Consider the following 288,358-nt stretch of genomic DNA (forward strand, 5'->3'; position numbering starts at 1 on the left):
ACAGGGCTTTAAGTATTCAAAAGGATCTGTAATTATCCTTTAAAGGACCTTCATTACTTTCATGGTGATGAATGTTTAGGTCTGAGACATCTCTTTACCTCAGCAGGGTTTTTGCTTTCTTGAAATCACCTTAGATGTCTTTTTTAGTATTACTAACGCTGTGTATCTTGCCACCATATTGGCTGCTTACCCCCGTATTTCATGGTTAGTTAGCTTTATGTTCTGTATTCTATAATGCATATATTTCTGAAGTGGAGCAGAGACTGTATCTTATAGTGGTAAATTCATTACCAAATCCAGCAGGGGTGGGATAAAGGACAAGGAGGTGGAAGAGACAGAGAGAAAGCTAGTGGTGAAGCAAGAATTTAAACAAAAAGAAAGGCAAAAGGCAGAGAATACAAATAAAAGAAAAATGAAAAGGAATACTCTAGACTGTAGCATCTGCTTTATGGCCAGTGAATGGGGCTAGGAGATTTCTGTACAATAAATCACTTTATTCTTTGTAATCAGCATAAGGCTAACATTGTTACCTTGCATGTAACAATGTTTTGTTTTGTGGTTTTTGGTTGATGGGTTTTTTTTCTCTTTGTGTTTTTTTTACCTTCTGCATTCTGTTGCTACACCTCTCTTTGCCAGACTTGGAGTCACAAGCTAGCAGTCTGTAAGAGACTGCAAAGTTGGAAAAGAAAACCAAGCAAGCTATGGCTTTGCACCCTGCAGGTTTTGATGGCTTTAGAACTTCAATCAAAATGCCTGGTTAATGCATTTTACAATCCCTCCTTTTCTGCTGCTCTTTCCATTTTCACTAAGGAACAATTTATCAAAAGAACACCTTCTGTAAAGAAACCAAGTGTCAGTTTTGACTGCCAATATGAAAAAACTGAGAATACAAGTGAAGGGGCTTTAGGTAAGTGCCCCTTACTATTTCAGTTATGAAAGCATACTTGCAGGAGACATAGGAACTGCAGGAATATTACCTGTATCTCTAACTCTCTTCCCAACAGGCACTCATTCAGCAGATTATTATTCTATGGCACAAAATTGTATGGGAAATGAAGGCAGTGGCTCAGACTCGAGGGTTAGACTCCAGATCATATCAAGTATCTGGAGCTCCTTCAGGATAAAAGCAAAGAAAATCAATGTATGTGATACATAGTGTTATATCAGGAAGTATTTAAGGCCCAGAAACCAATTTCTTCTTTCCTTCCTCCAATTAATGTCTCATTTCTGTCATATGGATATATTTATGTATCATTTGGCTCTTTTGTATGGTGACATTTCCAGTAATGCAGGTTTGCAATTAGAAGCAGAGTAGGTTGCTTTCACAGCCTTCTTTTATATTTTTTTATCATAAATGTCATAATATGAATTTTGATGTCAAACAGCATGAAGTAATTTTCATCATGAATATGGGGTTGGACTAGAGGACCTTCAAAAGTTCCCTTCCAACTATTCTGAGTTGAATATTCTATGTCTATAGTCTATGTTCACTATTTCTATGTAATATGTATACACCAGTCACTGGTACAGGAAATGCAGAAAACATTATAAATCTAGCTAGAATGTATTTCCTTCTGTTGAATCATGCTGGATAGTGGACTTTGATATCTACTAATAAGAAAGCAGAACTTTACTCTTGCTGTTAAATGAAATTATGTCAAGTCAGTGGTGTTTGTTTTTGTTTTGGGGTTTTTTTTCTGAAAATTCCAACTTCAGTTCCAAGTCTCAGAATTACTTTCACAAGACTTAGAAACTAGGTCAATTAATGATGTAGGTGTCAACAAAGAAGCACATTCTGTGCCTAATTTTAAGTATTTGTCTTCCAAACGGCCACCCAGAACATCAAGTCTGAATAAACCTAAAATGTGCAAACTGTTAACTAAAAAATGCTAAACGTGAAGATGGCTTTGCTCGCTTGTTTGTTTTAATTTGAAAATCTGTATTTATATGCTGCGGGGCACAAATCAAAATGTTCAAGGAAGACAATCTGTTTATCAAACCTAGCTAGATCACAAAAGAACTGTTTAATTTTATCTTTTTCCTCCAGAGATTTTTGTGTTTATTAAAAAACATTAGATATCACACCTCTAGTATATCTTCTGATGTGGTATGATGCCATGACCACCAAGTTTAATAGAACCGTTGTCCTAGGGGATAAAAAAACTATTTTTCTCTGTCATTTGTCACCTGACAGGGTACCACTTCTACCTGCGGGTTACTATCTTCTACGTGCATAGGATTGTGCCTTAACTGTAATGCTATCTCAAAAGCAGAAATCTCAGCACTCCTTTACTGCAATTTGGGTAACTCCAGCAAAAATAAAAGTTTCACAGTGTGAAAAAGAGGATAAACTCAAAGAAAACAAACATAGCTTAGGACTTTCAAAAATGAGGTATCTGATACCTGTTGTGGAGCCTGAATACCACATTAAGTATTCTTTTGTAAAGTTAGAAGCAGAAATCTCTGGGAAGATGAAGAATAGGGAAGCATTTCCCAGTTTAAGCAAAGAGTTAAGCACAGATCACTGGCAAGACAATTGTCTCATTGTTGGGTAATCATATAAAAACAGATACAACACTTTTACAGCATCTGTTTTCTGAATCACTGCAGGTTGTATTCAGAAACTAGAGAAGTCCATACCCAAGATGGAGTAGAGGGCATAAAAACTGTACAGAACATACTAGGCACTGCCAAGGGTGGATGGCTCTTGCACAAGATCTTCATCTTGCAGCATTTGAATGACCACTAGCAGCAGTAGTGACCAGTGCTTTATAAATTTATACTCAAAATTTCTTTATAAAGTCAGGATAGGCTTACATGAATTCAGTGTGTTATTTTCATAATTTGCTGCCTTCAGTTTGGGAATATTTTTCTACAGAGGGCTATGCACATTTGAATTAATGATGACAGGATTATTCAAAAACATAAGAGGCTGTGCAAACCTTTCTTTATTTCTGGAAACAATACTTCTGAATGCTTGGTTACACTTTTGCTCCGTGAATTTTCATCTCTCCAAAACTCTGTTTTAGTTACTTTTTTCTGGCCCTCATTTAGTGCTGAGGGATCACAGAATCACCAGGTTGGAAGAGATCTCTAAGATCATCGAGTCCAACCCATGCCCTAACACCTCAACTAAACCATGGCACTGAGTGCCACATCCAATCTTTTTTTAAACACATCCAGGGATGGTGATTCCACCACCTCCCTGGGCAGACAATTCCAGTACTTCACCACTCTTTCCATGAAAAACTTTTCCTAATATCCAACCTAGATTTCTCTTGGCACAGCTTTAGACTGTGTCCTCTCATTCTGTCAGTTGCTACCTGGAGAAAGAGACCAACCGCCACCTGATTACAACCACCTTTCAGGCAGCTGTAGAGAGTGATAAGGTCACCTCTGAGTCTCCTTTTCTCCAGCTCCCTCAATCATTCCTCATAGGGCTTGTGTTCCAAGCCCCTCATCACCCTTGTTGCCCTCCTCTGGATGCATTCAAGCATCTCAACGTCCTTCCTGAACTGAGGGGACCAGAACTGGACACAGTACTCAAGGTGCAGACTCACCAGTGCTGAGTACAAGGGAAGAATGACTTCCCTGGTCCTGCTGGCCTTACTGGATACAGGTCAGGATGCCATTGGCCTTCTTGGCCACCAGGGCACACTGCTGGCTCACGTTCAATCGGCTGTTGACCAGTACCCCCAGGTCCCTTTCCACCTGGGCACTGTCCAGCCACACTGCCTCCAGTTTATAACGTTACAGGGGGTTATTGTGGCCAAAATGCAGAACTCGGCACTTAGACTTATTAAACTTCATCCTATTGGACTCCGCTCATCCATCCAACCATTCCAGGTCTCTCTGCAGAGCTCTCCTACCTTCCAACAGACTGACACAAGCTCCCAGCTTAGTGTCATCTGCAAATTTACTAATGAAAGACTCAATACCCTCATCCATGTCATCAATAAAAATATTGAACAGAAGTGGTCCCAGTACAGACCCCTGAGGGACACCACTGGTGACGGGCCGCCAGCTGGATGCAGCACCGTTCACCATCACTCTCTGGTGCTGGTCATCAGCCAGTTTTTAATCCAGCAAAGAGAGCCCCTGTCCAAGCCGTGGGCTGCCAGCTTTTCCAGGAGTATGCTGTGGGGGACAGTGTTAAAGGCCTTGCTGAAGTCCAAACAGACAACATTCACAGCCTTTCCTGCATCCACTAGACAGGTCACCTGGTCATAGAAGGAGATCAGACTGGTCAAACACAACGTACCACTCCTAAACCCATGCTAGCTGGGTCTGATCCCCTGGTCATCCTGTAAGTGCTGGGTGATGGAACTCAATATAAACTGCTCCATTACCTTGCCAGGTACCAAGGTCAAACTAACTGGCCTATAATTACTAGGCTCTTCCTTCCTACCATTCTTGTTGTTGCTGCCTGTTCTGAGCTTCCCCTCCCCCTCCCAAAGACAGGTACTCCTGCCCATGTGCTCCGAGCTCCTTTGTTCCAAGCGCGGGCAAAACCAAATGTAACTCAAACTCTTCAGCAGTGTCCGATTGGCCGCTCACCCCGGGTCCGCCCCCAGTCCTCCCCTTTCCCCTTCTCCAAATAAAAGAGATGGTCGAGGGAGGCCTCGCCCTCTCCCTCAGCTCAGCTATTTTGCTGTGAACATGTGTGGTTGTCTCTCTCATTTTAAAAGCTTCTAACTGCAGGAAATTGGGCGGGCAGGGAGCTGTATTTCTCCCTCTTTGCTTCTGCTGATGGTATTTGCTCTGCAGCTGATACAGGTACCGATTTAGAGCTACTAAAGTGCTGGATTGCCCGTGCTACCTCTCTAGGCTGCTCGAGGCTTTCTAAGGCATTAAACCACTAGCCTAGCCGGTACAAAGCTGAAAGATACCTTCCACATCTTGTGAATGGATAATATCATTTGGATAGTTACTGGAGATTAAACAAAGTCAGTTGGGAAATAATAAAGATGTTGTAGAGAAAACAGGTTCTTAAAAACAAGTAAGATCTTTTTTGTTGTTTTGTTTTTTAATTTAAGGGTAAGGAAGTATAGCTAGAATTCTTCAGTAATACTGTTAATTTGTTTAATTTCTGAAAGTGTTAAACTGGGGAAGCAATGTATTTTGTCACCTGAAGATTACTGTCACAATAATGTCACTCTTCTGTGGATAATCACACTTTATACATTGTGCTGCTCTTGTAAAATGTTTTTTTTTCCTCCACAAGCAAAGTAAGTGCTCTGGAATATGAAATTAAACTTCTGTGAAATGTTTCTTTGGTTAATTGGGATGTTCTCACCTTTACATTATTATAGTCATGCATACATCTTAGCAGCAGTTAGGATAATATTGTTAGTACTGAACCATAATCACCAAAAACTGATGAAATCTCAAGAGCTGGAGCTGTCTTTAAATCCCCTGTAGCCTGTGCTGTACAAATGAGTGCAGCAACTATTGGCACTAGTGCTGCTGAAACAAAGAGAAATTTTCTGCAATGAGCTTCACAAACTCTCACAGAGGAGCACTGACACATGGAAAACTTGTTTCCAAGTTTAGAGTTTTCCTACCAGGTACAAAGTTTTTCAGTTTCTTTTGGATGACTTCGATAAAATCTGCTTCTGCTTGTTCCAGATGCCTTTCTCATACACCTCTTTGTATCTTGGTCTTTAACCTTCTGCAATTTATTGTGGAAATTTATCCCTTCCCCACTTCTCATTATATTCAGTCTGTGTTGGAGAATAGGCTTTGCTTTTACTAATCTAAGATAGTGCTAGCTCTTAACTCATTGCACAGCACTTGCTGGCCCTGTGACTTCCTGGGTAATCTCACAGATGAGGTCTCTTACAGATTTTGGAGAATTAAAATTTCTTAAAGCCTCTGGAGACTCAAATTTGATACAGAGAGTCAGCTAGAACAAGAGAATTATCTTTGGCTATGGATGTCTGTGGATGTTAGAAACTGAAGATGAAAGGATCTGTTTTATGAAATGGATAATACAACACCCATCCTCACAAATTTTACATTCTCAAATCAGAGGAGTTATCCTAACAGATTTAAATTCAAGAAAGAGAGGGAAATTGTGCTATATAGTCCTTTCAGACATTTCTGGTTTCTGCATGTTTGTAACATGATTCTTCTGAAGTTCTGGCAATGGCTGTTTCTAGAAGAAGATATGTTGGTAACATTAGGCATCATGATACAAGTATCAATTTGGTTCATATTTAATTTGTGACATTTCACACTATTTTTCATTTTCCTTTTTTTTTTCATTCATACCCCCCACAATAGTTCCCTGCATGTTTTTTTTCAAGATGCTAAGTGTAATTGTGCTTTTTATACAGATTGCATGTGCAAAAAATGCCAGTAAATGAGTAGAACAGACCATGTGACAGAGGAGACAGTTTTTTGAAAACGGTGCTAGTCTTGTTGCTCAGTAATCCCTCAACAAAGGTAAGCAGCTCTTTTTCACACTGACAGCCTGTCCTGAGTGAATCTCCCAAGGATCAAAACTGAGACCAAAGCTTTTTAATATCTTAGTAAGAGATCTAGATCATGGGATCAAATGTACAGTGATGAAGCTTGGTGCGGCTACAAAATTGAATGGGGGTGGATATTTTGGCACCTGCAGGGACATCTGAATAGGCTGAAAGAGTGGGCTAACAAGAACCTCATGAAGTTCAACAAGGACAAGTATAGGGTCTTGCACCTGGGAAAACACAATACAGGAGTCCAGCACAGGCTGGGATCTATCCAGCTGGGCAGCAGCTCTGTGGAAACTGACCTGCTAGACAAGAAGCTCAACATAAATGAAGAATATGCTGCAGTGGCAAAGAAAGCCAATGGGAAGCTGGTCTGCATCACCAGCAGAGATAAAGAAGATATTACCATGCTCTACTCAGCGCTTGTCAGGCCATACCTGGAATATTGTGTTCAATTTTGATCTCTGCTATACAAAGCAGATATGAATAGGCTGGAGAGGTTCCAGACAAAGCTCAAAAGATGACTAAAAGACTGGGGAACTTGCCATGTGAGGAAGGACTGAGAGGACTGGCTTTGTTCAGCCTTCAGAAAAGAAGATTCAGGGGAAGTGTTAATGACCATATTTCAGTATTTAAAAGGGTGACTACAAAGAAGACCGGGAATCCTTTTGTTACAAGGAATCACATGGAAAAACCAAAGGGTAATAGGCACAAGTTAAACGTGGGAAGATTCTGATAAGAAAGAAAAATATTTTAAAGTGAGAACAGTGAACTATTCCCAATATTGGACAATTTTAAGATTCAGCTGGACAGGGTGCTGGGCCATGTAGTCTAGATAATGCTTTTGCCAAGAAAGGCTGCAGCAGATGATCCTCAAGCTCCCCTCCCAACCTGGTATTCTGGTATTCTATAGTTCACCTGTATTCTATCCAGACTCCTTTTCAATGTCACTTACTTGCCAGCCTTCCTTCCCTGAGAAGCCTCTACTCTGCTTCTACTGTAGAATGTAAGAGTGACATTTTGCAACCATGATTTTTCTGTGTTGTCAGCCAGCCTTTCTTTGATGAATTGAAGTCACCTGTGAATCTGAACTACAAGTCCTGAAAATTCACCTACACTTGATGGTTCAAGCTGTTGTGTTTATATTACTTGAAAATATTCTAGAATGGGACTTAAATTAAAATGAGAGGCCATGAATACTACTTGTTACTTACTTTACTTCTCAGACTCCAGTGGTTTAAATAATTATTTACCTAAGATCTTACATAAACTTTTCTCTACTTAGATTTTGATTTTAGTAGTGCTTTAACAGGTCCAATTACTTCATTCTTAAAATGGAAACACAATTTGTTGTCTCTAACCACTATCAACTTGTTGCATTATTAACCCCATTGAGGTCTCGCTGAAAACCGCAATGAAAATGATATAAGGTTTTCCAGTCAAATCATCTAAGTCTGGAACAAGTCTGCTTCTGGAAGTGGATTAATTATGCATATTTTTTACATGTAAAATCAAGTAGGGCTTTCTATCCTCAGAAATAGAAATAGAAATGTTTTGCTTTTATAAATATTTTGGTCTAAAAAACTATTGGAAAAGCAGAATGAGATCATATATATATAGTAAATATATATATTTACTATATTATGTACAGTTACTGTATTAATTTTGTTTTTAATAAGTGAGAAGAAATTTACATTTTGCAGGCTTTTGCAGTCTTGTTTGCAGAGCTTTGCTCTCTTTTGGTGGGTTTTTTGTTTTGTTGGTGGGTTGTTTTTGTTCATTTGTTTTTTTGGTTTTTGGGTTTTTTTATGGCTCTGTATCATATGGCTTTTCCATATGATACTACTACTGCATGCATTACTACACTATTTACTGAGCTTAATTCCCTTGAAGATAATTCTGAAACACAGGAGAAAACGACAAAAGCAATAAAGAAAAATTAGCAACTTCTCTTACTGTTCATTGTAACAAACCAATGGAAAGAACCTGTAAAAGAGGGAAGAGAAAAGTGAACAGATTAAGAAAACCCAACATAAAATATAGCTTGGGGCTTCTTAAGGTGTAAGTTTTCAAAGAGGTTGCTTCAAGAGACATGAATTTTTATTTATAAGTACTGTGTGCCATAAACATGAGGCAACATCTCACACGTATATATTTCTGATTAGTTAATCCTCTTATCAGCTTCTCTAATTTTTTATAACTATGCCTAAAATACAACCACAAAACAAAAACCAAAACAATCCAAATCTATTTTACTACAAAAAATATAAGAAACATTTTGTCTGAAAACTGCATTACTAAATTTAATTATATTTGACATTTAAATGGTTTCACTATTGCATGGTTCATGCACTTCATAATTAACAACATTTTCTTTTTTTATGTGTTGCAGACATGAGAAAATACCAGTTATCTATGTATTTTAAAAGGGGGGGAATTAGGGAAGGCGTAATGCCCAATTCCACTGCTGACATAATATGAGAGCTAATTAACAAACCTGCAGCCTTACCCTGGGGATTGTTTCTGCATTCTGCATACAGTAGGCCCTTCCCATAAGACAGACCAAATCCATGATGCTGAGGGGAGTTCGGATGCATTCTCCTGACTCCTAGGCTGTAACACCATGCTTGCTAGCTTGCTTTTTTCCCTCATTTTTAATGGTCCAGGGAATCTTAAACCACATTTTTTGACAATAGAATAGCTTCAGAAAATGGGAAAGACTGCCTTCTGCCGTTGAAAATCTATCCTTCAAGAAGCTGAGAGACACGGCTTCAATTTCTCTTGAGGGTGCATGGTGTTTGCCACTCATGGGGCAATATTTAGGTCATTGTGAAAGAGGAAAGATAGAATGCCATGACAGCTGGGTGTTTTTACCAGTAATATATTAAATAATTAAAATCTTTACATATTCACCAGACAGTGGCTGTAACTGCGCTGTGAAAGATGCAGCAGGGTCAATGCTGTAATTTTGGAGGTCAGCCAGGTTTGAGAAAAATGCTTTGCTGCTCAGCACAGGAAGACAGATGCAGTTTTGTGATTAAAGGTGATTTCAGGACTAGTAGGTGGCTCTTCAATTTGGGATGGAACACCTAACTCATAAGTCTTTGCTGGCTTTCTTTAGATCTTGCCATAAATGGCTCAGAATTATTCAGAAAAGCTGTACCAACAAAGAATACTCAATAGCCTGAATTAGACTAGTACCAAAATTATTGGCTTATGCTTCCTCTCTTATTAAAGATGACTGAAATTTCCAAGGTAACTAAATTGCAAAGGCTGAGAAATCACCCATAAAGCCAATATCAAGATGAAGTTAGTTATTTCAATTAGTCAAAATACCAAGAATCTAACAATTCCTTGATATCCAAGACTAATAATAATTAAATGTCATATGTGGTAACAGAAATAAAATCATAGGCACCAGTTCTGAAGATGTTAATTTAGGTTTAAAAGGTTATGCTTTCTATTATTACTCTGCTTTCAGTATGTTTTCTACTTTAATAAAACTCCCATTGATAGCTTTGTGATTGAGACTGGCACACTGGAAATATAGTCCTGTGTACAGACATAAGAGAGACAGTTTTGTATTGTTTTTGTTGTTTGCAAATATTCTGAAGTTCTGGCAAGTAAATTAAGTGAGGTAAAAATGAATACATTCTTGAAATATGACTTCATTTTAAATTTTGAAACCAGATCCATATAAAGGTGTCATTAGTTATCAGCTAGCTAGCTGTTTTCTATTTACATATTAAATGCAAAGAGTAAGTGTTATTCAGATGAAGTTATAAATCAGTTAAATCTCATTACTCTGTCCTCAATATAAAGTCCCAGGTTATAACTATCCTTGTTTCCCATATAGGTTATATAAGAAATAAATAGCTTATTATCATTTGCATTCAGAATGTGCATGATTAAATTGCATTCTAAAAGACAAAAAAGCCAGTTGAATATTTAATTTGTTTCTTCCTTATTATTAAACCATGAAATAGCAAAAGAAGAGAACAACTATAAAAAATATTGAATATGACATATATGAAATTAATGTCTGATCATGTACAACATACAAATGAATAAGCAGATTTGTCAGTATACAACATTGGGACATTTAACCAAGAAGACTTTATAAAAGTTAAAAGCCCTATCCTTTTATAATCTCACTGTCAGATATTCAACATACAGTGACTTGTATTACACTGTCTATGCATTTAAAGTTTTTAAAGAGGTTTCAGAAGAAAGGTAAGACTTTCACTGTATATAAGAAAACAGGACAGGAGATTAAAGAGAGTATAGAGCCTCTTTCTGTTAATTTTCATTGAAGTTGGAGAGTTCTGTAGAGACTCTAGTGATGTTAAGTTATGAGTAAATAGGAGTAAACCTAGAAGTGCTCTCAACTTTTTCTGTATGTCCACTTGGTTTTTTAATCTCAGAAATGTATGTCCAGTCTTCGCCAACGTGTACTTCTGAGATTACAATAAATGAGAACAAAATTGTACCTGATTGTAGACAATTTTGTAGATCCCTTGCATTTCTCTCCAGCATGACATAATTAATGTTTATGCTTGTCAGTCTGTCTGTTATTTGCTTACTTTCTTCTATATTTCCATAAAACCTGTGTGTTTCCTAACTCTGTGTAGTTTTTCACTGCACTAGCAGTACTGCTGATATCAACAGGGGCACAAAAAGCTCAATCAAGGTTATATTAGAGACAAATCATTCCCTTCTATGGGAAAAGCACAGAGAAAGATCAATATTAAAGCTTGATTTGTGAAAAACCCAGGGCATTATCTACTGTTTCAGGACGGATAAATGGCAGAATGGCAGGCCTAAAGAACATAAGCTTCCCTGTAATTGCATCAAGTGTGAGGATCTGAAGGGAATCTTGATTCCTAATGCAAAGATACAGATGCTTAGCCTCTGCAGTACTCCTTTCAAGACATTCCTCTGCTTTGCAAAGTATAAGGTTTAGTGGATGCTCTGCTGCTTTCTGGTTGAATATTACTTCATGCTTCAAAACACACCAGGTCTGGACTCAGAAGTAACGTTGTTTTAAGCAAACTGCAGTGGCAGCATGGCATGAGCAATTTGTATATAAAGACAGGTGCTGCCCACAGAATGAGGAGAAAGATGAGTGTGCAGAGGGGAAGTATTGAGCACAAGGGCAAACAGGGCAATACTATATAACACTGTGTATTAAAACTACTGGTTACTAACTTTGATTAGGTTTTTTTCTAATCTTGTGTGAAAAGTCTTGCTGGCAGTAAAGATGGAATAAAATCTGGGAAAAGCTAGGCACCTCTGATTCATTTGCATCTTGTTTGTCATTCCAGGACTTTGAGATGTTGTATCTCATGAGATTTCCCCAGAGATAAAACACAGAAAAACATAATTCGCAAGGATTTCTCATTCTCAGACAAGAGCTGGTCTGGGTTCTTAATGCATTATTCAGCAAAAAAGGCAGTCTAAATGAGTGAGTGAATTTGTCCAGTCAAGTCTATAATAATAAAGAAGCACAAGAATAAGTTTTTTCTTTTTGGTTTTATATAAAAGAGCATCAGACAAGACAATTGCTCATTTTACATTCAGAATGAAACTGCCTTTGTAAGAGCTTGATTGTTCCCTGATATGGATGGGAAGAACTACTCATGTGGTTGCTAATCTTTCTGTCACTGCTCATATCCCCAATGTCTCTTCCTCTCAGTGTCTGTTTCACAATTAAATAAAGACTACCTACCTGAAAAACACCGCCAAAGCAATCTTACACCTTGAAGAGATAATGATCATATTTACCAGCTAGGCACTGGTATATTAAGAGTTGCTCATTGTATCATGTGATGTTTCTATTACTAACACATATATATATGTATATATGTGAAAAATACTCAGGCTGGATGCTTTGCATATAATCTCCATAGGCATATAATAAAGGAAAGGGAAATAAGAACATACAGAGTAAAGCAATTTTCCCTTTTCTGATGCCTGAAAAATAATATCTAAACGGGGACAAAAAGGGAATTAAATAATTAAATAATTTCCCTTCAGAGAATTGTGTGTATGTTTCAATGCATTGAGCAATGTCAACAACAGTTAACCTACAGTATGTAGAGTCTGACCCTGGTTTGTAAAATGCAGTCCAGATCAATGAAACATTGGCTATTTACAGCTTACTCTTACTGCTGACAATGCAGGTGAGACCTGCCCATTCAATTCAGAAATAGTCACATTTTTGAAAAAGCTGAGTCCCATATTTTTGGTCTTGTTCAACTTGTAGAAACCTGTTTACTACCTTTCTTCTTTCATATTATCTCTCTGTTATACATTGCTTCAAAAAAGCACCAGATTTGTATCCTAATTCTCTGGTCAAATGAAAAATTTCACACAAATTAAGATAGAGGAGACATATTACATGCCTTTTTCTCCTAACATAGTGGAAATAAGGCTTGCGTAAGTTAGATCTTCTGTTGTATAACAACTGAACACTTACCTGCTTTCCACTGAATTGATAGATTTTGAACATGAAATAATTACATACAACTAAAGTCTCGTAGTGCTGATTTTTTATACAGTCTAAAAAATGATACACTAATAACTTACTCATGTTTACCTTCCTAATATTCCTTCTTCCAGAGGAGGATATTCCTACTTCAAGGAGACCTGTAATTTGCATAGAGAAATAAACCCAGGCTCATTATGGAATAATAGTTTCATGACTCTTGCTTTCTTCGCAATGAAATCTAGGCTTGATATACAAGGAAATACAAGCAATATTTTCTTAAACATAGCAATACAGAGCTGAGCTTCATTTTTCATACATCGGGTAGACAGATGTAAGAAAGCTCCAGGCCAGATGCTTTGCAGTCTTACTTGCACTTGTGTTTGTAGCCATATCCTTGGGCATGATGACAGCAAACAACTTTACAGCAAGCAGCTTCACCTGACTTTTAGGTGCCTGAAATCTCCAGATTTCAGCCAGGCAACTAAGATCCTTATCTGATGCCCAGAGAATGCTAGTTGTGAATGAGAATTATACCAACCCAAACACTCAGTGAGCAATGATCTGTCAGTCTTCATAAAACACTGAAGTAAGAGAATAATTGAATACCCTGTAAATATTGAAGGAATCTATATCAAATAGAAGTCACAGCCCAGAGTCTTCTTCAAGATTTACTTGACTCTTTTGGCAAAGGAAGCAAGAGTTACTCCAATATTTGAAAAAATTTGCAGAACATCTGGGGCTTGGTGTCGCAATACAGGGCATGGGTCTTGGGTTCTTGGCTCTTTATCACGCTTGAAGATTTTCAAATCCATGTTTCTAAACACTGGAACACAGTATGGGGTAAGGAGTCTCTGGACCCCTTGTTCATTTCTGCCCAGACCCTTTGGCTCTCACTCCTTTCCCAGCACAGATACCTTCCTGGTGCAGGTTACGATTGATTTTTTTTTTTTTTTTTTTTTGTGGCTCAAGCTAAGCTTTTATTCAGCTCAGAGTTGGCTGATTCAGCTAGGATCACATGCTTCCAACTAAAGAACTAATTTACAGCTGGTGTCATCAATATGAGCCCGAGATAATGCACATTCTTGCATCTTGTTTTACTATTGCCTATTCTCTCTAACTTTTACTCTTCGGGAAGGTCATCTCTGTGATACCTTTCCTACACTGACTGTATTTTCCTAAAAATCTCCCAAATCATAAGCCCCACAAGCCATTTCCTGCTATTTGCACTGTAGCCATGAATGAACACATTAAGCAAGGCTTATACATAAATGACACTTTTTTTCCCCTTCCATTACTGCTTTTCCTTCTGATTACTTGCACATATGCTTTGCTATCCTCCATCTTTTTTACATTATCAAAGAAACATCATATGTCAAGAATTTATATTCTTCCTTTAGGAAGGACTCAGATGTCAGAGAACTATGAGCTTTGTGTACTATGATCTGCCTTTGATAAATCCATATTATATTTTATGCCTTCACTGTGCCTTTCTAATCTCCATGTCTTTAGATATTCTATCCTTCAAGACATGGTGTAAATTACGAACAAAATCACCAAAACACCTTAGCATCAAGTCCTTCAATACTGTTTTCTTGCTTCCTTTTATTATTCACACATTTATTTCTACAAATTACTTTGTACAATATCCTTTTAAAAAATACCCATGTCACATGTGAGACATGTTAAAAATACTTACTAAACACTGTTTATTATTATTATTATTATTATTATTACTATTATTACTGTTGTTACAATTCTTAGTATTGTCACTACTAAATATTTAATATTTAGAAAAATATTTGAGGCCAGTTGTGTTTAATACCTTTATCAATGACCTGGACTGGGGAAAGAAATGCATCCTTTGTAAGTTCACAGATGATACCAAGTTGGGCAGGAGTGTGGTCCTGCTGGAGTGAGGGAATGCCCTGCAGAAGATGTGGGCAGGCTGGATCAATGGAATGAAGACAACAGCATGAGGTTCAACATGGTGAAGTGATGCATCTTGCATTTGGATCTCACCAACCCCACACAATGCTACAGGCTGAGAACAGAGAGGATGGAAATCTGCCCGACAGAAAAGGTCCTGGGGGTGCTGGTCAACAGTGGCTGAACAGGATCCAGCTGCACCCAGGTGGCCAAGAAGGTCAATGGCATCCTGGTGTGTATCAGCAACAGTGTGGCCAGCAAGACCAGGGCAGTGATTGTCCCCCTGTACTCAGCACTGGGGAGGCCACACCTCAAGTGCTGTGTTCAGTTCTGGGCCCCTTGATTCAACAAGACATTGAAGTGCTGAAGCGTGTCCAGAGAAGGGCAATGGAGCTGGTGAAGGGTCTGGAGCACACGTCCTGTGAGGGGTGGCTCAGAGAGCTGGGGTTGTTTAGCCTGGAGAAAACGCGGCTCAGGGCTGACCTTATCCCTCTCTACAGCTGCCTGAAAGGAGGGTGCAGCCGGGGGGGGTCAGCCTCTTCTTCCAGGCAACCAGTGACAGAACAAGAGGAAATGGCCTCAGATTGGGTATTAAAAATAATTTCTTGACTGAAAGGGTGTTCAGGCACTGGAACAGGCTTTCTAGGGAAATGATAGAGTGACCATAACTGAAAGAATTTAGAAGGCATGTGGATGTGGCACTTGTGGACATGATTTAATGGCACAGATGTCAGTGCTCAGGTAATGGTTGGACACAACCATCTTAGACGTCTTTTCCAACCTTAAAGATTCTATGACTCTATGTATAAATTCATTTTCCAGTGCTCTGTATTTATTTCCAGTGTTGGAAGCCACAATACACAGAGTGATTATGATGGAAATAATAAAACTCTTGACTGTGAAATGAGATGATTCACAAGGGCTAAGAGGAGGTATTTTTACAAACCCTGAAAAAAAGTTGTCCCCAGGATTTTTTTGGCATCCTTTCATGTGAAAAACTTGAATGCTCAGACAGCAGCAGAAATGAACTGTCTGTGCAGCCACACATCTTGTTACAACCTTCAAACACAGATTTACAACAGTGTTAAAGGCATGAATTCTTCTGTAGGTACATGGAGCCATGTCTGCTCTGGTTTGTGTTCTGTGTCTCATCTGAAAAGAAAAATAGGTTTTAAAACGTTAATGAAGTCACGTGTAGGTGCAACAAGTGGTAAAATGAGCCGTACACAGATGGCTTCCATCCCCTCCCCTTTTAACAAATAAAGCCTGAAAGGAAATTTGCAGTTTTTCAAAAAGACAAATTGTGCTATCCTGACCCTACTGGAAAATAAAAAACCAAAACAAAAAACCAAAACCCCAAAACATTGTTAAGACTAGCAGCTATGCTACCCTTATTTCTGAAAATAAATTTTTACTCTATGGCATACCTACTTTAGAGATGCATGATTAAAAAAAAAAAATACATGTAGCAGTATTAGGTGAATATGAAATTTATTTTTTCTTTAAAAGATGTCTCAAAAACATTACAAATACCATTATTAGTGCACCTGGCATTATATAGCTCTCTTCATTTATTTTTGATTTATGTTTGTCTTTGAGCATTTCTGCTCTCTGCAGTCTCTGCAGACAATTACAGCACTGTTTTTCTGAAGGGTTGGGAATAGTACTGGGAAGCAGATTTTACATGATCATGAAAGAATTCAATTGCATTAAAAAGATACATTCTCCAGCTGTGAGACTTACATGACTAGATGCTGTGAAGAGAAACCTGTAATACCAAGACAACTGCAGCAGGTGGCACTAGAAGGAGGGTTAACCAAGGCCATGAGGCAGATGAGAAGACCAAGAAAGAGGTAAATATGAAAAGACAAAAATAACGCTTTAAAAATTTTATCTTTCTTTCTAGTCTCCCGAAATAACGTTGCAGTTTCACTGCTGGTTGGATAGTAAATGTGGGCTTGATGGAGCTGAATTAGCAAAAAGTGAGGTGAAGAAGGTAGTAAGTGAATAGCTAATTTCTAATTTGGTTGATGTCTTTGAATGAGGAATTTACTGGCAAGGAATAAAGCAAATATTCTCAGTCAGCCAGTATGGATGCTGTTGACTTCTTAGACTTCTATTTTTTAGCTTCGCAAACAAATTATTATTTTTTTGTTATTAAATAACACGTAGCGAATAACTGGGATACACAGAAAACAATTGTCCTGTTGCAAAGTTGACTTTGTACCAGAAGCAGAAGAAAGTGCTTGTACCTGTCCTTTTAAATTTTTTTTACAATTAATAAGCAGATTACAATAGTACCAGGAGTATGCTTAGCATGAATTTAAAAGTGTTTCTTCTTTATAGACAAAAAGTCACAGTGCAAATAATTTTAAAGGGGAATAATTTCTATTAGTTTTTGTCTGCTAAGAAAAAGGACTTCATTACAAGGTCCTTTGTAACTGAAGCCTGGAAATACCCAGATCAACTAATTCAGGTTTTGAACAACCAAATTTTGCAGATGTTGTAGCTGTAAGGATTAATCTGTAACAAGACACAGTTGTTCTGGGGAACTAACTCCCTTTCTAAAGAATACGTATATGAAGATCAACTCGGAAGGATCATCTATCAAATCAAGTGGTCATAATGTTACATTTAAAAGGCAAATAAAATGAATACGATTTTTTGCATTTGGGGGAAATTTCAAAAGCAAGATATGAGAAGAAAAACAAAACACTGTAAGAGTGGGTGAAATTTAAAAATTACAATAGAAAAAGAGGCTTCTAAGAAACAGAAAGACTTGTCTGGCTTCCACAAAGAGGAACTCAGAAGTTAGTGAAAAATCTGGACACTGTATGGAAGAGAAATGGCAAACGAGATGCTGGCATATAGAGATAAGATTATGTGAGCAGAAATATTTCACGGATGCAGGAGAGAGATATGATGCAGAAGCAGAGAGGAGGTTGCAATATTCTGGCTGAGTCAAGTTATGCCATTTTATGCACTTTATAGACACCATAGATTCATCCCTGGATAAAAAAGATTATTATTTTGATATTCCAGATACATACTGTATAGACTTCTGTAATTCTGTCTGTCCAAACAGAAACATATGTACATATATTGGCATATGATTTTATTCTAAGACTGGTGTTTTCATAATTATAAAAGTAGGTTATACCCATGTGTATATTTGCATGCAATTCAGTCAAAAAAAAAGAGCGCAAAATCCGATGACCTTTGTCTGTTAGATGTTCCTTTTTGGTGACTCTAAGCTATTTTATAAGACAAATATTTACCCACAATGGCATTGGCCTTTTTACTGAATTTGCATTACATTACCAGAATAATAATTCTTCCTGATTCAAAGCCCTGGGGATCTTAGAGCTAATCCTAAAGAACATCATTACATTGAAAGTCCTTGCCAAGATTTTATGAGAAATTTGTCCTATTTTTAAGCATGAAATTTTGTCTAGCTGCAGAGTCAAGGACCATCTCATGGGATATTCTTTAGAGATGGGATGCAGCACATGGAACATTTTTATGCTCATATTAATTTAGTTAGAAGGTCAATATTAACTCAAGGAACTATATAGCAAAGAAATCCAGCTTCTGGACAAGTGACTCTATAGTTGCACTAAACTTGGGAAACAGAATTTAGAATTTAAAGGATGATTTAGGAGAGCTAGAAGGCAGGTTATGATTCACATAATATTTAATACAGTTCCTCCATGCATTTTCATTCAAATAAAAGTTGACATGGAGAAGTGGAAGACCAGCTGCATAACAGATTATTAACTTCACTTGAAGCTTTCTACTTAATATAGGAATTTAGAAATAGGCCTTTTTTTCTTAATCATGCTGATTTGCTATTTTTAAAAGAATGTAACAAAAACCTGCATTAATCGCCTTTCTTTTTTTTTTTTTTTTTTATTTTTAGTTGTTTTGGCTGAGCTGAAATACATATTGTAACACCTAACATAGTCTGGCTTAGGTAGCATGAAACCAGAACACATTTTACTCTTACTTCTGTAGATGAATAAGAGCATCCTTCGAGGGCTGAAGAAGTTGATTTAACTAAGCAACAAAAGTTCAGAAGCTTTGGGAGCTTAATTCACATTTCATCTCTATTCAACAGTTATTCTTGACACCAAACAGTTCTACATGGCAATTTGCAGAAAATTCTATAGTCTCTGCAACATGCAAGAGGGACACTCAGCAACATTCTACCTAGTGTCTAACCCACAGACACCAGTATCACTTTGGATGGAAGATCCCTTTGGTATATAGCAGCTGCTAGGTAGTTCACATGAAGTAGGAAGACAAAGTTTGGACCACTGGCCTGAATATATAAATGCCAAGTCTGCTTTTTATACACCTCAGACTCACAAGGCACATCATTTTGTTGTGTATTGTCCCAGTAATTTCTGCCAAAACATAAAGACAGTTCATACAGTGTAAGCACTGCAGAAGCAGCAGTGATGGGGCCATCAATGTGGTCCTTTAACACAGCTTTTACCCTCATTAATGTCATGAGTTTGCTAATAGGCAGTTAAATTTCTCACACTTGAGAAATAATGTCTCTAGAGTTAGCATACAGTAATTCAGCCTCTTTTGCAAAAAAAACTACAAACCAACAAACAAAAAACTCAAACAAAACTCCAAACCAAAACCACACACTTTTAGGATATAGTTTAAATATAATGAGTTAAAATTCCTCTGAAGCTTTTTCCCAAATGAAACTGTTTACCAAGCACAAGCAATAGGACAGTTTAAACAGAGCTTGCCCTTTGTGAAAGTATAGAAAGCAAAATGCTTTATGTGGTGTTTGGGGGATAAAGTATTTTGGGAAAGCCAGGTGCAATCATATGTTTATATTCTGTTTAGGAGTTTACCCTCAGGAGTAGAGAATGTAATTCTTTAATGCCAGTATTAATAGCGATAAAGCCCTCCAGGGACAGTGGTGGTGCCTTTTTCCGAGGGGCAGTCAGTCATTCAGTTCAGCGCTCACTTCTCAACTACAGGCAGGCTGCTCATTTTACTCGCCGGCTTAGCTTCTCTACTACAGGCAAAACGCTTTCCTTCATGAGAGCAGAACTTGCAACGCTTTTGCAGCTGAAAGAGTAAAAAAAAAAAAAAAAAAAAAAAAAAAAAAAAAAATTAAAAAAAAAGGAAGAATTATCACGCTGTGAAAGGCTGGGCAGCACGCAGAGCCGGCAGTGCCCGCGCCAGGCGCAGGAGGCGCGGGCAGGGCAGGGCAGGGCAGAGCGCGGCCCGCGGCGCTCGCTCACGCCTTGGCCGCACCGCCCATTGTCTGTCCCCGGCGGGGCCCGCGGCTCCCGCCTGCCGCCGCCAGGGGTGTCCAGCGCCGCGCCGGGCGCGCTGCCGGAGCAGGTGCGGAGGGAGCCGGGCAGCGCAGCCTTGAGTGCTTCTGTGGCGGCGGGAGGGGGAGATTCTTGCTCCTGCTCTTCAGGGATTGCTGCTGCGAGGGGGAGAAGCAGATCCGGAGGTGTGCGTGCATGTGCCAGGAGATGCGGAGCGCATTCGGCTGAGGTGTCTGGCCCCTGGGAAGCACTGCGAGAAGAGGCAGAGAGAGGCAGTGGGAAGAGGCAGGAGCAGAACTGAAGTACAGAGCAGCTGTTTCCGAATACTTTGGTTCTTTTGGGTGCCTCAATGAATGTGAACATGGATTCTGTCACTGAAATCTTCTTGAAGCTGCTCTTTCTCCTGTCTGTTCATCACTGGCACATGGCAGTGGTGGGGAATAAATGTAAGTATTGCATATGATTTAAAAGTCAATCCAGAGTGTGTTGAAAACTTCTGGGATATTTTACTTGCTTTTAGAATAAATATAATTTTTGAGACAGATATTTATGCTTTGAAATCATGACAGCAAGCTGCTAGTCTGAAAATTTTCTAAAATCCTTCTACAGATTCTTGTCACCCATCTATGTACAGAATGTTGTTTATAAAGCTTACTGTATAAGAGTATATGAAAGCAGCATTTTGCTAAGGGATGCATGTTCAGCTGTATTTTCATTTTTGTTTTCTCCTTTTAAGTGCAGCATTTTCCAAGGAATTGTGTCTTGCATGGAAATTACTGGCAGACTTCTATTGTGCAATGTTTCTATCATGTAGTGGGTTTTAGCATTTGAAAATTTGGAAAGCTAGTATCTGCATATCCTGGATTAAGCTGGCACTCAACTTTAATGGCAATCACAGTGCAGTGCAAAAGCAGTAGAAATGTAACAAGGAAAATGTGGATAGCAACACTTTAAGGTCTCTTCATTGATTGCATAGGGAGTATTGTTCATGCATGACTACAGAAGAGAATGATAACAGTTCCAATAGAAAGTTTTTTTTTTTTAAATGAGTTAGCTAGTAGGGTGGTATCACAAAATAAAGACTGGGATTACAGTTTTAAAGACAATGTGATGTCTAGGAGGCAAATCATATATATGTATGTAGAGAGATAGATATAAACACATGCACACGCATATATATGTATCTGAAAAATCTGTTTTCAGAGTTGAATTAGGTTAATTATCTTTAAATTAAAAAATAAAAACTTATTAGGAAACTAATTTTCAGGGCTTTTATAATTCAGTAATAGAACGGAGTTATTCTTGTTCCATTTGATTCAGCTTCAGCAAGCTGAAGGATTTCATTTTGTGTTCTGTGGTAGTGCAGTAGCCTAAATGCCAGATGCTCATAACCTGAACTGAACATATTTTCTCCCCTTCCTGTTAAGGCACTGGTTGTGCATCACAGGAATGGGAAGGGCAGAAGTAATGCTTCTGTGGGAAGAAAGTGCATGCCAAAGCAAGGAGGAATGTTCAGGAATAACCTTACAGCCCAGTGGCAGGGGACAGCTCCCTGGAAATATTTTAGCAATGGCAGAGAAGTTTGAAGTGCTCAATGGATCTACAGCCTAGGGTTTTGCATATGGATGCTTTGTAAACTAAACATGCTCCCATGAGCCAGACATTCACATTGCAGCACCAAAATGATCTTGTGCTGTCATTCAGTAATGATATCTCATTTGATACTTAAGTGCACAGTGTAGCCCTAAACATGAATACTAAGTTCCTCTTGTTAAACACCCTGCTACAATCCAGTCACAGCTTTAATTCTCTTCATCATTCTGCATTGTACAGTTTATGAATACATCCATTTTCACAAGACCATGATAATTGAATTGCACATTAATAGCATTTGGCACTATGCACAAAACGAAATCAGTTGCTTACAGGGAGGCATATTAAAACCATTGCAAAAAGACTTGCATCACACAGCAAAGCAGTAAAGCACTAGAGGTCACTCTTACAATTTAGGAAGAAAGGTTTGAGGAAGAGGCTCAAGCTTCTTTCGAATACAGGATTCTGAAGGATAAAGCAAATCAAGTATGAAATACATTTACTACTGGCTTTCTCACATACATCTCAAAAACAGGGCAAAATAGATTACAGCGTCAAATCATTGAACTGCACAAACAGATTTTTTCACATATGTGCTACTATTTATTATTGTAAAATATTTTTATTTAGGAGTAAGTCCTAACTACTATGTCAAAACACTCATCTGAATTGAAAGTACAAGAACTCTGCCCATGCTACAAGCAAGGAAACTTATTGTGGGAAGAATAAATTAAATTATTTAAATCAAGCAATAACCTGTAGACAGAACTTGGCCAGCCTAATGCATATTGTTCATTTTCAGTATCTAATCTGGAAAAAAAAATCCCTTTATATATTGTTTTGGAAGTGAAAATTTCTGTAGGAGACTTTGTTTTAGAAGTGACAGTTTACGTCTGAAGCATTATGGTATGACTTTTGTTAGTGTGTTACAATTCATAAAATCACCTTAGGAGAAAGGGTTTTTCACGATTACTGATTATGATAGATCCATGCACTAGCCTTTATTTACCTACTTTAACTTACTTTGCTCCTTTTTTCTTGTGATGTTAACCAGGAGTTGAAATCCTTTTCAGTAGGTGCTTGTACTATTGGTGTTAATGCTTTTAAACACATTTACAAAACCAAGTTTGGTTTTCTTGAATGAATTTTGATGGCTAGCTTTTTCCAGTTGGCTGCCAATCATCAAAGAGAATAGGATGGGTTTTAAATTTTTCTTCTATATTAATATATTTTTTTTGTTTTAATTTTATGTTTCTTTCTGTAGTAATGGATCCTGAATACCCAAGTTTTACTTTGTCCTCAAGGCCAGCAGCCAGTAAGAAAGGACAAAAGTAAAGACCTTTAAACTTCATCTTGAAGTGTCATTGGTAATATTACAGTAATTAATACAGTAATATTACTGAGTCAGTTGTCCAAAGAAAATTTCTTGGATCAAAAATTGATGTGTTCAAAATTATTTCCGGTCTTAAAGAAATCACAATATTCCTCTTTTGAGTAAAATGATTTTGAAGTTCGTAGGTTGTCTGGAGCTAACAGACCCTGTCATCTAAAATATGAAATTTTATTTCTAGGATCTTATTTTGTAGTTTGTTTGTTTCCCCTGAAAATTAACACTGATACTTCCAACCAAAAGAAGTAATAATTGCTGCTGAAAATTCAAATATTTTAAAAAGTTCTGTAGTAGTGCTGCGTAGAGCTTTCCTATGCTTTGTTTCTCCCAAAGAATTGCACTTCCAATGTAGTTGAAAGAAGTTTGAAGTCCACAGACTTAGTAAGTAATTGTATAAGGTCAAGTGTGAGTTTTAAATGAAAGATTAAAGCAAGTACTGCTGTAAGTTTTTTTGCACTGGAGCTATGAGACATTTTTATTTTATTGGTAACTGTCTCTACTGTTGTAAATCAGCAAGTTTCTAAATCGTCCCTTGAGAACCTGCCAGAAATTGGTACTCCCAATAGGTGCAGTGTTTTTTTTTTAAACTCTCTGAAACTGAAGTGTTGCAGAAAACATAATTAAACCCTCTATACGCATCAAGTCAGCTGTGACTCAAATTATTAAGGGTAATTTTTACAGTGAATGGAAATAAAGAGGAATTGGGGAGTTTCCATGCAAATTCTCACTTCTGTATACCTACTTCTCTGTGTTAAAACTCCCCAGTTTTACAGAAGCTTTTACGAATTCAGATTTTCATATATGTACTATGATGATCACAATTTCTATAAATGCATAAATATTGTCATTATTATTATTACCACTTCTAATAATACTGTGATTGCTGTTGATTTTATTTTATATATCAGGAATTTCTTGTTAATGCTAGAGTAGACAATCTCTCTAAGGCTGACAGAAAATGACTTTTAATGAAGCTGAAGTTTTCAAATAGAGGACTAAGTGAATGCATACCTTGATTATACCATCAGATGCAAGTCATTGTACAAGTATTATCCCCAGGGAAGGGATTACTTGCTACAAGGAAAACATTGTGTATTAATTTTGAACTTAATATCATTCTGATGTTAATCACTGGTACCAAACAGTTCTGTAGAATAACTGACAATTTTATGGAATCGCATTAAAAATATGCTGAAGTCCTGTTTATCAAAACCAATTTATTTTAAAATACAATTCTTTTACTGTTAGTTTGTGGTTGATGTGAACTGGAGGGGAGGAGAAAGTAGTTACTTCCTTAATTTTCTTTTAGTCTCATTAATATTTATTTTCTGTTTATTATAATCTATCTCTTCTATGAGAGAGCAATAGAGACCTCATCAGAGATCAGGCCATCTCTGGGCAATTATTTACATGAATAAAACATTATAGACATCTCTGGTACATTTGGCATGTTGTTTGTACAGTAACATCAAAAACTTGTATCAACATCAAATCTAAACTAATATCAGAAGAAAAATACATGGAATTTTTTTTTTCAAACTTTAAAGGCTTAGAATTCACGGAAAAGCCTCAGGCTGATTACACGGAGTATAATAAACAATTCACATCCCATTGCTCTAGGCTTTAAAATTCCCATGAATACACTTGTCCCTGAGCCCAGTCAGCCGGATGGATGGAGCAAACTTGGTCATGATTGGAGGAGTCATGATTGGAGGAAAGTGAGAGACAAGTAATGACATTCTCAAAGTATGATAGAATCAACCAGAAGAAGAAAATGCACTAGATTCTATGTTATTATGTCATAAGTAGTAGTAATAACATTTTCTGTGTAGGTTGGGATAATCCTGTATTTTGATTACATGTCAGTCAGGAGTTCCACAGGAAGCATTAACTTCTTCCTGTCTTCATAAATATTCATTCATGGCCATTCTGCTTTCTTTCTTTCTTACATAAGAGGACATAAGCGTATGTCTATATTCATCCACAAGAAAGACAACTTTTGACTAAGATGGTTTGCCAAAGTCTTGCAAAATAAAATGTGCGTCTGTCATTGTACAAAGCTCAAGTTTAATATTCTTTCTGGACATTTCTCTGGTACATAAGAAAAAATCCACAAGCCAATATTTTGTCATATATTTGTGGGACTGTGGTGTTTTAACCCCAGCCAGCAACCATGCCCAACACAGCCACTCTGTGATTCCCCCACCAGCAGGTAAAGATGAGGAAAGGTAAAAGATAGAAAACTTGTGGACTGAAAAGAGTTGAACTTGATGTTCCTTGTAGGTCTCTTCCAACTCAGAATGTTCTGGAATTCTGTAGTTCTGTGCATAGAAAAAGCAAAAGTCACATACACAAGCAAAGTAAAACAAGGAATGCTTTCACCACTTCCCGTGGGCACGTAGGTGTTCAGCCATCTCCAGGAGAGCAGGGCCCCATCACACGTTAGAGGGACTTGGGAAGACAAATGCCATCACTCCAAATGTCCCCCCTTCCTCCACCTTCACCCAGTTTATTTATATGCTGAGCATGATCGCACATGGTCTGGCATATCCCTTTGTTCAGTTGGGGTCACCTGTCCTGCCTGTGTCTCCTCCCAACCTCCCCTGCACCCCCAGTCTCTCACCAGCATGGCAGTGTGAAAAGCAGAAAAGGCCTTGGCCCTGTGTAAGCCCTGCTCAGCAACAACAAAACATCTCTCTGTTATCAACCCTGTGTTCAGCACAAATCCAAAACACAGACCCATACTTGACACTGTGAAGGAAATTAACTCGACCCCAGCCAAAACCAGCACAATATCTATTTGCCAGCATTCTGTCTACTGATTCATCTTCTGAAAGAACTTCAACAATCTCACTTTCTTACAAGTTTCAATGAGAAAAAATAGGCCATATATGCCCCCCCATCCCTTCTCAATCCTGCTAACTCCACACTCCAAACAAGCAAATCAAAGAACAATCAAATAGTCAAGAAACATTAAATCTTTCAAATACTTCTTTTCTTTCTCCCCCAAGTAAACCTGTGCATTGGTGCTTCTTGTAGATCTGAGAGTTTAGTGTGCTGTATCACACAGGATTGAACTTCTTCTCAGTACTTTTAATGTTTAATGTTAGTTGCTCTCAACTAACAAGGTGATAACAGAGGTAGGAGCTGTGAGTGCCATGACTAATTCAAAGGGCTTTTCTTCATAGAACACTCCAGGCAATTTTTTCAAAAATGGTAAAGAAATAACAAGTACTAAAATAATCATGTCTATGTCTGTTACTGATTCCAGAAGCACATACTATCTTTATTTAAGATGTTTCTGCAGTGAAAATTTAAAATTTGCTTTTCCCTCTGAGCTTTCAGTTGTTTTCTGAAGAGGGATGGAAAAGCCAAAACAATAGTGGTAACATTGATCATGATAAGTTTCTGTACAACTGCTTGTATTTTGCACAGTTAATTGTTTTGGTAAACTGATCTGGTAGTTCTTGAATATAAAATTTCTTTGTAACTTTTAACTTGTTTTGGCAGTCAGGGCCTATGTATGACTTCTAGATTAAAAACTGAGGAAGAGATGTCCTTCTCAGTATACTAGTATATATTAGATAAATCTCATTATAAAAAGAGCTGTCTTTCTAAATGTGCGAAATGATGTAAAACATATATGAGAAACAGCATGCTGTCAAGATGAAAATGTTTTGCTCTATTTGTTTGTAAAAAATGATGCAGCTTTAGCGGTAGGGTTTAACCAACTGTGGTTTACTGAAATTTTACCTCTGCAATGTTTTATATCTTATGTATTTTATCATTCTTACTTATATGTCATGTGTTTATGTTTTATCTATGTGCGAGTGTACCATTACAGGCTAATGTTATACTCTATAGAATACTTTGTAGGTCATCTGTTACCAGTTGAAGTCTAGGCCAGTAACTTCGAGTTAAACCTGTGAAACACAGTGGAAGGTTGGTGTCCAACTATTTTGCTTTTTAGAAGAAGGTTTTAAGTGTTTACTACAAATTGGTACACTACTTTTTAGTAAACAAAACATTATGTGGACTTGGAGGTTAAAACTATGCTGTCTGTAATCTACTTAATGAGCATTTTCAGTGCAATAATTTGAAAAGTGATTGAAATCCTGGAAACTTCATTTTAAGTAGATTAAAATTAGGAACAACAGAATTAGTATTTAAATATCATACTCACTTAATAAACAAGCGAAGAAAACTGCCTCAAGGGGTTTAAATCTCAAAGGATAGAGAAAAAATATGGTTAGAAAATCTATCCAGCTGGGTAGCGGGTCTAATAACTTTTTATTAAGTAGATATTATTATGTAGTTGTGCTCAAGAATAAGTTATTCCTTGTTCCTTGCTGTTAGAGTGCCTGTTTATTTCTATAAAATTATTTTAGCAATTAAAACATTTACATATTTTAGGGTCTTGAGGGAAAAGTAGATTAGAAACAGCATGTTGGAATAATTGAATTTATTTTTATTACTTAATATCATTGTTTTTTCAGCCGATAGCTGAAGAAGATCTTGCACTTTTTCAGGTGATTCTCTGTCCAGTTCTAAATCTAAGTAGAAAGTGTTTTTCAAAACCTTAGTTGTTTGTAAAAATAAGATTTTATAAATTATTTTTTCTGATTATATTTAATACTTGTTACAAGAAATCCCCATCTGTATTTGCATAACCTGTTCAGTTATTGTGAAAGAATACCTTTAAAGAAAACTCTAAAGAACAAAAGAAAAGTCTCATAAAATATTGGTTAAACAGGATACGAAAGTATTATTACACAGGTGCCATATAACCTAATAAACCTCACCAGGAGAGAAAACAGAATACATTGTTATTAAACAAGGCCCAGAGCAGAGGTTTTGAACAAGACAACAAGAATAAAACCTTTTGAGGGGAACGTGCACTAGAAGAGTGATGCTCTGGACAATCCGAGTTGCATGCAGTGAGCCCGAAACACTGGTTTAAGTCACCCGCAGCATTCTGCTGTGTCCCAAGTTATATTAGACTGGATATGCTCGACATGGATATTCTATAATTATCTGAAAATTTTGAGGGGAGGGGTAAAGTAGTTTTCTTCTGGATTAATAATTTTGGTAGAGGTCAGATAATGTTTACTGCTATGGAGTGCTAATAGAAAATACCAATTTGAAGCTGAAAGACATCTGGAATTAGAAATAAAATTATAGAGGAGCAGGAGAAGGGAGATTTTCATTGTTTCACTTATTTGCAAATATGACTTACTTTTGAGATACATGACTAGCTTCTGTCTTCTGCAGAGACAGGAAAATTGGGATTTATCTGGCTGACATTAAAAATCTGAAACTTTGATATTTGCATCTCAGCTTGCTAAGTTCCTTTTTAGTCATGTGAAAGAAAAAATTGTATATGATATGAAGAAGTCATGACGAAGATGGAAGGAAGAAATCATATGCAAAGGCGATTTGCAGTATAAAGGTGCCATTTGTCTCACTACTGACTATGACTGAGTCTAAGTAACTAGGTCATCTGTACACTTTGTAGACATCTGCACGAGATGGGTTCCAGTTCCATCAAAATATCCTACTGTAAATAAGTGTTAGAGAAAAGTGTACCAAGCTGTATTGATTATCTTGTACAATAATCACCAGCTATACCTGGTGACTCATTCATATTTGCTGTTAAGACTCCCTCAGTCTCCCTCTTCTGTGTTTGGTAACACAGGTTCTACTTGATTGTCCAGGGATTAAAGCTAGTCCTAGACAAAATATAGGGACTAATTGAAGAGCTGGAAATACCCTACTAGTGAGACTGTCTTTCATTCCTGAAAGTGTGAAATAGAGATACTGTGACCATACACAGTGTTCTGGTAAAGGGAAATCTCATTAAATTAAATAAGCTGAAGCTGACTGTTCTATCCACCTGAGACAGTCTGATCTTTCCACCCCTTTGATAAACTATGATTAAAGCTCCATTTTAACCCCAGTCTTGTGAAAAACTGTAGGGGTTTTTTGGTTTTTTTTTTCTTCTAAAGAAAGCATAGAGTGAAAGACTCTATTATGAAAAAAAAAAATACCAGGACCCTACAGCATTTCTTTTCATAAAACAATAATAAAACAAATACAAGTATCCTGGTACTTTCACGGTTACTACCATCCAGCATCTCGTGATGACTATAGACTGACTCTTACTCAGATCAGGAAGGCTTTTTATGCTTCAAGCCAGCAAACTGTGGCTCTCACTGTAATTTCCAATTGATGACAGGATGCGTATCTTCTAAGCAGCAGTCTAGTTTGCAATAGTTTTTTAAACATGGTGAGATTTACTTACCCTTCCTTTCTTTAGAAGAATAAGCAATCTTTAGTAACTGTGTTGTTTTTTTTTTTTTTTTTTTTGGCAGGGGTGGGAGGGTGTTTGTTTGTTTTTGTTTTAATTAAAAATAGTACTGAATCTCGTTGTCTTTATTCTTTATAACTAAAGCTCACAGGGAAATCAGTGGGAGCTTTGCCTAAATAAATATTGAATAAAAGCTTTAGAAAGAATGAGCTGAATATTCATTCAACAGTGATATGCTGCATAGTTTGAATATAACTGGTCTCTTTTATTTCCTTCCTAAGTACTAGTCCTTTCATTATGCCTTGTTTGGAGGACTCAGATACACAACTGTATAACAAACAAGAATTACTCATTTGTCCCACTTGACAAAAAATAAATATGAGAAGAAAAAGACATTTTGAATTTTAGCTAGTTCCTGTGGTTAGGGAATTTCTATGCCTGTAGCAAAAAACTTCTGCTGTTTTTCTGAGCCAATGGTAACTTTTTTTAAAAAACTATCAAGATGATTGATTTTAATTTTCAAGGGTGAAATAGCCCTTAAAACTAAATTTTTTCAGGACTATCTGGATGCAGTGGAGCACACTGACGGTTGCTGAGCTCTGCCCTCCGATTGATAAAGTGTTTGGAGTAAACTCTTAGTTTTATCAGCCTGAGTGTGAAATTTTTAGGGCTGTTTTTCAGTTGTACCATGCCAGCAGGCTCTGGAGCATCACCATACTCTTCAGAGATTACATTTCTGTCCTCAAGCAAAGTCTTTCTCAGAGACTACTTTTCAAGAGAGTAGACATGTCCTCCAGTAATTAAGACTGAATGAACCAACCTCTTGGAGAAAGGAGGGATTATCATAAAACTTGTTTGCAAATACAAACCCATAATTTTGCTCCTAACGTACTTGTTCTTACATAAAACATATTGTAAACATATATGTATGTTTCTTTCCCGGCAAAACAGGAGAAACAGAACCATGGTACTTTGTAATCTCATTTTCTGATGTACTTTTGGAAGATCTAGATAACAGTGGTTAGTCTAGCACAAAAGAAGACTATGATAGGGTTTTTCTCAGGGCACAGTTCTGTAAAAATGTTATTTAGACTTCAAGTAAAATAAAATACAGGATGAATTCAGGGATAGAATAATCAGCTACCAAGCCTTTGTTAAATTTTGATAGACCGATTGTTACTGTAAGAGACTATCAATGTTCTTTTATATCTGGGTGAAATTTGCATTGTATATAAAAATAATTACATATAAAACTCTGCGATGTCCTAGACACGGATGACAGATAAAATGAAAGGTAGCTGTAGCATTTTTGTGCAAAATCCTTTCAGCTATGATAGGAAATGTGTAAGTTTCTTTTATGGAATATCACTTTGTAGCATTTACTCCTTGTATATTGTTAATGTGTTTGGGGTATGATGACTTCTTTCTTGTTTTTCTTTCCCAAGGGCTCAAAAACCCCCATCTCTGCTCAACTTGTTTTAATTTTTGTGAACATTCATTATCTCATAGATCATACTTATGCTGTATAGCTGTGCTTTACTGTGTTCTGATTCATTCTCTGTGGACAGGAAAATAAAGAATTTAAGAGGTAGAGACTGGGGAAAAGGAAGGCTGATGTGTAAGTACCCATATGTACATTTTTGTGCTGTCTGCAATGAAGTGGTTTTTTTTTTGAGCCCTTTGCAAATTGTCCACATCTCTTTGCTGGTTTGCTCTTTGTAGCCCAGAAGTGGTAGATATCCAGTCAGACTGCCCCAAATTTAGAGTGATGGGTGAGTGATGGATTCACAGTTATGCTAAACTTTCTCTCTTTTATACTTAGAAAACTGCAGTAGAAAACAAGCTTTTTTTCACTATCTTGTGTCATGTTGGGGCAGGGTGGGAGAGTGGGTGGAGGTGGGGAATCTACCATGGCAAATAAGTCTTTTCTTCTTGTATCTCGGCAGTGACTACATAGAAATTTGACATTATTCTGCTTCTTGGGAAGGATGGTAGTATATTATCTGTGGATATTCTACACAAGGACAAATTGAGAAATTCTAACAGAGAATTCTCTGATCTAACTCTCAGCCTAGTAAAGTGTGTATATGTGATGGAGGTACTGAAGAGAGTAGTCTCTGTTTTGACGTTTCTAATATATTTTTGTAATGTCTCCGTGGAAGTGTTGCTAAGATAATGCCGCAGGTGTTGAAAACGCATGTTGAGTGGAATCAAATTATGTCAAGTTTCAGTGCATGGTTGTACATACTTGAATATTGCAGATCCAAAGGTATTACTAAAAAATCTACCAGTACTATGAATATGATGTTCATATTTACATGTTAGCTTTTATAGTTTCATGTATCCATATCTTTTTGAATGCTTTAATCCCTTCTCAACAGATTTCTTTTTGATGATTCATCTTTCACACCTGAATTGTTGTTAATGTGTTATCATTTAGTGATTTAGTAGCTATTTAATGATTTATATTATTTTTGCGGCTTTGGTTAATGTAGAGGTACATTTGGAAAACAGCATCCCAGACTGGACATGTGTCCTTTTCTCAGTAATTCACAATGGATAAATTTAATAAATGTAATCTTAAACCTGGAAGACCCATACTCTTGAGAATTTTTAAATGTGTCTGTCATCCTTCCTACCCTGCCACTTGCCAGAAAGAGCTGTGTGTAGGAGAAAGTGGTGATAAAGACTGTGTTCCTCTGACTTTGGAACCACACTGCTAAAAATATGTTAGAACCACTTTTGCAGTAATGGATAATTTCAGTCAGAAAATCAGGTATTGTTTGGTACAAAATCTTTTTTCAGACTAGGAGATTGTAAAATATTGGATGTTTCTTAAACTGTAATTTTTCATAAAACATAACCAGGTAAATAGGTGGTAAACAGCAGCGGGTAGAAAATACTCAGTGTGTTACCTTCTTGGAGTATAAATAGTGGTCTATTTTATACTACCTTTTAATATCTAGCTAAAAATATTTGACAGATAGTATCTTGATCCACTTAAATTTCTTCTAATCAAATAATTCATTGTCATTTTTCCAGCAATTAATCTATCATCACTGAAGGAAGAAATCCTATGCCAGATCAATATTATCTGTATTGGAACATAAAGTTTTTATGAAAGAAGAATTGTGTTATTCCTTCAGGCTAAACAAATTTTAATTTCAAAGCCTGACTTTGCACGACTCAGAAGAAAACAAAACATTTTGTAAAATAGTAAGTGGTCTTCTGCTTAAACTATTGTTGCAGAATTTTTATTGTATCCGTCAAGGCAATTAAAAAACATATTTGTGCTTAAATATATGCATAAAAATACAATTAATGAACAGCACAGTGATCAGAATCCCACTTCAGTGAGTGGTTTTGAAACAAGTTGCATAGATGCCTCTTGAGCAGATGCCTTCTAACCGCTTGTCGCAGTACCAGCCCTGTGCATGGTCACAAGGTGCACCTCAGCCCACCCTTGAGTCCACACCTTCTCCTAGTTCTGCTGCCCAAATGTGGACCCAGACACCTTGCTGGTACTGCAGGATTGCTACAACACAACAGGGAGTCATGTACCTGGCAACCTTGCTCCTAGACCATTTAATCCTCTCTGGGGCCTTGTTGCCCTCTATGCCAAATTATTTCTTAATCACAAATTTACTGCTGATTACCAGCTAGAATTTGAATTTCCCCTTTCAACTTTTGTACTTGTTTAGCTTTGTAGATAACTGCTTTTTTGATTGTAGTTGAGAAGTTTGATTTTGTGGCTCACATGTTGAAATAGAATTTGTACCCAACTTTAGCTATGTTTGAAGGTGTTGAATGTGGACATGGGCAAAACACAGATGCCCATATCTTAAGTCTGCTATGTTTTCAAAGAATATTAAAACTGGAGAATGATGCCTGGCCCAGATTTATTTAGGACTTGAAAATTCATTAATTTACTTAGAAATATTTACACTTACATGCAAGAAATATTTTGTGTGTGTGGTGGATATTTTAAAATAGACTCAGTTTTAGGTTTTTTTTACAATGCTGAAGTTTGCTGTAGTATGAAATAACATTACATGATCAGTCAAAACATAGGTTTGTGGAACCAGACTGTCAGGGACACTCTTATTTTGTAAACTCCCTCAATTCCCTTTTGACGGAATCAGAAATTCAGATGCTTGATTGTTTCATTTTACCATGACCTAATTTTCTTCCCTGGCAAGTTTTCCAGGAGTAGGAATTATCTCTATTTCTGACATGTGACTTGGCTGCCAAGACAGGCCTTGGCTACTCTGTTCATTACTGTTACTGTTACTGAGAAATGTGCAGTTTTCATAGGGATATGAGTTGAGGATCCTTCGAGCTTGGAAGTTGTGCATATATTTGAATATTTGAAGCAACAACTCATAAAAAAAGAGGAGCCTAATAGTCACTTAAACTGTGTACTGATGATAGCCCATCTGTAACACATCATCTTCTGTGTGTTAGCAAATAGTTTACTCACAACAGTTTGTTGTGCATATCGGCACTGTATGTACAGTGTTGCTACCTCATACAGCTTTTATGCTATTATGATACTGTACACCTTCTCTGTAATGCCAGTATTCAAACAGTTGCACCAAATGAAGGCTTTCCAATGATTTTTTAAAGAATTAATGTTTCTAATTGTGGAAGAGAATAAAACCATTTAATGAGTTATCTCAGTGAAGGCATGAAATCTCTGTGTGCGACTCTGAAGGATTTTAAGTCTGAGTCCCATTCTGGGCTCCCAGTCCTTGTCTAAGCAAAGATTTCAGCAGAGACCTAGCTGGCACCAGCACCTGATAAAGAATCTGATCTTTCTCTTATTTTGAATTGCACAACAATTATGCATCTTAGCTATTTTTTGGTTTTGATTTGAGAATTGGTTCTGTTGTTGGGAAACTTCAGGTAATGTTGATTGTATTGTCAGGTAACTCCAAATCTGGGGAAAAGAAAACCACAAAACCAGCAAACCAATAAGAAAGAACTTTTCATCATTTAATTGGCAGGACTTAAACGTCATAATATTTTTATACATAATATCAATGAATTCTTTAGGGTGGCAAGATAGTACTTGTAAGTGTATTCACAAATCTGTATGTAAAGAATTACTTTACATACCAGTGGAGTTTTTTGCTGTTATTTTTATAATCGTGATTTTAAAATCTCTTTTAATGAAATGGCTAACATACATTTGTATTTTTTTTTACGTGCTGCAGGACTCTCTTTGACTTTTATTTTGTGCTCAGTTTTGACATGGTTTTTCTATTGATGTTTATGTGTTTATATTCAGATTAGTGAATTTAACACAGGACACAAGCAACTGATCTGCAGATATCAATGCAGACCCTGCCTAAGGATGATCAGGAAAACACCTATTGTTACTCTTCAGAGTGAGTTTTAGAGTTAATTCTGATATGCATTCACAGTAAAAATAAAAATGCCAAATATCCCACACAAACATTTTCTGGTTTTTTTTTAAATGCGTCATTCACAGCTGCTGTGTGTTGAGCTCACATCTGTAAGAAGGGATGCATTTCCAACAACAAAAAACTTCATATTAATATGCCATTTTCTCTCACTGGTAGCAGTTTAAACTGTTTTATGCAACACCATTGAACAAAGTGAAAACACTGGTTTATGTCAAAAGATGAGATGAACAACCATGACTTTTTCTAGATAAGAGTGTCTCTGATAGTGCTGTATTCAGTCAAGCCCCTCAAAACAGCTGCTTCCCTCATCACTCCACCTGCCCCTGCCGTAAGCTTAAATTGTTGATCTGACAGTAAGAAATACTTGGTTTGATATTATAATGAGCCACTATTTTGAAGAGAAAATGGATAGATAATACTTTAGTAATTAAAGCAGGAGAAGTCTGTGCAATGATGAGTTTTATTTTGATCATAGGTAAATTCATTAAGCAATAATGAAATCCAGTGTTTTTCTAGGAGCTGTGGTATGTTACTAGATCATTCAGTTTGTTTTCTCCAAAGGTGAGTCACATTTCTTCAAGCAGACCAACAAGATAAGAGAAGCAGCTCAGCACAGACTTTTTGTCTTCACAGTGATTTTCACAGCTGTGTATAGAAATGTGAGAAGGCAGTCCTAAATAGAAATGTCCAGCAAGGGATTTCCTTACCTCAGAAAGAATGCTTTCATTGAAGAGGGTGAAAAAAGACTTGAGAAACTACAGCCAAGAGAAAGCAATTAATTAATTCTGTCAAACAATGCATACTCTTCAGAAAAAAAAAGAACCCATAGTTTTTTTATCTACTGTATCTTTGAGATTTCAGTGTTTGCCAAGAGATTAAGATACCATCTTCAGCCTAAAATGATCCTTTTATTTATAGTTTGAGTAAGCACAACAGTAGATAGCTCATAAAAATTTTTCATTCTACTAAAAAATTAACATAATTATAAGAAGTGTGATAGTTAAGCTAACAAAGCGGGCTGGTCTTATAACCATGAAGGCAAATTTTCTTCAAACTAATCTTTCTTGTTGAAAAAAAAGTTGTCACACTGCAAGATTTATTTTGCAAGTAAATTGAAAATTAAATTATACCTCAAAGGCCTTATTAATACTTTAAAACCAATTTTTAAAATGTGGTATTTATGATGATTCTTTTGCAATGTTATGTTAATGCAGTATTTCAGTGCTACTGAAATATGAGGCAGTGTAATAAAGATATTTTTTCCTTTCTTATATTTCTGTTTCTCTTTGAAAGATCTCATCATAATTTTGCAGTATTCTACTTCCAGGAATAAGTTGCAAACTTCAAATAAACTTCAGGTGTAAGATGTTGGTCTTCATTAAAAGGTCCATTTTAAAAAATTTGGTTTATCTGTTTTATAAAACGAGACTTAGCTTCATCAGTATATTTTACTGCTTTTTAATGTGTCGTTAGTTCAATAGAACTCTATCATTCATCTGAGAACTAGCAATCAGTAATACTGGATGTTGTTTTCTGTCCCACTGCTGTATTCTTTCTTATGAATGTGTAATGAAAAATGTGTAAACGACCCTTGAAAAAGGAACTTTTTAAACTTTGTATAAGTCTCTTAATCCAGAGTGAGTAAAATCTTGATTTATTTTCTTCTTTCTTTTTCTTTCTTGTCTGTCCAGATGACTGAGGGTTGTGGATGAGATGTTACCCACTTGGATTGGCCTACAGTAAATTGTGTATATCCATATCTTTGGGGCTGGGGCATGGATTTGTAATTCTTCATGTTGAGACAGCAATTGAATGTCATAAATTTTAAGCATCCACATGCTTTTTCACAGTTGTTCATACTTGTGGGTAATTTTATGTCATCGTATGACTGACTAGTACACTTCAGTCGTGTCTAATAAGCTTCTGACTTGAGCTGAAATTCTTGTTATTTTCTGTCTAGTACATGGCCTTGTGTTTTCTGATGCCAGACTTCATTCTGTCTCTGTTACTCTGCCATCATTTAGTTCTTTCTTTTGATATCTTGATTCTGCTCTGTATTGATGACACCTAATTGTACAGGGAGATGAATTTATAAACATATCTATAGTTTTTATTTCATGGTCTTAATGAAATTAAGGAATTCCTTGATTCGGTGATCATTAACTCATGGGTGGTTTGATTCTTCCCTTCTTGGTATCTCATATTACCATTTTCCTGTCTTTTTGCATCATGTAGTTCCTTTTCTCAAGTACTCATGAATGACTAGCAATTTCCTATATAACAATAGATAAAATCAGCCACAGCTTTTCAATCTAAAAATTGCCTGTCACAGAAAACCACAGATTACTTTGACATGATATACATGAGGTAACCTTTATTCCATTTGGTCTAGCTTTTCATTTACCTCCATTTTTTCAAATATTCTTTCCTTTCACTATTTTTCTAAAGTCTCCCATATTATTGAAGTCAGATTTACAGATTTTTTTTACTACCAGTTTTGTACCCATTCTACCTTTCTTATCCTCTCCTTTGTGTGTTTATACTACAGAATTTTGTCCATTTATTCACTTCTAATTCACCTTGTTAGTTTAGTTTATAGTGCTTTTATCTATGTCTGTAGTAACATGTATCAGGTTTTTGGAATTCAGAGATGCAGAGCTGGGGTGTTACAATACACTACTGTTGAATTTTTTTTTTTGTTTCTCATTTGTTCACATTATGTGTTGTGCTTCAGTATCTTTGGTCATCAGTCACATTTCTAAAATCCTGTGAGAGAAGTTTTTATATAACTTAGTACCTAACATTATATTTGTGGGGGAGCAAGGAAAATTCACATTTAAACCTAGCTGTTTCCATACTTCAAGAGGAAATGAAATGTGTGTAGTGGAAAGTAGAATGTCTTATCAATAAACACAGGCACTCTATACTTTGTAGACATACTGATATACAGAAGCATGAATATTAGAAGATACACATGTACTCAGAATTAATTCTTTAACTTCATCATACAATAAGAAGGTAACAGTCAATAAATGTTTACGTAATGTGAATATTGGAAATTTTTCTGGGATTATTGCTTCTAAAAATACTTTGCATGTACTTTATATTTGCTTTTTATTATATTATGAGGGAACAATCTAATTTATTTTGTACTGTTGGCTTTTCTTTTGCTTTTCTTAATCTGGTTAGGTCAAGTAATGTATTTGAGCTGCTGAAAGTGAATTAATGGTTTGCATTTAATAAAAATACCTAGTAAAATTTAGACCCTCACCAAACAAACACAGATCTAACAGCAGTAAGTTCTGTCTAATCTCCTAAATGTGTTGTGCCCAGTAGAAATGTTTTAATTGTGTAGTATGTTGTTTAAACACCTTTTTTTTAAATACTTGAAAATATGTCTCCCTTTCAAGTTCCTGCATAGAAATTTTTTTGAACCCTTTGATTTTGTGGTAAGAGTTATTAATTTCTGTCATTCAGCTAATCAAGTCTTTTCAAAATCTTGCATAGACTCATAAAGTGTGAAACTTGATTGTAAGTATCTGCATTTGTAGATCTTGAAATAACATACATTAATAACTTTAAATAGTTAAAATAATAGTATAGAGACATTTTTCTGGATGAAGCAGGGGAAAATACTATGTTTGTCATTTGTCTGGAGTTACCAAGTTTTTTAACTTCTCTCAGTGTGTATAAACTTAAAAGAAAATGATTAAATTGTGCTGCATTATAACAGTAATGGCCCATCATTTTGAATAAGTATAAGCAGTTAAGTGTAATGATAGTTTTCTGAAAATTACTTTGGCTCATTCCCAATTTTAGGGTACTTTTACCATGTAAATTTAAACAACTTTTAGCTGTTACTTTAGACAACAGGGTGAGTATTATAATAATACTTTATTGACTTAAGGTGGAAAAGAATTGCTAATGAGTTATATTACAATCTGTCTTTATAGGACACTCAGTCCCATAAGATAACTTACATAAGATATGCTTTCTTCGCCATTTATTATATATCCCTTTGATAATATCATCAGAGTGGTGGGTATTTATCTGCTTGACTGAAGGCTTTGTATGCTTGGTTGTTCATTTGTCTAAAGAAAAAGATTAATATTCTGTAGTAACAGTGTGCCTTCTCAACCCTGAATGAAAATACAGGAAGCAAGAAAGTAAACTTGATATTGTGTAATTGACTTGAGCTTTTATAAGCTTTCAGACTGTAAACATTTATGACTTTTATAAGGAGAAAACATAATATTTTTATTTCAACCTTAAAATGCTAAAACACCTGAAAAATAATTTTGACCCACTTTAGAGTGAGTTTCAGCAGAGTGCACTAAATACTGATAATTATAAAAAAATACTGGGGAATAAGGGTTAGTTATCCACCTCCCATGTATATCTCTGTTTTGTTCAGCTTTTGTGTTGGTTTGTTTTTTTTAAATTTTATTTCCTGACAGGCTCACCATGAACTCTCCTGTTAAAGGTCAAGGTAATTAGGACTCTTGGAAATGATAATTGTAAATCCTATTCATAGGCAGTCAAAATTTTTGAAAGCTCTCAATCTTACTAGAGGCCTCTCCAGCTTTGGTTTTTCCCACGAATATTTAAGACATCATCAGCACATTTCTTCAGTTGCCACACACACTGATTTTACATGTCTGTATGCCTGTGTGCACGCATGCCCATGTGCACATATACTATTCTCTAATGTAGCAGAAAAAAAATCTCTTTTCTTTCTACTCTTTTATTTCTCCCTCACATTAAAACCTGAAACTTATAAGTAGAATAATTAACAAAAAGAAAAACTAACAGATCTGACATAAATACAATAAAATCATTATAATTCTACAAATAAGAATTTCTGTAAGGGGAAGAGCTTGGCAGCGGCTGATTAAAGATTTCAGTGCTTCAAAGCTGCAAATGTTTGCTTGCAGATATAAGTCATAGTGTAGCTTGGTCCCGTCTCAAATATATGGGTTTGAGAGTAATGAATGAAGATGAAATAAGAAAAGGTGGAATTGTATTTCTAGGGGTTTGTATTTCATATATCTAGTTTTTAAAAATATTTTTTATGTCTAAAATTTTTATTTAAAACTTTGATTAAAATTTTAAATTTTTATTAAAAATGCAAAATATTTTTGCTTCATATACCTAGCGTTTTTTAAATTAAGTAAATTGCATGTGAAATATTGTTTGAGTTAATTAATTTTGTTTCTGCTTGAGGAGGAAAGAGAAAATGACAGCACTTAACAAGCCATCTTTCTATGGATTTACATTTTGTAGTGTAAAATTGAATATATATAAGCTGATACATTTTTCCATGGATTTCCATTTGGCAGTATAAAATTCAATGTATATAAACTCAATTGATAAAAGGCATTTTGAATACCACTGTAAGCATTTACCAGTGTTTGTGATTATTTGCAGTTGATTGTGTGATTTCTCTGGTGCCTTATAAGAAGAAAGTCCATCTGGCATTGGATATTAATAAAATCCCTTTCTATTGTGATCCCAAATTTTTTATGAACTTTAGTCTTTTTACAATCTCACCTGTTCTTAAAATTAAATTGAAATAAGGAAACATAAAGAAAAGTTGGTCAACAGGAAAAAGGAGAGACATAAATAGTCATATACACTGTAGAAATATATAGTTACAGAGTTATTATGTCTTCTTGCTGTAGGGAGTCAAGTTAAATGTTAAAAGTCTTTCTTCATATAGATTTTTAAAGTTCTTGTATGAAATGTGAGAAAATAATTGTCCTGTTGCATATTGCTTGTGAGACAGCCACTAAGCCTTTTCTTTGTTTATTCACGCCATCCAGTATGTCTCAGAAGTTTTGTGAAGGTAATTATCTTGAAAATTTTACACACGCAGATGGCATACTCAATGGGTATTGTGAGCTGAGTAGGAGAGAGATAAATTTCTTTCAGTTTTGGTCTGTGTTGCACCAGAACACCATGGAAAGGATAAGCTCCTGGTAAAGTCTTAAGTTCAGAAAGGAAGCATCAAACCTGTAGCAGTTTGCAATAAATCTATCTGAAGCAAATGTCTTAAAAATAAACAGAACATGATGATGGGCAGACACTTTGCTGGCTAGTTTTGCTTCAAATTAGGTAAATAAATATGTCTGTGTTTTTTTTCTTATTTGCTGTTACTTGTTTTTATTGTAAATATTATGAGCTTGCTCTGAAGGAGAACATTATGAACTTGCAAGACTGAACAAGGACAGTCTGTAGTTTCCTGAATAAGGTTGTGCACTACCTCCCGTCTGAGACCATTAAGGTTTAGTGTGGCAAAAGTATTAAGTACAACTTCACTTTAAATAGACCATTCTTGGATCTGATTGAAAATTTATATTTTTTTACCTTTCAAAAAACATTATGTAATTGTAAAATTGGTATTGTTTAAAATATATCTGACTTTTAAATCAATTAAACTTGACTCAAATTCTCTTTACTGATGGAAAGAAGTATTTTAATCACATGGCATAAAGATAATTTTCTTCATTCCCCGCCCTTCTAAAGTCTCTTCATGCTCTTGCTTAGAGCCTTGTTTTGTAGTGGAAGTGTATATCCTTGTAAAGCACTGTATTCTGAGATGTTAGCTGAGCATCTGATAGAAGTAGATGAATAAGAAAATCTGACAGAAGAAAACATGGATGTGTATACTACTGCTTCTTGAATTTTTTTTTAAATTTAAAACAGAATATAAATTAATTATTCTAGATTCCTGTTTCACAGAGATTCTGAATTACAGAATTCCATCCACAGTCAGAGGGGAAAAAAAGTCAATTGGCCAGAGGGAGGAATACTCCCATTTCTTTCTTCATTCATTATGTTAACCACATAAATTCTTCTTGATGTGTAGAGCAAGACAGTTCATTTAGATAAGATTTGGGTGAACACTTACATCATGACTGAATGTCTTATGGTCACTTAAAGAATCACCAGCAAAGATATCAGCGAATATGAGCAAATAATGTAAAAGCAAAATCATGGCAAAATTCATTGGTAGAGTTCACTCTACTATTTGCTGGATGCTTGAGACACACTGAGGAAAGCAAACTAAATTCTAAAATCAATGAACCAAAACCAGAATCAGCCCAAAACATATTGGGAGAGGGAGAAAAGAGCAGGAGTAGGAAAGGGTAAGGATAATAATGAACATAGAAGACAAAGTTGAGATAAGACCCCCGTGCTAAACTGATTTATTTTTAGCAATATGAATAGAAGAATTTTGTTGCAGAACAACCTCTGCATTAAGCGTATCAGAAGTGCAGTTGATTTATTCTGTAATTGCAGTGACTCTAAACTTTATCATGCAAATAATTTCTTTATAATGTTACAATCTGTACTTCTGAAGTATTATTTCTCTGAAATTAAGCTGTGTCCAAAACAGAATGCTTCCAAGAGTACTATGAATTTTTGGTGTGATTTCACTTCAAGTCAATTTTCAAGTTAAAAAAAAAAAGGAGAAAAGCAAACTAAAACTTGTGTGTTTTCTGCAGAGTTCTTGACATATAAAACAGTCCTATAGCTGTTCAATAAGAAAAGGAAGAGCGATTTTGTGCTCTTTTCACTTCCTAAAGGCTGACAACCAGTCTTACCTTTTAAAATTAAAGCAAGCTTTACCAAGAAACAATAGAAATGGTAAATGAATTCTAAGTGAATATTTTTAGTCTTTATAAACCTAGAAATAGTGGAATTTTTGCCTTTGGGAATAATTGTGAATTTATTACATACTCTTCTGAAGTATTTTTATAGCAGACCCTCTTTCTGAAACAAACTCTAAGTGGCCTTTCTGCAGAATTAAACACTTGACAAATATCTCATAATATCAGTTAGAAAACAAATCTCCAGTGAATAACTAATTCCACTGAATTGTGTGTAGTTCAATAAAAAATTCTTTCTGTAAATCATAGAGTTAAATTAGTAATAATAAAAATTGCCATTCAGTTTTTAAGAATGATTTGCTACCTATTTATGAAGTTTAAAAATCCTATTTTATTGTAGTGCAAACATTAGAATTGTCTTCTATGGAAAAGAAAAAATTTGTTTTTTATGAAAAAAATGAGCAGGAATTTATAATAAAGCAATTACGTATCAGACTAAATACAAACACACTTTGCTTCCAAAAGCAACCTCAATATTTGGGTGTTAATCTTCTAATTATTTAATATATTCAAAGTTATTATCCATAGACTAGAGTATTTTTAGTCTGTGTATAGCTAAAGGAAGATAAAACATGATGTAAACTATAAAACTATTTAAACCTTTCTGATACTGTTGCATCAGTCTGTGACAATGCAAATGCTGTGGAGGAAATTGTGGGTTAAAGAAACAAAGTTTTTTCTTTCTTTTCAGTGCTTGATGACTGTATAGAATTTCCACGGTCAAATTATGCACTTCTTGTTTGATTTTATCACTTTTATCTGGCAGCTTACCAAATTTCAAGTTGTTCTGAAAACTCAGTTCATTTGTTTGCATAGAGAGGCTTGTAGGATTCTCGTTGTTTGTAAGGGAAAAACTTAGCTATTCTCTTCAATTTAGCCATACTCTTTGATATAAAATGAAAGGAAGGTAAACTTGTGGTGTAACTTTTGTTTTTTGAGTGCTTATCTCATGGGTGGAGATAAAGACCGTGGAACAGGTAAGATGAGAGCCGTGCACGCAAGCAAAGCAAAACAAGGATTTCACTCAGTACTTCCCATTGGCAGACAGCTGTTCAGTCATCTCCAGGAGGGCAGGGTTCCACCATGTGTAATGGTGATTTGGAAAGATAAAAGAGCATTGCTCCAAAGGCCCTTCCTTCCTGTTTCTTCTCCCAGCTTTCTATACTGAGCATGGCACCACATGGTATGGTAGTGAAGAGGTTTTTCAGCATCAGTTAACTGTGTTATTTGCAATTCCTGAAGGTACAAGGTTGGTGCAGATTAGTAGTTTGGTGACTGATACTCTTCTAGGATTTCTTCACCACCTACTGGTCTTAATTTTTGCCTTGTGACTTCTTTTTTGCTCCACCCACATTTTAATGAAAAAAAAAAGTAAAATGAAGGTTTTTGTATGTGCTGTATTAACAGATCATTTTTTGTTGTCACTAATTACAGAATTACCTCTTTTCTAGACGACTGTACTGTGGATCTAATTAATTAATACATCAAATAATTTCTTTCAGTTAATTTAAAAACTTGTGAAAGTTTGCTTTCATTTCCTTCATACCCCTTCTACCCTTTGATTTTTTTCCTGCTTTTCAGTAAATTTTATTATTCATACTTGATGTAGTGCTTCAGCTTTGAGTAGTTTCTAGTGAAGATTTACAGTCCCTCTTTAGTGAAATATTTGGAGCCTTACTCCTTACTGTCTGTGTAACCTTTCATAACTGCTGGAACCTTTTTTTTTAAATGCAACCTTTTTCCACACTGACTAAATAAAAAGAGGCCTCAAAATTATGTTAAAGTATAATGTGATGTAGGAAATCTAGATAAGATAAGCCATGTGCTAGCGTCAAATTTATTTTATGTCTGAAAATTGTGAAATTCCTCAAAATAAAGCATGAAATTCTTTCCTTTGAATCATTGTAGAAGATGTTCGTAATATAAGAATTTTTATTTTAAACTTTCTGAAAAAGGGAACATATTTGCAGTGTTCACTTAGAAATACTTCAAAAAAAAAAGAAAAAATAAACTGAGGAATTTCAACCAAGTACTGCAGCTGGGAGGGAAAACGAGTTTTGTAGCTGAGTATCTCCTTTACTGCTTGGCTTTCTGCTACATGTTTTATATTGTTAATATGGGTCTTGGATCCATTTTCCCTGTGGTAAAGTACATCATGTATTAATGCCAAGAAACTGTAATATATCCCATATTTACTTAAGTATACTAAGATGAGTGAAGCTTACTATTCAGCGAAGAATTCAGCTATAATGATTTAGAGAAATGATGTTGCTTTCTTCAGTGGGATTTTATCAGCACATAGTGTGTTTTCATACTTAAAAGAAAGTATTCCTATGTTTGGAAGTTCTGTATTGATCCCACAGTTAATGTAAGCGTAATCTTAAGGAAGAAAAAATTGCTGTGAGATCAATAAAGTCAATCTTCCCCCATATAGTTGTACATAACTTAGTTTTGCATCCAGAATGCTTTAATCTTGTATGCTAACGTAATTATCAGTGAAGGCTTGTTAACTTTGAGCTCTACAAAGTCTCACCTTCAATTTCTGAAATCAAAGGGCTGTTCCAGTGTTATATTTGAGTTTTGATGTTGAGTGCTTTTAAGAAAAAATAAAATATATAACATATATTAATGTTATGAGTAATCTAGCAATACAGTAAAGGACTGCAAGACCTATCCTATGGAAAATACATTCAGAAATATGGTTGCAGAAGGCAGAGTGTTGATTGAAAGGGAGATGTGATTTATTCAAAAGTCAATGAGGTCATAACGGCTTTTATTTTTTTTCTCCCGCTTTTCATCTCTACTGAGGGACAAAACCAAAATCTGTAATGCTTTAGACCAGATAACTATTCTTGCTTTCATAATTTAAAGTAGTCATGTAGCTGGTGAATTGATGACCTGAAATTCATCCTGTTCAGGGGGATCTACATGACTTTGAGCTGTTACAGATGGTCCTAAATCATATCAGTTCTAGCCTTGCATTCCTGGTATGAATGTTAAGTGAAAGCCTACATGATTTTTGACACTGAAAGTTTTTGCAGGCAGAGTAAATTAACAAAAATTAGCAATGTTATTGGATTATTTTGCTTACCTTTAATCAACACAGATGTAGCTATGTAACTGTATAACCTGAGGCAGTTGTTTCTAGTTATTTCATTGTTGTAACAAGATTGGGTGAGAGTTAACTTAGTTAGTTGTGATCAAGGAAAAGCAGTAAGTAACGTACTAACAGAAAATAAACGTCTGAGATGTTACTTTCATTTTAAATCATGTGAAGCTCTTAAGAATATAATGACATATAATTTTAGTGGTCTTGTTAAAATTTTCCTAAATTTAATGGTGACTAGACTGACCTGGAATACCATTATGCCACTGTGCTTCCTAGTCTGCAGTTTAAATGAGGTTCCTGGTACACAGCTAGCTTCCAATGAACTTGTGCAACAAAGAGCCAACCAACAAGTTCCTTATTGTAAGGCAGTTCTTTACCAAATCCCTGTAGAAGTCATTGTGAAAATACACCATAATTTAAAATGGGCTGCCATCCACTGCTTTTCTGCCCTGTGTGGTGTTGTGTGGCTTCCATTTGAATGGGAACAATAAAACTTTATTGTAGTCAGAATCCTTTGTTCATTCCTTCCTGAGACAAAGAATTTTGGTATCTAGGGTACATTTTCTTCAAGTCATGTCAAAAATGATTAATAAAATGTTTACAAAACAATACCCTGAAACCTAATTCTTTTCAATTATCTGACATCCATTCTTAGAAATGCAGTTTAAAAAAGAAAACAAAAGGAAAAAGGCATGTTTTGTACATTATGGATTTGTTCTTTCATAGTAAACTGTCATGCTTTAAGTGACTTTAGTTAAGTTGGTTGGGAATGAGGTTTCAAAAAAATCTCTGAAAGGTTTGCTTAATATTTAGTTATTAAAAGTGTTTATTAAGGGGAAAAAAAGAGAAGAAAAGGAAGAGGAAATTATTGCCCTATTTAGTACAAGTATTCCTTGGAAAAATGTAGAATTAATCGTGTATAACACTGATGGTACTCTTTCTTCCTTTACCTCTGTGCCCTGTTGTACTAATATTATCCTCATAAACTTAAGTACTAACTTCAATGTATGCCTACACACCATAGAACAAGTATTATTTTGAGATGCACTGTTCAGTGGTTTGGACATACATTAGGAGGTTCCCTTATTCAATTCGATTTACACTGCTAAAGCAATGGAAAAATGCATAGAATGTAAAGCAGTGGTTAAGGTCCTTTCTCTGGGCTAGGCTGACTTGGCAAAACGTGGTGCTACTGTTCTCAGGCTACATTTTAGTGCTGTGCCAGATACACAGGCAGTTTCAACTGAAATCGTGAAGAAATTAAAGTCTTTATTGTAAGAGGACTTCCTTATTATTATTATTAATATTACTGTTATTATTACCCAAATCACTGTTGAAGTCATAAAGCTTAGATATCATGATTTAAAATGGTCTACAGTCCACTTTTTTACTTACACGTGTGGTGTAGTTCCCTCCACTTTGTTTTATTACAAGCACTAATGCCACCAGTTTTATAAGAGATTTTGCAATTATGGTTGCTATATGAACACTTATCCAAAAGTCTTACTAATAAGTTTGTCTCTATATTTCTTTCATGTTTTTATTATTAGCAGTAATAGCAGTTGCAATAGTATCTTGTTAATCAGGTAGAGTTGTGCCAAAGTACAGTTTAACAGAGAAAATTATTTGAGAGGATTTTCAGGGAAATGTCCCAAAGAAATATGGCATGAAGTGAAACTTCCACTGCTTAGCATTGAGCCAGGTGGAGTAAATTTGCAAAACTAATGGGTTATGGAAAGGAAAATACTTTCTTTTGTTTTTCTTCTTGGGACAGAGTTGTGCATTGAACCAGGACTGGAAATTTGCACCCTGATAATTTTCCTATTCCTTCTAATCTTTACTCCTCTTAGATTTGATCAGTGTCTGTTGGGTTTCACATAAAATACTGATTTGTTTTATTTTAGGGAGAAAATAATTGTTGAGGTATTTAAGAGAAACTTCTGTATAACTCCTAGAGAAGTGTTGTATCTATTCAGGATCTCCACTCACAGATGAAATTGCTGTGTTTTATCCTTGTGAAGTCTGCATTTTAAGGGTTTTTTATTTGTGGAATCCACCTTGGTATTTTAACATTTGTTATATTATTGTAGAATATTTTCTCTTGGGAAACATGGATAAGACATCACTTACTCAAACATTTTTCATCTAAACAAAGAACTCAATCTTCTCTATTTACTGGACAACCAAAATCTGCAGGACATTTTAGAGTGTGCTTGTGATGTAGCATAATGTAGGTCATCTCAAATTCTCTTCCTCCCCAAACAGATTAAATGGATAGTCACACCTAGGTGTTTTTAATCTTCCCTAGTGGACTGAATAACCCATTCAGTGAAAAAACCATATGTGGTAGCACACTCCAATCCAAGAGATTGGAGGGGGTTTTACCCCTTTGGAGCAAGGAGCCGTTCACTTATCTAGCAAAGTAGATATGTCAGCCAGCCTAGGAAAGACACAACTCTAAAGGAATGGAACAAAGATTATTTTGGTTATGAAGAGTGGTCATCTCATGAAGGGAATAGAAGGAAATATGGGAGGAAAAATTAAATCTTTCTGTATCCCTAGGAGACGTGGGATCATCTATCCCTAGATGAGTTTGACTGTAAGAGTTAGTGAAGCACTTGAAAGGGGGCACCACACACAGCATGTTCATTAATGGAGGAGCTTTCCCCAGCTGATGTTTTCTGTGACAAACAGTCCCAAACAGGCAACTATGGATTACAAGGACTGAACAGCAAAGTAATTGAGCAAAAAATTGAGGGACAAAAGGAAATTAAAAAATAGTGATTGTTTTCTGATGTTATGTGCTTTCACTTTTTCAGAAGAAGAATTTTTACTAATTCTTTCTTTATCATTTGTCTTAATTAAAAGTGAATTTAATGAGATTGAAGGTGCCTAGGTAAGAACTAGGCATTCTCTGTTTATGCAGGTAGTTTGGAATGTTAGCTCTCAGAATAATTCTTCCAAAGTATGCAAAAGGTAATAGTGTGTGGTTTCACTCTAGCTGAAGGGACAAGTGGGAAAATGTCACTAAAAATGAAAGAGAAGTATATTCCAGCAAAACATAATAATTGAGAATGCATTGTAGCATGTATTGACATGCAATGAGGAATGCAAGGCTAAGCTTCAAGATTTGTAAGGAGTGTGTAACATTCCTGCTGTAAGTATTTATACTTTTTTTCTTTTTAGTTGTACACTTCTACAACATGATAGATAAATATGAAACTTATATGGAGGTATTACATCTGCTTAAAACTTCCTATTTTCAAAGTACTTCTCATTTTTATTAGAAAAATATTACAGCTGGTGATGGGTCAGTAGCTCTGACCGAGGAAGAGGTGACCGGTCTGGAGAGATGGTCCCGAAAGGAATCACCTTCCCGAGGCCCGGTGTCTTCCCTCAGCTGCTGGCTAGGAGGGCCTGTGCAGGAGCTGTCAGCTCTTTAGTGATTGTCAGCTTGTGATTTCAGCTCAGGTCTGCAGGGCAGCCTCCAGGCCAGACCAGAGAGAAACGAGAGGCTCGAGTAGCTGGTTCCGCACAAGGTAGCTTTTTTATCCATACTCCAGCGAAGGGGAGCTATGGGCAAGCATCTCCATCTCGCAGGGGCAGGGGGCTAGCTTTTATAGGGATACAGGGGGTGGGTGGCAGAGGGTAAAGGCCAGTGGGTTACAAGGGATCTGCATAGGGTCTCCCAGAGGATTCTGGGTCTGACTTCTCTCGCTATGAGTAAAAAGGTTAGCTGCCTTCCCAGGGAGTACTGCTGGATGATTATGCAATCTCAGCAGACATCCCTCCAGGGCAGTGGCTGGGCATACCCTACAGAAAACCAGTACAGTAAGCTTGCATGGGAATGCCTTTGAAATAGAGCAATCTCTGTATTTCTAAATGTAACATGCTTTTCTCATTGATCTTTCTATTTTATATTTTTTTCGGTTTCTGTTGTGTGTTTAATTTTACCAGATTTAATCATACATTCCAGTGAAGCTGACAGGCTATTACATTGTTTACTATACATGATGATACCAGATCTCAGTAGATCCCAAATATTACAAAAAAGGAAAGTATTACTCCATGCATGTCCATGCATTCTGAAAAGCTCTTAATCCCAGTATTCCTTACTGGCATTTTCAAATTAGAAAGTGTTTAAAAAACTTGCCAGTGAAAAGGAGTTGTATTTGGAGTTTGATGAGGTTATAATGAAAGTTTTTAGTGGCAGAAACTACCTTCATAAAGGTCTGCATATGATATAAGAAGACAAACTGGTGTAACATCGTATGTGTTTGGTCTGCTGCAGGAAATTAGCTCAGGCTTTAGCATTCAGATCAGTTCTTAAAATTCATAATAATAATAACTCTCAAAATAATCTGAAGGAGTAAATTGCATATTAATTGAAAACCAATGATAAAAGCACTTCTCATATTATATACTTGAATAACTCTTAGACATGAGTTATTGCTGGGTAAATTTTGCTTGAAGAATTGCCTTCTGTGTTATTAATACAGGAAAGCTTAAATTCCATAAAAACTGTCTCAATGCCAATCTCAAAAGTATGTAGGTGTAACTAAGGTGAAGTCACTGGATTGAGCTTTGTTTGGAAGGATGCCTAAGAGACAGGTACTTCACCTCATCCTGTTTTGTCTACAACATATGCTGGGATAAAAATTGCATGCTGCTAATAATAACATTGCTTGGATGAAGAGATAGACTGCCTCCACAGCAAGTTTGCTGATGATACAACGGTGGGACGAGTGCAGCTGAGGCAGAATAAATCTGGACACCTGTACAGGCTGGGGGCTGACCTGCTGGAAAGCAACTCTCTGGAGAAGGACTTGGGGATCAGATTGGACAACAGATTATCCATGAGCCAGAAGTGTGCCCTTTGAGGCCAAGAGAGCCAATGGGATCCTGGAGTCCATTAGGAAGAGGATTGCCAGCAGGTCATGGCAGGTGATCTTGTCTCTGCCTGGTTAGGCACATCTGGAGTGCGTGTCCAGTTCTGGTCTCCCCAGGACAAGAAAGACATGGAGCTCCTGGAATAAGTCCAGCAGAGGGCTATTAAGCTGATTAGGGAACTGGAACATCTCTCTTATGAGGTGTCCTTGTTCTGGCCAGGCAGGATTAATTTTTGCTGGGAGGTGACATAGCCAGGACCCGGAGGTTGTTCTATACCACCTAACATCATCTTCAGGCTATGGGGGAAGGGCTCCCTTCCACATTAGGTAGCCTGGCAAAGGGAATTTTTGGGTGTTGTTAGGGGTTTCCACGAGGGGTGAGCAATGGCATGTGAATCGTTCCTCTCTTTTCAGCAATGTACAGTAACAGTAACAGTACTAACACTTTATTGTTAGTATTGTTACTGTTACTGTACATTGTTTTGTTTCTGTTTCCAGAGCAGATTGGAAACCAATTTGATCTGATCATTTGTTGGTTTAGGTCTGGAGTCACTGGTCACAATGTCGCTTGGTTTGTTTATGTGATCGTGGTACCTAATGCTGTATATATTCCCATATGTGCAGTATGTTCTCCTCATGAGGTTCTTTCTCAGGGCAGGGAGAGGGATCACAGTTGTTTTTATGCTGTACTGTATGATACCAGCTTGTGACATGATAGCATGAAGGGCAGTGAAGGTAATTTGGAATGTGTATTCAGTGTTGCTCTGCTATCCTTACCTTGGGTCTTACCTCTGGGAATCCATTAATAACTGTACGCACTGGAAAGAACAGGGGAGGATGAATTTCCACAGCCTTTCACCCTTTTCTCCTCCTTCAAGCCTGTTACAACAGCTTTTGAGAATTCTGAATTTCTTTTTGATGTTAAAGAAAACATGTTCTTCTTGCTAGGTCTCCAGGGTGTCCTGAGTGTGGTTCATACACATGTTTAGAGTGACAAAAGAGATTTTTAGGAGGGTCTTTCAGAGATCTGCCCTTGAGGGTGGATGAGTGGCATGGAAGGTAGAAGAAAATGGGCTATCTTTTGAAGGATTGTTCTGCTCCAATGGTTTGGAAGTTCACCCTTGAAAAACTGCAGGACCCTGATTAAGTGGCAGAATATTTGAAAGAAAAATGCTGTGACAGCTCCAGAGAGGCATGAAGTTATGCAACATGAGGGGCCCTGGCTACTACTAATCTGACACTACTTGTTACTGCACAGCACTCTCGGGGAGAAGAGGAAAGCAGACCAACAGGCACCAAGGCCAAACTGCAGCTGAACCAGAGGAACAACCCATGCCAGTAGCAGCTGCCTCTACACAGAAGAAGAAATCCAAGAACAAATCAGTTTGCTTAGTGAGGGATGAAGAGGAAGCAGGGCCCTCAGAACAGGAGGAAGAGGCAGGGCCAGAGATAATCACTCCATCTCAGTTCTTGGGTGAGCTGAGAGATATATAAATGAATTTCAGCTGCCGGTTGAATGAGCCCTGAGTGACCTGGCTGCTCTGATGCTGGGATATCGTGGCCCACGATATGAAACTAGAGGTAATGAAGCCAAATGATGGATCCCTGTCCTGGGATGTGGGCATTGGCGAGCAGATTGGCTAGAGGATGGAAACTTTCAGCCTCTTGAGGTGACTTCTGTCAAGCATGAAGGAAAGAGGTGATCAAAGGATGATCTAATAATGCACCCAAGGGGTTGGAACACAATGCAGAAAGGTATCTAGTATCTGAGAGAATTAGTTGTGCTGGAGTTAAGCTATAAGAATTCAAATAACAAGCTGTAGATCTCTGTAGATCCAGTGGGGACCAATGTACACAATCCATGTGGCAGAAGTTTGTACAGAGTGTGCCATTGTTGTAAACCAACCCATTGGCATTGATGTCAGTGAAAGAAGGAGAACAAACAGTGCTTCAGGTGACTACCTGACTCTGGGAATGTGAAGATCGTATTTTCTCCTCCTTACCAAATTGTGCCTTGGCTGTGGAAGGACTGTCCAAGACTGTGGACAGAAAGACTCAAGCGAATTAGAGAGGAAATGTCGCATGCCCTGCCAGTATGGACCAGTGACTCTGCTGTTGGGAGCAAGCACCCCATGCCTGAGAGAGGGTCCATGCCATGAGATAACGTGAGGTTCCACCTGCATGACAACAGAGAGGACATGAGGAAGTGAGGTGGAAACAGTCTCTGCACTAACAGCATGGGTGTGTGACCTGAAAGGAAGAACAGGTACCACCGGAAATTCTTCAAGGATAAATGCCACTCCAGTTTCCAGTGGGCAAGACCTCCCTCAGACAGAATAGCAGGGCTGATGTTACTTCTGGTCCTCTTGAAGGGACCTCAGTTCATATTTACAAGGAGTGAGCAATGAGTGCTATGACAGGACTAGGAGGGCCCTGCCTCCAGCCAGGTGGAGGACAGGGACAGTTGGATCCATTGGCCTGTGTGGATCCTGGGCCCTGGCACATCTGACACACAAGGGTAAAAGGCTGAAGTGGACACCAGTGGACAAGGGACCCTGATGCCATCAAGATATGTATATGTAGGGGCAGAATCCATTTCTGTCTCTGGGGATCCCAACAGCTGACTGTACTGGAAGCTGGAGTGAGCCTGGCTGGGAATGGATGGCAAAACAACCCCACTGTGACTGGCCCAGAGACCACGTGAATCCTTGGCATAGATTACCTCAGGAGAGGATATTTCAAGGACCCAAAAGGGCATTGTTAGAGCTGTGGAGACAGAGGAAATTAGACAGCTGAACACCTTGCCTGGTCTCTCAGAGGACCCTTCTGCTGTGGGGCTGCTGAGGGTCTAAGAACAACAGGTACTGATTCTGCCACATCACTGCACTGTCAGCAAAACCACACCAGCTGGGACTCTGCTGTCCCCACCCATGAGATGATTCATGAGCTGGAGACCCAGGGAGTGGTCAGCAAGACTTGCTCACCCTTTAACAGTCCTATATGGCCAGTGTGTAAGCTAGTAGAAAATGGAGAGTGACAGACTGCCATGGCCTGAATTAAGTCTGCTTTCACCTGGGGCATGGAGTAAAGCTGGAAGTGACTGCCCCAGAGCTGGAAGCACAGCCCCACTATTTGCCATGGACTGATCCAGACTGCACTGCAAAAGGGTGAGGCTCCAGAACACTTGCAGTACAGTGATGACATCACTGTTTGGGGTAGCACAGCAGAGGAAGGTTTTGAGAAGGGGAGAAGACAATTAAAATCCTCCTGAAGGCTGGTTTTGCCATAAAAGAAAGTAAGGTCAAGGGACCTGCCCAGTAAATGTAGTTTTTAGGAGTAAACTGGTGTCATGGTTTAGGAATAGTACTGTTCAATTTAGTGGTCTCACTGAGACTCTCTAAACCACTCTTGTGCTCACTCACTCTCTTCCATCCCTGTAGCAGGCTGCAGAGGAGAATTGGAGGCAGAAAAAGTAAAGACCATGGTTGAGATAAGAACAATTTATGAGAAGCAGCAATGAGACAAGGAAATAAACAATAACAGCAACAACACTAATAACAGAGTGTACAAGAAAAGAAATGTTACTGCTCACCAAGGAACCCATGTGTCCCTTCTGCCATACTACCCACATTGCTCCCTCTGGCTCAGAACTGGTGCCACCCAAACCACTCCCTCTGGCATGAAACCACAGCTGTCCCACCTCTCAGTCCACCACACTTGCTTAAGCCCTTTTCCCAATAAGAGAATCCCTTGCCCTGCCCGCAGTAATGACATGAGAGGGTACAGAATAACCTGAATGTCCTAGCTGTGCCCCCTTCTGGCTACTGCAAAAATTAACCCTATACTGGAGGGAACCAGGACAAATGGCAAGATGGACATCAGATTGCAGTGGATGTGGTCAACAAAAGAGCACCTATGTCCTCCCCAATGAGCAAAAAGGAAATGCAGACTTTCCTAGGTGTTGTGGGGTTTCGGAGCATGCATATTCCAGATTACAGTCAGATTGTAAACTCCATCTCTCATGTGACATGGAAGAATAATTTTAAGTGAGGTTCTGGACAACAACAAGTGTTGAGCAAATTAAATGGGGAATTGTTCATGCAGTAGCCCTTGGGCCAGTCAGGACAGGAAAAGATATGAAAAGTGTGCTCTGCACTGCAGTTGGAGAGAATTGTCCTTCCTGGAGATTCTGGCAAAAATTACCCAGGGAGGATCCAGTACAACTCCTGAGGTTCTGGATTTGTGGATACAAAAGATCTGAGGCCTGTTACACCCCAAAGGAAGAAGAGATAATGGCAGCTTTTGAAGGGGTTTGCTTCAAAAGTGATTGGCACTGAAGCACAGCTCCTCCTGGCAGCCTGAGTGCTGCTGCTGGACTGGGTGCACATACCATGAGACTGATGTGGTGTGAAGGAAGTGGGTTGTGCTGTTCACACAGTGAGCTCAAATAGGAAACCCAGTCTCCCAGTGATCTTGGAAGTCATCACTAGCTGGCGTGAAGGCAAAAATTTCGGACCATCAGAGGAGGAGGAGGAGGAGGAGGAGGAGGAGGAGGTGGGGAAGATGACACTTGCTGAGGAGGCTCCACCATACAATCAGCTACCTGGAAATGAAAAGCGATACACACTCAGAACTGATGGTTCTTGCCATGTTGTAGGGATACATTAGAAAATGGATGCCCTACATGATGAGTTGCAGAAGCTGTTGAGAGACAAGGTGGATCAAGTCAGAGCTGAAAGCCTGGCTTCAGATATTGCTGAAAGAGAAATGGTCAGCACTCTATCTCCACACTGACTCACAGATGGTGTGGAGGTGGCTGGAATGATCGAAAAAGACCAACTGGCAGTGCAGAGATAAACCCATCTGAGCTGCTGAACTGCAGCAAGACGTCACTGCCTGGGTAGAGAAGTTGGCTGCAAAAATATATAATGAGATGAACATGTGCCCAAGAGTCAGGCTACTGAAGGACATCGCAACAATGGATGGTGGATCAAGCTGCCAAAATTAAAGGGTCTCAAGAAGATCTGGACTGGCAACATAAGGGTGAATTTTTTCTGACTTGGTGGGCCCATGGTGCCTCAGGTCATCAGGAAAGAAATGCAACACCCAGCTGGGCTCGTGGTTTTACCCATGGACTCTATATCCCAGGTTATTCATAACTGGGAAACATGTGCTGGGATCAAGAAGGCCAAACAGGTAAAGCCCCTGTGGTATGGTAGAAAATGGTCACAGAATCACTGAATACTGAGAGCTAGAAGGGACCCATGAGGATCACTGAGTCCAGCTCTTAACTGAATGCTCCATATAGGGGTTGAATCCTACAACCTTGGCCTTGTCAGCACCATGCTCTAACCAGCTGAGCTCAGCTCAGGTCAAAATACAAATAAGGGAAGGCCTGGTATATGGGTTACATCACGCTCCTGCAGACTTGCCAAGGCAAGTGTTACATGCCCACAATGGTGGTAACAACCACAGGATGGCTGGAGGCATACCTTGTGTCTCATGCCACTGCCTGGAACACCATCCTAGGCCTCGAGAAGCAAGGTTTTCAAATACAGTATATGAACTTAATCGATCAAAATTTCCTTTCAGCCCAGAGCATTGACCCCTGCTACCAGTTTTTGTGCTTGTAGCTTCTGTTCAAGAAAAAGCTGCAGATGCTGACTGTTCAAAATATGGCTACAAAGTGGTACAGGATCTGGAAAATAAGGTTTACAGGATAAAACTTAAAGAATTTGTCTTGTTTAAGAATTCTTGAGGTAACTTTATCACCACTGGTGTAAATTTTCACTTGAAATAATATGACTGGTAGTGAAGAAGGGAGATTATTTCCTTCATATGGAGACAAGACAGCAAGATCCGAAGGTTTACAGCTGTAGCTAAATTTAAGATCTTGTCTTGGAAATCCTACATCCGAAAAAATATACTATTCCCTAGCAGTAAAGATATTTAAATTTATAAAATTATGGGGAAAAAAAAGAGAGTGCAAAAACTGTAAAACACTATTACACAGTGTGTGTGTATATATGAATTCCTGGCTTTCTGTTTAGTTTCTGGGACAATTCTTAGACTCTAAGAGGAGTCAATTTGGTATTGACCCTTTTAATCCTGAAATGAATAAGTGCATCCACTTTTTGCTTCTTTTCCTACGCCTAGTGCCATAACAACGATTATAGCTACACTGCCCTCAGCATTCTTGGGCCTCGTGAGATTCCTTGCTTGTCAGGTACTTCCAAGCGGAGCAGAACTAGCACATGCCTTTGGAGTGAGGAGCCTGTTGCCAGAGTTAAAGATTTAAGTCGGGGGGAGGGGGAGGGGCGAGAATTGAAGTGGTTTTTTAGGCACTGGATTTCATTGCTTGTTTCCCTATGAAATTTTACTTTTTTTTTTTTTTTTTTTTCAGTAGAAGGAAACTGTTCTTTTTTCTTTTTAAGAATGGAAAGTTTGTTCCTTAGGTGAAATGTAATCTAACTGAAACCCTCTACCTTTGAGCAAAGTTTGAGGTAATTAAATCACAGTCAAAGTGTGAAACAGGCAAACAGTTCTTTCCCCCTTTTGTCTGAATTCACTCTGTGTCTGCTGGTTTAGGAAAAAGAAAAATGATTTCTACATAGTTCTGGTAACAAGCTGTGTAAAACATTCTCTCTTTTGGTAAAGAGGCTTTTATTGATCTCAAGAAACATGCATATGTTATCTGATTATGTTAGCCTGGCTGAAAAGAATTTAGTTTGTAATAAAGTATTCCAAATTTTTTAAAAAAAAACATTTTGCCATAGCACTAAGATGGTGAAAATTTAATCATGCGGTGAGAAGGCTTAAGCCATACTTCATGAGAACAAAAATTTAAGGATGCTACAAAATGAGTTTTCAGATACTGCACGATGACATGGGAAAAAATGAATGCTGATAGTAAAGTTTATGTGCTTTTGATCAATACGAAATATTTTAATTCTGAATTGTAAGTAGTTTTTTCAACTCCTTTGCAGTATATGTATCTGTTTTCATTCTCTCTAAAAGCCTTGTCTTTTTTCCTACCACACATGCTTAAGAAGCTTCCAACTGACATTATAAATTGCATTAGTCTTTCATAGCTTTTCACGGAAAAAACCCCATTAGACTTACTGAATTAAATAATTTACCTGTAAGATCATACTTATTAACATTTAATATATTACTATCTTTTTATACTAAAAGCTTGTTTCAACCTGTAATGCATGTTGCCAAGATCCCCACCAAAACTCAATGAAAATGCATGATATTTCAATAATAGAAATACTAACTAAATATTAGAGTTTGAGTTTATACAGCTAAATAAGGCCCATAAGAACCCACAAAGTTGTGATTCTGTAATGTGTTGGAATGTGTTTGTCATAATTCTGCCATTGAGGCTTGTTTGAGAAGAAGTAGGCCATTAAGTCAAAAGACACAAAACTTGCCTAACTAGTAGGAGATATGCCCTTCTACTTGATTTATTGTAGGATACCTCTTGAAGAAGCTGATCTAGAAGTGTTACTGCAGTGTATTTACTTAATTAATAAATTCTGCAATATTTCTTCGACGTGAATAAGAAGATCCTAACTGTAAATCACCTGTTTCTGCCATCACCTCTCAGGTCTAATTTGTCCTAGTCTAATGTTTTATTGTATCATACACTCTTTCACCACTGAATTCACAAATAAAAAGTGTAATTGGAATCTATGAAAAAATACAGACATTATCTAATAATCTTGGAAATTATTATAAAAGCTTGTTTGGTTTCAAATAGTAGTGGGAATTACGAGTTAAGTTTTAGTGATTGTACTTCCCTTGCATTGAATTGTAGTCTTAAGGTTTCTGGAAATGACCAAGAGAAACAGGAGCGAGTTAACTCAGTTAATACTAATGTTTCTTTAATGTCAGCTAACGCTAGAGTTGCCGGCTTGTGGCTGATTTCTGGGTACTAGGAACAAGGAAGTCCTTTATTTCACTTTCTTATGGATTTTCAAACTCTGTAATTTTCACGCTCCTTTTCCCTAATGCATGGAACAAAAATAGTTTATATAATCAGATAAAAATAAATAAAAACCTAAGGAAAACATCATTTCCAGCTATATATACACCAACCATGCCAGCCATTGAATATACATTGAAGGGTGTGAATCTTTGCAAATGTCTGTAGGGAAACATTTTTTTTGTATCCCTTCCATTCCTGTATAATTAAATTCAGATCTATATAACTGCAGCATTTATCTTACTCCTTCTGTTTTTTCCTTTTAAGTTCTCTGTGTTCAGTCACAAAAACTCTTTCATGTCCCCGGAGAACAACAAGGTTGTCTGTGAACACAGAGGAAATTTGGCTTTTTGTACTTATGAGCCGTTCTTGATTTCTTGTTGGCATGAAATAGCTGCAGTTATGAAAAAGGGATGGCTCCTTGAAAGGAAGGAAAGATAGCATTTCATGCATTTTGTTAAGATAAAAATCACATGCCTAATGTGAATATTAAAGGAACAATTGACTGCTAAGTGTCAGAATTCTGTGCTGAATTTTGTTAACTGCTGTCTGGAAAAGATAAAAATTTTATCAGAAAACTGGAAGAGTTTGTTTCAAATTCAAGAAAATCACTGGCCCTGCCATGCAGGTTATCTCCTTGATAAAGTCTTTACATTTGCAGAGAAACTATTAAAAATCATAAAACCACCTTTTTTTTATCTTGGGCAGTCAGCTCCCTGCCTTCTCTCTCCACCACCTCCAAGAAATAGTTGAAATCTATTAATGAAAACTTGTGTTTAAATAAAAAATAAGAAAACCAGTCTGAGCTGCTCACCAGCAAAATTTCATCTTTCTGAGAAGTAAGCAGCAGAAGACCTCAGTGAAGCAAAGCTTTATGAACTTAATTGGCTACTACATGCAGTTGAAATGTAGTACGTGGAAATGCCTAATATATTCCATTAACTGAACCGAAGAATAGAAAACCCTGGTGGCTATGAAAGGCTTCAAGAGGTATGAATGAAACAGTGCAACTTCTCTGTTATTTTTAAACTTCGAGCTACAAATAGGCAGCAGCAGCAGCAATGAGATAAAAATGTTCTTAGGCTCTCTGAACAAGGATAACTTATCCCTGTTCAGGAAGCAAATGCAAGCATAATCATATAGTAGCAGCAGTAATGACAGGCTGGGTTCATAATAAGTGACACTGTATATTTTGTAGCTAGAAGGACTGAAACTATGATGGTCTAATTGTCTGTAATCTGTCGAATTCTCCTCATTTCTCTTACTGATGAAGATTTCACTAAGATTGGGACCAGCATAATGGTCAGTACCTGTCAGTAAAACACGGAGAGGGGAAATCTCTTTTTATCTATGTCACAGGAATCTCATTAAATTCAGTGAATCTTTTGAAGCGAATTACAAGTGTGCACACTGACCAAAGACTAAATTACCACAATTAACGTATTTTAAAAATCTGTTAGGTAAAATGAAATAGATGCTCACTCCTGGGGAAAAGAAAGCATCTTTTGTTGAAAAGAGTAAATGGGCTAGAGAATATTTGGTTTTCACAGTGTTGGGAAAAATAACTCTGAAGTGCCCATGACAGAACGAAAGATTTAATAAATTCCTGTTGGAAGGTAGGTTTTATGGCACCTTTTTTAGGTTTCAGCAAGCATTAGTCTTGTTGATACAGTATGACATGTCCTTTACTTTTATCAGTCTCATTCCTTTTCACAAAGTTTTTCATCATAGTTATTCACTTATTAAAATTTGATAGCAAAGTTGATCCTTCCTAGGGCTTACCTGCCTGGGAAAGATGAACATTATTACACTTCTGGGAGACTTCCAGAGCTATTGCCTCTTCTATTCTGTTCGTGTGTGACTGAATTTCTAGTTGTTTTTAGCTATTCTACTTGTCTGATGATTAAATATTTAGTTTTCCCTACTTGGGAAAGATTGCAAAACTTTCTTTGATTTGATTTTGTTAGTGTTGTTTTCTTTTCATGTGGCTTACTGGAACAATTTTTTTTTGTTTGTTTAATGTTAAAGTGTTGCTTTGCTCTTTAGGTACTCAATATTTTCTTTGAGTCCTTGATAAAACCAAAGAATTTGACAGGTCTTTTTCTTCCTTCTATTCTATTTCTGTCCTGCCTTATGAGAAGTTCAATAGTTTATTAAGGAATTGTATTTCCTGTTAGAGGGAGTTTTGAGTAAATTGAGTTTTAAGAAAAAAAAGGTGTATGCAACAATATAATAGCTGAAAATAATTTCATTTAAAAAAATAAGTGGAATTGTAATATGTTAATTTGTGTAAGCTCTTGGGTTGGGATGTTTTAGTTTGAGCTAAGATATGTCATGAGTAAAGTCAATGTGTCAATGTAATGCATGTACTTTCTAGATAATTATGAACAGAATATCATTATTGCACAGCAACTTATAGTAACTAAGCACTATATGTTGACATTTGCTTAATTAGAGTAAATTTGCACTCCAACTGAAAAACATTGAAATCTGTTAGTCTTTATTATGGACCAAGCTGATAATTTACATAAAGAAACTGGTCCATTCAAAATAAAATCAGTGCTGTAAATTCTTGATGTTTTCGCAGAAAAGAGAAGGTTTGTGCCTGTAAATTAAATAAGGTTTCTTTCACTAGCTGGGAATTAAAATACACAGTTATGCATTCTGAATAAATAAATCTCAGATTGTCCCAATATTCTGCTATTTTTATTACTGCTTTTATTTCAGCGAGCAGCTGCTTTGGTGGAAGTAACAAAATTTATTTGATCAACCATAATTTTATAAACATAGTCATGATAACTGTTAATATTGTTATTGTAATTGTTATTATTGCAGGAAGATATCCTGTTTGAACTCCTTTGTTGTAGTTCATATGGCATGATCTATGTAATTCATAGTACCTGTGTATTAAAAATCTCTTGGTTTACTCTGAGTATGCATAATGAGATAGTACTTGGAGCTGGAAGAGAAATTATAGGCATACTTTATTCTTGAATCACTTAAGAATTTTATTCCTATAAAATGCCTCGGTTGCTTTAAAAATTTGATTAAACTTGCACTGGAATTACGATATATGGAAAAGCATACCTTATGTAACTTGAATAATTTTTCTTGAATAACAGGTAAGATGTATTTTGTTTATATATATATTTTTTTTTTCCTTCAAGAAACCTTATTTGTTACCAGATTTTTGTGCATATTACAGAAACCTAGGGTTTCTCATGTTTTTGGTATCCTTATGTATTGTTTAAAAAATAAGTATTTATCACAAAAAACGTAATAAATGCTATATCATGGACAACTTTTAGCTAAAACTCCTTGCTTTGAATCTCATGTTAGAATAGACTACTTAAGTATTCCGTTAGCCTAGAGAAGCTGTGTGAAGTATCACTAGAAAGCCCTACATTGTCTTCAGCAGTGAGATGTGTTTCCTTGCACAGTGGAAGGCTGTCCAAGAGAAATGAAGAGTCACTAGTAGCATGTGAGAAAGCACTGAATTCAAACTGTGTTTCCATTCTGTAGAATGTCTTCCAATGTAAGTGAAAGCATACAGAATTGTCAGTCTGTAGAGACTATTCTTTCATTTGTTTTTATTTACTTTGAGAAGCAAGTTGATACTGACCATCTGGTTCTTGACATTTTCTACAAAGTGTTTTGATTTCAATCTGGAATTCATACTAAATTTTGAGTTAAATTGCACACTGGAAGTTGCCACAAGAATATGTTTTAAGCTATATGTGCTAAGCAGTAAAGCAGAAGTTCATATTAAGTCATTTTCCTGAAATAAAGCATAGCAGCTGTTGTAAAAGAAATGTATAATTATTCAGGGTATATCTATTTGTGATGCATTGCTCATTTCTTATATTGTGCAAAGGCAAAAAGTTGTATCATGGACTGTTGGATTTTGGATAACACCTTTTTGTAATATTCAAAATCTTATGTGCCTTTCTATTATAAAAAGAGTTTGACATAAATTATATGATAAATGCTAAGTGCTCATAGAATTCTTCTGGGAATATCTCAAAGCAATATGTGTGTTTCACAAGTACACACGTATTAGACCATCTGGGTAGAATAATTCAGTGCCATTGATTCCTTTCCAACATGTACATTAAAAGAAAAAAGGTGAAAAATGTAGCTGGCAGAAGCAAGCATTACACAGGCAGATGTATCAACCATCCAGTGGAAATACGCCTTTTTTTGATTTTGAATTGAAATTTGTGAAGACTTACACCCAGGGGTGTTTTTAAAGTAATGTGCCTGCTGTTTATCTACTAGTGCTTCTATGTATTAATGGCATGGTCTCATTCCTGCGGAATCATTACGTAACACATGCCGCCTTAAACCAGAAGATCAACATTTAAAATTTGAGGCATTTGAAAGAGATGAAACATTTTGCTGCACCTAGCTCTGTAATTTTCAGCGCAGGAGAGACATAGACCTGTGGAGCAGGTCCAGAGGAGGGCTGAAAAAACATTTAGAGGGATGGAGCAGGACCTCTCCTATAAGGAAAGGCTGAGAGAGTTGGAATTATTCAGCCTGAAAGAGAAGCCTCCATGGAGACCTGTCATGGGTTAGCAAGCATCATCCCGGAGGTGATTTTCTTGCAAAGAGGTGCTTACAGCTTCCTCTATGACCTAACAGAACCTATCAGCTGGCCAGTTTGAATATTGACAATTTTTTAAGCCACTTAAAATTTTGACTGCCTCTGTGGTCCACATTTAAGAATGGACAAACCCCAGGAAAGGTCTCTCTTGCTTCCGGCTGGGGGAAAGGTAACTGGGCTGGGCCCTGCTGGGTCCAGGCTGGGACCTGCTCAGGCTAGGCCCGGGCCGGGACACAGCTATCCTGGAGCCGTGCAGCCCTGTTCCACCCGCAGCTCCCCCCTAGCCCTGCTATGTGCAGATCGTGTGGCCTGGCTTCCCCCTCTCCAGTGCAGCAAAAGAATCAGCTGAAGCTTCCCTGCTGCCTGGCAAAGATCATGTGACCAACAGCGATAAGCAGAATTCCAGCTGCAAGGCCTGGGTGAGATTAACCCTTTTAGTGCTGTAAGTTTCTTCCAGAACAGATGAAGTCTGCAGACATTAAGTAAAGAAAGAAGAGCTGAAATCCTGAGGGAGGAGAAAGAGGAGGTACTTAAAGCTGAAATTCTGTTGTAAAGCTATGGTGCTGATAGACTGTGATATATCGGAGCACCCATTGTAATTTCATGAAAGCATGGTGGGTGGAGCGTTCAACTTCTGAGCAAAAGCACCTGTGCTGGAATAAGCAAATGCTGAAGCAGCTGTAATTTGAGGAGAAATTTGAACAGGGAGAGATGGAAGCGATGAGGACTCTTGCTCCAATCAGAAGGAGAAGACCTCTGTTCCTAGAGATACTTCCAGAGGTATTAGAGATGAAGATGCCTTTTCTCCCAGAGAAGGAGGAGGGCCTCTATTCTTAGAGATGAAGATGCTCCCAGAGATAGGTGAAGAGAACTTTTATTTTTGAACAGCTCAACCTTAAAATGGTACCCCAGTAGCTCAAGATTGGACCCTCGAAAGCAGTTGTTGGGAAAGCTGTAAGCTGGGGGAAGGGACTCTCACATGCGAGCAGAGAACCAACCCGGGCAGCTGTCTCGTTGTGATATTGAAGCCATGAGAGAACTTCTTGTGGAGATGTCTCCAATAGCATGAGCAAGAGAGACTCCTCTCCCTAAATGAACTGAACAAGGCTATTATGGAAGTGGTAAACAGACTGAACTTCTCAAGGGTTGTCTTTTTACAGTGGGAGAAGGGGGAAAGGTAGGGGGAAGAGAAGTGTTCTGCAGGTGTGGTATGATTTTTTTTCCTTCCTTTTAGGTCTGTTAATAAACTTCTTTATATTCTTTTAAGTTTTGTGCCTGCTTTGCTTTCTCCTAATTCTTATCTCACAGAAAGTATATAAGTAAGTGATAATTTGAACAGAACCACTACAAGATCTTACTGTGGCCTTTTCAGTACTTAATAAGAAAGTGTGTAGCAATAGAAAAAGGGCTAATGGTTTTGAACCAAGAGAGGGTAAATTTAGATGAGATACAAGTAGGATTTTTATTATGATGGGGGTGTTAAAACATTGGAGCCATTTGCCCAGAGAGGCTGTAGATGACCCAGACTTGGAAACATTGAAGGTCAGGTTGGATGGGGCTCCATAACCCCAGCTTATGGCAGGGGTTTGGACTAGATGACCTTTAAAGGTCCTTTCCAACTCAAACTGTTCTGTGATTCTATGGTTCCGTGATTCTGTATCATGTACATAGATTTGAGTAAAAATGCCTTTTTATTTTCCCCCCTTAATATTCATCTTGGTATCTAGATTTACAGTGTAGGCTTTGGCAGAAAAAAAAAGATCAGTGACACTTGAAGTGTTCCCTTGCATCAGCAGCATAAGTGGCTCTCTGAAACACAGCATCATCATATTCTTCTCTTGCTAGTGCAATTTATGACTAACAATTTTCCTTTTCCTAAATCTTTCTGTGCTGTAAAGAAGCCGTTCACTAATGAGATACTTTTCTAAGACTTGGCAGTGCAATTCATTTACTCATAAGACTGCCATTTTTCCTTGTTTTGTGCTTGCCAGTTGGACAGTTTGTCCCAAGTAGAACATCTTACTTCACCATTGCAAATCTAGTCTCTGGATAATGAAGTGAAAAAATGAGTTTGCAGTTCGACAATAAAGAGTAGTTATAAAATTTTACCCTTCTTTATTGTATAAACCTAGAACAGGAAATGAAGTTATGAAACTAAGAATAATTATTTTTTTTTTCATTAGCGAAGTACTCTAAATTTGGTAGAATATGGCATATGTGACTTTATCAAGAGCAATTAATAAAACCTATCTTTTGTTGTGAATGGATATTATTTATGCTATTTAGGAGAGTACTTCTAACTCTTAACAGTCAAGGCCAGTACTAACCCTTTCATTTAGAAAGAACTTTCCTCAACCAAATTAAACAATGGCAGAAAAAAAATTTTGGAATGTGATCAAAAAATCTCCTTGGGACATTCATATAAAAGTCTTGCTGCTAATTAGAAATATCTATAGTTACTTAGCAGAAACACTTAATTATTACTGGCAGGAAAAGGTTTTGTATTAATTAATATTTATGATTTTTGACAGTGAAACCTGGTAGACAATTACAAGGGTTGGAAGAACTAGAAGAATTCATCTATGAGTTGTCAGTTATCAGCTGCATCCAGATAGTGTGATTGTCCTGAAAAGAAACACTTAATGAAGACTAAAAGTTAACATAATTTCCTCTTTTTCTAAAGAACAGGTGCCAGTCCCAGTGCAGTTAGGGAAGCACTTGCTGCACTTCTTCTGAGTTTTTTAAAGTTGATCTTCTTTCAGCTAAACTAGATCAGCTATTGATTCTCAATTGATACATTTCAAATTCAAATAGAGAATGAACATATATCCTGTGTAGTAATTCAGCTGAAGAGGCATTTAAAGCTAGAGTATTGATTAGCATTTGCTTGTTTCTGCACGATTGATTGGGAACTGCAGTTAAGTCTTCTTTTTCTGAAACACTCAGGTTTTATTCTGTATGATGTTAGGATTTGCATAGTAATAATTGTGAGATAATGATTTTTTTGCTGTATCTTTATCAAACACATATACCATTGACAAAGCAAAGATTTTCTGTTTTGTCATGCTTACTGTTCTTAAAAGGGATGAGATTTGGTTCAGTTTCCTTGTTTTTTTGTTTTTTTTTTTTTTTTTTTTTTTTAGAAACAGCTGTATTTAATGTGATTGCACATTAAAAGTGATTGCAAAGACCTGTGCTGGCATCAGGTCAAAAGTAAGTAAGAAGCATGAGCTGAGGTTGTAGCTTGATGCTGCAACAGAGAATAGGTCACTTGCTATTCATCTAAATCACAGCGAGTGAGCACTGCACAATTTCTTGGTATGATCTCAGAAGTTAAGTTAGAAGTGGGTAAGAACAGCCAGTTAAAGAGCATAATCTCATGAAATATTGGGTTAAAAACCCCAAAACATCTGCTTCAGTACTGATACTTTTACACATAATACAGCAAGAAGAAATATTTAGAGATATGCTGCTCTCAGAGGGTTGATTCTGTTACAGTTCCAGTAAGTGGTGTCTGTTGGATTAACCTAAATGTGATATTTTTCATTGGCAGATAATTGTGATGATCAGCTGGTGTCTGCTTTGCCTCAGTCATCATTCAGTAGTTCATCAGAGCTGTCTAGCAGTCACAGCCCTGGATTTGCGAGGCTTAATCGAAGAGAGGGTGAGTGAATTTTATTGGTCAGTTGTTAATTCTGGGTTGAAATGAAAACAGTTTAGATATCCAAGAGCATGTGTTACCGTTCCAAATAATTTTTGTCTGGTGTTTGTATACCAGCCATGAATGGCAGTGTAGTCTCAGCTCAAGGAGGTTATGAATCTCAACTTCCCACCCTATGGTAAGTTGTCTGACAACATGAGCACTCAGTGGGTGGGGCTACTCTGTGGGCTTATTGAAACGGGAATGTCCTAATCTATTTTATTAACCTGGTGTGCAAATTTGTTAAGCATGAGCTTCTGTTTTGAATGAAGTTGTGATATCAATGGAAAATACATATCCTGGAAGGATTTCCCTTTGTTTGAGTAATATATGGTCTTAGAATTTTAAATAAAACATGTATTTATAAACATGTTATAAATAACACGTATCAAATGTTAACATCTTCATACTGGTCTTCCCTAAAAATGTATGCTTGACAACTTTTTCCATTTGGCTCTCTTCACGTGCTGTGAAGTTGTTTGTGCCATGCTAAAATGCATTTTTTAGATTTATAATTTCCTTCACATTGCCCTGTACTGTATTCACACATTAGAATGCTTATAACCTTACATCTGGTGTCATTTGAACTCATGTAGACACAAAACAGCAGGTAGCCTAATTAGGAGATCGTGACTGTCTACCTTCTCATTCTGTGTACCTCAGGTTCACAGTACTCAACAGAGGACAGGTTTGAATTTCTTATTCTTTTGTCATTGTTTAATAATATGACCAGATTGTTTGGCTGGATACATTTTGGTTAATTCAGACATAATTTTATGGAAAGATGTAGATGAGGTGAGATGAAAATTTCTTCAGTCTTCAGGAAATTAATCTTAATAAAATTACTTTTAACTTATATTTTATTCTTTATTTTTCAGTGAGAGACTCAGTACTTGCTATGTAACCATGAATAGATTTTTCTACACTGAATTTGTATTTAACTCTTTTCTGTGAATTTCCCATGCAAAACCCATTTGTAGGTGTATATATACATGAAAGTTTTATTTGGCTGGAAAAAAGCTAGTCATTGTACATATGTGGTTATAAACAAAAACATTTAGCTCAAGAAATGATTGCTAAACCATACAGACCGTAAAAAAAATCTGTTACTAGGAAAATACGACTTGTGTGTCAGTGATTTTATGGAAGCAATGAAGACATCATCACAGTTTTAAAAGAAATTGTGTGATAACTGAATGCGGGTTTGCCTTTAATATAGATAATTCTCTACTTTGAATAAAAGCTTCTTCTAGCCAAAGTTACGGGTTGGGAGTGATTGTGACCTTCTAACATTCATTTCGGATGGGCAGATTGTAGTTCTAATTCAATAATATGCTTGGTTCTTAAAATGCCAAAGTTAGGGAATATAAAATGCATTTTAGACAGGAAAAAGTTGAGTGTTTTTACACAGATTACACAGGAGTCAAAATGTTGTCATTCATCAGTAGAGAAATAAACTAAATATGCAATATACACCTACATGGTTTCAGTTGGTGATGGAAAGTGAAAAAATAGCAGGAAATTTATCAGAAATGTGGGACGTTGCATGGAAATAGTTCTTTAATCATGTAGATTTGTGTTTACTAAATTTATATTGAAAATCAGTAGGAAAAGTTAAAAGAATTGAGGAGAGAAAACTCTAGGCTAAAAAATAAAAGGAAAATATGTACTTTACATGAAGACATAGTAAAAATGATAACAGCAGAGAATGATTAGTAAAACAGCTAACTGAGAATATGTTTCAGCTCTCTTTCTGTAAATTAAAAAGGTAATGTGGTTGAACTCCATGATAAAAAAAAAAATTTCCAGTCCATTAACAGTTAGGGAATAGTGGTGACATCCAGGAATAACTCATTAAATGTTCTTCAGACTTCTAATTATTACTAGTTTATTGATTTCCTGAAGTTTTCAGATATTCAATACTCAAGCAAAGCTAGTGAATATTCTTGCTAACTGCTAAATTAGTTACTGTGACATCAGCTTTGCTTGAAATAATGGAAAAGTAGATAGAAAAATTAAGTTACAAGAACGAAGTAAAAAACCCCAAACACTAATAGCAGTTAAATGTTTTTAATGGAGAAATAATTTTTTTAAACCCCTGATTTAATTATTTGAGGTTAGCAGACATAAAATGCAGGAATTTAATATAAGTAGAGTTTGACTTTTGGCCTAATGTTGTATGAATTTTTAATTTAAAATAATAGCACCATATCAATGCAGTCCAAATTAAATGTATTAAGATCTAGCTGGTGAACCTCAAAACGCATTTATCATTACTATATAAAGGTATTTTCACAGAAGTTCAAAGGAAACTCTAAGGCCAACTTTGTTCAATACTTTTGTTGATTATATAGAAGTAAGCACAAATCATTTGTCATGAAATGCGTAATGACATGAAGATTGGTGAAATAGCGAATAATCACGGCAAAGCAATTATGCAGAGATATGGTAATCAATGTACCTAGTGAAATAAACACTTTAACAGGGTGAGTTATAAAGTATTTAGAGGAAAGAGTAGAGGTCATACTTATCAAATAGGAACTGTATTCTACAAAGCTGTGACTGAGATTAATCTGGGAATTGAGCTAAACTAGCAGTTCTCCTTAGCTTGTTCTCTAGCAACTAAAAAAAGAAAAAAAAAAAAAAAAAAAATTAAGCTTGTGCCTAAGCAAACAGAAGAAAGAAGTTCTTACTCTTAATATAGCTTCATACTTTACCACTGAGGTATTGCAAAATTCTGTATCCTGAAAGTCCAGTTGAAATTCTAGGCTGTTTTCCTATGCCAGTGGGAATAGGTGACACAAAAAATGTTCAGGGAAGGTCCTCCCTTTTTACGTATCTATCTGCATAAGAGTAAGTGAAACAAAAGGGAAAAAGAGCAAAGGTAAAGTGCACTTTATCCTTAGAGGGTGAAATGAGGCATCCCAAAAGAAGGGAAAAAGCAGCCAGCATTCAGAGCATATCTGCCTGGGATAGTGATAGGAATTTAAATACCAACACCTAACTGGGTCCATCAAGGATGTGTTTCTGTCCACTCATTGCCAATAATTTACAAGATGAGTAGTCAGTTGTAGTCTGGAACTATGGAGGGTTTGCTCTATCTGCAAATTCTTGATGTATTATCTCCCAACCATGACCTGTGAAGGAGCTCTTTACCACATGGAGAGAAGGTTGTGTCATTGTTGAGCTCAGCATCTTCTAGTTTTGTCTGCAGTGGGCTGTCAAGCTGGTTGTACACACACTCTAATTCACCATTCCAATCCCATTGGAAAAGATACGTTAATTGCACTGTGAGTCATCATACTATAAGCCTTTATACCCAAGAACACAGGCCTTCTTTTGAATTAATGAACTTTTGAAACCTTGCAAGAAAAAAATTCAGAAGACAGTTGTTCTTCAAGAGTGAACATACCATTGGAATAGCCTTAATATTTGGACAGCTGAATAAGAATTTGGCTGTGATTATCTTGACCCATATTCACACACAATTAATTGATCAAAATATGACAGAAGAAAATTGAATATAGAAGTTGTTAAATAGCCAAAAAAACCTGGCTTACAGCTTTCTCTTTCCCTGAAGTGGGAAGAAACCCATGTATTTTAATTACGCTGTCAGCTTACCCTGCGAGTTTTTCAAGAGCAGCCTGAAATTTTGAATGTGTTAACAGCTACCAGGTCTATTTGTTTTATTTTTCCTCTGGTGTTTATAGGGAACTTCTTTGTCTTTTTCATTAACCTTTACCATTACACTGAATGTCATACACTCTATCACATTCTTTTCGTTACAAAGAATATTTAAAGGGTAGTTATTCAATATGGTACTGTAAACTTCATTTTTTTTTTTTATAAAACAGTATACTTTAATCACTTTTTGAGAACTCACACTAAGTAGGTCAAAATGGATAAATGAATTCGAGCAATCAGTAGTTAAAGAAAACATCAAGCCAGCAGTTAAAGAAAATGCCATTTCTTAGACAATAAGGTCTATTTTCATCAATTTTTATAAGAAGCAGTTCAACCTTCATAATGTAATGCTAACAATTAAAATGGCAGACAAATTAAAAAACTTAATTGCAGCTAGGATTGTATGTCACGAAAGGATAATTAGGAAGAGCTTACTTGCTCCATTTCAGTAGTATGCAAATAAAGTTCATTAAAGCTGATATTTTGCTCTAATAAAAGGAATAGGAAAAGGAAACTAGAGCAAAGAACATCAAATCTGACAGTAATAATTATGTTTTTATAAATTAACAGCAAATCTAAGTTGAACTATCTAACATGATGACATATTTTTATGACTTACCTGTGTTTAATGTGTGTATATGTGTTAGGAAAATGGCAGAAATAACAATCTAAATCTTTTGCTTTCAAACAAAAACCAATAAGCACTTCTACAGTGATTTCTGAAAAAAAACCGAAATTATGTACTGCTGTCCAGTGAAAGTCCAGGACCATTCAGTTTCTGAGGAAGAAATCAATTTGGTTTTGTTTGTTTGGGTTTTTTCTGTAGCTACTGCAGTAATTACGGCTTTCAGTGAGAACATTACCATGGATCTCTCAGCATATTAATGATGAATGTTTTTTAATGCCATTGTAGAGCTTCACTTTTTTTGTAGAAAATGTTTTTAATATGTGCATTAAACACCTTAAAAAACTATATGGGCACATAGGAAAGTTGCATATGGCATTGCACATGCATATGTTGCATGTACAAATGTTAAGAAATTCTCAGGACTACACCAGCCTCATTAAAGGTAGAATTTGAAGCAGTAATATTGCATTAATTTCTAAATTTGAATTAATGCTATTTTTTGTTTTGCTATATCATCTCTTCATATGTGTATATGGTTTGATTCTGATATTGCAAAAGGTTAGAAACAAAGTGAGAAAGAAAGGAAGAAAGAGCAAGAGAGAAATAAAGAAGGAACTAAACTACTCTTAAGCAGAGTGAGTAAATGGGATCAAAGATTCACTAATATTTTAAATATTTACAGCCCATTGTGCTTTCATGAACATTTATGAGGAGTTAGGAATATTTGTACAGTTATTTCAAGAAACCTAATTCCAGCCTTGTCATCAAAATTCATTCAAGCATAACAAAGCATAACAAAAGGTTTCAACCCTCTATTTCATGTGTTTCATCATTGGAATAGCAAAATCCATGATGAAATACCCAGAAATAGTAAAAAAAATGGTAATAAGAGTACATTATTGTCGAAATTGTTTGTGACTGTTTTTCTACTTGAAATACAGCTATGGGCATAGAAAAAATAAGAAAAATCTTTTTGCAAAAAATCATGTTGTGCTACAGTATTCCAATACCATTACACGCAACCTTGAACAGGCTTGAGAGCAAGATCAAATAAAAATTTACTTCAAAAATGAAATTTGCTACAACCCATGTCTACTATCCTTTTTTTTTTAAAGTTAGTATAATAAAAATAGAAATCTGGATATAGCAATTTTGTTATTCTGGGTTTAGATAGTTTTAAATAATATATTTTTGAAATCTTAGATAAAGGCTGAATTTTATCCAAAATGTGAATCATCATGATATCGTTTAGAGAGTCAAAGTAGAGTTTGACGCCCAGGACTGCTTTTCACTAACAAAATATTTAAGATCATGCCTCCTTTAATGTTTTGATGGATGGAAAAATAGATCATATGTGATGATGCATCTGTGTTTCTTCATTTTTTTCTTGTATGCTTGAGGCAGGGGTAAAGGAGCTTAAATTCTTTTTTGCTGAAAAATGAAAAGCACTAAAAAGCACTCACCAATTGCTAGATTGGACAAAACCAGATTTTGAAAAATTTCCTAAATTAAAAAAGTACTAAATTTTCTGTGTTGTGTAATAATGACTAATTTCAGCTGTAGTGCAAAATAAGTTTGAATGTCATAAATTCCAATTTTGAGACAATTATGAAATTTTTAGTTCTAAAGAAGAATAATATAAAAATATAGAACATTCTTTCTGTCACACCCCTGCAAAAAGTTCTGAGACTTTACTTATACAAAGGGTCTGTCTCTTGACATCTCATTTATAGTAGTTTTCCTTAGCTTCTTAAGGACCAACTTTCTGGCACAGAAGATATGATTTTTTTCTTTCCTTTTTATCATCCTGCTCATACTGTGATGTTAGTGCCATACTATGTTGGCTGAATGGAGAACTCAGGATCCCTAGACTAAATTAATCACAAGGCTTTACAAAATGATGTTATTCTAATGAATATCCCAGCCACTATTTCCCTCAGTGTCATATAGGCAGATAATTAATATAAATATTGTCATAATCTTTATAAAATTAAGTTAAATTTATATATTACATTCTAATCTACATCTTTAGGTATCTCAGAGATACAGAAAATTATGAACTTAGCCTCTGCAGGTAAGAGATAAGAGCTGAAAGTACATCAGGCACTCTTGAAACATGTCTTTAGAAAGTATCAGACTCACCATATTTAGTTGACTAATATATAAAGTAGAATTGCTGGCAAAAAGTGACTTTGACTTGTCTCTGTCTCAGTATTTTGATTTCTATCCATCAATAGGATTTTATTTTAAAAGATAGATGTAATAATAAAGATTAAGTGAAATGCACAGTTTTATTAGATAATTGCATTATGTATGCAAAATGCATTTTTGTGTACATAATACCATTTTCATTTGTAATTTTAAACTTTCTGCCAAAAACTGCTCCTGCTCTGGACTTTTGAAGTGAAATGAGATGTTTTGAATGAATTTCACTGCTCTTGGGGCCAGATGAAAAACAGCGGTCTTTGTCTAGCAGTCTTATATCCCTTTTTATTTCTTCCAAAAAAGGAATAATTTATATTCTAGAAGAATAATTTTCAGTTACCACCTGTTGCATGTAGAGAGTTAGAGAAATTAGTGCTAGGTGATGAAAATTAGTGTAAAATAAACCCAGTATATACTTGTTCCTCTATTTTCTTCAGATTTTCACTGAACAATGAAATTTATCCATCATTCTTCAATAAATTTTTACTCTTACAGTACTTTGACTGATAACCAGAGAGGTTATAACAGATTTTTTTGATGCAGATAATTGAACAAGGGTATAACAATGGTTTGAGCTCTACAGAGAAGAATATAACAGCACACTAACATCCTTGTCCATGTTGGAATTTTCCAGTCATTGCTGCTGGTATAAATATCACACAAAATTACAGTGGTGAATCTTTGGCCATATGAACTTGCAAGACAGCTTTGTGTACTTGACTTTAAGATTTCCTTCACTCTCAAGGGACTTGTTTCCGTAACTCCTCCCAATGGCCTAAAGCAGTAGAAAAACGTCAAATAACTACAGCAGCAGGATTTTGCTGTACAAATAGGAATGATAATGTACTTTTAGTTTGATTTTTATTTTAATTAGTGTCATGATGATTGACTGTGGGGTAGAGTGAGCAGAATTGATTTGGATGAAATCAGTAGAAATTTTTATAAATATTTTTAAGTCCTTTATGGAAGCACCCTTTTTTGGAGACTTTTCTGCCTGCCTCTTCATTTCCTTTGTCATTATTTTTTTAAAACTAAGAATTCTTTTGTAAGTTTATTAACTCAAACTTCAGTTCATACATCAATGCCATTGAAGAATCAATAGATTATAATACATCTAAAAATAATATTTTTTGCAGGATCAAAGGTATTTCTATTTGTAATTTTCTACAGCTAAATAATTAATGAATTCTATAAATAATTCATAAATAATTTTTTAACATCTCCTGTGGATGTTCCAAAAAGTCTTCACCTGTGGGTTTTAAAATTTCCATGAATATGGCATGCCAGGTGCTTTGTATGATGTTGTACGTTTCTTCAGTTTTGAATATTAGGGACCCAAATTACAGTGTCATGAAGATTCTAGAATTCAAATAATTTCTTTAATGTTTTCTGTTGTTGTGGTCTCTTCCTAGTGTCACATTGGTAATTGTAGATTATAGCTTATAAACCATGTTAATCAAAGAAAAGGTCATCAGTAAATTAAGCTGGTCAGTCTTCAGTACCTTGGGGTATAAAAGATCATCTTCCTTTATATACTATGTGGGCTTATCTAGACTACCAGCACTACAGCTGTTTTGTTTGTCTTAAGAATAAGAACATTACATTTTGTGTGGTTCTTGGGTGAGTTGTTTTTGGGGTTGTTGGTTTGTTTTTGGAGGTGTGTGTAGGTTTTGGGGGTAGAAGGTTCTCCATTCTACAGTCATTTATTCTACGTATTAATGTGGCTTTCATTCTGTGTTTGAGAAATGAAATGCTATTGTGCATTAGACTCACTGTGACTTCTTTCTAGAAAGAAAATGAGGGGTACTCTATTTAAATTTATGCACATATCTAAGTTCAGACTTTTTGTAAGAGGTGGTTTGGGTGTTTTATTTTCTAGTGTCTTAACAGGTCAGAATTGCAGGTATACAGCAATAGCCACTGCAAAAGTCAAATCTGCAAACACTCTGAGATTGGAAACTGAGTGTTTGTAATGAATTTATCAAACTTTCTGTCTGAGGTATTCTCTAATCCTTCAGTAGAGAATAATTTGAGTAGAAATGGTGCTGCTATCAGAATACCTGTGTATCAATTCACGCTAAGGTTGCTGTCTGCCTGAAGCATGTGTGGATTGCAGGATGTCTCACTAACAGATTATTCCCTGTACCATTTGCATGACAACATAAAGAGGTCATTGATAAATGGTATGACCTGCAGAGGAAAAAAAAAAAAAAACATTTTGCAATTCATGCTAATTCTACATTGCTATGAATATATTTCACAAAATCATTACCAAAAGGCTAATTTCCCTGTATTGGGACAGAAAGATAAGCAAAGAGAAATGTAACCCCAAATAATCCTGTTTGAGGAAGTAGGTTGAAAGGAAAAACCAAAATAAAAATCCAAAGTAAAATCCAAATTACAAAATTGTCGCCTACATTAAAAAGTGTGTCTCAGGACAGGTAATTCATTGTGTTCAAAACTAATTATTACTTCTCAAAATATTATAATGAACCTGAAATAATTATTTAAAAAAAAAACATGAGAAACTAAATCTCCAGGAAAATAAGAAGGACTTAGTTAAGATCATTTGTATCTGTGCTATGCTAGTATTTTACTGCAAGGTTCAATTTTTTGAAAAAGTACTTTGAAGGCTGAAAAAACATGTTTTTCTCAATAGGGGCCAAGAATTGTGGGTAACACAATAGGAGAAATATTGTCCCCATTTTATCATCATTTATTTTTTGTTGATAAGTTGAAATTATCTCTTTTAAAATTTCTCAAATGTAACAAAATAGATACATTACTGAATATCCTGTGTGAGCAGGATACTACATGTATAGCTAATACAGTTTTGAAATGCAGATGGGTTTTAAGTACATAATTACTGTCTTTGATCAGGCATTGATTTAAAAATATCCACAACTGAGATCTCCAGTGTTGCCAGCTGCAGGAAGAGAAACACAAAGGTGGGAATTTTAACACAGACACAAAACAAAACACTTTGTGCTTTTAGCATTATTTCAGATGATAGCTGTTTATTTCAGCAATGCTGTGAAATTAAATTGAAAATTCTGAATTTTTAAAAGGGAATATTAGAATAATTGTAATAATTGAATAAGAATATTAAGAAAATCTGTAAATAGATTCCATCAAAAATCTTTTCAGCATTATAGTTTACTTGTTTTGTGATGGATGAGTAGAAGTTGTGTTCATTATTTTTAGACATAAAGCAGCTGAAGTCTTCCTTTAATATTAGATCCTTGAGCTATAGAAAGATGAATGTCTTTCTGATGGGAAATCAAAAGTGTCTATTGATTCCAAAGCATCAGTTGTCAAAAACACACTGGCAGGAGCTCACTGATAAATCAGTTTTCAGACAGCCTTGATATTTTGACTTCTAACATTTTAAAAGGGATTAAGCTGTCTCATGTTGAAGTGCACCTGGTTTCTAAATATAGAATGAAGGGATGAAGTAGGATCTTCACTTTTGCTGTTGTGGAGAGGGATATTAGATTTACATCTGGCAAGCAGAACCTTTTGTTCGCAGTTATTGTTATGTCTTTAATTCTGAAATAGGATGTCTGCAGTTTAAAGGCATTTATAAAATCACTAATAGGTTTTATTAATCTCAAAAATAAACAAACAAAAAAGAATAGAGCACAAAATGTTAACTGTAGCCAAAGATGAATTAATCTTGAATTCAGGAGCCTAAATATTGTAGAAGTACCTTAAATCAAACAAGATCAGGGCTGGTTTGGCATGAGAAAGAACTGGAAAAATACATCTGTTTTTTTAAAATAATTTTGATTTCTCTTCTTTTATTCCAGCACATTTTACACAAAAGGTTTTTAATAAGATATTCAGTGGACCATTCTCATGTCTTTCAATGTATTTTTACAATATTTATATGCAAAGGCTTCAAGAGATCTTTCAAATATGTTTTGATTAATAAACCATGAGAGTTTAAATAGATATTTAACTTCATTCATTGTAAGAATTCTGGACAACGCATGCAATTTTGTTTTGTTCATTCCTTTTTTATGGTATTGTTTTATCTCTTTAGATCTTCCACGTGTTCTCACAAATAATCACCTTGTTAACTGAATATCTTTTTGGTTTTTTTTTTAATATTGCATGTATGACTCATGACTCATTGCATTGATAAAAAGAGTATTGCATTCTGAAGTGAACACTAGTTTGCAAAAGGGACACCTCTTCCTTTTTAGAAATAATTGCTCCTGAATGTATCTGGTACTAGAAAAGATCTTCAATTTCCTTCAAAAGTGAATGCTTTACAGTTATTAGAGGTATTCTGAATACTAAAATGTAAGTATTCTGAGTGTTTTGCAAAGTTTAACCCATCCACAGCTGTATACGTTTGCATTTTGCTAAGAAGCAAATATTAGTAGAAAAAGGAGTAAAAGCTCTTTGATCATTAACTATGTGTGCCTCATACCTAATCTAAAATACAATAAGCCAGAACAGAGTTTAGTATTGCTGTTTATTTTTAATGATGAATCAGGATTCTTTTATTTTAAAGGAATAGTTCAATAGGTTTTTTTTTTCTGTGTGCCTCTGCTTTTTGCACTTACCATCTAGCTCTGTGGACATATTTAGGTATAAGGTCTTTCTCTTATATTGAAAAATAGGTTTTTTTACTTACCCAGGCTTCATTCTCTATTACCTTTTTCACACCCTCTAATAGCAATAATAATTTTAAAATACATTTTGTAGGGAAGTCAGTGTATAATAAGTAATATCTGTATATACTCACAGGACTAGATTCTAATTTGATGCAGAAGGCCAGCTGTCTACATTTAGCAAAAAGTCGACCTTGAAATTGGTAGGCTTAGAAGAGTAGTCATGAAAGAGCAGTTCAGGCAAAAATGAAACGATCCATTGAAATCATAGATTTCACAAGTCATTACATTGTTTACTGTGTTTCCTCAAGGGATTGTTTTGCGTTTTGGATAACTAAGAAACCTTGATTATTTTTCTAGCCTGCAGAAATATGGAAAAGCTTTTATCATTTAATCTTTTTCAAAATGCAAGTGCTAGAGACATAAGTATATATACGTACCAAAAAAAAAAAAAAGTAATTTCAGCTTATTTCCTGATTAAAAAAGCAAAAGAAAACAAAGAAAAAAAACCCACCTCGCCTTCTGTTTATAACTGCAACAAAGAATCTCTTATTTTTGCTGATATATGAGTATTTGTCACATAAAATTAATAATGTGATCATAATTGGGTCCTTAAAGTTTTCTGATATGTTTACATGCAAACAAAGATTAACATAATCAGACTGTTACAGGGAGAGATCGTAAAGGAGCCATACTTGTGTGTAGGATTCTTCACACTCAAATGAGAAAGCAAAAAACCCACCATGGCTTTGTTCTCATTTCTTAAGAGCATGCAAGATATTTTTTTCTCTCACAAATCCAGAACAGTTTTCCGTGTTCATGTTTCCCAGAATTCTTAAAAACTTGTTTCCAGGTTCATCTATGTGACTGATCCATGCCTCTCATTGTAGTCTCAAAGACAGTATTTTCAGCTAGAGTAAAATTTTGTGAGCCGCTATTAAGCTGTTCTCCCTCAGGTGTTCATCATTTTCTGGGACTGGGGGTTGCAGAGAAAACAGGAAAAAATTGGTAAAATTGAGTCCGAACTGGGATTTCTGTCATACAAAACTATAACACCAGGAATGGCTGTATGAATACTGCTGTACTGTTTGACCTAGTGCCAGGATCTGAAGCAGCTGGAGCCTCATCCTGGGAGGGCATACATAATAACAAACAAGAAGGTTTTTCTAAATGCCAAATTTTTGCTTGAGAGAAACCATATTCCCAGTACAGTTTTGGGCTGTATTCCATCTGCAGTAGCTCTCAAGTCCTTTCATGAGCCTTTTACACTCATTTCCCTAACCTTTACACAATTTCTAAGATCAGAAGAGATAAAGGCACAATTATTTTTGTGGCTTAGTGCTTTCTGAGGTAGTTTTGGCTTATGTGGTTGCAAATGTCCTTCTGGCCTTTAGTCCCGGTTCCAGACTGCCTGGACTCAATTTCACAGTTGAACTACCAGACATTCAGATCAGATATGAAGGCAGTGCTCCTGGCTGACTGTCACAGGTAAGACCTGATCTTACAGATACCGGATATCCCATATAACATGAAAATAGTTATCAGAATACATTTTCCACCTCAAAATCCCTATGGAAATTGAATGTTACCTGCAACTGATTCATGTTTTGGTACCAATAAGCCTTTGACTTCTCACTGAATCAAGAACAAATAGTATCTTAGTAATCTCATCCATGTCAAAAAGTTGACTACTGACAATATACTCCATTTGTGCAACATGTTTGACCTTGTTTTTTATTTATCTCACACCATCCATATTTATAGGGGGAAAAAAAAAACAAACAGAAAAAAACCCAAAACAAAACAACACACTCCCGCAAAAAAACAAAAGACAAACAAACAAAAAAACCGAACAAACAAAAACAAACCCCAAACCAACAGTCAAAGAATGTGTTCTTTCCAATATCACAATTTATTTTTTCTGAGTGACATTCATTACCATTCCCTTTTTCAGCCTATTTAATAATTCCTTCCTATACTCACACATTCAGTATTTATGATGAATCTGGTGCAGTTATTTTAAACTGCTGTAAGTGAAGTCCACTTAAAGTCACAGCATTCTTTGTACCAATCTATACTTCTCATCTTTGATCAAATTCTTGTCTTCCCGTATTTAATGTTCTGGCTCATCATCACCTAAAGAAAGCAGAGGGAAATGAACTGCAAAATAAATTTCCTAATTTCATTTCTGGTACCTGGTGTTAGCTCATAAATCTCAGCACCACCAGTACTTCAGTGGAGTAATGCAGGCAGACCTTTCAGAGTTAACTAATAACCTAATAATATCTTGATTATGTTTCTGCTTTATCTATCAGCCAAATGTAGTGGTTGCTAAGAAAAGGGGATTTTAAAAAAAGCATATTCTTGGCACATACTCATCACCTAATAACAAACAAACTCCTTATATGAATCTTAGAATTGCTAAAGGCATTTCTCGGATAAGAAAAAACAAAACAAAACAAAATAGAAAGAGAAAATAAGCCTGAAAGATTCAAGTTTTCAGTCAACTTGTAAGTCAGACAGAATTTGAAATACCTGGAAATAATGGATAACCTTAATAATAAACCATACTACCAAGATTTCCTGTAATGTAATTCTTCCTACAGTTTTTACAGATCAGTGGATTTGAAATCCAGATCTATATCTTTTCAATTTCATGTAACTTAATAAGGGAGGAAGAACATGTAGCTCTTGGCAAGCTATGGTTGGGCAATCAACATTCAGAGCTGACATCTAGCTGTAAAAGGCTCCCATAATATGATCAGCTGAGGGCAGGTTTGTGACTGATTTGTGGCCCATTCTGATCCCTTTTGTATAGTATCCTATTCAGTAAAATACCACATACTTGTTAATGCTTAATTACTAAAGGAATAGGAGCTGAAAGTGGAATTTTAGCTATCAGATCTCTTATTTCTCTGGTAGCTCATATAGTAGATTGTCAGATACTGAGTAAGAAAAAAAAAAAAACAGCGACATAATATTTGTGGGGGATTTTGTTGTTGGGTTTTTTTCCTAGAGACTACTTTGACCTCTGAATGACCAATACTTTGTTACCTAAGTAGATATTTACTTTCTGGTAAGAGTATAATGTCTTTTTAGGGAGTATCATATATTTGTATATTGGATTAAACCATTTTAAAATTCCACAAATTCATTCTGTGCTAGTGTACTTTAAAAAAGTATTCCATTTAATTTCTTCCCTTTCACCCCCAGGTAAGTCTGTTATACTGTGGCTCTACCCTGTAACAGTGTTGGGGAATAGAACATTCTTGGTTGTCTTATTTTTTAAGTAGTTACATGTTAGTAGCTCTCCAAAAATCCTGATTACCTTCCAGAGGAAAAGCTCCTCTATGACACCTTAAAGTGCAAAACACATAAAAATTTTACAGTGTTGTGTGTTGTTTTGTGGCTGCCTGTAGTAGGTGGAAGATGAGAGATGTGGGATAAAATTTATCTGATGACAAAAAAGAGAAAGCTTATTACACTGCTTTCCAAAAAATACCTTTGTGAAAAATTTGACTTTTTTAACACCCTATTTTAATCTAACATCTGCTGCATTACTATAGCATTCTGGTCTTGACTAGGAGAGCAGGTTTATTTCTTTTCAAAATTGCCTTTTTACTGAGAACTGCAGTTAAATTTAATTATCAGAATTAAGATCATGTTGACCTTCCTATCCAAATTTTATGTGCTATATCTGCATTACTTTTCATTTGTTGGCATAATTTTTGAAGCATCATAGGCTTCTTGTGAGGTTTCAGCTTCTATTTTGGTCTTTTCTTAAGATATGAGACTGGTTTAGACTTGGTAGACAGAATATAACCTTTTCAACAAACTGCAGTATTTGACAGTTTCTACACTCAGTCAACATTATTATTATTGCACAACTATAAGACTAACATTCTGGCAAAAGCAATTGGAAATTATTTCCTGTTGTTTAACTTGTGATTTTGTTATAGCCCAGTAAAAAAGGAGACTGCTAACACAAAAAAAGTTATTTCTTTCTACAAATGACAACAACAACAAAATAAGATTCAAATATGAATGAATAATTAATGAACTATTCACCTTTAACTATTAATTAACAGTTTCACTACCATCTACTTATTTAATACCAAAGATCAATATTCTCTAAATACTAGTTTTCAGTGTGAAGAAATCTTTACTGTACTACATCTTCATTCCCCTGTGTAAGTAGATAAAATTTCTCATAAGGACCAAAACCTGCAAACCCAAGAAAATTAAGTATTATCATGTGGGCAGAAGTATAATATACATAACATCTCAGTTATGAGTTTAAAGCTCTAAATCCACGTCTCTTAAGAGACAGAGTTTTTATTCTTTGGGCAGTTTTTAATCAATTTGGCTTCAATCCTTGACTAAATCTCTTTGGACTATCCAGGAGTAAGTAGAAGTGAGTTCTTGAATTCCTAAATCCATTTGCAATCCAGTTAGTAATGTACAATTTTTAGCTACCTTAGATTGCTATATCAAATAAATAATTTGCTTTTACTATTTGAGGGACATTAAGGGATCAGTGTGTGTATATATATGATTATCTGATGGATACCATCGGCTTCTCTTTTTCTAGTACACACACACACACATATATATGATGTATTTATGTATAATGTATGTCTATATATAATGTATATACATATACACATCTGTGATGTTTATCATCATAATCTACTTCTAAAGATCTTTTAAAAGTAGAGAGCTAAAACTTCAACTCAAAGCAGTCTACAGTTCCTTAACACATTACACATAAAAAAAAAAAAAAACAAACCAAAAAACAACAACAAACCAAAAAACAGAGAGAATAATACAATTTTTTATTGAATATCAATCTAGCAAATCTTGGATATCCTATGATCCAGGATAATGTTTCAGTATATAGATTTATTTAAACTGGTATATGAACGTTTTTGCATAAAGAACAGTACCACAACAATAACACTGTTAGATATTAGCTTGCAGTTTGGAATACATAATTGCATGAATATAGATTTAAATCAGGGACATATATTGCCTGGTTGCATTCTACTAATATCTGTATTTTGCCTTTTACTGTGTCCTAAAGGAGTTTTTATTTTATTGACTAACATTTTATTTACCTGTGTTGCAAGACGTTGAAAATAATTGGCAAATAAGTGATTTTATACCTAAAAATACAATAACTTGATTAATAATTCCTGATATCAGATGAACTTACAGTTCATCAGGATCATGCTAAAGGATGTTCAGCTCACAAAATGAATTCCTAAGGGCAAGAAAAGACAGTATAACCATTAATAAGTTGTCTTGGATTGCATGAAGTTGCATTTTGACTGTTACTTAAATTCTCTGCAATATTTTAAGTAAAATAATACTTATGAAGAAAAAACTAAAGTTGGATCATGGTAGCCTGCGGAAGTTGCACTGTTCAGTGTATCAAGGTTTTAAACAGTAATATTACTTTTCTGAAAGCCATAGAAACTTTTCTACACAACCACTACTATGATTTATTTATTATGACATGTATTATTATTATATAGTATTATTACTGGTCTGATTCCAGTGGCTCTGCTGTCTGTAATGGCTGTCATTAAAAGTAAGAAGCTGTGATGATCTGAAAAGATGGGATCTGAATATGCAGAAATACACCATTTTTAGTCTGAGAAGAGCTTTTAAGTTAAACATGATTTTATAAATAATACAGCTTAGTTCTGCATTAGTTATACACCAGTTGTTTTAAAACTGATGCAAATAAAAAATCCCTGAATTACTCATTTGGCTGTTGAGGTTGGCTGATTTAGTTCCATAAACATTATAATGCTATTCTTGAACATCACAAATGAGGACTAATATTATTATAATACTCTGAAAAAAAAAGATCCAGAATGCTGAAAAATGAAGCTTTCTCCAGGGACAAAACTTAAGTGAATGGAACTGCAGTTTTTCTTCATTATTAGGTACCTCAATTAATAAGTGTTGTCCTCCAATACTGTATGAAACAATAATAAAGCTCTGTTATTTATAGTGTACCTCGTACAATTTAAATATTTAACCAACAAAGATGTTTTCTTCTGACAGTCAAACCAGATGTGATTATATTTCTTGATCATGAAATTCCATTAGTCTGGCTCAATTCCATTTTCTCTCTGTTAATTTTCTAGTCATCATTATTATACTCTCAGGCTTTATGCCAACAAATCTGAGTCAGGAGTTAATGCTGTGCAAAATGTTGAAACCTCAAACTTAAAATGTTCAAACCTCTTTGTATTTGTGAGTGCTTCTTTCCAAATTATGTGGGGAAATAATGATGTCATAATCTGTGAATTCTGAAAAACACAGATATTATACAAATACACAAAACCAAAAATTGACTTGGATTTGAAGATGAGCAGTGCGTAGTTTTTTTTTTTTTAGTTCTTTTTATAAGAATAGGAATCTTAAACTATGGAAGGTAAATGATTGGTCAAATCTTGACTTTGTGAAAACTTCATAATAAATTTCTCCAGCAAAATTTTAGCATTCAGGTCAATATGAAAAATATTCTAAACTAAATACAGGAGAGTTATACTAACTTCCCAGCTGAGGATCTGGTATAGTGTGTCATCTGTAGATACCAATTAATAAAGTGCTAAGTGTCATGTGACATGTATTTGTAAGTGAACAGAATGCTGGGAGTCATGACTAGAACACCAAATTAGGGAAATACTGTATATATAGGGGATATTGCATGTTCCAGTTTTACCTCATCCTTTTATGTTCTTGTCAGGTCAAGTAGTTCAAAAATGTACAGCAGTGCAACTGCACATGTACATGTATCCTGTGACACTTGCACCTTACACAAAGTCAAACTGTAATCAGACTAGACAATTCAGTTGATTTACAGAGTATCTGTCATTCTATTGCAGAATACTCATATTCTTGTGCACATAATCACAAACAGACTTAAAGGACTAGAAGGCTGACACTGCACATGCTTTCTTGAAAAATCATGTTTTCTTTGTGCAGGGCCATAACCAGATGGAGCTGGCCAGTGTCTCCCTGATGCTAGCTGTAGTAATTTACACTGGTAATAATGGAAATAGAGCTTTTCTGTCTTAAATATGTATACTTAGAGTATTTTTGCTTGGAAACTGCAGGTGTCAATATTTTTTCTGTTTGCTTTGCTGTACTGAAGGCATCATGTTTACTGAAACAGGTGCCAAAGTCAGTGAATCAGCATTTTGAAGGCTGAAATAGAATTTGCTGAAGTACCACCATCAGAAAGTGGATTTTTGAGGATTGAGATTAAAGTAGTGATAAAAATGAAAGGTACAAACATGTTCATCTGCTCAAAGGTACTGTCCTGCTCATTTTGTTGTAAAGTATACATACATATCACTCTGATAAGTAAAACTGGAGATGATACATCTAGTTATATATTATAACTGGTTGATAAATATCAGAGCAGTTTAAGATTTAGTTTGATTGTATTTTGAACTTGCTGATCCTTTTACAGTTCACTGATACTGCTGTTCAACACTCTTCCAAGTAGTAGGCAAATCCTCAAGGAAAATGCAATATCTGAAATACTCATCTACCAGGTTTGGTTGTTGGTATTTTTTTTTGCAGTGCATTTAAAAAAAAAAATAGTTATTCCATACCTGTGTCAGTCTGTTCTTAATAAATGTCACTATTTCCTATTAAAATGCCAGTGGTGGATTTATATTTGAGGAGACAGGAATGCAAATCATAAATGAATGATTGTATCAGAAAAATATGATTTAGATACACGTATTTTGTATGTTTTGATGTAATTCACATCAATTGAGATTGCAGCTGGTATTAGGAAATTTGATTTAATTACCCTGGGAAACCTCATCAGAATGCTGTCATAGTGGCAAATGTTTAAAATACTTACAGTCTTCTTGCATCACATATATGAATGTCAACTGATCAATGCAAAATATTTTAAGCTTGATTTCTTTTTCTTTGAATTCTGTGGCCATAGTCAATAAAATATTGGGATGGCACACTAGCCTGAAGTGAACAGGAGTAAATGCTAAAGAACCAGGATAATTTAGTTTCAGACTTTGGGTTTGCCTGGTTGTTACACACTGGAATGAATGAAAGCAAAACAACAAGAAAGAAAGAAGAATATTAAAATGTCTACAAGTGAGTGAATTGCAGATGTTCAACTGTAAAAAATCTTTTGCAATATAAAAATATTTTTGGTCATGAAAACTATGGCTAATTATCACTTCTAGCTTAAAATTGCAAGACAGGAGTGTAACATGTTGGGCAAGACTGCTGAGCAAGGAAAACAAATATAGGTGGCTCAGTGAAAGCAGCTTCTAAGTAAACAACCTGACAAAATTTAGTAAGTTAAAAGAAGTTGTGTAACTTTATAAATCTGCGATGAACAGTGTATTTGAGCTACCGATGTTATTTTTTTGTTTCACTGTAACAAATATTTATACAATAAATACATATTTTCCATTTCCACTCCTGCTAGTTTGTATTTTGTGACATAATGATATATATACAAATAGAAATTACATCAGTACAGAAATTCAAATGAGAATGCTGCTTAAACTCAGTGGTGTAGCGAAAGATGGTGGAAATCAAATTTCTTTATTTTTGTTTTCCCCATGAAATTTTCTGTGAACAAAATAAGTTCTTCAGGAAAATTTACAGTGATGAGATATAAGTCATCCTCACTTCACTGGCGGAGAAAAAGAGAGAGAAGTTTAAATATTGAAAGTAGTGGACCACACTTCACGCAGACTAGGATTTTCTAATAGAGCATCCTAAACCTGGATAGTCTAGAGAGAGAAGAGAACCTCACTATTGCAAGAATACACTCTCCCAAGAAGGAGACAATCTCCCAAATTAAGTCCTGGTATACTTTAGTCTTGGATTTTGTCAGAATATGTGGCAAAAAGGGGTACAACTGCTATGTGAAATTCCTAGTTCGTAGTAAGGGAGATAGTTTGCTTAGTGTCAAGTAAAAGTAGATAGTAATAGCCAAGAATGATGTAAATCTGCAACAAACTGGCTTATTTCCAAAACATTTTTTTCCTAAGAAACATTGTGAAGAATAAGATCTTTTCTTCAGCACAAATCTCTTAATATGACATTTGTTTAATACCTGCCTCCTGCTGGAGGAAGAAAAAAACCAACTTTTGGTACAGTGCAGAAGTGGCTCAGGGTGGCTCAGATTATATCCTACACAATTACAGCTTCATTACCTATATAAAAGTTTTTAGTCAAACTTGGGCTTTCCAGTGCACACAGAAGATGTTGCCTGCTGTAGGGCACTGGTTCCTAGCACTGTGTGGTATGCTAGTGATGAAAAATCAGAGCAAAAAATAGTGGCTTTGATAGGTCTTTGAACTACTGCCAGTATGTTTTCCTTTTGATAAACTGTGTCAGTTTATCAAACTATCTTCCTTGATATATTTACATATGATTAATTGAGTAGAAATGTCTTCTGAGCTTTCTGAAGAAAAGTAAAATGGGATTCACTGACTCATTCACCTAATTTACTGTTAATGCAGAAGGGGGGTGAAATAAACTTACCTACCATCTTCTGTTTGAATGATGAAAGGTAGATCAGACTTTGTCACTATTAATACCATTTCTTAGTGCCTTTGTGTTGCACTGATTCAAATTCAAGATGCCTCTGAAACTCCTCTTGACATAGTAACTACTATGTGTCACAAATTATTATTAAAACATAGTATTAATTTTATAGTACCTGTCAGAATTTGGAAATTTAAGTTCCTTAAATATTAAATATTCTGACAGTTGAAAAAATAAATGCAATTGGTCCTTCTCTTCTAAGATCATACATGTTTTCTTTATTGATATTCAGTTTCAGAATATTTTAAAATAAGGTTAGACCTTCCTATAAAATTAAACTTCTTCTACCTTTGAGGCCACTGAACTAGTTGCTATACCCACCTTCCTTAGAAAGTTCTGTCTGACTGAAGCATTTATATAGCTCTTTTTATGTTCCACCTCAAAAGTTGATGAATTTTTTTTAGTAGTTCTGATTTCCAGTGACAAAGCTCTGCATGCCACCTGTGAAATACTCCTCAGAAAACTTAACTTCTCTACATGGATAAGCCAAAACATGCTTGTTATGTCTATACTTATTTCTCAGAAAATTACTCAGATAAATTCATCTCATTCTTCAGATATTAAGAGGCAAGACTTCTTCATTCATTTTTTGACAGCAAGAGTAACTTACAGGTTTCAGAATCAGATGCTGTTTATGGGACTTTTCAGTCTGCATTCAAGCAGTACATCTCATGATACATTCCTGTGACTGAGAAGTTCTGGTATCAGGCCCTCAAAAATGCCTCTTAGTTAGTCTCTCACAGTATTTTTGGAAACCTGGCCAAGAGCTTCCCTAATAATCCAGAAAACGATGGCTTATATGTTCAGAATGAAGGGGTGGTACTGAAGACCTTCAGAGTTTATATTTGGTTTTGTTGTAATATGTGGAGATAAGTATTGTTTTCCAAGAAGACAAAACAATTCAGAAACGTTCTTTGAAGGGGAAATCTTGTTTTGGATTCCTTGAAATATCTCCAAGATTCCATTCTGTCTCTCTACTTTTTTTTTTTTTTTTTCAGTATTGGACTTAACCTCTGTCAGTTTGTAAAGTAAGAAGACAAGACCAGAAAAAAGCTAAGAAGCTATACATGAAGTTGTGTTATGTAAGAGTATTTCTTAGTTTTCATCAGTTCATCTTAGTACTTTAGACAGCTTCAGCTAATACTTGTTTTTTTATATACAACTAACATTATTTAGCCATACTAAAATAGAAGGAAAATTGTGAAGACATTGAATGATTTCCTATGAAGTCTAGTTATGGAAGGAAACTAAACTGTGAAGCTGTCTTGAAGGACAGCCATGGAGTCTTTTTATACACGGATAAAGTGACAGGGCACAACTGCTTTTAGTCTCCTCCAAATCAGTAGTATCTCTCCTTCATGAAGAAAGTAACTGCATACTAGAAGTCTTAAGATTCCCAGGCTGTTTAAGGCCTCTTGTTTTAGTAGTCTTTAAAGAGGTATTTCTCTGATCTTGTACTTTGGCTGAACGCACTATATCCTACTAACTTGCAGTCTTAAAATCAGGAGGAGAGGAGACTGTGGAGATGAAAACACCAGTTGGTTAGAGCATGGTGCTAATAAACACCAAGGATGTTTGGTCCCTGTATGTACCATCCACATAAGAGGTGGACTCGATGATCCTTGTGGGTCTCTCCCAATTTGGAATATTCTGTGATTCCGTTTCCAAGGTTATACAAGGTTATTGAGACCAGGTAGACATGGGTCTTTCTTCAGGCAATAACAACTCTTTTTGAATGGCTGAGCTTTCCTGCACTGAATGCTCCTTTGGTTTTTTTAGGTGTTAAGATTGATTGCTTTGTATGATAGTTTTAAATATAGGTAATATGGGAGTATGAGAAAGACTTTTTAGTCCTGAAAATAATCTCATAGTAAACAACAGGATTTTGCTTAGATCACAGCAGACAGAATGGAAGCTTCAGATAGTTTGTCAGGGAGATTCTCCTGAGGAGTCACAAAGTTCAGAAAGAAACACTTTGTTTTGTGAACTCCTTCTCAGAGAGGAGTCTAGGTGTGGCGGGATCCACCCTAGTCCCAGACTTAGTCAAAAGTTTATGTCTAACGGTTTATGGGGGTGTAATCAGCCTTTATGTAACTTTGTCCAGTAGGGTTAAGGATGTCAAACCAAACATATTTATATGAATAAAGTATGTTATTTGTTGAAAGTGATGACAATAATGATTAGACTAAAAAACTTCAATCAGAATTACTTCCTGCACAGTATATTTGTAACTACTATTATAGTGCATTACTCTTTTTAAGCAATATTGAAGAAATTATATTAAAACTAGCAAAATAATTATTAACAGGAGTTTTATGTTACTCAACCATACTATACTCAACTCTTTCCAGCCTCAAGGAGTAACCTTGAGGGGGTATCCCCATTCAAGGGAGGAATCTCCACATGCACTCCTAGAAGGAGCATGTTGCAAGTCTCTGCTGTAAAAAGTGGGACTGGGCTTTCATAGTATAAAGTCATTGGCTGTTGTTCATATGTTTCAAGCCAGCTGTGTCAGCTCAGCAGCCTTCATTTCAGCAACTTTAGATAAATTATGAGTATTATCAGTTGCTGTTTCCTTTATAAGGATGTCTGTATGCTTCATCCTTGCTGGTGCAAGTTTCTATAGGGATATGTTGTTCTTCACATCCTCAGAATGTTTAGCTTTGGGATTGATGTGTTAGGCTGGCCTCAGTGTTCTTTAACAACAAAAAGAATGTAACCCCTTCTCTCCATCTGTAATCAGTAACTTTTGTAAATAGGGTAAAGTTCAAGCTGTTTTATCCCCACTTAGGCAGAGCATCATGCTACAGATCAAAGGCAAAAACTGAACAGCTATCAAAAATTTGGTTGAAAATTACTGTGCAGAAATTTTATAGATGAAGCAGTGACTGCAGAACTGGGTTCTGATCTAACTGTCCCTCTCAGCCTCCTTCAATCCACGTAAAAAAAAATGATTCTGTGTCCAGTATTTCTTATTCACAGCTCAAGGTCCCTCATCTCTTCTCAGGTTTACTTGCCACAGATTATCCCTGGTTTCAAATTTTGAGGCTTATGTCCATGTCTTTTATCACTGAAATATGGCTCAGAACAGCATTGCTGTGATAACTTTCGCATGGCCTTTCTGAAAAATGGGCCAAGCTGTGATTTATGCTCCTTGGCATCTTTGGCTATTTAGGTTCTTCTTTGTAATTACTTTTCTTGCACTTTGCTGGGCTGTAAGCGGGAATTTCTAATTGTATGAGCTCTATTTCTTGAATTGCCTCATTCAAACATAGAACTAAAATGTATAAGACTAGGGTTTTATTAGAGGCACTGTTACTCTGGACACTTTTTTAAGGTGCCAACATTAGGTGCTGCTAGAAATGCATCAACACCATTTATTGCCCCCCAATCCCCACCACCTTTATCTTTCAATAAACTTAACAGAAGCCTTATTCTGTTTATCTAAATATAAGCCTACAGTTTTGTAATTCTCAGTTTGTGAAAGAGGATGAATTTCAGCTTGAGAAATGAAATAGTGTCGTACTTTGGTATTTTAGGGGTTTTGAATGCTGTAAAGCAGTTCATTTGATTTTTTAAAACCTTAGAAGACTGAGTTGTGAATTAAATGTGCATGCAGAAAATCTGCTTTGTAATAAGTGCAGGAAAATTCATCCCGGGTGCGACTTTATTGACTTGAAATTAAAATCAGCTTCTGTTAAATGATCCATATGGGAAATACACAGTTTGATTAATCAAAGGAAAGCATCCTTTCTGATGTGTGTTAGTTTTAAGCCTGAACTTCTGCTAATATACACTTCTTGCAATCATTGCAATTAAATATGCAAAAAATTGACAGAATTTAAAAGTGGTATAAATTCTAGTGCTGGCTAAATTGCCTAATGAACTGCGTGTGAAGAAGCAGATGTCAAGGCATGTATGAGTGTGAACTGTTTTGTGGTTTACGTAACAATGTAGGTGATGATAGTCAGAGCCAGATACGGAAAAAGTGGGGTGGTGTTCATACAAAGGGGCAATCTTTCAATCAGTTTCTAGTCTATGTAGTTCAGAGTTTTTCAAATAAAGCAAAAATAGCCTGGCAGACTGATAACTACAGAGAGAAAGTCTGAACAGCTTGATCATCACCTAATAAATTTTCTGCCAGCAGGATTAAAAGTTTTAAACCTGATATAGCACTCCAAGTCCACTGTAGCAATACTCAGGTATTTTCTAACCTGGATTTGAGTTTTTTGTACCTTCTCTTCAGTAATTTCTAATTTTTTTATCTTGCAGCTATTTGCTAACTTTGCTGAATTTTTTTCTATTTTCAATGTTAGTGATATATACTGTCACCCCAGTGAAGCTAAGGAAATAAGAAAATACAAGCTCTTTAAACATATATCCTAGCAGACAGGAACCAGGATAATGAAATAATACCCATTCAGTGTTGTGATTTGTTCATATTGATGGTCATGGGAGAGGGCAGAGGATATTTAACCTCCAGAAGCAAGAAAGGTAATATAATAGAATTTAAACGACATATGAAGAGCATAAAAATGGAAGTCTAGAAATACAGGATATCTGAAGGGAAGCAAGTCTTCTCCTAGAAGTTCAGTGCATAAATCCAGGGTAGATTATAGGCTGCAATCTTGTTTATAGTTAGCAGTTGTAGTGACAAAGAAATTGCTGACTGAACTAATGAATGGCACCTCCTTGTCTAACTTACACAGAAGAGCACTGTGCATTGCTTGGAGTAAATGTTTGAGGAAACCCCAGTATATTTCACTTAGCTGACTAGAAAATAAATGTTATAATGTTGTAGAAACAGAAATGAAGAATAACAGAATTTCATTGGCAAAATTTGAAATATGAGAGATGCATGATTTCTTAGATTTTAAATCTAACCAAATTAATCAATTTTAATGCATTAAAAATATCAAAAGCTTAGTAATTTTTCCATCATTTAACAGTCAATTCATTGATGAATATCACATAAAATGAAGGAGGCTGTTTATCAAATAGTATGTAAAAGTGACTGATGGAAACTGTAAATTTTGATTTAATTGCTGCTAGGTTGAATGAACCAAGCCTCCTATTAGCTACTGATCCTTCATTTACTTATAAGCCAACAAATAAAGCTGGCAAGATCTTACTAAAATGGAATTGAAAGACAGATGTTCATAAGTTAAGAAAAAGAGTTAGTACTTCAGAAAAATTGTGAGGTTACTAAATATGTTCAATAAAGTAATGTATTTTAAAAAGTTACACATGTGTACAAATACTTCACAAGCACCGGTATTTAAAAAAAATATAATAGAAATGATAAGTGAAATAAAAAGATTTTATGTATTATCAGTATGTTCAACTTCAAGTCAGCATGTTCTTCATAAAAAGGAACTGTGTAAAGCTTGGAGTTTTTAACAGAAATAAAGCATGAAACTTGCATGCTTAGGCAACTTGAATGTAGATTTTTGGTATGTTGCATACAAATAATTTCAATATTGGCAAGAGACAGTGGAAAATAAAAAGGGTTATGCACCTCCTGAGATAAAGTTCAAATAAAGGAACTCTAGATACAGATTGTCTCCCCTTTGAAAAATATTTTTCTGATTTGCTGTTAGTTCACAACAAAAGATGTTTCATCAGTCTGTGTTAAAATGTATATTCAGATGTAATTGAAGAAAGCATTATGCTTACCATAAAAGACACGGACAAAAAGAAAAGAGATAGAGAAATAAGGTGAAGACTTCAAAGTCAATAATTCTAGGAGTTTAGAGATGACAAAATTATGCCCCTATATATATTATTCTCTACCTCTGTGTTCATACATTTTGGCACAGCCTTGAATATACATGGTATCTGCATCCCAGTGAGAAGCTCTTTAGGATCTTCCCAGAAACATCCACACCATGCAGCATGAAATCTAACAAACAAGATCCTTTTGGCATGTTATGCAGCCAACTTCTGTGCATCACCTTGGCCAGCTATATGCTACAGCCAAAAGTGACTACAGTTTGGTACACTCATTAATCTTGCTGCAAGGACAGGACACACTGTGAAGAGTGCAGCATGAGAAGCTAACATGCTCTATTAGTGTTTCCTCCAGGACTGGGCAAATGTTTCACATCTGTGGTGCTTTGGGTGGCAGTCAGATGCTGGCAGGACAGCTGGCTGCTGGACAGTCAGACAGGAGAGCTCATGAAGAGCCTTTAACAGATGAAGGCATTGTGTGAACCAGTGTCATGTCAGGTGTTTCAGGAAACATGTCACAGCTTCGGCCTGGTGGTCCAAGCTTTGGCTTCGTACAGGCTGTTGGAGACATCATGCTGCATCTGCTTGGTGGTTATTCTTTATGGATCTTATGTTACATTGGTCAGAACAGGGCTGATAGATTACTTCTGAGGCTGCATATTTATTGTCATCTCTCAAATCAAATAGCCCTGACATTCTGTGAATGTCACTGTGTATCTGTGTCTCTTTTTCTTCTTTCCATAGGGTGTAGTGCAGCATGATGAGGGGGTATAGACTACGTGGTGGCATGCCTGGCAAAAACTTCTGGAAAACACAGAACTAAAGACAGGAGTACTTACCTCAGGCTGGCAGCAAGTAGTACTGCCATAACAGGATGCTTTTCAGGCATTTTGTTTTACATCTTTCTGACTTCCATTACTTCATTCTGAAAAATGTTCTGCAGTCACTAAGTGAAGATGTTTGTCACAGAAGGGTTTTACAAATTATGTGCTCAGCACAGTCTGCCAGACTACTCCTGTTGACTTCAATTCAACCCTGCCTTTCAAGTGAAAAGTTCAAAAATGCCACCAAACTTAGCCCAGCAACACATAATTCTAAGAAGGCTTTGAATACCACAGCACTGCAGAATGTTGCTCTAAGTGTACATGCATCAGCTGAGGATGGTAGTCAAGTGGGCAGTTAAGTCTTATGTGTGGTGTGTCACAGATACAGTATATGAACTGATCATAGACCACTCTGCTTATGGCTGCGAGGACCTTTGTTTAACCTCTCATGCTGTCTGTTAACAGTTTTCTTTTTTGATGCCACCACACTGTCCTGCACAGCCACTAAAAGATGAAATGATGTGGTCATAAGGTTGGGCTTTGGAATCTGCATGTGAGTTATTGAGATGCAGCCACTGAAATCACATATTTGCATAAAATTCTAAATCCTGATTTAGATAAAGAGGGAAAAAAATACGCCCAGTATTTAACTCCATAGTTTTAATTCTGTTATATTTTAAATAGCGCATAAGTGTGCGTACAAGGAATTGTTACGTATGTGGAACTTTATGTTTTTCTCGCAGTTCTTTCTACATGGCTGTCTAGAATGGACCTAACTTTCTGTGATTTATGCGTATTTATATGATTTCCCACCATTTTATATTTGACAGTTTACATTTTTTAATTAAAATTCTTTTTTCTTTTTCGTTCCTGGAGGAGGTAATGTTAAGAACTTGACTTGTGACTAAACAGAATTAAGCAACATGTAGTATTTAGCTATGAATTTTTCTACATCTTGGAGCCTATACAAGCATAAAATTGGATTGTAGCTAACTGATTGTTGTGGAAACTAGATATATCTGTTCTGGTTCTGTGTATGTATGCTTCAAGAACTTTTCAAGGTGCCTCTTACATTGTGTTTTTCTGAGTTAGATCTAAATCTGTCCTTAAATAATGGATACTTTTTAATTTTTATCCCACCATTCTCTAATAAAGCTCACCAGATGCTGTGTCTGAATACTTGCATATTTTGCAATGTAGTTCCATAAACCAATGTTTTTTCTTATGAGATTATTTGATACCTACCCTTGACCTCTTCCAACCAGCTTTACAGGCAAGCTAGTAGCATAATCTGAGTAAATAAAAGCAAAGGAAGACAAAGGAGCACTGAATTGATATGATTTCTTCCTTTTAACATCTTTCTGATTAGTTAAAATACTGGAGGAGTGTAGCTCTATGTTTCAGGTGAAATTTTTTCTTTGCAGACCAGTGTGCCTGTGATTGAAACTGCATGTGTATACCTCATATTGTCTTACCATTTTGCTGACAAATTTCTTGGTCATTTTAAGAGGCACATGCAAATTTGTCATCTAACTGTGCTTTATTGCTTCATATGCAAATTTATATATCCAGGCCTCACTGAATAGAATCAGGCGGAATCATCGAGGTTAGACAGGACATCTGGAGATTTTCTAGTTTACATAAAATGAAATTGAGATCTATATAACAAGAAGTCAAAATTCAGATTTTTTACTTGAACAGTCTAATTGATAAAAATTACTCTGTAAAATTTATTGTAGAGAGAGAGAAAAGGGTGTGAGTCAATTGATAATCATTTTTAATAGTTATATTTGGTTACAAATATCTAGTAATCTGTGTAAATTTTCAGAATACTTGCTAAATAACACCATAAGAGTTTTGATGCATCTATATCTTGAATTAGTGTAAGAGAATCATAGAATGGTTTGAGTTGGAAAGGACTTGTAATGATCATCTAGTTTGAAACCCCTGCCTTGGAGAAGAATATTTTTCATTTGATAATGCTGCTCAAATGAGCTAATTTATTTTTGCATATACGAGTTTTGTGTTAACTTGCTTATTTTTAGAAATACATTTCACTCTTTTTCATTCTTTTTAAGGTGCTGGTGGCTGGTCTCCACTTGTGTCCAATAAATATCAATGGCTTCAGATTGATCTTGGTGAAAGAACTGAGATTACTGCTGTTGCTACTCAAGGTGGTTATGGGAGCTCAGACTGGGTAACAAGCTACCTTCTGATGTTCAGTGACAGTGGACGAAACTGGAAGCAGTATCGTCAAGAAGAAAGCATTTGGGTATGTTCTTTCAAAGCTGAGAATTAAGTTTCTGCAGAAGACTTAAAGGCAACTTACTACACATTGCTGCTAATCTGAGCAAAGCTGTAGAATATAAACAACTACACTAGTGTTTAGATAATTAACTGTACAAAGCAATTTAGCTCTTGAAAAGATGAAAGACAGTAAAAAGCAAACAAATATCAAAAATCTAGTCTTAACAGTACTCCATTAAGACACAAGGAATTATTCTGAAGATTAAAAATGTACTACAAAACCTCTTTTGTCTTGCTATGTATGGCAAACTTGTTTTCCCAAAAGTATTGATCCCAGTGTGTGAAACTTGGCTTTTAGTTACAGTAAAAAAACAAAACAAAAAAAAGCAAAGCAAGTTGAAACAAAGGAAAGCAAAACAAAACAAAGCACTTCCTTTATTTTTTCTAGAACATTTAAACTAGAATATAAGAATAAAATGAAACAACCAAAGAAATTAAAATCTGAACCAAGCAAATCCCAATCTATTTTAAAAAAAAGACCAAACTAAGCAATATTTAAGTTTTGGTTGTCAAATTCAGAATCTAGTTTCTGATGCTCTAACCTGTTTATCTCTGACTAGCTTTGTAACTAGTAATGATAATTAATAAGCCATTAATAAGATCATCACCTTCTTTTTGCATGTATTTTAATGAGAGCAAAGGATACAATACCAGAGAGATGATGTCCAAAGTCTACATGAAAAAGTGGATTAAATGGTTTTAGAAAAGGGTTGCATCTTTCCTTGATCCCCAGTATTTAGCAGCTTGGACTAGTGGAAGAATATTGGATCTTGTGTTATATTATTGTATTCTGTCAAGTGAATTCTGTTCTTTGTGAATAGAGCTGATTAATTTCTAAATTTTTCTAAGCCTTAGACTTAATTTATTTCTTGCTGCAGTTAAACATTATGTTAAAATGTATTTCATTTTATGCGTTTTGATTTTGTTGACTTTTAATTCAAAATGTTCTTGTCATTCTTACTGTCAAAACCCATCTATGGTATAATTATGATTATGCAGTGTTTTACTTCTTGCATAATTATCCTGCTTTTTGAATTTGCTACATACTTCCGCTTCAGACTGTGTTTTCATAACAAAGAGAAATAAATGAGTTTCTAATCTATATGGCTGCGGGGAGTAAGAAAATCAGTCAACTTTCCAAATGTTAAATGAGCATAAGCCGCTATAATGTTGTCTTTGCTCATCTTAAGACAGACTGATAAAAGATATCTGAGAGGTAGGGCAGCTTGATCTCTTTAATGACGGCTCTTTTGAAATTCGATATTGGTATTGCAAACAGTGATGCAGATCGTTATTTCTTGAATATTGCCACCAGTAAAATATCAAACAGAAGTTTTGAGAAATAGTTAAATGCTGATGCAGACATTGGATAAGGGGGCTTTTAGATCTTTAGTAGGGAAAAAGTGGAGCTTCAATTCCATCATCTCAAACTTAATAAAAAGTGATTATTTTAATGATTGCAATGCAGATTGAAGGTATGGCTCGCAGGCAGCAATGCATAATTCAAGGATACAAACCATCAAATTCGGGGACAGTCTATTGATCTTTTTTATGTATCTTTATTTAGGAGTTCTGCTTCTAGGGGAGTATATTTCCTCTTTTCTAAGCTAATACACAGATGTAGTCTTGGAGTGAAACTCTTAAATCCGTATTTATTTTATAGATTTTCTCTGACTGTTACCTCTTTATGCTGTCTTCTTCAATGAAGTTCTCAAGTTCATTAAGGCAAGGACAGCCAACATTTAATAATATCTACTGTGTTACTGTGTTATTTCTATCCTATTTTTAACTGGGTAATTGGCCTGTTAAAAGACTATTTACCAGAAGTACTTTTTGGGTCTTTTTTAGTACTACTCTGCATTAGAATGATGGAAGATGTCCAGTTCTGAGGACCTTGTGTTGAAATCTTTACTAGATGTAAGGATTTTTACTTTGTAACCACTCTTTGTGGACTGAAGTAAGATACTCCTCTTGTCTGCAAATTTACCACTTCCTACTGTTTTTCTTTTCAGAAGTTACTTTCGAATTGTCTTTGTTTCCTTATGGCTTATCTTAAGGTTCTGAAACTCCTGTCACTGTGCAGCTATGACAGCTTTTTGCTCACTGTAAAATTTTTGTAGCAGCTGAGATGAAAATGTACTATCTAGACATCTGCAAATGATCTAGTTATCAGAACTCTCTTAAAAGTCTGTGGAGAGGGTAGTTTTTGCTAAGGCTGGTTCCTCTGACCCAAGGTTACTTTCCTAAGGTGAAATGAACCATGTTACAACTATTTCACCTTCCCCCACCTATAAAACACTTCATCATCTGTTGGTGCTGAATTTGGGTGTAAAAATTCTGAAGTTAAGTGAGATTAGCCTCTCTCCCTTCCCTGCTGCTAAATATTAATTTTTTTTTTCATTTTTATATATATTGGGAATTAGTTTAGAAGGAATCATGGTGACCGTAGTCTCTTGTGTCATTTTATATTCTTCAATCTTTTTATTGTGTTCCTATTCCTTAGAATGTAGTTTCTGATGCAGTAAAGTTCAAACTCCCAAGCCCAATTTTTTGCATGGTTCTTTTTTAACTTTAAAATGAGCAGAGGCCTCAGATCTCTTTGTTTATTAAGCAATCAGCTGTTTTTGTCTGGAAATGATGATTCTTTTCAGTTTTCTTCTTTCAGGCTTCAGGAGGTATACAGTAAAACATCATAAAAATGTATGTTACATTTTGGTCAAGAAGTGCTAGGAAACTTTTTGTCCTTGAATACTACCTTTAACAGAGGTACTGCGATTCATTCTTCTTTCTAATTTGTATTTCTATTTTTCCTCGTAATTCTAGATATCATCACCTGTATTTTATTTGTGAAGAATCTCCTATTGTAATTATATTTATCTATTTGGGGCCATGTTTACTGGTCCTGTTCACTAGTGTAGTTTCTGGGTTTAACTAAATTCATAGTTTTGTATGACAAAAGTTTTGTGCTATGTACTCTCTCCTTAACATTGCTAATTGCTCTTTTAAAAGGAGAGTAATAAGGTAAAGAGATTAAAAGGTAGGAGTTAAAAGGGGGAAGAAGGATAGCAATTCACAGTTTAAATAACAGATTTCCCATGGCTGGTAATTTCAGTAAAAACATGAGTGATCTAACTTATGGAGAAATGCATCTGAATGTTACTCATTAGCAGGAGTTTCGAAGTACAAAAGAAATGCAATTTCTCTTTGATTTAATGTTGACTACTTCTTCTCTAACACACTTACGGAAATACACATATATTCAACCTTCAGTTTTGTGGATTTTTTTTTCCTGCAAGAATAATGATTTATCCATTCTACAGCTTAAATTGAGTTTTCACTTTCATTTGTTTTGAATCTCCCTTTTAAAAATTATTTCCAACGAGAGAAATTAATAGAAAAACTTAGCTAAAAATTGGGGAAATTATGGCCATTTTAGTAAATTCTCTTTCAGAAGACAAATTGTTTATTTCTGTTTATTTTTGTACATATATATGAGTTCTGAGGTCTATCAATCATTTTATTTAACTTAGCTGAAGTTAAAACTGGAAGTTTGTTTTATCATAATATCCTCAACTCCATGAGTTCGCATAGAAGTATTTTCACTGTAACAGTTACTATTCTAACAGTATGTAGCATAATTTCATGAATGGTGAATAATTAATTGTGTATGCATTGCTACGCATATTTGCAGCTCCATTTCTAAAGGAATTGGGGTTTTATATTTTACTGAAGATGTATATCTTATTTACATGGTGTGAAATAACTCAAAATTATGCAAATTTGCAGGTTAAGAAATACCGATGGTAATCACATTATATGTTTCAAGAGTGCACTGTTTGATAAAGCTGGAGACTCTTTCTTAGACTCAGTGATTCATATTTGCTATGATCCTCGTCCTTAGAGAGCAGAGTCATCATTCTTGATCATAATTTGCTTCACTTTAAAAGCAAAAGACTGTACAAATATGTTACTTTTTTGGACTTCTGCTAATTACTTTTTGAACCCAAAAGGTTTTTCTGTTGATTCCTTCTGCAAGCCAAGGCAAAGATAATTTCTATGGGTACTCTATCACTACATTTTCCATAGGTACAGTTTCGAAATATTGCTACTTCAGACTGCCTGACACTTTTTCTGTTACTCAGAGGAAAGAGAGAACCTCTTTATCTATGAGCTAAAGTAGGGCATATAGTAATGACCTGCACAGGGGACCTGTGCTGGACCACTGTGTAGCTGAAGGACTACACACCATGGAAAGGGCATATGCTGAAGTACAGGAGAGTGTGAGGAGCTACCTCCCTTAAAGAGAAAAGGTGTGGCAGAAACAACTTCTCATGGAAGGTATCCCTGCCCATGGCAGGTGTGTAAGGACTAGGAGATAAACTTTAAGGTCTCTTCATCCAACTGGCCCCAGCCCATTAATCCAGCCTGTCTGTATCCCTGTGTAGAGCTCTCTACCCTCCAGCAGATCAACACGTCTGCCCAGCTTGGTGTTGTCTCTGAACTGACTAAGGGGGCTCTTGATGGTGTCTGTTGATTGGGGAAAGATGCCGGGGAATGCAAGAAGAGGCAGGAAAAAACAAAGGAGGAAAATATTCTTAACTTGGGGTAAAAGGAGCTTGAAGGGAAATATAAAAAATTAAGTATGAAGAAAGTCAGAGATACAAGGAATCTTGGGTGGAATAATACAGACAGGAAACTGTTGTAAAAATGCCTTTGTGAAACAGGTTGCATGCATAAACTTCCACTTATGATGAGGACATTTTAATATTTATTTAAAACATTATAAAGTTTCTGAACTTACCTTCTGAGCTTTTGCATTTCTCTATCTACTTCTGTTTTAAAAGCACTCTGACCACAGTGCTATTTTTAGACACTTCAATGGCAATCTAATAGGGCTAATTTTGCAGTCACAATGATTAATGTTCTGTATAAAGTAACTTGTATTAGCTTAAGAGAGGAATGCAGGCATCAAGGTTAACCTGTCCCAGAATGTTTAAGATTAAGTTAAAAGGAAGAAAAAAAGGTTGAAACATCAGCAAAAAATGCAGTGCCTTAAAAAAAATCTATATAATTTTTGTGGGTAAACATTAAAGGAATTGTTAATGCCATAATGGGTGAAATATATATTGTCACTCTATATATTATGGCAGACCATATGTGGAAAAAAATTCCACACGCACATTTAAAAAGTGTGTATTTAAACAAGGACAGCAAGATGCCTTGAAAATACACAAATCCAGAAGCATGCAGAAGTAAATATTCTCCAGATTTAGATATTCACAGGTTATTTTAAATGTATGTGTTAATGTTGCAGTCATTAAATTAACATCAGCTTTGGGAAAGAAATATAAATATGTTGGGATGATACTTTGTTTTTTTTAAAGATTTCTGCTATGTAAACTATTACCTATGTACTAGACTTGGTTTCTGGGACTGATCTTGGTCAGAACTGTTTTTTGGACAGTTGCCAGATGCATCATAAGCAATAGAAAAGCAGCAACAACTTCCTGTATTTGCAAGAGAAACAGAAGAAGCAAGAGAAACAACAAGCAGCCAGTTCTTTGCTTCTGCCTTTTCTGCACGTTTAGTTAGTGAGTTTGTGCTATAAATGACTTTACACTTCTAAGATGCAGAAATCCTGTAAATGACAGTGCTATTATCTTGAGTTGTTTTAAGTTAAAAATAGTGATTTTTCATTAAGGTAATTATTTTTTTAGACCTCTGATTTTCTGTACTCTAAATATATTGATGCTAGCACACCATTTTTCCATGAAAATAATTCACTGTGATAGATGATGAATTATTTTGTATTGCCTTTACTTACTGATTATGTTTTAAACAATAACAATATAATATTCATATGCATATGGAAAATGCCACAGAAAGTATTAGAACTACAAAAAAAGAAAAAAATAAGTTCTTCATCTCTCAGGTGTTGGCTGCTCTAGAGTGATATTGCACTGATCCCTATCATTCTCATTCTAATATGAGAAGCTTGTGCTTGAACACATATGCCTGCCTGAAAATTACTTATGATGGATGAGGAAAATTGTGCTATGGCTGGGAAAATATTGTCCCTATTTTCTGCAACAGACAGATTGTGAGCTTGAAGAAATTAAGCTGTCTTTGAAGAAAGCATTTCATCTTCATAATCAGAATGGAGTGTGTTCAGTGTGCTCAAAGCTTATTGGGCAAGTAAGTAGTAGCACGCCACACATTCAACTTCTCTCTTGTTTATTCCAGCCACTCTCTTTAAATATAACAAAAATACTTTCAGAAATGGAATTCAGACCTAATTTGGAAGAATCTCTCTGTCATACATGGATTTTTTTTATGCCTAGTATAATTCCTGAGGTTTAAAGTTAACCAAAGTGAAAGAACTGATTTTTTTATAAAAACTTTGGTCATTGAACTTCAGAGAAAACCTCAAATTATTTTGAGTATATAATATCTTAACCCTCGTATTGTGATGGTCATGCCATTTTAATAGTTTATGACTTAATAATATATTATGTTTACAACGTAGTCATATTTGTATCATTTTCCCATTTCCCTTTTAGACACTTAAATTTCCTTTAAAAAACTTTTTAAACATTGAAATTACAGAGTCCTAAAAGTAGAAATAGGAATTTGGAGATCTAAGTGTTTCTTGAACTTGGGAGCTCCAACATACACTTAGATGCCCAAATTCCTAGTTCAGCTTTTAGGAATCTGATTTTTGTCTGTAGTATTTCATTGTTTTCAAGCCAAACTTCATCTGTTACTGCTCTTTCTCTGTATCTGCATTTCTATAAAACAGATGCCATGGCTAGTAATCTACTTCTCTTCCATAATTGAATGACAGTTTTCAGGCTACTGTAGATCTGCCATTATTCTTTTGTAGCTGTTCTGTTTCACGAACACAGCAGAAGTCCATTTTATGTCTTGTGCTGTGTGACCTAATGTGGAATAAGAAATTGCCACCCTGCTGTATGATCCAACATGAGCTGTTTAGTGTGCAACATCACACTTGCATTGTGGACCCATGCCTAAGCATTCCCTGGAAACCTACATAACCTCTGTATTGTAATTTGTTTATATAGTTAAGGTTGTAAATAATGGGGAAGAATTATCTTCTGAACACTGTTAAAATACAGAGACTTTTTGGGAAAAAAGTTGAAACCTATTCCCAAGGTATTTTTCTTAATGCACAAATATAGTTTAAATATAGGGTGAATCACAGAATGGTTGGGGTTAGACAGGACCTCTGGAGGTCATCTATTCCGACTCCCCTGCTAAAGCAGATGCAGCTAGAACAGGTTGCACAGAACAGGTGGATTTTGAATGTCTCCAGAGAAGGAACCACAGCCTCTCTGGGCAGCCTGTTTTAGTGCACTTGCTTCCAGAGGTCTGGGATCCCCGAGGCCTGCCCTCAGCAGTACAGACTAAACTGAAGAAGGCATTCAGTATCTGCTCTTTCTCTGTGTCCTTTGTCACCAGGACACCTACCTCATTCTGCTTCAGACCCACATTTTCCCTAGTCTTCCTTTTACTACCAGTGTCCTTGACATCCCTTGCCAGATTTAATTCCAAATAGACTTTAACCTTCCTTGTCACGTTCCTGCACACTCTGAAAATGAAATCTCTGTGTTTAAGACAGACAGTTACACAAAAAGAACTTTCAAATTTGAGACAATGAGCACAATTTCTGTTGATTTTTGAAGTAAAATATCCATATACCTCTTAGTGTAAATGTCTTATTTTGTCAACATCACCTTCAACAGATACTGACCTGACCAGTAGCTTGGTAAAAACTCCACTGTGCATATTTTCTTAGTTGTCTAAGATTCCATGTGATCATCATATCTATGTAGCCTTGGTAATGGCATAGAATTTGCTAAAGCTTTACAAGCTTGTACTTTTTATATTTTTGATTCATTATTGGAAACTTGAATCATGTAAGGACAAACAAGATTAGTAACCTGTATATCAATACTGTGTACTTTCTTGTTTCTATATTTTAGGGCCTTTTCATAAATGGAAAAGAATGTTATTTCTCTACTGGACATGTACTTAAATCTTAGCATCTTGCATTTATATGCTGAACGTGGAACTAGGTTTTATCCTCTAGTAGACTGGTGTTTAATCCATTTAAATCTACATTTTCTGTTGCCAGACAGTGACATTTGCTACCACTTGTTTTAAAGGTCATTGGTAAGTAGGTTTGAATGAACCTTATAGCATATTTCATCTCTTGTACAAAACTTGCTAGATTTAAACTGTGTAAGGAATATTTCAGTGTGTTTTAAATAGGTGATTCAGCAGCTATAGCAACACTATTCATATCTACTGTGTGATCAGTTCTATACTTTGAAAATTCAGTGAATATCTTATTCTTTCCCACTTCTTAAATTGCCTTATTTTTTCAAGGTCAAGTAGCCCTAATTAAAATATTACTGACAAGAATTACCTGAATGTGCCTCAAGGAGCCCTTTCCTCTATTTTTCTGTATAGTTATCTGTGAAGATGCTAGCTGGAATTTCATGGGTTTCTGATCTTCAGAACTGAGTCAAAGTATCAGAACAGTTTCATGAAACATTCTAACTTACAGCATTTAACTTATTTTAAACAAAAGTTTATCAAAAGTTTTTATTTCCTATATCTGTTATTTATCTGCAAGTTTTTTGGCATATTTCCTTGTGTGAAGCTCACATCTTTAAACAGGAATTGAGCATAGAGACTTTTTTGGGTACACTTCAGTAACTTCCATAATTTTCAGTGAAAAATCTGAGTTTTATTTTTGCCTGTTAGATAAAGTTTTATTTGGGTTAGTAGACAGGTCATGGATTCTGTATATATTTGTCAGTCTTACTATGACATTCTATGTTGTAGAAGACATCAGAGAATTTCCTATGGGATTCCACGGCATTTGCAATAGTCATATTTTTTAGCTAGCTGGCTGTGCAGATTTTTCCTATAATCCCAACATTCATTGTTATTTATTAGGGAAACTGACAGAACGTTTTAGGACAAATTATAGTAACTTAACTGCATAATATCATGAATCTGTATCAGGTAGTTTTAGATGCACTAAGCCCTTAGTTAAAGGCTTCTATGTTCTTTATGGAATATTAAGAACTAAGTGGTGTTAGTGTCTAGTCATAGATAGAAACTGGAGTCAGCATAGAACTTTTCTTCATATTTGTGAGCTATTAATTTACCTTTGTTACAGATTTATACACTTCTAGAAATACATCTTTTTAAGCCTTATTGACAGGTTGCTCTTCTATGAACCACCATTATTTCAAATTTCAAATGGATTACATTAAAAATAACCAGCTTGATAAGTTCATTACCATATTCCCTTTCCTCAGTTTTCTGTGTTTTATTAAAGAACCATAATAGTTACATGATGCAGTGTAAATTGAAATATGAAATATTTCTTGAGTAAGGAACTGTGTTCTACTGTGAGAGGTACATGACTGTTAATGACAAGATCTGTTTTCTGTTCATGATTTGTGGGCTAAGGTTGAATGCATCACTTCCTGTCTAGATGGCAGTATAATCAAATATTTTGCAAATATGTAGTTATTCAGTATCTTTAACTACTTGCAACTGTGATATGAATGCAACACTGTAAAAAGTAATATGTAACTATGCACAATACCTAATGGGAAAATGTTTAACTCTATTTTAAAGAAGATATTTTACTCGATTGTATCTAGGATAGAGGGAGGTGAATTAAGAAATAAAACTGAAAGAGGAAGGATAAGCATTAGTGGGACTGGAGAAGCTAGACTGCACTTTTGTGGGTGATACAAAAATAATTTATTCTTTTTCCTCTTGTTTCCTGCCTGATTTTTCTGATAATATCATTATCGAAGTCCTGGAAGATCTCTCTGTGGACAGAAAACAAAACTACCATGCTGTTTCAGTTGTCAATATATGATCTGTTTCCTCACTGTTTTCCACTGTAGTACACAACATACTGACTGTGTGATGTCTTAAATTTGGACATTGATACTTTTTGTTGGTGTTGACTACATATAATATTTTAAGTGAACGATGCTCTAAGCTAAATTATGATGAGAAAAAAAATCTGTTTAGTTTCTTTATTAAAATCTTGGTGTTAACAAAATGGACTTGACTTACATTACTGAGGTAAATCTTTAAAGATTACAATGCTGTAATGGATCCTTGCTTGTTAAATTTCAGAGTATGTAGTGCACATTAATGCTACCATTCAGATTTGATTTTATTTTATTTTAAGGGAATGTTAATCATAAAGTCTTTTCTCTAAGCTTTTATATTATTTACATAAACATGAGAAGTGTTAATAGTATTTTGGCTGATGCAGTGAGAAGGATGTTAAAGACCTTTTCAGTGGCATACCAATGTCATCAGAAAACTGATGATGTATATGCACCCTCCTTTAGAATTTATTTTTAACTGATTTCCAGGCAATTTAATCACATGGCAAATGCAGCATCTAGAAATATTAAGCAGGTAAAATAATGTAAATGGAAGAAGAGTAACTCAGTTTCTAATTCAATGGAGTTAGTAGGTTTGTTTGGGTTTTTAATAGATGAAGTATGCAAAGCATGCTGAGAAGAAACTAATGATGTTGACTAAAATTATCCAAGTTAAGCACTTTTTTTGAAATGTTGTTATTTTGTATTTTTTTTCTTATCACTTCTGACCTCTTAAGAAAGCCAAATTGATTTATCCATATTGTTCTGTTTGAGGTGATAAACTTTGGCCATATCAGATCATTCATTGAAACGTAGATCTATACTCAGTATGTTAAAAACCCAGTGTTCTTATTCTTGCTGACCCTTCCATTCAGTTATGGAAACATACCGATACCAGCCTTTTTTTAGAAGCATGTTTTCTGCATTATGCTTACTGTGTTAGGCTTGTTATGTATTTTGGGAATTTCTGTTTCCCAACACACCCCCTTTTCTTAAGATTACTAAGATGACTAAAGAACAGAAAATACAGCAATAGAAGTTAGAAGTAGGAAAAAGCATAGGTCTGGAGAAAGCAATGAGGACATTTTTTCTTGTAGAAGGGGTAGAGTAGTTGTATATCTGTTTGGTAACTTCTTTATATTTAGTGATTTCATAGATTAGTTTTTAATTTATTTTTGCAAAGTCTTTGAAGGACTGTGTGGTATTAGTGGATTATTATTATTTTTCAAAGACTTCAGGGTTTTTGTTATCTATAGCTCTCTTAGTTGTTCAGAGAGGTTGTGGGTGCCCTATCCCTGGACATGCTCAAAGGCAGGCTGGATGGGGCCCTGAGTAACCTGATCTAGTGAGTGGCAACCCTGCCCATGTGAAGAACTAGATGATCTTTAAGGTCCCTTCCAACCCAGCACCATTCTATGACTCTGTGATTATATGATCATTTCAGCTGTTGTACTTACAGGAAGACTGCTTCACTGCATTATGATTTGATCTCACAAAAGGTACTATGCAATATTCTTAGTCTGAGTCTAGGCTGGTGTGTGGGTGGCCTAATGTCTCAATCGCTTTCAAAGAAAACTGTGGATTAGAAGCTTAATTCTGAGCTTAATTCACATTAGTTCCATAGCAGGATGCAGTCTGCAAAAACAAAATAAAAAGATCTAATACAAACAAAACAGTCTCTTCCTGCTTCGTCTTCCCCTTTGGTAAGTGAATCCTTGCCCTCTGAAGCAAAAAAAGAGTCTATCTAGTTTAGCTAACCTTGTCCTATTAGAAAACCTTAGCTTTGTGAATGGTCGGGTGTTTCCAATTACTGAGAAATGATAAAAAGCTGCCAACATTCATAAAAAACATTCAGACAAACATATTCTAAACAAAGGCTCTACCTGAAAGGCATCAGTTGGAGAAAGAAGCAGTTAGTTTATGGAGAGAAAAATCTTTTGCTCCATATTATGAAATATTCAAAACAGTTACTTGGTTATTCTTTCACATATTTATGAAGCACTATGCAATTCTAGCCAATCATCTGAGGAAAATAAAACAACTCTGTATGAGAAAATATTCTAATGAAAAATAAAAATAAAAAAAAATTTTAAAAAAAGAAATTTTTTTCATTATGCAATGCAGAATACCTAGGCACCTAAGGTCACTGACAGAACTACAGGTGAAAGTGAGGTACATTAGCACAAGTTCACTGAGTGCAAGCAGTATGAATTATTTTCCATTTTTTTAGTGATTGGAAGAGAAAAAGAGTGGAAAAGTATTTTGAGCTTTTATGCATGGTTTTGCTGATTTAACTGATTGTTTTGCCACAAAGAGATACATATATCTATATTAGCCTTGGCATGGCAAGTTTTAACAGCTGTATCAGTTACTTTTATGAATCTGTTCATCATAGTCAAACATACACTATATTACCCTTTCAAACAACTCCATCTTTCAAAACTTAGAATGCATTATTCACCTCCAGTCAGAAATATTTGGGAATTTATTCCTGTTAAGAGCCATTAACTGTCACGCACTTCAGTCTCTCACAATTCAAATCGGCAATGACAAATGACCTTGAAAATTTTAATCAGTGGAATGCAAAATTTATCCGATATGTCCAAAAGAGTTTTAGCATTGAACATATCCTCAGTTGTTGCTGATTATGTTTTAATACCTGTTTGGTCTTAGTGGTTTTTGCTGTTGTATTGTTGTATGTGGTGGAGTTAAAAAGTAGAAAGGTCAGACTTCAGCTCTGGTCCCTAGGAAAATACACAGTAGTTTATTTTGAGAAGTGAGGGACAGTGAAAACTTACTGTACTTCAAATTTTTTTGTTTATTTGTGAAAACAAAAGAGTTATCTTTTTTTCCCCTTCGGTGAATGAATCCCCAGAAGCATGCAGAATCATGTCTAAAGCTACAGAAGGATATTACTAAGACACCAGAAGAATATTATTAAGACACAGATGTCTTAACCACTACCAGTCATCACATAAATGTCATAAGGAAAATTGTCCAGTGCAATTTTTTGTCAAAATTTAATGAATTGATAATGTATAGGGAATTAAAATGGTGAGTTTATGTGATGAGTTTACGAGAATGTGCTTGCTGCAAAGTTATGACCCTCTAAGACCCTGAATCATTTGAATTTTAAAATGAGAGACCCAAAGACAGGCTTTACTTAATGCAGGGGAAAGACTGAGATTTAAAGTGGATTTTTTTCATACTTTTTCACCCAGCAAAATCAACAAGTTGGGCAGACTCTTCTTGCAGGATTTTACACCTTGTTTTTGATGTATATTGCCTAGAGCATATTTAATTAGCACTGGACACACATGACTTCTTCAGGTTTTGCTTTTTTAAGGCTGAGTCTAGGTTTCAGAGGGTTATCATATCCATGAAAGTTGACTGTGAGAAAACTTACAATCTTCCACTTGAAAATTCACCCATTTAATCTCTTCTTCATATCTTAATTTTGTTTTGCTTTTTATAAAACCAGACTGAAGTCACAGATAAGAGATGAGGAGTTGCATATCTGGAGTTTAAATTAATCTATAAAACGGTGTGGCTTGATTTAATACTCAAAAACATGATTTGATTGGTCTTATGATGTCTTCACTACTTAGACTCTCTTATGGAAAGTTGTTATTTTTGTATACTGGAGAATGAGCAAAAGAAGTGGTCAATTTTGTTGGGTTTTGGGGGACCCTTTTTTCCTGTTAGATGTCAGAGATGTTTCTTTCTGTACAGTTTCCTTCTCTATTTTAGCTTACGGAGTTATAAAAGTTTTCTTTTGAATTTGAGCAGGTGCAATGTTCTACTCAGGGCAGTAAGAGTTGTAGAAAGAGGGATTTGTGGTGATCTCGACAGCAGAAATTTTCCCTCTTTTCTTTGCATTGCTGAAAATTGCAAGCATTCTGGTTTCTCTTCCTGGCTGTCCATCAATCTTCATCACATTCTGGCACACAGAGTTGGTGGTGAGAGTTGAAAGAATTTCAGGACAGCAGTTTTATCCTTAATGTTTCTCAGACTGAAAAAATTGCCATCATAAACTCAATTGTCCCAATTGTCTTATTTTTTATCAATAGTAGAGCAGTAAAGAACTAAAATTAGCAACTTAGTGAAGTGAAAATACATATCTAATCTTACCAGGGTCTGAAACACTGTCTTCATGTACCTATGTGTCTCTTTGTTTCTCCTTTTACAGGAACCTTAAATTAGACTTAGTGGAATGCCTAAGGGTGGAGATCTTGAATCTGGGACAGAATAACATCATTTCCCAGAAAATATCACCATTCCTGAAGATACTTGTGAAGTAATTTAGGCAATTCCTATAATTTAACACCGTTTATAATAATCTCTTTTGCTAACATGACAAAAACTGAGAATGTTAACTGGAAAAAAAAATTGCTTCTGTCTAAAACTAGAGATCTCTATACATCTCTTGTCTCTATTCTGTCACTGGCCATGACATTATTAAACCTTAACAGTAAGTAGTTGTTTGAGAACCCTATATTGAGCCATTATGCCTGTGCAAATAATGTTTTTTACATTAGGGAAAGAGTAAACTTGGAAAACAGTATAACTACCTGTGGGGTCTGGCTGCCAGACAAGAACACCTTGTTCTCATACACAGAGTAAGTAAGTGTTCCTGAGTAACCAATTCAAAATTTTACCCCCTAATTCTTTGTAACATTTATAGAGTCATAGAATCTACAATTTTGGTTCGAAAACACCTCTAAGAACATTGAGCCTAACTGTGAACCAGATACTGCCAAGAGTATTAGGCACTACACATACGCACCTTTAGAGAGCTCTAGGGATGCTGACTCAACCAGTTCCCTGGGCAGCCTGTTCTAGAGTCTGGCAACAGTTTTGCTGAAGAAATTTTTCCTAAGATCCCATCTGAACCTCCCATGGCACAACTTGATGCCATTTCTTCTTGTGCTGTTGCGTCTTACCTGGGAGAAGACTACACCTAACCAAAATATGAGGAGCCAATTCCTCCAGGAAAATGCTATGGGAAATTATGTCAAAGGCTTTATTTACTGAAGTCTAGGTAGACAACATCCACAGATGCACCCTCATCTAGTAAGTGGGCCACCCTGTCATACAGGGAGATCAGGTTACTCAATCAGGGCCAGCCTTTCACAAAGGCAAGCTTTCTGATCTGATCCCCTGGTTGTCCTGCACGTGTTACAGGATGGCACGCAAGAGGATCTGCTCCATGACTTTCACCAGCTCCAAGGCTGACCTGGATCTTCTTACTGGGCCTTCTTGTAGATGGGGGTCACGTTTGCTAACTATGAATCACCTGAGACCTCTCCAATTAACCAGGACTGCTGATAAATGATTGAGTCTCTCAGTAAGCACTTCTACCAGCTCCCTCAGTACCTGTGCGTGAGTTACATCTGGCTTGGTAGACCTGGGTGTGACTAAGGGATGTAGCAAGTGACTATTTCCCCTTTAATTTCCGGCTCATCATTCCTCTCCTCATCCCTGCCTTCCACCTCAGGGGCCTGAGTATCCCCAGAAAAAATGATCTTTGTAAGAGTGTACCACCTGTCATAATCTTTCTTGGGAACAACATCAATATATGTTTATTCCAAAATTAATTCTAGAAAGCCATACTAGTTTAGTTCCATATTAATGGTTCTTTTCTTTCACTTTATAATCGTTTTCCTTTTGAAATAAAAGTAAGCTATCTTGAAAACTTAAAATCACTATTATAAAAATGTTAGAATACAGAAGGTATTGGCAGCAACATTTTCTTGTTAAAAGCTGATCTCAGTATAAGTTACCGTATTTGGGTTTGGTCCGTGATAATAGCATTATTATGATGCCAGACAAATAGGAGAAATTTTATGCTCAAATGTTGTAACTGGAAATACAGTTAGTTGAAACAGACGACAGGAAAAAAATAGTTTCTGGCCAGCTGGTAATAATATGGAAATCTGTCCAGTCTTCATTAGTTTAGTCCTTGTTTTGAAGGAAAGGTCTCATGGACAATAATGTCTTTCAGTAGTGAGAGGGAACAAGGGACAGACATATGTGCAGAAGATAAGTTTTGACATAAGAAAAACAGCTCTGTTGCCTGTCAAATGTTCAGCCTAAAAAAGAGCCTGTGATTTATGTTCATGTATTATGTTTAACAATGTTGAACACTGTCTTTTATGAACCTCTATATTGGTCTTACATCCTTAGCTATCAAAAGAAAGTAAAAACCCCCATGTTATATAGAAAAATGTGCACATGAAGAATTCTTTACTGATCTTTTGTGTCTTCTTGAAAAATTTGTGTGGATTTGTGCCTTTTCCTCAGGTCTGTATATTCGTCAGTCTGTGAATAATGATTAAAATGGACAAAAGCTCAAATATATTTAGAAAAAATCCATGGATAGTTCATGTAGGCTTTTTGGGTTTTTTTCTCAAAAACCAATGATCACCACATAAAACTGATGGCATGTAGCTGTGAGATGATTCTATTAACAGATGTTTAAGGCATATTAAAAATTACTAGGAGAACTGCCATAGCTTGACATTTGTTTAGCTATTTCCTTTCCGTTCACTCATGGCAACAACAAATTTCTACCTTATTGTTAGGAACATTTCCTTACTATTAGTTTTAAAAAATATGTTGAATTGGAAAGCTTGCTCAAAATGGTTTAAAAAAAGAAGTCTTTATCAGCGTCTATGCAAAAGTGAGGGTATGAGTCTGGTAAATAAAAGTATGCTTAAAAAGATTTGCATTCTACTTTTCATCTCTTTGAGAAGTATCAGACTTGCAATTCTGAAGAAAGCAAATTATGCTTTCTTTACTCATTTTGAAAATATTTTACATTGAAGCCATTTGTGTTGTCAGATTTATTAACCCTTTATGAAAAGCAGACTGAGTAACAGGAGATAAAGTGGACCCAAGTTTATTGTTTTGTAATCTTTGCTGAAGATGAGCTGTTAAATTTTATTTTGTATTTCCAGGGTTAATCTATATAGACATTTTATTATGCCTAGATCTTCAAATCCAGTAGGAGATCAAAGTTTTTTGATCCCTGATATTTAGCTGTAAGACTTTGCACAAAGCTTTCTTTTTCATCAGTTATACTAATTTAATTTAAACTGAAATAAAGGAACAACTTTGGATTATTTCTGTTTCGTTTCAGGAACTCTACCTAAACTGCAAAATGCATATTGATACTGGTATTGATATTTAAATAATTGTTCAAGCTCTGGAATATAAAGGGAAATCATACTACAAATGGTATGAAGAAAAGTAGTACATGACCCCTTGAAACCTCTTGCTGCTATGGTCTTTCGAAAATAGATTTTTTTTTTTTTTGTACTCATAGTGATCAAGAAGCTTTCCACAGTCCAGAAATAAACTTGAACTATGATTGCCTTTCTGGAATTCTGAGAAACCTTAGACTAGTGGACTCAAGCCTGTAATCCACTTTCTTTATATTTTTCTTAAAGGTGTGTAAATGCTTTCCATATGTGAATTTGAACTTTTTCTTCACTTAACTTTGTTAACAAAATTTTATTTCTTTGTTTGAGACCACAAATGCCTTCCATTTTTTTCTTGAATGAATGTATTTTCTTGAGCATATTTATAGATATTTTACATTCTGCTGCATTTAAATGTTTTCCTCTGATCCTCAATGTACCTTCTTTTAGTTCTGCAACCTTTGTAGTATGAGAAATAGGCAGATTGGATTTTTCCTTACCTTTTTAATGCAATTTGAATGATAAGAATACTAATTCCATTCTGGTTCTGTTAATCTCTATTTCTTGCATGACAGAATTGAACCTAGGGTTAGTTTTACAGTTAACATGATGTAAAAAAGGGTGACAACAGGACATATACAAGACCATAATAAAGCCACATCCTTCTTTGCTACAAATCTCTAGACAGCCAACATATCTGATGGCAAGCACTGGTTCAACGGAGAACATCATCAAGGTAGTGGAATGGACAGGTCAGAGGCATCATTTAAATTGGGAAGTAAAAATTTACTCTAAGTGGAAAGAAAAATGGTTTTGACAGTTGAATTTCTTGCTTTACCAAATGTCTGTCCAAAGCCAATTGTCTGCTCAAAATCCAATGCTATTCTTGTATTATTAGACACAGTGGAACATACTTGGCCAGAGCTGCTTACTGTTTCATTGCCCTAACGTGGTAGCTTCAGCAAAATGTTAAAATTTGAATGACAGTGACAAATCGTTGCTACAAAGCCCTGTACATAGGCTGAAATAAAATTTTCATGGTTTCTGATTCTCCACTGACAGAATATTAAAATCTACTCCTTGACTCCATCAGTTCCTCTTCTGTGGATCTATTAATTCATCAAGAAATGTATTTTCTTGATGTCCACATCTTCTCCTACCTTACTGGACTGAGTCACATTGTACATGATAAGAATTTATTTTGTTTGTTTGTATGTGTTTTGGGTTTTTTTGCTTTTTTTGTTTGTTTAGGGGATTTTGTTTGTTTGTAGGGGGGTTTGTTAGGTTGGTTGTGGATTTTTTTTTTGTTGTTGGGTTGTTTTGGGCTTTTTTATTCCTATGTTCTAAAAAATGCTAAGCAAGTGTGTAATTTTTTTATGGATTTCCTATTCATGGGAATATAAGTATGATATTATCCTCCATCATAGGCAAAGAATAGTCAGATAAAATGAACAGGAGATGGATTGCAGATCTGTATTCTCATTTTCAAATTCTTTATCACCTATAGGAAAGCACACTCTGTTAAACTAACCTGTCATCAAAATTGATTTCTTTCCTTGTATATATTTCTTTTCTATACTGCAGTGCAAATTGCAGCTCTATATAACAAAGTATTGATAAATAAAAAAAGCTTTCTTTTAACCTTTCATGTGTTTTCACAACTCACTAATCACTGAATCCAGAATCTCAGAAGGAGTAAAGTTGGAAGAGTCCACTGGAGGCCATCTAGTCCGATCTTGCTGCTTGAGCAGAGTCCCCTAGAAAATGTTATTGAAGATTGTGTCCAGATGGCTTTTGAGTATCTCCAGGAGAGGAGACTCCTCAACCTCTTTGAATATCCTGTTCCAATTCTTGGTGACCCTCACAGTAAAGAAGCAAAAGACGTGAATTCAAATTAATTCAAGAAAGCTACTAAAGAATTTTTTTCTCTGACTTGTGAAAGAAGAAAATAAGGAGGAAGGTGTATACTAGATCAACCCTTCTCTGAAGGTTGGTCTTGATACAATATTTACTTAATAGTTTGTAAATAATATTGGGAGACCAAAAATGTCTGGAAGGTGTTAATTAATTTTGTTGTACACATACACACACACACACACACATACACACTCCCCCACAAAATGAAAAAGCGCCTGCCCCAAAACAAAACAATGCTAAGAATAGAGTAGCTTATTAACAAAAGTAGTTAACACTGAATATTAAGGCAGTAAGAATGATGGACCAATCAGGAGCAGCAGAGAGAGCTCACCATTTGGTGGAACCATTAAGGCTTTTTCTTTGTTGTTGTTGTTTGGGCTTTTTTTGTTGTTGTTGTTTGTTTTTATTTTTTGGTTTTTGGTTTTTGTTTATTTGTTTCATTGGTTTTTGTTGTTTGTTTCTGGATTTTGTTTGTTTGTTTTTTCCTTTTTCTTTTTTTCCTTTTTTTTTTTCCCCTGGTAAGATTGATCTAATGTAAATGCCATCCAATTCTGTACTATCTTCCTCATTCTGCTAGATGCCTTTGGGACATAAACACTGATACAGCTTCTTTTTACTTATTTTTATAGCACCAGGAAAAATATTTTAGCCTATGATACATGGTTCACACCAGGAATTTACTTAGGTTTACTGGGATCTAGAACCATTAACACCCTACAGTTCCAGAAACCATTCAAAACCATTGGAAAATATGGGGAGAACTTCATATTTACATGCACCAGGGTACAAATAGGTACACAGTCAGAACTTCATCAAAGTGATAAAACCTTCAGCTATGCTTATATGTATCTAGTCTGTACAATTAAGCATTTTATTTGGACATCTGCTGATCTATTCTTTCACAGAGTAGGAAAGCAGGTATTAAATATTTTTTCTGTCTAGTTCTCTGGGGTTTTTTGATTATTCTGTTTCCAGGAACTGATGAACTCTTAATCTAATTTTTTTATTTCTGTTGGGGTTTTTTTTATGATCTTATTCAGATGTATCATTGCACTTTTTGTAAAGTTTCTGTGGGATCCTCACTTGGGTGTGATTTAATTTCTTGAGGTAGTTTTGCATGCATTCGTCTGCATACTCTCTTCTGAGAGTAGTTTCCCTTTCTTTTCATAATTAACAAAACAAATTAAACAAAGGCTTTTCTCTTTCAAAGAGAGATGCTAAAATGTTAGGGATTATTTGATTAGGATTATTAATGTGGAAATGACATGACATTGTTGCTTGTGACTTGCCTTTCTGACTCATGGGGCCCTAGTGTTAATAATATTGTTCACATTAAATCAATATAAAAACTCAAGTCAAGAAATTGTGCATAATTGCCGAAATGTCTGCAAGCTGAGACTAATAAATGAGTAAATTCTAGCACAGTCAGACATGTCAGACATGTGCATCAATGAGTGCTTCAACCACACCGGCCTAATACTTAGTTTGATCATGTGCTAACATATAAAAATATACTGTAGCAACAGAGGTTTTTATTTTTGTATTTCTCCTTGAAATTTTTGTGCACAAGAGAGAAAGCCTGAAGAAAATTAAGTAATATAGGCCTTTGCAGATAATATATCCTACCAAATTATAATTATTCCTCTTGTCCAACTCACTCTGTGTTTCTAAAAAGGCATTATTTTATTTTATATTTACAAAAAAAATATGATTGCTTTGGGAGAGAAAGTATTTAAAGTGTTATTCCTGTCAGTTTTTATTATAGAAGTTTTAAGTTATGATTTATTATATACAAAGGTATTTAGGAAAAAAATCTTATCTGCCTATACTTCCTGAATTCAAGTAAATATTGAACTACTCATGAATATAACTTTGCAAACAGGAAAAGCTACAGCTAGCAAATAGAGAATTTTTAATTCCAGTTTCTCCAAACTGTTATATATTAGTGTTTACAAAGTTAGTAAAATAATGACTCTGCGCAGGTCAGGAACCTAATGGCTTTCAGAAACAGTTTATAATGAAAAGTTCCATGAAACACTTCACAGGTTACTTGTGTGGTTTAGCTTTATATTCTTGCTAAATTTTCTGGTAGCTGAAAGTGTGTAGCTGTGAATAAATGCACATTACATACATTTTGAAAAGACTAAATTGTTTTTAATCTATATGTTAATGTGCTTTAAATGTACGGTGGCATTTCCTTTATAATGGTACTGATGCAACTGATAACATATTAAATGCTGTAATAACTGAAACATAAAAATTATTATTACAGAAAATCATTCATTACATTTAAAATGCATCATGGAAATGAAAATCACAGAACTGTTAGGAAGAGAAAAAATTGCAGAAGGAATGTTTTCCTCTTAATTAAAGCAAACATACCAAATACCTTGATTAGGTACAATAAATTACTTACAATGTATAAAGCCAGCATTCACAGATATTGAGCAAATGTCTCAGAAAGTCCTCAAACAGAGGATTTTTATATGGTGTAAGCCAAGATTTTTACTGTTGTACAAGTGTATTGGCTGTGTTAGGTATCATAATCAAACATTTCCTGGATTTTCCTTATAAAACTAGAGTTTAATTTGGTGTAAAGATAGAGAACATAAAAATGAGAAATTGCAGCACATGAACATGGCTCAGAATATCTTTTTTTTTGTTCATAGTTTTCAGCAGAAACATGTTCACCTTTTCTTTTAGAGATAGTTCAAAGTATTTGTTCTTGATTTGTTTTTTACATTTTTTTTCTATTTGTGGGGTTTTTTTGACAAATTTATATTACCTGCTAAATCCCTCTGACAGTCTGTATCTCAAACAGCAGATGTGCTGCTTCAAAGCGAGAACACCTCATTTCAGCATGGAGTTTCTTCAAATCATTAGGGCACTGGTACCGATTGCATACAGGCCCTAAATACCCCACTTACCTATACAACATTCTTGAGTGATGTCACTTGTTCAGAGGGTATAAATGAGCAGCAAGATATGTGACTCTTACGACCATCAACACAACATTGAAAACTACTTTTTTGGTTTTGTCTTTCATTGCATGTTATGTTAGCACTTCTTCCCATTGCAGGTGCGATTTGTTCCCTTGCTAGGAAGAAAAATACAGTTCTTATTATGCCTTTTCCTTTTCCTCAAAATTCAGTCAGTAAGTGGAAGATGCCTTTGCCATATACATGCACGCTTGATGAGTAGCTAGCAAATTTTAGAATCCTTGGTAGGGTCAACTGGATGCTCAAGACTAAAATCCTCTTACATACTCCTTGAAAATATAAGCACATAGACTGATAAGAAGGCTACACAATCTTCATAATTCTAAAGTCAAATTCATGTTCCAAACTACTTCTCTAGCTTGTCTATTTCAAGAAATTAATTACCTCTCCCTCTTCTTCGCCTTGTCCCACTCCCTCTGCCTGACTCCCTCCCTTTCTTTTCCTCTCTCTCACTCTCTCATTCTCACAGTAGTCAAGAAAAAACCTGAGAAAGCACACTAAAGTACTTTACATTCTCTGGAAGAATCTGAAAAATTGGTTAATCTTCCTTAATTTACGTATTTTTTAATTTTGTAAGTTTTGACAGCCATGGCAGGTTAGTACTGCTGTAGAGGCTTCATGCATTTCCTGCTGTGAATATTAATATATTCAGATATTTCTGATTGTAAATATAAAGGTAATTTTGAATCTAGAAAAATTTCTTCTTCTATTTTGCTTTCTTCTACATAGATAATAATAATACTTTAGAGTCAGTGAAAAAAAAATACAAATAAGAAGTTGTTACACACCACCTACAAGAATTATCATCCAACTTTGTGGTTTTCATCAATCACATAAATATCCCATTTAACTCCAATACTTGTCTTTGTAGTTGATTGTCCATTTACATTTAGGAATATTGTCTGAATAGTGGCAGAGTTCCAGCCTTAGGAAAGACCATAATGGTTTTGAACTCAACAGGCAATTCCTTAGGGAAAAGCAGAAACAGAAAGTTGAAACTAGGTGTGGCTGACACTGCAAATATCTCTCAGGAAGGGTATGGCATATCTATTAAGAAGGGATTTATTCTGGGGAAACTCCACTGTGAAACAGTTTTTTTTCTTCAATTTTCTTTCTATTCCTTACCACAGTCAGAAAAGTTGCATATTTTAAGTGTTATTCAGAAGCAGACTGTGTAGCCTCTCGTGGTTTTTCTGGCTATTCAGAGGGATTGGCTTCCTGCCATTGAGATAGAAGTAGTTTAATCCAGCATGTATGAAGCCGTGTCATGATACTTAGCCATGTGTATTCAATTAGATGGAAAGGATTTCTTCTTTCATGCTGCTGATTGAGAACTGCTTCTAATAGAAATGTGGGAAAGAACCTCATGTGTGAGAAGTATACATTTCAAAATTATTTTGTGTCATTATAAAAGAACAACAAGTTTTGACTGGATGTGACAGTTTCAATGGGAAAATTAGACATGTTTCAGACTTTCAATAAAATAAATGGAACTGTACAATTTTTCTGAGACATAAGATGCTATTGAAGGAGTGTAACAATCAATAAACAGCAAATCAAGAGCTGTTCTGAAACTGACTTACATTATATTTTACATGATATATACTTTTGTAGAGGTTGAATTTCTTTGTAGGACATCTTTCTCTCTTAATGTCATAAGAGATCTCGCACATAATATTTCCAGTTTATTCCTTTTGTGTACTGGATATACAACATAGTCATTAGAGTGTGCAATGAGCATTAAGGGATCATTTATATTGCAGATAATGAATTGGAAAAAAAAAGAAATTTTTTTTTTGGTTTCCTACTCTCAAAAAAGACACTTTCATATTTAATTCCCCTTTTTCCAGTCAGTGGGTTGAACTATATAGAAAATAGAATAAGAGGGGTGGAAGTTGTACTTAGTACTATGAAATAGTCTTAAAAAACCCCATATCATTGCTCTTGTAGCCACATGTTGTTTCAGACTGTAGAGTTCATGTATCAGTTCTGTGGGATAGAATTTAGCTCCGGATAATGTCTTTCGTTTCCTATGAGTTGCTTGATTATCCTACTGTTATAAGTATCTTGAACAGAATGGAATTTTTTAATATTTTATAAAGGGCTTATCAGGATTTTGGTTTTTTTCTGAAGTATTTTGAAACTTTTTGTTTGTTACTGTAAAAATTGATTTGAGCTTTAATTTAATGTGAAGCATCACTAATGATTTATGATTAAAATTAAATGAATTTTTTTTTGTTGTTACTGTGTCTCAGCATATGTCATTTAAGCACAAGATTCTATGCAATTACAAATTAGGATTTTGTGAATGCATCTTCATGGTATGAGAACATTTATTTCATTGCCGTTACAATATCTCACCTTGAATTGTAATGTGTTAGTCATTCTATTGGTGCCAAAGTCATTTTAAGGACATGAAAATTATTATAGTGGATTAATTCAGGTATAATGTAAATAATCAGTAGTGGGATTTCATCAGGGTGTAATCAGGGTGTAAAGTGAAAAAAAAGCCACAATTTTTTGCTTTGTATATCTCTAGTAAAAATACGAATTGAAACGTAAAAGACATTTTCATCCATCTATTATTCATATGATTTCCAAGGTGAACAGAGACTAAAGAAATTAAAAACATGTATTTTTTTTAGTATGAATTTTATGTTTCTTTGTTTCTCAGGAAATGTGGGTCAAGCACATTCACTCAAGTCATAGAAAACTCCATGGATTTCTCTAGCATCCTCTTTAGTAAATTTGACCTTCTAGTCTTCTATTGTCTAAGATATAAAATCTCACATGAAAGAAGAACATAATGGATTCCAGACATCACATTTTGGTAACAACTGAACAAAGGATAAAATTTGATTAGCTCGCAGATAATATTTCTATAGGTATATACAGTGTCATTGATATGGTAAATACATAAATAAGTTCCAGAAAAAAAGTATTTTACATAATGAAGTGTTTTGTCTAAAATGCATGCCCTTCTTGAGGCAGGGTGAGAATTTTCTTTACTCCCAAACTGTTAATTTGTTCTTCTAGTTGCATTAAACATTGCCAAGAAAGAAAATTATTAATTTCTGTGAAGAGCACGAAACATCTTTGTTATGACACAATTTCTCCATAAAAGTAGTGCTGACATTAGAATGCATTTCAGTCTAGATAAATACCCTGAATCTTTTAGTCTTATATATATTCAGACTTAGTAAAAAATTTTTAAAAACATGTTTTAAATAAACTTCAATATGTGAAATATTGGTGGAAAAATTCAGGTTACAAGGAAATAATTTTATTCATATTTTACATATGATGCTATTTCAAATGAACAAGGATCTAGTTGCCTTATATGGAGTTGATTTTTTCCTCAAATAAACCTTGCACTAAAAAGAAATCTAACCTTTTCAGGCTACCAGAAGAGACATCTTGTAACTGCTAAATAAGAAAGTAAATTATCTGGTCCTGAGAACAGCTATTACATATTTCCAGCTGTGTAGTTAAAAAAAAGACAAAACAACAGTTTTCATTCCTAGAAATATTTTCAGATTTTCAAAATTTAAATTCCATTCCTAGAAAATACTTGCATTTTATGGCATTTTTTTTGCATTCTTGCAAGGAGTATATATTTTACCATCAGAAGTGGTTCTAAGCATTTTTTGAATCATAAAAGTATTCAAATATTTTCACTGAGTTACTAAATTAAAAAAAAATTAAACCCAAAAAATCACCAACAAAAAACAAAAAAGAAGAAAATTATTTCCTGACATAGATATCAGTTTCAGCATTTTGTGGTTGATGACCTTGGATTGGTAGTCATCTTTTTACATGATATTTTTGCTATTCATACGCTAAAAAAGGAAAAGTCAGGCAATGCTGGAGCAAGACAGGCAGGACTGGAGTAACCCCCACCTAGTTCTGTTTTGCCTGCCACTCCAGTGAGCTCAGCTGCCTGACTGTCTGGTATCATGGATTTGTGGAAAGTCACTCATGCACAGAATTTGCCATCCTACTGGGAAGAAACTAGTAGCCCTCAGGATTGACCCATATCCATTTTTGATTTCACTGAACAATGTCTCAAAGCAAAAAACAATGAGCAGTGAGGCTAGTCTGTTGAAATTATAGGTTTATTGTAGGTTATTGTTTCGACATCATTTAAGTTTATTACAGTTTAATCATGGGCAGCCCTGATCAGCCCCATCATAATTTCTCATTCTCAGATGAATGTGCACGACTTTTAGAGCCATGTCTTGAATTCACCTTACTTTTTAAAACAGACTCAATTAATGAACATTAAGAAATTGTGTGTATAATGTTCTGTGATTTCATTAAAAGCAAATGTTTCTGTTTTGTGCAGCAGTATTTTAGGTTTGACAGTGAAATAAAAAGGCTTTGTCTTGTCCCATTAAGAAAGAGAGAAAAATAGAAGTCTCCTATTAGAAAATATTTCCATCCCAGTTACATTCACATACTTGAAGACATAATCCTCTTCTGAACACTTTCCACAAATCAGTCCACTGCCTTCTTAGCAGATTTAAGGCCTCGTAATGCAGACTTCAGGAGGGGGAGGGAAGAAATTACCATTATATTACTGTTGTGCTCCTGGAAGGGGATGTAAATTATTTGACTTAATTCCTGATAATAAATTTTTTGGAGTACCAAATTAGCGCATAAATATACCATCCTACAGAGTGCTATTTAAAAAGGAACTGCAGTAAAACTCTTTTTAGTAAAACCATTTTAATTCTCAAAAGACATTAATGGAAAGAAAAAGGTATTATATATGAGAAGGGCATATGGAAAGTTTTGCTATAAACAGCATTCCACTGTTCAAGAGCTTTATGAGCCACTTAAATTTCTTTTGGTCAGGTTAGCTTTTAAGCTGTATTTATTACTTTTTATAGTAGTACTGGGTTACTGATACTGTGGGGTGTCATATATTTCTACTCCTACTGTCTTCTAAACCAAGATCAATTTTACCTAAAAATCCTAAAACTGATGAGAAAAAAAAAAATCTAAGAGCAGAATTAAAAAATTCTGTAGGATGATAACAATGTTTAGTTCCAAGACTCTGATAATGAGGAAAATTGAAATTAAACTTGAGGTGATCACTTCATATCCAAAGTCTTCCAGGATCATAATATCAAAGATGTTCTTGGTATTAGCTAAGGAGATTTTTTCCTTCTTATTTGCTAAAATAGGTTTCTCTTGGTAATGTTCTTAATAATATATAACTTCTGCATTCTGAGAAGAAGAATGAAATATACGAACATTCTAAAAGAAAATAAGAAAAAAAGGAGTCCAGGGATGCAATAGAAGTGGTTCATAGGATAGAACTTACGTAAAGAACAATAAGGTGTTGTGCAGAGACTGTGAGAGTATTCCCAAGACAGTCATTATCATATATGGAGTGGGGAGTGTTTTTCAATTGAGTAGTAAAGCAAAACACACTTTTTAACTGGAAAAATCTGCTTGTGTTGAACGGAAAAACAGTAAAGTTCTCATCTGAGCTGATTAATTGATCTTAAAGTTGTTTAGATTTAAAAAGAAAAGACAAAACTATTTTATTTTATTTTATTTTATTTTATTTTATTTTATTTTATTTATTTTATTTTATTTTATGCTTTCTACAGTTTGTCTTATTTTTTTTTAAATGGAAGAGAATTATTCAAAGTCAGATACTTTTATTTGTATGTTCAAGTCAACTGAACTTCAGTAACCTAGAAGAAAGAAACCAAGTAAATATACCAGTAATGTATTAAAAAAAAACCCCAAAGTGACCAATATATTTGAGAAAGCTTTTTTTACCCCTATATTTCATATTTACATAAAGCAAAGAAAAACAATCTGGAAAAAATAAATATTCCATTATTCCCATTGTACATTGCTTGGATGAAAAAACAGTAGTAATCTACAGCAGATATGTGTCTTACTCTGGATTTTTAAGTTCACCAATTCCTCTGAAAATTGATAACTTTTACAATGCTATTACCAATATCCTGTAGGTAGTGTAAGAACATATATTTTTAATATACCATGTATTCATGCAGAGAAACAAGTCAGTTTTTAGTGACTTTATTGCAACAGACCACAGACTAAGTGGAGAATCTGCCTTTGTTCTAGCAGAGCTCCTCATTCCTAACCTAAAAGTGTCACTTCCACCAAAGGACACTGTATTGCAATTTCCAGTCTTAAATGGAAGCTGGTGAGACTCAAAACACAAAAACTAGTGCCAGATTCATGGTGTACAGAATAACAGAATGCTGAACCTTTCCACTAGAAACTGGATTAAGATCAACAAAATCTTCCACATAGATCAACATGCAATCTTTGTCTGTGTTATTCAATCACTGCTGAGTTGGAATGAATCTAAACTGGTCACCTAGAAATAAAAAGCTGCTTTTCCCATTTTTTTCTCACTTCAGTATCTGAATTCATACACAGGCATAATATCTCTATCTTGGTCAGGTGTATCAAAGAGTGATGACTTCAATATATTAATTAATTGGGCTCCTGACAGTTACAATTACAGTGATGACAATGACTTAAATGGTATGGAAATAATTTTTAATCTCTAAAAGGCACTTTCGTGAAGTTATAGTTCATTTTTGTTGATTTACTTGAGTAGTGGTTCAAGATATTCCTCGGAGATGTGCTAGAAGCTGAAAGAGTTCTACAGTAAAAATGATATATTGTGTAGCAACAGTTATTCTTCAACTGCAGTCAAGATGGAAACTGCTCTGCACTGTATTTTACATTGTGTTTTCTCTTTGTGGCCTGCCTTTGATTTTATTTGTGCTTTATATCATAGTATCAGTTTGTCCCTAGAATTCTGTAGGAAACCTCTGATAGCTCTTGTTTATTTTCTTAGATCATATGCTACACAACAGTGTGTATCCTAGGGAAAATTACTTGTACTTTAAGGTTATTTTGTTAAAATAATGTTAAGATAATGTTTACAGTGCAAGACCTAAATAAGATACCCTTAAAAAGCTCAAGTCTATGTTAATGTTATATCTGCCAACCTGAGGTACATAATCTGAAGTTTTCTGTGCCAGACAACTCACTTACTCCGGGTCTGGGATTGGAGAAAGATTTTCAAATAAATCTGTTTATTTCTGATAGGAAAAAAAAGTAGCTTTGCTACCTAGAAGTGTACTTTTCAGAACTGCTGTTTCAGGATCTGTAGCACTCAGCATCAGAACAGATGTCATGCATTTGTAAAACCTTATCTCATTACCATTAATAGAAAATTTCTTTTGCACTGGAAAAATACCAGTATTTTTGTGTCATTGCAAATGTGAAAAGCTAAGTCATTTGTAAGAACTTCCATTTAATTTCCTTTTGCAATAACAAAACAATTCTGAGATAACTGATTCTTCAGGGACAGTTTACATCCAGGTGAAAAGGATTTTCTCTGATTCAACAGCATTGAAATCAAGTTTCTAATTTATATAAATGTCTTTAAAGGAAAATGTCACCCACCTTGTAAGTCTAATTTTTGTAATTTTTGCTTTGCAGTGGAAATGTCTATGACATATGTGGAGTTGCAAGTACAGAATAGTAATCAATAAGGAGCAGTTGATATCTACAGGCTTGGATTTTCTTAATATTCTACCTTCAATACTTGAGAGAAGTTAGCACTACAATTCTATAGAATCAGAATTAATTGTGAATAGCAAACAAATTGTTGCGGAATATTGTGAATATATCTTAGATGAAGTACAGAGAATTAACTCTTTTGATAAAATAATCAATTGGAAAGATTTCTTTAATTCAGTTTTTTAAAAAAATTAAATGAAGGTAAAATAACAGCAGTGTTTTATTTATGATATTTCTCTATTTGATATTGTTGCAGGTTAAGTTTGCATATTAAGAAGTTCTAACATTTCAAGAGTGTTTCCTTATTATTAAGAGTACATGTAACGTTTAATATTCATTAGTCATTATTGACAGTTGTTCCTCATTCTTCTGTGTAGGTCTGTACTTAACTTACACTGCTTAACTCACTGCTCTTGAGAGAGATGAGATGCTTAATCTTTCTGATATTGCTAACAGCAAGTTTTAAATCATAAGAAGAATTAAATCAGAATTCTGTCCTTTTTGGTAGGAATGCTGAGAATATTCCTTTCTACTCAAGCCACAAAAATAACATTCAATAATAATTTGAAACAATGGTATGACATCTGCTCATCCTACAGAACATTTTATACTCTTACATTGAAGGCACTTGTCCTGCATAGTGTGCAGATTAAAGGTTTTGTTTGTTCAGTTTTCCTCATACTTACAATTTAGGTTACTTTAACCCACTTTATCTTTATGAAATACAGTTCTCATGAAAAGTTCAAATACCAAAATCATCAGAAAATCTAGCTACAGTAGGTACACTATTATTTTTGCTGTTGTGGTTTATGGATCCCTTTGGGCCACAGCATTGTATACATATGGACTCACAAAATTCAAACAAACAAACAAACAAACAAAAAACCAAAAACAAACCAAAAACCAAAAAAAACCCAGTTTTTTTCATTAAAAAAAAATCCTCATCTACTTAGACATTTAAAAGCCAGCCTAATGTATATTCCCTAACTTGTCAATATTAGATTGATTTTTTCAGTAGGTTCCTGAAATTCTCATATTGAAAAATATAATTTATGATTTCTTTTTAAATCAATTATACTTTTATTTGAGTTACATCCCTTGATGTTTTTTTCATCTACTATCCTGTCTGAAGTTCATTACTGATAACATTATTTTCTGCCTGAAATTCATTACAACAGCTTACACTGTTGCTTTTCTCTGTGTATTCCAGTCCTTCAGAAAAACTATTTTTTTAAACTTGATTCAGTCATCTTTCCATGGTGAAGGTTGTTGACCAGCACAATTCTGAGGTATGCTAGAAATATAGCTGACATTGAAAACTCTTAGATCAATAATGAAATAAATAAATAAATAAATATTGCAAATTGAGCTTTTAACGCTATCTCAGTTTTGTCTTAAATAAAAGGAATATTTTCATATTGATATTAATGTGTTTGTAAAAATTAATTTGAATGTTATTAAAGATAGTAATTACATATTGTCATAGTTTTTCTTTACTTCTTAGATTTTAAATATCCTCTTATATTTTCCAACATTTGCCATTCCTGTTATATCATCATTTTTGCAATTCAGATGTCTTCTTATCTTTATCTTCTCCATAACTATCTTCCTCCTGCCTCTCCCCCAAAAATATCATGCATTCTGTAAAATCCAGAAAAACAGCTGAGGGATTAATACTTTTCAGATTGCCTGTATGGTTTGTTTGTATTTCATTATGTCAAATAATTTTGACATAACGCCTCTTCACTTAATTTCCCAAAGGAACCTTGTAGGCTCATCTTTTCATGTGCCTCAGATAGTATTGTATCTGCACTTATTCCCAGAGACTTTCCTTTTATTTGCAGTAGCACCTGGTAAAAAAAAAAACTCCAGTATTTATTCCCTTGATTCTCCACTGATGGACTTCTCCCCGAGATAGAGAAATGAAAATTTAGCACCAAGTTATGCAGTAAGTAAATTAACATTGTCAAGTTTATGGTAATAAAATTTTAGGAATTTACCTCTTAGGATATTTTTGAGCATGATGAGTTTTGGTATTTCTTAAGAACCTGCTTGAGTCCATATTTTACGTGAATCCAGCCAATATTAGAAACAAAAAAAACAAGAAAACCCAAAACCAAAAAGTCCACAAAGCCAACCAACCAAAACAACAATGAAACAACCACCAAAACCCAATCTGATGGCAGTGAAGCTTTGCTACTTATTCTGTGGTGGAAATCTGGATAGTTTTACGTGTTCTTTTCTATATCTACAGACTGGCAAAGGGTATGGAAGGTAAAATTGTCTCTTATTCAGAAATTAGACATTCAAAAAATATATCATTAAACAAATTTTACAGAATCACAGAATAATCTGAGTTGGAAGGGACTGACAAGGATCATTGAGTCCAACTCCTGACCCTGAAAAACACCATCCCCAAGAGCCACAACATGTGCCTGAGAAATTTAATTTAGTACTGTTACCACCATTTCTTAATTTATTATCGTGACTAAAAGAATATTCAGAGATTCTGAAAAAAAAAAAAAAGAATTATACTTCATCAACATTCTTGACAAAAATAAGTTAAAAGAATGCTTGAAATAATTTCGTTGCATTTTACTTTTTATTGTGGATATAGGTGAAAAACCTGTAATTTCAAGGGGTTTTTTAACAAGGACTTGAAAAGTACTAACCTGAAATTATGAGATAAAAATCTTGAATGAGGTAATGGTGACAGTTAATAGCAGTCATTAGCAGTACTATTGGCAACATGGCATTGTAGGTATTTATACATTAATATAGATTTTTCTACATTTAATACAATATTTTATAGTGTATAACTATATTTCAATATATTATAAAATATATTATTCATATATAGAGAGCCATAGAATGGTTCATGCTGGAAGGGACTGTAAAGGTCATCCAGTTGCTACACCCCTGCCACGGGCAGGTTCACCTTCCACTAGACCAGGTTACCCATCCAACCTGGCCTTGAACACTTCCAGGGATGGTGCATCCACAACTTCTCTGAGCAAACTATTTCAGTGCCTCACCACTCTCACAGTAAAAAAGTTAAATCTTAATTAACACCTAATCTAATTCTATCCTCTTTCAGTTTAAAGGCATTCTCTCTTGTCCTGTCACTTCATGCCCCTGTAAATAGTCTTTCTCCATCTTGCTTGTAGGAACCTTTTTACTGTAAGGCTGCCGTAAGGTCTCCCTAAAGCCTTCTCTTCTTCAGATTGAACACCCCAGCTCTGTCAGTGTGTCTTCATAGGAGAGGTGCTCCAGCCCTCTGACATCTTCATGGTCCTCTTCTTGACAGAGGAAATTCTAGCCTTACATAAACTAATATTAAGGGAACAATAAAAATTGGTGAAGATAAGATCTTGAAAAAGCCTTATCAGTATCTGGATGTAAGGTTTCCATTATTTTTTTTTTCACCTTGATTAAGTTCCCAGTTAATTTGCATTATTAAAAATGTCACCTGACATTGTTAGTATGATATTATGCTGATTTGTGACCTTTTAGTTCTGAAGGGTAAACCCAAACAACTACGCAAAATGCGTAATTGTGTTGGATGTTACTTAGTTTTTGCAGTGTGTCTTTCGCACTACAAATTCACAAAATTGCAAACAAAGGTAATGATTCTTGTTTCAGTGTTGATGTGAGAAAACTTGGCTCCATAGTGATGAAAAAGATCTGAATAGTCCTCAGTGATTTTTCTTCCCTCAATGAGATGATAATTTTCAGTTTCTCCTTGTTGATTTGAGATCAAGGAGAACACCACTCTGATGAAATCAGTGAAAATAGATACAGTTGAAGAATTAGGTGAGTTGACTATAATGATATTCTTCCATGATTTTATTTGGTCTTAGGCGTTCAGATTAGTAGCACGCTGAAGGCAAAAGTCCATAAGTTTATATACAAGACATTAACTTTTGGATATACTGAAGTAATGAAAACAAACAGGTCATCTTTTATTATCAGTGGTTCTGCTGGTATTTTTTTTCACACTCTTTAGGGGATACCTGATGGGAAATGTATCTCCATTCTCCTGAGGTGCAAATACTTTGGATGCAGTGAAGCTTTTAGAGGCTTACAAGATACTGTGTGGTAAATTATGTACAATAGTCAGTCATTTGTATTTTCTGAGAGTGCAGTGACTCAATGTCAAAACCTGAGCACCTGTACTGTCGAAGTTGAGGTGATAAAATAAACATAAATATAAGGCAAAAATTGGTGAATAGTTAATATATTTTATGCGTTTTTAATTAACATATATATTTTATATCTTAAAATTAGAAAGATAATACCATTTCTTGGTGTTCTATACTATCTATTTGTTAATACATAATAAGCAAATAGAATCACATTCTCTCATTTTTTCTTCACTGTTTGTAAATGGCATTTGGGAATTAAAGGTCATAAAATCCAAGTAAAATTGGATTAATAACCCATTTTTATTTTCAGGAGTCTGGCAAATAAAATGGGATCCTCAGGGTATCACCCAAGCTGTTTCATTTGTAACAGTCAGCATCATGCAATTTTTAAAAAAAACCAAAAGGGCAAAACACATCCCAACATTTGCATATGATTATTCAGATCGTGGGATATCTAGATATTTCATCTCTGTTCCAGCACATTTTCTGCAATTTGAAGTGAAATTGCTCTGTTAACCCTGATCTACTTTGTGTGGTGTCTGGAGAACTATCACCAGAGGTAGTGTCTCGTATCAGTGACTTCATCAAGATATGATATACTTTGCATCACGGAAGAATCACACCCTTAATAATCTGACATAAACAGAATGAGTAATGCCTAATCACGGTTGTCTCATTTCTTTTCTACCCTGTTGTAAAAATGAGAAAAGGGATGAAAAGAGAATTTTCTTACAAACTGGTGACAGTTCATATGAAACATGTAAACATGCACAGCAAAATATAAAGACAGGTACTGGGAAAGCCCTCAGTAACCTTGTCTGTCCTAATAGCTGACCTTCGTTCAAGCAAGAATTTGGAATAAATTACCTTTCCAAACCAAATTACCCTAAGATGGAATGAAATGGTATTCTGTTGAAGTATTCCTTGAAGTTTATTTTAGCAATTCACCTTCTCCTCTTTTTATTTTATATGTTTCTATACTCCTGGAAATGAAAACTATTCACGTGATATGGAAGCAACTAAAAAATTGTTAATGTTACATTTAGTTTTGGTAGAAGCAGGATGATTGTAACATTACACAAACTGTTGAACTCTCATAAAATTCTTATCCTCATCTAGATACCCAGTGCAGAATTATCACAGGTTCATATTCAAATATCATGCAAATTAATAAATACAGCATTCTTCCATAAAATATGCAAATAAATTGAAAAGATTCCTTCAGTGAACGTTATGAAACTATACAGGTTTTCTTAAATGTTCACTGTTTCCTGTTTCTTTCTCACACAGACATAGAAACGTCAGCTCAAAATATTGTGTTTGAAGGTGTGCATGTAATTTTGAAAGTGTGTTCCTGAAAATCATGTGGGTTTTGTTTAGTTTGTTTTTTCAATTAGACCAAACAATACTATAAGTTTTTATATGAGAGAAAATTCACATTTTCTTTGAAGCAAGCATACCAAACTAATTAACGGAAAGCATCTCTTTATCCGGGGTAGGAAAAAATGTGTTCCAGTAACAAGTGCATAACTCAAAACTCATGAAATATTTAACATATATGGTTAAATATATCTCTTCCATGGTCTTGCATATGACCTTGCCATTTCAAATTTTCTCTGATACGGTAAGAAGTTTCTTCTTGCCTTCTTAAAAAAAAAAAAAAAAAAAAATTAAAGAAAAAGAAAAAAAGAAAAAAAAATATTCCCAGAAAAAGTAAGAATTAGGTTTTGGCCTGGAGCGTTTGAAAGCTTTTATAATATTTACATATAAAGTACTGTATTTAAGCAGAAATACAATATTATTTCTTCATTGCTAACAAAATGTACATGGCAAAAAAAATCCCCCAAATTATCCCCCAAAAAACTCTTCTGTCCTTCCATGTTAAATGAGTGACTGTGGGATGCTACTGGATAAGACCTGGTAACGAAAACATTTTTAATTATCAGATTAGTCCTCTGGAACAGAGGTGAAAACGGAATGTTAGAATTACTAGTGAATGAGTAAGAAAACCTTGTAAATCCACTGTGGATGTGGATGTGTTGTTCATGTCTTCAGTGCAGGCCTGATCATTCATTTCAATATAATATAGTAGAACTGGAAAAGATTCAGAAAATTATGTTTTAAAAGATTAAAAAGATGGTATGGAAGAAACGACTGAATAGACCGGAATTCTTTGGCCTGGAAAAGAGAATATTGAGTATGAAGGCGACGGAAATCTGTAAGCACAGTGAGTTGAAGAAAAAGAAGGTCAGTTGTTCATTGCCTCTACTAGTACAGCATAGTGCAAATAACATACCCTGCTCATGACTGAACAAAATTCATCCCTTTGGGGATGTTTGTTCTGAGTAGACTGCTTAAACTGGTCCTTTGAAGACTAAATGAGGGACAGATCTTACACTGTAGCATGTCTAACTGTTCCTTGTTTATATTGCTTTCAAAAAATAACTCCATTAACTACAGGAGTATCTTTATAGGGATAAAAGTAATGGTGAATATTGTCACTAAAATAAGAATATTTCATATCACAGTTTATATATTTCATAAAAGAAAAAATCTTGTACGTGCAAATAATTAGGGATGCTTGCTGTGATGAAATAAACATTCTATGTTTTATAATATTCCCAAATACTGAAAATTTCACTCATTCTTTCTAAAAATTAATTGTACCAAGGGTTTGTATCATATGGCAAACACATCCTTGATATTAAGTTTGGGATGTTTGAATAATGGATAATCACACTGTGGTATTTTCTGTGGCTCTTATCTGTTCAGACAATATTTATCATAATGCTATTATAATTTGTTTGAAGACAGATTTTGTTGTTCATATGGAGTCTGCATTACAGTTTGGTTAATTAGTGTTTTGTGGAGTTGAAATTACGTTTGCATTCCACTATGTTATCTTAGAAAACAAATATTACTCAAGCCAAAAAATCCTACATAGAAAATACCTAACACAGAATAGAAATTAGAATAGAAATTAGTCTGGAATAGAAAGGAACTTGTAATAACTTTTGTTTAGTAAGGCTAGAAGAACATAGTCTTTTAAAAAAAGAGGTGTGTATTTGTTAGATCCAGGTATTTGGTGCAGTTATTATCTTCCATATAAGAAAGAGCTAAGATTAAAACCAAAAAACTTGAAAAAAAAATCCTCTGTCAGAATTGTTGTAGGGCAGGATCTAATCTTTTGAACAACTGCGACCACTCTAATTCTATTTGTGATGGTGAGCCTTAGGAACAAGAAGTACCTTGCCTCTGGCAATGTAGGCAGGAAAAGCTGAAAGCTTGAAAGATACTGTCATGAGTGTCAGCAGGAAAAACCTGAGCTCTTAGTGGTAGCTTCTGCAAGACTGCAAAATCTGTGTGGTCTCAAGTGCAGGAAACTATGAAAGGTATATGTAAATATAGTGTACATAATATCAATAAATTACATGGCAAAAATAATACTTTTGTTGTTTAAGCTAAGAGAACTTTATTAGTGCAAAACACTGTTCTAGTTTGGTTTCATGATAAACTTATCTCTTAATGATGAAAAGCTGAATCCACTAACGTGATCAAATTTTTTTTAAGAATGGATCAACCAAGCCATCAAATTCAACCTCAAATTCATATAAAAACAGATTTAATGTAGAGAAAAAGAAAAACAATCATAGCTTTTTTTACTGAATTTTAAGCTAACTCATTATTTTAAATATATTTAAAGTTGCCAGGAACAGTATGAAACATGAATATTTTAAAGTTTGACTTTAACTTGGTTTCCATTCTTTTGCATCCTAAGGTGGCCTATTTAAAAGAATTTCTTAAGCAATAAATAAAAACACAAACCACAAAGGCACTTGCAGTGTATTAATTGCTTAAAAATTAATTATTTTTAGTTTGTCTGTATATCATATGCTTTTTTTCCCTTTCAAAAATAATGCAAATACATGCAGTTAGTAAACTGACTTTTAAAAAAGGAAATACAAATATATAAAATTATAAAAAAAAAACCCCAGAGGAGATAAAAAGAATAAAAAACCAACAGAAAAACAGATCTCCAAAAACACAAACCAACTTTCTGAACATATGAAAATGAGAAATAAATAAGAAGGCCAAATTCTAGTTTGATGGAGTGAAATAGTAAGAAAGAGCTAACTTCTTAATTGGATTAAGTATCCATAGCTAATTTTCTGACAAACAGATTTTACTTAAGGAGGGCTTGAGTGGTTGATTCACCATGCATGCATTCCTCAGTCTAAATAAAGCACACTGCAATTATTCTAACTTGCATTATTGGTTTGTTACGGCACATTTTCCACATACTTTGTTCTTTCATCTGACATGTTTTTCTTTCTATTTTTTCTCATTTCTCTAATGAAAAATTAAACTTTATTATTTTAACTGAAAATACTCTCCTCAAAGGAATTATTTTTAAATGTTGTCTTAGTCTTTTCTTCACATGAGATTAGAACTTTGCTTTGTTAAAAATGCAGTTAGTTTAGGTGATACCTGTGGAATTATGAAGCAGTATTATAGCTGAGAAAAAGTGTTTCCTTAGACATGTACTAGAATATTAAGTATTCTGAATATAACAAGTAGGTTTTTTCTGGTGTTTTTCCTCTTTTTCGTGCTCCAGAGTGAATATACCAAGGAAAAATTCTTCCACTTACTATGTTTTCTATCCTAGATGTCCTAGATGAAGCCTGTCATTAATTTTCAAACTTAATTTTGATCATCCTTGGGAAGTTATTTTTGACATGGAAGGAATGTCTCTAATACAGTCCTATTTTAGGATTTTCTGAAGCAATGAATCAATTCTAACTGATTTTTGGTAGCATGGATTGAAATTCCATTCATAACAACCTGGATTTTTTCCCAAACATCTCTGTATTTTCAATAATACAAGTAATACTAAGATTTGAAGGCTATGTTTGAAGCTGATCCGGTTTGGCCAAATTTAGAAATATATCCTCTGAGAGAAGGCAGGTCACCACCCCTCCCCCACCAGGTTCAGGAAAAATAAATTTTCCTCAAAGGAAAGTGAAAGAGATAAAAACTATTTATTTAACAAACACAGGGGAAAAGGATAATAATGCTAAATAATAAAAATCTCTCACTGTGGAGAAAAAACCTGGGAAAGTGTTAGAGTCCTCCCTTTGGTCTCCTCGCAGCTGGGGCTTGGCCCAGGGCCAGGCCCTCTGTGCCCAGTGGAAAGTCCTCCCAATGTGCTCTGATATTGAAGCAGTCCAGTGGAAAAGGGAGAAAATCCGAAATGCCAGGGAAGGGAAAAGAATTCAACTCTCAGTCTCTCTCCGGAGAAGAAGAACAACTGGCCAAAAACTGACCTGGGAGCAGCAAGCTGGGTGCTTCCTCGCTCCCCTGGCACAGCTGGGAAAAATAAAATTGCTATCTGTGTGTGACCTTGAACAAGCTGCAAACTGCTTTGAGAAAGTTTTGCTCAGTTTTTCCTTCCCCCTCTCAGGCTCAGTTTAAAGGCATAGAAAGGCACAAGAATTAATTTCTGGGCATAGGGCAGTGATATGGGATACACATCATAAAGTCACCCCAAGAGAGAAGTACAATTTACTTGTGTAGGACAAGTTTTTGTCTCAGTATGTGTGTAGTTTGTAGACCATATACTGAAGCCTTCTTACCCAGGTGAAGATCTGTTACCCTGCTTGCACAGCTCTGATGAGTTTTTCTGTTAATTTAGCTTTGCTGAGATGGAACTGGTATCTCGGGCCACAGTTGGGAAAAAACTACAGAAATCTCTAGATTCAAGCTAATCTTTAGGTTTATAATGCTGTTTGTAGGTTTGGCTAAGTGATTAAAAAGGTTATGACCAGGACAAAATAGAAATTGATGGTTCTCTTTTTATGGCAGTCAGGGACAAGTGTCAAAGATCTCAGAAAAAGTTGGACAGGGCAGTTTACTCCTCTGTGAGCATGATAAAAGCTATGCTGTAAAACCACGGAATAGTCCTAGAACAGAATTTGATGAGACATACAATTTCTGAATGTTGGTTCTCAATCTGGTAAGGTGCAGAAAGCAACAAGGATATAAGCTGCCAAAAGACTTTTTAGGAAGTCCTGGTCAAAAAAAGAGCCTGGAAAAAAAGGAACTTTTAAAAGTTAGGTAGGAGCCTTCTCCTCTGTGTCTGCAAATTCAAGTGACAGCAGCTCTTTGCTTGATATAGAAGGGTCTGTTCCTAGAAGAAACCTTGCTAAAATAGCCTTTCTTTAGTTTTGTGTCTCTAAAGCAAACATGTAGTAGATCCATAATGCAGCAACAGCTTACCTCTGTTGTGCAAGCAAAAAAGCTACAAAATTAATGAAAGATTGTTAAAAAATTAAGTAAGATTATATGATTTTTTTTTTTTTAATTATTACTTAAAGACATTCTGAATCTTCTGCACAGTATGTCTAAGTGGGGATTTCATCCCAAAAACAGTCAAGCATTCACCATTTTGGATTGAGTAGTAAGAGGAAACTAGGCTGGAGTCAGTGACAACATCCTTTACAAAGGAATGGATATTTTCCCTTATTTTCAATGATTAACAACTAAATACTTATATTTTTTAGAATAACTTTGCCATTTTTTATGGTACTCTTGAGTCTCTGTTGTGTTCCACACATGTACATGCACAGACAGGTGTAGATGGATAGACTTGTGTTGTAGAATTTTCCATCTAGATCTTTAGCAGCTAAAAGTTGTTAAAGGCACCTCAGACCTTAGAGGCAAATGTCAAATGGAAAGACTTGATTTATCCATCTAATATGATGGATGAGTAATTACTTTGGGGTGCTGTCTAATAAGGTTACAGGAGGGAAAGCCAGGTGTACAAGTGGGGATCATGTTTAAGTACTTCTGTTGGATTTCTTTTTTTCTCTTTTAGAATACAGGTAAATTTGTAAATTCAGTCTGAAATAGATAGTCTTTTTTTATTATTTAGCATTGTCAAAATATCCAATCACGCCAACGACATAAACAATTCAGCACATAAACTCACAGATGGTTAATGTTCCAAAACCAACTTTCATAGTCTTCATTTGTAAAGAGCAAAAACCTGCAGAATAATGCCTGTAAGTTTGTGTTTCATATTCATTTATCAGCTTCAATCATTCCAGCTCCTAATTATGGTCCTAGAATTTATTACCTGTGGCAGAACCATTTTCCCCTCAATTTCCTTTCAGTGTTTTCTACCTCTTTGGCAAGATGAGCATGATTCTTGGTTTACAGTTCTGTATATGTTAATAGCTGATCATTACACAGAGTACCAGCTTCTGGAATTGCCCTCTTTCTGTGAGAGATGGTAATTTAAATCTTGTTTTTTGCCAACTAATGAGAAAAGACCAGGCAGACTGGCAGGCATCATGAGCACATGCCTTTTTAGATATGACAGAGGTGTGAGGAAGTTTTGGCATTCCTAGTGCTTACTGTCCCGGTAAGAATCCCCTTAGGACAGACTTCACGCGGACCTAATGACAGATAAAATTTCACGCAGACTTAATAAGAAACTGAGTGAGCATATGTACTGAAAGCAGAGTCTGAGAAATTTGATGGCTGGCTGGGTTTTTTTTTTTATTTTTCAGTTCTGAATTTCAGTTAATAATATTTTAGAATAAAAAAATATAGTAGTAGTCACACACATATCTTAAGAAAACCCATGTTTTAAGCTATCATAAGTAGCTTAAAATTGCAAAAGTATTAAAATAATGGTAACTTATTCTAAGAATTACATGAAGAGATTATTTAATAGCAAATAAATTAATGGTTCTGATAATCCATTATTTCATTGTGTGTTCGTTGATGTTCGGTTTTTAAAATGTGTATTTATTTCAAATGTTTGTGCGGAATTGTTTGTATTTTTAATACATTTACCAAGCGGTGTGATACTCTTTATAAATACATACAAAGCTTCCTACTTTGTTGTTTGAAAAAATGAGATAACGAAGTGTGACATTTATTAATATTTAAATTACAATGTGAATGACATTTTCATTTTGAAAATATTAGAAATCTTTGTCTCCCTGTGTTATATGAAGATAGTTTCAAATGTTATTTGACTGTTGAAGAATGATTCCCATTTCCTGACAGATCTAAAAGTATTTACAAATTGTACCATGTTAAATTCTTGTGTCCTTTTCCTGTGCTCTTTTTGACATTACTTGTGATGCAAAGCTGGTAATTTCCCAAACAGAAGCAGACTTCTTTTATAATTACCCTGATCATTGATTTATTCCATGATGACAAAGGTTTTTGGGAGCAAACAATTCCTTGTTTCAAAGAGAAAGTGCCTGTTACAAAGAACATTATAAGACAGAGTAAAATCAGTATTGATTTAATTCATAGCTTTCAACATATGTTAAAAAAAAAAATTTAAGTACTTATGTAGCTGTCATGAAGTATTAACTTACCAGCTTTTAAAATAAATTAGATCTCAAGAACTATAAATGTGAGAATGGTCTTGAGAATGACTGAGCTGATTTCTGTGGGCACTTCCTACTTCTTTGGGTGGACCACTCACTGTCAGATGGAGGGACCATATGAACTGATGGAGTGTTTCACCTTCTGCCTTTCCCAACATGTTCTTCTGCCCGTCGTACTTGTAAAAGACACTGGTGAATTACTCTGTAATTGTTCAGTTAATTATATTGTATTGCTATCTAGAATTTGTTTTTAACCTTTGCTCTCTCGGTTCTCCAAGGAAATCACTCCTTGTTGAATTGTGGTCAGGAAACTTTGTGCTTGATCTTTGTCTTGATTTATTTGTCTCCAGATTTGGACCTTCCTTAGGAAATAGAATGGAGTTTCTACTGTAGCACAAACATACTGAAATGCACTTCTCAAAGGGAAGGAATAAGCTGTTCCTCAATGTAGTGACACCATGTTTTTTAAACTGGCTTCAAAGGAGTGCCCCCGTGGTCAGATGTCAGCAGCACTCTTATTATTTCTTTCTGCTTTTTATGTATAAAATATGATAGCACCTGAAGTACTTGCTGTCCTTAAGAGTGGATTGTGAGTTAAACTGTATGCACTTAAATGTTGGTTGTAAATGAAAGAGAAAACAGTCCTCAGTAGAATTACTTTCTTCTGATGCAATCTGTATTTATAGAGTGGAGTAAGAATATTTTCACAAATATGCATCTCTGCAACTTTATGTGTCCTTAATTCAGCTGGGGAATACCACTGAGATAGATTTTTATGTTTGTTACAGGAGTCACATGATAATTTCTTTTTTTCCCCAAGAACCCCTACAGGAGACTAAATAAAAAAGTAAAAAATTAAAGAGGAACCTACTACTAGAGTTCAAATTTAGATGTACCTCTGAATTACTTCAACTTCTCACTTAGTTAGATCTCAGTTTGGATGTTTTCAAAAACATTTCAAAATCAGTTCATCTGTTCAGATGCGTTGTTTTCTCAAGATGTAAGAGGACAATTCTCCGTTTTCTTCCTCCTTGCACTTTGCTTTTTTCTAGATGCACCAAGTAGGTAGTGATGACTGGAAAACTAAAATTATCCACTTGAAATAGCTTAATTTATAACCATTCTGCAGCACCAGTGTGCATGTAAGCAAGATCCTTTAGGGTGAAATACTACAAGAAACCTAAAGTAGTAAAAATTAATCTATCACACTCTGTCCTACAGACTTCTTCATTTTTCTATACATCAAAAATCATCTAAAAATTTGTCTGAAATTAAATCTCATGTCACAAACAGTCAAAGAACTCGCATTCTTATTTTTAAGAGTACTGTAAAAGAAAATAGTATTTTATGGAGCTCTAAGTTCCACAAGCAATGTCTACATTAAAAAAATAATCTTACTGTTTAGTTATTTTCTTTTCCTACCCTACAGAAAGCCATGATGGGCTATCCATCCACAGTTTTGGTTTAAAAAATGGGTTTATGTCCAGCTTCATTCCACTCTGGAGTGCTATTGTTTCTCTTAGAAAAGCTATTCCCACATGGTCTCTTTTGAGTATCAAAGCTAATTAAATAAAAATTAATTTCAAGACTGGATTTGAGCAAAGAATAATTTAGTTTGAGAGAAATGACCACCCATGTACCTGTAGTCATTTGATCATAATTTCCAATGCAATGCACAAATGGCTTTCACAGTCTCTCATCCTTCATGCATTGTCATTAGTGTTAGACATGAAAGTTATTCAATATTATGAAAATTATTATATTAGAAGCTGGCAACACTTTTACTTCATCAGACTTGTGTGGCTTCATTTTTGTCTCACAAGCTTGTTGCTGGCATGAGAGCCTCCTTCTAGGAATACTATGTTGAGCAAGTGAAAACAAAATTTGTTTGTTCTTTCATTTAAGAAGGATAATTTTTAATATAAAGAAATATCCTTCATATTGATCATGCCTATTCAATGACAGTTTATCCGGAAAACAGTTAATTATTGAAAGAAAGAGGTTGATTGTTTAAGAGTAAATGTCTTGCAGTGTGGACTTCACAATCTATGCAAGCTCCGACCCATTTTCTCTGGTCTGTATTTTTGCTTTAACCCATATTGACAGATGTACACATAGAGATACAATTAAATGTTTGTTATGTTACATAAATTAAAGAGATTAACAGCATAAATTACCAGCATTATTACCACATATTCAGTCACCACCTCTGAAGAAGCAGAGGTATTGTTAGTGATGTCATGTGCACCAAGTGAAATTTATTCCCATTTTTCCCATGTAAAGTATGATTCCTAATTATTATAGTTGAAAAACCATAAAAGACCTTTAAAATTTGAAATTCAGTGCTATGTTCATCCTGTTGTATCATGAAGATATATACTTTTTGGGTTTTTACTTCTGGGTGATATATTTCTCACATGCTATAACAGCATTAGCATGGAGCTAGATCTGAGTGATACAGTAAAACTAGGGACTCTAAAGTAAACACTAGGCACTCTGCCTATCTCTGTGGTAAATCAATACTAGTGTAACTTGGACTTGTGGTTTTAAACTTGGGATACAGGAGCTGGGACAGCTGAAATCAAAGCATTGTCAGTTTCTGATGCAGTTCATGGTTTTTGGAGGTTTTTCTTCTGTCTTTCTACCTTAGCAAACTGAGAAGTTGAAGTAAAATATTCTGTGGAGGATATGGCATAAGTGGTTGAGGAGCCTGGTCATTTTAGCTTTCATACAGAAAGTGATATATCAGAATTATTATTAATACTGTATTGGTACCTGAGTTTCCTTTTACTTTCCACCAGATAGCTTTATGAAGAAAGCTGTTGACCATCACTGACATGTCTTCATGCTGCAAACCATGTGTCCTATTTTCCCTGTGAGCCATGGAGTTACTCAAATTTGTACCTGGAAAGAAACTTTGTCATCTTAAATTGTCTTCTCCCATCTCCATTTGAAGATTTGACTTGATGTTGTTTCTGCTAAGTCTTTCTCTATTCCCTCTGTCTGTGTATGCACCCAACCCACTCTCTGCTTGTCCTTCCTGTAGCTGATGGGCACCACCATATCAGCCAGTTCTTTCCCTTCCACAAGTGTACCCATTTGCTGAGGCTTGCAGGTGTGTCCATTCTGTTGGCTGCCCATCATATGTTCTGGATTGTTCTCATTGAGGCCAGATTTGCTGGTCACTGGTATTTGCTAATCATTTATTTGTATTTAAATGCACAGCAGTACCAGAACTACCATTACTTTGCTGCTTAGGTTATCCAAATATCTCAACTCTGTGTCAGAAACAAATTATCCATACGACAAATAACTAGGAACTTGTTTTTATTGCATTGTGTGGATTTTAAGACACATCCCTTGGGCTCAAAGAGAGCACTTTAATCAATATTCCTAAGTCATCTAGTAGTATGTTTACAGTGCAGTCTTTGCTCTCTGCATTACATTTCTGAGGCATCAGATGCCTACTAGAGCAGTAGGGTCCACCATGAATGCTGATATTTCTGAAAAACTGAAGCTCTACTTTTGTATTCCAAATGTTCTTAACAGTAAATATTTTGCACATATTTTTACTAGTCCCTGATTACTACTGAATGCAACCTTACTATACATTTGTTGAACACTTTTGCACAGAATTAATATTAGTATACAGAACAGTCTTAGGGTCTTATTGTTCACATCATATCCAAAACATTTAATCTCAGTGAGTTTCTCTGGCTTTTCATTTCATAGTATCTTTCATCAAAGTAAAGCTAAAAATATGAAAGCTAATTGCTTTTGAAAGGTTTTCTAATACTCAGCATGGCAAGCCCTATGTTAAAAGAAAAGTGAAATTTTGCCACTAAGGTTTTGGTGAAATGGGTGAAATATTTGGCTAATGTTGTAGCAACCTAAGAAACGGATTGTCATGTTAACTTGGTGTTATACACTAGTCTAAGTCCATAACGATGAGTTGAAAAGGAATTAATATGCAGAAATTTCTCTTAAGGTATAAATCATAAGACATCATATAAGAAAAGCAACAAAAATAATTTAATAGGAAACCTTCTTATTGAACTGTTTTATTGTTTATAATCCTCAGGACATAGAAGTATTTGCTGTGCCATTTCTATGTTGCATAGTTAATGAGGTTTCTTTCCTTTCTTTCTAATAGCTTGATTTCATTTCAAAGCAAGGTGTGAAATTGTAGGAAAAGAAAATTAATACTATAATATTAATAACTTTTTTTTAATATTGCTTTGAGCAAAGAGAATACCCATGTATTGTTTTGACATTTCAGTGGATTTCATATACTGCTGTTACACTAAAGGTATTTCAGTTATAAATTAACTGAATTATCTTTCTGGTAGTCTCTGAGTTATGTCGTGTTACAGAAGTACAATAGTGAATTGTGATTCCTACCTAAATTTCATACAATGAGAAATATGCCATCTGCACTATATTTTTTTTTAAGTTTTAACAAGAAAATATATGGAATAAACTGGTTAAATATGTTGCTGCTCTTTGAAAATATTTCATAACACTTATGGAGTAAATTATTTCTAAGTGTATAAATTCAATTTTGCACTCCAGATTAAATACCACTAGTAAAGAAATTCATTTAACCAGAAGAGTGGTGATTAAACTTTAAATTAATTTGAAAGTAGAAAGGACAGTTGCACTGTAGCTCAGATTCAAAATTCAATATATTAATATTTTACAGATTATTTGAAAGGGATTTATTTAAAAACAGGGGGAAAAAGTGAAAATAAAACTACCTAACTACTTTGGTTATTACCTTCTGAGATCATCAGAGTTACCTTTGGAATATAAGAATCCAAATTCATTGACAGATCCATATTATAAAAACTTGATCTATATTCATTTCAGATAAAGAGTTAGCTAATCTTTGAGAGTTGTAAAAGATTACGTAAAATTCCAGTAATACTATTATGAAACACGTTCACATTTTCAATTTTCAGGAATACTCTGAGGTCCATGTGCTTAGGTATTAATAAATAAAACATAGTGGATTCATAATTATATATTGGGATTTTATAAAGAAGAATTGTTACGATAATTTTTTAAGAATGTTGTGCCTAGTTGTGTCAATACAAGAGCTCCCTCCGATGGTGACAAGTTACTTCACATAAAATTTTTTACTACGTGTGAATGAATGAAAGGAAATAAGGTAGATGGAAGAATTCAAAACACCTGTTGTGACTGGTGGTTTACAGTAAGATATTTTTATTTTTATTTTATGTATTAGTCCCTATACCATGTCATCTGGAAAATTAAGTCCCTTTTCATTTCAGCTATGCTGAACAAAAAAGGGGAAAAAAAAAAAAGAGAGACAGAAAGTACATTTTATTAAGCACATTTCCAAATGAGCTTGGTTAGCTGTTGATAAACCTCTTCTGGCTAGCAGTAGCTGTTGAAGAGCCCTGGATTCATACCCTTTTATGCACCCCTGCAATGCTATATCCAACTGCTACTATTGTAACAAGAAACAAACCCCACAACCTTTTTCTGTTAGCTTAATTTTAGATATTGAAATCTCCCTCTTCTATGTTAATATGAAAGCAAATTGTTTCAATTTTTTCTCAAAAAGAACAACAACCACAACAAAAACAGAAAAACAAACAAACAAAGAACTCCCCAAACATAAACCCCAAACAAAACAGAAAGGCAGAAGGAATCTCTAGAGTTCATTCACAACTATCAGTTGCCACTTTGATAAATTAACTGGCAAGTATGGTATCATCCTCTCCTCATCTCCTAATTCTGGAGCTGTTCTCTTATGTAAAGTTCTGCTAATATTCCATTCACATAGTAAAAGACAAAAAAAGAGAAAGGACCATGACAGTGAATAAAACACTTACCAAATGTAAAGAAATAACAGAAAGAGATAGCCTGAAAGAATATGGATACAATTTACCCCACTATCCCGTCTCTGAGTGACAGTGATGGAGATCTGTAAGTACAATAGTGCAGTAGTGGAGATTTAGGTGTTACAAGCAGTAGACATTGCCTGGAACAAGAATTTATGATGGTTTTCTGCTAAGTTTTTTTTTTTCTATCTGGTCTATGTTAATCTGGTTGTCATTAATATGTGCTATCCTGCTTTACAAAAGACATGATCATTCACATTTGAGTATTGTGTGTTTTGATCAATTTAAGGTAACTCTAGTATATCTCAGCTGCATCTTCAAACAATTCAGAGACAAGATCTAGTGAAAAATACAGTGAATAACTTATGGTGCAGGGCTCCTCACTATAATGCCACTGTTAGTATTTATATGAAACATATCTGCCAACTTTTGCATATATTCTTCATAACCAATGAAGTCTTAACAATCTGTTAATTTAATCTCTGTGATCATTTTGTCCTAGCCATAACTGCAGTGTGGACATTTAGGAAAGGAGGCAATTTTCTGGTACAGTATTTTCTGGTCAGAGTGAAGGACTTTCATTTTTTTTCACTTTAACTGAACAGTTCAAACCTGTTAACTTCCAGAACCAACTTCAATAGACTAGTGATAACCCCGGTGGTAATAGGATGAGAAGGATGAATCTGAGTGTTTGGATTCTTGTTCAGAAAATATATCAATTCATTTTCATTGTACTATGTACTAAGTTATCTGGAATAGGCACTCATTTTTTTACTGAGATGTAAATAATTTAAACTGGTATATGAACTTGGATGTAGCTTAGAAGTATTAGGAGAAAATGGGAGAGATGGGTTAATCCTGCAGCATTATTTTTATAGAGTAAAATATATTTTAACAGTTCCAAGTTACTTCATAGTGGTTTTTTCAACTGCTTTTTCTGTTGTTGGTACTAGAATTCGTAAAACACATGATGAAGTTAGACCCATCTTCAGTTACGCTAGTATCACATTGCTAAGCTTCTCTTCCAACAAAATTATTCAGGTCCTGTTCCTGTACTTGTCCTTAAACACCGAATGGGGATTTGTAGCTAAGTGTACTTACATCTATTTATATGTGTATATTTATTTGAGTAGTATTTGTAATAAATATATTTATTGCAATAGGTACACAACATACATTAAAAAATTGTGCATATTATTTAATATTATGTTTAACAATGTATATATAGTGTATTATACAGTAAAAGTTATATTTGTAAGTAAGTGTCATGTCTTGTTGATGCCTTAGGATTTAGCTTTTATATTTTCATATCCTGTAATTCTTTAATGTATAATTCTAAAAACTCCATATAACCTGTTAACTAGCGTTCTCCCATTTTGGCCAGACAAAACAAATCCTGTCTAGGCCTGAAACTCAAGGACACCTTACCGTCTCAGGCCCCGAGAAGTGTAAACAACAGTGGGTTATGGAGGGAGCAAACTTGGGGTAAATGACTTCATTACCTGAAGCTGCAATTGGAGAATTAACCCTGATATGCAAATGGACCAAACTTATAAAAGTATGAAAACCCAACCCAGTGACCCGGTCATCCATTTTGGGTGTATCCCCTGGGGCTTTGGCTCCCCAAAGTGTACCTGAAGGCCCTTCAATAAATATACCCGCTTTTTATTCTCTTGGTTTTTTCTAGCCTCTGTTTTTAGGTAGTCCCATTGATGCCTTTTCTTGGTCTTAAAATCAAGAGTCAAACATGGTTAGAAAGGAAAAAGGGATTTTACCTTTGTATTTATTTTAAGGATCCTTAGGTGCACTATGTCCAGGTCGAAGGCACCTCAATGCACACTGCAATGCACACCACTCAAAAGATCTTGTATAACATTATAGGTCTTATTAATTAGTATATCTATCAAAAATTTCCCCCTCCCCCAAGGAAGCTTTCCCTGGATGGTTCTATCTTAGTTTACAGAATGTGTTCTGGAGAGGACCTTGGGGTCTGGGGCACACTGATCCCTAACTATGAAGCTTTTAAAATGTTTAGTCTCCTAGCTTAACAAACAAGTCCCAGAATGTAGGCAAAAAGCACTAAGAATACAGAAGTTGTAAAAAGGTATAAGAAGTATAAAAGAAAAGCCAAAAAAACCATCATGGTATCACCATCAAGGCATCACTCTAGGTTATCTAAAGTATGGGTTCTACACAGCTGCATTTCTGGGGGAGTTTTTGGTTGGTGAGAAAGTTTTGGACAGGATGCCCATGTTATCCCTGATCTAAATCCACATGTTCTTCTACACAGATGATGGACAGAGAAACCAAGGACTTTTTTTTTATCTTCTCTTGATGCAAGCTCACCTTCACAATCAGCTTTCCAATGCCCTTCTATGGACAGGACTTAACTTTACCAGCGCAGTCATGAACATATTTGTGCTTTCTGACACCATGGTGAACTGAATAATTCTGTCTTGACAACAGGGTTAAAGTAGCTTGAGATAAAGAAATTACTAGGTTAGAAGCTGAGTAGGAGGGTTAAACCAAGTTGAGAGCAGGCTCTCAGTTCAGGCTTCAGTACAGCCCAGAATACTTTCACTTCATGGAATAAAACAGGCTATGGAGAGTTTTCTGCTTAGGTATCTATGCTGCTAAGTGGCCCTGCTACTGTTTACAGCTAAACTGCAATATAGTATTTCAGTGTTTCAAAAATCGCATTCTTTGAGGAAGATGGTTTGTTTTCAAGCTATTAAAAAGCAGTATTATTAAAAATATAGCAGTATAAAAATACAGTCCCTGTAAATACATCAACTAGATTCAACAAGCAGTTGTATTGGGTTAGCTGTGTGACTCTATTAAAATCTATGCAAACAGTGTTTATTAGGTGCAATTATTAAGTGTATTATTCCTATTAACTGAGGACTGCATTACATCTTTTTAACCTTTAGATGCCTGTGTAGGTTGTGAAGACTCTGCATAATCTAAAATAATGGCATGTTCCCAATACATGATTTGACATATGAATGAAGTGATTTGAACAGTCTGGAGAAGGAGGGACAGGAGGAAAGCAGCTCATTATATGGTTGTAATTTTGTGTTTTGAAGAATGCTGGATGGGACCATGAAACAGTAATCGTGTTCTACTGTAAAGACAGGACTGTCTGTCACATCAAATATAATTCTCCTCTAAAAAGCTTACAAGCTGCTCTCATACAAGCTGGTTTTGGGTACGCCTTTAGTACTGTAGCCTGGAGAAAAAGCAGTCTGATTTTGTCCTCTCTTTTTTTTGAAGAGGACTTAGACTGAAAAGGCCTGAAAATACATATTTTAACCTTTAGACTGTTTAAAACAAGCAATAAAGACCCATTTAATACTCAACACAGTTGATACACTCTAAAATGTGGTTTTCCCAGATAAAAGCTTTGTAAAATCACAGCAAAAAAATACTGATTTCTTAACTGGCCATTCTGAATGGTGCTAAAGGAGTAGTCAGAAGTATTTTTAGGTTATTGCTGAAACCAAAAACCAAATTTTAAATTAAAAACATAGTGTTTAAATATACCCTACAGTAAAAAAATAAAGCCATGTAAATTCTGTTTTCAAAACTTAAATTAATTTCTGAGGTGGCTGCTCTCCAAAAACAATTTTGCAAAAATTTAAATCTTAATTGAACACTTCATTTGCTCGCAGTACTTAAACTTCTGGGGCCTGGTTCTGGTTCAGTCAACAAACTAACTGGGACTTTCAAGAACAGTTATATTTGTTACAGACTGCAAATAGGATTTGAAGGGACAAGAGGTCTGGAAGGGTCTCACCCTCCAAAGAGTAGCTCTTCTCTGGTTTGTGTTATAGTATTTCCACTTTTACCTGCTGTGTTAATGGAATTACAAAGCATGAAGCTGAAAGTGGACATTCAAAGTCACTTGACTCTAATTGCTTATTAATAGGTTAGCTTAAATAAGCCAGTGCACTAACTGTTGTTCAGTTTTTGTTTTGGTTGGTTGCTTGGTCTGGGGTCTTTTTATTTAATTTCTTTTTTTTTCCGTTGAATGTTCAGAGACCAGAATGTATTGAGATTTTACTGTTACAGGGGAGATAAGGTGCAAAGATCTGTGTATATAAAGGTAAATAATGAATGCAGTGATGCTCATCTCTGCTTCTAAAACTTATGGAAAGAGAAGCTGCATACCTAAAGATGTTGGTTGCTATGCATTCTCCAGTTGCAACATCTGTGGCTTATACCTATGGCAAAAGCACTGTTCATACAGCCAGAAATGATTAATGTTTTAAATACTGTTCATCTAAATATTTCAGAGAGCTATCAGATATTTAGATTCAAAATGTATGAACAAATACTTTCTGCTTTACATACCATAAACAGGTAATGATATAAAAACCGCCACACAACACAGTGAAATCAAAATATATTCTCCAGTTTTTAGAATTTTAAAGTTTATTATTACAGCTCATTTTCTTTAACTTTCTTCTTTACATTTCTTTGTCTGTTTCCTTTATGTAAGAAAAAGGGAAAGCAATTTTATCAGTTAAATACTGCAAAATAAGTTTACTTTTTTTCTTTTACCTGGGTAAAAAATTGAAATGTAGATTCTTTTTTGACAGGACACTAAAACAAATTCCTTTTACAATATTTTGGATTCTTTAGTTGGAAACCAGTCTTTTATTTCCATGATCTGTCAGTATAAGACCATTTTAAATGCAGCTTACTATGCATTTAAAATACAGGCTTGCAATGAAATTCGTCTAAACTTTCAGTTGAAGGACTTTGTAGAGGTCACTGTGTTTTCTTATGCTTAAGGGTTACATAGAGCCATACACTGAAATGGGAGGATATTCTACATGTTTTTGACAGGATTTGCTTGGGTTTGAAGGGTTTTGTTCACTGAAATTTTAGATGTTAGATATATTGTTGAGTGGGGCATCAGTGCTAAATATACAGATGAGTCAACACCTCATCCAGAAGAATAGTCAAGATTGATTCATCAGTTGTTCCTGTGGAATTCACTGACACTTCCATTTTATTCCTGTTCTTGACTGTTTGCCAGATGAGGTTATAAAATGAAAAAATCAGCAATACTTCCATGTATTTCTGCATTCAGTGTGGATGCTGATCTCTTTCTCATTTTCTTCTAGGCCTTTCCTGGAAACACAAATGCGGACAGTGTCGTATACTATAAACTTCAGCATTCTATTAAAGCAAGATTTCTCCGTTTTGTGCCTTTGGACTGGAATCCAAATGGCAGGATTGGAATGCGCATTGAAGTGTATGGATGCACATACAGTAAGTTTATTTCTGAATTAGCTAAATGAAATGAATCTTCATCATTGTCTTTTGCTACCTAAATAGCACTTGAAAGTAGATTTCTAAGACTAAATTTAATCTTGAATAAAACTGATTCAGTAAGTTTATATGCAGACTTCAATGCAGATATTTCTACATCAACTATCAATATGTGATGCATATTTTCCAGTCCTTTCTTTATTGGACTGAATGGTGTGGACCTAATCCAATAACTGATTTAATGCAAACTCTTTTTTTTCTTTGTAGTCCTAAAAATTGCATGTTAACATGGTATACTTGCTATCTGAAAGCCAAAGTATGGAAAACATTTACAGTTTTAAATCTATATGTTCTTGATCCTGAGCCAATAAGAGTACAACTAGATAGATCCACAAATAAACAGTTGAAGGATACTTCAAAGTTTTTATATGTTTAAGGGATAGTTTTAGAATAGTTTTTGTGCCCTTAACAACTAACATAAGCCTTTGGAAGAAGATTGCGTAAGTTTTGTGGTTTTATTGATCTGCTGGACAGTGTAAATATTCCTGATGTCTTCCTGTTACAGTTTTTCATCCCTGGACTTTTAAAAAAAATTCTTCTCAGTAAGTTGTTTACTGCTTTTTATTCTTCACATCTTTTTTCCATGATGGAAACAGATTTTATTTTAAGCAACTTCTTTAATTGCTTTTTTTGCATACTATGATCTATTGTTCTTTATTTTTTTTATCAACTTCTGTACTTAAGTTATATTTTGTATGGTTGATCTCTTTTGGATGGTCTCCATATATCTGTTTTCTGTTGCCATGCATTTGTATCTGATTTTAAGTGCATATCAGTAAGACACATCTCTGGGCTTTCTGCCTTAACTTTGTAAAATTGGCAAAAGGTCGTGAACTAAGGATATTGAAAATTTCAACCCGGATGCAAGAGATTACGTCACCTCAGAAATCGGGTAGACTTCCCCATCCCAGAAAACAGACATCTCATGGCAGGAGAAGGGCATGAAAGGCTCACACAAAATTCCTCAGTGACAGCTGCCTTGAGACTGGGAACATGACTTATGATTCCAAGAACAATCTGAGAAAATGGCCTGGAAAACTGAGTAACTGAGAAATATGACCAAGATTCAACTTGCCCTCAACTCTTTTAAGTACCAGAACAACTAAAGTTTAAAAACGGAGGCTGAACAGATGCATTTATCTTTCCCAGCTAAAAGCTCATCTGAGTCTTCCATTTGAAACCTCATTTCTGTGGTACTTGATGGGAGAATAGTCTTTCTTGTCTTTAAGCTTCACTTTAAAATTCATTGAAAGTCATCAATTTTGCTTCTTCACAGTCCTTTACCTTGTGCATTTGATAATACTTAAATCCTTACTCAGTTTTGTTCTCAAACAATTCCAGACTGAAGAGCTGTCTTTTGAACATGCCTAAAATCCAGATTTTAATTATGTACATTCACTATCATAATTTTCTCTGTCACAACTTGCAAGATACATATTATATCTTTCTTCTGTGTAATGCCTATTGCCCAGCAGTGGAAAACTGAGTCTAAAGGACAAATAAAGGACAGTGTCCGTGCAACTAAAAAAAAAACCAAAACATTTAGTGTATGCAGTTATTAAATTAAAATATTTTTCTGTGGTCATTAGCTACTTTTGAGGAAGATTATATATTTTTTTGTATTTTACTTACTTGGCACAGGATTGATCCTCTAGATAGCTTATGGAAGTAAATCAACTATAAGTTGTCTTCTAAGATTAGGATGAATTTAAAATGAATATTTACTTCATCCATTATTTACTGTAATGCAGTATGGGAAGAACGTGATGGTGTTAAATAGATGTAATTTTTTTTTTTAAGCTGGTTAAGATTTTCTCTGAATTAGTGATATTGGGTGTTCTAGAAATGCTTATTTTTCCTATATATAAATGCTATCATTCCAAATGAATTGCAGGTTTCTTATCATCTCTGTATTTATTTTGAACGTCTGCTGATTACCAAGGGCTTTTACTAGTTAAATTCAGTGGTTGCCAATGAAGACAAACCAGGTGATTATAGGTTTACAGTTCTAGAAAATATTTTAAAAAGTAAATGTTTAATTCTTTCTCTCCAGTCTTTTTCTCTATTTATCAGGCACAATGAGGACATGTAGTTACTGTTAGAGTAATTATGCCTGGCTCTTTTTGAATGACTGTTTCAAAGTGGGATCAGAAAATAAAGACAAGCATAAGTGCCAATAATATCTACTTTAGCTTTGCTTTTTTTAGCTTTTTTAGCTTTGATTCATGTTTTACATTTCCCACATCCTTTCCTTCAGGGAGATCTCACTGGGTACTATATTTTAAGAGTAAACAACTCTCTTTTCATTTACCACCAAGTGTGTGAGTTGTGTTCTGTATTCAAGTGCAAATGCACTAATTTAATTCTTCAGTCTTACCTGTTAGAAATTACACAACTAAAACTAAACTTGCAAGAGTACAGGAAGTAGATCTCCCTACTCTGTAAAGTGATGTGAAAAAATGCATGTCTGCTATGTCCTAAAGAAGTCATTACTATCTTAGTGAAGTCATACTTACAGGGCAGATTTTGACACTACTTAAAATTTGCTGCTCTGCTGTCTTCCAGCCAAATGCCTGCTCTGAATAACTTTGCCTAGTATTCTCAAAAAAAGTATTTCCCCTTTAGTTACAGTCTCAGTGAGGCTTGGTAATACACATGATAGATTCCTGTAGGATGTAGCAGATTATTATGGGTTTTGTTTTATTTTTGTTGGTTTTTTTTCCACACAACTCCTTTTTTCCTATAAACTTTTTAGGTCAAGGACTGTCACATTTTAGATGTTTGTAAAGCACTCATCGAGATGAGTCCTTCCTTTTTGCCTCAGCATTTATGGAGTACAAAGGCCAAATAAGGGTAGTCAATTATGAACTTACATGAAACATTAAAAGAGTTCCCCTGCAGTTTTTTTTCTGTTGAGTTCTTTTCCTTCCTTACTCTGCTGTTGTCACAATGTTCCTTAGTTTTTCTGCTCGTGTTCTACAGTCAGGAGAGGCAAGGCAAAGCAAGGAAAGGCAAGGCAAGGCAGAAGGAGAAAAAGAGAGAAAGAAAGATGTTTTGTACCTCCAGATGTTCAACCTGCCTTCATGTGGACTGTTAAAGTATCTGCTTGTGCTATGACTACACCACAAATACTCTGTGCTGAATCTCAGCCCAAAATCTGTCTTAAGCCTCTGCCTGACTTTTCTTCCAATATATTTAGTGTGTAAGAAAGAGAACAATGAATCTCTACCGACATTTCCTCTGTCTCATTCCTGAAATGTCAGTTTGTGACAATTAAGCCATGTAAAACAGTTCAGGTTAAGCTATACCGTGACACTAAAAAAACCCCAGGGATATTAGAAATGTGTTTAGCTTACAATTTTCCCTCTTCATTACAACAGTCTCTTTCTCATTTCATCCCCTGAAAACCAGTAGTCTAAAAATAGAAAACGAAGAAACAACAAAAAGGTGGGGATTTTTTTTGACATGGCAGGCAGAAAGATAGGTTTAAATTTAAAAATGACAAATGTGGAAGAAGGATAACTGGAAACTAAATGCATACTTCACATTAAAAATTGTTAGCTGTGTCTGCCTAACAATAAGCACTGCAGATACTGCTCAAACCCTTTTGGACTGTTTGCGAACACTGCTAATTGTATCTCCTTCCTGGCTGCAATGCTTAAAGTCAATATCACAGTTACATCAGTCAAAGAAAGGACTTCATATCCTCATCATAACTGAAATAATGGCCAAACAGTCTGCATTGGTTTTTTTCTTTATAGAACATTAGCATTGATTTCAATGGATATAAAGATGAAAAAATCAAGTATTTTTTCAACCAAAACTTTTGCCGAGGGTCACTAGGATTATTGGTCCTGTGGTATGTGAAGCTTCCAGAATTTCCAGTTTCTCAGGGACATTTCATGATTTCCAAAAATATTTTCATAGTGTACTAAGGATCTAGATTACTGGATCTATTATTAATTTAAGGAAGACATATTGCAAATTCTGAAAATGAAAGATGAGTGCTCATAAAACAAGTCCACCTGTTTTATTTTCCTTATTTACAACAGTAGGGTAGAGAAAAACCATGTAGAGGCATTTTGAAGTCCAGCAGCAACTAGAAGTTGCAAGTAGTTGGTAAGTATGAGAGGAAAACCTTATGGCACCCTGGGTATTTGCCCACATTTTATTTATCCTTTTAACCCTGTAGGACACTCAAGCTATCTCTCTCACAACTCTTTAAATGTATTTCTAGGGGTAATAGATGGTGCATAGATGGTGAAGGCAAGACTTGTGAGAAATGTTACAAGAATTTTGATTGCCATCTGCAGCCCTTTCACAGTCTTCATTAGTTCATGGGGTGAGGGTGGGGGGAAAGTTTAATTTTGTTTATTTTCCAAATTTACATAGAGGAGATTTTGTTTTTTAGGAGCTACTGCTGCAGAATAGTGTAAGGGATTTTGGAGAGCCATGTTAATGTTGTTTATGCTCTTGTCCCAACAACTAATAAGAAGAGTATGTTCCCAATCCTACTGTTACCAGTGCCTACTAAGAATGTCTCTAGCTAGCTGGTTTGATAGATGCATATAAATGTACAAGTGGTCTTACTGAAGTCTTTATTGAAGCTATTCTACATCACATTCATTACTTTAATTCTACGTTAATTGAGGCTTTTTCTGTCCACATTCATTCAATGACAAAATTAAGTAAAATAATCAATCTAGGATTCATGGTTAGGTAGAATATCATATTTATTCATTGTACATTTGGTAAATGAATTCTTCATTATCAAGATATAAAGAACATCAAGAAACTACATTTTTAAAAAAAAGCTGCATTCACTTGACAAGAGCTTTTTGAAAATGGAATATAAATTACTTTAAGTACAAGAGTTAATTTGAATTCATTTCATTTCCATGTTGTCAATATGGAAAAATATTTTTAGTGAAGTTATATAAAGTTAGTAAATAGATAATGGGTTTCCCTTGACTTGCAAGAAGTCAACCAGTCAGTTGAAAAATAACTTCATATTTTATTGAGTGTCCTTTACATCTTCATTCACTTCAAAAATGTATTTTTCAAGGGTAATTACTTTTTTCTTCTTTACATATGAACTGTGAATACTCTATGAGCTTTTTATAGTGTTATCAGTTTCATTTGTGTGTGTCTTGTTCAATCTGTACTGATTTTGACAGATATTCTTTTCTACTATTGGGATAAAATCAGTTAGCCCTGTTCCCTTCCCTTCCTTTCCCTTTCCTTCTCTTACCTCCCATCGACAGCAACTTTGGCTTTTTTTTTTTGGTCTTGATTTTGTTAATTGAATGAATTTCAGGTAAATTATTAGAGATTTTCAGCCTAAGAATACAAGAACAGAAATGGTCAAAGTACTTTATAGCTCCAAGGAAAGGAAGACCTACCTTTCAGCATATGAGAACAGTATTAGATTTGAATAGAGGCCTGATCTCTTCTCATGTGGTTTTTATTATCTAGTTATACCATCATCATTAGAACATAGCAGTCTTAATGTATGGGGAAGAAATAAAGTATGACTTACTGTGCACAAGTGGATCTACAGATGTTAGTGATGGGACTTCATATCATATTGAAGTAACATGCAACTGTTTCTTTTAGACATAGCATTATGCATTATCTTTATTTCTTTACTTCTAGGGTCTGAGGTGGTTGGCTTTGATGGGAAAAGTTGTCTAATTTACACATTAAATAAAAAACTCATTAATGCACTGAAAGATGTGATTTCTCTGAAGTTTAAGACAATGCAAAGTGATGGAATTCTCCTCCACAGAGAAGGAAAAAATGGAGACCACATCACCCTGGAATTAACTAAAGGGAAGCTGTCCCTACTCATTAATTTAGGTAACAGCTACAGTCTCATGAAGTCTAATATAGCTATTAGGCATTATTTGACTAAAACTTCTCTTAAACTGTTAAGTGTATTTAAATGTATAAAGTATGATAAACTAGCAGTATATTTTTGAATAATTACATTTTTTAATGAAATTAATAGTTTTTATTTTTTTTCTTTCAAGGTGATACTAAAACTCATCCTTCTAATGCCCAAATTAATATTACGCTGGGCAGCCTTTTGGATGATCAACACTGGCATTCTGTTCTCATTGAGCATTTTAACAATCAAGTAAACTTTACAGTGGATAAACACACTCATCATTTTCATGCAAAAGGAGAATTCAGTTATTTGGACCTTGATTATGAGGTGTGAAAATTACCTTTCCTTTATTACATTTATTACCTTTGTTATGCAAATGCACTGAAACAGGCAAAGGAAACAGAACTTCGGAAGTTCGTAGTCCTTAAGACCTTGGGGATTTTCAGTCTGTTAAGGGAATGAATCAAAGAAAAAGAGATGTTCTTGGAGGACTAATCTTCCACTAGACTCTCAACTCAGTATTTTCAAAAGACCATCTTTTTCATCTCAGAATTCATTATTTTAATACCTTTGTTTCAGTAGAGTTGCAAATGTGATAAACAATATTGTAAACATAATGAATGAGAGCCAACTCAATGCTATTATTTAATGAATATTAATGTTGTCAATATAAAACTGGATAAAATTTCAATAAATCAGCATAAAACCATTTTAGAAGTGTTTATATCATGACTTAAATCCCTGTTAGATCTGAAAATTATACTATGAAAAAATCTTGCTTGCACAAGTGCTGGAGTCATGAAAAGTAGTAGATGTAATATGCTGTGAAATTTTCCTGCCTGTGGTTAAAAATACCACTATTTCACAGTTGTAATGTGATGACTGGCTGCTTTATGTTTGCCCTATACTGTTTGTTGGATAAGACAATGAGTGATAGAGCAGAATGTCTGGAACCCGGAGACTTTATTGTACTCGTTCCAATTTTTAAGCATTTTAGAGTGAGTTTTCATGCTGTTCTGTGTCTGCATTACTCAATTTCAAAAATATATGCTCGGAATTTCTGAATGTAAATTATATCAAAGTTCGGAGGATCATACAAATTAATAACTGTCTGACAAATAGATGTCTTTTACTAAATCAATCAATATTGCAAATTAAATTTTCCTCTCTTCCACATACTATAGTTCAAAGTACATGTTGCCAGAACAAGTAAAAAGAAAGCATAAAAACTTTCAAAAAAACCCAAAATACTGTATTTAGAATTGCATTTTTGACTATAAAATTCTCTTAATTTAATAATTAATAACTCAATGAAATATGGTGCATTTTACTTTGGTTGCTTTTCTTTGGTAAGATATTTTAAACCTTAAGGAAAAGTTAAAAATTAAAAGGTTAATAGTTTAGACTGACCTTTTATACAATGTTGTTCAGGATAGCTTTGAAATATGTGAGCTCAGAAGTTCACTTGTACTGCCATCCTATTTCTGATGGTGTCCAAGAGTTAAAACGTAGACTAGAGCAGAAATAAGGTCACCCTTGTGGCAGTGCTTTTCTAAAATAATTTACTGCTTTCTAACAGCTTTTGCCTTAGGGCAGGGACTTACTTAGACGGAATGATATTCTTGAATTTAGTAGCTCTCAATGGATTTTTATTTTTATTAAATCTTCCAATCTCTTTCTGAAACTAAGTAATTTTACAGCACCATACAAAGGAACTGCACAGCCCAAGCATTTTGAAAGGGAAAATGCACCTCCTTTAGTTTGTTTCAAATGTGTCCTAGAATAATGTAATTTGATGCACTCTTGCTCTCTATTATGGTAGTTATCGTGTGCACAGTGGAGAACTTAGCCTCAAGTTTCTAAAGAAATTGTTGCTAATTTTATTTTCCCTTTTCACACTGTTTTGCGTAGTCTGCATGTACTTGGCCTTGTCCTTCTTCTCCTTGGTTTTGCAGCTGTAATGGACCCTGAAAACTGATTCAAGACACTTCAAAGAGACATCAGAAGAAGAAAAAAAACGCCAAAATGTCAGAATAATTTACTACATAAATTTGATTTGATATAGCCTAATTTTTTTTTTTTTTTAGCCTATTCTTTTAATACGTAGATGTGATACAGTGAAATACAGTAGCAGATTCACTATAGGCCAGTCTTTGACTTCTGCTCTTACAGTATTCTCAACTTCTTTCCTTAGAAAATTACTTAATAGTATTATTGGTTTCTCTTCTCTTTCTAAGCTCAGCTTTGGAGGGATCCCAGTGCCTGGAAAATCAGGGACATTTTCACACAGGAACTTTCATGGGTGTTTTGAAAATATTTATTATAATGGAGTGAACATTATTGACCTGGCCAGGAGGCATAAGTCTCAGATCTACATTGTGGTAAGAGATTTCTAGTTAAGAAAGAAGAAATAAGTAAAATAGACAAAAAGAAAAAGACCATAACCACTTTCAAATCCAACCTGTTAGCACAGAGTTTAGTAAAATCTATGTTAGGTAATGAAAGAAAAATAAAGTAATTACCAAGTGGAGCTGTTTTTCATTTTACACTGTATAGAGTCATCCTAATAGAAAAGGCAGATGTGCTTTATTCATGAGGTGTTTAGCTGATATTTAGATATATCTGATATCACAGTGTTGTGTGGTATCTAACTGCATGACAAAAGTCTATGAGTAACCAGATGCATCAGAAACCATTGAATCTGTGGCTTTTTACCAGAGCAATAAGAGTATGTGCCTGGCTGATAAGAACACCAGCAGTACATTTTTAAAGGTCTTTGTTGCTGAGGACGCTGATCCACTTTGCTTTGTCCAGAGCATTATAATTTGGATAGATAAGTTATGGTTTTCAATTTATACTGACCTTTGTCTGAAGACCTGTAGTTTAGGTTGGTGGGTTTAATGAATTTATTGTGACATGGCCAAGAGTCATATTATCCAAATTCCTACCTTTTAGAGAAACAGTTCCAACAACCAAACAAATGTCTTCTGTGTTACAAAAGGCTTTCTAGAAATTTTACTAAGTCTTTTGTTATTGGCCTTGGGTTTTTTTTCCCCAGTACAACAAAGGTCATCTCTATTTGAAACATGTACTTATTTAGTAGCAGGAAATGCAGAGATACCATAGAAATCAGCTCAGAATAATTTAAAATATATTAAATGCTTTCATGATCCAAGTATTTTAACTTGGATTTCTGTTCAGAATATGAAGAATCAAATTTGGTTCTCTGTCACAGAAAAAATGGATGAGAGGCATCTCTTCTCATGTGAAACACCTGAAATATTCCAAAATCAGCTAAACTGGTACCTCTGCATAGTATTCTGTCCATGATGCTTATGAATATTGGGGAGTGGACAATTACAGTAGGGTCTGGGTGGACTAGTGGAAGGGGAACTATGATATTATTTGTAATAGGAAATGTCATTATTTTCAGGTCAAATGTTTTAAATTGTGCTACTTTCAAAACAGTATAGGAGATGATTCATAATATAAATATTACAGAAAGTATCTCTGTAACCACAGAATCCCTCTTAAATTTGCACTTTACTGGGGGAATCTGCAAATGGCCAGCTTTTAGCATTTAACAAGGTTTATTAATCTGATGAGTGCCTTTTTGCTGTGTGTCAGTTTAGCTGACTATTCACTTCTGTACAGCTGAGTTCGTAAGACAATGCTTTTACTTATTTATATATTTTCTTTGAAGAAAATTAAAACTCATAAACTTTAATACCTTGACACACCAGAGACTAGTGAGTATTTTTCTTAAACTGATTTTGAAACTTTTTACTGTGAGGTCAAAGTTTTATGTATATTTAAAAGTTTTAAACCTCTTTGTGTTGAACAGAAATTAAGTGTACTTTAAATTCCAAAGACATTAATCTTTAGTAATCCGTTGTTCAGAACAAATTATTTATAGTTCAAATGGTGTCAGCAAGCCATTAGATCAGAGTGCACAGTGTACTACTATCAAGCACCATAAAGTATTAACTAACTCTGACACCAGATGCAAAAAATGCATTATTCCCATTCCAGATTTCTTATCTGCATCACTCAATACAAGTACAGATGCAGGTTACTCTCAGAGTTTCTCAATGAATTCAGCCACAAGTTTACCTAAGAAACAGTTATTTCAGAAAAAGGAAGGCACAAAATAAATGCTAGATGCATAAATCCAACTCATTATCTAGTCCATATGGGCCTGCTCGAAACCACATTCCCTCTTGATTTAAGAAGTATGTGTTTTGCATTTGTAATTAGCAAGAGTTTATATGTGGAAATTTTCTGTTTGTGGAAACAAATATTGGAGTTGGTGCACATCTCCAACTGCATTAATTTGGAGATAGTTTTTTTCTTAAAGTTAACATTGTCTTACACAATCAGTGCCAAGCTCAACACTTTTTCTCTGTATCCAAGCATTTAGACCCACGTAAGTGTTTACATGCATTCAGTGGCATTTTGTTTGACATTCAAGGATTTGTCAAGTCCCTAATGCTTACTGAGGCTGAGCCAAACTAGGAACAAAGTTGGTCTTTCCAGCTCCTGAGGTAACATCAAATCAGCCTCATAATTTAGGAACTTACCTCATTCCCTCAAAGGTCCTTGCCACTCTGCTCAGGCAGATGAATCTATTCTGGTCAGAAAACTGTGTTAGCATTTCTCAAACTGATGATGTTCATGGTTGATTTTTAGAGTAATACGTTCAAGTACTATGCACCATGTTTTGAAACTGCAGTTTCCATGGAGAAATTCTCATGACTCTTCCTAATAACATATTTGTTTCATTTCTTTCTAGGGCAATGTGTCCTTCTCATGTTTAGAGCCACAGGTGGTTCCAGTAACATTTCTGAGCTCCAGCAGTTACCTGGCACTGCCAGGCACATCAGGGCAAGATGAAGTATTTGTCAGTTTTCAGTTTCGCACTTGGAACAAGGAAGGACTTCTGTTATCCAGTAAACAGCACCATTCTTCAGGTGGTGTCCTCTTATATCTGAGTGATGGGAGAGTCAAAATCAATCTTCATAAAACAGGAAGAGTACTGAGTGATATCACTGCAGGTAACAGAAATGAAGAAAAAAAATTCCAAGACTCCTCTGCATAAAAAAAAAATTAAAAGTTATTTCAGTTAGTACCTGCTTTCTTGACTTACTTTTATGAGTAGTATGTGTGCAACTATGCTTTACTTGTGGGAATTTTACACCCAATTATTTCTAAATTCTTTCTTTTCTCACAAACATACCTATTCTTTTTTCCCCATGAGTGAATTGAAATTACTTGCAGTAATATAGACTGAAAAATTGAGTCCTTAATTTAACATGCATACAATAGGTACAGCTCATGTGTATAATCTGGGAAATCTAAGCAGCTTTTTCAGTTGTGAAGTGTAAGAAATTTAGGTTCTTACTCTGTCAAGCTAAGTCATTAAGATGTTTTTCACCATTTGTCAGTGCTTTCAACAGGTATCAAATAACTAATTTTTTTATAAAGTTATATATCCTTATAAATATCATGTCTATTATTTTTTAGAGTTCACAGTTGCAGAGATATCCATTAAATTGGAACAGTGGATGCCAATTCCAGATTGTGTTTCAGAAAACCAGGGCAAGTTTGAGTCTATGATAAAAAAAAAAGGAGCTTGAGGAAAATTAATACCTGAGAGCTAAAGGGTTTTGTTTTGTCGTTAAACACTGAATTGAGACTAGATCATTTACTTTTGGTAGTGTACTTCTAGGCATCCCACAGGGTGAAAGTTAGATTTTCAGAAAGCTAGTACCATCTAGTTTTCTGATGAGTAATTTCACCCTTGGCAAACAAGTATGTCAAGACAAGAGAATGAAGCAACTATAGTGATGTTTAGTCATGTTAGAGAGTATTCAGATGGGATTCTAAGAAGCAGATTCCAGCTTTAACTTTCTCCCTCCTCCCTGGCAGGAATGGGACTAAGTCTTTCACAAAGAGTCTCCTCAGTTTTTCTGAGTACTGTTAGCACTTGATGTGAGAACAAGAAGACTGTTGGCCCAGTCAGGAATATCCATCTTTCAGGAAATATGAGAGCAGGACAGAAACAACATCATCTCCACCTTCTAAGACTTACTCATAAAATGCTGAGATTCAGTAGCTTCATCATGCAATAATCTCATCACCTTCACCTAGCAGCACTTCATCAGTATTGTACTATTTTCTGACATTCCATATATCACAGCTGCCCTAGAGCTTCTCATCATTTATGCAAACAAATTGAATTTTGCCCTTTACTTGTAGATGGATTATATGATGTCATATGGTATGATGAGTTCTAAGACAGGAAAAACTGCACAATAGAGATTAGTGGATAAATGGGATTACAAGGAATATATGAAGATGAGGAAATGAGGCTGGGTTGGAGTGGTTTCTGTATGGACAAAGATAACCAGAGTCCACTAGCTGGAGGAATATATTGTAGAAGCAATGGTAAATTTGGACGCAGAAAACACATTTATGATGTCCAGAATATCACTTGATGTTTGATTTATTTTGACCCATACACAAACATGTATTTTCCATGTCATATTCACAAAGCAGAATATTATCAGTGTAATAGAAGCAAAGTTCCAATTATATAATGCAAAAGAAGTGAGAAACCCCCAAATGAGTTATAACCAGTATGAAGACAAAATAAGAATCAATTGATCTAAATTGTTCACTAAACTTATTAGGCAGTTTAATGCAGACCAAAGAGAGTAAAGCAGAACCAAGCAGGGCAAAGAAACAGCCACAAGATTTGAAGATGAGATCTTAATCTTTGTTCCATGACCCTGTTTCTTTTAGATTGAGTCCTTACTTTAATTCCTCTTAAAAAATTAAAATGCATGAGGGGGAGAGGAGAGGAGAGGAGAGGAGAGGAGAGGAGAGGAGAGGAGAGGAGAGGAGAGGAGAGGAGAGGAGAGGAGAGGAGAGGAGAGGAGAGGAGAGGAGAGGAGAGGAGAGGAGAGGAGAGGAGAGGAGAGGAGAGGAGAGGAGAGGAGAGGAGAGGAGAGGAGAGGAGAGGAGAGGAGAGGAGAGGAGAGGAGAGGAGAGGAGAGGAGAGGAGAGGAGAGGAGAGGAGAGGAGAGGAGAGGAGAGGAGAGGAGAGGAGAGGAGAGGAGAGGAGAGGAGAGGAGAGGAGAGGAGAGGAGAGGAGAGGAGAGGAGAGGAGAGGAGAGGAGAGGAGAGGAGAGGAGAGGAAAAATGGAAAGAGAAAGAAACGGCAAAGTTCATTATGTATCTACAGGTGTATAATGATTACAAGTAAAATTTTAAACCGTTGCTTATTTTAACTCAGGAAATGACTATAAGCTTCTAATGATCACAGATAATGTTGAAAGTTACATAAATACTTTGATCCTGTTCCTGTGGGTGATAATAGAAACGGCCTTGGTATTTTTTATAATCTAAAATAACTGATGCACAAAGAGTACCACTTTAATGACAAGAAATTTCCCTAGGCTTGTCATTTGAAAATGTCAATTTCTTAGTAAGAACGTCAGTGCTACGTAGTTAGCAGTGATGAATTTGGCTTTTTATGAGCTATTTCAATTGCTGTTCAATTAGGTGATGTATGTTAAAGAAACTGTTGTCATGCACTGTCATTTTAACAGACCAGCTGACCGTGGTGGCACTTTAACAGCTGTAGGTAGACTTGCACATGGAGCAATTTATTCAGTTTCAAAGCTGCAACACAATACATAAAATATTAGTGTAAACATCCTAAAATAAATGTTGCCTTTCTATGCTGAAACAGAATTTAATGCTCCCATGCTAGGTTAAGCTTTCTGTTCATAAAGTCTAACAGGAGGAATTGTGTTCGTCTTTGTGAAGGCAAAAGCTACAGCAAAATCATCTTATTCTCTTTGGAGAAAGAATTTATCTAACAAAACCATATGGGAAACTTTTCCTTAAGTTTTTGAAGGGTTTGTTGTAGCAATCACTGAAGCAATTCAAGTCTGCATTTGGAGATTGAGTAATTAAATTATGGATGGTTGGACAGGTTTGCTCCCTTACAGTCAGGGAGTTATGACCTGACTTTCTCACACACGCACACACACTTAGTATTTGATAATTAAATCGGAGCATATTTCTTTGTGCACAACTCTTTAATTAATTATCCTGTGTTTTTTAAGAATTTCTTCAACCATATAAAACCGAGGAGAATGGCATGTTAATTCATAAGTAATTAAGTTATAGTAAGTTCTTTGTTTTGCAGAATAGTTGCTTAATAGCTTTCATTTGTAGCCTCTTTTCCAAGTCATACATCAAATAATCACAAAGAAGTAACAGATTTTAAAAAAAGAGAAATCAACACAAAGTTAATTTGTTTGGAATGATGAGACCAAATTAAATTGCAGTATGTGTAAATGTTAGATCTTATTACTCAGTTTCTTCTATGACCCTCTATTTCTACACAGCTTTTAATTTCCATGCAGATTTTAATTAAGTGGTGTTAATAATCATAGGATTTGATTGTTATACTTCAGAGTAATCTATAAATTACTTCCTCCAAACTTTTTTTTGTTTCTCACTGATCTCTTAATAATTTATATACACGGTATTTTTATATATGTGTTTCTGAGGTCGGGTGTCATTTTTCTGCAAGACATCCCATAGGCCCTATTTTAATACTTAGATTTAAAATGATGGAACTAATGAGAATAAATGGACATCTTGTTTAATAGCTACCTTATTATGTACTAAAAAAATTAATTGCTTTGTTTTTTCCTACTTGTTTGTAGTTAAGCATTTTTTCTAACTTGCACTAGAGCAGCAGACAATATAATTTTTAGATGAAGTGTAAGTGTTAGTAGTCCACTGGCCTCTTCCACTGAGATGTTGTACCACTCAGCGGTTCCACACAAGCAAATGTGAATTTAGTCAAGGTTCTCAATTCAAGGGCTAAAATAAACTGTTTTCTTCAGAATGTCTTGTGCTCCCACAATGGCATTCCCCAGTTCCCAGACTTAATAAAAGGGACTTCTAGGAAGCCTTGAGCTACATGAATATTGTTGCATATCTCTAATCATGCCAACCTCTAAGAAGGGGAGATAGAATATCCATTGCAAAATCATATAGTAGGTCAGTAAGATAAACTACATTCAACAAACCAAAAAGTGCAAAATTCATATTATTAATTTTCCAGTAACCAAAACTTTTGATAGTCTGAAATACTATTCTTTATGTTAGGACAGTCTCTTACCTACCTTCACAGTCAAATATTGCAAGGTTTTGAATATGGTTTACCCACCAGAACAAGGAGCTACTGAAGCAGGATGCACAACTAAAAATTAAAATCACTTATCCTTGTAACAATTCAAATAAAGTGACAGAGTTAATTGCTAGATTTAATATTTTCAGTAATGACATAGGTAGTGAGATCAAGTGCATCCTCAGCAAGCTTGCTGATGACATGAACCTAAGTGGTGCAGTTGCTTTGCTTTAGGGAAGGGATGCAACACTTGATATACCTGAAGAATGGACCCATGTGAACTCATGAAGCTCAACAAAGCCAAATGCAAGTTTCTGCACCTGGGTTTGAGTGCCTCCCAGTATCAGCACAGGCTGGGGTAGGAGGGGTTAGAGAGCAGGCCTGCCAAAAAGAACTTGGTGGTGCTGGTAGATGAGATCCCACCTCAAGAACTCTATGAAGCTCTGGGGTCCCCAACACAAGAAAAACATGGTCCTTCTAGAGGGAGACTAGAGGAGGGCCATGAAAATAATCAGAGGGCTGGAGCACATCTCCATTAAGACAGGCTGAGAGAATCGATGTTCTTCAGCCTGGAGAATAAAAAGAAAAAGCTTAGGGAGACCTTACTGTAGCCTGTCAATACTTAAGAGAAGGCCTGTAATGGAGATTTGTATTCTTTTTTCCTCCAAGGATCTGTAGTGTCAGAAAAAGAGGTAATAATTTTAAAGTGAAACAGGTTATATTTACGTGTTCCACTCCTGGAAAGGTTCAAGGTTATGTTGTATGGGAGTTTTGGCAACCTGATCCAGGAAAAAAGTCCCTGCAAAAAGGGACATTGGACTGACTGGTTTTAGAGGTCACTTGCAGCACAAAATGCTTTATGATTCTATGACTCTTTGATTTCTAAAGGAAAAGATAATGTATAGAAGAGATGTGACTGAGGAAAACATCAATCACTTGAAGTACCTGTGAGAGGCTGGGGATAAAGCAAAATGTTTAAGATTTCTTGTTGTATGTTCCCTAATAAATATACTGATCGGAGTAAGGAAAAAATGAAAGAAAAGGTATATAGGACTAATATTATCTTAAACATATTGGAGATGTTATCTAAGTTATAATTCATCTGAGTTTGCAATGTCTTTCTAGGGTTTATCTCTTCCTTGTATGACAATCTTGTATTTAGATTATGGTAGTCAACAATCTATGAATCCTAGTTATGCTGTAATTTAGCTATTTGAACCTTCTCATCTTTCTCTTTTTATTTCTTTTCTGTCTGTTTGAATGAGTCTCTTAACTCATGGACTGTTACTGTAGCATATACAACGTGTTCTAGAGAGAAGTACATAAATACATGACATTTCAAGAGGGAAATCACAGATCACAAATCATAGGCACTCTGCAGTCAAGAAAAGGCTTTGGCTAATTTAAAGGTTGTATTCACTGAATAAGTATCTCTGTTCTGAAGAACACTCAAGAACATGATTGACTTTAAGCACTTTTTAAGGATAATAAAGTGGTTACATGCTACCCTGTGCAGAAATTTTTTATGTATACATAAGTGCTTTCCAGAATCAGGGCTATAGGTTGATTGTTTTGTGGCACCTTACACCTACACAGCCAGAGGTAATGTAAATTTGTGGTGGTGGCTAAACTCTCAGAATATTTTCCCATACACGTCCAATAAAAGAATCAGCTAAAAGAAAAAAATTTTTGTGACATTGACATGATGATTACTGAAGCTTTTAGCATCCACAGTATTTTGCTGTTTTGCCATGTTGTACTGTAATGACTACTTTTTATTTTAAAATATGAAGAAATCCTTTGGTACAGTGTAGTAAAAATATGTATTATGTGTAAAATACTGTATCAACTATCACAATGATGTCTTAATGATAACCTCCACAGATTGGGAGGATACTCTTCGCAGTCATGTTAAATGATGTATTACAGATAATTAGGCTACAACAATAGTACTACAACACTAATACTTATTCACTGAAGTACCTTTTTATTTATCAGATGTGAAGCAAGGTTCTGTCTTCACAAAAGATGCTTGTACTTATTAAGTTCTTTTTCATTTCACTATCACTTGGAGATTTTGTGTGGGCTATGATTGTTCTGTTAGTCCCTTCTCCTTTCTACTCTAAAACATTTAGATTGTATAACAATTAGGGAAAGTTTATACTAAATTTTGGTGGTTTATTTTTCTTTCAGGTGCTGGATTAAATAATGGCCAGTGGCATTCTGTATCTCTCTCTGTCAAAAGGAATCGTATCAGTGTAAGAGTAGACAATGATGGGACCTCGTCTGCTCATGTCTCCATACCTCTGCAGATTTATTCAGATGTTTTCTACTTTGGAGGTGAAATATGTTGTTTGTTTATGTTGGCAATATAAAACAGTTACACACCAATTTTTCCTGACATATCTAATCAAATGAATTGTTTGGCTTGCTTCAAGTCTTCTTTGCATGGCTTGGTTCAGGCACTGTTATGATGCTTTTAGTTTCAGTTTCCTTTGAATTTTACCATGTTGGGTAGAATAAATCACCACCCTAAACCTTTGGTCACATTTTAGCTATCATAACTTGTGTCGTGCTCTAATAATTGAATATAGTCTGGCTGGAAATCAAACAGACATGCAAAGGTTTATATTGGTGCAGACTTACTCTTTTGCTAAATTAATACTTTGGAGAATCTTCCGCTGGAATGACTTCAAGTTTTCACCTTACGTGTATGCTTACCAGTGTAAATACCCTCTTTGTATGATACACAGGTTTTCTCTTTTACCACAGTGATACAACTTTTCAATGTTTGACAAATATAATTTGTACCTAAAACCTACATTTATGTATCTTCATTTCTCTAAGAATATCAACAGTCATCTGTCATCAAGAGATTATGTCATTAATAACATGTATTTTTACTGACAGAGTAGAACAGGTTGATCTGTTATTCATATAATTCCGTTGGGAAGGGACTGCATAATAGCAATGATAAAAATCGTCTGAGTGCATTATTAGCCTAATGCTTCCTCTCTTTTAAACATTAATGGTTGAACTATTTATTAATAATTCTCAAATTTCTGAGAAAACTGATAAGGTTGTGTAAAAAGCACTAAATGAGTATGGGCCAAGTCATTATCCACAGATCAGTTCCCTTGAAACAATAGGTTTTAAATAAATTTTATGCTCACAAGCATACTCTTCAGTAACTGCTACATGAGTGGTTACATGAATTTTCACACCTCTTATCTACTCTTTTCTACTAAAAATACCCCTTGACTTGGCTAATAATCAGCAAAATCAGACAAAGATGTAAGGATCTTGAATAATCCTTTCTATGTTGCTTCAGATTCCCAGACTTCTGATCAGGTGATTTTCATCATTGCAGGTTTGATGACATAGATGAACAGTTCAGAAGGGATGTGGGCAGTTAAAAGAAGCAGCATATTCGATTAAAGTGTACAAGGACATTTCTATTTGTCTTTTGCAACGTGGAGGGGACAAAATAGTTCCAGGCACACTGAAAGTACCAACTGCATATCCATCCCTCAGATTCTCTGATCTCAGCCTTATAGCTGACATCTGCAGCTCATGCATGTCCTGCAAAGTTAAGGAATGCCAGAAGTGGGTTTCTGAGTTTAGAAAATTCTTTATTAAATTTTTATGTTATATACCACTGTCAAAATGCAAACAATGCATTTTTGCTTTCTTTCCAAGTTTATATGAATATTTACTGTGTTTGTGCTGGTTGTTAAAATATGACTATCAGCCTTTCAGGGGAGATGTCCTGGGGACTTGGTGATTGGTTTACTTGTTTTAATGAATACAAATTATGTAGGAAATGTGTATGCTTAACTAGAAAAATGTGTAATAAACGTGAAAATATTTTAGTGCTATGTCAGCACAATTTCTAGTCATGCCATCATCAAGGATCTATAACCTCTCTCAGTTCTTGTAATAATAACTCACTGCAACTCTAAGGGAAAATGAGATTATTTAATATTGCAATAAGCACATAATGTAAATTTAATGATTAAACGATTTCTTCTTATCTTTAATATCCAGTCTACAATTATAAGGAAACACAATTTAATTAATGTTAATGGTATTGTCTTTTCTCTAACAGAAGACAATTTTTTAAAGAGAGACACCAAGGAAAATATCTGAGACAAAATTTTGTAAAATGGCTAATTCTAAAAATTGTAAACTTTTCCTACTTTCTCTGGCCTTTATTTATTTTTTTGTTTGTTTATCTATTATTTATTTACTTCCAGTAGAGTTCAAATAAATAAATAAATATCTTATTCTCAAATGAGCATCATATTTTTCACCAGAAATGACAGAACTTGTGCTACTGTTCAATTGTAGAATGCTGTAAAGCATGTGGTTAGACCTGTAATTGATTGTCTAACTGTGTGTGTTGCTGAAAATTTACTGCGCTCCTGTTTGAACTTTTGCAAGTCCACACGTTGTTCTTAAAGGAACATGCCAAGCAGGTAATAAATATTTGCCTGTAGAAACATGATAACAATTTTGAACAGTTTAGTTCCTAAACAGTTATACACACTGAAAGTTTATTAACTTGTTAAATTTCAGTTTTAATTAATTTTCTAATCTCTATTTCTCAAAAACGTATATATACTATTTATGTTGTTGCACACTCTTTTGAATATATTTAGTAATTTCCACTGTCATTTTGCTTTTCCTGTATCATAAGCCTGTCCACTGTCTTTATAGGACTTCAGAAGTACCCATTAGCTCTGTGGAACAGAGAAGTGTCTTAAAACTCACTGCTTCTTCCTAGCATCCTGAAACAAGAAGGTCTTCAAATGCTGTGAACCAGAATGCAGTATTGTTTGTCTAAGATCACAGGATGACCCTTGTGCATCATTCCAGAAGCAATAATACTCCTTGGAAGAAAGCCAAAATAAAAACCATTTAAGCATTGTAGTGCAGTGCTGAGTTGCCACTGGGAAAAACTGCTCAATGGATGTGGTTTAAATCATATCAGGATTAAAACTATTTATTTATTTACTACAAATGTTTAATTAATTGGTAATCAGTGAACAAGGCATTTCAGGATGAGTAAGACAATAGATAAACCACAATATTAGATTCTTACAGAGTGTGAACATTCAGATACTATGTAGTCTAAGCCTCTGTTCTAAACAAGTCTGATTACATCAAGATGTACGGGGATGTGACCACTCAAGGCTTGAACAGCTGCAAAGATGGAAATACTACAACTTCTTGGGGCAAACTGTTCCCCTATGGACCACTGTCACAGTAAAAACACTTGTTGCTTGTGTCTTACGACTTATGATCCAAATTTGCAGGTTTTTATTTTTGTCCTTTGCCTCTTGGCCTATCACCAGGCACTGCTGGAAGCAGTCTTGCTCCATCTTCTCTGTGCTATCTTATCAGATAGCTTTATCTTCTCTTCATAAGTCTGAGTAGGCCCATATCTCTCAGCCTCTCCTCATAACTGCATTCAGCTTCCTAACCATCTTGGAGGCCTCCTCTGGCCTCACTCTAGGACGCTGATGTCCTGTACTGGGGAGCCCAGAACTAACGCACTCCAGATATGGCCTTACAAGTGCCCTGTAGCAGGAAGGACCACTTGTCAAGATCTGCTGACTGTGCTCTTAATAATACATCCCAGAAAGGCACTGGCCTTCTGTGCTGCAAGAGCACTTTCCCAGCTCATGCTCCACTTGATGGTCACTAGGATCTCAGGCCTCTCTCTGGACAGTTATCCTCCAGTTTGGATTGTTACATGGACTTGTTCTATCTCAGATTAAAAATCTTGATCCTTTGAGGATTAAAATGTTAATGATTTCACAATGACAATGGCAATTGTTAAAATGGCATTGACCAGCTACTGCAGCACCCTCAGGTGCACCTTGGGCTCATTGTTCTTTACTGTGGATACTACATTCTTTTTTCATGCTCTGCTAAGATATGGGAAGTCTAAGGATCAGTTTTACTAGTGAAGAAAAAGACCTTGAAGGAAACAATTCTTTTCTAGACCCTTGTCACTAAGTTTCCTACCCCAAAAGCCTTCCTTTTCCTACTGTTGTACCGACAGAAACCTATTTGTTGCACTTCAGCTTCCTTGGCAAGTTTTAGCTTCTCTTGGTTTCCTAAGCACATTCCTAGACATGCAGGTAATGTCTTTGTAATCCCCTCTACGTTGCATGTCCCTGCTACCACGTTTTCTATATTTTGTTTTTGTGTTTGCACTCACTCAGGAGCTCCATGTTTATGTTTGCAGGCCTTATGCCACACTTGCTTAACTATTCTGATATTGCTATGGACTTCTCTTACGCTCTGAAGAGCTTTCTTGTTGAAAGCTATCCAGCTGTTTTGCTCTCCAAGGCAATTTCTAACAGTCTCCTCAAAACAGATCCTGAACAGAAAAATTTTGGCTCTTCTGAAATTCAGGGTTGTAATTCTGGGCTTTTATTTCTTGCTCTCTTCTCTGTGGCTTGTAAACTCCACAACTTCATCTTCATGTTTGCTGTAACCAAGACTGTCCTTGAGCTTTACATTTTCAACCATTTCTTCCTTGTCCATGAGTAGCAGGTTCAATGGAGCATCTCTCCTAGTTGAGTCATTGATGGTCTGCAACAAGAAGTTTCAGACTTTACAAAATCTTCTTGACAGCTGATAGAGTAAAATCACTGTACTTAGTAACTTTTTTTTCTTATTTGACTTCAATTGTTCTTAAAACTTGTTCAAATCATGTGACCTTGTATTGTAACCAAACATTCTGGGACTGAGGTCTCCCAGTCAACCTGCTCATATTTTGACTGCGTTCATTGCTTTGGAACTTTTGCTTAGGTTATCCTTTACCAAAACTTTTAGTGATGTTTTTGCATATGCTTTAAAAACAGTAAGACTGCAGAGAAGTATTTCTTTGTAGTCATACAGTCATGGCTTATCAGAAGAGCTTCTGGCTGAAGTTCTCCAATCATAAAATTTAAAACATGTGGAGGTTATCGAAATTCAATCTACTTTTGTAATATAACATTTTTTCAATAAAATATTTCTTTTCAGCTCCAGTTTTTATTTGTCTTTCAGGTTGTCCTAGCAGTGGAAACATTTCTGAATGTAATGCCTCATTTGGTGGTTTCCAAGGATGCATGCGACTTATTTCCATTGGTAACAAAGCGGTGGATATGATCTCTGTTCAGCAAAATGGTTTTGGCAATTTCAGTGATCTTCAGATAGATTTATGTGGCATTACAGACAGGTAAGAAAATAATGTTTACTCGTTTAGTTATTTATGTCTGTTTTTTGTTTCTGATAGTGACTTGATGACAAAGAACAGAACACTTACAAAATGACATGCTGTTCCTTTTGTAAGAATTTAGAAGTCTAGAATAAATGCAGTGTATGTAGCACATAGCAAGTAGACTTCCTTTTACTGCAAACAAAATTAACTTTGCCTAAAATTATTTTATGTTTCTGAAAAATTTTAAATATCTTACTTTCTTTTCAAGTAAAGTGGCAGACACAAATCCCCTACTGTGACCTGTAGTCCCATCCGCCCTTAAAAATACTATGTTTTTTACAAGTTACTGCTGTTTCCTATATTCTACCTATCCAGAAACACAATACGATAGTATCCATCAAGTGAGTAAGCAGTCTTCTTTCAGACCATGGTCAGAACTAATCTCATATCTTGCAATTAGCATCTATCTACAAGAATGCCTAGCTGAAGTGTCTGCCTCCCCAAAGAGGAAAGACTGTATACCTTCCCAGAAATAGAAATGCTTGATGGAAAGACGTTGCTGAACTTCAGTGTAGTGAAAGCAGAGGGGGTGTTGCAGAATAACACAGGCTGCTGAGAAGAGAGGGAGCAAACACACAGACAGGCAATGGAAGAAGAAGTTTTATTCTGCAGACTCTGAAGAATGCAGTCACAGACAGCTATTCTGTCTTTAATCCAGAAGTGGTTTACTTGGATCCACTGAAAGGCTGTACTGAGAGGACACAGCAGGCAGAGGGGTATGCTGTGGTTTTAAACGCTTCTCCCTCACTTTGTATATTTCTAGTCCTCATAAAGTGCCTTTGATTTCAAAAAAAGTCTGGCTTTTGAATCATAAGACTTTCAAAAATTATATCTTTTTGGAAAAACACTGTAGGCAGAGATCTGCTTCAAAACCATAGCCGATTTCAGGTTGTAACACAAACCTATTTCTGTGACCTGCTATCCATTCCTAGAGATAACGCAGTGTACAGCTATCCCAGTCCTTATTTTGGAGACAGTCACTACTCGTTGTAGATGACAGATGGAAAAAATACTAGCTCTTTTCCTAATTTTTCATAAAAGTTTAAGGAGAGAAACGTCCAAGAGGAGGATAAAAGTTCTGCCTACAATGTGATCCTTTCAATTGTGTTTGTAATGTGTATTCTCTCTAGTATTTCTACACCTATCATTCATTAAAAACATATGCAGTTCCTATATATATACAGATATATATATAATTGTGCTAATTTATCCCTTACTGAACTAATACTGACTTTGCAGTAGACACTAAGTGTGATAGATATATGCCAAAACAGAGTTTGGCCTCAGTCAAAACTTTACTGTATGATTTACTAGGGACTTATATCTGGGATGCCACATACACTGATGTTTCTTATTGCCTTTCTTTCATACTACTGCCTTTGACTTATTTTCTTGCTTTTCACTCATAACTGTCTCCTTCCTCTCATCTTTGATGGACCTCATTACACTTCCTTCCAGCTTCTAATCCACTGCATCACTGCTGTTTTTTCAACTCTCCAACTGAACTTACTTCCATTACACTGCTTGCTTTCTTGCTTGTAAAAGGACAAAACCAGGAAGAGAATAAGGTCAAAATAATCTAATCTAATAATCTGCATATTCTTAAGTCAAACACATTAAAGGATACCTAAGCAAGATTATGAGTGGTAAATATCACCCAGCTGGCTCACAATATAACTGATACCAATTTCTGTCTGATTTACCATGAATTTTTCAATGTTCACAGTAACTGTGTGTTACAGCGGGGATACTGTAACACAATGAATCAAACAAGTAGTCCCGGGGAAAGAAATATATATGGACAGATTCTTGATAGATGTTTCAGAGAGATGTTTATCCTCCAGCCAGGATCTGCCGAGCAACTCTCACGGTCACCGGACCAAGGGTCCTTGCCCGCGCAGGGAAACACAGAACAACCAGTCAGGAACGAGGCTGCCCAGGGGCTCAGGAAACCCTGTCTCTGTCCCCTCAGGGCCCCTCTCCCAGGGCTACATGGCAGGGGGAGGAGACCCCGACATTTCACCCGTTTATTTTTAACAAAAGAGATGCAAAACTTAACATTGCAAACAACAAGGACAGTTTCAAAACAAAACAAGCCACCCTCCTGAGTCTTTGAATGTCCAAACAGATTCTCTGGAACATCTTAAGGCTGACAGAAGGGAGACATGACTCTCTGAGCATGCTTTGTGGGGAAACTGATGCAGGAGAGGGTTTAATTTCTTTCCTCCCCCTTTTCATCCCCCATTCGGCATTGGAAAGGGATTTTTGGGGAAACAATTGGCAAAGGCATGGTTTTGTGAGGGAAACCATGGATGAAAAAACGGATTGGGAATGCACTGGGGGTAATAGGACATAGGGTAAAAGGGAATGGTGGGATTAGGAAAGGGAGACTCTAGGGGAGGGCCTACAATGGAGATGTTGTCTAACATGACTACGATTTTTAGCATATATACTGCCTTTTACAGAAACACCATCAGGCCCAGTGACCTGCGATGCTTGTAACCTTTTTCTACCTTGTATAATTTTGAATTCTACCACCTCTCCATCTCCCAAGCTTGGGGATGTATTTTTCAGGGTTATTCTCTTTAATAGCAGTTCTATGTGCAAATATGTCTTGCTGGTTGTTGCATCTTGTTATAAAACCATAATTTTGTTTAACATTATACCACTTTACTATTCCTAAAACCTTAGCTACTGTGGTATTTTCCTTTTCCCGAGTGGCTGCTGTTTTCTGTCTCGCTGCATTGGAATTGCCAGGGCTGCTTGTGCTGCCGGGGCTGCCGGAGCTGCTCGTGCCTGTGCACTCTTCCCAGGTTCGCGTTTAGGGCCACCCAGGCCGGGCCGGGCTGCGCTGCTCAGTTCTCTGTGTCACCTCCTGTGGTTGCAGCTTCGCTGCCGCTGCCAGGTGCTGCAGCCACGTCTCAGCCGGGCCCCCAAGCGATGACTCCCCCTTGCCCTGCTCCAGCGTGTGTTTCGGCTGGGCACAGCTCCGCTCCACCGCCACCGCTGCCAGCCGCCGCCCGAGCGCTGCTCCTCTCGGCCAGGCATTTGCGGGGCTCGCTCCACCACGCGCTGCATGGGGCCGGGTGGGCACCGCTGGGTCGCGCTGCTCCTGCTGCGCCTGGCTCCACTGCTGACACTGCAGCTCGCGTGGCTCCACCCGCGTGGGAACTGCCTCAGTGCTGCTCTCAGAGGGCTCAGTGCATGTGGCCTGGGTCGCACAATCCCTGAGCCAGGCTTCCCTTCGCCAGGACACAGCTGACATTGCTCAACAGTCTCGGTAATTAAATAATATTCACGAAAATATTCTTCCATCGGCATATATTTTGACTCAAAATTTAACTATGTCCAAATGGTCTTCCAGAAGTCTTTGGTAAGAATTAAATCCCAAGAAACAGAAAAAGTTCTTAGACAACCATGCCAGGAAATGTTTCAGTTCCTTTTGAGCTTGAATTAAGCTAAAATTTACAAATTGTTGTTCAAGAATCTTTTCAAATTTAAGATAAATGTCCATATGCAGCTCTGAGAGCCAAGAGTTTTTCCACGATTCCTCCATAGTTTAGATATGGAATAGCAAAACAAAAACTAGAAGAGGAATCCAAAGTTTCTAGGTTTACTCACACATCAGTTGCTTAGGGATTGGGGATCGTTCTGCTCGCAATTCACCACCATTTTGTTGCAGCGGGGATACTGCAACACGCGTGTATCAAACCAGGAGTCCCGTGGGAAAGAAATATATGGACCAATTCTTGGTAGATGTTTCAGAGAGATGTTTATTTCTCCAGGCGCATGGCTGGGTTCTGCCAAGGAACTCTTACAATCACGGGACCCAAGGGTCCTTGCCCATGCAGGGAAACACAAACCAACCAATAGGGAACGAGCCTGACCAGGGGCTCAGGAAACACCGTCTCTGTCCCCTCAGGGTCCCTCTCCCAGGGCTACATGGCGGGAGGGAAGGGACCCCTACAACTGTGGACCTCCTAAAATCCTCATCTCAGAGTTGCAGTTTAGAAGCCATCTCCTGCTTCATGAACACAGACATATCTTACCAAAATTTTTAAAGGAAGATGGTACATTTTTATATGTAGTGATTCCAGCTGTTTTCAGTTTTGAATGACCATAAGATTTAAGTTTTACATGTAGGTTTTAAAAAGATGGTTTGTGTATAAATAAACAATATATGATGTATAAAGCCACTATGTAAATCCCAGTATATAGAAATCCAGCATTATTTAGAGTATACACAAGTGTCGTAACACTTAACTCTTACTTGGTGCAGCTCAATTTATTTAGAACTGCACCCTTCCTTTTTAATTACTTTTTTGTTGTTGCTTTTAAGCATTGCAGCAAAGGGCAAAGTTATATATATATGCCCTTATCATAGTTTTATCTAGCTGAATTTTTACAGCCTATGAAGGAAAGTAGTTACCACCTTCATTTTATGTCAATATCATTAGTTTCTGGTTTTGGTTGGGGTTTTTTTTCAATGAGAACCTGTGTAAGACACTTAAACCTCCAAGCCACACTGTTTTTCAAAGTGTTTTTATTACTTTTTCATACTTTCTGGACTTGAGCATATATTACTTTCATACTTCATCAAAATTATGTATTTTTCTCAAGATCAGTGGTACAAAAGGAAAAGAACATCTTCATGGGAGATTTTTGGTTGGTTGGTTTTGTTTTCTCTAATATTTGCTAGTGTTAATTTATGTCTCTTCTATCTTGGCCATTGTACCTTTCTTGTATTGGCTCTTCCAGATTTAGTTTTCAGCTCCCAGCAGGCTTAGCATGTCTTCCTAATTTATCAACATAGAAGTTTAATCCACCCACCCATTTTTATAAATTTCATTACCCTCATTGTATTTTATTTCAAAATAGACTACTTTTAAAAATCCTGTCTGGTCTTGTGCTAGTCTTGCTTCTGGGACTATTTCTTTCCCATTTCCTCACAGAATCTCATTTAATTTGATATTTGCAGCTCATAGTTTTGAAGCTTCATGTCTCTCTTTATAAACTAATTCTACATCTCACCATAAATCCAGGTGATAAAGCACATTCTTCTTTGGCAAAATTAAAACTGCTTATATGTTTTAAACAATTTTTGATAGATAGCTTGTATCATCCTGTGTACCATATTTTTTGAGAAAAACTGTTTTATTCTTACCATGATTTATAAATGTCTTTGAATGCCCTAAGCTAATAAGCATTTTTGCCACCGTGTTCCTGATGGTAAATATCTCCCTACAGATGAGCACAAACAAATCCCTTCTTTGTCTTGGAGTCTTTAGGGGAGTCTTTACATCTCCGGTTCCAAATAGTGAAACATGACCCAGATTCTGGAGTTGTTGATGGCTTTTGGAACAGAAGTGATGGACACCTAAATGTAGTAGTTTTACACATTTAAACTGCATGAAGACAAATAAAATTTATTCTTCGAGTAGAAACCTGGATTTATATGCAATAGTAAATAAACTGAAAATAATTCCATTTAATCCATTCTTTACCTCATATATGCACATTTAACATACGAAGAGTATTCTTTATGAGATTTACAGTCTTTTTGGAGAGATGGTTTGTTAATAATTAATTTTTCTGAATATAAATTATTAACTTTTTATTCTCTTTATACAAATAAATGCCATACCATTTTCCTATTTTCAGTTTTCTCAGTTCCATAAACTTTCTAATTCCTTATCCTAGTCTTAAATTGTTATGACTGTTTCCAGTCACCAGTCTTCCCATGATCCTTCATTTAGCCATTTCATTACATGATACCTTTATATTGTTCTATTGCTCATGTTTCTCTTAGGTATGCAAACAATTCCCTTCATACATTTCTCCTTAATATATTTTCTCTCAGCTCCTTTATAAATATATATCGGTTTAATAATCCCTAATTATGTATGAACCATTCACAAAATCACTTTAAAGGACACAGTGTCATTTAAATACCTTACAATGTTAGCATATTTAGTCTCTGAGGAAAGAGTACCAGATGATTCTGTCCTAATTACATTGAGCCCTACACAGAAACATACAGTTTCCTATCAGGAGCTCTTGCATTTTTGTCCTGGCAGCAGTGTTCTGTACAAAAAAAAAAAAATATATATATATATATACATAAAATGGGTTTATGTCTTTTAAAAAAAGCCAAAAATAAAAATGATTCCGTTCTGAATTTTTTTTCTCTCTTTTTTAAAAATAAACTGAAGAATGAAGAAATAATAGGCATTAAAAATGCAGCAGTTATTTGCTCTTTTTTAAGTATGTTTTAACTATAATTTAGAACCATGATAAAGAAACAGTGTACAAACAAAGTCAAGCTGAAACTTCACATACAAAGTTCTTATTTTCCCCTTCTTTATCAAAATTATATTCATATTCTGGATCAGTATTCTCCTGTCAATATTAGTTTATAATTATTAATAGCCTGCTGCCTCGGTTTAAAATATTATATCATTTTCAGATGCCCTACACTTAAAAGCATATTATCAAGAAATATGTGGTAAATGTTTAATCAGCTCTTGCTTTTCTGGTTTTAGCAGACATGGTGATGAATCCAAAAATTAATTTTTACAGATGAAGAACTAGAAATACTGTTTCAAATATGAGAAATATTTTTTAGAAGATTTGTTTTTTCACAGAAAGCTCTGTTCTAAATCTTTCTTTGGCATAGGGTCACTGTATAATTTAGTTATACATTTACTTTGATGTAGATAGTGGCTACTTTCTATTATACATTCTGAAGCAGAGGAAAGATGTAAAATTTAATGTTAAAAGATTTAAATTACACTCTTGCTTTCACTTTCATTGAGGTTGGTTCAATCATCATCAATTTCATTTATGCTTTTCAATTTGTGAACACTATTAGTAAGATTAATTAGTAGGGACAGGGAGTCAATACCAGTAAAGACCATGTAGAGCACAATTTTTGGATAATGATGTCTTTATCAAAAAGGCATGAGACACAAAATGTTGTGACAGCAGAGCAGCTGTCAGTGGATGCACTGAAGGTCTTGAATGGCAGTTTTGCTAGAGATTTGTATTTATAGTAAAATAATACATTTACCTAAGAAACATTAGAAAATTAAGGTAATTCCATCTAAGTATTTAAAATCAAAATAATTGTAAGCCCGGTGCCTAAACAGAGCTCATTGAGACATATATCCTTTATAGACTTGTCTTAGGAATACATTTTGTGAGTAAGAGAATAGATACAAGATCAGCTCTTTCATTACCAAAAAATGTCACAGATTTCCTTGTAAATAGGTGATATCTCTCAGTTTATTTACTTTACCTACACTTCACCTGCTACTTCTTTTTTTAATTAACTTCTGTGAAAACCACTTATCTTTGTTTATAAACATGAAAGGAAGATAAAATTCTTTGAGTGCCATGAGGACTGAATGCATGAAGACCCTGAATTATTCATAGGGCAGATGTGTGAAATTTTGGACTTTCTGCGATCCTAATTTAATATCCTCCTAACATTTCTTGAATGAATTAAAAGGTATTTTAAGATCCTGTGAATATTAGTGGATCTATTGTTTTTGTTTGGGTTTTTTTTTCCTGTGGCTAATGTCAACAGTAAAGTTATTTTACACTTTCTGAGCTGTATCACACATATATACTCAGTCCAGTTAGAATGTTAACTAATTTCTAATGTGGAAAGCTAGTTAAGAATTAGTTAAAAGCTAGTTAAAAATTGGTTGAAGTGTGCCAGTCTACTTCAACATATTTTCAGCTGTGTTTATAAAAAAAGAGAATTTCTTTTTCATCTCACGACTATTTCATACTTTGGTACAGTGCTGCAGTCTGAAACACTAAGAAGATACAGGTAAATTAGTTTTTCAGTCAGCCATTGTATATGTCGAAGAAAGTAATCAAGCCCTTCAGGATATTAGTTGTATTACCAGAATGGAAACTGGCTTTATAGGTAGTTGCGTTGAAACTGACATACTGAACTCTTTCTAGGATAGAAAGTAAATATAATTTTGGAATAAGAAATAGATCTCAGGTGCTGCGGTCAGATTTATTTGTTAGGTGATTTTTTTATTATTATTTTTACAAGAACAGAAAGAAATCTGCTCTAATGTTGCTTTGTTTTGATAAATCTTGTTGAAGAAATTCCAGTCATTGCAAAACTTGCCATTGAATTATCACCACATAAACCTTTCATTGGTTTATCAGCCTGTATTGAATTGCGGCCAGTTGAACAGTAATAACAATTCTGCATCTTACACTTTATTTCTGTTCTCACAAGCTTATTACATAATGAAGATATTTTTTTATAAGCAAAAGGAATACCAAGGAAGAAATTCTTCATTTTCTTTTACTTACATTGACATCTTCACCAATGACCTGGATCACTTCCTTCACATTATACTTCTTTTCCAGGATTTGCTTTTCTTGCTAAGTACAAGTAGCATGTAAGTGAAGAGTGAAAATGCACATTGTTTTTTGTTTTAGGTGTTTGCCTAATTACTGTGAACATGGTGGTGAGTGCTCACAGTCCTGGAACAGTTTCCACTGTAACTGTGCCAATACTGGTTACAAGGGAGCTACTTGCCACTATCGTAAGTCTAAGATGTTTTCTGATTTCTGACTATGCTTTTACTTCTGACTGAATTTCTTCACCACAAAAAAAACCAATCCAAACCAAACCAAACCAAAAAACATTTGAACATATAATTCATAAATTATTTTCACTCATAAAAATACTCATGATTTGGTTTGAGGAAAGGCCTTGGGAGCTCAAAATATGTAACAAAAAATGGATTGAAAGTTTGTGGTTTTCTTTCATGTTTTTTGTATTTTACATGAGATAGTAATATCCTCTCCCATCCATATAATTCCACTTTCTGAATCACTGGATCATTTAGAAATATGTTAAATTCATCTTTATTCATCACAACAACTAATACTTATTATTTCTGAGACAGTGGGACTACACGCATGTCCAAAGGTAATCCTGTGCTAAACCTCATACACGTTTTTCTAGTTTGCTGGATCAGGAAGTAGATTAGGAGAAAATAAAATAAATTAATTTAAAAAACCTAATTGAAAGTAACTTAGGTAATTTCACAGGAGATGCTTTACTTTGGTACTGCTTTCAGCATGTTCTGGGAAGACAATAAGTACTCTCTGGCTTTTATTACATGCTTCTAATAAGTAAAAATCCAAATGAAAGTTTACTGGGTTTTTTGTGTTTTGTTTTTTTTAAATAGAAAGATTGCCTTAGTCATCAGATAAATAATTCTATCTGTCAGTGATAGAGGCACAGACCCAGACCAGCAGGGAATCTGAATCATTTATTCAAAGGAGTGAGTTGGTTTTATACACTTTTCCAAAGCACAGCATTTCCTTATAGGGTGTGACCTATCCAGTGTTGCCACATCCCAACACACTTTCTCAGTGTCCTTCCATGGGATGATCACTCACTGTTCACCTGTCCCTCAGCTCCTGGCAGGCTCCTCTCCGTAGGGCTCTGCCGTGTGACGCCTCCTTCCCCCAGGGTCAGGAGGAGACAAGCCTCTGTGTGCCACCATGTGCTCCTTTGTGCTGCCATGTGCCTCTGCAGGCAGGTTTTACAGCTCACAACCCAATTCTACCTTATTTCTCCCCATATCTATCCTTATAAATCGTCTTTATAAAATCTGTACAGTCCTTTTTGGCAGCTTTTACAAAAAGAATGTATGTATACCCAGATGGGATTTTTTGAGAAATCACTGATTTTAGAAGATTGCCTATTTAAATCTTGCTCATACAAAGTCAACAAGAGTCATATATGCCAATAGTATAGATGCTTTTGAATACCACAGCGTATACCATTCAACTCTGATGAGCCCAGAGTGAAGATGAAGGTGATTTGCTTCATTACAATTTGAAAAGTCATAAATTGAATCATCTGGTGATATCTGTGAGGACAGAGGGAGGCTATGGTTTCCTGATGATTAGGACTCAGTGAGAAATGTAATATTATGAGTCACCAAATTTTTTCCTTGTCGAAAATAATAATGAATAATTGAACTTCTTTTTTCATTTCTAAATTTAGCTAAGGGCATTTACTGTAAGGAACCATAAAATTCCATTTGAAAATTGCATAAATTGTTTATTATGGGTATTTCATAGAGTAAGTAAAATCAATGGTTTGTATCTTTTATAGTTGTTGCCATACAATGTCAGTAACCATCAGGCAAAGAAACAGAAGGATCACATTCTTAAGAAAAATAGCTTATTTTTAAAAAACATTTGTATAGCACTCATAACTACTTTTGTTTATTAATCTAATGGCTCATTCTTTTGGCAGATTTTTTTTTTTTTAAGTTTTTATAACTGATAGAGCTCACAGTTTAATTTTGAAATGAAAGATCAAAACATTATGACTGCTCAAAAGAAACATAATGGTTAAAGGAGAATTTAGACTAGTGTGTCCAGCTGTGGCATTATCATCATGCTTCCTGAGATACAGTTACAGAGGTGTACTCATACATCTTTTTTCTCAGATATTTGATATAGAGGAGGTATCACTGATTTTTTTTTCAGACCTGGTCTGAAATAAAGCATACATGACAAGGAACCAAGGAGGTGTCATTTTGTCTTTGCTTATTTAGTTCTTTTACTGAAGTCTCTGACAAGTCACTTGCTTTTCCATTTAAAATGGGAAGAAAATAAGAAGTGTGAAAGCCAAAAAATTGTTATCTTTTTGCTTTATTTTACAACAACAACAGCAACAAAAATCTTATTTGGTTGAGGTAGTTAGTAGGGGTTTCCTCAAAATCTTATTACCAGGGTCTAAGTAATACTCTTGGCATTCTACCATTATTCAGCAGTTTTTACAACCATTTACTCACCCATATTTCATGTTTTCCTCCCAGAAGTCTTGAACTGGAAATACAGATTAAAATGCTTTAAAATGCACCTTGTGATCTCCATAATAAATAAAACCAAATATGCTTAACAATTTCTAATAAATGCATAGTTTTGACTACATGAATTTTTCTTCATTCTTTAGCAGAGATAACACACACCCAACTGCTTTTCCCAAGGTCACAGTTCATGCACTTTTTTTTTTAATTCCCTGACTAAAATGTAAAATCATGCCATTACATTTGTGATGGAATGTGTTCTTTTACAGCCATCTATGAGCAATCATGTGAAGCCTATAAGCACAGAGGGAATACATCAGGCTTTTACAATATTGATTCAGATGGAAGTGGCCCCTTGGGACCATTTCTCGTATACTGCAATATGACAGGTGAGGTGATAAACTTCCTTAACTTACAGCTGGGACTGTATGCATGCTCATTATATTGAAACATGGGTTACCAAGTGAGAAGTCTCTGAAGTTCATGAATTTAACGTAAACATGCAGAACAAAATGAAGGTGACTTCTTAGGTCAGGATACTGGGCAAAGAATTAGGCAGAAAATTAGAACAATAACAGGATACAGGCTGTGAAGCTAACACAGCATTCCCGTTATGCTTTGCATAAATGGGGCATATGTTCCATATGGAGACAATGTCATACTAGTTCATTTTTGGGGAGCAGCTTTGTTTTCACTGAAGTTGCAGCAGACTTAAGAAAATGAAAAATAAGTTATGTTTTATGAGAAATTTGCAGATGTTTCTTGATAGCCTTCTGAAAAATTGTAATTTAGATCTGGCCTTTGTTGAGAGGAATATAGATACTAAACTTCATTTCTCAAGCTGCAAGGTGATCTTTTGGAGAATACAAATGCAACCAGTGGGACTCTTGCAGCCTCACTTTTGGACACCCTGTTCGCCTTCTGCAACCAGTTCTTTGAATCTGATCATGTATATAACTAGAAGTTTTACCTGTCAGAGTTTGATTTCAGTCTGCTTTTTAACAAAACAGTTGATGTTTTGTTGACACTCTGTATGGTGTACGGTATATTGGTATAAGTCCTTTCAAAAAAGCTTAAATTTAAATGGCTTTTTGGAATTTAATATTGCTGGATTTGTGGCTGTCTCCTTTTCTTTTTACTTAGCCCCTTTTATTTGAATTGCTTTCCAGCCAAAATCACGGAAACATTTTATTGTTTTGTTTGACAAAAATGTATTTTTACACATTTATAACTGTTTAAAAGAATACATGAATAAGCTAGATTTGAAATGATTTAGATATGCCCTAAGTGTTGAGAACTTGACTTAGAAACCTTACAGTAAGAGTGTGATAATTGGCTTGAGCACTTTACCTAGTCTCACCATATCAGCTCCTGACTTTGACTTCTACAGTGACCTGTGCTAGCTCACAATAAGCACACTTCAGATTGGCACAGGCTCTTAAAAAGAAATATTCTAGTGTCCTGTGAGACTGAAAGACAACAAGGAATCATGGCAGAAAGATGACAATTTTTCTAAGTGGGTATTACTCTCCAAGGTACAGTGCAGTGTCTGATTTATCCTTGTGTGTCCATGAACAGCTGTTACTGTTTTCCTCAGTCACTCCTTATTCACCACATTAAGCAAACATCATTGATCAGTTCTTCATCTCAAGATGCATTGTGACAGGATGAATCTTCTATATTTGTTTTGTTCCCAGTTTCCTCATGACTGGTATTCCCTTTTCCCACCAGTGGCAGGGAAGGCAGATGCCCACATTTCATACTGCACTGCCTTGTCTTTGACATTCATGGGGCTCTATTTTCAGGCAGCTGGGAGGGAGGTACCATTCCCTGATTTTATTCCTGGAGGTCAGTTTCAGAATCAAAAGCCTACAGTTGACACTGTCAATTAAAATACTACAAAAATTGCAGTTGTCTCTTTTCCTTTTTTCTTTATAATTTTAAGAGTGTGACCGTGAGTTGAATATCCAAACTGCTTGTCTTCATTTTTTAGTGTAATGTTTAGATCTATTTTTGTCTGTGTGTATGTCCATCTACCAAAAAAACCCCACAACCACGGAAAACAGCACCCAAATCAAGGAAAACAACCAAAATTTAAATTTTTATATCTAGCTATCTGGTTTTTGATACTCTAATCACATCCTTAATAAAACTTTATAATTAGATAAAAAATGTTTCATTTAGTTTTTCTGTCTAGTAGTTATCTCTAAGTGACCATGAGTTATTTCCTCTTTATGAATATTTTATAATATCTGCCATGTGTAGCCTATAGGCAGCTGATGAAATAAAAGTCTAGTTGGAATACTACTATTACAATGTTAGAAATATTATATCAATACTAAAATTTAGAGAAAGTAATATTTCTGATGTTTTTTTCAAATTACATTGGCCATTAAGATGGAAGAATACAGTAACCATGAATCTAAACTTGACTTGACTGTCCCAGACTGGCTTTAACTGGGAGCCTGCTCACCCTCTACCTTGAAAGGGATTTTGGTCAGGAGTGAGACTTCAAAGTTTTGAAAGTGGGAGTTGAAACAGAATAAGCTCATTTCTTTCCTATTCACAGGTGAAGGGGCTTGGCAAAAGTATAAAACAGAAGAATGATACAAGCCTTCACCATAACTACTATTTAATTTTAGGTGGCAATAATAATTCACCTACATGTAATCTTAGTTTTGTAGTAAATATAGTATATGCAAGATATTTCTGCTTCTATGTATAATAGAAAAGGCCTGTAGGCCATTTTCTCATACAGAATAAATTAACTCAAGCTATGTATGTATGTAATGTAGGTAGATTTTAGGATAGAACTAGTGTTATTTTATGTATTATTTATGCCTGGGGAAAGTAACAATAGTAAGTGTTTTTTCTTTCTAATCTTTCATTGGAATTTGCGAAGTAAAGAGCATTTTATTTCTAATACAAATATTTGGGTGTCATCACCTATTCTTTCCTTATTCAATAAGCTGAATACCTTTTACAGTCATGGTACAATAATCTACCTATTAATAGAAACAATGCATAATTGTTTTCATTTTTGCTCAGTGATTTATCTCTGTGTTTCATGGGCCCCAAAAGGCTTTCTATGATCAAAGAAGTTATCTTGAAGTTTGTCTGATTTCATCATACACGTTCTTTCCATTACTAACTTACGCAACTTTTTCTCATTCTTTATTACTTTTCATGTGTGTTTTGAAAGATGCAACGTGGACAATCATACAGCATAACAGCACCAACCTAACCAGAGTTAAAAGTTCTAATCGAGAGAACCCACACACTGTGTTTTTCAAGTATTCTGCCAGCCTAGACCAGCTTCAGGCTACAATAAACCTTGCAGATCACTGTGAACAGGAGCTTGCTTACTACTGCAAAAAGTCAAGGCTTTTAGATAAGTCAGGTAAGTAAAGCAGACAAAGCCGCTTATGTTGCATAGTGCCTTTTGTTTTACTGGCTACTAAAGTTATTTATTTCTAACAAGGCTACGGCATTTTGCTACTATGGAGTTTGAACTACTTCAAATATCGAGTACTCAGATTTCCAAGAGATACTTGAACCAGGAAAATACAAATGTCGATTTATAATGATCTTCTTTCAGAGAATTAAGTTCCCAAGTTAATTTCTCTCATAAGACTTTTAAATTAACAGAGATTGTTATTAACAGATCTTCTCTTGTTTGGTCTTCCATGATTTTTTTTAATTTTAATGAAGGAATTACTGAGGAAATACCTTTTTAAAAGAACACAAGTTAGTGCATAGATACCAGCAGAAGTTAATGTGTGCACTTAATGTGCATATTGTACTTGACAAAAAACATCAATAACATTGAATTTCCACTGTCCAATAAAACATTCATAAAAAGTTCCGTAGTTAACATGTGGATTATTGACAAAATTATAATTGCTTTAAGAAATAAAGAGACCTCTTCCTTATCTACTGAAAGAAAACTGAAGTTATGTAGTCCTTTTAATTCTTAACTGTCACTAGCACAGAGCCGATGTTAAAAAACTTTACTCTGAACAAGTGTTGTAAGTATTCCAAATAATGTGGAGGTAAAACCCTCATTGTTTACTGTTTTTTGTAAAACTAAGTGAAATTTTTCAACTTGTGCACCAGAAACGCTTAGGATGCTGAAAATTGATTCCTTGGCATTCTTTCCTACCAAGCAGAAAGGAGGCCTCTGCGTGAAGCACTTTCTGGTTCTATGTCTAAGCTCTTTCCTTACACATTCTTTCCGCCTAATTATGGCATGAACATCTCTGGACTTCTCAGACTAGTGTTCGCTCTTGGAAGAATATCTGTTTGAAAACACCTCCACAGCAAAAAAAGTGAACCTGCTGCTTTAGATGTCCCAATGAACCTTCCTTTTACCATGTGCTCCAAATTAAAGCAATGATTAGATGTTTGAAAGCCTGGTTTGCCTCAAGCAGACATTTTAAAGACTATTTTTTTTTTTTTTCTGAAGGAGATTGCATGTAAATGTGCTAAAACAATACACTATTTATATGGTTATGCTGTTTATATTATATATAGGTACATATTTATAATATGCACATAAATGTGCTAAAATAAATGTTTTAGAAGTGTGCAACCAGTCAGTTGTGATAAGTCATCTAAAATTTAGTTTTGAATGCTAAATAAGCATGTGAAAGTTATGTGAAAGTATTATTCTACAAATTTTCTAAAATCATTCCTTGTTTAAACAATTTAATCGCTCTCATTTCTGCTGTTGATAATCTTCACTAGGTGTGCCTGAGAAGTACAAAATTTGATGATGGTTACATGATACATTTTTTGGAACATACAGTTCACATAGTAGTTCTTAACTGACTATTTTAAGAATGCATTGTATTCAATCAGCCTGGATAGCATTTGCAAATGATATCATTAAAGAAGTCATCTGTTAATACTTTTATGTGATCATTATGAAGAAATCTCTAACCATTTTAATTAATGGCTTTATTTTGCTTAGGCAGTACTTTCTGCCAATGCAGGGAAAAAAAATCTGGGCTAATCAGTATGAACTTGCAGCATTTCAGTAAATACTTTCTCCTCACCCAGCTGTATGAACAAGTAACTGAGACCAGCTTTTAAACATGCCTCAATGTCCCTAGTGAAACACTGAGAATGCTAATTCATGACTACAGTATAAACCTAAGGCATGCTGCTAAAGTAGCAGAAATATTCTTCTTTTTACATTCTTAGTTGTTAGAACCTTTTTAAAGTGTTGTCTGATAAATTATTTATATGCGGTCTCTGGGTTTTCTTCCTCCTGTGATGGTTTGCAAACACAAACACTGATATTGGACATTGATGCCATTATGCAAGCTTGACTTTTCGAAAAACTGCTCACACTGTTTTTTGGCCTGCTGGGCTGACAGTTGTGTGGTAATGAATGCAGTCAATATGTTAGCGATCTGAAAGATTGTCAGTGTAACAGAGGTCTTATCTAACAGTGAGGTTTAATAAGCAGTAGCAGTTCTAAGTAAAGTTGAGAGTAGAATAAATTCCAGCTTCTTTGTGGGGGCTGGGTGCTGAAAATGGAGCTCCAGCAGAAGCAAAAAGAAGTGCACGTATAAGAAACTCTATAATTTAACAGTACTTGATTTCTTCTCATGCCTTGACTTTCATGCATCTATCACCCTTCTTCCATCTCATTTGAGATGGCTTATCTTTATGCTTCATGTCATTTTGCTATTATGTATTCTGTAGATCTTTCTTCTTTGCTATGCTTGCTTGGCAATACCTTTAAGCTTATTCTGCAGTACTGTAACATTAAGGAAACATCCAGTTTTATCATTTTGCTACAAACAATGCTGACTGGAGGCACCACAGAGAGATGTAATAGTCCTGGGAAACCTCACCTCTGCTCACCAGATATATCAGCTTGCTTATGGGAGCACCATTACCGTGATTTCTGCTATCTCTGAGTATATAAATTCTGAATCTGCTGTCCATGACGTAACAGCTGTCTTTGGGCATTTCTGATTAACACTGCTATTCAGCTGCTTAACGTTCATCACACATGTGGGTAGTAGTACTCTGTAGTACTTTTGGTAGTGGGATGAGACCATTTCTGTGACTTTCCTCATTCTATTTCTGGTAGTTCCAACATCTGAAATTAATCTTTACTTGGGAATATAAACTGTCCTGATTTTCAGGATGAATATATCTCCTCTTTCATGGACCATTTTAGAATGAATTATATAAATGGACTGCTTAAGATAAATGATTCTAATATCATGGCTGGCTGAACTAGATACCATGAGTTCCCTTTTCTACTAATGCAAGCAGAAATCTGTGACAATCATTTAATACATGATAACGAAGTATTAAAATGAATAATCACTTACCAAGCAAAGGTGGTAATTTATTTTTTGCCAGTCATTTAAAGGTTTTAGATTTGAGCAGATATTTTTTGTCTTTCTAATCTTTTGGAATGTTATTTGGATGGGAAACTTTAGAGAAGTAGGAGACAAGACTGGGCACTGATTTTCTCTAATCTGCTTTTTAGATGGGATGCCCTTGAGCTGGTGGATTGGAAGAACCAATGAAACTCATACTTACTGGGGAGGTTCCTTGCCTGCTGTACAAAAATGTGCTTGTGGATTGGAGGGAAACTGCATTGATTCCCAGCATTACTGCAACTGTGATGCAGACAGGGATGAATGGTGACTTTTTACTGCTGCTTATTCAAAATACTTTTTTCTGTTTAAAGTAGATAAAGAAAATATACAGGCCTTAGGACATTTATAATACCGAGGCAGTTGGAAATCTAAGTTGCCATCATGTCATCTGATTCTTTGCTTAAAAGCATAATTTTTCACAAAGATATTGCTATATATATTAAGTATTACTGCTAATTCTTTCACTCTAATTTTTGGGGAGGGTTTAATTTTACAGATACTTTCTAGTCTTTTTGGTATATTGCATGTTATAGATTAAGACAACTGTTCTTTACCACAACTTCAGTTAGTTTTAGACTGCTGAAAGTAATTAAAGTTAAAAAGAAAAAGTTCTGGGAAAAAAGTGAATTTTAGCATAATTTTTAACTACACTTTTAAGTTTAGACTTTTTACACACTTTTTTTCATCTACAACATAGATAATTACAATGAATCCCTTGCTATCAACGAAGCAAAGCACTCATATGGAGTCCTTTTAAAAGAGAATGAATGGATTTCCAGGATGTACATCTGCCACTTGTGCCTAAAATTCTCTGGTGTAATTTACGATAACTTTCAAGTAAATAATATGATGGATGAGTTCTTGTTACAAACCTGACTTTTCATGTAAAAGGATCAGATATAACTTTCTCAACAAGAGCTCCAGTGCAGTACAGGACTTGATAAAGCAGATAGACTTTTCAAGTGAAAGTTATTCTGTTGAAGAAACTTTTATGGTCTTAAAATTTTGAAGTCTATTTAACTTATATAAATCAAGTTCAGTGAGTACATTAATATATGCATTTTAAAAAATGCATCAGCATCTTTTTTTTTGAAAGTAGAAAAATATAAGGAAGGTACTTAGGAACATCTTGATGTGTGCAAAATCAAGCAATACACCATTTTTATTTCAGAAAGTCCATCCTTCCTTTAAAGGAGTGACTAGTGGGTTGGGTTGGAAAATGCTTGTTCCCTCAACATGATCAGTGAATTCAGCAGACACAGAAATGAACGTACAGGAAAATGTTAGTCAAAGAACAATTCTTCACAAACTTCAAAGATTTCTGGAGAAAAGAATTTGCTATTGCAATAAAAGTCACAGGGTGATATCTGCAATATTTGTTCCAATAAAGAGATTAAAGAAACACACAGAACATTAAATAATTCCCTATTGTTATGCTGATGAAAATAAAACCAGTATTTCATTTCTAACATGAAAATAAGTGTTAGAAGATGAATGCATTTTGAGAAAAAAATTAGCGTAGTTGCTCACACATGTAATATATTCTTGCTCATTTTTGTCATTCATTTAATCCATGCTCACATATATAGTTTAATGTATAATGGTAACATATTTGTAAATACAGCAGATAAGGGGATGATGTTCATGTCTTCACATGTACATTCACTTTGAGTAAGTTGCTGAGATGTTTATGAGTGTATTAAATTGAAAGTATGATGACTCTGGGTTTATATTTCTGGTTTTTTCCACTTTTGACATTTATAAGTGGAAATTCTTCCCAGTGACCTCAGTGTTACAGTGATTATGTGTACATTCATTCTGGAACTTGTGATTAACATTATATTTGGTTCCCTAGAAGCACTGTTTTGGATCAATTAATGATACTGTTCACTGGGTGGAAAAAGTAGGTAGAAGCTATGCTTGTTTGAGATGCATTTTGAGCATAGAGAACTGTGGTTTTGAAACACTGGTTTTGACAGTCTATTTTTATAGTGAAATCTATCTTATGTCATAGATTGTCTCTAGAATAGAAGAGAAGTTCTAGAAGTCTCTAGAATTCTAAAGTAGAAAGATTGCTTTTTAAAAAATCTGGTCCTAAAAATATAAAAATTGCAAATCCTCCCCACAGAAGATAGTTTCTATTCAGTTTCCTTTTGTTTATAGCATCATTGTACTGAAGCAAACATATATGGTGTTTTGATGGTTTTTCTTTCAATTCTAAATTAGAAACCTGCAATATCTCACCTCATGAAAAATTGCCATTTTAAAAAAATACATTTTCCATTCCTCACTTAAGCAAAATAGTTTTCTAAAAAAAAAAAGTCCATTTGTTTGCACTGTGCTCCAAAACAGATAAACATAAATTGTATGCAGGACAAAGGTGATGATTTTAGGAAAGGGAGAGAGGAGAGGAGAAAAAAGTCACTAATTTTATTCAGCACAAGAGTGGAATCTCTCCCTGTTGTCTTAGTTCCTGTGCACTGTGTACTAAAAGACAAGATTGCTAAGCCCAACAACATTCTCAGAGAAACATGGCTTTCTTGCTGAGGTGTGTCTCATGTTTAATCTCTGAGCAGTAGGACTTCTAGATTACCTCTCCTCTCTGAGTTTCTGATGTTTTTTCTGAACTGTTTTCTTTGCCCTTTAAAGGAAGTACTCAACCATGAATGGATTGAATGGACAGATTGAGTTTTCCAGATGGTCCTGAGTAACTGAACATTTCAATGGGTTTAGGGGAAGAAATTTTAGGGCCAAAACTGGTGCTTATGAAATTTAAAAATCATTTCTGGCACTAAGTCAACAATGATTTTAAACAGGGAACTAGGTCTAAGATTACAAGTACTGGCTGTGTGCTCTGAGTGCAAAGTTGCATATTTTCTTTTCTGCAAGTTTCATATTTGTAGCATATACTGCTTTTCCTGTAGTCAGCATGAATTTGTACATTTCTATTTGATTTTTTATACTTCAAGGTGGAAAAATAAAAAAAAAAGTTAGACTTACTTGAAAGTCATATTAAGCCATTAAATTTTTGATATTGATGACGGAGTCAATTACAGATACAGTATGTCCTCAGCAACATAAAATTACTGACTTGAGCAAACTCATTGACTTAAGCAGCCAGTTAGGTGCCCATTTATTCAAGAGTATTTTTCTCATGTTTATGTGAACCAGGCCAACCATAAAACTACCCACTTGCAATGAAAGTCATTCAGTCGTGTCAAATGAGCCCAATATCAACTCCAAAGCATATGTTTCTAGTCACAGTTTTTTCTGTCACACCTATACAAACACACATAAACAGACACACATATACACACATACATATTTAGGCAACATTTTTCTATATTTCTTTCCTTTTCCCCAGCAATGTGTCAATGTAATGAAATGTTTATGGGAAACATTTAGGAGAGCCGTGGCTTTCATTTTCTCTTTTCAGGACTAATGATACTGGCTTCCTCTCCTACAAGGACCATCTACCAGTAACTGAAATTGTGATCACAGATACTGGCAGACCAAACTCAGAAGCAGCTTACAAACTGGGGCCTTTGCTTTGCCGTGGTGATAGTAAGTAACTGCTGCAGAGTTTTTCTAAACAATGATGCATTTTTTCTGCAATAACTTTTAAATGTTGTTTGTTACAAGCCTAAGATAGACTTCTCTGAAAATTTCATCCAGTTCTTTTTGGAACTAAAAAAAAACCACCATCATCCAGTGCAAATCACTGAAATTGTAAAAATGTATTTTTCATGACACACATCAATAGTGAAAACAAAAAGTGTTATAATAGTTTTCAAACAGGTATTTTGGTTTATGCAATTGTAATTAAGTTATGAATAAAGCATTACATGAAGGAGAATTCATAGCTGGTTACCATGTCTTGGGAGCTTACCCTTCACTAGCTATGCATGTTTCCATCACAAAAAATTATGCATATTATATCCCCTCTGAATTTTTATGCAGCTAGGAAAACTATACCATGGGAGAGTAATTCAGTGTATGCAATATCTACATGCAAAATTTCAACTACATGTAAGAATTCAAATTTTACAAATTTACACAATAATTCTAGGTTTACACTCTGAATACATATATGTGGTAACCAGAATAATATGTTTGTGCAAAACTGACACGTTATTGAAGATTTATGATGATACTTCTGTCTTCAATAATTTCCCTATTCAGTGGAAAAGAAAACATGTTTGGCTTCTGTTCAATAGTAAGGTATTACACAAAATTCTATGTCTGCTGCTGTTTGTAGTCAAAAATTAGGAATTAGAAGAAGAAATGCTATAAACTACCCAAAGAACTCAACTGAAGAAATGAAGGAGCCATATTTGGTATACAATTGAGTAATTTATTACAATATTCAATTAGATTAATTTCTTTAAATCACATACTACCTTATGAATTTTCATGAATGTACCTGTTATTTATAATAATTATTATATTTAATATATATTATGTAATATAATAAGTATTATATTATTATATTTAATGTATAATATTGATAAATATTTTTATTCTTTATGTGATTTTCCTCCTTCATCATATGATGTTGTGTTTGGTTTTCAAATTTCTTCAGCATATATGAATAAGAGAAATACTGGTAAAGTACCGATTTATACTTTTAAGCTCGCTCAGGAAACTACATAGATAAATAAGTATAAATTAGCATGTATTTATTTTTATGTCATCTCTGTCTTCTCAGGATAATTATGCCTGGAAGGTTTGTTAATGGATGTGTCTTTCAGCACTGCATTCTAATTTTCTTATGAAAATTTATAAGACCTAAAAATCCCATTGGGTTCTTTCATTTCATGAGTCTGACATCTGATTGTGGACTGATCATTTGTCCTACATACCATGGGACTATGATGTAGTATTATGGTATAATTCAGAGTGAAAGGACCTAAGGAGATCAGCAGGATTAGCTGCGAGTTCAAATCTGGTCTCTCAGTGCTTTGTCAAACTGGTGTTTGAAGCACCAAAGGATGGAGCCTGCGCTGCTTCTCTGAGCAGCCTGTTCTGCTGCTTGGCTGTCCTCAATGTGAATTTCTTTTTACTTACATCAAGCCTGAAACTCTGTTTTCAACATATCCACTGTCTTTGATACTCACGTTACACCAATGCAAAGACCCTGTATCTGTCTTTTTGATGGTTTCCCCTTAGGTTTTAGAGTCCACTATCATGTTCCCCAGAAAAACCCTTTCCCAGGCTGGAGCAGCCCTGTTCCTTCAGCCTGAAGGGCAGGACAAGTGCTCCAGACCTGAACATTCTGATGGCCTCCACAATACTTGATCCTGTTTATCAATGTTTTCATTTGCCAGGGGAAAGGAAATTGGAAGCCCAGTGTAGATGGTCTCTTACAAGTGTTGAATGGATGGGGTAACCACCTCCTTCGGTAGACTGGCCATGCTCACTCAGCCTGTGATGCAGCAGACCTCCATTGTGGCCACAGGCAATGAAGCCAGTGACAAAGACAGCAATGAAACAGAAACACTTAGAGCTTGTGTAGTACTAATAACTGGGGGAGGAATTTGAATTCCAGTGCTCACCAAGTTCCCAACTACTATTAATTACAGATGTGACAGATCTTAAAATATGGAAGTCAGCTAGCTTCCCCAGAGTAATCTCTAAAACATGCAGACAGTTCTGACACCCATTGACCTCCCTGACTTCATTTGATGTTTGCTTAGTCTGAGTGATTGAATTGCTGCAATATTTCACACTGTTGATGAAGGATCACAGTATTTCTAGACAAGCTGTGATAGAGAATTCTAAAATATCATGAGAACAAGCATAGAAGTCAGTCTGAATGTCAGAGAAATATTCTTGTAATGTCATACAACATTACAGTATTTGACTTCAAAAAGAAGCAATTTTGAACCGAAATAAGCTCAGTGAAAAGGTTCCAGAATATAACAGCTATTGGTCATAATACAGCAAAAAGCTTGAAAAAAGAACATTGCTTTTGATTGTTAAATAATGCAATTTTTCTCAGTCATTTACATCATAAAGACAGTAAGAGAAGATGTCTTTAAGGAGTTAAAAACTAAAATTTGGGAAAACAACACAGAATTTCTGAAAGAAAAAAAAGTAGTATCATAGAATTTTGGCATAAACCCGAAGTGCAATTTGTTAAGAAAACCACAAATTGTATGAGTGTATATAATAAAATATCTAAATATAAGTTATTATATAATTTGTGGCATGTTATATATATTATATTTTATATAATGTATAATATAGGAAATATTACCCATATTATGAAATTATCATATAAATATTTTATACCATGATATATAATGAAGTCCAGAGAAGGGCAATGAGGCTGATGAAGGGTCTAGAAGGTAAGTCCAATGAGATGTGGCTGAGTGAGCTGGGGTTGTTTAGCCTGGAGAAAAGGAGGCTCAGGGCTGACCTTATCCATCTCTACAACCACCTGAAAGGAGGTGTAGCCAGGTGGAGGTCGTCCTCTTTTCCAGGCAGCCAGTGACAGGACAAGAGGACACAGTCTCAAGCTGCATCAGGGGAGGTTTAGGCTGGACATCAAGGGGAATTTCTTCACAGAAAGGGTTGTTAAGCATTGGAGTGAGCTGCTCAGGGAAGCTGTGAAGTCATCACCCCTGGAGGTGTTTAAGAAAAGACTGGACAGGGCAGTCAGCGCTATGGTTACTTCACAAGGTGGTGTCCAGCCAAAAGTTGGACTTGATGATCTCAGAGGTTTTTTGTAATGTACTTGATTCTGTGATATGTCCTACATGGGAAATTAGGTATATCTAATATGTAGACTGTATTAAAATTTATTATTTCCCCATATATATTATATGCTATGTATTACAATAAAGAGTGTATGACTTAGTAGATTTTTTCCCAATGGTCTTTATGTATCAGCAGTGGATTTTATAATGAACATTTTCTTTAATATTCAGTTTTACAGTAATTGTAAAGAGCTATGACTTGCAGTAGTTTCTGAGTTGTACATATTAATTTTACTTTAGACAAAACTGATGAAGTTTTAAACTCTCTTGCCAGGCCACTGCTTCTAGCAGCAATTTGAAGCTGCAGAAAGACAGCAGACCATTATTAAGACTTTTTTTCTAAGCTGAGGTTGCTGACACCCATGAGGGTCCAATTAAATGTAATTTTAATGATGTTTACTTTGGGATAGGTGAAGAATGCAAAAAAATGGTCTAGTGGCAAATACCCATTTTTCAGAAGTGCTATCAAACAAGGACGAATAGATATTCTTGGATTCACAGTGTGATTTGAATACTCTTCAAAGAGATTATTGCTTATTTTTGCTTCTGTCGCTCTCCAGAACTAAATATACACTTGTATTTCACAGGGGATATCCTTTATTAAATAGGTTTTTGTTCTATGTGACAGACGTAAGTTTTTCACAATAACTGACTAACATACCATGTAAAAGCATGTGGGAGATGGTTTACTGGTATTTATAATACATTCAGTACTTCATTAACTGACTCTAATCTAAAAGATCATAAATTCTCATTGCATCAATAATCTATTCCTTGTAGGACATTTACTTGGAGGAAAATTGTTTATGCCCTCAGCAAAATAAAGTAGAGCCATGAATAATTTGTTGAATTGAATTGTCATAAACCATGTGCTCTGCTGACTGAGTTTCCAAGTCAGAGTTACTTATTTGGGTACATGACTAAAAAGTCATGTATCAAATGCAGTCCAGCAGAAGTTGCCTATTCATTGTTGCATATTTTTTATTTTCACTCTCTTATTTAACATTCCATTCTGGTACTTGGCTTCTTTATTTTAGGTTTTAAGGATTGATCTCTTCAATGAAGTATGTTATTTACAAGGAAACCAAACCATATTTGTCAGAGCAAGGAAGGAAAGAGTAGCCTTCTGTAAGAAAAAAAGCAATATAAATATAAATATAAATATAAATATAAATATAAATATAAATATAAATATAAATATAAATATAGTTTATTTTATGAATTTTTAAAGTTAAATTCAGATGTTACTGAATTTTTTTCATCATTTGAGATAGTTACCTAACTATATTTATAAGATGCTAAGGTACAATTAAAATACTAAAGATATTCTAGAAGAATATGGCCATTTAAAACAAAAAGTCAGTAGTATTTGGTGACACTGAGCACCATGAATATGAGTAGCACTCACCTTCAAAATGCAGTACTGATTTATTACTGATGCATTTCTGTAATCCCTTTCCTGCTCTACAGTACAATATGTTTAATAAATTGTATGGTAGGACTGCTGTTATCACATTGGAAAATATATCTAAATATAGTGAAAGTTAAGATTAACATTAATGTATATCAACTGAGCAGGGTTACAGGAAAGGTTTTGAAGCATATGAGGATGAATGAAGTCTTTGGTACATTAATAGATAGAAATTCTATGGCCTTCATCAAAAAAGAAAAACTTATCTCCATTATTTTTGGCCTTATTGAAGTAAAAGCTAGATGTTGAATAAATTCTAGTAGAGTGAGTTAGTATGAGTAGGGTGAAAAAAACCGACCCTTCTCTGTTGGGTGTTTTTTGTTCTTGTTCTTTTCATTACAAGAGTTGAGTGGACATATTCTGATTTATTACTATGAATTTCCAGTAAGTATTAGGACATATAAATAAATCCAAAATACTGAAAGATAGCTAATGTGCCAAAATTATGTGTATTAAATGGGTAATCATAATCTGTCAGTATCAGACTGATTCTTGGGCCCAAAATAAAATTGATGATATAGATCTTAATAAAAAATAATACAAGGATACTGCAATGCATTGTAAAGATAATATATCATTCAGCATGAATTTACGTTAAATAAAGGTAAATGTAATAGTGGTGAAGGGAGACTGATAGACTCTAGTAAGGTATTTGATAGAGTATCATATACTTGGCTGAATTAAAAAAAGGTAAATTCAAGTGCAAAATGACAGTGCAAGCATGTATTTGCAAGTAGATAATCCATTCAGTGTGAGTTCTCTGATTGACATTTAAATGAAAAAAGAAAAACCAAATAGTATGAGCTTTGCATGTAATAGAGACTAACTGTATTAGCCAATCGTGATACCTTCATTAAAGTGGCACAGTAAATTTCTAATTTAGCAAAAATAGTCTGTTTCATCTCTCTTCAGTACCCTGAGAAATCAGGGCATGTCTTTTACTCTCAATAGCACAAATATCTGTAAACTGTTCACTTCTTCTGCCTTATTTAGCTTTATATAAGTTATTAATTCATGTTTGTCCTAACTGCAGTCTAATCAGCCTTGTTTTGGTCCTCTTTGCAGCTTCCTGCATAATTAAGAAGTTTAATACAAGTCTGTGATTACAGTTTTACAATATATGAAGAGAATATAAGGTTAAAGTATAGCATTAAAGAAGTTGAGGTTCATTTTTTAGTGAAAGCCTTTAAATCTCTTTGCTGAATTTGGGCATAATCTGAGGTGAGATGTTAAACTTAATGGAGTTTCCTAGAGAAAGAAATTTCAAATAATGTTCTTGAAAGCAGGAAATAAAATCAGAAAATTATTTAATGTTTGGGATTTGAAGCTAGACTGTATATGGATACATATATATGCACAAACTGACAGTAAAAGCATTTGTGAATTTTCTGTAAATTGACATTTTTTAATAGAATCAATTGAATATTTTTCCTAGACTAAATTCTCTTTTTCGGACAAGAATTGATTCAGGGAGTTTATATAGTCTGTGTCATACCAGAGGTTGAACTAGATGATCACAATTGTCCCTTGTGGTCTTTTATCTATGGATCTTACAGTTAAAAAAAAACCCCAAAGTACAAAATATATTGTTCGGCAACATAAGTTCTTTATATTCTCTGCCTCAACGCTCATTGTCCCTGCTGAAAGAATTAACAATGTAACAATTAGAGATATCACAAGGAACTGATACAAATGACGAACATTTCAGTTTTGAGTAGGAACTTGAAGAGTGCTACAAATTGCAATTTGCACAATTGTTTTGAGAGGGCTAATTTACCTGTCTTGTTATTATCGTCCCTTTTTCATTTTATAGTTTCAAGTTGGTAAGACTAGTTGATATATGCCAAAAAATTATGTAATTTATTCATAAAAATTACTTTATGTATCATTTATAACAAATAGGATCCTCCTTTTTTTTTACGCATAGGAAGACTGCAGTCTTACTGCTTAGATAAAATGCTAAATAATATTGATTTCCTAATTGCATGGTGTTTGGCAGTTCCAGAAAACTAAATGGGAGACTGTGAGCCAGATGTCACAAAGAAATTCTTTTCCCAACTTGATTTACAACAGTGTAAGATATTTTGTAATATACTTTCCCTAAGTCTGTATTTAACCCTCTTTATTGATACAGTATCTTTACATTCATAAATCACACAGTTCTCAGTGCTAACAAAAAGAAAAACTAGATAAGAGAAGGCAGTAAATTAAGAGAGGAAAAATAAAACTTCCTATCCCTACCCTCCCAAGGACTCCATTTTGATTTACAAAGATCATTCAAATGCTTCATTGAAGCTAATTGTACCATTATTTTACTGAACTGTTGCCACCACTATTGTCTCTCTTCTAATTGCTGGCAATGTTGTACCAATTTTGTATAAATTACAGTATTAAACTTCCTATTGTGTTTGAATTAGTGGTAACAGCCAGCCCATTATTTTTAAATAGCTGTGATATACTTGAGTCACAACTGTTGTGAAGTTTGCTCTCTGGGAGCCATGACCTGAAACAGTTGAGGAACATGGGCTGAAAACTGATCCCAATATGTAAGGCTGCTGCTTTTGGTTAGTGGTGCTTTTCACAGGTTGGTAACTTCAAGAAGCCTGTAAGGCAACACAGGAGAGTGAGGTGCAAATCTACGCATTCCCCTCCCAGCCCGAGCCATCTGTTCACAGCTGCCTAACCATGTAAAAGTTGTCCTGATGGCTGCTTTAATTTGTGATAGCTGGCAGTACTCCTAAGTGTCAAAAGTCACAATGAGCAATTACCAGAATTTGTGTGAAAATCCTGCCATGCTGCTCTTCTAGGTGTGGGATCCAAATCCTTACTAAAACTGTTAAAACTCTACTGGAATGAGGGAATGGACTTTAATGTTACTTCACTGGCTGTGGACTAGGCCTCTGTATACAGTGTATTATAGGGTTTGATTTTGCAGGGAAGAGAGAAATTTTCAACTCTTTTTTTTTCTTCTGCTTTCCCATCCTAAAAGCAGAGTGTGGCTGGAGCAAAAATTACAGTTTTGCATAACTGTTAGGCCCAGACCATAACATTATCAGGAGAATGTGCAATGGGCTTGATCAAGTAGATGAAAATATTAAATGCCTCATTTGGTTTAGAAAGCAATATAGCTTAATAAAGAAATACAGATACATCTGTAAGGATCCAGCAATAATAACAAGGTACTTCTAGTTGAACACTGTAAATGAAGATTATGTCCTCATTAGAAGAGGGTGATATTACAGATGTTACATCAGCATTTTAATAATCAATAACAAAATCTAGCAAATTATGATTGAATGACAGCTTAAAAATATATAAAACCAGGAAAATATCTATGCTAGTTTATTAAATTTTGCGATTTATTTCTTTGATTTCTTCTACAGTAATTACAAGGATATTTGTCCTACATTCTTTGAGATACCTTGTGAATTACACTGTATTACAATTATAACAAGACTCTTTTCCTTGTTATGTAGAATTGTATTTAACAACTCTCATAGTTCTAGTTTAAACTATAACTAATCCTAGAGTTGCTAAGGTTGGAAAAGACCTTTAAGATAAAAAGTCTAACTGTCAGCCTTGCACCACTCCCACATTCACCACTGAACCATGACCTCAAGTGCCATATCCACAAATTTTTTGTACGCTTTCATGCATTGTGACTCCACACTGGGAAGTCTGTTACAATGCTTTACAACCCTTTCAGTGAAAAAAAATTTGTAATATTTAATCTAAACTTGAGGCCACTTCCTCTCATCCTGTCACTCGTAACCTGGGAAAAGAGACTGGACCCTACCTTGCTACACCCTCCTTTCAGGCAATTGTAGAGAGCAATAAGGTCCCCCCAGTTCTCTTTTCTCCAGGCTAAACAACCACAGCTCCCTCAGCCAGTACTATTATAATGTAGGTGTACTTCATCCATAGCTGCTATGTTTGTTTACTTCATGAGATGATACATCCAGCCAAAACTGAACTTTCCAGCTGACATGAAATTCATTTTGTTTTCTATTTATTGGTTTTTCATTGCTGGAGCTGAGGACCTTTATTCTTGAATGAAGCATTATTTTGCATTCCAAATAACGCCTACTTTTTTGTGTTATGAGCTAATTGGGAAGCTTCTGTGGATGTTAGACTCTGAACACTGCAACCCCTTCTTAGACCTGGGCACTTTCCTTTGTTTGTCAGTTATAAAACTTGTGCTGGCAATGTTAGATAACACTGTATCATCCTTTCCTTCTGATTACCAGGAACATTTTGGAATTCAGCTTCCTTCAACACAGAGACATCCTACCTGCATTTCCCCACCTTCCATGGAGAACTCAGTGCAGACGTCTCATTTTTCTTTAAAACTACTGCTTCCTCAGGAGTGTTTTTAGAGAACCTGGGAATTCAAGACTTCATAAGGATAGAGTTACACTGTAAGTAACATGACTGATGGTGTTTTTGTTATTATTATTATTTATTATTATTATCAGATTTTATTTAATTTAAAGGGGGAATATTTGAAAAATGTTCTCTATTTTTATTACTTCTACTACCAGATCTTTATCATTATCCAGAAAAATCACAGCACTAAGACTGTACAAGTATCCATTTGAAGAAATTTTCTGCTTCAGAGGTTTCTTAATCTAAGAGCACAGCAATCAGCCCCTGACTGCTCAGACTGTTTCTGCTTCTTGTGTTCAGTGCATCTCTGCTGCCAAATTCGTTCCCTTCAAATTTTAAGACCAGGCATTATATGTGGCTGCTGGGAGAGTCAGTCACCATGAGTGACTCAGACCTTCTGTGGCATAGTATCCTAAGTCACACATTCTCATCTTCTTTTTTTTTCAATTTTGTTTCATTTTATTTGTGCAGACACAAATTCTTAGACTTACAAGCAGAAATAATTTTTTGTTGCATAGGAGAGAATTAAATATCCAACTAAATCCAACATAAAATGACTAATGTAAAATGAAGCCTTTATTTTAGTTGACTCAATGTATTACTCTTACATTGCTCATTATTAAAAGGGAGAGTATTTCAAAGGGTGAAGCACTTTTCCATTAGGCTTTTGAATTAATTTGAAATGTCACATTAATTGAAAAGTCTTATGCTTGCCTGGTGCCTCTGAGAGTTCTTTAGGATACTTTTTACCTTGGGATTAGACAGTTCCTCATTATTTTCCAAATCAGTTTTGTTATCAGACTCCAGTATTTTCCAGAGAAGAGTACAAGTAGATATGTATATTGCAAAATATTACTATATAAACATTTTTTGTATTTTAATAAAAATTAAAATATTATGCTTTCTCAGTTTTTTGTCCATGTTAATGTCTTATGTTAATGAAACAAACAGGAAAACATCTATTGTGTTGTTCCGTAGGTAGTTCAATTATAGAATATTGTGTAATGTTTAATGAATTTGTTTTTCATCATCTCAAATTATAGTGCTGTATTTGAAAACCACCCTGTTTTCAACATTGTTTTTGCCATGTTTTTTGGCAGTATGAACTGCCTTGTGTTAAAGTTCTGTGAATGGTTTAAAGGACAGCAGCATTGTAAACTCAGTGTCATACAATACAGAAAGTATACTGGATCAGCACTTCAGTGAAGGCTCTCTGAAGCAATGATGATAGCCTTGTCTGATAAATGACTTTCCATTTTCAAAATAAACAGTTAAATCATGGAAGCATTAAACGAATGCTTCTGAGAACTAAATTTATTCAGACATTTGTCAGAAGACCATAAGTCTTTCTTCAGAATAATAGTATGCAGACAGACTCACGTCACTTGTCCCATTCATTCATAAACACAAACTACTGCATACTTATGGGTTTTAAATGGCTTTGTTTGAGTAGGGAGGTATGACAGAAAGCAAAAGGCTGAATTGGTCTGTAATTTCAGCATCTAAAAAAGCAAAGTTGTCTCATTATTGCTTAGCATATAGAGATATTTCTTCACTTCCATAAACACCCTAATTTGTTGAGTAGACCAACCTATTATTTTTTGTATGTGATGTGTAAATTTTATGGAGGGTTGTTTGTCGTCGACCCAGGATTGCCTGTTCTTATTGAGGGAAGTATCAACCAGAAATAAGCAATATATATTTCCATCAAGGGTACCTTTCTCAAAAAAAAAAATCAGCTTGAGCATTTCATATGCTATAAGATGATTTAGATTTCATCATCATATAAAAATACACATCCTTTATAATAATTGTGAATGTAAATTCCCAATGTACACTTGATGTTCTATTAATATTTAGTTTCACATAAATTAATGTATTTTATTTGTGTAATCATAAATAAAAATCATGTAAACTTATTATGTCATTAACATTTGACATTCAGTACTTGGGGTGACTGATTTTTTTGTAATACTTTATTGATTATTCTCAAACTTTATATCTAATTATTTTGTTTATGAAGTTGTGATCTTTAGACCTTGAAGTCTAACTTCAAACAAAAAATTTCAGGTCCAGAAACTTAATAGGAAATGTGAAGCTTAGAGCTGTTTGGTTGGTTTTATGAAGTTACAAACACTGCAGTGCATCTTTCTATGTATTCTAGAACATTGTTGCAAAAATGGATGTGTGCATCCTAACTGTATTTTAAAACAGAGATTAAGTGAATTTTCTCAAAGAAGATACCTGGTCCCTTTTTTTTTGCTTTGCACTGAGTTATAAAACACTTGTTGAAGTTTTTCATGATTTCCTGCAGAAGTAGTGGTTGAAAGCAACAAGGACAATTCAACTCTGAAGAGAACACTGCTACTTACTGATAGGACCAAAGGTTATATGCTCTAGCCAAAGGTCTGGGTATTTTATATTGAGTGCTCACTGAGGGTTTATTTCCAATGAGTTAAACAGAAGTATAAAGTAGGGTTGGAAACATTATGGTGTATTGATTTGGCTAGGCTTCTGCAGTTGCTTTGGAAGTAGTTAAGTACAATCCAGTATGCAACTGCTGGTGGCCTTTGCCCAGATTTGCAACTTACTGTTCAGGATGAGTGGAATTCAACTGTTTCCTTTATGGAAAATGCTAGGATTCTGTAGCATATTAGTTGGTAATGACTTTCTGCTTCTGCACATGACGCTCACACTGAATACTCTGGATGGTTCTCTATGGCTGTTCTTTCTGTTAGTCATTTTAGCCACAGCTAGCCACTGAGCACTCTCCGTGATTACCAGCAACTACATCTGCCACTCCAATTTGCCAATCTGTAGCTGTGCTCTGCCTATGTTTGAATGCACCAGGGTTACAAGAGTTCCTGCAATGCTTGGATAGTTTTTAAGTAACACCAATGTAGATAGGACCCAAAAAAATATTCTTGTGCTGGAAGAGAACTCCTGGATGCATTCTCTTCTGCTGCCTAAGAAATGACCAAAGTGCTCTTTGCCTGTATCCTTCATTGCAAGATAACAAATTTTAGAACCCAGTATCATCTTTTCACATTCCTTGGCATATTTTCTTATAAATCCAAAATTTCTTTCAAATTTGCAGTGCCATTGCTATTAGCAAAAGTATTTATAATATTTTAGAATGTTAAGTGATTATATTTTTCACATTTTCTGACATATTCTGGTTAGTGTTCAGACAATACAACGGAAGACCATACACTCGTTGTTATTTTGGCCTTCATATGTGGAACTTCAGGGACTGGTTCCCTTTTTTAAAGACTATATTAATTTCTTAGTGGTACTAACGTAAGTCATTATTTCAATGGTTATTTCAAAATCTTTATTATGTGTTTTCTTGCCTTTAAAATCTAAACAGTAACATTATTTATCAGATCTGTCATTCTGATATGCTATTTAATAGGCCCATTCAATGAGTTCAAAGCAGAACTTTCAGGCTTAACTCCAACAGTATCCTGAAGATTACAAAGACCTCTCTGCAGAAGGTAACATTCAGTAGAAATTCTTTTTAGCCAGTCACATGGACTTTCAGTTGCTTTTGTTCTCCTGCTGTGTGGGTTTTTTTTTCCTTTTATCCCTCTATAAAGGGAGAGTGAGATCTCAGCTTTATCTAACTAAAGGAAATTTATCCTAAAATTCATTTATTTTACTGAGGAACTGTTTTTAGACATTAATTATTTCTTACTATTATGTAAGACTGTTGATTCTTAAGCAGAAGAGGTAATTTATCACAAAAGTCATTCTGTTCATAAATTGACTGCACAGCACACTTTATTTTATTTGGTAAGTGAAATAATTTATGTATTTCCCATTTTGCTTTTCTCTCTCAGGTTCAACTGCTATAGTAAAATACTTATATCAACAAGAGTTAGGGCTTAAGGGATTGCAAATGTGTGGTATTATTCAGTCTAAAGGCTGGCCAAAGTGGATTTAAATGTTTTAAAAGGTCTAATATATTTTTAAAAAGTAAAAAAAGAAAGTAAAAAATACTGCATGGAATATTTTTTTCTAGGTCAGTAAATTCCTCTTAAAATGTTGTTTGAAGCTCATCTAATTCCCTTGACTCCTAATTTTTTTGCTTTTCTGTCAGAATTCAATGACATAAATGGGGAAACATTTTTTTGGATCCATGGAATTTTTTCAGACCTATAATCCTTTAATGAAATCCTTTAAAATTCAAAATTGTGGCTATCCATTGTTTAGGGATTACTTTTTTTCATTCATGATTGTATTTGAATATATGAAAGAAAGACTTTCAGAGAGAATATTCACAATTTTCAGATCTTCAGCTATCTGGCATATTCCTCATCTTTTTATTTTGACCTGAGTTATTATTGAGTTATGTTTTTCTAGGCAAATTATAAAACTGAGTATAGTTTAATAAAACTTTATAAACTGAAAGTTGCTTAGAGAAAAACTCAATTTAGATCATAAATTTATAAATTACATCAAAATTTTTCCTCTGATATTTTTAGAGACTATATGCATAAATAACAAAGGCAAATAGACTGTAGAAGATGCTGGTTGGATTATAGTTGTGATAACTTAAATATAGTTAACAATGACAATCAATTAGTGTATAATCAAGAGATGCGTTTCATCCAAACTGAAAAATCGCAAAGCTAGCATGTTTCAGTGTTTCTTGACTACTATGCTCCCTAGGCGTCCACAAACTGATTGGTTTCCATGTGGTGCATAAATCATTGCTGTTGCTGTCATTGATTGTGAAGAATGAGCTGCAGGCCTCTGAAGTAAACTCTTCCTCTAAAACAATCAGTCTTATTCCATGAAACAGTAGGCTAAACCTTAAAGTAACTTGCTCTGCTATTAATTATTCTGTGACCCAATTAACTATGAAATAATTTAAATGTCTGTTACTACTATCCCCCTTCTAGCTCCATATGAAGTGGTTTTTTCATTTGATGTGGGAAATGGACCTACCGAAGTCATAGTGCAATCACACAATTCTTTAAATGACAACCAATGGCATTATGTGAAGGCTGAACGAAATGTCAAAGAGGCTTCCTTACAAATAGATCAACTTCCTCAGAGATCTCACAGTGCTCCACCTGATGGACATATTCGCTTGCAGCTCAACAGCCAGCTTTTTGTAGGTAGGCGCTCCACAGAATACTTCCTAATTATCATCACAAAAATATGAAAATGCTGGGGTGAGGAGGGGAAGAAAAAGAGTTGGCAACCAGATCTTTGGAAAATACTTTGTATGATGACATGAGAGCCTTTGTTAAAAATCTGTGGAAATGTTCACTATTTTGAGATTATAGATGGAGAGCCTTGGCCAATAGTTACTCCAGGACACAATTTCAAATAAAGTTTGCTTCTTTTGAGGTTTGTTTGAAGGACAATCCAAAGATCTATGTTTGCACCCTTTTTTGAGAGAATGTAATCTGCTGAAGGAAGCTGGGCTATTTCTGTAATTTCAAGGAAGTTTTGTAGTCTCTCTTTATTCACAACTTCTCAGGTTGAAATACAACGTTAAGGCATTTAGATGAAATGCTGAAAAACTAGAAATGGAGTAAAAAAGAACTAATTAGTATTTATTTAGCTATTACAAGAAGCTATATAGAGCTATGTGTTATATCCATGGTAGTGCTCTTACTGTAATATTGCCTTATTATGAATTCATAAGTTTCTGATGTAAATATACATTGCACAGTATAAGAGCATTTAAAGTTGGCCCTACTTTTAAAAAGACCTTTTTTTAGATCTGCTCTGAGAAAATGATATTAAATTAATGTTTTATTAGCTGTGCTTTGGGGAGGGATGCATTTAAGGGGAATAGTGTTCTTAAACTGTAGCTACAATGAATGTGAATGCTTAGGAAAAATGAAGAGAGAAGTCTTGTATGCTCTGTTAAAAATTTTGACCTGTGCCTCAAAAGGTATCAAGGGTAGAAGATGGAGACTAGATCAAACACTGAAGAATTTTATATTTTCATTAAAAGCATAGAGAAGGATTGCATAACAAAAAAAATATATCCAATATATTAGTTACAGTGGAGTTAGGAGAAGTTTTGAGATTGGTTTATATTCACAGCAATGCACTAGATTTATTAATCAAAAGACCAGATTTCTTTTTCTTCTACTACAGTAAATTGTATTGCTGTTCTCTGACTTGACTTGCCATGTAACTGCTATTATATGAATACCTGAAATTAGATCAGTGAAATGCTCTAATTCTCAAGGTGTTCTGGCACATCAAGTCTAAACACTTTCCTAATTATTTTGACAATTAGTTGGTCTCTAGTTCTACTAATCCTTCTCCTAAAAAATCTAATACTATCCTGTATTGACAGCTGCCGTTTCTGGCAACTTTTTGGCCATTGAATAGAGTGATATTTTTTGTCAAATAATCTGGCAAATTTGAGTAAGCTTATATACTCTTGTCCATCTCTTTTATGGAGCTGACAATATAAAAACTGTTTTGACTTACCTACAGGCAAGTTGTCTAGCTTGTTTTCTTCATATAATGTTCAGGTGAATAATTGTGTTGGAATAGTGATTTTGTTTTATGTCTGGTGCTGTGGCTTTTTTTTTCACTCTGAAAATTCATGAAGATCCTGGGATTAACTAAAGTATCTAGAGAAAAAAGAAATGTAGAGTGTCTTTAGAATGACATTAGCAGAGGCACTCTTTACTTAAATGTCATCTTGGAAATCTAGTACCTTCCTTAGTCACCCATCATTCAGTCAGTAACATATGAAGACTGTGATTTCTTCAGGCTAAAACATTCCTTACTTCTTGTAAAGAAGTAGAGAAGTTGTACACTGCTTTTCCAGAACGAGAAGAACTAGAGGTTAAAACAACCCCCAAAACCATAGAATCATAGACTTGTAGAGTGGTTAGGATTGAAAGGGACCTTAATCTAGTTCCAATTTATTGCCATTTTAAAAGAGATGATATTAAATTGCCACTACCAGGTGGTTTTGTTCCATTATAACTGAAAATAACAATAGCTATGTCAAGATATTCTATGTAACAAAAAGAATTATAGAAACTGAAATTAAAAAAAAACCTCAGCATGGATGATCACATGGAAGCATTTATCCAAAAGAGAACTGGAAATGCATGAGAATTATAGTTTGCAGTCTAGCATATTGTGGAATATTTTCTGCTCTTACTTTTTAAAAGAGAACAAATTACAAGAAATGTCAGAGTAAGTTGTGTAAGAAAAGGACAAGAGAGATGGTATGTATATTGCATACCTTGCTAAGCAACACAGATGAGTAAAATGTTAGTTATCTTGAAATGTGCTAAAAATAAGGAGCAGTGAAAATAAAATGAATCAACAACTCTTGTTAGTCTTAGGATTGCTCTCAATAGTTCTCACCTATGCTTGGTAGTCAGGTATACCCCAGCTGGTATTCCTCTGTGCAGAGGGGCATTAATCTTCCTATTATTGAAGAATAGACACAGCTTCCTTCTGAGACTAAGTATATCAGAACAGACACCAGCTGAGGGGTATCATAGAACCATTGAGATTGGAAAAAACCTCCAAGTTCACCAAGCCCAACCTTTGGATTAACACAACTAAACCACAGCACTAAATGCCCCATTCAGTCATTTCTTGAACACTTCCAGGAATCGGAACTTCACAACCTCCCTGAGCAGCCTGTTCCAATGCTTAATCACCCTTTCAGTGCAGAAATCTCCCTGATGTCCAACTTGAACATGCCCTGACACAGTTTGAGATTATGCCCTCTTGTCCTGTTGCTGTTTGCCTGGGAGAAGAGGCCAACTGCCACCTGGCCACACCCTCCTTTCAAGCAGTTGTAGAGAGTGATAAGGTCTCCCATGAACCTCCTGTTTCTCCAGGCCAAACAACCCCAATTCCCTCAGCTGCTTCTCATATGACTTACTCTCTTATAATTATTACTGTGTTTTTACCCACTCCATTCCCTGTCTCCTGGCATGCTCCAGCACCTCAATGTCTTTCTTGTAGTGAGGGACCCAGAACTGGACACAGCACTTGTGGTGTGCCCTCACCAGTGCCAAGTGCAGGGGAACCATCACTGCCCACACTATTGCTGATGTAGGCCAGCACGTCATTTACCTTCCTGGCCATCTGGGCACATGCTGGCCCGTGATCAGCTGCTGGCCAGCAGCCCCACATCCTTTTCCACCAGGCAGCTTCCCAGTCACTCTTCTCCAAGCCTACAGACTTGCACTGGGTTGTTTTGACCAAAGTGTAGCACCCAGAATTCTGACTTGTTGAACTTCATACAGCTGACCTCAGCCCATCAATCCAGCCTATCCAGATGCCCTGGCAGAGCTTCCAACCCTTCAGCAGATCAGCACTCCCACCCAGCACAGTGTTATCTCCAAACTTACTGCAGGTGCACTCGATACCCTCATGCAAATCACCAGTAAAAATATTAGACAGAACTGAGCCCTGGGGAACCTAACCAGTGCCTGGCCATCAGCTGGGTGTAATTCCCTTCACCATCACTCTCTGAGCTTGGCCATCCTGCCAGTTTTTAACAGAGCAGTGAGTTCACCTATCCAAGCCATGAGCTGCCAGCTTCTCCAGGAAAATTTTAATGATCCAGGTATCATCATCCATACCATAAGACTGACAGACAGACAGACAGAGGTCAGTTTATCAGTCTGAATATTAGATAATAATAATTATAATAATAATATAATTGTTATTATAGTCAATACAATATTGAAAGAATGAAACTGTACAGCTCACCCCCTCATTTCATTTTTCCTTATCTTCATTTTTCCTCCCCTCCCCTCCCCTCCCCTCCCCTCCCCTCCCCTCCCCTCCCCTCCCCTCCCCTCCCCTCCCCTCCCCTCCCCTCCCCTCCCCTCTCCTCTCTTTAAATGAAAAAATAATGGAGAAAAAAGAAAAAAAAAAACAACCACCTAATTTCTGGACCTTACTTTGTAAATTAGTAGAATCTTCAAGGGCTCTCTGCAATTACTTGACAAAACAGAAATCTGTTTACTGTTAAAGCTACTTATAAATGTTTTCATATTAATATGCTTGTGTCTCAGAAAGTCCTAATATACTGTTCATAATCTGTAAACTACAACGATGGTTTTACATATCGATTATTTTAAAGTTTTAAAAGCTCATATGAATTTATTTGCAGGTGGAACAGCATCCAGGCAGAAAGGATTTTTGGGTTGCATTCGTTCATTACAGTTGAATGGAATGGCTCTTGATCTGGAAGAGAGAGCAAAGATAACACCAGGAGTTGAACCAGGCTGTCCTGGGCATTGTAGCAGCTATGGTAACTTGTGTCATAATGGTGGAAAATGCAGAGAGAAATACAGTGGATTCTCCTGTGACTGCACGTTCTCAGCCTATGCTGGTCCATTCTGTAAAAAAGGCAAGCATGTCTTTTAGCTTTACCAGTTATTGAAAACAAGACCATACAGTCAAGATTTTCGCATCCCCTTAAAGATATGTTTAAATGCTTGCACAATATTTGGTTTACATAATGTAGGTAAATATTCAGCTGAATTTTCTCAATATCTCTAAGTTTTGCTAAACACTGTTCTGTCAGAGATAACTTCAATGTATACCATTTAAGCAGGAACCACATTACCTGAGAGGATCAGCATCTTCATGCAACGTTTTTGATTCTTTGATAATATAGTAAATCCAGGAACTATATTTTTATGGTAAAACATTTGTATTTCTGTCTTTCAAATAGTAATCTCAAAACTAAGTCTAAGTTTGGAAAACAAACCAAGAAACAGAAGAACTTATATCTACTTTTTGCTGTAAGAAGAAAGTAGGATCTTTGCAATTCTCTAGTATTATTTTGCATTATATTTAAATATTGAATTACTTTTTGTTTCAGAGATCTCTGCCTATTTTTGGACTGGCACTTCTGTGACATACAACTTTCAAGAATACTACACATTAGCTAAAAATTCCAGTTCTCATGCTTCTTCTTTTTATGCTGACATGACACTGACCAGGGAAGCAATTACATTTGCTTTTCGAACAACGCGGATGCCAAGCTTACTGCTTTATGTCAGCTCCTTCTACAAAGAATACCTCTCGATCATTCTCACCAGGAACGGTGAGTTTTCAGATTACCTGTCTGGAAACACTAATGGACATCATAACTGTCAGCTCAGATTGTCTCTGATTTCCAGACCTGAATCACAAATGACATACTGTCCTGTTGTTTCTTTAGATGGTATCTTTGTTTTTCAGCTGCATCAAGCAATTCTTTCCACATGAGAAACATTCCTCCTACTGTACTTTCAACTTTCACTACTGTTTTTTTATGTTATCATGTTGCCAAAAATGTTTATTTCTGAAAATCCTTTAGAAATGTTTGGGGTTTAAAGTTTGGAAATGAAAATTAAAATTTATCTGAACTGTGTTCTGCTCATGAGGCCTATTAATTGCCATCCTCAAAATAAATAATGAAATAAAATAGTTTTGAAAATTCATCATCTATTCCCCAAATTAATCAGAGGTCATTTCATTCAAATGATTTCATAAGCTACTTACATACCTAAGAAAATACATATATATACACATACCTGTAAAAATACATATAACATTATTCATGTTACTATTTAAGCTGAACATCATTTATTAGTTGGGTCTTTCTTTTCCATTCTCTCATCTAGATCTAAGTTTGGTTTTGTTTTTTTTAAGTAAAAAAATCCCACAGACTGAGTTAAATCTTACGGTTTATCAAAGACTCTTTGTAGTCACAGTGGTTCTGTGCTCAAGGAAGGTTCTGTGCTTACCTAGACACATATTTGGGTATAGAATAGCTGTATTATCCTCCCTATCATGTGACATGGAACACGTTTTGCTCATGACTGGCCTGGGTCTGACATGGGCCTTGATTTCTAGAGCATGAATAGAAAGTTGTAGTCCATCTGCAGCTGAGAAGGAATTTCTGACAAGGAAACTACATTGCCTCTGTGTTCTACTAGTGTGATTATGTGTGTACAGATGGTGTTCTGGGAGTTAACAATAAGGAATGGAAAGTGATCTAGGAGTTAGTACACTGCATTCTATTTAATTTTCAAAAGGTCAGAGGTTTACAGGACTGTACAGGGAAAACATTATTCAAGAACAGTGCTTCTGAATTACTGAGTTATATTTGGTAAGTCCCAATTATGAGAGCTACCGGACCGAGTGTTTCTCAGGTCAATTTTGAAAGTACTTATAAAATTTCTGCCCAAATTTTAACTCATTAATCAAAATCGAGACAGCTTATGACTATTTTTGCCACTATATCCTACTTCCAACATTGCTATGACTGCTTCTGTTGCCTTTAATTTCTCACTTATATCCATTTCTCATGGCTAAGTCCTTAAACAAATCAAGCATTTGTTTTGCCCTTGAAGTACCCCTGTGAAGCAGTATATGATCTACACTGCTTGTTGTGTATGTAGTGTACTACACCTTTTGCTCTCTTTATCCCTGCAGGAAGTTTACAGATTAGGTACAAGCTAGATAGCCATCAAAATCCTGATGTCTTCAGCATCAGTTTCAAAAACATGGCTGATGGACAACTGCAGCATGTGAAGATTAATAGAGAAGAGGAAATGCTTTCTGTAGAGGTAATTCAGTTAGGGGGGAAACAAAAGTGGATTATCATAAAAAAGTAGGTAAGAAAAATGAAGTAAATACTTGCAACAAGGCAGTTACCCCCAAAGAAAATGTGCCTTAATATCTCAAGTAATCAAAGCTGTGGAAGTTCTTCACCCCCACATGTCCTCCCCAGATGGAGGAGAAAGTCCTTGCCAGGAGTAAGAGACGAACAAAACTTTTGGATCTTCTCAGTCTTCAGATTGTTTATTATATCTTATCAGTAATTTACATGCCGCCAACATAGCATGAAGCAGGGCAAGTACCAAAAGACAAAATGCAGGAAACTCAAGGCCCTTTTAAAGATAAATCACCCAGTTGTTACTAGGAATGTATATTATTTTGACTTTTCTACCAATGTCTAATGAACTCTCTATTCACGTAGCCCTGTACTGCAGCATTTTCTAACCAATCATTCTGTGCTACCAACACTGTAGAAAATGGAGTAGGTGAAGAAGAAGGAAGAGACCTGAAAAATGACAGGGATCCTCCATCTTGCCTTCGTCTACTTACCATATTAATAAACCTAAAACTCTTAAATTTTTCACCCTATAACAAACTATATATTATACTATCATCTAACTCACACCCTCGCAGATTCTAATTCATCCCAAAGCCTTGTCAGCTCTCTCCACGGACAAAGGTTAAAAACAGTGTTTCCCTGGGGTGATAGGTCCCTCAGAAAAACATTCCCTGCACTTTGGGTTCCAACAAAAGCAAAGTTCACACTCTCATGATGCGCAATCAAAATTAATGTTAGCTAATCTGTTTGGTGTTAATTTTGTTTATTTCAAAAGGTCAATATCACTTCATAATTTTATATGAAAATGCAGTTAATTGTTTGATGGTTAAATTTTCAAAATTTGCTAAATGTGTATGACTGTTGTTTGTTTTGGGTTTTGCGTTTTGTTTTTTTTTATTTAAATTATGCATTAAGCTACAGTACAAATATAGTACTATCCAGATAATAATTTATTTTTAAAGCTTTCTTTGGTCTCTTTTACATCATCAAAGGAATGTTGCTATTAAGGAGGGTATTTTTGTTATATTTGTGGAAATTTCATGATAAAATAGAAATATTTATTTTGCTAATAGTTGATACTAATGTGCAAAAAGTCTTTTTTTTTTTTTTTAATTCTATATACCTGTATGTTACAATTTAATGTTTTGAGGCTAGAGCTTCGGTTTGTGTTGATACTTGGCTTGAATTTGTCCTAGAGGTACCCTAGAAGGCAGAGTATTTACAATATAATATTTGATATGTATGAAGTTAAATATTGAGTGCCTTTTTTAAATGAAAAGAGACTATATCATATTCTTAAAGGTTTACTATTTTTATTCATGTTAGAGGCGAAAAAGAAGGAATCAGCCAAATCAATAAGATAAATAAAGGCTTATTAAGTGGGATGCTTAAGAAGTATCAGTTATAATCAGTGATCTGAGGAAGCTGATAATCTATTTCCTGATGAGTTTTTACTCTATAAATAACAAATGCTTCCCTCAGACCCTCCTATTTTTACCCTTGATCTTACCTGCTTTTTTGAAAATATTGACTACTATCTCTTCCATTATTCTACTTTGTTCCTCACTCTATCATCCTATAGGTTAACCAGAATGAAAGAATGACGTTTATTCTGTCTTCAGGCACAGAATTCAATGCAATCAAGTCTCTCACACTTGGCAAGATTTTAGGTAAGTGGAGCACTGCAGGGTTTTCTAAAACATGGATCAAAATGTCATCACGGGGCATAAAAAATAATAACCTGAATGTCATTGAAAGACATTTGTTGCTGTGGATTTATTTAGACACAGAGTCACAATCAAGGTAGAAACTTCAGTCTTGTTGAAATACAGATATAATCACAAATAAGTGCTTCCTGAAAAAATGATCGTGGGTTCCATTAAAAATAATTGTACACTTCTCTCTTTCTCATTTTGCAATCAAGCATTAAGAAACACCACTTCGTTTTTTATTCTGGAGAAAAAAAATCATCACATTGAAATCATACACAAGATGATATAATACTATTAATCACGTATCATACTTGAAAAACTTCCTGTGATTAGATTTTGATGCAAACAGTTAAGAATATGGTAATGTAAGTCAAATCTTTGTTGGAGATTCTTTGTCTAGTGATGATTCTTCAAAATATGTCTGTTTCTCTGCAATAATGATCAAAATTAAATTTACCTATCTACAATGACCATTTTTTTTAATGTTCTTGAAAGAATATAGCAATAGCTTGGAATACCATTCTCAAGACCTTGTTATTTTCACACCTTTTGCATTGTTAATACCCAATGATAGAGGAAGATTTGGTGCTGGTGCAAATTTAAAGGATATTCCTCATTCTTCTAAAGTAATTTCATAGAATCATAGAATCATTTGGGTTGGAAAGGACTTAAAAGATCATCTAATTCTAACACCCCTGCTGTATGCCAGAACATCTTCCAATCCCCCTGTGATAGGCAGGGACACCTTCCCCTAGACCAGGTTTCTCAGAGGTGCATCCAACCTGGCCCTGAACAGTTCCAGGATACAAATGGCTTTTGGGCTGCAAGAGCAAATTACTGGCCCATGTTGAGCTTCTTGTCCACCAACACCCCCAAGTCCTTCTCCTCAGGGCTGCTCTCAATCCATTCTTCACCCAGCCTGTGTTTGTGCTTGGGATTGCCCTTCTCCAGGACAGGACCTTGCACTTGCCCTTGTTGAAGTTCATGAGGTTTGCAGAGGTTCAAGCCTGACAAGGTACCTCTAGATGCCATCTCTTCCTTCCAACATCGACTTCATTATACCGCTTGGGGTAATTGGCAAACTGGCTGAGGGTGCACTCAGTCCAGCTGTCAATATCACTAGTGAAGATGTTAAATACTTAAAGTATGTTTTTAAATTCCCAGATCAAGCAAAGATTCTTTAATAACACTTTTTATTAAATGATATGAAAGGAGAAGGGTATAGGTTGTGACATATATTAACTAAGGCTGCCCTAAACTTTCCACAATATTGTAGTTAGACTGATGATTTTAGCCCTTCCACAAGTAGACTTAGAGGAAGTGTAGACTAAAAAAATTATCAAAATATGGATTATTGGAAAAAAAATATATCTAAGTTTATAGGTCTGAAATTTTTATAATTTTATATGGCACTCAAGTTACCACTGTTACTGGAAACAATTCTGTCTATTATTAATAAACACAAGTTTTAGCAGAAATTATGACCCATATCCCAAAACAAAATTTGGTAAGTAAACTCGTTGGTACTTGAACATTGAGCCAGTAAACTGCTGCAAAGAAATGGCGGTTTCCTATTCTTTAAAAATCTCTTAAAGAAAACCAGTGTGTTAACATAGATTTTTTTTTGTAGAAATAAATGCAGAAAACTGATTACAGAATCACTAAATAAGGTTGGAAGGGATCACAGTGGGTCATCTGGTCCAGCCTCCCTACTCAAGCAGGGTCATCCTGGAGCACATGGCACAGGATTGTGTCCAGATGGTTTTTGAATACCTCCAGTGAGGGAGACTCCACAACCTCTCTGGGCAACCTGTGCCAGTGCAGTCACCCGCACAGTAAAGAAGTTCTTCCTCATGCCCAGGTGGAACTTCCTGTGCACCAGTGTGTGCCCATTGTCTCTTGTCCTATTGCTTGCCACTACTAAGCAGAGCCAGAATCTATCCTCTTGCTATCCACCCTTCAGATACTTTATAGGCATTCATGAGGTCCCCTCTCAGTCATCTTTTCTTGAGGTCAAACAGGCCCAGCACCCTTTGTGTTTCCTCATAAGAAATATGTGTATGTGACATCTATGTGTGTGACATAGATGTTGAATTCTCTTGTCAACTTTTTATAGGCGATATATTAATTCATATTGTTTCTCCAGGCTTGTAGGAACTATTCGTATGTTTTATATAACATTTACCTTAAATCAGAACATCAAAGAAGTTTTTTCTTCACATTAAGTTGCATGTGGTTTTGTTTAGAGGGATTTCTTTACTATATACCAGAGGTGGTCCCTCCAGAAACCATATAAATCTACCTTTTTTCCCCCATATACCTTGGGAATAGTATAAGAGCTTGGTTAAATCAATGTTTCTGCCATCATAATACACCCAGAGACACTGTCATAATAGTAGAAAACACGTTTTCCAAAATAATCTTCTACTGAAAAGAAAAACATTATCTGAAATAGTCCATCATGTGACTGAGTGGGAGGCAGTAAGTCTCTGCTGTAAGGTCTCCCTGGAGCCTTCTCTTCTCCGCGCTGAACAGCCCCAATTTTCTCAGACTTTCTTCATATGAGAAGTGTTCTAGCCTTCTGAACATGTTTGTGTTTCTTCCCTGTGCCAGCTCTAACAGGTTCCACTCTGACCTGTGCTGGGAATCCCAGAACTGGACACAATATTTGAGGAGGGATCTCACAAGAGTGGAATGGAGGGAGGAAAATAATCTCCCTCAGTCTGCTCACTGCACATCTTCATGTACAGCCCAAATAATACTTGCTGTGTGAAGTGCAAGCATTGCTGGGTCATATCCTATTTTTCATCACCAAGTCTTTCTCTTAAGGGTGTTCTCAATCCATTCGCCCCCCAGTCTGTATTAATACTGGGGATTGCCCAGATCCAGGTGCAGAACTTGCACTTGCCATTTTTGAATTTCATGAGATTCACCTGGTCCCAGTCCTCAAGCCTATCAGTTTCCCTCTGGGTGGCATTCCATCTCCCAGGTATGTCAGCTAAACAACTCAGTTTAGTGTCATCCACAGCCTTGCTTCAGATGCACGCAATCTCCTAGTCTCAGTGTCCTTAGTAAAGATACTGAACAGCAATGGTACCACTGTGGGCCCCAGAGGAACACTACCTGTCACCAATCCCTATTTAGACATTGAGCTGTTGCATACAACTGTTTGGATAAGGAGATCCAGTTAATTCTTTATTTGTCAAATAGGTGGTTGTTCAGTTATGAGAGTGTTATCTAAAAAAGGTGGAAGAATAATTTTAAATTTGTAATAAAATGCATACAGTGGTAGTTATTTTTATGAGGACAATTACCAAATGCTAAGTAGCTTAAAATATTTTAAAGAAATTTAGAAATCTTGTTTATTGACCATAAAAAAATCTTAATTATTTTTTTAGTTATAATTCAGAGAATCTCAGTGTAGCTGATCTGTTTTCTGACTGGAAAAATAACTAAGTACCTCTAACATAAACAGAAGCATACACTTTTGAAATGTAAATTTTATATATAGAACTCACATTCCAGAAAAGAACTGGTATGTATGCACAGAAAATACACAGAAAATGGAAAAGAGAATGATCATTTAAAATTTAAGCATAAATTTAAAGCAATATTCGCTGAAATATAAGCTACTACAAGAAAATTATTACAAATATTTCCAAACTTTACAATTTGATGATAAAATTGAATCAGGAATGTATAATATTTTTAAGTGTAGTAGTTTATTGCAGTGAAACTCAGATAAGGTTAATACCATGATGACCAGTACAGAATAAAAGTTTCTTTTATCTTTATTATAAAATATCATATCAAGGTTTATACCAATTTACTTAAAAATGCATTTGATGAAATTTATGGAAATGTAAATTTTTAGACAAATAACAGTGTCTTTTGACCAGGACCAATATTGTCTCTCCCAAAGAACCATACACTTAAAAAAATTCAGAGGTGGAATTTTCTTCGGTTATATGATGGCTTTGCAGTAACACAGCAGTGAAAAGCACAGTTACAATGACCTGTGGGGAACTCAGCCCAATTTGTCTCAGAAACTGTCCTGAGGAGAACATATGTTTCTCCCCCTTTCAAAGGAGAGTTCCTATTTCTTTTAGAAATCTGTTTGCTTTGGGTTCTGATTCCTATGAAGTCCTATCCAGAGACTGAAGAAGAATTCATGAAGGCAGAGGAAAAAAGTAATGAGTGTTTGTTGCAGTGAAGAGGTCTAAACATAAGGAGTTAATAAAATATGAAATAATGTGTTTCCTGTACTTGAAAATGTTTGTTCAGGAAAACCACACAAGGAAGCTCTGGTTTTTTTAAGAATTATCTTCAGTTCGAGAAGTACTTTTCTTAGCTCTTCTGCCTTTGCACGTGATTCAGTTTTTTTTCTTCAAACAAAAGTTGTGCAGAATCTCCTGCTCCAGCTGAATCCCTATAAGTCTGTGGGACTTCATGGGATTCAAGTGAGAATACTCAAAGTGCTGGCTGATACCACTGCCAGGCCTCTCTCAGTTGTTTTTGAATGGTGGAATCTGTACAAGTTCCAGCTGACTGGAAGCTGGCTAATGTTATCCCAGGTTTCAAGAAGGGCAAGAAGATTGACCCTGGAAACTACAGGCATGTCAGTCTCACTTCAGTGCCCGCTATAATTATGGAGAAGATTATTCTGGAAGGTATTGAAAAACAGCTGAAGGACAATGCAGTCATCAGTCACACCCAGTACAGGTCCATGAGAGGAAAGTCCTGCTTATCAAACCTGATTTCCTTTCATGACAATGTAACCCACCTTGTTGATCCAGGAAAGCGAGTTGATGTAATCTTTTTTAGTAAATCTTTTGAAGCTGTCTCTCTGGACAAAATGTCCAGCACACAGCTGGATAAACTCATCATGTAATGGGTGAGCAACTGACTGATGGGTTGGGCACAAAGGGTTGCAGTGAATGGGGTGACATCAGACTGGGGACCTGTCTCTGGTGGGGTTCCACAGGGCCCCATCCTTGGCTGTGTTCCCTTCAACATCTTCATAAATTACTTGGATGCAGCACTTGAAGGTACAGTAAGTTTGACAGTGAATTATACTAAATTAAGAGGAACTATTGACTCCATTGAAGGCAGAGAGGCCCTGCAGAGAGACATCAACAAATTAGAGGGATGGGCAGTTACCAACTGTATGAATTTTAACAAAGACAAGTTCCAGAATCTGTACTGGATATAAAGACAGACTGGGGAATGAATGAACTGCTGGAAACCAGCATTGCAGAAAGGGACATGGGACATGGCTGATGGAAAGTTGAACATGAGTCAGCAGTGCCCTGGCAGCCAGGAGGGCCAACCCTGTCCTGGGGTGCATCAGGCACAGCATCGCCAGCCGGGCAAGGGTGGGGATTGTCCCACTCTGCTCTGCACTGGGGCGGCCTCACCTCGAGTGCTGGGGGCAGTTTTGGGTGACATAATATAAGGTTTAAAGCTATTAGGAAGCATCACAGTTCTTGTCTTAACATGTTCTGATAGGAGCTGTGTGTCTGCTGACTTTCTGCTTGACTGCTTCACGAGGACAAATGGTTGAAGCAGAGTGAAAGTGAGGCCTTAGGATTTAGCTTTTATATTTTTCAGATCCTGTACTGCTTAGTGTGTAACTCTAAAACTCCATAGCATGTTAGCTACTGTTCTCATATCCTGGTTAGACATAACAAACCCTCTCTGGGCCTGGACTCAACGACACCTTGTGTTCCTAGGCCCAGAAATATGTAAACTAAGCCTCTGAATGGGGGAAGCCAACTTGGGGTAATTACATCATTACCTGAAACTGTAATTGGAGAATTAACCCTGATATGCAAATAGACTGAACTTATAAAAGCATGCAAAACCCACGACCCAGTGTCAAAGGGTGGAGACCCTTGGAGGCTTTTGACTATTGAAGTACCTATTGAGGGGACCTCAGTTAATACCTGCTTTCATTCTCTTAATCTTGTCTAGCCTCTTTTCAGGTAGCGACTTCAAGACATCAAAATAAAGAGAGTTACTGAGTGTGTTTTGCTTTTGAGGGATTTTTTGTTTGTTTTATTTAAGAAGACAATGTAGGTGGAGTAATTTTGTCTATGGTGAACTTGGATACACTTAGCAAATGAATTGCTGTTAAGATACTTAAGGATGCGTAACTTCAGTTTACTGTAATCTACAGTTTCCAATAAACAACTTGTGAGTGTTTTGAATGTCATTTTCAATCAGTTAAATTTTACTTTAGTATGAAAGTGGATGATGATGGTCTTCCCTTTCACTTTCATCATCAAGATTGCCTGATCCAATATAAAGCTTTACTTTATCCCAGAAGTATTTTCTAGTTAAGGAGTCAGGTGAAATCAAAGGATTTAAAATATTTCCTTTCCTATTATACATATATGCAGTTTAATAAATGATTCATATAGGAACTGAAAAATAGTAGCAACCACTCTCCTCTTGAGGTTTTCAATCTTACTCATATTTAGAGGTATATATTTTTATCACAGGGGGTTTGGGACAGTGTTTTCTTGCCACTTCAGTATTAATCTTTTTCTTAAGATGTCCCGTCACAGCAGATCCTTCAGTGCATAGAGGCAAATATCGGAAAAAGCTGCAAACAAAGCAGAGACAGTAAAACAGCCAACATTTTATGTAATCCATCAGTGTAGGTGAGCAGACTTTTGGCTGACATATATCTATATATGTTAGTATATCATCACTGCAATAAGCAGAGTTTAGTTGAGGAAAATGCTGCTCTGCTATCTTGCAACATTCTGCCTGAACACATTATCCCATTTTTTGCCATTAACCTAGATTTTAATAAGGGGTGTACTGTAAAACTTAAAATTATTATGGTAGCCATTGTAGAGATCACCCGTTCTTTAGTGGATTCCAGGATAAATTGGAAGCGAAAATTAATGAGATGAAATTCCCATTTTATTTGCAAATTTACTTCCCTTAGGAGTCCTCTTTTTATAACTAGTACTTCCAGAGTTTGTGCTTAAATTAGAACTGTCAGAGTAAATAAACTGTTTGTTTTCCACATCAAAAGTGGTGCATTAGTGAGCATTACCTGGTGAATAAATGGAGAGTTCTAACATTCAGTGTACATGCATCGTGTATTCAGAAAGGCAATTCAGGAGAATAAGTGAGGAGGTATCTTCTTTTTCCTCCCCCTTTGTTGTAATAATAATGGTATCATGTTTTAAAATGTATGATAAATTGGAACACCATTAATTTTATAAAATGTCACAAAAAATATCTTGATGAATTTCCAGGATCTGAGATCTTCAGAGAATTTTTTTTGTTTTGACAGACTTGATGGTGCTAGAATGGAGTAGATATAGGAATCTATGGAATGAATATGTTCCAAAAATGTTTATTTATGAGAAGAAGTCCAACAAAATGCCTTTTTCTGGAATTCATTCTTCATTGTTATATTTTTGCAGAATGAAAAAGTGTAGCATTTTAATTTAAATTCTTTAGTTACAATAGAAACTTTTTGCTTTGGAACTTGCTATAGTAATTTAAAAGCATTTCCCTCAGCAGATTAGCAACTGTCATCTGTTCAAAAAAAGGGGGGTTTGAATAGATCTGACTGTCTTTTCATTAAAGTCAGACAAGAAAGGGATTTAGTGAATCTACATATGTTGCTGCAACTCAAATATACTCAGAGGAACACAGGTTAATTATTCATTTATTCTTCTGACACTTTATTTTGTACATTCGCACTATGATTAATTGTGTTCTGTTCCTTTTGATTAACAGAAAACAGCGATGTAGATGAGGAGACTATGAAGGCAAACTCTCAGGGGTTTATTGGCTGTCTCTCTTCAGTGCAGTTCAACCACATTGCTCCTTTGAAGGCTGCACTGCACCACAGCAGCTCAGCCCCTGTCATTGTAAAAGGGCGTTTCACTGAATCCAACTGTGGTACTTTAACTGGAGCTGACTCAACATCAAGTGAAACAACCCATTCATTTGCAGGTAGCATATGGTTATCACTTGTTCTGATCTCTGAAGCAAAATCTAAATAGAGTACTCATGACCTGAATCACAACTGACTTTTTATTTCATGCAGGTTAACATCTCAGGAGTATTTTGTAAATAATTCTCTTTTATATGTACTTACTTCCTTCTCTCTAGCCTTTCTCAATTTGTCTGAATGTTTACGTTTTTCTTTTTATCTCTGCAAAGTGTCATCTACATTGTTGTTCTATACAAGCTTACTGACCCACACTACTGCCACTGTACCACATTGTAAATGGGCTGTAACAGTGTGAGAATTTCTTTAAAAAAAGTCTTCTGTTTTTCTGTCATTTTCTTCTATTTTTCCTGCTGCAGATCACTCTGGACCAATAGATGAGGGAAAGCCTTTAGCTAATGCAATCAGAAGTGACTCTGCAATTATTGGAGGTAAGGGGACTCTACAGGAAACTTTTTTTTCTAACTATGAATGTGTCAATGATGAAGTGAAGTCAGTTTAGCTTTGTGTGCATACAGAGAGTAGTAAAAAATCTTCATTTTACTGCAATTGGTAGACAGATAAAAATCAAGCATTGTTTTAACATACAATTGATCGCTCTTTTATTTTCTTATTACATAAATTTATGCCATAAGTGTTTCCATATATTGAAATATTCTGCTGAAAAACAAGGTAGTAAGGACAGAATTTCAACCTGCATAATACTGGTGTCTCTGACTTTAAAAAGTACCTGGATTTGTTGTGAAAAAAGCATGTATTTAAGAAAGAACCATTGTTTCTTCTTGACTTTACCAAAAATTACCTTTTGCTACAAAGTTCAAAATCTTCTTTAATAAATCTGAGCAACAAAGACTTTTTCTTGAGAATGTGGTATTTAACATTGCTTGAATCAATCCTCTGACAGTCTGAGGAAATTTCATCCTGTTTTCCTATTTGGAAGGCAAGGTACTCTTGGAAAGACTTTCACTTGTATTGATTTACAGCTTAAAATTAAAATGCATGTTAAAACAATAAAAATAATTGCTGTTGGTTTGAAATATCTCTTCTTCATTTTATTTCTATTTCTTTTGGACATTTGTATCAGCTCATATAGAACTACAAATGACAATTCATAACTTTTTTCAAAATATTTTTTTTTTTAATCAGAGGAATAGAGGAAGAACCATATAAAATTCAGTCACTTCTGAAGTGAATTTGTTGATAGTCCCTTTACTGTTTATGACTGTCAGAACAAATACAGTATAAAGCTTAGGATAGTTGCGTGTGCTTAAAGTACAGGACTGAAAATCAGGATATACAGGTTCCATTACTCTGCCTTTCTGGATGATTGTCCTTAAGATCTATCTCATATGAATCCTGTGTGAAGGATCCATCTCATATGGATCTTCATATGAAACCTACCAGTTCTGTCTCTTCAGCAGAAATAAGTACTCAAGTGAGCCTAATAGGGACAATTTGGTATTGGGGACCCTCGGGAAAAACTCAACTCCTTTTACCAGTATTGAATCAAGTATATGTCTCTATCAGTTCAAATTTTCTTGCAAGGCATAGTATTGTGTCCTGTGACAATCATCCTCTGTGAGAATTTCAAGGAGCATTTCTTTTGGGAGAAGGTGAGGAAATAAAACTTGTTTTCACTCATGAAAATGATGCAGTGGCAGTGTAATTCTGTTTCAATTTGCATAGATACTTTGACAGAAAGAGGGCAGTGGGTCATCCCCTCTGTCTTTTAAATTTTAAATTTTTAGAAGGTTTACTTTCTAAGAGTTTTTAAAGCCTCAGAAGACAAATGAAATAGTGGAATTTAGTAGAATAAAACTGTCCAGATTTCTTTTTGAGGTTAATAATGTTTAGGACTATGGATGGTTGAATTAAGACCTGCAGTCACCTGTTTGTCTTCCATTTAAACGGTGAAACCTGCTATGGTCAGTGCCTGCGAAAAGCACACTGCATGACTAGTGACCTTTAAGAGAGTAGTACCAAAGATACTAAAATGAGAGATTATTAAGCCTAGAAGGTTCCCTGCTTTTAAAGTGATACTTACATCTCTATAATTTTATACACATCAAATGAGAAATTTACCATTGATTTCAGGAAGGTAAGAATTTAAAGATATGTTTTCTGAGTTTTTCACACGTAGCTTTGTCAAAACTTGCTTTACTGTTTCAAAAGATTAGTATTATTTTACATAAGTATCTGTACATACAGATCACTATGTACTAGGTAACTTAGTGTGGGTGGGGATTTTTAAGTGTGCTAACAACAAAGTAATTTTTTAACTTCAAGCTACAATAGTTACAATCCTTTTAAGATAATAATAACAGTACCATTTTATTGTTCTTAAACACATTTGGGAATGTGCACTCACCATTTTTCTACTGCTTAACTATGTTTGTTTAAAAGTCAAAACAAAGCAAGCAGTGCAATATTCAGTAAAAGTTTAATGTGAAGTACCCTTAAATGAGTAAAACTGAAAATGGTACCAGTTCAGCTACTTAAGCCAAAACATGTTTATAGGAAAGTCCTTTGAGAGAGCATTTACTGTGATTGAAAGAAAGGAATGACTGTTCTAATCAATCTAAATAAGAACAAGATTTATTTAGATTGCAAAGTTCATTTCAGAGAAGGGGATACTGTATTAAAACCTTTATATTCCTACAATGACGGATGGCTGCTCATATTAGAGAACAAGAAAAATGACATTGCTGAATTTTGGATGCTTTGTTTTTATCTAGAGTGCTAAGGGATTAGGTATTTTTATTTTTCTTGCAGTGGTGACCAAGTTGTACAACAGATTGTCCCTTTGTCTAGTATAGCTGAGCCACTGCATTACAACTGTTTTCCAGACTGCTTAGTGCTCTTTTCATCCCAACAGCCTAGTCCTACTTTCTGCCTCTTTGACAAGCATGATACATTTACCTTCTGTTTCACTTCTCCTCAAATTCCTCCCCTGCCCATCCTCTTGTCTCATGAACCTAAGGTCCTAAGACCATTATGACAGAATGAATGAGGAAGAGAGGAGGTGGGCTGGCCATCTGGAAGGTCATGCTTATCTCTCTGAGAAGTATCTCATGTTACTCTTCCTTATCTGCAGTGGCTTGAGTTCCCGGACCAGCAGAGATCTAGGGCTGGATAGTAAAGGAGAAAAAGAAACCCTCTCATTGAAAATACTCTAAGGCCACTAGTAGTTTTCCATTCAAAAACTGCAGAAATCATAATTTTCTGTGGACTTTTTAAAAATTATTATTATTATTAATAGTGTGCAAAATTTCAAAACAATCAGCATGAAGCTTATGCTACAGTGCTGTTTCTGATTTGAAAGCAGATACAGCTTCTCATCTCTCAGGCTTTCCTGTAAACCCTTCCATTATGTGATGCAGTAATTTCTTCTTTGTTCTGCTCTCTGGCCTACTATTTGTCTGTCCTTTCTCATTATTTTTTTCTCTCCTCTTCTTGTAGGTGTGATAGCAGTTGTCATATTCATCCTACTTTGCATCACAGCCATAGCCATGCGCATTTATAAAAAAAAAGGCATATACTCAAAAAATGAGGCAAAAGGATCTGAAAATGAAGACAGTGCTGAATCTGCATTGAAAAGTGAGCTCAGCATGCAAAACACAGCCAATGAAAATCAAAAGGAATACTTCTTCTGAATGTCATTAATGATTTGATTTAATCTAATATAATAATGTGACAGTCTGACTTTCTTGCTAAACCAGGGGGGCTCTCACTGGACAGAAAAAGTTCTTGCACACTACTCTAAATGCAATGGATTTGAGACTTACTATACTCAATATGTTCAGTCTCAGTGATTGCTGTAGCGGGCCTCTTTAAATTACATGCATTTCTTAGCTATTATACCGTAAATGCATTTTATGTAACAGTGAATTAGATATTGTAACCAATTTCATTGTTGGTAGTTTCCGACTGTTCTAATGTGACCTTCTACAACTGAACTTTAATGTACACACTGAATATGATTTTTGAATGGGAAAATTGTTATGAATTTATTCCTATCCTTCTCTTTAAAGTTTGATTGATGATTTTTGTTCAAGGTGAAAGGTAGATTCTAATACTTTGTGTTACTAAAGAAATTCTGCTGTGCTGCATTATGGTGATCCCTCTTACTTCCTCAAACTGAAAATGCCTTTTGAGCTGTTGTTGGCTGGTGGCAGCATCTGCTTGTGAGCCATGGCATTTGGTGTCCAAAACGAACTGTGTTTATTTCCCCTGGGACTGATAATTGTCATTATCCCTTCCTTTTGGCAGGCTTAGCAGAAGTGAAGAGTGTACAGTGGGTTGAAATGTTTTAAAATCTTTTTTGCAGTAGATTTTCACTTAAGGTCAGGTGATGGCACCAAGAGACTCATGCACATTCTGGGTATTTTGAATAAAATTGAGGGGAAAAAAGGCAAGACCTATGCTTGGAAAGATCAAGTAATAGACTAACAATAGTTAATTTATCAAGAGTGAAAACACCAAAATATGATCAAGGTTACTGTCCCTGGAAATTAGGGATGATGCTTCTGTCAAGAAGTAATGCTCCCTGCACTATCTGGGATGTAGTCTCTGGAGCTCTTGTATCTATGATTTGCTCCAGACCTCAAGTCTAATTTGTTCTAAGTTATAGAAATTATACAGTGTCTGCTACATGAACACGTTTGTTCTTCATTCTTAATAGTACCTACTATACCTCTGTGAGATAAGGTCTGATTACACCACTCAAAATTAAACAGGTGCTTACTATGCTGACAGAGTAAATGAAAGCTATCTATTTTGTTGTACAAATTGTTAGATATGAAGGCTAGGTTTAAGTTGTCTAAAGAGAAGATTGTAACGTCACTTTAGACACTATAGGGTGTCTGAGATACCCATGTGGCCTGATGTGAATGTCACAGATTTTGCAGAAGGTATGTGTCTTTTGGAAGAGACATACAGGAATTGAATGGAAGGCATCATTAAATGGCATTAGATGATAATTTTTAGGTAACTTACCCACACAAAGCATTTTTCGGTTTTCCCCGATCAGGTGACTGGGTGTCTAGAGTTTGGATCTGAGAAAACAAACAGGAATTCTGTGACCTTGTAGACTTGGGTTTAAAATTGAAATCTCTTCCAGAATTTATTTATATCTACTCCCATTGAAAGCAATGAGAACAGTCATTGTTTTTCTACTCGAAGAATCAAAGCTAGACCCTAGATTGTGAAATGTAGAAAATGTTTATCGTAGGTGCCTAACAACATTATGAAGACATGGAAACATAAACGCTAATTGTAAATACAAATGTCCAACAGATATTTTCATTTAAATCTTACTTTCTTCCATTAGTCTTTACTTTCTATTTTCAGAATTCTACCATTCTTACTACTTCCTTCTGTACAGGTTTACTTTTTTTTTAGGAACAATTTATTTCCTTTTTTTGAGTGCCTGGATGCTCTGCAATTGTAAATTGTTCAGATTAACACGTAGTGCTCTCTTGTTTTCATTTTTGCAATTCTGTTTGCATCTGTGATAGATAAATCAGGCTGAGGACCCAGGGTCAAGAACTGTATCCATGCTGTGGATTTGATACAGTTTGCTTCATGATAAGAGGTCACCTTTAGGAAGATCAGACTATTGGACTATTGGACTATTCCCAATACATGATGGAAATACCCTGTTTGTGGATGGGAAGTGGTGGAGGTCAAAGCCTCACATGAGTCATGGCAAGAAGTTAGTTGAATTATTAAGTTTACTACTTTGAACCTTCTCATCTACTTACTTTAAAGTGAAAATTACAACTCCTTTTTAAGACTCTGACCTAAATTGTATTAAATTCAAGAGGAGTCCTTCCGTGGACTTCTCTGCAACCAAAGCCTCTGCATCTCAGGAGGTTTTCCCTTCCTGCTATAGACATGTAGGTATCCACATTTTAGTGCCACTTACATCAACAGATCCATCTGCAGGGATGTGTCCCAGTCAACTCCATTTCTGTTGTTGTGGGATGCAGAAACCATGTGGGACAAAACCTATAAAACAATGATGATTATAGTACACCAAAGTATTTTTGATTGAATGATAAAAGACAGATTGTCTTTTATCTTAACTCTCATATAAGCGTTGCTCATATAAACCTAATAAAGCCTAAAGTTTACCCACAACAGGACAAGTTGGAAGAATGTAAACCTAACTTTTCAATCACTTACTCTTAGTTTTATTGCCTTGTAAAGTTTTATTGTGGGTCTTCATGGAGAGAAAATTCTCATCCCTTAGTTCGTTTTCTTCCAAATGAATATTTTCTTTCCCTGTTCCTCAGAATTTTTAAAAGGAACAGGAAGGGAAAAGCTTAGTAAAATCCCTATTTCACAGACTAGCTACAAAAGGTGGAGGAGAATAAAAATGCCTGTGTGAGTGGCATATTATTTCATTCAAAGTCTTCTTTTAAGGCATTTTATTTTGTGAAGGATTCTAAGAGGGAAAAGATATATGGATTTTGTTGAATGAACATCTGTAGATTTGTAGAATAAAACAATTACGTCTCACTGAAGATGCAAATGCCCATTTTCATCTGTAGGAACAGTGATCATACATTTGTCACCTTAATCTAAAATATACATGTTTGAAATCAATGAAGCAGCATTCTTCATTATTTGCTGCATTTCTATGGGGATAAAAAATGGTGGCACCGAAGTGCGCTAAAATGTCATACAACATTGTGCTGTCCCTTTTTTGATTCTCTATTCCATTGTGTGACTTTTCACCTCACTGTTAATAAAGACTTTTTAAAATAAAGTGAGGAAAATATTTTTTAAAAGAATTTGTATTAAAAAGTTTAAAAATGACAACAATATACTGATTTTTTTTTCCAACAGTAAATATATGTAGAAGTGCACATAATATATTGGTGAGTGTGGTTATTTATAGGAATTTCGGAGTGTTAATGTGACAGATTTGCTATGCATTCACACATTTTCCATGGCAAATATATTTTTCCTTAAGTACATTAGAAAATAAATAGTGGCATGTATGCTGGTACATTTTTAAAGCTTTGTGTGGGCGCTAGCTAAAAAGGGCTTATAATTATTTATGTACTTAACATTTAGTGTATAAATATGATTTAGTTAGGTTTTGGGAAAACATTTTCCAATACATCCACTGTTGTGTAAATGAAGAATATGTCATAAACCAAGTACACAACTTAACATGAAATGCAGTCACAGTCAAAATAAATTTACAACATCGTTATTCATAGCAGGGATGTACAAGGAAAAAGGCATGTAAAAGACAAAACAGACAGAATTCCTTTGAGGAATCAACTGCATAAATTCAGAAGATGCAACTATTGCAGGTTAGCAGAGGATTGATAAGAAAATATCCTTTTAAAATAAAATTATTTACCTTTAAAAGTAATTGTAGTTGTTTACATTCAAGGCAGAGATATGGCCACATAAGCCATGTGATGCTACAGGAAAAAGATGCTTGTAACAAAATGTTTCTGAAGTCAGAAAACCTAATTCTGAAAAAGCATGTGCCCTAGTCTCTGAGTGCATTTCGGCATTCTCTGGAGTAAGTATGCAGAAATGTGACATAGCTTTTCAAATTAAGCACCTGATTCTGCAGCCAAAAGTAGGATAATTCCTTAGTGTTTCTGATCATTTAATGAGATTGTGCATTATCAAGAAGGAAGAAAAATAAAAAATCCTACAGAAACTAGAGCTGACTGAAAAGACACATAGAAAGGTATGGAAGTAATTTCAGTGGTTTGTTTTTTTTTTTAAGTACACAAAAGAACATGCTTAAAAGAATACAGAAAGAAAGGACGTGCCCTTTTAACTTCGTCTTTTTAGAACATTCTCCTTGGGCCTTTTGGTGGTGGTGGTAAGGAGAGAAGGGTTTAATGAGTTTGAGTACAGAAACTGTGAAGCTGCTAACATGAGAAACAGAAAAAAAACAACAAAGTTGTTAATAAACTGTGCTTTGCTAAGAAGACATACTCATCTTTATTCTTGAAGGACAGGCTGAAAAGTAATTTTTGATAAGAACTGCCACTGTTCTTTGGATACCTTCCTCAAAACCCTTAATCTTTGATCTTCCCATTTTTAAGAAAGAATCAGACATCACAATGCCATCACGGAGAGATGGATGCCCTTTTGTCAAACACTGACATACAATCTCATTTAAATTCATATGAATTTCCGATGTATGATGAAATGTTGATGTTTCTAACATTTTGTATAAATAACACAACAAATCATTCCTAAAGCCCTTATTAAATAGAATGGTAAATCCACAGTAAAAATCACCTTCAGCCTCTGAGGAAATGCATATGTACACACATGCAGACACCACACACACACGTTTGTAGATGAGCTATGAAGTTAGTGCTAAGATTCTTTAAATTTTATCATTTTCTTTGTATTTCTTTGTGTTTTCTTTGCATGTCAAATACTGAAAAAATGTCCAGAGTTCAGAATAATCCTCCTGATACTCCCTACATTTGGAAATAATCACACCATTTCAAGAAATAGTTGAGATTTTCAGGGTTTTTTCAAGGGGACAAAAAATGAGCTCTTGAAGCCTCCTCCAGGACTGTAAGAGGTAGACAACCAGACTGTGTGAGAGATGCTACAACCTCTTCTATCAGCAAAGACAGGTTGTTGTTTTTTTTTTTTCTTTTTAATTGTTTTTTTCTTATTTATATCTAGGGTTGAGAAATCATTTGACTGATAGCAAAATAAATTTAGTACACACACTCATAAATCACTACATTGAACATCATATTAAGCTAATGCCTGTGTCCTAAAAAAGTTCTAATTAATTAGTAATCTTTTACCCAGCTAATAAATCCTTTACCAATTTAATTGAAGTGTACTTCTCCCAGTCAGACACCTGAATTTAGGTAGCACCAGGGCTCATGCCTTTGGATTAGGTGAGGTAATGGACATCAGCAAAAGGTTCCTAAATCTCCAGAAGAGAAACACATACTCAAAATCCTTCTGAAGTCCAAGAAAATTGAAGGCAAATAGTCAATGAGTTGCACCAGATTTCATCTCTGTGAATTTGTCATCAAGAACCTAGTGATAACAGCATAAAAAGAAATATTAAAATAATGCATATATTCTTCTACAAACTAACTGATACTAGATAGGGCCTGGTAATCTTTGTGTGTTGTATTTCTTAGCACAGCACAGTATTTTTGTCTTCTAACATACTGATATGTGCAAGAACTTAATTAAAATACAATGCAATATTTTTGGAGTCTATGAACTGATGGTTTATTTTTCTCAAAAGCAAAAGTGCCTTCCAAGCAATTTATAAAGCCAATGTTCATTTATCTAAAAGCAGCCATCATAAAATCTGTATTAAAAACAGCAAATCTGCAAAACATCCCTCACTGCATATTATAAATTCAGTGGTGCACACCTGCCTATAAACTATTTGAATAACTAACAGAATTTCAGCACACTTCTCTACAGTTTGTGGACTGAACTCTGAGAAGCCCAAGAATATCTATCCCACCCTTTGATGTATGGCCTTGAAAAAAGCCATTAACCTTAACACTCCATTTATACAATGCAAAGAATGTACTGAAGTTTTGACTAGCTTGCTTTATTAGTATTTGTGAAGCCCTTAGAAGATGAAAGCTTTTATATAAATAGCATGATAATAGAAATGAGATCCTATCTTTTATTTAGCAAAAAAATGGTGTGGTAACTAATATTAATTATCTGTATTTATTTTGATGTATTTATTTAAGGAGATGGTCCTGTTTCACTCAGTCAGAAACAACAGAATTTTCCTGGTTTTTTATGTATAGAGTAACTCATGAATAAAGAGTAGAAAAACAGACCTTGGACTATTTGGTGTAATATAGATTTGATTGCATGTCTTCTTATATCAGAAAATTAGAGCCCAGAACATCTTCATCTAAATAGATGGGAGATAGTTGAAATAAACAAGACAGGTGTCATACAGGTAAACACACAACAGGAATTACAACAACACATCTACATTCTTACAAAATGTTTCCTGCTGATTGATTAGTTCAATGGGAATATCATGTGTAGATGTTTTAATGTTCTTAGTAGCTTCATCAGCTTCATTATTCTTTTTTTCTGCTATTTTTAGTTAATATGGAGTTACTCTTCCAACCATGAGTAACTGCTAGGTGTGCCATATTTTATTTTCTGGAAGACAGGATAAAAAATTTACTGTTTTCTAATGCCTTTAGATCTATTGCACATGGAAACACTCCTTATCAACATAAAATAAAACTGTGTATTCTATGTGAAGCAGCAAATCTAAAAGTAAACACATGCTGATGTGGTCTTTGGTTCTTTTGTGGGTTTTGGGGTATTTTTTTGTTGATTACCCACCTCATCCAAACACCCTCACAGTAAAAAGAAAAGGGTTTGCCAACTTTAGCTTAATCGCATCATGTTTGTGAACAAATTATTTCAGAAGGGTCCTATAGGATGTTAATATTTAATTTAAAACTGTAGACTTGGTAAGAAAACATTCAGAATGTTTCAGTAGTTGCAGCCCCAAGATATGTCCTCTCTATTTTTTAATTAAAAATGTTATTAAACATTCTTCATATGGTATAATTTTTTTCTCTACTGCACTCAATGACACTAGAAATAGAGGTTTAAATCTCACAAATGGAATCCATTCAGCCATGGTCCCCTTACTATGGCAGTTCAAAAACTGTACCTGTGAAATGCTTTGATATTTACAGGTAGGAACCGGAAATACTTTTCCTGTCATGGTGTTCCAAATAAAAACCATAAAGGATCTTATTCCTGCTGAGCAAATATTCTCTATGAAATTAACACTCACCTGGATTGTTTAGTGTCATGATCTGTAAATCAGAAACTCACACTTAAATTATTTGGTGTTGTGTTGCTAAGATTTTTCTGCTTTGAGGTTCAAATTCAAAATATGTACATCTGATTCAAAGTAATTTTTCAATAATTATTGTCATAAGCATAAAAATTCTATGTTTCAGGTGTTTTACAGATAAATTCTACTGGCAGTTAATCAGTTCAGTATAGAATAGGGTTTTTGAAATGTTTCATATATTCCTTTACATGACACAATTATAAAGTTCATTTATTTTTAGAGAGAGTACTGTGAGGGATTTATGATTTATTCCCAGAAGTCATAATAGGAACAAAAGAACAAAATTTGTAGAAAAGGACAAGAATATAGAACAGGAATTTGTTGATAAAACTTTTTATATAGTCCTGGAAGTTTGCTTTTTATGGTGTTGTTGTACGGTTATTTTTCAATTCATATGAAGTGCTTATTTGGGATCATGTCATCAAACATATCAACTTTAAATTATTTCTTTTGCAAAAACAAACTAACAAATTTTAGTTTCAAGATGATACTTAGCTGTCTGTTTGCCTCAATAAAGTACTTCAATATGTAAATTAAGCACAGCATAAAATGCTTATTATGTACATTCTCTCTATGTCTGGTACGTTCTCTCTGAAAAATAATAATAATTTACAGCCCCTGAAACAGGAAGATCTTTGAGTGTCTAGAGTTCCCTTCACAGTCTTATTTTATGATTACAAGTAAACCTATTTAGTTGGAAACTAATTAGGAAAGCATTAGTAAATGCTTGTTATTCAGTATTCTAGAATGAGGGAATACTGAAAATTTGAGAAAATAAATGCTTTTTAAACAAGTCAAATAATGCATATTATGGCAGTAAGGGTGCACTTGTACAGTACCTGCCTGCCCAGCCTGACACTTATTAGTCATTGAGAGCCATTTCTCCATTACCAAATTCACCTTAGGGTTCTATGGTATACTATAATATACTTAAAAACTAAACATGCTTGCCGCAAATATGTCTTACAGTTTCACACAGGCCTTTTTAAATTCATCTAGGAATTTCCTTATTTTTTGCTCATAATCATATATCTGGTGGAGAATCTATAGTTGTAATTACATACAGGGTAGCTGCCATGGAGATTGCTTTTCCATAAGGTGTCTGTTGTACCATGAGTTAGCTCACAATAGGTGTCTGCACTGCCAGCTCACATGTTTGTTTTATTTCCATCTTGCTGAACTGTGTCTCTCTGAACTGTATTTCAGTGCTCCTGGGCTGAATTCATGGGAAAAGCTCGTGTCACCTATCTTTGGTGGAAAGGTCTCCCAAGCACAATGAGATCCATTTTAGCTGACCAGACATCATCAGTCATGTAGCTCTTCTCTGCAGTTCTAGGGCCAGCTTCAATCTGGGAAAACTCATGCATGCTGCTGTTTCTACAGGACACTATGCTGCAGGGTCACCAACAGCAGACACATAGGGATATACCTCACCTGGAAACTTTTCTTAATTCTCTTACAATTAAGTGTTGGCATTTTGAGTGAAAGTAAAGATGTACTAATGAAGAAATTTGGCTGATTAATGGTATTTATAATGTCCATGGTGTGTTTTCAGAATATCTGCAATAAAAAGAATAAGAGACTCAAGGGTGGAAAGTTTTGCTCAGGTCTGAGAAAGGAGGCACACAACCTGATGGGCTGTCAGCAGGGAGGTGGCTGACAGTGATCTGGTCTGTCCTGAAGTGGATGGTGCAAAGGAGGAAAAGGAGCTGATGGTTTCTCTGCTTGCTAGCAGCAATATGACTTTTGGTACCCTCTTGAAGAACAATACAGGGAATAATAAAAAAAAATTAGGAGCCCCATAGCTCAGCTGAGCACAGTTCTGTGTAATTGACAATGACAAAGCAATGATGCAGTACAGCGTCTGCTGGACACGTGATGCATTAAGAACAGTGCATTTGGCAGGAAGTTATAGTTAAAAAATTTCTTATAGTTAAAAAATTTCTCAAATTGCCAGCATGGCATGGTATTATGTAAGAAATCCATGCATAATGCTCTCTATTCATTGGGTTAGGTGAACACACTTATACCATGCTAGCTACTTCCTGCTGAGAACTGAGGCACCTCAATCAAAACCATTTTCTCTTGCTCCAGAAGACAAATTTCAGACAGTCTCTGGTAGAGACAGCAATTTTGAGGCAAAATTAGACCTTCTAATGCCTTAAGAACATGTGCCAGAAGTCAGTCATCCTCCCTCAGTCAGGATAAGCAAGATCTTCAAAAACATTTGTCTTGATTCAGCAGGCAGCTACCTGTTCAGCATTCTGAACAAAATTACTAAACATTCAGCTCACAGAATCATAGAATGGAAGGGAGTTCTAGGGGTCATCTGATCCAATTTCCCTACTCAGGCAGGGCCACTCATAAGAAGTTGCCTGGAACCATGAAGAGATTGCTTTCAAAATCACGAAGGATGAAGACTTCACAACCCCTTTCAGTAACATAAGTCACCCTCACAATAAAAAATGATGTTCGGGAAGAGTGTCCAGTATATCTGTTTATGCCCACTGTCTCCTGTCTTGTCACTGGGCAGCACTGGAAAGAGCCTTCTTTACACCTGCCCTTCAGTCATTTATGTACATGGATGAATTCCCCTCTGAATATTCCCTTCTCCAGTCTGAACAGTCCCATTTCTCTAAGTCTTTGTTCACGGCAGAGACCACCAATGCATTAATCATCTTTGTGGCCCTTTCCTAGACTCTCTAGTGCTGAGGAGAGTAGGAAGGATCAACTCTCTCAACCTGCTGTCAGTGCTTTGTTTATTGCCAGGACACCACTGGGCTTCCCTGCAGCAAGGGCACATCGCAGATTTATGTTCAACCTTGTTCCACCAGGACTCCCAGGTCATTTTCTCAAAAACTACTTTCCAGATGGATGATCCAGTGTACACTGGGACATGGGCCTATTTCTCTCCACAGAGTTTGTATCTATAAACTAATCACATTGATTGGATGTTCTGAAAAGCACACCATTGATATTATAAATACCATTAATCAGCCAAATTTCTTCATTAGTACATCTTTACTTTTACTCAAAATGACAACACTTAATTTATTGTAATCAAAGTCTATATAAATATCTAACCAGGCTATGTAAAAAGAAAGTAATTCAGCAAATGCTATTATAAGATTCAGCAATCATTACATGTTTTCAGTTTTCTGTATGCTCTGTCCATGTGTGTGTGTGTGTGTGAAGATTAGTGGTAGAGTGAACAATAATATTCTGCTTTTTATTTTGACTGTGATCACATCTCTCGCTTTTTATTTTAGAGTGGGAGCTTCTCGGTACTAGAAGTTATGTGGCTGCATGAGGTGTAGGGAACAGCATTAGTCAAATGGCCGCTAGCTTTTTTCTTTATGTAAGTTCTAGATGTCAGATTCTCCTTAAATGGTAGCTAATAAAATAGAATTATGGCAATGACAAATCAAAGCATATAATATAGTATTGTTTATTTCAGTATAAATTATACAAATGTTCATCTTGCCGTAAGCTCTTGATTGAATTAGTTTGTGGATACATTTCATATATCAGATTTTCTGACATTGTTTCAACATATTGTAAAATAATATATGTTTCAATAAAAGAAAAAGTGACTTAAAAACTAAGACAAAGCCCTGTTGAAAATAATCAGAGCAATATGTGATAATAGACTGTCAAATATCTACATACCTTTAGGATACAGTAATATAAAGTCAAACAACAAAAACCTTATAGAAGTTGGAACACTAAAAAGTTTCAAGATTCTTTTTTTTTTAATAATTATTGTAAACTTTCAGTCACATAATTTCTCTAAAAAAACTCCCACAGGAGAAATAAAAACTGTCTGGTATGGTGTAAATAGTTTGCAGTTGATATATGTGCAAAGTTTAGGAGATTAGTGTATCTGATGGCTTAACAATTTTAACTCTTCATTCCCTAGAATGTGTATTCCTTATTTAATACATCATTCTTCCTGGATTTTTATTGTTTGGGTTTAATTTTTTTCTTGTTGTTTTATTGCCTATCGTCTGGCAGAAAATTCCAAGTGTCAACATTATTATTTTTATCTGAGAGGTGCCAAGAGATTTTAACTTAAACAATGAACCTGTTGCAGTAATGGAAAAATACACACACATGCAGACATACAGTATGAAATGGATACAGTCTCGAACAGTGTGTCTATTCAGTGACAGACACAGACAGAGTAAATGAACTGACCAAAACACAGGAAAACTGACAGGGCTAGAAGTTGATCCCCTTACTCCATTTCTTCTCTTTAATCACCAGTTCAATCTGCCTCCACACAGACCAATTGTTTACTTAATTTGTCTTATATAGGAATCATCTCCTGTAATTCAACAGATAGGAGATGTAATTGGATTGCATCTCCTCCAATATCATATTTTCAAATATGAAGTAAAAATGAAAGAAAAACCCCACACCTTTATTTTATAGCTGGTTCTAATTAAAATTCTGCTCAAGTTTTTTGAATTATCAAAATTAAAAGAGTGTCCTTAGCCACAGTTCTTTAAACAGCAGGAAATAGTATTAAAAATATATTTTTGTGCTGACTGTGTGCATTTGTCTGTATTTCTCCCTTTCTCAGAATGCTAGGAGTGACTTGCTAGTGAATTGCATTCTTTGACAACAATGTATACCCAAGAAGCATTGAAAGGAATTTATGAAAACACAGAGTTATAAGGAGAGCATTTCATATGGAATAATTACACTCATGAACTAATCTCTTCAGGCTGTGCCAATCTACATTTAGCAAAATTAGGTCTTACTCATATATTTCCTTTTAAATTCAGTATTTGTCTCCCTGAAATGCACTGGAATAATCATTCTGGGGTATACAGTTTTTATGTCTTTTATATGGATGAAAGATAAAACCATCAAGAAAACATCAATGGCAAAATTGTTGTTCCTAGTGCAATAAGATCAGTGGTTTCTCACTGTTTCATGCAGACCATATATGTTGTTTCATCCTGTGATTGTATTTTTAGATATTTATTTCTAAAAGTGATTATTTAAAAGAAAAATACTAAAACAATCATTCCTGAAGTTCACTGTGCGCTTGCCTATTACATAAAGGGGGATCTGTTAACCAAACAATTCTGGATAATTTATTGAATGGGCAAGAAATTTACATTTTCAAATACTGCACTGTTAGGTTAGCTGTCCTACATTCTATAAAAATGGTTTTCTTTTCCTAATGTAGCTGACAGGTACTTATTGCCCTGGGGAGCTGACCTTGCCTGTGGGCATGTTCTGAGACCTGCTGGCAATGCTCTTTGGAAGTGCTCCCAGATGAAAGCACTGATGAAGGCAAACCAAAGTCTTATTCAGTGTCATCCCAAGCAAAACCAGACAGGGAAGGCAGTTCAGAATGACAGTGCCCAAGCCATCAGCACCTTGCCTTTTATTTTGAAAAGTTTTTCTGGCCATCTGCACAATCAGGGCAAGAGAAGGAAGGCTAAAACAGCTCAGATGGATACTTTATTTTCAAGATGGTGAATATATAACAAAGAGCAGTGAAAATACAGGAGGTCTTTATATTAGTGCAAGGTTAATGGAAGGCAAACAAAATGACAATTATTCCTCATTAAGATCTAATATTTTTATTGCCTCATTTATTTGTCCTGCATTTTTGGTTTTAATTACTTTAAATTATTTAACTTTGGTATTTTTTTAATTTAATTTTTTATTTTTATTTTATTCTATTTTTATTATATTTTTTATTTGTTATTTTATATTTTTTATTTTATTTTATTTTATTTTATTTTATTCTATTTTATTTTATTTATTCTTAGAGTGACTTCAGAATTCTTTGCTCACATGAAATTTCTAAGCCCTAATATGAACCAAGGACTTAGCAAATTACATAGAGCATTTCTACACCTGCAGTTCTTGAATTTACAGAAATATCTCTTTAGCTTTGGAAAAGAATTCCACATGAACATTAGATTAGTAATTTTTTCACAGAAGAAAATGTAAGACAGTCACTACAGAATAAAATGTGTTCCTCCATGTTACTTTTCAAAGATTGTGGAAGTATAGTGTCATGTTTCTTTTTAGTAGGTAAAGACATTAAAGTTTCTATTGACACAGATTTCAATCAATGTTAGAAAGTATCCTTTTAATACTCTAGTTAAAAAAAAAAAAAACAAACCCTAAGTTCAACTTTTGGATCATGTGTAGATGACTGCAAGAAATGGTAAGTATAGCCCATGAGACTCATTTTTTCCTCTCTTTACAGCTTTCTGTCTATTGCTTCAAATGGACTGTGAGATTTTCTATTTCCCAGAAACAGCATGTTTGAAAGGAAATACAGAGCCTGAAATGAAGAAAATTAGAAATAAAAGTAAAAATACTTTTTAGGTAATTGTGCTTGTTTCTTTGGACAGAGCTGATAAATTTTTCTTCATCCCTATCAGTTCATTATATTCACTAAAATGTTATTCAGTTCTAAACCAACAAAAGCAATGGGAGTCAAATTGATGGCATTCAGAGGTCTAAGGTATGCAGAAAGCTAGCAATGAAAAAAGTCTAGGAACCTCTTTTTTTCATAATCTTGTGTGAAATATGTATGCATATTATAATCTGAAGTGAAACCATTTGACAATAAGCAAGAACAAATAGGATTGAGTTAAAAAAATATCTTCAGCTTCAGGAAAAGAAATGGCACATTTTCACTGCATAAAGTTCTCCTCAGATCATCTACAAATACTGTATGTGTGTATTTAAACTTGTAAATTCCATAAACTAGACACCAATACTTCAAAAAGTGAATTTCTTAGCTAAATAAACCACATAAGAAATGATAACGACAGACAACCTATCAGCTTCTAAGAAGTAAATATAAAATGTTTCAGACTAAGATTTTTGCAACATGGGAATCTTCTTTGTGGATTAAAATGAAGTTGTCAGTAGTTGATGCATCCACCAGCTAAAAAAAAGCTGCTTTGGAACCAAATTACTGAAGCAGTTGTTTGTAGTGATACTTACTGCAGTTCTAGCACTGAGTAGGACGATGAAACCTCAAGAACCTCTTTTCCAGGATCTGAGGTCTTTCTCAATGTCTCTATTTAAGTGGGGGGGGAAAAAAAATAAGGGCTCCTTTGGTATCAGGTAACTGGTACAATGGGTAGAAAAGAGGGAGAGGTGGTCAGGTGACTGCTGCCATTCTTTATTAGGCCCATTGAAGCTGTGCATCAACCTTCCCTACATTTAATGTACATTTAATGTGGCATTAAAAAATGAAACATTTTTTGGTGGACATTCAGGCACATGCACGAGATAAGCTGTGCTGCACCAGAAAATGTGAAAGCAAATGTCCTAGTTCCTGATCAGTGCAAACACAGCCAAAGAATTTATTTTGAGGATTTTTAAAGAAAAGTGAGTGTAGGGAGACTGTACAAAGTAGTACTACCATTAGAGAGAGAGTGGAATAAAAATTTAACAGCCTCCTAGGTCTATCTAAAGAAGCCTAAGAGTTCACAACTTTGAGAAAAACTTGAAAATGATGAAAAGCATAAAGTTTTCTGTCGTCTTTAGGATTTAGTTGTCAGAGTTTTTTCATGACCTCAGCAACAACCAGATCTAAAAATTTTATATATATTATAAATATTATGTAAACCAATTTGAGTCATATGGTGTCTTGTTTCATGCCCCTGCTCTCTTTTTATTGTGCCTCACTTTGTGCTCATCAAAGGCAAAGTACTTTCAATTTCATCACATAAAATTATTTTGTTATTACAGCAGGCATGTTGATCTGTAATTTTCTATCACTTAAAAAGGAAATCCATCCTTGCCTCACACCCACTCCCAAAAAAAGAGTGCTTTATTTTGAAAAATGTATTCCTTCCCTGCAGCACTCAGTGTGAGTTATAATGGAATTTCAAGTTTCTTAATACCATTAGGATTCTTATCTGTTTCTCATACAGAATGAAACTGTAGAAAACAGCTTGTGAGTTTAAGTTAGAAAAAGCCTACATGTAAAAACAGAAAGTGACTGTTCTGTGAAGCAATATCAACAAACTGGGACTACTTGTAGCACATAAACATAAAAAAATTGTAGTAGTGACATGATTATAAGATTCACTTTCCATTTAGAATGGTCTTATTGCAGCAGGTGCTAGAGAACAGTCATGGTAAAACGATGAAAGCATAGTTTGTAGAGCTTCTGCTGTTAACAGTGCAGCATGTGCTGTTAGAATTCTCATAATGGCACCAAAAATGTGTTTTTCTCAGTACTGTTTCCCAGATTTCAAATATACAGGAGCAAAAGCCAAAGTAGCATGTCATGGTGCAAGACAAGAGGGAGATGATAAAGGCAGGAGTTCAGCTTACTATTTCACTTGCTTGCAGTCAGAACCTTTTCCCTGTTATCAGAAGTGTTGTTCACTGCCCCAGAGCAGACCTTGTAAGTAAGAACAGAGGTCACTGGGCTGCCTGCAGGGAGGAAAAAATCATCTAAAAATAAAGCTAGCCTTTCAGATACTGCTACTTCCTAGTGGAAATATTTTAATTTTACATGCAGAATGGATGTCTCTAAAATTTTCCAATTCTACTGATTTTCTCTTACACTACTTGCATAATCTGTGGGGTGCTCTGAAAGCTCATCCTTTATTAGGTTGAAAGATAATGTTTAATAATAAAGTAGAATTTTCAAACTTCACTGCTGATGTGAAATTTGGAGATAAGGGCTGAGATTTTTTTTGTAGCCAAGTAAGAATGAATTTGTCTTGTGATGCTACAAATAAAAAATCCAGCACACAGACTAAGTCTACTGGGGTCCAGAAGAAAATGTGTAACAGAGAACAGGTAAAGAACGCACCTGAGAAGATGTGCTTGCAAGCCAGTAATGTGTCCTTCTCTCTAACCTTCCTACATTTGCTAGAGAGAAAACACATTAATAAAGAATACGATGTGGATATACTATATGTTAATGCTGAGTCAAAGTTCATGTTATGAGCACATAGTGGCAAACATGTAAGTATTTCAGTCAAAATTAATCAGATTTAGGATTAGCTTGTTTTCAGTTTCATGGTGTATAGTTTACAAACCTCAGGCAGTAGTAGAAAAAAAAATACCTTGCTGAGATACCATGGGTCAGAAAGAAAAATAGATTATGATGCTTAATACCTTAAGAAGAGATACTAATATTGAAAATCTCTTTCTCAGCAAACCCGAATAGTAAATAATGGCCCTTGCAAGCAGCAATATCACTCTTCCCTGGCTCTACACTCCAGACATATTTCCTGGCTCACCCCAGTCTTTGGTGCAAAACCAGAAAGTTAGATAACCAGAATTCATTTTTAGCAAGGACTCAAAGTTACCCTATACAATATATTTAAAAGTCCCTCTACTTTGCAATTGAGAATCTGGAAATACATAGACTTCATTAGTCTACAGAGGATACATTTTGCTACTTCTATCTTATTTAAAAAGGAGATACTGTAAAATCTTAAGTGAGTGCTAGAAGTCAAAGGCCAAACAATTTTATTCTTGATAGAGAGTATGTAGCAACTTAAATATGAACTGGAAAGAAAATATTTTTGTTCATTATTTGCCTCCCCTTTGTAAAACCATCCCTATGGTGAAGTCAGGGTGGAAAGCAATAGACAGAAAAAATGGAGAATAAAATAATGAGTCTGAGAGGGCAAATAAAGCTTAAAAGGAATAAGAATACAGCTTGGCACCCAGCGTTTCCCAATTGCAAATATTTCTTCTTCCATGCTCAGAGATGAGATGTTTTCTGGGTCAAAGACCCTATTAGTGGCCAAGGCTAGTTTATTCAACTGTCTTGCAAATAAATTTAGATACATAGCTTAAGTCAGCCCTGAGCAACACAAAGTAACCTGAGCTAGATGATGTAATCAGCAGTACTGGAGTTTGTCATTCCTTCTTCCCCAATCTTCCTCAGACACTTGAAAGTATCTTTCAGTAAGAAAAAATGCTATATATTTACAGCAAAATATTGTATAATCTACTATACCTTACATACCTAATAAGCTACTGTGTTATATATGTTAGAGGATTATACATACATACATATATATATATAAACTACATAGTAATGTTATAATGCTGTATAGTATATTGTGCATATAATATATTGTGTTATTGTGGTAGACAATGTTGCAATATTTTCCTTAAAAACTCAATAAATTATTTCTGTTGCCATTATCACAAGAATTGACATTTCATACTGAAGTAAAATATGCAGAGTCAAATGGATTTTTGCAGCCCTGTATGTAAATGACCTCCAAACTTTAAGGCCCTGTCTCCTGGGATTGACTAGACTATTTGCTTAAATCATAGACACTCAGTAATGCTACAAAAACCTGGGGAAAAAATGAAAATGTGTTTGAATCCTTTTCCTTTCCTTTGTGCAAGTGGCTGGCATATTTTTTCCCTTGGAAAAATATGGACAGTAGTCTTAGATATTTCCAAATATATTCAGGTTGTTTAAAAGAACGTTAATCTAACATTTAGGAATCCTTTATTGTAGATGAGAAAGGATTAGGCCAGGGAAGATACCTGGTTACAAAAGGGTTTATGTTTCAGGTTAATCTAATAAATTTCAAAAATCATTCACTTTTAATCTCTGTCTAGATCCAAATCTGACTTTCAGGGTGTTGCAAATGTAATGCTAAATATAAATATTCTTTGAATTCATAATGCAAAACTTTGTTCCTTCATGTATAAAAAAACCCTAACATTCTTGACAAGGCTATACAGTTTCTTGCAATTTATTTTTCTACTAGTTTAATTCCATATTTCATCATTCCTGCAGATTTAATGATTATCAGTTTGCTCCTGCTTCATACCTTTGACATCTAGCTCTAATAATCTACACCCATATCTGTAACACTGACAGCTTTTTAAACAAGTAACTGGTGCAATGTGGTGCAGTACACCATATTCAAATGCTGAATTATTTCATTTTAAGAACTTCATATATAATGACAAGAAAACTGTTTCACTATTTGAAATGTCATGTCTGTACTTAAACCTTAAAAAATAATAATCCTATGATTTACTTGCTAGTTATCTAAAATTGCAAATAAACATCTGGCAAGCCTTTATTGCTGACTACCACACAGCAAATAAGCAAAAGGCAAAGCTGTTCAGGAGATCTCTAGCCTTAAACACATCAATACATATATAGTGAAAGCAAGTAGTTTAAAATTTTTTTCCAAAACTGTCTTAATTCTGGGATTCTAAGTTTTGAAAACGACCTTTTTCCTGTGGTTCAAGGCTCTTTTAATGCAAATACAGTCTCACCTATTCACACCTCTTTTTGGATCTGAATAATATATGTCTCCCTAGAAAATTCAAATCACAGGAACCCTTAAAAATACAGATAATGGGGATTTATCTTCTTAATAACATCTCCTTTCAGTGACGTTTCAGTGATTCATTTAACTGCTGATTTAACAGTCTGCTCAAAAGTAGAGGATCTGAACCTGAGGTAGTAGTAAGCTGAAAAAGAAGTGGAAAGGGTAGAATGGTGTTGGACATGGCTTATCTCTGACCATAAAAACTGGCACCAGAGCCAGGAAAGCAGTCTAGTCAGGCAATACAGAAATGTGGTTGTCTCTTACCTGCCTGCTGTGTTATTGCTGCTGACAGTTCTTACAGTTTAAAGATGAGGGTCAACATCAAGAAAGAAACAAAGGGTGCACCAGAATCATGCTCCCTCCATCAACTGCTTTGTGATCTACATCTGCCAAACCTAGTGACTTTATTCCAGATTTGGTCCTGATGTTGTCAGAAGTAAAGACTTTCACGAGTCACTAATTAGAATTCTAAAATTATCCCTCCTCAAATTTCCTTGACTTTTCCAAGCATATTTTCCACAACTTGACATGATATGCCAAAGCTCCTCTCTGAAGTATAAAAACAGAAAAAGACAATCTGCAAAATGACAAAAAAGAAACCACCCTGAAGAGTCTGATATGAAAAACTGTAAGTCAGTTTCCTTACAAGATACACTATGCATCTGAAAAAAATAAGTATGGAAGAAAATATGATATACAGTCTGTATAAACTGTCTATAAGCAGACATATCAATGAGTTCTGCAGAAAGTAGGAAATAAAGGTAGCTTGGGAGTTCTGAACTCTTGAATGCATTCTTCAAAATTGAGATCTGGACTTTGGGAGCAATTTTTCTGTATAAAATGAGTGTAGAAAAAAAAACCCAAACCTTTAACAGTTTCCTTAAGAGACAGATCATTGCAGACATCTTTTAAACAGCTGAATGTTATGATTTTTTCATAGTTACTAATCTCATACCATTGCTACTCAATAATGGGTTATATGAATTTTCATCAATGTTACTCTTTTGGGGTTTTTCATCCTTGAAACATCTTTATATAACTGGCTCAGAAGTAACATGCAGTCCTAGGGATCATATTGGATATGGGATAAAACAGAAACAGCATGATCTTTGATCTTGTACTCAAACTTGTCAAAAAAAAATTTTTCATTATTTTTTTAATTGATTTTTCTCCCACATGTAGGTATACCCAACTGTGTCCCGTGGAGACCAAGGACACAAGCTGACTCTCTATACCATTTACCAAGTTTGCCTGTCACTAAGTAAATAGTCTTCTGCATCAACTCTTTTCTAGGAACAGATAATAAATAGTACATTAGCATAGAGTGACAACTCAATTCTCCAATAGCCCTGGAGCTTGTTACCAGAAATGGTTCACGTGAGAACGTCAGCATTCCTTTTTACCTGTCCATTTCAAAACTTATTCCATAAGCTTATGCCATTGTTTACATTATGTCTATTTAACAAAACTTTGCATTTCCTAGATGCTAGAAAGCCTTATGTCTGTACCAGAATTTAACACTGATGTACAATTCACTAACAGAAAAACTGACATATATTTAATTCACAGTTTACTGAATTTTCAAAGAAACTTCTGACCATAAAGAGAAATTACAGTGCTGTCAGTGGTTGACTTCTCCACATCCTAATAACTACAGTAATTCTTCTGTAGTTAAAAATCCTGAATGTGTTTCTCTGGCCCCTGGACCCTTACTTTTGTTAATGGTTTCCATGTCCAACAATGCTGCAGTTTCCTTCATTTTTACTACCCCCACAAATCTTCCCAAGAGATATATAAGCAGCTTATTTGTCACCTCCTGATTTAAATGTATCCTTAAATGTAGAAGACGCCTAGTGGAAGAACAGCTGAAGGATCTTAGTCCCTGGGATGCTGAAGTACTTCATAACAGTACCATTTCTTTGTATAAGGAAACTATAACCAAGATATAGAATAAAAGCTACATTAGCCCCGTTCAACTTGATTGATCACAATGGACAAGATTTATTTCTCTTACAGTATATTTTATTTAATTACTAATCTTTGTTTAATGACCAGTCAACTCTGAAAGTATGTGATGGTAGTATAAAAACATGAAAAAATCTCAGAAATTAAATTTGAACGTGATCAGGTGTTTATCATAGCAACCTGTAGATAAAATTCAGCTGCCAACCCAGCAAGGTCAGAGACATGGGACAGTATCATAAAGGATGGCTTAAGGGAGACCAGGCTGATTGTACTAGAGCATCTCAAATAAGCCACTAGCATTTAGGTACCTGAATGCCAACCCTTACTTGCATACTAATGCAACTGTCAAATAAAAAAGACCATCTCTTTCAATTTATATGAAAACTTCTTCCTGAGGTTTTGGGAAGTCTTTAATATCTAGGTATAAGAGGAACATTTTCTCTGTAAGTACCTTAGAAATACTCCTTGAAACTGTATGAAACTTGAATGCTGTTTACTGATAATAGGTTTCTTCTGTGTTATTTGAGACACATATTTTATTATTTCCTTACATATTGTCAATTATTTAACGCAGATAGGGTTTGCTTTTGTCCGTTTCCACATAACAGTATTTTAAAAATAGATTGATAATACTGTTCTGCTCTTTGCAGGTCACATAAAAGTAGCAGATGAGTTCCCAGCTGATAAAGGTTAATACTCTGCATTTCATCTGCAGTTTGTTAGCCCTAATGTCTGACATGAGAATATCAGTGTCCTCTCTTATGATGATATTTGTAAGTTAGTTTAATGTTCTAGTTGGCTGAAAGAGCCAATAGAAATAGTATGCTCCTAGATTACTCTTCTTGCGGTGGAAATATTAAAATATTTACCCAATAAATATTTAACCTATGACATCATAATGAAGAACAGCTTCACCTTCATCTACTACTTTTTAAAAGAAAGAAAAAATGTTCCTGGACTTTAAGACTACTAACATGTACTAAAATGTAAAAAACTCCAGAAGTAAAAATGTTGAAAAAAAATTTTTAATGAGCTCTTCCAGTGACAAGGGCATTCTGCATGAAATTATTTTCAAGGTCTACATTTGCTAGCTAAATAGAAAATAGGACTGTATAATACACATCAAGATGTAAAATTTGGCGTATTTGCATCCATTTGCTTGTCTGGATGTGGTTTTCCAGAAATGGCTGTGTAGTTGGATGGATATCAATTTACAGAAGCTCAGAATTTGGTTCATTATATCAATACCTGTAATAACATAACACTATGCTTGCAGGTTTACCAAGCACCGTGTTTTTCTTGGATCTGGGATAGAGCAAGTATGAAGTACCTGTGTGACTGTTCCTGGATGCAGGGACCCTTGCTGACAGTGATTCTGGAGCCAGTGCAGTCCCCTCTCAAGATGGAAATGTCACATAATTTCTGCAAGTAAATGGAAGATTGAAGAGCTAGAGTATCTGGCTTGCCAGCAATGCTAAAACACTCTTGTGCAGAAAAAAGAGAACAAAGGTTGTGTCTTCAAAGAATGTGTAATCAGCTGAACATATCTAGGAGCCTAAATATAAATTTGGGTGCAAGTATATTTTTGGCAACATTAGAATGACATTTACACAATTTAATGAACACTTTGTTAAATTTAACAAGAGAGTGATTTTACCAAATACGATCAGAGACCTTGTTATGTCCATATAGAGGAAATTTCAAAATGAAGAAATTGCCACTCTGGATCAGGTCAGTGCTCCATCTGGCACAGTGGCATGAGCTTGACAGAGACACATCCTCCAGAGGAAGGCAGAGCGAACTGCCAACCTGGCTGCTGCCGGATTTTCTTGTTTTCTCTGACAGAAGTGCCAATGACTGGCTTATGCTCTGAGGTATGGCAATTTACATTTTTATCCTACCTAAAACATTATTTTATGTTCTTGATTTACAAGTGAATGCAAAATCCTTTTCAGTGTCCTTAGTCATAATCCCTATGACTTCTTATGGAAGTAAGTCCCAAGGTCTGGGTCTGGCAGTACATATCACAGAAGATTTTCCTGCTCCTCCACAGTCTTGCCTTTGTTACATGCAACTGCACTTCCACAAAAGGGAAAAAAATGTATTTTTTTTTTACTCAAATGAAAAGATTAGGGCAAGGTTGTGGAGAGGCTAGATTCAAAATGATAATGTCTTGGCAACCCTGTCACACACAGAGTGATGTTAATGTTTCTTGTGTACATGGGCTTGCTGGAGGGGCTGTCAGGGTTGGGGAGGATTTTCACATGCCAGAAGGAGCTCTTCCAGCTCACTGCACAATGTGCAACTCTTTGGGATGTCCAAAAAATTAGTGCTAAGTAACAGTGTGCTTCTAAATGGTTTTTTTTGACAGTCACAGCCATTCTGAATCTCACAGCTTCTGAGACTGCTGTTCCTTCAGATGTGTAAATAGGTAGGCTGTAAGGCCCATGTGAAGGCTGGCAGTGAAATTTCTCTGGCATGTCGACCTGAAGAAGACATGCAGTACAAACAGACATCCCTCTGCTCTTATTGCAAGAGGTCTGCCCATTGTGCCCAGCAACACATGCATAGACACATGTGTGGAGGATTGAGGATTTTATTACCTAAGTCTTAGGATCACTAAGATTTTAAACAGGTTTTGAGATTTTAGGTACTTGGCATGCTCTTTGTTACTGGCCCACAGAGTTGTTTAAAGAGAAAGTTATGCACAAGCACAGAGGACTGTAATACCTTGTCTAATGTAGTGAGCTCTAGCTCAGAAATACTCTTACTTATAAGTTACTAATAAGGAAGCGGATCCTAGAAAATGAGTCAGAATAACTGGGTGGTTTTCAATATGATGTCTTTCTTTCAGAGGTTGAAGTTTTAATTCAGATGATGAACAGTTTAACTTCCCAATACAGTTTATATCAATGAGTGGACATGGTTGGAAGGAAGTGTGTATTGAATTTCAATTTTCTCATAAAGTTTAATCAAGATTTGCATTGAAGCAAAATGAGTATAACATAGGAATCAAGATCCTCTGTGCAAGTTTGAAAAGAGAAATTTTCTCTGCTGCATGGAACATAATGAAATAACTTGGAAAGAAAATTAGCATATCATTTTCTATTTCTTTCTGTGAAAGAAAGTTATCATGAAGTTTAACATGTGCTATTTCCTTAATGAATAATTTCACCATGCTTGCTTTTTATAATGTAATATATTTGCATATCAAGATGCTGAGCTTCTCCAATTGTAGAACAGATAATATTCCTTATTCACACTTTAAAAAAATCCATCTCCCAGTAAACATTTTCAGTAAATACATACATATATTTTATGATAAAAAAATCAACAAATTAGAAAACTGATAAAACAAATTGTAGAAAATATGAAAGAGTTAGAAGGGCTGATGGAGAGACAGATGGCTCTTTTTTATCTAATATCTCACTGTATTATACCAAATGGTGCTTTAAAAGTTTTACACTGAGCCCACTCCAAAACTGCTGCAGTGTCCAGCATGTGAGGAAATATATTTCTCCTGTAAAGACACCAAAGTGGCTGAGAAGTCACGCCAGAGCTTGTAAGAAACACAGGAAAAAATCATTTTCTGCTCACAGAGGAGCTGGGCATAGTTGTCCTGGATTCAGAAACAAAAGCTGAAGCAGAACTGTTTTGTCAGAGAACCCCTGAAAGTCTGCCTTTATTGTTCATGGTGCTGGCATCACAGGTTTTCACGTAACACTCACCTTCAAATGGCCACCCCTATCACATAAACAAGCACATCCCCTTAGGGACACTGGATCCCTGTCATCACTGCCAATGGTCTGCCCACCTGTGTATTGTTCCACGACAAAGGAAAAGATTCAGAAAGCCTATTATATAAAAGGAGAGGAACACTGCCCTCTCTAGGCCCCTATTGGTTTAAAAGATATAAACTAAGTAGTGAGTTAGCTAGTGGAAAAAAAAGAAATCAATTATTTTCTAATGTGTAGGTTTTCATGCAGTCTAGATCTACCTCAGAGAATAATCTTTTCTTTCAAAACAACATAACACTACTTGTTGTTTCAGTGTTAAATTTATCTATCTTCATCTCTTTATTTCCAGGTCCTCAGGCACTTTCACTCATAGATATGGAGCCTGCATGGGGTGATATAATATTTAATGAATCTCTTTTATCACCAAAATTCGTGTGAAAAATAACTTTCTGTCCTTTTAATTAAACTGAAAGGATAGAAATCTCAGGCTGTGGCTTTAGAAGGAAGAGCCATTTTATCAGCAGGGTTTTTTTGGTAATTTGTTTTAGTTGGGTATTTAAATTCATTCAGATGAATTTAAACAGATGAAAGATGAAAACAACTTTTGGGACTATCTTTTGACTAGTGTTTTTATTTACTTATAATAATACTTTAATGTTAAGGTCAGGCTCTACCAATAAATTGAATTTTTAAAAAAAAAGAATTTTGGGGCTTTTGGTTGGTTTTGGCTTTTTAAGTTGTCCATTTTACCACTTAACACTTTTTGAATATTTATTAAGATAAAGGTACTACAAAGCTATTTATTAAATTTACTAAAGTGACTGTATTTAACTACTTCCAGAACAGGTTTCTGTTTTCCCCTAGAAAAGGGGTAATTTTCCATTGCAAGATTTGTGTCTTATCAGTCCCTCCTCTGGCAGAAACTTCCTTTCTAGAACTTACTTGATCTTGTGTGTGATTTGTAGAAATCTGGCCGATTTAATCCTTCACTGTTTTTTACTTCCATTCTAGCCCTCTTTTTCCCAAGAATGTCACAGTTCAACATCTTGGTTTTTAATATGGATTCTTCCCTTTTTTGAGTTCTGAATAGACAGTGGTCTACTTTATTTGACTGATTATTAGGCAACTCCTTACGTCTCTGAGTCATTGCTTTGGTATGAAATTACTTCTGTGTAGAGCCTTATATTCCCCCAAAAATAAATTCACTAAAAAAACCTATTATACAAACGTGAACAGGAGTAAGTGGCTGTAGCTCATTTCTGGGCTCTTGGATGAGGCTACTCATCACTGTAATCAAGCATTTTGGGGTGAAGTATTTGGGTTTTGGTTTATTAATTTGAGTTTGGAGGACCAATATAGATTTTTTATTATTTTATAACAAACCACAGTTCTGGATCTGTAATAGAATACATATGTAAATGAGTGCTCTAGCTTTCAAATAAGACATATTTTCACTATTAGTTCATTGCCCTTTACTATTCTGAAAACAGGCTTTGAAACTGAAAACTTCCTATTATGCCTGATGAAGAAAGGCCTGACTTTATCATGTTGATTTGAGAAATCAGGTTTTGCCCACTGTAATCCATTATTTATACTTGCCAAGCTATTCTGAAATGAATTTCAGTGCTTTGGAAGATTTTATGTAAAAGAATATGACAGAAGTTTTTCAGCCTGTCAGATAATTTGACTGGCTATGCATAAGTACTAAGGATTTTAATAATTGCTGTTCTGCACGTAATGCTTCTTGCAAATATAATTCATCTTTCTTGAATTATCTGTCAGATACCTGAAGTGACTGCTTCTATTTGAAATTGTAATTTGGTGCTAATTTGAAGTCACCATGGCTCAGGTTTTGGTATTGGTTAGTATTACTAAGTGTTCAAGCAATGATGAACAATCAGTCCACTGAACTATACAGTTTCTTTTATATACTTATGGTGTATATTTTTATGTGTGTGTGTGTGTGTGTGTGTCTGTGTGTGCATATGTTTTTAAAAAGAGAGAGGAAGGAAACCTTGTATTTCTTGTATGATCAAAACCACAGGGAACAGAAGTAGCTGGATGATATTTCAACACAATTTGCTGTTCCCTCTTAATCAAAAGGAAAAGCATGTGTGTATTTTGCTCCAGCTATCTGCACATGACAGGTGGCTCCTTAGTGACCATAGTCAACCGTCACAGGTTAGAGAAATCCCCAGGCTACTCTAATCTGTAAAGAACTTGAATTAAAGCATCAGGGAATGCCATTTCGTTCCTCATGAAACACAGGACTTCCTCTTAACAGAGAAGGCCCTTAAGTGGGATAAGGCAAAGGACTGATGAATTCAAGGTAATACATTCTAGTCCTTTAAATAAATTAATTACTACTGCTCTCATGCTCTAGAGTACTATTATTTGTTCAGAAACTTTTTTTTTTTGCAACTTTGCATCCTGTTTCTGCAGTTGCCTGTATTATTCTTCAAGCAAAGGCTCTCATAAGAAAGAATGTACAGCAGTGTACAGGAGTGAGTGTACAGGAAAAAGATGCGGCTATTTCTCCTAAGTTCCTACCCCAGTGACAAAGCAGGCCTAAAGAGAGCTGGGTGAACAAGTAATGTGAAAGGTAAGTTACACTGACAAAAAGTACTCCAACATTGTGTTGCCTTTGCTGTTGGTGCTCATGTCCCAGTGAGACTGCCCTAGCAACCTCAGGCTATAGTCTCAGTTCAGAATGGAGTTGCCAGCACAGACTCATTGGCTCCGTCAAAAGTTTTCTAATCTCCTCTTTGCTAGACAGAGGAATAACTCAGCTCTGATAAGCCAGAAAATACTAAAAAATTTTCTTTAGTCAGGAAGTGTGTCACGGGAGAGGTGCCCAAGGAATAAAAGATGCTTCCAGTGTGTATTAAACTAGGCATAAAATGTAAGTCTTACTTTGAGGTACTCACCCAATTTGATTGCACAACTTGATTGCACAATTGTATGGAATATATTCCATTTTTCTGATAGAGTATCTTTATTTTCTTAGTGCCATGACATGTAATTAGAATGCCTTCTTTTATTTTTACACTTATTTTTGATTCAAGACTGTTACCAAAAGATCCTTAGATTAATCCCAAGTAGATATTATATCAAAATATAACTCTTAATTTTGCATGTTTTTAAATATTATTATAAATTAACTAGTTAATTGTAACAATTTTTGCCACAAATTTTGAATACACAGAAATAAATCTTTTTGAGTTGCTACTTGTTTTGACAGGGAATTGTTCGACTGCCCCCATCACTTCTGGATGAAAAGTACACCCTTCTTTATAAGCACTCACAAAAGTTATGAATATGTTTTTAGAACTGTTACCTTATTCTGCAAAATCCACTTTTCTGAAGTAACTGAGGAACAGAACAAGATGAGGCAAGGCCTATCTGGCAAGGCCAGATACTCTGTAGTTATTATTAAAACACTTTAGAAGTTATTTGAAGACATCAAAGGCAAAGAAAGAAAGCACATGAGAGGGAAAAAATCCCCCAAAATAACTAAACAAATGGAGGAGCAGCTCAGTTAAGAAGAACCGGGCAATCTCAGTTTTTACTTTTCTCCCTGAGTCAGCTCAACTGCAAGGTAAAGAAGAGGAGGTTTGTGAGTTGGGGTTTTTGTGGGGATTTAGTATTTAATCAGTGAATATAGTCTCAATTATAAGTGGTTCCTACTTCCTCAAAGACTTATTTTGTGAGAATAAGAAAAATTTCAGAGGTGTGAATTTAAAAACAAACAAACAAAAACAAGCAAACAAACGAAGCCCAAACACAACAAAACAAAGCCTTGTGTCCTTTCAATCTTTCCTGAATATGGGACTAATAGGTCACGTTCTTGTGAAAAGTGTGTCTGTGTGTATATATAATTATGCATCTGGACAGTGTGTGGAAAGTTTTAGAACCTGGCTAAAGTTTGAAAAGGTAATTTATTCAATTTTTTGTGTATAATTAAAAGAAAAAATATTACTGCAATATTAAGGAGCAACCTCATACAACCTTGCAAAAACCATTCAGCTGAAAGAAGGCAAAGAGTTCTGCTCACTGTGCTGCTGATTTTCTTTTAAAATTTGTTTTAGTGCTTTTGATTTACTAAAAAAACTGAAAATTCTTAGCATAACATCATAGGTAGTAAAGTGGTACATCTCAGAGGAAGAAATATTGTCCATTTGCAGAACTCCAAAGTGTTAAGTAATTTTTTACAGTTTTGTATGAACAGGACACCTCTGCTTTCATCTTCTGTTCAGATAGGGACTTGAAGAACCATAAAATAATTGCTGCTAGGCTGCTTTTTGCAGAGAAAAGAACAAATAACAGCACTATGATCTTATAACCCTCAAGGGGGAAAAATATTTTGCCTGTGTTAAGTGTTATATATGTGAGTCTCAACATCTGTTTGAAATACTAACTGGATTTATTTCAGCTTCAGGGAGGAGGTTTAACATCAAATTCAAAGTAAACCAAGCAAAATAAAGAGAATCTTACCTATTGTCAGGACCTTTTACTTATTTTGTACTGGTGTAACTGCTGTTGGTCAACATAGAGGTAAAATCATGGTCTAAAAGGTTACTCAAATGATCTTAGTGCTTGAACAACAATATTACAAAAGGACTCATAAAAAAACTAGATTAGGCAAAATAAGAAAAAAAGATGTGCTATTTCTCTTTTCAGTTAACAATTTTCTCTGGACTTTGATCCTCGTAACAGAATCAATCTCTAAATACTTTTCTTTATTTACTTGCATAACTTGTCTAACATGTCCAGGTGATATATTCTCAGGGAGTCTTGGGCTTTTGCCTTATTACATAAGGATGGAAGAACACAGATTTCCATCCTGCAGAAGCCATGACTTATAGTAGTCTAGCTCTTTAACATCCTGTGATGGCTGTGATGTATTAGGACACTGGAAGCAGGGAAAGGGTCTTAGTCCATCAACATCATCACAAAACATATCTTTAATGGACTCTTGTCTTGTGGCTGACTGAGATTACTCTGACTTCCCACACCATGAAGGCTATATTTAAGATTACATGTAGTATTTCCTCAAACTACTACGTGTTTTGATCCAAGTACTTTTAAAAAGACAAACAGGTGTTTATCTTCATTTTAGGTGCATTTTTACCTTTGAAATCTGACCTAGCTTTATGAAAAATAGAAGATCTCTAATCCGATTTGTTGAAGCATCTATAACAATGAGTCAGATCAAGGGTTCATCTAGCTGGACAATATGTTTGCAATGTTCTTATTGCAGTCAGCTGATGTCATAGTCATATTGCACATAAGTGTTTTGAGGGAAAAAGCCTTCCTAATTTTTAAATGTTTAATTTTTTTAGGCAAATTAGTACCAAAATTGTATTTCATTTCATTTTCAAAACAAAGTTTTGGATTTTGTTCATTTTTTAACACCATACATTTGTTATGAACTTTGTTAGTAACTTCATATATCCAGGTCAACAGAGAATATGCTCAGCAATGCTTAATTTCATATATTTCCACGGTCAGACAACGTTCCTCAAAGTATGCAACCAATCAACAACAAAAAGTATGTTCTTCAGGGATGTAGAGAAGATGCTTTTACTGTAAGGGTGTGTAAACATTACAGAGATACTTAATGTTTTTTGTCTCAGTCTTTAACAGTAAGATCAGTTATCCTCAGGGCAGCCAGCCATGTTAGGCAGGGCTGGAGGGCAGAATACCATGCACTCCAGGAGGAAGTAGTTAATGACCTGCTGTGCCACTTGTGTATGGAACTGGATAGGATTCACCCAACTGTACTAAGGAGCTGGTGGAAGACCTCACCAAGCCACTCTCCATCATTTATCATCCGTCCTGGTTAACCAGGGAGGCCCCAGGTGAAGCTGGTGAAGGGTGTAAAGAGTAAGTCATATGAGGAGAAGCTGTGGGAATTGGGATTGTCTCACCTGGGAAGGCTCAAGGGGTGACCTTATCACTCTCAACAACTACCTAAAAGGTGGTTGCAGCAAGGTCGGGGTTGGCCTCTTCTCCCATGCAACTAGTGACAGGAGCAGAGGAAATGGCCTCAAGCCAGGGCAGATTCAGGTTGAAGGTCACAAAGAATTTCTTCACAGGAAGAGTTTTCAGATGCTGTAAAGGACTGCTGAGGGAGGTGGTGGAGTCAACATCCCTGGAAGTGTTCAAGAATTTACTAGATGTGGTGCCTAGAGCTATAGTTTAATTGATGTGGTTCTGTTTGGACAAAGGTTGGACTTGAAGATCTCAGAGGTCTTTTCCAACCTTAATGATTCTATTATTCTATGATTCTGTGTTTACCATAGTTTTCCCAGGGAGTGTAGAACCTCCATCCCTGGAAATACTCAAACTGGACAGGACAGAATTTGGAGAAAACTTATCTGACCAACCCTGGTCTGAGCAGTATTACAGTCTCTGTCCAGCTCTGTGGTTCACACGCATGCATGCACAAATGCACGGCCAGCTTCAGTATAAAGTTAGTGGCAAAAGAGGCAGGAAGGGTCTTTGTGTGGGTTCCAACAGAAGCATTTATTGCTCCTACATTGTTGAAGGTTCCAGAGGCAAAGACGAGAACAATGCTGAACTCAGGGATTTTATGCAAGGGTGGGGAAAAGGCAGGACTAGGGAATGGGGACCAATGGGGACACTCTGAGGGAGTGGTGATGGGCAAGGGCCAACAGCCAACCGGGGAAGCCAACCTGGGGTAGATTACCATAACAGAACAATGCATCCTGGGAGATGCCTTTCTGGTCACCCTAACCTAAGAGGTACTTGTGGTACTAGGGACTTGTCTTACGGAGAACTCTCTTGTCCTTTGTAACTTAGGTTCACTGGCCACCACAGAGCAGGGAGTTGGCCTAGGTGGTCTCCAGACGTACCCATTGGAAGTCAGTCACTCTACCATCCTTTAGAATGGAAAAAACTGCCATGAGAAATTACAAGCAAAAAGATGCCTCAAATATTCTGAGATATAAGGATCTAGGATGTCATATTAATCTGATTTCTGCAAGCGTTCCTGTGTACCAGGTACTCCTTTGTGTTCATGTGTTTGGGTTTATCCATGTACTCTTCTGAAACTATTCAACATTTTTTATGATCTGGTTTAAACCCAGAAAAGCAAAGAAAGCTAAGTCTCTGTGCATAAACCAGAAAGAATTTAGAAGGTTCAAAATATTCCCAGAAATGAGATTAAAGCCAAATGAGGTTAGATGTTGATGCCAAAAAACTGATGTATTTTGTTTAATAGTAGAGAGGCAAAGAGAAGGAAAGAGAAAAGAAAGAAAAGAAATAAAGAGAAAGAAAGTAAGTGTGGGGAGGGTGGGGGACAGGGAGCGGTGACAGGGGTTAGGTGGAAGTATATCACCCACCCGAGGGTCCCAACGATGTCTCGTTGCTCCCCTCCATCTGCTCTGCTGGTGGTGAGGGTCCCCCATCACTGCCGTGGCCACGCCGCCACACACCGCGCCATGCTGCCACATGCCACCACACGCTGCCACACCACACGCCGAAGAGTACAGAATCCCATGGATTAATATATACTTTGGGCCAGGTGGGAACGCCCACGTGTCTCCGCTCCAGGGGCTAGCTTGACACTGTCCCTGGCAACAAACATTGAGGGTTAGTTGCATCATCTCTGGTGCTCTGGTGCAGGGGGGCCTCTTTGATGGGCCATGTCACCCCCTTCTGCTGTGGATAAGCTTTCCCCTTGGTGAGGACCCCTCAGCTGGGCTTCTCTGCACAGTTGGAGGATGGGCATTCACTGTGCTTCTGACCAAAGGCTTTTTCCAAGAAACACCCAAAGCCTCTCCTCCCCCCACCCTTTGGTGCAAGGGTCTGTTTGAGCCTGGCAGCTGATAGCCCTGGGGCTGTGGTCTCCACCTTGGAGGTGTTAAGCTTGTGCTTTGTGAATGACCCCAGCTCTGAGTTGTTACTTTATCTTATCTTCATCAGCAAGCAATGTAAGGCCTCAGTCAGGGCCCCATTCAAGGTGCAGTAGTCTTCTCTGCAGCTTTTGTAATACAGTTTTAAAAGTCCTTCAAGAAAATGTTTAAGTCAGAAATTATAATATTTCTGACAACATTTCAAAATTAGAAGTTCCAGGATATGAAGAAGAACTTGTCATGTTATGCATAAATCCTCCTTTCAACCTGAAATGGGGAAGAGGTATGACTTTCAGTTCTCCTGCTTTCAGGGTATGGTTACTCACATACCAGCCCCCTCAGCACTGGGTGGCCCATCCATTTCTTGGAGCACAGGACCCTTCTTCTAACCCTGATAGAAGTGACTTCCTCATGGAGGGGCTAGGGTCCCTGACCACCATGTGTCCAGCCCACTAGCAGGCTCATGGACACTTTGCACAGAAGAAGGGATTCATGAGGACTGGGTTGAAGAAGTGACCTACATAACACTTTCATATGCTTTGAGAGTCTTGGGTCATCTCCTACCATGCATATGTGAAAGTTTTGAGTTGGGGACTCTCTCCTGTCCTTGTCTGAACAGGAATAAATCAGATTTATCTTTTTATTTTAAGAAGGCAAGAGAGGGTTTGTGAGGGGCAGGGAGGGAAGGTGTATCAGTGGGAGAATGACCTGAAGATTTAGGGGACTGCTGTGCAATACAGACCCTCTGATGGGTAGCAAAGGGTTTGCAAAAGCAGTGTGAATTGAGGCATTGCCCAAGGCAACTCCAAGGAGTATGCTTCCCTCTTCATTTTACCTGTTTTCTTGTTTAAATTAATTCCTCTGTAAAGGAATTTCTATAAAAGTCAGTTACCTAGAATTCTCTATTTCAGATGTAGTATACCTGTAAATTGCTTTCATTCTTTCAATTTAACAACTATGGTCTAAGACTGAAAACAAAACAAACCAACCAGCTAACCAACCCTATCCAGACATACATCACAAGAATCAAACAAATAACCTGTAAACACTCAAAAAGCTTTGTGAAAAAGGTAAAATCCAAACAACAGCAAAAAACTGTTACACTTGTCTTTTAGGAGAAGCATTTGACAATTTGCACAAAGCAAAGTCTCTCTTTTCAAAAAGTCTTTTAAAGCTACCTCCTTCTTCTCCTACATAGTCTTCAATACATGGTGAATAAATTCCCAATACAAACAAAATGAGACACCGAACCATGAAAACTAAAAAAACAGTAATTGAATTCGATTGAGAATGTAGTGGTAACAAATGGAAGTTTGTGATATACTCCATATATACATACATATACATATACATATATAGATATATGTATTTTCTATTTTTCTCTATCATTGCATATTGACTATATCATTTTGATCACGTAAACACGAAGGATGTCTGATGAGACCACAACAAGGCTTTCAAAACAGTGGTAAAAGAGTTTGTAAGACAAGAATGAGCAAAAATATTTTTTTCAAATACTATAATATTAACATGCTTATCCTTTATTTCCCAGTGTCTATCAGATTATCATGTGGGGGTTTTTACATAAAACCAGAGACTATTCTAAAGATCAAAGCTACAAAGCTCTCAGTTCTTATACTATATTTGAAACTATGATCCATTTTCCAAATCATTATTCACCCAGCAGCACCTCCTGACCCCAAGCAGAAATATCTTTATAGGTACATTCACAGATTACTTGAAATAATTAGTGGGTTTGAATATTATAATGACTGTAAACATCTTGCAAAAGGACTGAGGTGAAATAAATTAATAAACTACACGTAATTTATTCATCTATTTCTCTGTTTCTGTGTATTATTGGCATCCATATATATTAAGAAAAGCAGTGCTTTATACTAGCTAAATAATTTTAATATTCTTAGGCAGAATGACCACTTCTAAGTATTTAAATTTTCATCCCTTTGTATGGTTCTATTTCAAACTTACAGCCCCTTTTTACCTTTATTTGTATATTACTGTGTCACGTAATATTTTATGTAGGCCATAATACACTTACAGCACGTTTTTGCAAGGAAACACAGCATTTATGGTCAACATATTGATCTGACTTCAATACTTACACTCATAGTTTTGAACTTTTTTGACTGATTGAAAATAACTCTGAGAGAATGTAAGAAATTGAGGCAGGTACTTGCATACAGCATTTGGGTATCTGCAGTCTTAGTTTTGGCATCTATCTTTATTGTACAAAGTTAAAAGGTAAACGTCATTCATCCTTGTATTTCTGTATCCCTAATTATTTATAAGCCATATATACTTGTTCTTAGGAGACAGTCTTGCAAGAACATACATGTTACTTAGTGTAGTGACAAATTGAGTGGTATAGCCCTAAACCACTTAATTTTATTTTACTTGTTCTTAATTTAGGTTAATTTCAATATGCATACCAATTATTTTAACTCCAAAGACTATATGTGTGTTAGACTTTAAATATCATATTGGTGTTCTCCATCCCCATTCTGCCAATCTATTTTAATTGCAGCTTTTATTATTCTGCTAGTAGTTGACTTTTGGAATCTGAGGTAGTGCTCTTTCAGAAATATGCCAAATAAGGCATTTGCCTTACGAAAAATTGTAACACTGTTTTTTAAAAAAAATCACTTTGTTCTTGTCACTGAATATCCATTTTATTTAAGGGGGTTTATGTTCGATTGCTTGGATGTTTTTGTTTTTATTGGGTAGTTCAACAAAATTACCTGTCTTTTCAGGGCCACGCAGGATATGTTCTTCATCTATGGGGATTTCTTCAAAGATATTATGGAAGTTATACACACAATTTGCTTTTAAAAGGAATGTCCTATTTCTGCTTTTCTCATTACTCCCCAGTATAGGTTAAAAATGGATGTTGAATTCTGACACCCACTCTCATGTCCCTCCACTCACCAAAGCAAACACCCAAGCAAGCGGACAGAATATTTTCTTTCTGTGATACAGATTACCAGGTCATTTGCCTAATCAAGACTTTTAAGAATCCAAATCCAGTTACAAAACATGCAAATTTTTATTTTCCCTTGGAACTGCAAATCTAAGATGACATGTAAACTCTCTACTATATTTTGACAGCCAGAGACTTTTTTTATCTAGGTTTTGGGGGTTTATTTGTTAGTTTGTTTTTTTAATGTGGCTGGTTTAGGTTTTGTTGTTTTGTTTTTTAAAGTGTTAACGAAACTATATCTTTTGATTAAAAACAAAACCAACTAAATTTTAGGAGCTTGCTTTTTTGTGAACAAAACATCATTTAAGGAAATCTGTTTACTAAAGTAGCTTCACGTTGAGACTTAAATAGCTAGAAGATGAATTTATATATGAAAAATGCTTAAATCTATGTTAAATGTCTCCTAGGCAATCAAATTTAAATGTGAGAAAGCAATTATTAAAGACAATGTTAGATATAAATATTGAAAAGAATATTCAGTATGCATTGATTCTATTACTGCCAAATATTATCTTCATTGAGAGATCTTACATGACTAAGAAGGAGATAAAGAGAATTGAAAACCTATTTTTTTAAAAATAAAATATTTATAATTGAAATATTTTTTGTTGTGATAACCAGTGGTATCGTTTAGGATATTGTTGATATTGGTACAACAGTGACTTTAAAGAAATATGTCTATGATAGAGTGGGTGAAAACTATGTTGAACACATGGACAATTTTGATGGTTTTTGTGACTTTTCTTTGGCACTGAAAACTTTGCTGTAGTGTGTGAAGAGAAAAATATGAGAGAGGAGAAAGACGCCTAAGTTTTCAGATGAATCTTAAGTTTACGAGGTAGTTTGCAGCAACCAAAAGACACCATGCAGCCTTAAAGGCTGTTTTTTACCTCTGTCAGGGAAATAAGTCATTAGAGGGTCAAGAGAAAGAGCACAAATCCTCGCTCCTCCCCTATCTCTGCATCTTCTAGTCTGCACTGTTTTGTATCACCATGGCCACAAATCCTTACCTAGACTTATCTACTCTGTCAGCAGACAATGCAAGGATAGCAATGTTCAAAATCCTACTGAAGGTATGTTACATTGTGCAGTCCTAAAATACATGCATGGTCTTGCAGTTGCTTTTTCTCAGATGTGGTTTGTTCCTCTCAGTCCATCTTCAGTTTATTTCCTCATCTGTCTCTGGGAGGATTAACATTCCAGACGCTATCCTTTTCAGACTTTAAAGGATAATCAAAGGAAAAGAGGGACTCTCATCTTCTGCTCAGATCTCTATCTGGCACAGACTTTTATCTTGAAATGGACTTTTAGCCTGAATTTGTCAGCAAAGTTTGCATCATTTGTATCAAAATTTTACCCTTCTCTCCCAATATTATTGCTCTGCCATTTGTTTTATTTCTCTAACCTTACTCATTCTTTTTTTTTTTTTTTTCTTTTGGGTTTAATCCTTTAAATTATTCTTTCTGGAGTGTTTCTACAGTACTGAAGACCTCACCTGCTATGCCACTTTCTTCTATTCTCCGTATTCTTCTTCCACATTGAAAAAAATAATCCTGACATTTTTTATGAACTGTATCAGCATTTCAGTACCTTCAGCCAGAGAACAGACACAATTATATACACAGATAAAAGGAAGCTGTTGTTTAGTACAATGTGAAGCTAAGATTCTGTTTTTAACATGTCACATTTAATAGAATAGAGCTGGGAGATCAAAATTGAGTTTCATGGTACACAATAGATAATATATAAATGCCATTCCAAGACTTTCTAAAACTGAGTTATATTTCAAAACAAAGATAACACTGGTTTTTTACATTGATGCTAGGGGAGAGTGAGACAGAAAGAAATTGTTTAGTTTAAGGTCCCACGGTTCAAAATATTTGTTTTCCTCTTTCCTCTCAAATCCTGAAGTTGAAATACAGTTCTTGTGCTGTTTATTAAGAGATAAAAAGCTTCAACAGCACTCTAAAACAGACAAAGAGGAAAAAAAGTCTGTTTGGAAGGATTATGTGCAAGAATAGTCTTCAGAAGCAGAATATAATTATAGTCAACCCTGGTGACAGAATTTATCACATCAATGTTTGAAGATCCTTTCTTTCCTGCTGAATGACATTATTTTTATTGAACACTGTGACAGTAAGGTGTATGCTGAAACTAAAATTATCACTGTGCTGGTTTTGGCTTAAGTAGAGTTAATTTTCTTCAATGTAGCTACTAGGTTTTGGATTTTTGCTGAATGGTGTTGATAAGGTAGAGATGTTTCTGTTATTGCTGAGCAGGGCTTACACATGAACAAGGACCTTCTTGCTATTCATACTGCCCTGCCACTGAGTCAGCAGGAAGTACACAAGAAGCTATGAGGAGACACAGGAAGGACAGCTGGTCCAAACTAGCCAGAGGGATATTCCAAAAGGTAACATGCTCAGTAGATAAAACTGAGGAAAGAAGAAGATGAGAATGCTCAGAGCTATGGCATTTGTCTTCCCCGTGAATTCATGTGTAGCCCTGCTTTCAAGGGGATGGCTGAACACCTGTTTGTCCATGGGAAGTAGTGAAAGAAATCCTGGCGTTTTTTTGCTTGTGTGTGTGCTTTTGCTTTACCTACTAAACTGCATTTATCTCAACCCACGAGTTTTCTCACTTTTATTCTTCCCTAATTCTCTCCCATCCTACTGTGGGGGAGTGAGCAAGCAACTCATAGGGCTTAGTTTCTGGCTGTTTTTAAACCATGAAAATCACACAGCAGTGTCATTCAATAACTGTATCACTATCATAGTCACATGCTGGTTTTCACTTTAGTAATTACAGACTAATTGAGCTGATCAAATCATCTTTGCCATTAAACTTCATGGTATTTTCTCCAAGCTCCCTAACATGCTCCATTTATCTACTGGCAGTATGTGAGGACCCAGAAAAAATTGTGATGAATTGTCTGTATCTATAATTCAGCTTAAGCCAGAGAGCTTAAAGAGGAGCTGTGTGGGAGAGCTGTCATGGTGATTCTTTACCCCATGAAAAGTAGCAGACACTCATTCTTCTGTTTCAAATGACCACTTGTTATAAAAGGAATTATGAGATGAAATATTAAGGGCTAACTACATCATGAAAGAAAAAACTTACTTGCATAGAAGAAAACAAAGGCTGTTAAGAATTGTGAATCAAGAGGTAACTCAAAAGAAGCCAAGTAACAGAAGAAAATCTGAAAATTATTTGGGATGAAGAACTATCATGGCATGAAGTTGATAAATAGCATTAGCACAACAATGATAATGCGCCAGGAGAAAGGTAACATGAGTCATTTGATCTGAAAACGACACGTGCAAGAAAGGGCAGACAAAAAACTTAGGCTTGACTTAATATTAAAGGACAAATGTATAATTTGACACATGTGAGCTGGGAACTTGATCTCCAAGCAAAGGGGAGTTATTACTTGAGCAAAATGACAAGCACAATATTTTAGTTCAGTCTGTATGAGTAGTCTTTCCAATCTAAGCAGCATTGCATTTAAGATTTTGAAAGTGTGAGAAGTTGGCTACTACTTCAGGCCACCCAACTGCGTGTCCTTGCTGCAATACCAAAGACTCCAAAGCCAAACTAAACACACACAAAAATATCTTCTCCATTTAGAAAAATACCTTCTCCCCTAATAGTAAATAAACCACTATTACTACGCAGTTCATATAAGACTGCTCATTGGGTGAAATTGAATTTTAGAGGCTAGGAAATGGTTATGAGAGTTTACGACACCTATCATCATGTTATAATTGATGACAATTGATAACAGTTTGAGTGGATGCAATAAATGGATTTTTTTTCCTCAGGGATAAACTTGATTAGCATGGGTTTAGAAGCAGACAGATTCTAATTTTCAGTGTATGAGAAAGCAGAAAAGGTAGCTGCTGCACTGGAATCTGAAAGAAACATCATGCTGCATTAAAGCACAAAATAGTGTCTTTTATCTTTAAAAATGACAAAAGGAAGTCATTGTACTATAGCATTGAGAATTAACCTACATTTGGGTGTTTTTTCCTCCCCCCTTTGAGATGATATCCAGCATACTAGCTGACTCACAGGCAACGTGATTACAGCAATGACTTCTACAGAAAGCCCAGACCAAGATGTAGTTCATGAGAGATTTTCAGCATTGAAAGGAGGAAGGTCCTTGCTACAAAATGCACATTTGAATTTGGAATTAAGGATTTTCAGAATCAAGACCAAAAATATGAACAAAATTCCATCTCCTAGCTTGAGTGCCTGATGACATTCTTTTGACAAAAAATTCTTTGTTCCAATGCATGCTCATAAACTGCTGTTCAGAAGCTGTTTCAAAGACTGCAAGCTGTGTAACTTGATCAAGGCTTTTCACAAACTCACTGTGTTTTAGCTCCTGTCCATTGCCATTCGATGAGCACCAAGGGGGCAGAAAGCTCTGCTACAATGTCTCATTACAGCCACTTTCAGTGGATTTTCTGTCAATGGGTATTTCTTAGTGGGAGAAGCTTGGAGAGAATATACAGTCTATAGCATGACTTCTACAGTAACACATCTATGTACTAGCATAGATATAAATGATGTTATGACAGAACTCTACGTGGTTTTGCATACATATGATTTTCCCACAAAAGCTGAGATCACTGCAAAAAATAGGAAGGAAGTCCTTATTTTATTCAAAGTTTACCAGCTTCACTAGTGCTAAATTAATTTCTCTCATGTTTGACCCAGAGAGTATCTTTTGTCATCGTCATAGTTTAGCTATAGGACTTTTCTAAGAAACTACAGAAAATCATGACTTAAGCATATATATGCTTTTAAAAAAGTACCCATCTCATGGGATTTCTGATGCTACAGCTTTTAAAGTTTTGATACATACTTTGTATCAAAGTATGCATTTGAACTGCAGTCATATCAAGGTACAGTAATTGTGAGTATATATCGAAGCACTTCTGCCACTGTTTGTATGTAAAAAGACGTCACTAATGAAATGAAAATTCAGCTAAATGAAATCTCCACTTATGTTCTAAAGTGAAAACGGAAGTTAACTTTTTAAAACCACTAGTATACAAATTGATGAGACTCTAGATAGCTAATTATTGTCTACAGCTCTTTTGGGAAGGATATCATTTTGGGGAGTTGGATGAGTAGAAAAACATATGCTAATTACTTTCTATTTTCATTTGCATGTGGGATTTAACTGGATTCCCTAGAATAACATGTATTTTGAGGAAATGTCTCTGGTTCTGTACTCTGTCAAAAATCAAAAGAAAAGTTGCTAGTACCTATTCCTGTGAAACCTGTTTTAAACACTTACTTTATTAAATCAAATAGAGTGAGGAAATGTTGCATGAAGGCCTTGTTGCCTTTGTAAAAATCATGGCTCAGGCCTGTTACTTTGGCTAAGTAGAAGAGGACTGTGGGAAAGAGACACAGCTGAATTAAGGGTAGAAAAACATGCTGCGTGACCATCGCATGCTCACATTGTGGTGTATGGTGGTTGGTTGAATTATGTTTGTTGTACTTTAAAACTATGTAAACAGATAACCAGCTAACTGTTTTAAAAAGCCGGGTTTTTGCAATAAAGGGCTCTCTGCACCTGCCTGGGGACTCTGCATTGCCCATTATTGCAACAAGGGAATAGTGTTAGATCAACATAATACTCACTTGAAAATGAGTGAGGGTCAGGGAAAGTCAGATTTCAGGAAATTAAGCATATATATTGTTTCTAGAATTAACAATTTAGGAAACATTTCTGGTATCAAAATGGAAGGTCTTTTAACCTCTGTGCACACCAGGATGAGTTTGGATCTTAGTTTTCTAAATGTTCCTAAGAGCAATAAGCTCTCTCACTGGCCCTCATTCCTTCAGACTGAGGAGGGTTTCTTCACTGTCTCAGCCTTTCCTTTCCTAAAGCATGAAGCCTCCATCTGTTATTAAATAAATTTAAAATTTTGATTTGGTATCATCCAAAACTAAAAGCAAAAGTAGAACTATAACTATATGACTTTAAATGCTCCTGAGCATAACACTTATATGCTTCTGCATCGCACTGTAAATGATCTGAAAATTTCAAGAAAATACCGAACTTTTCGCAGGCTTAAGTGAATTCTCCTGATAGATGTTGTTGCTGTTTTTTGAGAATCAACCTCTCCTCTGAAAACAAAGAACTTGTTAGTGTACTGTTAGTGTTTAGCATTTACATGTGAGTAATTTTTTGCATTACCCTCAGTCAGTATGATTGAAATAAACATTTCAGAGGACAATAAAGTGAAAAAAAATTATCTTTGCACTAGGCTTTTAGATTTTGATTGTTATTTAAATAAACTAGTGCTTCTTAAAAAGAAAAGATATTGAGACGTGAATAAGTAAGTCAGGATATGAAGTTTCATATTTGCAAGAAATAACTTCCAATCTAACTTTCTAGCATCGTTGATATATGTTCTTGGCAACACTGCAAAAAACATCAGATCTACTTTAACATAGTCCTGGTAATAATATTTTGCCTGAGAAGGTTTAAAATGTGCTTATTGTTCAAGGGTGGAATGATTTTTGAATAGGTCAGCCTCCTATTTGACTTGAAGTATCCTAGACGACAGTGGCCTTTCTGAAATTTCATTAGAACTAATGTATAGGAGAGTTGCTATTTCTGCTCTATGCATCTACATGCTAAGCATTTTTAAGAGAGAATAAATATAAATAAATATAGTAACTTAAAATAATCTTGGACTGCAGTCAGAAGTAAAACAGCTGACTGAATTCACTGCAACATTAATCAATTGCAGCTTCTCAAGTCAAATCTACTGATTTATCTAGATTTAGAAGTTAATATTATATTATATGGAGTTTTAAAATCTTTTGTAAATAGATGCTGTATAGATATTTATTTCCAGAGTGAAGACCAATTACAAGCAATTATAAGAAACCAAAAATATTTAGAAATAACCCAAACAACTCTTACTTTTGAGTAGGGATACTCCTACACTCCTACTCTACAAAACTAAAAGTGTGTAAAACTTTTTAGGAATGCACTATAACCTTCATTTACCCATGAAAAACAATGATGGATGCCTTGTAAGCACAGAGTTACACATTGCAGGATTCAGCCACCGATCCTAAATTCTGGATTATCAGTTAGTACTTCAGTGCATTTCTTTTATGTCACTGGGTTGCCCAATTAGATGTTGGTGAAATAAAAGACTGCTGACTGAGTGCAGATTTTTTTAATTACAAAGCCTCAGACATACATATTACATTCCTAAATTGTAAGCTCGAAGGAGAAAATAAAGTTCTGGAAGCCAGGAGACAAATGGGAAATGAGTTAAGAACTAGAGAAAATCCTATTACAGGGACAGTGCAGAGAAAATAAATGAAATTTACCAGAAGTTAAAAATTAATTTTATAAATCTCATTTGGAAATAGCCACACAAGGAAAGACTTTGCACTAATTAGCATATTTTTGCATTTAATATAACGTTTATTTTTATACATTTTTTTTCTTCTGTGTTATCTTTAGGCATTGTACACTGATAATGATCTCAACAATCTCTTCAGAATGTGTTTTCATGCTCTTGATGGCTATGTTTTGTATGAGTACATGTGGTCTTCTCAAACTTTAAAAAGAACAGTATTGCATCCATGTCCAGTTCTGGGCTTCTCAGTACAAGAGAGACAAAGAGCTCCTGGGGAGGGTCCAGTGAAGGGCCACAAAGACAATTTGGGGTCTGGAGCATCTCTTATGAGGAGAGACTGCAGGAGCTGGGCCTGTTTAGTCTGGAGATGAGAAGACTGAGAGGGGACCTGTCAGAGACTGAAATATTATCATTTCTGACTTAAACATTTTCTTGAAGGACTTTTAAAACTGTATTACAAAAGCTGCAGAGAAGACTACTGCACCCTGAATGGGGCCCTGAGTGAGGCCTTACACTGCTCGCTGATGAAGATAAGATAAAGTAACAACTCAGGGCTGGGGTCATTCACAAAGCCCAGGCTTAACAACTCCAAGGTGGAGACCACAGCCCCAGGGCTATCAGCTGCCAGGCTCGAACAGACCCTCCACCAAAGGGCGGAGGGAGGAGAGGCTTTGGGTGTTTGTTGGAAACACCTCTGGTCGGAAGCACAGTGAATGCCCATCCTCCACTGTGCAGAGGAGCCCAGCTGAGGGGTCCTCACTGGGAGGGGGGGAGAAGCTTATCCACAGCAGAAGGGGGTGTCATGGCCCATCACAGGGGCCCCCCAAAGAGGCCCCCAGACCCTGCACCAGAGATGATTCAACAGACCCTCAGTGTTGCAAGGGACAGTGTCAAGCCAGCCCTTGCAAGAGGAGGCACGTGGGTGTTCCCACCTGGCCCAAAGCGTATATGAATCCATGAAATTCTGTACTCCTTGGCGTGTGGCGGCATGGCACAGCATGTGGCTGTGTGGCCACGGTGGCGACGGGGGACCCTCACCACTAGGGGACCAGATGGAGGGGAGCAACGAGATGTCATTGGGACCCTCGTGATGAATGCTCACAGCTTGCTCAGTCATTCAGCTCAGCGTTATGCACCTTAGAAAGCCCCAAGCTGCCCAGAGAGATGGCACGGGCAATCCAGCGATTTGGTGGCTCCGAAATGCAGCAAGTGAGAGCTGTAAAGCCAATGTCAATAGCAGAAGCAAAGAGGTAGAAATACACCTCAAGCTTGTGCTTCACTCCTGTTTGTTTTATTCCTCCCGTCCCGAGAGAGAGACAGGAGCAGCTGTCAACAGAAGGAGAGTCAACGCAAGAAGGGTCGGAGCCCGCTCGGCTCGCCTTTTATTCGGGGGAAGGGAAAGGGGAGAACTAGGCGTGGACCCGGGATAACCAGCCAATCAGACTCTGTTTCGGTGGAGTCCGAGTTACTTTCAGTTTTACCCGCACTTGGAACAAAGTGGGATCAGAGCACATGGTTTAAACAAGTCCAGGCATGTCTGGGCAGTTCTAGGCAGGGCTGTACCTCAGGGGCAGGCAGCAACACCCTCCGATGGGTGATCTGCTTCCAACCTAACCCCTGTCACTTCTCCCTGTTCCCCCATCCCCACGCACACTTCTTTTTTCCATTTCTTTCTTTCTTTTCTCTTCCATTCTCTCTGCCTCTTTTACTATTAAATAAAATACATCAATTTTTTGGCATCAACATCTAACCTCGTTTGGCTTTAATCTCGTTTCTGGGAATATTTTGAACCTTCTAAGTTCTTTCTGGTTTATGCACAGAGACTTAGCTTGCTTTGCTTTTCTGGGTTTAAACCGGATCCTAACAGGACCTCATTAACCCATATAAATATCTCAAAGGGAGGTGCCAAGAGGATGGTGCCAGATTCTTTTCAGTAGTGTCCAGCAACAGGATAAGGAGCAATGGCCATAAACTAAAACACAAGAAATTCCACACCTATATGAGAAAGAAATTCTTTACACTGAGGGTATCCAAGCCCTGGAACAGGCTGCCTAGAGAGGTCATGGAGTATCCCTCTCTGGAGACATTCAAAACCCACCTGGATGTGTTCCTGTGTCACCTGCTCTAGGTGACCATGCCTTGGCAGGCAGATTGAACTGGATGATCTTGAGAGGTCCCTTCAAACTCTAACAATATTTTCCGTGATCTTAAGTACAGAAATAATTTTTTTCAGAAGTGAGTGAAAATCATTGCACTATTTTTTAAGAAACTAATCCTAATGCTCCTATACTTATTCAGAACCATAAAGCCAAAATTTAGTATGTATCCATGTATGCTTGTGCAGGAATTTTATCAAAAATATTCATCTCTACAAGATATTCTGACTGTATCATTGTGCTCAGGTTTCTAAATGCTAAGTAACCTTCAGCTCACAAAGGCACTTTAAATACCCTGAGATATGTGTTCACCAGGATTTTTTGATCATAAAAATGCAAATTTGCTTGTGTATCTGTTTATATTTATTTTTTACTGTATTATTTACTATAAATATGTTGGGTAGCATTTCAATGCTGTTTATGGCTACAGAATAAAATCTTTAGAAACTTCAACTAACACATTAGTACTTTCCCAGTTCTTAAAATCTAATAACATTTTCTTCCTCACCGCAATTTTAGTTTCTTACAATAAAAAGATAATTTGGCAAGTTTCCAAAAATGTTTCATGTTTCAAAACTTCTTTCCACTACACTCTCCTTTTTTTATTAAACTGTTGCAACTGCTTTTTTTTTTTACTGTAACTTTTGGAAAAATTTTCACGTGCCACTAATAAGAAGTTAGGTAACACCATACTAAAGAAAATAATGCAATATTTTTTAAATGCATCACAAATTTAACAGCTTAAAGTTTCTGAGATTTCTTTGTTTTGACTCTATTTCAAAAGAAGCTTACAAAATTTTTTTTGACAGTGTCTCATCACAAAGTGTAAATACTCCTGAAATTATGAAATTATCAGAAGTGAGTTCTAAGACATGTAACTCTTTAATAATGTAATAATGTTCCCTGTGAATGCTAGCATTTCACTGTCTTTCTAGAACTGATCACAAGACATCATCAGGCCAGATGCCAGAATATTTCAAATTCTCAAATACTAGGTTGCTACCTTAGAAAGAATTAGTCAAAGTTTTTATTAACAAAGTGAATGAACTACTATAAAAATACTTTTGCATTGTTCCATTTCAGTATACCACTAAAACAAAGGCAACTGAACATCATTTTGTCATTAGTTATTAATTCTGTCCCACTGAGAATCATTCAGTTTTTGTGATTTTTTTAGGTTTTTTGTGAGTTTTTGTGGAAGAACAAAACAATTAGCTTTAGCCTGAAGTAATAAGAAATACAGCATATATCTATAATAGCCAAAGACATAGAAACATCTGAACTCCTGCAACATGAACACAGTACCTCCAGGTGTAACACCCACTCTGTGGAAAGCAGTTGCAAGTCTACTGCATCATTTTCAGTAGTCAGGAGCCTGTGAAGTCTCACATACAGGAGGACATATAGGACCAGTCGATTTGCTTAAGATTGACGCAGATAAACCAGTCCTCTATTCTTTTGTTGTTCTGTACACTATGTCATGTACTTGGAAGACAATTTAAGTGCCACAGAATCTTTGCCTTAGATTTAGGTTCAACTTTGTTTATAAGCCTTTGTCCCTCCATTTTTTTTCCTCTGTACTGCACAAAATGGAATGAATACAAGATAAGGTGGCTTAAGCAGATGGAATTTAACTTTCATTGTCAAAAAGGTTTCTCTTCTTTAATAATATTCCAAAGAAGTAACTAGGAAAATCTTCAGTCAGCACCCATTTTTTCTCAAATGTCAAACCTTAATACATTGCTAGCACACCATTATTGTGTATTTAAATGTGTTAGAAGACAGGAGAAAGGGGATTTGACTTGTTGTCCTGTCAGGCATGAAGATTTGTGGATTTTACCCTGCCTTTATTTTTTGTTGTTGTTATTGTTTTGGGGTTTTTTTTGGTGTTTGAGGTTTTTTTGTTAGCAAAATTTTTATTTGTTTGTTTCTTTGTTTGTTTGTTTGAGGGGGTTGTTGTTTTTGTTTTTTGTGGGTTTTTGGCGGTTTTTTTGAGAAATGCTCCTTCTGATTTCTCTTTCCAAATCTGTTTACCAGGAAAAAAGATCCCCTTTAGTAAAAATAAAAAAATCCCTGCTTTCTGTATTTTATCTCTTTTCCTTAACAGCTGTCTTCTCTCCTTATTCTGAGTCAAATACATATATTTAAATGCCACGAACGACTAAAGTTTCCCATATAATATTTCCTCTGTGTGGTTATTGATCTTCTTGTTCTTGATGACTCATTTGTCTCCTGATCTTATCAACTTATGAAGACATAAAAGTTTTCTGCCATATCCTACAGCATTTTAGGACACCTCTATTATCTTTGTCTTCAGCTGCTGTTGTAAATCTCCTTTTATTTCTGCAGTTAACAAAGAGTAAAGCTTTCCTTTTAAACATCAGTTTTGATGGGGAGGATTTTTTGTTTGTTTGAGATTGGTTCTCAACACAGGATCAATGAATTTGAGCACAAAATGGGTAAAAAGAAGACACAAGATAGACAAAGCTTAATTTTAAAAATGATTGCTTCTCTAACCATTTAGTTTTAAAATGACTTTTTCTTGCACTCTAATTTTTCTCTAATTCCTGAAGGATTGGAACAGTTGAACCTCAGAGGTTTAACATTTAATTGTAATAAGAAGTCTGATAAATGAGAAGGAAGAGGACAAAGAGAGAAGATAAAAATAAAGAATGGGAACAGCTGACAAAAGTGGTCTGGCAACAATAGCAGAAATAAATCTCAATTAGAGTCAAGTAATATGTTTCCAGTACTGGCTCTGGATTAAAAGAAATTAAAAAATAAGGCTTTAGTAAGAGGAATAAATTTCAGCAAGAACTCCCTCTTTAGAAAGAAACTGGAAGCTGTTAAAATTGAATGAGGACTTGTACAGGGTGATAAGAGGTGACATGAGGCATATGACTACCTCATTTGTGTAAACCAGAAATTTCATTATCAGAAGAAAATTAAAAAGAAAGAAACAAAAAAGACCAATTGTATTTATAAACACTTTTATGAGTCAAAGTAGAATAACAAAGGAGAGTGTAGTTGTTACTCTGATCTTCATATTGGTTCGATTACAATTTGGTAAATATATTTATACTCTTCATGATTTGTAGATGAAAATAATATGCATGTTGAATTTATTTTCTTTTTATTAAGGCAAACATAATAAAAATACTTGCAGTCAAGTTTTGCCAGGCTCTTATCTCATTTTTATATTGTGTTACACTATGATGTAATATATTATATTAATAATTTCATTACATTTAAGTGTATGAGAAGAATATAGGCTTCTGAAGTTATATCTTCTTCCTCTCCTACTGCATTCATGTATGTTAGACTTAAAGTTGTGATTGGAAAAATCATAGATTTTTTTTGTTGTTGATTTTTGAGGTTTTGAATCACACCTGCATCAGGTAATTGTTGCATTTCAACACACAGCAACAGTATTTCATATCCATATGCATGTCAGGTCTACAAAAATGTTAAGAAACTTCATAAAGAAAGTTGTCCATTAGCATTAAAAAGTTTGTAGAACGGTGTCTGGCACCTCAGATGGTGAATAGGCCTCATTAGTTTTATTTTCAGATGTACAGAACTCATATTTCTTAATGTAATGATCAATGATTTTCTAAGATATGGCAATTTAAAATAAGTTTCCAATCCATGTGTCATGTTCATTGCTTTCTCCATTTGTGTGTGTATGCATAACCTACTCCACCAGTGAAAACTGACTTTTAGGAGATATCTTTTGCACTGGAATGGCTAAATTTCTGAAACTGCAACTGATCAACACAGCTGAAGGTCTTTTGGAGAGGGGACTTTTCAAAGGGGCATGTAGTGATATGAAAAGGCAGAATGGCTTCAAATTGAAAGAGGGCAGGCTTAGATTAGATATGAGGAAGAAATTATTTACTGTGAGGGTTGTGAGGCACAGGAAGAGGTTATCTAGAGAAACTGTAGATGCTGCATCCCTGGAAGTGTTCAAGGCCAGGTTGGATGGGGCAGCCTGTCTAGTGGAAGATGTCCCTGCCCATGGCAGGGGAGCTGGAACTAAATGGTCTTTAAGACCCCTTCCAATATCAAACATTCTAATATCCTATGATTTTAAGATCTGTCTTTTCTTAAATCTTCATGCAGATTAAAGAGCTGTACTTCTGCGTTGGTTTAACACAGCCTGGTTTTTAGTGGGGGCAGGAGAAAAGCTGCTCAAAAAGTCTAAGTCCAGCACAGAGAAAATTGCTGAAGGCGCTAATGATGGGCAGGTTACTGGCCCAATTAGACAAGTTGGTCACGCCTCTGTGATGACATATTTAAGAAAGAAAAAAGCGCAGGAAGCTCCCGTTTTCCTCTCCCGAGGGGTGGTGAGGTGGCTGCTGGGGCCCATCCCGGCAGGAGGCCGCTGAGGGCTGTGCAGTCGGGGCCCTCCCGAGGCCAGAGCCGCCTGTGCAGTGCTGGTCAGGACCACGCGACCGGGGCTGGCTGTGCGGTGCCATCATGGACCACATGTCCAGCAGCGAGAGACATGGCGAGCAATTCCCCGACGCGGAGCCCGGACGAGATCAACCTCTCAACTGCAACTTACAGACATCAACTTTCTTCCATGTCAGGGAAAGAGGAAAAGTGAGGAAAACCAACATGGTGATACCGAGGTCAGTGAAAAAAGGAGAGGGAGGAGGTGCTCCAAGTGCTGGAGCTGAGATTTTCCTGCGAGCCGTGGTGAGGACTATAATACAACAAACTGTTTCCCTATAATTCATGAGGTGCATGGGGGGTGCAGAGATCCATGCACAGCCCGTGAAGAAGAGTACTCACACTGGAGCATGTGGATGCTGAAAAGCTGTAATCTAGTGAGGAACCTGGACAGAGAGAGATGACCCTTGCTTTTAGAGACAGAGGAAGAGAGCCTTCACTTCCAAACTAGAACAGCTCATCCCTAAAAGACTAAACCCCATGAACTAAAATGGCCCACGCTAGGCAGCTGTGGGAAGACTGCTTGGCCTGTGGGAGGGATTCACGTTGCAGCACGTTCAGGCAAGACTGCTGCTTGTGAAAGTTAAAACCACACTAGAAAAGTTCGCAGAGAACTATCTCCCGTGGGAAGGATCCCACAGCACAGCAGAAGAAACTCTTTTCCTTAAGCATACTGAAGAAAGATTTTTAAGAAGTGAAATACTGACCAAAACCCCATGTTTTGTTTCCTTGTGCGGTCAGTGGAAAGAGGGAGGGACTGGGAAAGAAAGGTGTTCTGAAAGTTCGCTTTTGTTCTCATTACCCTTTTTACTTTTAATTCTGTTAATAATAAATTTCTTTATACTGTTTAAGTTTTGAATCTGTTTTGCCTTAAAGTGTTTTTTTTTTCAATAATCCTTATCTCAATTCATGAAAATGAATTTTTAGTTTCCCCTCCTCTGCTTGGCTATAGCAGGGGAAAATGAGTAAATAGTTTTTTTGTGGGTGCCTAACACTTGGCCGGCTTCAAACTGCCACAACTTGTAGCATAAGAAGTTTTGCCTATGGTTTCATAGTTAAAAAATCTCTTTTTGCTCATTCTGAAATTTTGTGGAGTATGAGCAGAGAAGTAAATTTTTAAAATTGGGCATATTTACATATATACATGTGTACTGTGTTTTCTTGATATCAAATGTGTATCTATAATATATATCACTTTAAAAAAATCCTAAAATCTTTATTGACTACATCATTTTCAGGGAAGGAAAAAGACCTTAGCACATGACTTTTGTAGTGCAAAATTTTTGGGAAGTGAGACTTATAAGTCTACTTTAAAGACTTCTAACTCTTCTACTTTTGTGAGTCTGACTGTTAATTTAGTTTAGGCTAAGTTTATAGACACCAACCTTGAAAACTTAATATTATATAATCACTTCCAAAATGATTCAATTTTTTTTTTAAAAACCAAAACTCAGAATTTACCCAGAAATGCAGATAACATACAAAGAGCAAAAGTTGTAGTGTCTGGGGCCTTATATGACAAAATGAAGAAATGGTATATTATAGCCATGCTTCCATTTTTTAAAATTACTAAGCAGTATATTTCACATGGAGTATAGATAGTTTGTGGTAAAATCTTTATTACAACTATATCCAAGGGTAAATGCCCAGGTTCAAATATTCAAGTATTAGAAAGGATTTTGTGCACAGCCAGAATCTGGGCTGAGATTTATTATAGATAGTTTGAATTTTATACCAAAGAAGCACTTTATATTTTCTTTTTATTAAGCTTAAGGGTGATCTTAGTCCATGTATCAACAATGATGAAGATATACAGGGTCTGAACATATTAGTTCTAATTATATTTCTTATACTCTGGAGAGTCAGATCTTTTTCTTCTTGGCATTCAGTGTCACATTCCACTAAGAATAATGCAGGGTTCCAGATTAATTTTTATCAGATCATTATGAATATTAGATATATTAATCTCAAGTTGTTCAATGACATTAGTCTTCACATTTAACATTCAGCTGTACAATGAGAGCTGTAAAACACTGTACATGAACTTACAATTGTATAAATTTATGGTCCACAATTTGTTTCATTAACTAGATCACAAAACTCAGAGACAGTACAAAACTTGGGACTAGACTATTTAGAATTGTTCTAACTGTACTGAATTCTCAACTCTTCATCACATTATTTGGCCTAGTAACTAAAACAAAGGATGATGAGAAATGGAAAAGGAAAAAGCAAGGAGACAGGAAAAAACTAGAAAAGGGAATGGCTTTTTAGGATTTAATGTATGTCAAAGACACATTTTTATAAATATTTAAGTCATATTTTTCCATGTAGTCTAGCACTGACTGATTTAAAATTTTTTGGTGTTATGACTTTATGTTCGTAATTTAAGTTTGATTTTGACAAATACAAACACTGTTTTTCTCCGTCACTTTTGAGTAATTTCAACACGAACTTCCACCAAGAATAGATGGGGCATTATGTTTTAAGTTGGCAACATATATAAAAATACCCCAACATCGTTTAGGTTTTATGCACTTTAAAAAGTTCTCTATACTTTATTTCCAGACACGTTTGCTTTTGGGTTAGTTTATGCACAACTTACATTTTTTAAGCTGCGTGTGGGGTCTTAAGCAAAGGTTCCATTTTTGTCATAAAATAAGTAAAGTACTAATGCTCTAATGCATCAGAATTCAAATCTAAATGTATCAGGAAACCATAGTGTTCCAAAAAGACCTGAAGCACAAGCTGGAGAGGATTTACACGAACTGCAGATGGGAAAGAACTTGATTGGGAAGTATTGTTGCTAGAGCAGTACAAGCATGGCTACATACAGGCCCTTCTGTAGCATCAAATTTGATTCTGACCAATTTTCTTGCAAGTGCAAAATATTACTGCCCCAACAGTGGGAGGCCAAAGCACGAGGAAGTGGAGAACAAGCTGTTACTTTTCTGTGCACCACCATCTTTTTGGAGAAATTTAATTGTAAAAATGTTCAGGGTATAAATTCTCATGAGCACCAATATAAATCAAAACAAGTAAAAAAATATTGGTATAACTCCACTATCTGCAACACTAGAAATCCTTTTCCACTGAAATTTTATCTGGTCTAATGGCCTTACAGTCTGGAGTAGATTGACCCATCCTAATGAATACCAAAGGGAGATATTTCCTAGGTAAAAAAGTCAGTACAAAGTTGCTCCTGGCTTTTGCAAAATGTCAGGCTTTGTGAGGAACTGGAATAAATCCCATGACCTTAAAATGTTTATGGGTAGAAGCACTATTTCTATGCAAAGGTCACTAAGCAGCCAGTGTTCACAGCTAGTTTAGCAGCTTAGTGCTTCTCTCCAGATGACAACATGATTTAACATCTCACTGATGTGTTGGCCACCCAGCAGGTATTTCAAAATAGACATCTATCAACATTTTTGAAGAATCAGCTGTTTCCTTTCCAATGAGCAGGCAGATAATGAGGATGATTTTGAAATAATCAGAAGACAAACATTTAGTTGAAATGAAGCTTCCAGTGTTTCCATGTGCAGATCGTTTTGTTAGCTCAAACAGCTGTTCTTGGAGATTTCTGTAAACAGTAGGGATATGTTTCAGATTATAAGTGAAAGTCTAAGGTGTTCAATTTATTAGTATCTATTGGAAACTTAAATATACTACAGAAAATGGTTAAATGATATTTCAGAGCATTTACCTACTGTTCAAATTCAAGACCAAATTCATTCATGACTAATTAGCATCTTAAATAAATACTTGTTTTGTAAGCACAGTAATTAGGCAGAATATATTTTACTAATAGTCTATGTTTTAAATGCTTTATGTATTTATTAAATTTCATTATTCCAACAATTTATGCAGAAAAAATGAATTTAAATTCTTTTATATTATTTCATTATTTTATTATGAAAAATAATAGAATTTTTTAAATATATCTAACTCTTATGTTATCCAACACCAGATTTTTTTTTTTAATGAAATGCACTAAAATAATTTTGGACCCTTTTCTTCAGCTAAAGATTAAAAAGAAAACAAAAAAGTTGATTATCATCACAGTTGTAATGGTGATTTTACAAGTATACTGGGAATACAAGGTATTTGGGAAATACTGCTGTGTTCTCAGGCTATCTAACAACAGTGTAACCCAATGATGCATAGCAGTACAAGTATTAAAAAGATTAAGTTGGTTTATAGCAATGGGATTTTTGTCCATTTTGTATGTTTTATTCTTCACCGTTTATTCACAGGTTAGATAACTTGGACTTTCGTGGTAGTTTTATTGCTTCCATTATATTCTTAAATACTGCATGTATATATTCTTCCAAATAACTCAGACTACCCTAAAAGTTCAGCAGCCTTAACAACATACACTAATATGATTAAATCCTTTTCATATGATGCTGAAATATATGTAAACTGGATTTGCATTACTTAAAGGCTTAAGATTATCAACAACCGGTGTGAGAAACTGAGGCATATTTATTTTTAAAGTAATTGAAAATTTTTTCTGTAGATTAACACATCATATTCAATTGTGGAAAAGGGGCCTTGTAACATGAAAGAATGGAGCTGGACAGCATTGAAAATAGACACATAGTAATAAAATATTGATTGAAACTGAAGGAAAATAAAACGCTGTGTTTAAAAAACAGTTATTCACTGAATAAATGTTTGCTACAAGAAGCTTTTTATTTCACTTTTCTACAAAACAAAGAACCTAAAATTTGACTGTGAGTCCATGTTTTAGTAATAGCTCTAATCCCCTATTGTATATCTTTGCACACTTTGAGCATATGCTAAGGCACTACTTGTTTTGTTTTATCCAGGCCTCTGATAAAAAGTCCACTCTCAGAGACTGGACACTGTTGTGGACTTTAGCCAATGGACAGTAGGGTTCTATCTAGTTCAGTCCTTCTCATGTTCTTGTATCTGGAAAAAAACAATTGAGGTCTGATGGGAGGTAACAGTTATTGTAGAGAGATCACTGAACCATAGAAGACAAAGTCTCAGTAAAATATGAATGTAAAGGGTGAAAAGAGCTAGATGATGATAGCATTAGGAAGGGCAAATAGCTATTCTAACAGACTTCTGTGAATAATTCACATAATGGGTTTGATAATATTTCTATTTTTTTCTAAACCATGGATCATGAACAAAAATCTTCTAGAATAAATGTTTCAAAAATGCAATGTATAAGGTTTTTTGTGCATTTTAAGTGTCTATATACTATTGCTTGTCTGGCCTGGCTCCATCAATAAAGAGTATGGTAAATACTGTTTTCTATTTTGCACCTACTAATTCTAATGGTCACCTCAAATTCAGAATAGTTGAGGATATTGGCATATTGGCATGCCATTGTGGCCAATTGAAGTAACAGATGAGGTGTTTTCTATATTTTGAATCAAATGCTATTCCTTTTTTACAGTCAAAATTTTTCTATGTAACATGCTTCAAAGATCAGCTAAAAAACCTAGCAGAGCTGATTTCTAGTTAGAATAGAGTGAATAGATAGGTATAATATGCAATTCCAGGACACTTATTTTCCAGTTCAAGGTGAATTATAAAAAAACACAGCTCTTTAAAATTAGCCAATCATATTAACATTCATATTAAGATTAAAATTAAAATTAATATTAATATTAATATATTAATGATTCCTCTGGATTCCATATTCAGGTGTCATGTCTAATTAGCATATTTATTTTGGACTGTATGTTGGGTAGAAAAAGAACATTACTCTGTGAAATTCACAGTAACTACCTCCTTAGCCTGGAATTGATTTGGTCCTTCCCAGGTGAGACTTTCTCTAAGTGTAGTTTGTACATAGTCACAGGGCAGTGCCAAAAAGCTAAAGCATACAACTAGAATTAGACACTGTTCTGGTTTGGCCAAATTTAGAAATATATCCTCTGAGAGAAGGCACAACTACCCCTTCCCCCCCCCCAGGTTCGGGAAAAAATAGATTTTCCTCGAAGGAAAGTGAAGAAGATAAAACTATTTATTTACCAAACACACGGGAAAAGGAAAATAAGGCTAAATAATAAAATGTTTCACTGTGGAGGAAAAAAACCTGGGAAAGTGTTAAGAGTCCTCCCTTTGGTCTCCTCGGCGCTGGGGCTTGGGCCAGGGCCAGGCCCTCTGTGCCCGGTAGAAAGTCCTCCCGATGCGCTCTGAGGTTGAAAAAACAGTCCAGTATAAAAGGGAGAAAATCCGGAATTCCAGAGAAGGAAAAACACAGTCCAACTCTCAGTCTCTCTCTCCGGAGAACAAGAAGCTGAAACAACTGGCCAAAAGCTGACTGGAAAGCAGCAAGCCGGGTGCTTCCTCGCTCTCCTCCCACAGCTGAAAAAAAAAACCTGCTATCTCTGTGTGACCTTGAACAAGCTGCAAACTGCCCTGAAAAAGTTTTGCTCAGTTTTTTCCTTCCCCCTCTCAGGCTCAGTTTAGAGGCACAGAAAGGCACAAAAATTAATTTTGGGCATAGGCAGTGATATGGGATACACATCATAACGTCACCCCAAGACATTCCACCCCTTATCCCATATTGTTGGCTCAATGCCCAAACTAAGATATTCTAATTCTACACACACATTAATACATATATATGTATACACAGCTATATACGAACAGTGACAGTGACAATCAGCAAGCAGGGGTATACAAGCATTTCACACTACAATCAGATCTCCCTGTGGTACACAACGTGTTGTTCCATCTTTCTTCATTACCCACCATGTGCAACCAGGTCCCTGAGCAAAGACCACCCCACGGGTGGGTTTGTCTGCACCCGAGGCAGAATTTATCCACACAGGCTTTCCTAACAGACCTCTGACATGCACTACTGGGACCTTATCTCCATCTGTTGTATGCAGGGATTCAGATTGGGCTGGACCAGCTCTATTGGTGGAACCTCGGGTGTTAACTAACCAGGTGGCCTTTGCTAGATGCTGTTCCCAATTTTTGAAAGTTCCCCCACCTAGTGCCTTCAAAGTGGTTTTCAACAATCCATTGCACCGTTCCACTTTGCCTGCAGCTGGTGCATGGTAAGGGATGTGGTACACCCACTCAATGCCATGTTCTCTAGCCCAGGTGTTAATAAGGTTGTTCTTAAAATGAGTCCCATTGTCAGATTCAATTCTCTCAGGGGTACCATGCCTCCAAAGGACTTGCTTTTCGAGGCCCAGGATGGTGTTCCGGGCAGTAGCGTGAGGCACAGGATAGGTCTCCAACCATCCTGTGGTGGCTTCTACCATTGTGAGCACATGGCGCTTGCCTTGGCGGGTTTGAGGCAGTGTGATGTAATCAACCTGCCAGGCCTCCCCATACTTGTATTTGGACCACCGCCCACCATACCACAGGGGCTTCACCCGCTTGGCCTGCTTGATCGCAGCGCATGTCTCACAGTCATGGATCACCTGGGAGATGCTGTCCATGGTTAGATCCACCCCTCGATCTCGTGCCCACTTATAGGTGGCATCTCTGCCCTGATGGCCTGAGGCATCATGGGCCCATCGAGCTAGGAACAACTCTCCCTTGTGTTTCCAGTCCAAGTCTACCTGTGACACTTCTATCTTTGCAGCCTGATCTACCTGCCTGTTGTTTTGGTGTTCTTCATTAGCCCTACTCTTGGGGACATGAGCATCTACATGGCGGACTTTCACAACCAGCTTTCTTACTCGGGCAGCAATGTTTTTCCACTCTTCAGCAGCCCAGATTGGTTTTCCCCTACGTTGCCAATTAGCTTTTTCCCACTTTTCTAACCATCCCCACAGAGCATTGGCTACCATCCATGAATCAGTGTAGAGGTAGAGCTTTGGCCACTTCTCCCTTTCAGCAATGTCCAGGGCTAGTTGAACAGCTTTGAGTTCAGCGAGTTGGCTTGATCCACCTTCTCCTTCAGTAGCTTCTGCAACCCGTCGTGTGGGACTCCATACGGCTGCTTTCCACTTTCGTTTCATCCCTACGATGCGACAAGAACCGTCGGTGAAAAGAGCGTAGCGTGTGTCTTCTGATGGCAGTTGGTTGTACGGTGGAGCTTCTTCAGCACGTGTCACTTGTTCTTCTTCATCAGTGAGACCAAAGTTTTCACCTTCTGGCCAGTTTGTGATTATTTCCAAAATCCCAGGGCGATTCAGTTTTCCGATACAGGCGCGCTGTGTGATGAGAGCAATCCATTTGCTCCATGTGGCATTGGTGGCGTGGTGGGTAGAGGGAACCTCTGCTTTGAACATCCACCCCAGCACCGGTAGTCGGGGTGCCAGGAGGAGTTGTGCCTCAGTGCCAATTACCTCTGAGGTGGCTTTGATTCCTTCATAGGCTGCCAAGATTTCCTTCTCTGTTGGAGTGTAGTTGGCTTCAGACCCTCTGTAGTTTCGGCTCCAAAATCCCAGTGGTCGACCTCGAGTCTCACCAGACACCTTCTGCCAAAGGCTCCAGGACAGGCCATGGCTCCCGGCTGCAGAGTAGAGCACGTTCTTCACTTCGGGTCCTGTCCTGACTGGGCCAAGGGCTACGGCGTGAGCGATTTCCTGCTTGATCTGGGCAAAGGCTTGTTGCTGTTCGGGGCCCCAATGGAAATCGTTCTTCTTGCGGGTAACCAGGTAAAGAGGACTCACAATCTGGCTGTACTCAGAAATGTGCATCCTCCAAAAGCCTATGGCACCTAGGAAAGCTTGTGTTTCCTTCTTGTTGGTTGGTGGAGACATTGCAGTGATCTTATTGATGACCTCAGCGGGAATCTGACGCCGTCCATCTTGCCACTTCACTCCCAGGAACTGGATCTCTCGGGCAGGTCCCTTGACTTTGCTCTTCTTGATGGCGAAACCAGCTTCCAGGAGAATCCGGATAACTTTCTCTCCTTTCTCAAACACTTCTGCTGCAGTGTTCCCCCACACAATGATGTCATCAATGTACTGCAAATGTTCTGGAGCCTCACCCTTTTCTAGTGCAGTCTGGATTAGTCCATGGCAGATGGTGGGACTGTGCTTCCACCCCTGGGGCAGTCGGTTCCAGGTGTACTGCACACCCCTCCAGGTGAAAGCAAACTGAGGCCTGCACTCTGCTGCCAGAGGAATGGAGAAAAATGCATTGGCAATGTCAATAGTAGCATACCACTTCGCTGCTTTGGACTCTAGCTCATACTGGAGCTCCAGCATGTCCGGCACAGCAGCACTCAGTGGTGGAGTCACTTCATTCAAGGCACGATAGTCCACAGTCAATCTCCATTCTCCTTCAGATTTGCGCACAGGCCAAATGGGGCTGTTGAAGGGTGAGTGGGTCTTGCTGACCACCCCTTGGCTCTCCAGCTCACGGATCATCTTGTGGATGGGAATCACAGCATCTCGAGTTGTCCGGTACTGTCGGCGATGCACTGTCGAGGTAGCAATTGGTACTTTTTGTTCTTCCACCTTCAGAAGGCCGACTGCAGACGGGTTCTCTGATAGCCCAGGCAAAGTATTCAATTGCTTACTGCCCTCTGTCTCCACAGCAGCTATTCCAAAAGCCCACTTGAGTCCCTTTGGGTCTCTAAAATACCCGTTCCGGAGGAAGTCTATGCCCAAAATGCACGGGGCCTCTGGGCCAGTCACAATAAGATGCTTCTTCCACTCAATTCCAGTCAGGCTCACCTCAGCTTCCACCAAGGTCAAATTTTGTGATCCACCTGTTACACCAGAAATAGAAACAGATTCTACCCCCACATGCTGCGATGGAATTATTGTACACTGCGCACCAGTGTCAACCAAGGCATCATATTTTTGTGGTTCTGATGTACCAGGCCAACGAATCCACACAGTCCAAAAAACACGGTTTTCCCTGACCTCTACCTGGCTAGAGGCAGGGCCCCTCTATGCCTGGTTATCCTTCTTTCCCTGGGCCTGTATCTTAGAGGTTCCTTCATGGGAATTGGACATGCCATCGTCTTTTCCATCATTTCCAGCAGTTTGGCTACAGGCAACTGGAGCTACTTCCTTTTTGGTAGATCCTCCTTTCTGAGACTTGCGCTCCTTCAATTCACTCACTCGTGCTGCCAGAGCAGAAGTGGGTTGTCCACCCCACTTCCTCATGTTTTCCCCACTGTCACACAGGAAATTCCCACAGCTCACTTCGTGGGATGTGCCTTCTCTCTGGGGAACGTCCGCGGAGAAGGCACTCTTTAATCTCCTGGTGATTCTTCTCCATCTTATCTTCCATTTTCTGCATACGTGTTTCCACAGCTGCGATTCTTGCATGTGTTGGGCCATGCACAGAGTCTGCATATGCTCGGAGCTTCACTGCCATATCCTTCACAGTCTCATTCGCACCGTAGTCCGGTTTCATTATTGCTAAAGCAGAAGCGTATTCTGGTGGCCCAAGGTGTATGAGTTTTCGCCACATGTATGGAATAACTCTGGCCCGGTCTGGACTCCTCAATCCTGGGTCATTTGCAAAGACAACCTCTACCACCCCTAGTTCTCTCAGGCGTTGGATCCCTTGCTCTATGGTCTTCCATGGGGTTTGCTGCATGTAGAGATCATCTCCACACATATATCTTTCAGCCACGCCTGTTAAAACTCGTCTCCAGACACTGGTAGAATCAGCCCCCCTTTTCATCGCTTGGTCGATCACTGGATCATGTGACAGGGATCCCAAATGCCTCGCTTCAGCACCGTCCAGCATCACATCATCACCTGCCGCATCCCAAATACGGACCATCCAACTTATTATGGATTCATCGGACCGTCGGGTGTAATCCTTTCTTAGGCTGTGAAGGTCCTTTATGGACATGGACTCAGTAATGGTTTCTGTGCCTGAGTCAGATGGTGGTTTTGAGGTTCCTTCCCCTGCATCTTTTGAGGTCCCTTCCCCTGCATCATCATCATCTTTCACTGGGCGATCAGTTTTGGTGGTGTGCTTCTTCCTCGTGACAGGAGCCACTGTCAGTGGCTTAGACTCTCCATCTGGTTTGGGCTTGCTGTCTGGTTTATCTGCAGCCTGAGTGACTGGGGTATCTGCAGGCTTTGCTGATTTATCTTCCTGTCTCTCTACCATTACATGCTGCAGTGTGCGATAGGCATATGCCAAAGCCCAACATATTGCAAGGAGCTTGTTCTCATTGGAATTGTCATTATATTTCTCTTTCAGATATTTCGCCACCTCAGCTGGTTTCTGAACTTGTTCAGGGGGAAACTTGCAAACCATTGGGTCAGAGAATTTCTTCAAGATTTGGCCCATATCCTCCCATTCCCCACACCACTCAGGATGTTCCACCTCTGGGTCAGGTGTCTCAGCAGTCACCCTGGAAATCTGAGCTCTCATTCTAGACAAGCTGCAAGACATATGGAGGAAGCTTAGAAGATACAATACCATGAAGATGATGTCTTTAACATCCAGGGGAAACTGAACATTCTCAAAAGATAACCTATCAAATTTAAAGGGAAGGGAAACCTCGTCTCCTCCTCCTCTAACAATCTGGGTGCAATTACTAATAAATTCCCAAAACAGGCTACTGAAGCTAGGACTGGGGTTAGGACGGAGAAACCACTTATCATACACACTCCGAACAGCTGCCCGTACCTCTGTCAACTTCTTATAAATCATTATCACCGAGCACAGGAACAGGGAAATCCTGATTCGTCTCCCTGCTCTGTAAAATTTACATATCAGGGACAAGATTTGAGCAAGTTGTGGATAGGCAAACAACCCTAGGGACCAAAAAAAAACCAGTACCTCAATGAAGCCTAAGGACCAAAAAGACATGAGTACATCAAGCCAGAGAGACATTATGAACTCAACCACCATGGTGATTACTTTACCCCAACACAGAATAAGTAAATTCAAATCAAAATATAATTAGCACCGTTTTTTCACTTTCCTTCGAGCCACACGGTTGGGCGCCACTAAATTTGTACCGGTTTGGCCAAATTTAGAAATATATACTCTGAGAGAAGGCACAACTACCCCTTCCCCCCCCCCAGGTTCGGGAAAAAATAGATTTTCCTCGAAGGAAAGTGAAGAAGATAAAACTATTTATTTACCAAACACACGG

The 288,358-nt window shown here is 35.7% G+C and overlaps 1 protein-coding gene and 1 pseudogene across 2 annotated transcripts; one reads left to right on the forward strand and one right to left on the reverse strand.

Annotated features, from left to right (window-relative positions):
- Positions 1-3,132: 3,132 nt before the first annotated feature.
- Positions 3,133-4,047, reverse strand: LOC138103970 (uncharacterized; annotated as a pseudogene).
- A 16,497-nt stretch (positions 4,048-20,544) lies between these two features.
- On the forward strand, positions 20,545-230,341 carry CNTNAP4 (contactin associated protein family member 4). Of its 2 annotated transcripts, none has more exons than XM_069002648.1 (24): positions 20,545-20,641; positions 66,735-66,845; positions 96,271-96,464; positions 149,713-149,860; positions 155,576-155,779; positions 155,953-156,137; positions 158,048-158,191; positions 160,603-160,864; positions 167,218-167,364; positions 172,090-172,261; positions 180,773-180,879; positions 183,441-183,560; positions 186,374-186,571; positions 189,686-189,842; positions 193,015-193,142; positions 202,058-202,228; positions 207,104-207,322; positions 211,330-211,569; positions 212,047-212,271; positions 213,648-213,781; positions 215,414-215,501; positions 223,308-223,526; positions 223,884-223,955; positions 226,984-230,341. In XM_069002648.1, exons 1-24 carry the CDS (start codon positions 20,545-20,547, stop codon positions 227,175-227,177), a joined length of 3,936 nt encoding a protein of 1,311 aa, XP_068858749.1. In that variant the 3' UTR covers positions 227,178-230,341. The 2 variants fall into 2 exon arrangements, with proteins under 2 accessions (XP_068858749.1, XP_068858750.1); XM_069002649.1 differs by lacking the exon at positions 20,545-20,641 and adding an exon at positions 66,403-66,529.
- Positions 230,342-288,358: the final 58,017 nt, after the last annotated feature.

The sequence above is a fragment of the Aphelocoma coerulescens genome, assembly GCF_041296385.1.
Source record: "Aphelocoma coerulescens isolate FSJ_1873_10779 chromosome Z unlocalized genomic scaffold, UR_Acoe_1.0 ChrZ_unloc_scaf_2, whole genome shotgun sequence".
In the NCBI taxonomy this organism is placed as follows: Eukaryota; Metazoa; Chordata; class Aves; order Passeriformes; family Corvidae; genus Aphelocoma; species Aphelocoma coerulescens.

Coding starts and splice junctions, on each gene's coding strand:
- CNTNAP4 (XM_069002648.1), top strand. CDS start 20,545: ATGAATGTGAACATGGATTCTGTCACTGAAATCTTCTTGAAGCTGCTC. Junction 156,138..158,047: donor ATTTGGACCTTGATTATGAG/GTGTGAAAATTA, acceptor TCTCTTTCTAAG/CTCAGCTTTGGAGGGATCCC. Junction 158,192..160,602: donor AGTCTCAGATCTACATTGTG/GTAAGAGATTTC, acceptor ATTTCTTTCTAG/GGCAATGTGTCCTTCTCATG.